This window comes from Phyllobates terribilis, unplaced genomic scaffold, assembly GCF_046119375.1.
Source record: "Phyllobates terribilis strain yellow unplaced genomic scaffold, ASM4611937v1 Scaffold_34__1_contigs__length_13252353, whole genome shotgun sequence".
NCBI classification, from domain to species: Eukaryota; Metazoa; Chordata; class Amphibia; order Anura; family Dendrobatidae; genus Phyllobates; species Phyllobates terribilis.
The window spans coordinates 11496603-11784960 of NW_027362794.1; positions in this window are offsets into that span (position 1 = coordinate 11496603).

The window sequence follows — 288358 nt, forward strand, 5'->3', positions numbered from 1 at the left end:
AACGGCATAAGGGACAGTCCTCCAAGATGGGGACCAGGCTGGGGACAGTCCTCCAAGATGGGGACCAGGCTGGGGACAGTCCTAATAGATGGGGACAGTCCTAACAGATGGGGACCAGGCTGGAGACAGTCCTAACAGATGGGGACCAGGCTGGGGACAGTCCTAACAGATGGGGACCAGGCTGGGGACAGTCCTAAAACGGTGGGGACCAGGCTGGGGACAGTCCTCCAAGATGGGGACCAGGCTGGGGACAGTCCTAAAACGGTGGGGACCAGGCTGGGGACAGTCCTAAAACGGTGGGGACCAGGCTGGGGACAGTCCTAAAACAGTGGGGACCAGGCTGGGGACAGTCCTAAAACGGTGGGGACCAGGCTGGGGACAGCCCTAAAACGGTGGGGACCAGGCTGGGGACAGCCCTAAAATGGTGGGGACCAGGCTGGGGACAGCCCTAAAGCGGTGGGGACCAGGCTGGGGACAGTCCTCCAAGATGGGGACCAGGCTGGGGACAGCCCTAAAACGGTGGGGACCAGGCTGGGGACAGCCCTAAAACGGTGGGGACAAGGCTGGGGACAGTCCTCCAAGATGGGGACCAGGCTGGGGACAGTCCTAATAGATGGGGACAGTCCTAACAGATGGGGACCAGGCTGGGGACAGTCCTCCAAGATGGGGACCAGGCTGGGGACAGTCCTAAAATGGTGGGGAACAGGCTGGGGACAGTCCTAAAACGGTGGGGACCAGGCTGGGACAGTCCTAAAACGGTGGGGACCAGGCTGGGGACAGCCCTAAAACGGTGGGGACCAGGCTGGGGACAGCCCTAAAACGGTGGGGACCAGGCTGGGGACAGTCCTAAAACGGTGGGGACCAGGCTGGGGACAGCCCTAAAACGGTGGGGACCAGGCTGGGGACAATCCTAAAACGGTGGGGACCAGGCTGGGGACAGCCCTAAAACGGTGGGGACCAGGCTGGGGACAGCCCTAAAACGGTGGGGACCAGGCTGGGCACAGCCCTAAAACGGTGGGGACCAGGCTGGGGACAGCCCTAAAACGGTGGGGACCAGGCTGGGGACAGTCCTAAAACGGTGGGGAACAGGCTGGGGACAGTCCTAAAACGGTGGGGACCAGCCTGGGGACAGTCCTAAAAACGGTGGGGACCAGGCTGGGGACAGTCCTAAAAAGGTGGGGACCAGGCTGGGGACAGTCCTAAAATGTTGGGGACCAGGCTGGGGACAGTCCTAAAACATGGGGACCAGGCTGGGGACAGTCCTAACAGATGGGGACCAGGCTGGGGACAGTCCTAAAACATGGGGACCAGGCTGGGGACAGTCCTAACAGATGGGGACCAGGCTGGGGACAGTCCTAAAAGATGAGGACCAGGCTGGGGACAGTCCTAAAACATGGAGACCAGGCTGGGGACAGTCCTAAAACATGGGGACCAGGCTGGGGACAGTCCTAAAACATGGGGACCAGGCTGGGGACAGTACTACAAGAGGGGGACCAGGATGGGGACATTCCTAGAAGATGGGGACATTACAACAAGATGGGGACCAGGATGGGGCATTGCTACAAGATGAGGACATATCTACAATATGGGGACCGGTATGTGACATTACGACAATATGGGGCCCAGCATGGAATATTACAACACGATGGGGACAAAGATGGGGGACATTACAAGACGCAGACCAGGGTGGGGCACGTTACTACTAGATTTTGGTACAAAAACTTCAAAATAAAGCATGAAAAAATATTTTGCCACTAAAAATGCTGCTCTATATACAGTACAGACAAAAAGTTTGGACACACCTTCTCATTTAAAGATTTTTCTGTATTTTCATGACTATGAAAATTGTACATTCACACTGAAGGCATCAAAACTATGAATTAACACATGTGGAATTATATACTTAACAAAAAAGTGTGAAACAACTGAAAATATGTCTTATATTCTAGGTTCTTCAAAGTAGCCACCTTTTGCTTTGATGACTGCTTTGCACACTCTTGGCATTCTCTTGATGAGCTTCAAAAGGTAGTCACCGGAAATGGTCTTCCAATAATCTTGAAGGAGTTACCAGAGATGCTTAGCACTTGTTGGCCCTTTTGCCTTCACTCTGCGGTCCAGCTCACCCCAAACCATCTCGATTGGGTTCAGGTCTGGTGACTGTGGAGGCCAGGTCATCTGGCGTAGCACCCCATCACTCTCCTTCTTGGTCAAATAGCTCTTACACGGCCTGGAGGTGTGTTTGGGGTCATTGTCCTGTTGAAAAATAAATGATGGTCCAACTAAACGCAAACTGGATGGAATAGCATGCTGCTGCAAGATGCTGTGGTAGCCATGCTGCTTCAGTATGCCTTCAATTTTGAATAAATCCCCAACAGTGTCACCAGCAAAGCACCCCCACACCATCACACCTCCTCCTCCTCCATGCTTCACGGTGGGAACCAGGCATGTAGAGTCCATCCGTTCACCTTTTCTGCGTCGCACAAAGACACGGTGGTTGAAACCAAAGATCTCAAATTTGGACTCATCAGACCAAAGCACAGATTTCCACGGGTCTAATGTCCATTCCTTGTGTTCTTTAGCCCAAACAAGTCTCTTCTGCATGTTGTCTGTCCTTAGTAGTGGTTTCCTAGCAGCTATTTTACCATGAAGGCCGGCTGCACAAAGTCTCCTCTTAACAGTTGTTGTAGAGATGTGTCTGCTGCTAGAACTCTGTGTGGCATTGACCTGGTCTCTAATCTGAGCTGCTGTTAACCTGCGATTTATGAGGCTGGTGACTCGGATAAACTTATCCTCAGAAGCAGAGGTGACTCTTGGTCTTCCTTTCCTGGGGCGGTCCTCATGTGAGACAGTTTCTTTGTAGATCTTGATGGTTTTTGCAACTGCACTTGGGAACAGTTTCAAAGTTTGCCCAATTTTTCGCACTGACTGACCTTCATTTCTTAAAGTAATGATGGCCACTCGTATTTCTTTACTTAGAATTTGTATTATGGCAAGAAAAAAGCAGCTAACAGTCTATTCAGTAGGACTATCAGCTGTGTATCCACCTGACTTCTGCACAACACAACTGACGGTCCCAACCCCATTTATAAGGAAAGAAATCCCACTTATTAAACCTGACAGGGCACACCTGTGAAGTGAAAACCATTTCCGGTGACTACCTCTTGAAGCTCATCAAGAGAATGCCAAGAGAGTGCAACGCAGTCATCAAAGCAAAAGGTGGCTACTTTGAAGAACCAAGAATATAAGACATATTTTCAGTTGTTTCACACTTTTTTGTTAAGTATATAATTCCACATGTGTTAATTCATAGTTTTGATGCCTTCAGTGTGAATGTACAATTTTCATAGTCACGAAAATACAGAAAAATCTTTAAATGAGAAGGTGTGTCCAAACTTTTGGTCTGTACTGTATAAACTAAAGTAAACAAAAAAAGTGCATGTTTTATTATCGCCACATCCACAAAGACTCAAGCTATAAAAAATAAAACAGCAAAAATGTTTAGAAGGTGTATAGAAAAAAATGGTATCACTAAAAATGTCACTTTGTCCTGCAAAGAATGCGCCCCCCCAAATTAAATTTTTTTCCGTGTGCGGCCCATATACCAAGCCGAGTTTGAGACCCCTGCTGTAAGGGGTTGTCGGGTCACTGTGTAACTGCAGACTTATAAATCCTCCAGCGCAGAGACTGTGCACTGTGCGGAGTCGCTGGTTTCTGACCCGGGGAAGGCGGTGATATATGCATTATACATACTCCCGGGCAGAACCCGACTAGTGGGCGCAGCCCCGCTCCAGAGTGGCCTTGTACACACCAGTTTTCTGATTTGGAAGTGACAGTTTTTGCTATTTGTATATTGTCTCTCTGACCGAGCGCTCCACCCTCCAGCCTGTGGTGGATTTAATTGCAGCAGGATCCTAGCTACCCATAAATTCAGGCTTTAGCCTAGCAGAGGATTCACATTAGATCAGTTCCCAGCAAACCGGAAAGTGCCTTGTCGTTGGCTGCTGGGTTTGCATGAATTGGCCAAATTGTGTGCTAAACATCTCCATTTTTTTCTTATTATCTAAAGCAGTAATGACATTCAAATTCCATGTATTTCATGTTTCCATGCTTTAGCACTACAGAGTGCTACTTTGTCTTTATATCATGTGGCTTCTGCCACAGAAACAGCACGGCCATGCCAGCCACACATCTCCTGGATGCTCACTATGGTTATAGTGATATACTGTACTGCTGCTCCCAGGGCTGCCATTGCTGGCCCTACACTGGAGTCTCTGGGCAATGGGGAGCCAGTGAAGGGATTGACAGAGAGGAGAGGCGGGGGACACGTGGATTAGTCGGGCAGCAGAGTTTAGGATAGATTGGAGGTGTGCGAGTGGTAGAAGGGAGGCCACAGAGCAAGAGGTTGCAGTAGTCAAGGCAGGAGATGATGAGGGCGTGCACTAGTGTTTTTGCAGATTCGTGGTTGAGGAATGTGCGGATACGGGAGATATTTTTTGAGTTGGAGTCGGAAGGAAGTGGAAAGGGCTTGGATATGTGGTTTAAAGGAGAGGTTAGAGTCCAGGGTTACCCTGAGGCAGCGGGCTTGCGGGACTAGGGAGATTGGGCAGCCATTGACTTTGATGGATAGGTCAGTTGGGGGGGGTTGAGTGAGACGGTGGAAAAATGATGAATTCAGTTTTGTCTATGTTAAGTTTTAGAAACCTGTCAGAGAAGAAGGATAAAATAGCGGACAGACATTGTGGGATTTTGGTTAGTAAGGAGGAGAAATCGGTTCCAGAGGGGTAGATCTGTGTGTCATCAGCATAGAGGTGATACTGAAAGCTATGAGACCCTATGAGCTGTCCCAGGCCGAAGGTGTAGATGGAGAAGAGCAGGGGTCCTAGGACTGAACCTTGGGGGACACTGACAGAGAGGGGGCGAGATGAGGAGGTGGTGTGTGAGTGGCAGACACTGAATGTCCGGTCAGTTAGGTATGAAGAGATTCAAGATAGGGCCAAGTCCATGATGCCAAGAGATGAGAGTCTGTAGTAAGAGGGAATGGTCGACTGTGTCAAAGGCAGATGACAGGTCCAGGAGGAGGAGGACAGAGTAGTGTTGCTTGGATTTGGCAGTTGGTAGGTCGTTGGTGACTTTAGTCAGGGAAGTTTCAGTGGAGTGGTGCGGTCGGAAGCCAGATTGGAGGCGGTCAAAGAGGAGAGGTGGGAGGACAGTTCAGAATGGACGTGTTGTTCCAGTAGTTTTGAGTCATAGGGGAGAAGCGATATGCGGCGATAGCTAGACAGAGAGGATGGGTCAAGGGATGGCTTTTTGAGGATGGGTGTGATCGAGGCATGTTTGAAACATGAGGGGAAGACACCAGTTGTTAGTGACAGGTTGAAAAGGTGGGTTAGGGTTGGGATGAGAATAGTGTTAAGGTTAGGGATGAGGTGGGATGGGACTGGGTCAAGTTTGCAGGTGGTGAGGTGTGATTTGGAGAGTAAAGAGGAGAATTGATTGTCTGTAATGGTGGAGAAGCTGGTTTTGGAGGAGGATGGTTGAGTAGGTGTGAGGAGGGGCTGTGGGGACTTTAGTCAAAAGATATGTCTGATAGTGTCAACCTTCTGCTTGAAGAATGTGGCAAAGTCTTCGGCTGAGATGAGAGGAGATGAAGGAGGCGCTGGGGGACAGAGGAGAGAACTGAAAGTTTTGAATAGCTGTTTAAGGTTGTGAGACAGGGATGATATGAGAGATGAGAAGTATGTTTGTTTTGCTGCAGTAAGTGTGGACTTGAAGGTAGTGAGGGACTGTTAGAATGCAATGAAGTGCTCGTTGGAGTGGGGCCTTTTCCATTTCCACTCAGCAACCCTGGAGGCCCTTCGCAGTTCTTTAGTCAGGTTGGTGTGCCAGGGTTGCCAGTTGAATGGGCGAGCTGTGATACGTGTGAGGGGGCGACCGATTTGAGAGCTGCAGCTATTGAGGTGTTATATAAAGTGGCAGCAGCATTTGCATTGTGTAATGAACTTATGCCTGTGAGAGGGAGAAGGGATTCAGAGATTGAGTGTAGGTCAAGGTGTTTGAGATTTCTGTGAGGGTGTGCAAGTTTGTGGAGTGTGGCTTGTGTACCTGGAGAGGAGAGGTAAGAGAATGTAAGTTGTGGTCAGAAAGAGGGAGAGGTGATCTTGAGAGGTTAGATAGGGAACAGAGGAGGGTGAAGATGAGGTCCAGTGTGTGGCCATCTTTGTGAGTGGGGGCTGAAGACCATTGAGCAAGGCTGAAGGAGGAAGTGAGGAATAGAAGCTTCGAGACAGATGAGTGGGAAGTGTCAATGGGGATGTTGAAGTCACCCATGATGACAGTGGGGATGTCATCCGAAAGGAAATTAAGCAGCCAGGTGTTGAAGTGGTCAAAGAAGGTGGTGGTTAGTCCTGGGGAGCGGTAAACAACGGCCAGTTGGAGGGGGGAGTAGATGAGCACACAGTGTACTTCAAAGGAGGGGAGAGTAATGGAGGGTGGCAGTGGGATATGGGTGAAGGAGCAGTTGCCTGACAGGAGAAAACCTACTCCTCCACCATGCTTGAAATTGGAGCGGGGTGTGTGAGAAAGATGGAATCCACCGTACGAAAGTGCAGCTGGGGACGCCGTGTCAGAGGTGGTGAGCCAGGTATCGGTGATGCCGATGAAGAAGAGTTTGTTAGTAATGAAAAGATCATGGATGTAGGAAAGTTTGTTGCACACGGAGCGAGCATTGCATAGAGATCCTGTTAGTGGGACTGGGGAGGCGGGGGCTGGGCGGATGGGAATAAGGTTTGAAGGGTTGCGAGAGTTTGTGACAGATCGTGGATAGGAGGTGGAAGTGACTATATGACAGAAATACCCAACAGTGACTGCATTCTAAAAACTGCACCCCTCAAGGTGCTCAAAACAGCATTCAGGAAGTTTATTAACCCTTCAGGTGCTTCACAGGAATTTTTGGAATGTGGAAGAAAAAAATGAACATTTAACATTTTTCACAAAAATGATCTTTTAGCCCCAAATTTTTTATTTTCACAAGGGTAAGAGGAGAAAATGGACCCCAAAACTTGTTGTGCAATTTCTCCTGAGTACGCCAATACCTGATATGTGGGGAAAAACCACTGTTTGCGCGCACGGCAGGGTTCAGAAGTGAAGGAGCACTGTGTGACTTTTTGAATGCAAAATTGGCAGGAATCGAGAGCGGACGCCATGTCGCATTTGGAGAGCCCCTGATGCACCTAAACAGTGGACATTCCCCACAAGTGACCCCATTTTGGAAACTAGACCCCCCAAGGATTTTATCAAGGGGTTGTTGTAGATCGGCTCACTTGGTTGCATATAGCGGTACACAGGAACATTGTCTCTTTAAATCTTCGCTGGGTTTATTAAGAATGCTGCATAAACCACAGCAAAAACAAACACGGCCTTCCTGGCCTAACCGGAAAAACAAAACATAACGTATGGCACAGTCCTTGTAGCTACAAGTAACCGCCCGCTTCAGGAACAAACAACTCAAGGTTTGTCTTTCCTTCACATGACAAAACAGCTCAGAGCTTTCACCTCCAAACCCACCCTACACACAAATGCTCTAAAAGGCTGGGATTTTATCCTCTGACCTCCTTCCTTTCTACATGTGTTTAACCACCTTAGAACTAAAGATGGCTGAGTAACCCCTTCGTGTGCTGGAACCTTTTTCCTATATTTAATTACTGGAGCTCCTAATCTCAGTGCTACACATCTTCCCTCCAGTACTTTGCCAGTGACTTTGTCACAGGGTATAGTGAACATTTTGAACCCAGAGGTACGACACAGAACACAGAGTTTGATAACATTATGTCATCATATTGAATATGTTGTCATTAGTCTTAAGCGCAAGTGCTCGCTACTTGAGTTTGCATCAGGTACTCAGGTATGAAACAAGTATCGCGGGGGCTCGAGTGACATGCTCGAGTCCCCGCCTCGCATGTTTCACGGTTTTTAGACACTCAAAAAAACAACAAAAAAAAACATGCAGGGATTGCCGATGCATAGCAGGCAATCCCCATGTGTTTTTTTCTTTTGGCTGTATAACAGCCGTGAAACATATGGGGCAGAGACTCGAGCATGTCACTTGAGCACCTGCGATACTCAGTGCATACCCGGCACCCGACGCATACTCAAGTAGCGAGCACTTGTGCTCAAGACTAGTCACCATATCGTCATCATTTTTTTTTTTTTCTTTACTTTTGAAAAAATCCCAACGTCAACACAACCCTAACCCTAAAACAACCCTAAGGCCAGGGCCCCATTATCAGTATCTGGTCAGTATTTTTTCTCAGGAGTGGGAGACAAAACCAGGAGAGGAACAATCAGAGAAAAGGTAGAATAGAAACAAGTCACCAACTCTGCATTTATCACCCACTCCTGGCTTTGGTTCCCACTCCTGAGAAAAAATACTGACCGAATACTGATAATGAGGCCGTGGTCTAACCGTAACTCTAATGCTAGAGCTTATTTTTTACGCTGTTCCTCGTGTGGTATAAGTGATTAGACGACTTTATTCTTCGGGTTGGTGCGATTACAACGATACCAGATTCATATTCATAAAAGACGCTTTTTTTTGCAAAGACTAGTTTTTGCATCCCCATATTTTGATAGCTATAATTTTTCCATATTTCGGCTGAGAGAGTCATGTAAGGGCTTGTTTTTTGCGGGACAAGTTGACGGTTTTATTGGTATCATTTTCAGGCACGTGACATTTTTTGATCGCTTTCTACTCCTATTTTTGGGAGGCAGAACAAACAAAAACCAACAATTCAGGAATTGTTTTTACTTTTTTTATGCTGTTCCACGTGTGGTAAAATTGATAAGGTCGCTTTATTCTTCGGGTCAGTACATTTACTGCTATACTACATTTATATAGTTTTTTATGTTTTGGCGCTTTTACACAATAAAAATGCATCTGAATTGATGATATTTCACCAACGAGGAATTGGTCTTCACATTCTGGAGTTATGTTCATCATACTTATCTGAATAAATACCAGTGACAGGCTGCTGTATATTAATACAATAGCTTTTGTGATATAGAGGTTTTTAAAATTAGTGGTTCCTCTCAATCCTTATATATTTATTATTGTTTTAAATAAATTATATACACATTTTTTATTGTTCATATATGCACTGTAGCACTTTCATTAGTGTATGGAAAGTATGATCAATTGTTATTCACTTTGTGTCGTTTACTTTTAGTTCACAATCATATACTGTACAGACCAAAAGTTTGGACACACCTCATTTAAAGATTTTTCTGTATTTTCATGACTATGAAAATTGTACATTCACTCTGAAGGCATCAAAACTATGAATTAACACATGTGGAATTATATACTTAACAAAAAAGTGTGAAACAACTGAAAATATGTCTTATATTCTAGGTTCTTCAAAGTAGCCACCTTTTGCTCTGATGACTGCTTTGCACACTCTTGGCATTCTCTTGATGAGCTTCAAGAGGTAGTCACCGGAAATGGTTTTCACTTCACAGGTGTGCCCTGTCAGGTTTAATAAGTGGGATTTCTTGCCTTATAAATGGGGTTGGGACCATCAGTTGTGTTGTGCAGAAGTCAGGTGGATACACAGCTGATAGTCCTACTGAATAGAGTGTTAGAATTTGTATTATGGCAAGAAAAAAGCAAAAAAAAAACTTTGAAAGTGTCCCCAAGTGCAGTTGCAAAAACCATCAAGCGCTACAAAGAAACTGTCTCACATGAGGACCGCCCCAGGAAAGGAAGACCAAGAGTCACCTCTGCTTCTGAGGATAAGTTTATCCGAGTCACCAGCCTCAGAAATCCCATGTTAACAGCAGCTCAGATTAGAGACCAGGTCAATGCCACACAGAGTTCTAGCAGCAGACACATCTCTACAACAACTGTTAAGAGGAGACTTTGTGCAGCAGGCCTTCATGGTAAAATAGCTGCTAGGAAACCACTGCTAAGGACAGGCAACAAGCAGAAGAGACAAGTTTGGGCTAAAGAACACAAGGAATGGACATTAGACCAGTGGAAATCTGTGCTTTGGTCTGAGGAGTCCAAATTTGAGATCCTTGGTTCCAACCACCGTGTCTTTGTGCGACGCAGAAAAGGTGAACGGATGGACTCTACATGCCTGGTTCCCACCGTGAAGCATGGAGGAGGAGGTGTGATGGTGTGGGGGTGCTTTGCTGGTCAAACTGTTGGGGATTTATTCAAAATTGAAGGCATTTTGAACCAGCATGGCTACCACAGCATCTTGAAGCGGCATGCTATTCCATCCGGTTTCGTTTAGTTGGACCATCATTTATTTTTCAACAGGAGAATGACCCCAAACACACCTCCAGGCTGTGTAAGGGCTATTTGACCAAGAAGGAGAGTGATGGGGTGCTACGCCAGATGACCTGGCCTCCACAGTCACCAGACCTGAACCCAATCGAGATGGTTTGGGGTGAGCTGGACCGCAGAGTGATGGCAAAAGGGCCAACAAGTGCTAAGCATCTCTGGGAACTCCTTCAAGATTGTTGGAAGACCATTTCTGGTGACTACCTCTTGAACCTCATCAAGAAAATGCCAAGAGTGTGCAAAGCAGTCATCAAAGCAAAAGGTGGCTACTTTGAAGAACCTAGAATATAAGACATATTTTCAGTTGTTTCACACTTTTTTGTTAAGTCTATAATTCCACATGTGTTAATTCATAGTTTTGATGCCTTCAGTGTGAATGTACAATTTTCAAAGTCATAAAAATACAGAAAAATCTTTAAATGAGAAGGTGTGTCCAAACTTTGGTCTGTACTGTATACTCATTACTTAATTTCTTTTTCTATTTTCTTCTTTCTTACTTACATTTTTCACATTTGCTTACCCCCCCCCACACACTGTTTATTCATAATAGGTCACTAACATTCATTCATTCACCTTTCACACTTCTGTTTTACGTTTCAGGACATGAGGTTCCTTGTATATTTATTGCGCTGAGCCCAGCCGGCTGTAATTTGACCCTTGTGTTCTAACGTGGAGCGCAGAAGTCGCCATCTTGTTTTGCGCTCCAACGCTGAATGCATACCGCCGTCACTTCTGCCCTATTGATGCGCTCAAGCGAGTCGAGTCACGCGGACCGGATGTGACGTTGTCATGCATGACAATCCCTCTCTCTGTTACCAGCTAATCGCGGCTTGCTATATAGCACTTTGCACCCTTTTTGGCTGACTCCGGCTTAACTACCAACTCTGCCTTTTTGTTCCTTGTCCCTAGTCAAAGCCCAGATGGCGAAACGTGCGTTGGGAGCAGCAGCATGTGTGTGTCGTTTCAGCTCATGCCGGTATGTTAATTTTTTCTGGCGATATGGCACCAGAGAGATCCCGCAGAATCCCACCACTGCCACCACATGTGAAGGATCCACACCTCGCCACCCGCCTGACATCACAGTTACGTCTGATGGATCACATGATATGGATCTGCCCTTTGCACCAACGTGACATTCCGCACCCCCTCGAGGATGCGTAATGTCAGATTGGTACAGTTCTACACAGACACCCCTGTCCACACAGGTACAGGAAGATACCGGGCGTGAGAAGAGGTTGCCCACTCAGTGTCTGACGTGGCACCACACTCGCTCACACCCCTGACAGGCTGAGAGGCCCCTTCCACTAGCCCCAGTGAAACAGAACCTTGTCAGCCTGGTAGAGCTGCTACCAGTTTCTATTAGATATAAGCCCCCCGGTCCATTAACGGGAATTATCGGGCCAGAAACCAGCCCGGGTATCGTGTTAGTTGGACCGTACAATGGACATGAGGATTCGTGGATCGAGATAAAAGATCAGCCCAAAGTTAAACTATATATTTAATCGCCATCACATCGCCTATATACATAAGGATTATAAATACATAATGGTCAGAGATGCAAACACAATAGTAGTGGTACAAAAGATAAAAACAGATATTAAGAGTGAGTTACCAGTCAGATGGAAAGCCTGGCTTGCGGGGGAGGGCTGCCACATGGTAGGCTTGTGGGTCCCTCTGTGGAGATGACTTCCCTCACATGATGTGTTGTCGCAACCTCCCAGAGAAAAAGCCCTGGGCTAGAACTGCAGGAGCTTTTAAACTCTCTGGGTCACTCCCCCTCCTACCCCTTGGACTGGACCTAAATCTCCACCCATGGCCTCCCTCAGCTATAAACTCCAAAAACGAAAATGGGTTATACTTCCTTAATGGACGGTCCTAGGGAGCCGGTTCTGGTGTCATCACGATCCAGGCGGGCCCCTGCTACGCGTGGAGACTAAAGACAGTGACCCTACGGGTCTTCAAAAAGCTGTGTCTAGTATCTCCCCATCCCTACGCGCTAGACTGGGCTGGGAGTAAGGCTGACATTCCCCATTCTCTTGGGATCTTGAAAATGTATTTTATAAATAACTAGGACATATAGCATTTCCATAATTTGGTATTGAATTATAATTGTCTGACACAAAGGGAACGGCATGGCTTGGATCTCCAGGGGGTCTTCCTGTTGAAGCCCACCGCTAGCTGGTGGGGGTGTAATTTCTTGGCTTGGAGCTGCTAAGTGAAATATTTGTCACTCACTCTCTCGGGCCCCCTTCCTCCTTCTTGGCTGTAGAAGTATCCAGTTACAACTGTATGCAGTAGATCTTTATAATCCCCTGCCAAATAGGATACAATGATTGACATGGGATTATATCTACAATATTCTTTACATATTTTGTATTTTTATTGCATCGTTTTATTCTGAGAGCGATAACTTATTTTTCAGCTGATGGAGCTGTATGGCGGTTTCATTTTTGCGGGACAAGATGCCGTTTTCAGCGGTACCATTTTTATTTACATTTGTCTTTTTGATTGCATTTTATTCCATTTTGTGTTCGGCGGTATGATGATAAAGCACTGTTATTTGCATCTTTTTTTTACACCGTGTTCACTAAATGGGTTAATGAGTGGGACAGTTTTAGAGGTTAGGTCGTTCTGGACGTGGTGATACCAAATATGTTTTCTTTTATTGTTTTGTTTTTTTCATAATAATATTTATTTATGGGTATAATATATTTTTATTCTTTAAGATTTTTTCATTTTGTTTTATATTTTTCCAATTTTTTTTTTACTTTCTGACACTTTTTTACTTTGTACTACTATGGGACTTTCATTTTTTTGCAGGCTGATTGCTTGTATAGCATAGGGATGCAGCAGCATCTCTAAGCTATGCAGGCTGTAAGCTCTGCACTGACACAAGTTAGATAGATAGTGCTCTGCACATGATCTAACAAACTTGCTGGTGCCTGGTGACCCGGATGTAGTCATGAAGACATCGGGTCACCATGGCAACAAACAAGACCACCCCACTGAGACAGCGAGGGGTCTCCGATCCAAGGTAGGAGGGGCTGTCTTACCTCAGCCTGCTCCCGAAATGCTGCGATCGACTTCAAATCGCAGCATTTTGGGGGTTAATGTGCCGGGCTGCTCCTGGCACAGAATACTGGGTGTCAGCTGTCAGAATCAGCTGACACTCGGAGCTGAACGCGCCAGCACAGCATGTGTGTGGGCGCGATCGCCGAGGTGTAATAATACGTACCTGGTCATTAAGGCCCAGGGCACAGGGATGTCTTATTACGCCTCATGCCAGAAACGGGTTAAAGAAATTTTTGTATGACTGTGACGCTGGATTTCCAGCATTTCCATTGCTGGTGAGCTGGATTTTTCCTATAAAGTCTGTTAGTGCAGTTAATAGTTACCATCCGTTTTCCTCTAGTCAGATAGGTTGAGATCACTTGGACACTAAGTTTGTGTTAAAAAACTCAAAAGAGAATAAAAAAAGTTAGAGAAGACCTCCATGTGTTATACACGTATTTTCCCATCAATATTTTGCCACAAATCAATTTATTGTGGAAAACTCATCATGGCTGGCAAACTGAAATGTTCCAAGATTCTGTCATCTGCTCCTCAATGTTTGCTGATCCCTCAGTGCACACGGTGTATAATGCAGTTGACGCGCCCCTGGGCCTGTGTCGCGCTGCGTTGCGCATGCGGGAGCCTACCCGGAGCCGGATCAGTGGAGGGTTGTAGTCTCGTGGCGGTGACCCGGTCCGTGCCCAGGGAGTCAAACTAGACGGCAGTCTATTAGTAGTAAATAGTTGATGACTACGCCACCCGTTGAGTGCAGCCAGGGAGCTGCTGCTGCAGGGCAGACCGCTGAGGCCGGTGGTAGGATTGTGCAGCGTGATAGTATAACCCCCAACGGGAGGGGTATGGCCTCAGGGCAGCCGACGTGGATGATGGGGGTAGCAGGAACCACTCAGAGACGGTACGGTGTAGTTCAGGGTCTTTACTGGTAACAACGATAGACCCTCCCGGAGTACTTGCTAGCAAACGGGGCCTGGTCAGTCTTTGAGCAGATGGGATCTCCCCTGGCCAGGCGGAGTTGTAGGCCTCACAAACTGACTGTACTCTTCTGGCTACCTTGCTAGAAGCTGATGTAAGTAGCCCACGTCCCTGAGTGTACCGTGTGGTGCTCACCCGTATGGCCGGTGACTCGGGGCCTTCTAATGGCTTCCGCTCCACGATGGCGGTGCTGGTCCCACGCGTGTGACCGTGCCTTCGGGCTTCTGGGCCAGAGGACCTGAAATCCCCTGCCTGACGGATTCTGCTGCTGGGTAGAAGTTAGTCCCCACAGCCTCGGACTCCGGGTCCGGTAAAGAATCTTCTTAGTCAGGGCGAGCGCTGCAGCTGCCAGCCCCTGACTCCTTGGAACTCTCCTGTTTCCTATGCTGCTTCTTGTCTCCACTCTCCTTGTCTGACTCACCCTGCCTCAGCCCCGGGTTTACACAGGGGAAGTTCTTCCCCTCCCAAGACTGGGCAGGAGGTGTGGCATGCACAGGATCCCTGACCAAAGGACCTCCCACCTGCTCTCAGACATAACATTACATTACTGTGGAAAACCAGACCCCTGGGGTGCCACATTCCCCCCTAGTGAAATTTAGTACTCCGGGACTAAACACATTTAGAAAAACATAACAAAGTATAACAATAACAACACAATAAGAAAAACACATAAGATGGTTGCGGCGTGTCCGCAACCGGGTGCAGTCTTTGAAGAAAAGCAAAGGTGTCCATTTCACCAACACAGGGAGACGTAACCAGGTAGGGGTCTGTCCTACCCCGAGTCCTTATCTTCCGGCAGCCATACAGATTGCAGAATTCCTGGAAGACCTCCGCTTCAAAGGCAGGTCCCTGGTCCGTCAGCACTTGGTCCGGGTACCCGTGTGGACGGCAGAAGTGCTGCTGGAAGGCTCTAGCTGCTGTTTGAGCCGTTAAGTCCTTGACGGGGACGACAACCAAGAACCGGGAGTAATGATCCACGATGGTTAACGCGTAGACGTAGCCACTTCTGCTTGGGGTCAGTTTTACATGATCCAAGGCTACCAGTTCCAACGGTTGCCGGGTGACGATGGACTGCAGGGGAGTCTTCTGGCTGGCCCGGTCCTTCCTTCTCAGATTGCACGGGCCACAGTCTCTGCACCACTTCTCGATGGTTCCCCTCATGCCTACCCAGTGGAACCGCTCGCGCAGCAGGAACTCCAGCTTTTTCCACCCGAAGTGTCCAGCTCCGTCGTGGTATGCCTCCATCACCATGGCTGCGTCTCTTCGTGGCACCACTACTTGCCAGAGTAGTTCATGCGTCCGGGAGTTGACCATTCTGCGGCACAACTTCCCCTTGTAAAGGAATAGTCGACTCTTCTCCGCCCATAGTTGTTTGGCTTCCTCCGGAGCGTCTGGTTCAAGTCGAGCCTCCGGCCGAGTCAGCATCTCCTTCACCAGTCGGACGGCAGGGTCGCTGTCTTGCGTTTCCGCCCAGTTGTAGTGGGGTAAGGGGTTCAACGTAGCAGCCTGTTTACCCCTTACCCGGTGGGAATACTGGATAGTCCCATGACGGTGGAACGCAGGGAGTTCAACTTCTTCCAGTCCCTCCGGATCTTCTCCTTCGTCCGGCAGGTTGGGCATCCTGGACAGGGCATCCGCGTTAGTATTGGAGCGTCCTGCCCGGTATTTGATTGTGAACTCGTAGTTGGACAGACGGGCCATCCACCTCTGCTCCAGGGCACCGAGTCTTGCCGTGTCCAGGTGTATCAACGGGTTGTTATCCGTGTATACGGTGAACCGGGAAGAAGCGAGGTAATGCCTAAAGCGCTCGGTGACTGCCCATACCACGGCCAGGAACTCTAGCTTAAATGAGCTGTAATTCTCGGGGTTCCTTTCGGTGGGTCGCAGTTTTCGGCTGGCATAGGAGATCACTCGTTCTCTCCCCTGCTGAATCTGGGATAGTACGGCTCCTAGCCCGATGTTACTGGCGTCGGTGTAGAGGATGAAGGGCTGGCTATAGTCTGGGTACGCCAAGATTTCATCCCCCGTGAGGGCCATCTTCAGCTGGCGGAAGGACTCTTCTTCTAGCTCTTCCCATTTGAAGGGCGGCTTCTGGTTCTTGGCCTTCCGGGACTGGCCTATCAGGAGGTCCTGCATAGGCGCTGCCTTTTTGGTGAAACCGGGAATAAACCTTCGGTAGTAGCCTACCAACCCTAGGAACTGCCGCACTTCTTTTACGCTGGAGGGGCTTGGCCATCCCTTAATTGCGGTGATCTTATCGGGGTCGGGAGCCACTCCGTCAGCGCTCACCACGTGTCCCAGGTATTGCACCTTTGGTTTCAGGAGGTGACACTTGGAGGGTTTCACCTTTAGGCCGTAACTCGCCAGAGCTTCGAACACCTCCGCCAGGTGTTTCAGGTGGTCCTCATAAGTTTTGGAGTATACGATGACATCGTCCAGGTACAACAGGACCGTCTCGAAGTTTCTGTGGCCCAGACAGCACTCCATTAATCGTTGGAAGGTTCCTGGGGCGTTGCAGAGTCCGAACGGCATGCAGGTGAACTCACTAAGTCCCATCGGGGTGGTGAATGCGGTCTTCTCCCGGTCCGCCTCTGCTACAGGAACCTGCCAGTACCCGCTAGTGAGATCCAAGGTAGAGAAGAAGTTAGCAGATCTTAAAGCAGCCAATGACTCCTCTATCCTTGGTAAGGGGTACGCATCCTTGTGTGTGATACGGTTGATTTTCCGGTAATCTACACACATCCTCATGGTGTTGTCTTTCTTTTTGACTAAAACTAGTGGGGCTGCCCAGGGGCTACAGCTATCCCGGATTACCCCAGCCTCCTTCATGTCTCTAAGCATCCCCTTGGCGTGTTGGTAATGTGCAGGGGGTACGGGTCGATACCTCTCTTTTATGGGAGGATGATCTCCCGTGGGGATGCGGTGTTCTACCCCCTTGACTCGCCCGAAGTCTAACGGGTGTTTACTAAACACTCTCTCATACTCTTGAACCACCCGATAGACTCCTTGTTTCTGATGTGAGGGAGTGGAATCAGTACCCAAATGTAGTTGCTGACACCAGTCCTCCATGTCTTTCTTAGAGCCGTTACCTTCCTCCGGGTGAGATGGAGGCAAGGGTTCCACAGATTGTATAGAATTTTGATTAGTGGTATATAATTTGGCTAGCGTGGCATACCGGGGCAGGTACACTTCCCTCTCCCCGATATTTATTATGCGAATGGGCACCCTCCCATGGCGTACATTGACCACCCCCCGTGCTGTCAAAATGGTGGGCCTACTGTCTGAGTAAACTGGTTCTACCATTGCCTGGTAATCTCTTCCTCTCAGACCAATAGCTGCCCGGCACCAAATCATCATTTCACTTTTTGGGGGCATGGCAAGAGGAAAAGGGTCACACATTCTTACGCTACCAATCTCACCGCCGGAGAGTTCCACTTGTTGCCGTTGCATCAGTGCCCGGATCTCTTTCTGGAGCACCCGCTGCTCGCCGGAGCTGGCGTTCTTGGCAACCTGCTGTAAAAGGAAAATCACCTCTGCAAGACAATTTTCAATTACGTTAGTTCCTAGAGTTATTTTTGGGTGACTCTCATGTTTATCAATATCTACAATGATCAGTCCCTGTGCGGCCAGTTCGACTCTACCGATTTTGAGGGCCACCTCCTTAAATCCGATCTGTGGCACGGGCTGGCCATTGCTGGCGATGATACTCAAGTCGTCGTCAGGGTAGTGGGTAATATCCGAGTCATTCCAGTACTGCTTGAAGAGCACGTACGGGATGGTGGTGACCTGTGACCCGGTATCCAGTAGGGCACTCATGGGAATGCCATCCAGTACCACAGGCAAGACTGGACGTCCTCCCACATATCTGTCGCGCCAGTTCGATGGGCCTGGTGATCTTTTTCCTGGGGGTTGGCCCTCTACCCCAGGTTGTGCCCGTTTAAAGAACAGTACCTTTCCATATGTCCGGGTTGATTGCAGCGGCGGCAGATGGGTCGTCCGTCCTCGCTGTATCGGTCACTGGGTCTTCCTCTGGCCGGTGGGGTCCTCCTTGGTCGACGCCACGGGATGTCCTCCGGTCCGGATGCCAGCTGGATCTTCCCTGGGGTGGAAACCTGTAAAGACTGCACAGTTCGGGTTAGCGCAGCAACGCTCTTAGCTAGCTCTTGGACCTGATGGTGTAGGTCTGGAGCCGGGTCATTGTCCAAAGCCTGCGCATCAGCTCCCACAGGCCCTGCTGACAAGGGCGCCGCCTCCTGGTAGTAAGTGGTAGTGGGGCGTCTGTGGGTCACAACGCCACCTGGTGCCGGTTCTCGGAGCACCCGGATGGCTCTGTCCTTGAACTGTGCAAAGTCCAGATGGGGATCCTGTAAGGCCATTGCCCGCAACTGGGTTCGGTGGGCATTGCAATATAAACCCTCTATAAATTGTTCAGTCAACAGCCTGTCCTCGTTTCCCACCCCATCAGGGTCGGTCTGCTTTATGGCCCTCAGGGCCTCTTGTAGGTTTAGTGCATAGTCCCTTATACTCTCATGCGCTCGCTGCTTGCACCCGTAGAATCTAAGCTTAATCTCGGCTGAGGTGCGGGTATCAAAGGTGTCCTTCAGCCGGGTTAGTATCCCTGCGACAGTCTTCCTCCCAGGTGGCCAGGATTTTACTTCCCTTTTGGCTGCCCCGGTTAGTTGGGCCACCAGGATGCTCACTTTTTGCTCTTCTGTGAGGGGGTACACCTGGAAGAGGCTATCCAGCTTTTCTCTAAAGTCATGCAGGGTATGTGACTCCCCTGAGTACTGGGGTAGCCAAGCTGCTCCCGGGATATAGGGCATGGTGAAGGGCATAACTGCAGCAGCGGTAGCGCTGGCGGGGGTTGGGGCAGTGAAGCTCTCCTCCGTATCCGACATCTTCCTCCCCCCTAGTGGACCGTGGCCTACCTTGCGATGATCCTCTTCCGTAGGCCGCGGCTCCGCAGTGGATCGTCAGGGTTGAGGACCTTCCGTCGCGCTCCTGTGACGTCGGCGTCTGCTGGGCTCCTTCCAGGACCTTACGCAACGTCCGGACGTGAGGCGGGGCTTCAGTTCTCGCGCGCTTTCGGAGTCCACGCCCCTCTTCTTCCCGCGCGGCGTCCCCAAGATGGCGTCCAACGGCGGGAAAACTCCACGGATGGCGGGAAGAAGGCCTAAGATGGCGCCGGATGGCGGGAAACTTCACCGATGGCGGGAAGAAGGTAGAAGATGGCGCCGGATGGCGGGAAACCTCCACAGATAGCGGGAATCTTCACCACTGGTAAGTTTGAACAGTCTTTGCTTTTCAGGCACGCAGTACCCGGTGGTTGCGGGCACGAAATCCTGCCGACTACGCCAAAGTTGACGCGCCCCTGGGCCTGTGTCGCGCTGCGTTGCGCATGCGGGAGCCTACCCGGAGCCGGATCAGTGGAGGGTTGTAGTCTCGTGGCGGTGACCCGGTCCGTGCCCAGGGAGTCAAACTAGACGGCAGTCTATTAGTAGTAAATAGTTGATGACTACGCCACCCGTTGAGTGCAGCCAGGGAGCTGCTGCTGCAGGGCAGACCGCTGAGGCCGGTGGTAGGATTGTGCAGCGTGATAGTATAACCCCCAACGGGAGGGGTATGGCCTCAGGGCAGCCGACGTGGATGATGGGGGTAGCAGGAACCACTCAGAGACGGTACGGTGTAGTTCAGGGTCTTTACTGGTAACAACGATAGACCCTCCCGGAGTACTTGCTAGCAAACGGGGCCTGGTCAGTCTTTGAGCAGATGGGATCTCCCCTGGCCAGGCAGAGTTGTAGGCCTCACAAACTGACTGTACTCTTCTGGCTACCTTGCTAGAAGCTGATGTAAGTAGCCCACGTCCCTGAGTGTACCGTGTGGTGCTCACCCGTATGGCCGGTGACTCGGGGCCTTCTAATGGCTTCCGCTCCACGATGGCGGTGCTGGTCCCACGCGTGTGACCGTGCCTTCGGGCTTCTGGGCCAGAGGACCTGAAATCCCCTGCCTGACGGATTCTGCTGCTGGGTAGAAGTTAGTCCCCACAGCCTCGGACTCCGGGTCCGGTAAAGAATCTTCTTAGTCAGGGCGAGCGCTGCAGCTGCCAGCCCCTGACTCCTTGGAACTCTCCTGTTTCCTATGCTGCTTCTTGTCTCCACTCTCCTTGTCTGACTCACCCTGCCTCAGCCCCGGGTTTACACAGGGGAAGTTCTTCCCCTCCCAAGACTGGGCAGGAGGTGTGGCATGCACAGGATCCCTGACCAAAGGACCTCCCACCTGCTCTCAGACATAACATTACATTACTGTGGAAAACCAGACCCCTGGGGTGCCACACAGTCACAGCACCCGGCACTTACTTCCAGCTGTTAGGAGGTGCTGGGAAGTTTCCTTCAGTTTAATGCTGACTGATATTATAGTGAATGATTCCCAGTGAATAGACCATGCTGGCGATGTGGAGCTTTATTCTATTCAGGGGTCGCCCACCCGTCACCTCCAGTGACTCCGCTCAGTAAGCGCTGCAGCTGCAAGAACTGGTAATAATCAGTGTGGGGCGTCACATTCCTCCCGCAGCGGCCATTTCATCCATCTGCCACATTCTTACACTGTCTTCTCCACATTTACACCATCTAGTTAGTTAGTTACTTAGTTTCTGCCAGAAATGTGAGCTACAATTTTGGTGTAATTTCTGGAGTAGAATGTTAGGCCCCTCCCCTCTCATATAAGCCACACCCCTTTTCAGCTAAGCCACGCCTCTTGTCAGACAAGGCACAGAAAGAGTTTAAAACATGTGAAGCAAATCATGAAATACAGATTTTGCTGCACAGAACTACAGGATTCTGTCATTTAGCTGATAAATCTCTCCCAGTGACTTCTGATTAATATTTAGATTTGTATTGAACATAAACCGCAATCGTATGACCATTAATAGATAACCAGCCTTCTTTATACACGTTCAATTGTTACCATAAGTTATTTTCCCCCAAAATATCTCTGCAGATCCTCTAAATGAATCTATGTAAAATATGAAGAGCTATATATGGAGAGCTATATATGCCCCCACATTATCTGCACAGGGCCACATAATATACAGTATTTGGGGAACATTATAGTAAAATGTATTATAGCACTATAACAGCATCCTGTCCCTTTAAATCTTCAGATACTTCTGTCACCATGGTAACTGCATTTCTGAACAACCAATAGGATTGCTCAGTTTGAATTTGGAAAAAAAAAAAAAAAGAAGTCAGTCTGTTATATCTCATCCGAGTGTGAAGACAGACACCTGCAGTCAGCGCGAGATTCCAGGTATAAGACGTCTATAAGATAACGGAGGAGCCACATCCCATCACACGCACTCACAGACCACAACCAAGACGTCCTGAGAAATCTGCTCATCACCAACTTATTATTCCCCAACACACAATAGGATGAGATATCAGGGGGTGAGGCCGCACTCGTCACATCTCCCATCTGGATGGATCCGGCGACAAGATCCTGATATTTACCCCCCGCTCTGCTCCTCCATGGGGAACGGCCCCGGCGCACACAGGATGGCCGCAGTGTAGTATTGCTAGTACTCTGCACGATACCCCGTCCTCCATATATACCACATACTAAAGGGGAGCTCCCAACAAGTTATCACCTATCTGCGGGATAAGATCAGAGTCCGACCATTGGGAACCACCAATCGCCAGAACAGGGCCCTGTTATCCTGTTAGGAGGCAGCGGCAGTACCCTCGCCCAACCACCGAGGGTGCCAGAGAACGTTGAGTACAGCTCCTGCAGGCCCCAGAGAGGGTGAATGGAGCGGCGGTGGAGCATGTGCACCTCCTCTACCATCTAACGGGGATAAAAGTTCTGGTGACAGCTGGAGTTCCCAGCGGACGGACCCCACTGATCTATAAGTCATCACCTATCCCAGGTATAAGTGATAACTTGTTCCAACTGAAAATCCCCCTGTAATGGAGCCGACATATGTAACAGTCAGTATCATATACATTTCCCAATGTTGCCCTTCCCCTGCACCAGAATTTATAGTCAAAACCCCTGCTGACTATTCCTGATGTTTTATAGGATTTGGATACATTGTCAGTGAAGATGTCAGCAGTCACCATGTGCCCCGGATACGTCCCCCCTGAGGAGATACTGAGAAGACTGGCGTATTGTACGAAGCTTCTCCCTTCTCCCCTCTACAAGAAGGAGCGCCTCATGCCAACCAACCCAGAAGCCCAAAGAAGGTATACTGTAAGGAGAGAAGAACGGCCCGCTCCACCCATAAGCATCCAAGCCAGGGAGAAAAGGAAACGGGAAGAAGAAGAACAAATGGCTCTAAGAGAAATGCTGGACTATCTGGATGAAGAGGAAGACAAGAAAGAAGAGCAGAAGGCGGCAAAGAAGATCAAACTGGACATTAAGCTCCCGAGAAGCAGCACAAGAAGAAGCAGGACCAGGCCGCACAACTTCCACCACCAAGTCAGCCAAGTCTTCCCTATGACAAGAAAGAAGAACATCCTGTGGACCGTCCTGCTGGGACCTCTCTGCCGATAACATCAGATGCGGCATTACCGGCCCATAAGTATAAAAACACCAGTAATAATAATAGCAGGAGAATAGTAATATAGTGGTAATAGATCAGTATTAGACTAACAAGAGTCATTATATTAGTGATAATAAGAAAGTCATAAAAGTAGTAATAAAATATCCGTAGTAATAGTACAGTAGTAGGTGGAATAGCAGTGTGATCCGGGGTCCTAGGACTGATCGCCTTTTCTCGGGGTCAAGAAGGAATTTTTCCCCTGTGACACAAATTGGCTGAATGTGTCCTGGGGTTTTTGCCTTCTTCTGGATCAACAGTGTAGGAATAGGGTAGTATTAATGATAATAGAAAAGTTAGAATAATAGTTATAAAATAGCAGTATTAATAATAGTAAGAATATAAAATAGTTATATCTATAAAAAGAACAAAACACTAAATTAAAATAATTATAGTAGTACCTCAATCAGTAGTGTAAAGTGAAATAGTCATAGAAAAGTTAGAATAGTACTATAAGATAGCAGGACGTAAGTAATAAATATAAAATCTATAAAAAGAACAAAACCTAATCTAAAAGTTAGAATAGTTCTGTAATAAAATAGCGGGATATTAATAATAGTATAATATCTATAAAAAGAACAAAACCCTATATATAAAATAATAATAACTATAGTAGTAGTATAATTAGCACTGCAATATTAATTAGATAACTAGTAATAACATAATTAGGTTTGATCCAGGGTCCTAGGACTGATCGCCTTTTCTCGGGGTCAAGAAGGAATTTTTCCCCAGTGATACAAATTGGCTGAATGTGTCCTGGGGTTTTTGCCTTCTTCTGGATCAAAAGCTTTAGACATAGGGATTTTAGTAATACCATTATTAGAGTCACAAGAGTAATAAAAAAAATGATAAAACTAATAAATAAAGTAAATAATAAAAGGTACATTTTTAATAAATCGTAAAAATGGTAGTAATAATAAGATATTTGTGAGGCCGAGTTCCAGTTAGTAAATAAATTAGTGTTAGGTTAGTGTAGGGACCCATCTGAAGAGGTCGCCTTGTCGTTGGCAGATGGGCTCGCACAATTTGCTCAAAATGTGCGCTAAGAACCTCATATTTACAGTACAGACCAAAAGTTTGGACACACCTTCTCATTTAAAGATTTTTCTGTATTTTCATGACTATGAAAATTGTACATTCACTCTGAATTAACACATGTGGAATTATATACTTAACAAAAAAGTGTGAAACAACTGAAAATATGTCTTGTATTCAAGGTTCTTCAAAATAGCCACCTTTTGCTTTGATGACTGCTTTGCACACTCTTGGCATTCTCTTGATGAGATTCAACTTTTGGTCTGTACTGTATATCTATAGTAAATCTAGCAGTAATACCATTCAGGAGATATAGATATACATGTATACACTCGTTTTGTGAATAACTTTTTGTGCAGCACCACAGCAGCAGGTATACAGGTATAGGGAGCTCACATCTAATGATAGTGTTACAGTGATATTATAGCTGGGCCTTAACGGGAATCTGTCAGCAGGTTTTTGCTATGTAATCTGACAGCAGCATGATGTAGGGACAGAGACCCTGATTCCAGCGATGTGCCACTTACTGGGTGCAGCAATTGTGATAGAATCACACTTTTCTCTGTAGCAGAGCTCAGATGTTGAGCCCTGTATAACCCCGAACACACCATTGATTGGCAGCTTTCTATGTACACTGTATATTGACAGAAAGCCGCTAACCAGTGATGGCGGTGTGGTTGGACTAGGAGACACGAGACACCTAGTCTAGTAGTGATAATGTCCTGCTGATAAAATACTGATTGTATTAAAACAGCAAAACACACCCAGTAATTGACACATCACTGGAATCAGACTCTCTACCCTTAACCTGCTGAAAGATTAAGGATAACTGGTTCCCGAGAAGCATCGAAAATATACTTCACAGTCAGGATCCAGCACCCGCTCAATAGTGCACATTTTGATCAGGCAGGTGTCGTCAGGGCACCTACGAGATCTGCAGCAGTCGTACAGCTGTATTACACAGTCCCGCTGCTGGAGGAGCTATTCCTGATCCTGGCAGTTTAACCCCTTATACCCTACCGTCAGTAGCAACCACAGCATCTAGATGGTTTGGACAGAAGGAGAGGGAGATACGATTACGGTGCTGATGAGTTTCTATAGAAGTTGGGGTCCTAACAGTGACCCCCATGACTGACATCTTACTGCTCCTATTAGACCTTGACTGAAGAAAGGTCTATTAGGACATCGGTCAAAGTAATGTCACCTGCTCTGCAGCTACTGGAAATACCTAGGTCTGATTACTTTCCCATTTGCAAAATGTGATTTTGCGCTGCACCTACAGCAGCACTGTTTTACCATCATCATCAGTGACAGGACCTCCAGCCTTTCCTGAGATTGATCAGTGGAGGAAGAAGCTTTCAGTTCCTTGTTCCACCATTCAGTTCACCTGTATGTCTCTGCTAGCAGCTGATTGGACTGGTTAGTGCAACCAGCTGTGACATGCCACTGCCGCCTTGCACTGTGTGCAGGCACAGGAGGCTGAATGAGGAGGGTCCGGCAGAAACTGGGTGTGGTGTTAGTTGTGACTTCATGACTAGTCTCCGAACAGAACACGAAAAGACTAGTCAGGATGTGACCAGGTCCTCCAAAATCAGGAGTGAGGCTGGTCACATGCTGAAGTATAGTATGTAGGCAACGGTGCAGAATGCTGACAGTGAGTACATTACAAGGGGTCAGCATTCTGCAACTTAGACACACACATTGAAAAGTATAAAAGCTCGGACAACCCCTTTAAAGAGGTATTCCTATTTTGTTAACACACACCATACACTTTTTGCACATAATGGTCCTAAGCCCAGAAGTAGCAGAATTCTCTACACTTGTCTCCATTAGTAGCAATGATATCACTCGATACCTCGTAGTCCTCCAGCTGAGAAATTGTCATTTCTCATTACACAAAACTTCATTTATGGACATCTATGGTGATTTCTTTGCCTGTGTGGATTGGATGGGCTGTTACCGACATCTGGTGAGAATTTCATGGCAATAGCACCTTTAGAAATATATTTACTTAGAATAGTAGTGACGTGATGAATACTTATTCCACCGCTGTTTGTTCCGGGAAATAGTCATGGGATAGCCGCCATAAGAAAGCTTGTCCAGCCGTCACTATTCCTCCTGCCCCCGCTATACACATGCACACTCCACAGCCAAGAGGGCATTTATTCTCACCAGAGAGATAGCCGCTGTCAGACGCCTCTGGTGACAGCTTCTCTCAGAAGAAAAGGATTGGGCATGCTGATATCCAATATGCCTGATCTTTCCTTCCCAGACATGAAGAAACACCATACATGTTAGGTGGTGAATATGAGCAGGCTTGGTCCACATCCACCCAGTGAGTGTGAGCATTGTTACCGGGAGTTCACACTAATAAATCCCTTGTGCATTTGCAATGTGATCTACGAGCAGAGATTCATGGCTGACCCTATGATTCCCGCTGCAGGTTTAGGCTCTGTGCACACAGCGCCTTTATCAGGCCGGTACGCTCCACAACCCGTCTGAAGAACAACCACCCAATAAATAGATAGAATGACCATATACCCTGCAATGTAATCCGCCTCGCTGTGCACATGGTCAGTCCTTTAACCGTTTCACGTTTATGAAGAGGCCACGCGGTTAGAAGTGACCGCTCCTTTCTCCAGGCGGTTTCTGCTCGGAGTTCTCCCTGTCTCGGTTTCTGCAGCTTCTTCCTGTAGTAAAGCTGAGCGGGTCGCCGGCATCTACAAGACGTGGTGTGCACAGACCCTTATACTTATATCCAGAACACGGAGGACCACGGGAGCATTTTTCTTGCACACGTGAAAATCACGGAGGTGTGAATGAGACCCCACTCGTATCCAAGGTGCGGAGCACCGAACAGTCATCGTTTCTGGGGCGTCACCGGCAGATCTCTTCTAGTAGATCACAGTGGATCCGGAGATCTCCAGCATTTCTCCATCTTTATGTCTCACTATATTGTGGCTGATATCAGCGACTCCACCCTTATAAATGTACAGAGGCCACAGGTGCAACACACCAGACCCCCTGACCACAACATCCCAGACCCCCTGACAACCAGGGCACAACACCCCGGACCCCCTGACCACCAGGCGGTCACTATGGGGGCTAATAGACTATGTTACTGGAGGAGAAAAGGATTTCTATAGAATCAGTAGGAAACACCCTGAAGGTTTCTCTTTGCGGCTTTTCTCCAGGATTTTCCTCACTCGTCATTTATCGCTTCTCATTATTGCCAGAATCCCAGTGGGTGAGGACGATCCCGGACAGCGCCCCCAATAGTGAAGTGCACCGAGGAGTTCACAAGATTCCTTTATATGTTGCAGGGGATTAAACGTCCTGCAGATTGAGGGGTTGGGGTCCTCAGACCCCCAACAATCATGCAGCAGACTTTATAGAAACCCCTGAGCAGCAGAAGCAGTGAGCGGCTGCAGGAGCGTGCACACAGTGCGGTGTGAGGACCAGAGACTTTCTATGGAGTCCATACACAATGTGCTGAGCGCTCTGGCAGGGAAATAACCTCTCTATTGGTGGTGGATCATAGGACCGCTGCAGACAATCAGTAGCTATAGATCGGCTGCAGACATCACATTCTATATGTAGGTATGGGCTGAGTGTGGGATGGAAATACTGAACAGCCCCTGCTGATCCCCCCCTAGTCCTCCATGCTGCTGGTCGGGTCCCACCAGGCTCCTTGCCCAGTACTGTTGGCATGTGACTGCTGCAGCCAAGTCAGTGGCCATACCTGCTACCACCACTGCTTGGATGGGACAGGCACGAGCCAACAATGGAAGAAGAGAAGAAACAGGCGGGGACCCGGCCAGCAGGACGGAAGAATGGAGGGGGGGGGATATCAGCAGGAGGGAGGAATGGAGGGGGGGTAATATCAGCAGCACGGAGGAATGGAGGAGGGATATCAGCAGCACGGAGGAATGGAGTGGGGGGGTATCAGCAGCACAGAGGAATGGAGTGGGGGGGTGTATCAGCAGCACGGAGGAATGGAGTGGGAAGGATATCAGCAGCACGGAGGAATAGAATGGGGGGGATATCAGCAGCACGGAGGAATAGAGTGGGGGGGATATCAGCAGCATGGAGGAATGGAGTGGGGGGGATATCAGCAGCACGGAGGAATGGAGGGGGGATATCAGCAGCATGGAGGAATGGAGGGGGGATATCAGCAGCACGGAGGAATGGAGGGGGGGATATCAGCAGCACAGAGGAATGGAGGGGGGATATCAGCAGCATGGAGGAATGGAGGGGGGATATCAGCAGCACGGAGGAATGGAGGGGGGATATCAGCAGCACGGAGGAATGAAGGAGGGGGTATACCAGCAGCACGGAGGAATGGAGGGGGGGATATCAGCAGCACGGAGGAATGGAGGGGGGGGATATCAGCAGGGCGGAGGACTGAGGGGAGGGAGATCAGCAGGAGAGAAGGTGCTGGGGTATATCTCATAGCACACTGGGACCGCACTAACATTAACGGCAGAAAATACAGTTGATAAAATATTCAGTTATCAGAAAATAATATAATAACATTTATACCCATCACTGGAGTGGACGTCCATATGTGCCACGGCCACCGGGCCAGGAGGAACAGCAGGAGGGTCCTTCACCTCCTCATGTGTATTACTCAGGGGCTACTCACATCTTATAGGGTCACATTGTAACCCGGAATGTAACGAACAGAATGGCACATAGCAACGCTGCAGCTAATCCCTGGTATATAACGATCACAATGGCACAGAGCGACGCTGCAGCTAATCCCTGGTATATAACGATCACAATGGCACATAGCGACGCTGCAGCTAATCACTAGGACTTGGTTACAATCCGCTTCTTACAGCCAATCCCAGCTGTAGAATACTGGCAGATCAGCAGGTGATCGAGTCTCCCCGGGCACAGTGAGCGGCACAAGTCTCCCGGGCACTGGCAGCGTTACCAGGGCAGGTGCGAGTCTCACCCCATCACCCCAGACACCACACGCTATGGGCATCTCCTCCTGCCAGCGTCCCTGGCACTGCTGCGCCCCCATCTGACCAGTATGTGCGCACATCACACAGGACCCATCACCTGCTGCCAGTCCCGGCTGCCATCGCCTCTGCCAGCAGCAATCAGCAGCCGGAGGCTTCTCAGCCCGGGACATGGGCTGCGGTCACGGGGCTGCTACTTACCTGTGCCCGCAGCAGCGGCCGGTGATGGATGGAGGCAGCGGTCAGGCTCTCCCCGGCGCCCTGATAGGAAGGGCGGCTCACTGACAGGATCTCTCCGCGGAGTGTGGAGGAGACAGGGCGGCTGTCATCTCTGCTGCCCACAATCCACTGCGTTATATCAGACTGGAGACTCAACATTCCAGCCTGGAAAAGTGTGCCGCCACCTAGTGGCCAGCGACTGCACTCAGCAATTGTAATGGAAGCAACAGCAGAGATGCCCCGCCACCTAGTGGCCAGCGACTTCACCTGCACGCTAGTATTGGCTGCAACAGCAGAGGTGCCCCGCCATCTAGCGGCCATGTGCGGTAATGTCGGCAGCGGAACATGGAGGGAAGGAGTGATGTGCTCTGCTGCTTGTCTGCTGGACCTTGTAGTTCTAATGGATGGGGAGGACATTGTCCCCAGGGTGTCCTGCACATTAGTAGATGGCTGCACCAGGTCCTGGGTCACATAGTCCTATTGCTTCCTCTTTGCTTTCCAACTTTCTTAGTTTTTTTATTTGCAGTGTTTGCTGTAGTTTTTATCCTTACTATTTTGGGGTCCATACTGTGAAGATCTGAGATGGTGCATTTCAATAATTACTTAGGCAGGTTAATAATAATAATGATTTTTATTTTTATAGCGCCAACATATTCCGCAGCACTTTACAATTAAGCGGGGACATGTACATACAATAAGTTCAATACAAGGTAAGACAGTTTAAACTGTTACATGAGGAGTGAGGTCCCTGCTCCTAAGCTTACCATCTACAAGCAACACTATTTTATTCCTTACATCCATGGTAATACAGCAATTCCAGGTAAATGTCCAAAATACAATTGTCTCAGTCCACAAGATCCCCTCCCCGGGGAGGTAATTCCACTGCATTTGTGCCAAGCGATAATCACTATCCCCCAACTTTTGGTTGGCCCACATATTTCGTATCTCCAGCAAGTATAGTCTGTAGTCACAGTCCACGATTCTCCATATGACACATAAAACGATAGAAGCAAAGGTATCCAGTAGCAACAGTCCTTTAAGAAAATGTATCAAATCCAGACAATGGATCACGGATCCCACAACTGTAGCACATTTATTCAGCTCAGGTGATAACTGATCTCTACGCCATAAGCCATCGATTCATCCATTGTCCAGATCCTCAGACTAGATACTATCCCTTCAACGACATTCCACCAGCTCTAACCATGTGGCTTCTTTTCTCCTTCACTGGGATCAACCCTCTGAATGGACAGAACTGTTCCCACCCTCCCCCCAAAGCTAGTGGAGGTATTTTTCTCAGGTCAAACACATCACCTGGGTCTACATGTGAGACTCCCTGTGGTGACGGCTCCACTGGATATACTTTCAACATTCATACAATGGGCCTATTATAATGCCTCAATAATACTGCCATAGAGTGGTCAAATTAATTCCACCAAACAATCCCTAAATACCCACCATATGAAACCTCTAAAGAATAGTAACACATTACTAAAAACGACGATACAATAACTAAATAATGGCACCATACAGTCTATAAGAAAATAATTCCATAAAGTGGTCAAATAATTCTGTCATAAAATAATACCGCACGTACGGTGTGCAAAATGTTACATAGACCAGTGGTCCCCAACCGCCGGTCCACGGACCAGGACCAGGCCGTTGGGGTTTTTCAGCCGGTCCGCGGGGAGAGGGGGCCCCTCCAGCCTCCAGCAGGGCCGCCATCAGGGCATGACTGCCCTGACTCCAGTATGGGGCCCGGCCGGTAGGAGCCCCCTCGGAGCCCCCCTCTTGTGCGTCTCTCTCCTCATGGGGCCCCCGGCTGCATGCTAAGCGCCGGGTCCGGGACATCTTAGCGCTGCGCTGCTGCGGCAGCACCTTCATGATTCCCCTGACTTCCGGTCATGTGACGGCGCCGTCACATGGCCGGAAGTCAGGAGAACCTGGTGTCAGCGATTTGGACGAGCGCCAGGATTCTGCAGGGATCGCATGGGGGTAAGTATAACAAGTTTTATTTTTTTTTAAATACAATTAACTAGGAGTGGGGGGAATGGGAGATGCACATGGGGGGAGGGGAGAGATGAGAGATGCACATGGGGGAGGGGAGAGATGAGAGATCCACATGGGGGGGAGGGGAGAGATGAGAGATGCACATGGGGGAGGGGAGAGATGAGAGATCCACATGGGGGGGAGGGGAGAGATGAGAGATGCACATGGGGGAGGGGAGAGATGAGAGATCCACATGGGGGGAGGGGAGAGATGAGAGATGCACATGGGGGGAGGGGAGAGATGAGAGATGCACATGGGGGGAGGGGAGAGATGAGATATGCACATGGGAGGGAGGGGAGAGATGAGAGATGCACGGGGGGGTGAGAGATGCACGGGGGGTGGATGAGAGATGCACGGGGGGGTGAGAGATGCACGGGGGGGATAAGAGATGCACGGCGGGTGGATGAGAGATGCACGGGGGGGTGAGAGATGCACGGGGGGGATGAGAGATGCACGGAGGGGATGAGAGATGCACGGGGGGGGGATGAGAGATGCACGGGGGGGGATGAGAGATGCACGGGGGTGGATGAGAGATGCACGGGGGGTGAGAGATGCACAGGGGGGATGAGAGATGCACGGAGGGGATGAGAGATGCACGGGGGGTGGATGAGAGATGCACGGAGGGGGATGAGAGATGCACGGAGGGGGATGAGAGATGCACGGGGGTGAGCTGCACATGGGGGGGTGAGAGATGCACATGGGGGGGTTATGTTTACATAACTTTGTTGCCTTATGAAGGGCGGGGGGGGCCCCCAAAAATTTCTTGCACAGGGGCCCACTACAGTCTGTGTCCGCCCCTGGGATGAAGTAAATGCAGCTGAACAGCAGCTGTCAGGACAGCTGCCCTGTCCTGCTGCAGGGCGTGATGGGGCCTCAGTGATGCGGCTCCTGGCACAGCACATTATGTGGGGCTCCTGGCATAGCTCCTGGCGGGGACCTGGTCTACACTATATGATAAGTATGCACTAAACTCCAAATCCCTCCATTACCCCGCCCCCATATGACCAAAGCCCCGCCCACCCCACCCCCTCCTTGCTGGGCCATGGAAAAATGATCTTGCTTCAAGCCGGTCCCTGGTGCAAAAAAGGTTGGGGACCACTGACATAGACTATAAAAATAGAAGCAATTACATTAGTATGAACAGAATTGTACAGTCCACAAAATGATGACACAAAGTTTCAGAATAATAGTATCCATAGTGCCAAAAACTACTACCATATGCTGGCCAAATAATATAGCCACACAGTTCTATGGAAAATAGTGCAATACAGTGCACAAAATAATTCTACCCCACAGTCCATAAATACACGTCAGAAAGTCCCCAAATAATAGTGCTGTACAATACTGAAATACACAGGCCAAATAACTGTGCCATAGTCCTGACATCACATCGTAAAGTTTATTGTATTAAAGTTTTAAATATTAGTACAATACAAATCATTACCTAAAAATACTGTTATACCCTGGCCGAATAATTGATAGATTAATGTCCCAAATACTGCACAAACAGCATAAAACCTTCCATATCAGTGTCAGCTCCCATACTCCGGAGGGCCCAATTCCCAACAAAATAAGCAAAATGTTGTGGACCAGGGTCCTCTCTCTGTGGAAAAGCCGCAGCGTATTATAGCAGCAGGAAAGCGGATGGAAGTTTACAAAATGTAATCTGCACGCTGAAAATAAATGTCTCTGCTGATTTCATGCAGAAATTGTTTGCAATGTAGAATTAAAATCTGCATCATGTCAATGTATGTGACACATTTATGTGACGTCCCTTTAGCGTTTCCAAGCGTCTCCTGCCCATTAAACCCTAAAAGACAGACATCGCTCAAATGACGTGGATAGCATCCGAGTGCTGCGCATTTTCCTTACAAACTTTCTCTCGAAGGGGCGAGTTTTATCTACAAATCCGATGGAAAATGGATATATCCATGTTTTATCTTTGTGAACATTGTGAACATGACCATAAATTACAGCCCCAATTCCCAAAAAGTTGGGGCCGTGTGTAAAAATGGAAAGAAAACAAGAATGCAATGATTGGGAAATCTCTTATAGCCACATTTTATTCACAACAGAACATAGATCACAGATCAGAGGGTGAACATCAGACATTTTCCATTTCATTTGAAAAACTTACCTAATGTAGAAATTGACGGCAGCAACACAACTCAAAATCAGGTCATGGTCATGTCTACCACTGTGTGGCATCTCCTCTTCTTTGTACAGCAGTCAGGAAACCTCCTGTGGAAAGCTTTAACAAGCCTAGGAGCAGAGACATCATCCGTCCTTACCCAGGAGTTGTCTTCGGGACCGAAACCCTTCCAGGAACCAAGATACTGTAATATCCCTCTATGCCATCTTGAATTCAAAATACGAGAAATTTCATATTCACCGTCCTCCACCACAGGAGGAACTGTGACAGTGGCGTCCCTATTAGAAACGTCAGCCTTTTTCAACAAGGAAACATGAAACACAGGATTAATCTTCCAGGAAGTAGGGACATCCAACCTGACAGCAGATGGGTTAACAACCTGAAGCACTTTAAATGGACCCACAAACTTAGGACCCAGTTTTTTAGAGGAAATCATCAACCGCAAGTTCTTTGAGGACAACCAAACCATGTCACCCACAGTAAACAAAACCTCTTTACGTTTCCTGTTAAAATACTTCTTGGACTTCTTGTTAGCCTCTTGCAGGTTATAACGTACATTAGTCCAAACTCTCTCCAAATCACCGGAAAAATTCTCCTCCTCCGGCACCGCCAACCCCAATTTGGAGAACGAACCAAAAGACGGATGTCTCCCAGTGCAACAAAAAAAAGGAGAACACCCAGCAGAGGAGGATGTATGATTGTTAAGAGCAAATTCTGCGAGAGGCAGAAACTCAGACCACACCTCTTGATTGTCCGCCACAAAACAACGCAAAAACTGTTCAACATCCTGGTTCTTTCTTTCAGTCTGTCCATTAGACTCAGGATGATAACCAGACGAAAATGACAAATGAACTCCCAACCAGTCACAAAAAGCACGCCAAAAGCGAGCCACAAACTGAGGTCCTCTATCAGAAACAATATACGTGGGAACGCCATGGAGCTTGACAATCTCCTTAACAAACGCCTTAGCGAGTGTCTTGGCGCAGGGCAACTTAATGAATGGAACCAAATGACACATCTTACTAAAACGGTCTACGACCACCCAGATGACAGTAAAACCCTCCGGCCCAGGAAGATCAGTAATAAAATCCATAGAGAGATGCGTCCAAGGCGCACTAGGAACCTCCAGAGGGCAAAGCAACCACGCAGCAGGAGTATGTGAAGCCTTTGACCTGGCACACACAGTACACTGACGCACCCACTTGATGACTTCCTTCTGCCATCCAGGCCACCAAAAACTGCCACTGATACGTCTCTTGGTCTCCGAAACTCCTGGATGACCTGCCAACCGAGACTCATGACACTCCACAAACAAAGCTCTCCTAAAGGCTCTAGGCACAAACAACCTCCCATGGGGAGTGTTAGATGGAGCATCATCTTGAGCATTCAGAATCCCATTCTCCAAATCGGAGTCCAATGCCGCCACCACAACTCCTTTCTGCAAAATGCTCTCCTCCTCCTCGGCACCGACCGTAGGAGAGAAGTTGCGAGATAAAGCATCGGCTTTAACATTCTTAGTACCAGGGATATAGGTAACAGAAAAATGAAACCGAGAAAAAAAAAGTGCCCACCTAGCTTGACGGGCATTCAAGCGCTTGGCAGCATCCAGATAGATCAAATTCTTATGATCTGTGAAAACCTGAATAGGAAATCTAGCGCCTTTCAAAAAATGACGCCAGTGTTCAAACGCAAGTTTAATAGCCAGAAACTCCCGATTTCCAACATCATAATTCAGTTTGGTTTCTGAAATTTTTTTCGAAAAGAAGGCACAAGGATGTACTCCACCCTTGTTCTCCTAAGACAAAACTGCTCCGACTCCCACCGATGAAGCATCGACCTCGACCAAAAAAGTTTTGTTCTCATCAGGCTGTATAAGGATAGGGGCAGAACTGAACCTCTCTTTGAGATACTCAAACGCTTCAATGGCTTCAGTAGTCCACGGGACCGTATTCGCACCTTTCCTGGTGAGATCGGTTAGAGGTTTAACAATTACAGAAAAATTCTTACTGAATTTCCTGTAATAATTGGCAAAACCCAAAAACCTCTGTATAGATTTCAAACCAATAGGCCTAGGCCATTCCTGCACAGCCTGAACCTTCACAGGGTCCATCTCAAAGCCCTCGCTGGAGACAATGTAGCCCAAAAAACTAATTCTCTGCACAGCGAACTCACATGTCTCCAGCTTAGCAAAGAGTGAATTATCACTCAATAACTGCAAAACTTCACGTACACTCTGCCAATGGGACTCCAGACCTGGTGAATAAATCAAAATGTCTTCCAAATACACAACCACATTCTTGTGGAATGGAATTTTTGTGTAAGTAGTTGTATCAGACAAAAGCTCCAACATTTGGTTGTGATACATGTCTGCATCCATAACTACTACTAGTCCGCCTTTATCTGACATCTTAATAATGACATCCTCCATCCGTTTTAGTTCCTGTAATGCCTTCATTTGTTTTTTGTTCAAATTACTTTTTGAGCTGTTATTTTCCACCTGCATATGGAGATTTTTTAGTTCACGTTGAATAGTTTCCTGGAATTTATCCATTGCTCCCGTTCTCGATTGTATAGGATAAAAAAAAAGATTCCGCCCTGAAAAAAACTCTGCTGAATTGATGCTAGGTTGTGGAGAGCGATTTTCCGTTTCCAAATCTTGAAGGTGTAGTAATGCTGATTGTTCCTGAAAATTAAGAGTCTGAAATTCATTGGTTATTTTGTCATGATCTATATTGCTAGGTGCAGATAAAAAAATGTCTTTTTACCGTCAGGTTTCTTACAAATTTATTGACATCTTTCATCTTTTTATTACTTTGAGAAAAAAATCTATGCAAAAAACAAATGAAGGCATTACAGGAACTAAAACGGATGGAGGATGTCATTATTAAGATGTCAGATAAAGGCGGACTAGTAGTAGTTATGGATGCAGACATGTATCACAACCAAATGTTGGAGCTTTTGTCTGATACAAACTACTTACACAAAAATTCCATCAAATCCCTCCACAGATTACAAAATAACAACCCATGCTATAATAAACGAAGGTTTTGTTTTAGGGGTTATTACAGCTAAACAAAAAGACTTTCTCATTGTTGAGCATCCCATGCTACCACTTTTATATGGTCTACCCAAGATACACAAGGGCATCAATCCCCCCACAATGAGACCAATCATTTCTAATATTAATTCTGTTACAGAGCATCTTGGTAATTGGATGGATACATTATTTCAACCGCTAGTGCAGAGATCTGCAGGTTTTCTTAAAGATTCAAGAGACGTTGTGGACCAATTAACAAATATCACATGGCAGGAGGGATATACATGGTTAGGGTGTGATGTAGTGTCTTTGTACACAAGTATACCATATGATGTCGCTCTGCAAGCATTGGATTTCCATCTTAATAAGTATAGTAATTATACCTTGGATTTAATTAATTATCTTTTGTCTTGTACACAATATCTTATGACTAGTGTTGAGCATTCCGATACTGAAATATCGGGTATCGGCCGATATTCGCGGTATCGGAATTCCGATACTTAATTCCGATACTATTGCAATATCGTATACCGGAATCGGAAGTTCCCATAATGCAATGAGACATTTTCATTTTATTCAGCCAATGAGGATCCTAAGAAGTGTGGGCACATCCTGTTAGGCATGTAGGCATCTTAACTAATGGCATGGCTGTGATTGGCTGCTGAAATGATGTCATGATGCACTATAAAAGCCACCGCCGCCATTTTGAGCTCACTCTGCTGTGAATTCAGTTAGGGATAGGACGCTGTTGTTCTGAGGGACAGTTTTAGCTACCTATTTGCTCTATACTGCTTTACCCAAGCTACTTTCTAAATCACTGTGCCTTGCAGTGCTAGTGCACAGTTCCCTGTGCTGTTCACCGCTATCTGCAAGGTCTGTGTGTGTGAGTGCAGCTCACCCTGTAGTGTGTGCTTCAGCCAAGTCTGGTTGTAGTGCACTCAGTGTGTGTCACTGCCTCATACATTGTCCTTTATTGCCAATTCATAATATTTCCTGATATCTCCTATTAGTGTGGTGGTTCCATCTGTATTCAGCTAAATTGGTTCCAAACACACTATATAGGAGTAGATAGAGAAATTTTTTTCCGTCTTGCAGCACTAGTGCACAGTGCTCTGCATCTGTACTGTTCACCGCTGTCTGCAAGGTCTGGTGTGTGAGTGCAGCTCACCCTGTAGTGTGTGCTTCAACCCCGTCTGGTTGTAGTGCACTCAGTGTGTGTCACTGCCTCATACATTGTCCTTTATTGCCAATTCATAATTTTTCCTGATATCTCCTATTAGTGTGGTGGTTCCATCTGTATTCAGCTAAATTGGTTCCAAACACACTATATAGGAGTAGATAGAGAATTTTTTTTCCGTCTTGCAGCACTAGTGCACAGTGCTCTGCATCTGTACTGTTCACCGCTGTCTGCAAGGTCTGGTGTGTGAGTGCAGCTCACCCTGTAGTGTGTGCTTCAACCCCGTCTGGTTGTAGTGCACTCAGTGTGTGTCACTGCCTCATACATTGTCCTTTATTGCCAATTCATAATTTTTCCTGATATCTCCTATTAGTGTGGTGGTTCCATCCATATTCAGCTAAATTGATTCCAAACACACTATATAGGAGTAGATAGAGGAGCCTTTCTGCAGCATTGGGCCCTGCAGCCCCAGCCAGATTAGTATTAGCCTATTTTTTGCAGCCTCATCTATTGCATTGTAGGTTACCTTCCTACATTGTAATAGCTACAAAAAGTTTGTGATACTATCGTTATTACATCTTTAGGCACATCCAGTGTCTTTTTGTGACAAAAAAAACCTAAATAAAGTTCACCAAACACTCCACTTTACAGTTGTGTAGGCCACATTAGCTCATATTAAAGTCTAGTCCACACTTTATAAAATTAGTGTTTCTTATACCTGTTAGCAGCTGTTCAGGAATAAGCACACTAAGCCCTTAGTACTTTTCTGCCTATCTTTATCAGTCTACCAAGATGAAGAAGGCAGGGAGTAAGGCATGTGGTCGTGGTCGTGGGCGTGGGCGTGGAGTTTCTGCAGGGAGAGGACGTGAGGATTCTGTGCCTGCAGGGAGAGGACGTGGGGATTCTGTGCCTGCTGCGGGCACCAGTGACTCAGCATCCCCCAGTTTTACCAGGGAACAGTTCTTTATGCGCAGCTTTGTAGGAGCTAGCCGTACCCCACTGCTGCGCGAGGACCAAATTGAAGCCGTTGTCGGATGGATGGCAGCTAACGCATCGACTTCAATTAGTTCCAGATCCTCTCAGGTCCTGAGCACTGAAGAGCACCCATCTGTCTCTTCACCACCTGCCAAATTGCCCAGGCAGTCAGAGAGCCCTGGACAGGAGCCATCTCTACTTCTGTTCTCTGAATCTCTTGGCTTGGAAAGAGGGGGCCAGCCAAGCAGAATTCGAGAATTTGAAGAAGAGGTAGTATGCAGTGATGCGCAACCGTTTTGTCTCTCTGAATCTGAAGAGGCGGGTGGGCCAGTGCCTATGGTCAGCAGCACACCTCAGTACGCATCTGATGATGAGACTCAGGTGCCACTTTCTGGTGCGTACTGTGCTGTCGAGACTACCCAGGAGAAGCAGTTGTTTGAAGAGGGTGGTGTAGATGATGAGGTCCTTGACCCATCATGGCGTGAGGGACAGGAAGGTGGTGGGAGCAGCTCTGAGGAAGAGATTCCCCGAACGGCCCAAAAAGGAGGGAGAGGGAGGGGGCAGACTTGGTTGCCTGTAGCCTCCACTTCGGCACCCATTAGGAGCATGGCTCTTCCAAAATCCAAAGCGGGCGCTCCCAAGACTTGCAGTGCCTGGTCCTTTTTTGACACAGTTGCAGATGACATTTGCTTTGTCAAATGCAAGCTGTGTAATCAGAAGGTGAAAAGAGGGAAAAGTGTCAGCAACCTCAATACCACAAATATGTGGAAACATGTGCGGACCAAGCACGTGGTGGAGTTACACAAACACACTGAAGACCTAGGCCAACCTACAGCGCCACCTACCACCTCTTCAGCTCGTGTTGTAGCCTCTTCCTCCAGCTCACACACAGCTGGTTCGGCTTCCTCACAGGATCGCCATGGAAGAATCTCTGGCACTGTTGTACAGAGACACAGTGTAATTCCACCCACAGCACCACTTTCCCAGTCATCCTCACACTCCCAGGCCAGTCTACAGCCATCGTTAGCACAGGCATGGGAGAAAAGGCGCCCATACTCGGCAAACCACCCCCGAGCACAGGCTCTGAATGCTGGCATTGCTAAACTACTGGCCCTTGAAATGCTATCATTCAGGCTGGTGGAGACTGACACATTCCGTAACTTTATGGCATTGGCAGTCCCACAATACAACGTGCCCAGCCGCTTTTATTTCAGCAGGCAAGCCGTCCCTGCCCTGCAACATCATGTGGAGGGAAAAATTAAACATGCGCTACAAAACGCCGTCAGTAGCAAGGTCCACCTGACCACTGATGCGTGGACCAGTAAGCATGGACAGGGACGATACCTTTCCCTCACTGCCCATTGGGTAAATGTTGTGGAGCCGGGTACAGATCTTGAGAGTGGCGCTGTACGTGTTCTGCCAACTCCAAGGATTGCAGGAATCCAGTCTGTACACATTGACTCCTCCTCATACTCCAGTTCCTCTGAATCAGCGCTGCAGGAGCCGTCACGGTCTACCTCCACATCGACCCGTGAACGGTTACCTGTTATGATGACCGATATGAGCACAGCCGTGGCCAAACGTCAACAGGCCGTATTAAAATTAATTTCTTTGGGGAATCGAAGCCACACAGCGCAGGAGCTCTGGAATGCCATCAAGCAGCAGAGTGACGTGTGGTTTGTGCCAGCGAATCTCCAGCCAGGCATGGTAGTGTGTGACAATGGCCGAAATCTGGTGGCAGCTCTGGGCCTAGGCAACCTCACTCACATCCCATGTCTGGCACATGTGCTCAACTTGGTCGTGCAGAGTTTTTTGAGGGACTATCCGGATCTTGATGCACTGCTTCACAAGGTCCGCATAGAGTGCGCTCACTTGCGGCGTTCCAGCAATGCAAGATCACGCATTGCAGCTCTGCAGCGCCGATTATGTCTTCCGGAACATCGCATCATATGTGACCTACCCACCAGGTGGAATTCAACGTTACATATGTTGGAGAGGTTGTGTGAGCAGCAGGCAGCAGTAATGGAGTACCAGCTGCAGCAGGCGCAAACAAGTCGCAGTGCGCGCCGTTCACACTTCACCACCACTGAGTGGGCCTCTATGAAGGACATTTGCCACGTTTTGCGTGCCTTCGATTATTCCACGCGGATGGCGAGTGCAGATGATGCACTAGTCAGCATGACTATCCCCCTTATCTGCCTGCTTGAAAAAACACTGCAAGCACTAAGGGACGAGGTTTTGGAAGAGGTGGAGGATGAGGAGTCACAAATGCCATCTGCTTCTCTACAGTCTGCGCAACGTGGTTCCTCACAAAGGCCTAGGCAGGGGACACTTTGTGAGGAGGATGAGGAGGAGTCAATGGATGAGGAAGACATCTGTCCAGAGGAGGGAGGTACACAATGCTCTAGTAGTCAGTATCTAGAGCGAGGGTGGGGTGATGCAGAGCAGGCAGAGATCACGCCTCAAGCAGGGGACAGCGTTTCTTGGCCAGTTGGCAGTCTGCAGCACATGGTTGATTTCATGCTGCAGTGCCTCAGAAACGACCGCCGCATCGCCCACATTCTCAACACGGCTGATTATTGGGTGTCCACCCTCCTAGATCCTCGCTACCGGGACAACTTACAAAGCCTCATAACACCATTGAACCGGGAGCGTAAAATGCGGGAGTACCAAGACGCACTGGTGCATTCCATCATGTTCTCCATTCCAACCGAGAGCAGTGCTGCTAGTGCTTTACAAAGCAGCTCAGTGCGTCGAGGCAGTGGAGGAAGCTCTGCACAAAGAGGGAGCAGAAGCAGCGCCTCAGCACAAGGCAAGACCAGTATGGCCGAAATGTGGCAAAGTTTTGTGTCCCCGCCGCCACAAATGTCTACACCATCACAGACAGCTCCAGTCAGCAGGAGGCAACGTTTCCGTCAGATGGTGACAGACTACATGTCTTGCCCTCTTAGTGTACTCCCAGACGGCTCTTCTCCCTTCAAGTTTTGGGTCTGTAAGCTGGATACATGGCCAGAGCTTAGTCAGTATGCACTGGAGGTGCTAGCTTGCCCTGCTGCTAGTGTATTATCGGAACGCGTCTTTAGTGCCGCAGGTGGTGTACTAACAGACCGTCGCATGCGACTATCCTCCGATAACGTTGACCGGCTTACTTTTCTCAAAATGAACAAGGCCTGGATCTCTCATGAATTTGCCAGTCCTCTTCCAGAATAAATAATTGGTTGGCAACAGTATCCAGGTCTCCTGTTCTGTTCATGTTTCTACCACCTGAACTGTAATCCCTGAGCTCCAACACCGCCAGTTGGCGCTCGGAAGTGCCGTCTGCACAGTCAACACTTGCTGCCGTGTTATTGGGGTTCAGTAACGTCAGCTGTTCTCCTGCTGTGCGGACGGCAATTTCTCCTGATTTGTCCACATCCACTGTACTACACATTTTAAAGTTGCTCCAATTACTCCTCTGGCTCCTCTGTTTTCATTCTTATCCCTGGGCTCCAGCACCGCCAGTTGGCGCTCGGAAGTGCTGTCTGCACAGTCAACACTTGCTACCATGTTATTGGGGTTCAGTAACGTCAGCTGTTCCCCTGCTGTGCGGACGGCAATTTCTCCTGCTCTGTCCACATTCTCACTACTACAGATTTTAAAGTTGCTCCAATTACACCTCTGGCTCCTCTGTTTTCATTCTTATCCCTGGGCTCCAGCACCGCCAGTTGGCGCTCGGAAGTGCCGTCTGCACAGTCAACACTTGCTGCGGTGTTATTGGGGTTCGGTAACGTCAGCTGTTCCCCTGCTGTGTTCACGGCAATTTCTCCTGCTCTGTCCATATTCACTGTGCTACTTATTTAAAACTTGCTCCAATTACACCTCTGGCTCCTCCGTTTTTAGTATTTACCCTGGGCTCCAACACCGCCAGTTGGCGCTCGGAAGTGCTGTCTGCACAGTCAACACTTGCTGCCGTGTTATTGGGGTTCAGTAACGTCAGCTGTTCTCCTGCTGTGCGGACGGCAATTTCTCCTGCTTTGTCCATATCCACTGTACTACACATTTTAAAGTTGCTCGAATTACACCTCTGGCTCCTCTGTTTTCATTCTTATCCCTGGGCTCCAGCACCGCCAGTTGGCGCTCGGAAGTGCCGTCTGCACAGTCAACACTTGCTGCCGTGTTATTGGGGTTCAGTAACGTCAGCTGTTCTCCTGCTGTGCGGACGGCAATTTCTCCTGCTTTGTCCACATCCACTGTACTACACATTTTAAAGTTGCTCGAATTACACCTCTGGCTCCTCTGTTTTCATTCTTATCCCTGGGCTCCAGCACCGCCAGTTGGCGCTCGGAAGTGCCGTCTGCACAGTCAACACTTGCTACCATGTTATTGGGGTTCAGTAACGTCAGCTGTTCCCCTGCTGTGTTCACGGCAATTTCTCCTGCTCTGTCCATATTCACTGTGCTACTTATTTAAAACTTGCTCCAATTACACCTCTGGCTCCTCCGTTTTTAGTATTTACCCTGGGCTCCAACACCGCCAGTTGGCGCTCGGAAGTGCTGTCTGCACAGTCAACACTTGCTGCCGTGTTATTGGGGTTCAGTAACGTCAGCTGTTCCCCTGCTGTGCGGACGGCAATTTCTCCTGCTCTGTCCACATTCTCACTACTACAGATTTTAAAGTTGCTCCAATTACACCTCTGGCTCCTCTGTTTTCATTCTTATCCCTGGGCTCCAGCACCGCCAGTTGGCGCTCGGAAGTGCTGTCTGCACAGTCAACACTTGCTACCATGTTATTGGGGTTCAGTAACGTCAGCTGTTCCCCTGCTGTGCGGACGGCAATTTCTCCTGCTCTGTCCACATTCTCACTACTACAGATTTTAAAGTTGCTCCAATTACACCTCTGGCTCCTATGTTTTCATTCTTATCCCTGGGCTCCAGCACCGCCAGTTGGCGCTCGGAAGTGCCGTCTGCACAGTCAACACTTGCTGCGGTGTTATTGGGGTTCGGTAACGTCAGCTGTTCCCCTGCTGTGTTCACGGCAATTTCTCCTGCTCTGTCCATATTCACTGTGCTACTTATTTAAAACTTGCTCCAATTACACCTCTGGCTCCTCCGTTTTTAGTATTTACCCTGGGCTCCAACACCGCCAGTTGGCGCTCGGAAGTGCTGTCTGCACAGTCAACACTTGCTGCCGTGTTATTGGGGTTCAGTAACGTCAGCTGTTCTCCTGCTGTGCGGACGGCAATTTCTCCTGCTTTGTCCACATCCACTGTACTACACATTTTAAAGTTGCTCGAATTACACCTCTGGCTCCTCTGTTTTCATTCTTATCCCTGGGCTCCAGCACCGCCAGTTGGCGCTCGGAAGTGCCGTCTGCACAGTCAACACTTGCTGCGGTGTTATTGGGGTTCGGTAACGTCAGCTGTTCCCCTGCTGTGTTCACGGCAATTTCTCCTGCTCTGTCCATATTCACTGTGCTACTTATTTAAAACTTGCTCCAATTACACCTCTGGCTCCTCCGTTTTTAGTATTTACCCTGGGCTCCAATACCGCTAGTTGCTGCTCAGAAGTGCCGTCTGCACAGTCAACGCTTGCTCCAGTGTTATTGGGATTCAGTAACGTCAGCTGATCCCCAGCTGTGTGTCCGGCAAATTCTCCTGCTTTGTCCACATCCACTGTAGTACGGATTTAAAACCTCCTCCAAATACACCTCTGGCTCTTCTGTTTTTAGTATTTACCCTGGGCTCCAGCACCGCCAGCTGGTTCTCGGCAGTTCCATTGGCTCTTGTACCTTCTGCTACCCATCCGGGTTCCAGTACCGTCAGCTGGTTCTCGGCAGTGTCTTTGGCACGGGTACTCCCTCCTGCCCAGCCTGGTTCCAGCACGCCAGCTGTTTCCGGGTAGTGTCAACGTCACTTTGCCTCCAATGCGTTGTCCTGTCGTGTTGCGGTCGGGTTAGCCGACTCTATGGTGCCTGCAGTTTAGGTGACTCCTATGTGGGCTGCGGGATCTGGCAATGAAGGCTGGTTCCATAGTGCCAATAGGACAAGCACCCTCTGTAGGACTGTGGGTTTTGGTAACTGCGGCCGGCTCGCGGCCTTGAACTTTTTTTTTACATGGGTACCTTCTGCTACCCATCCGGGTTCCAGTACCGTCAGCTGGTTCTCGGCAGTGCCTTTGGATTAGGTGCCTCCTTCTCGGTATCCAAGTTCCACCAACGTCTGCTGGTCCTTGGTAGTGCTTTCTGGCACAGGTACCTCCTGCTTAGTAACCGAGTTCCAGTAACATCAGCTGGTCCTCAGTAGTTCCATTGGCTCTTGTACCTTCTGCTACCCATCCGGGTTCCAGTACCGTCAGCTGGTCCTCGGTAGTTCCATTTGCTCTTGTATCTTCTGCTACCCATCCGGGTTCCAGTACCGTCAGCTGGTCCTCGGTAGTTCCATTTGCTCTTGTATCTTCTGCTACCCATCCGGGTTCCAGTACCGTCAGCTGGTTCTCGGCAGTGCCTTTGGATTAGGTGCCTCCTTCTCGGTATCCAAGTTCCACCAACGTCTGCTGGTCCTTGGTAGTGCTTTCTGGCACAGGTACCTCCTGCTTAGTAACCGAGTTCCAGTAACATCAGCTGGTCCTCGGTAGTTCCATTGGCTCTTGTACCTTCTGCTACCCATCCGGGTTCCAGTACCGTCAGCTGGTCCTCGGTAGTTCCATTTGCTCTTGTATCTTCTGCTACCCATCCGGGTTCCAGTACCGTCAGCTGGTTCTCGGCAGTGCCTTTGGATTAGGTGCCTCCTTCTCGGTATCCAAGTTCCACCAACGTCTGCTGGTCCTTGGTAGTGCTTTCTGGCACAGGTACCTCCTGCTTAGTAACCGAGTTCCAGTAACATCAGCTGGTCCTTGGTAGTTCCATTGGCTCTTGTACCTTCTGCTACCCATCCGGGTTCCAGTACCGTCAGCTGGTCCTCGGTAGTTCCATTTGCTCTTGTATCTTCTGCTACCCATCCGGGTTCCAGTACCGTCAGCTGGTCCTCGGTAGTTCCATTTGCTCTTGTATCTTCTGCTACCCATCCGGGTTCCAGTACCGTCAGCTGGTTCTCGGCAGTGCCTTTGGATTAGGTGCCTCCTTCTCGGTATCCAAGTTCCACCAACGTCTGCTGGTCCTTGGTAGTGCTTTCTGGCACAGGTACCTCCTGCTTAGTAACCGAGTTCCAGTAACATCAGCTGGTCCTCGGTAGTTCCATTGGCTCTTGTACCTTCTGCTACCCATCCGGGTTCCAGTACCGTCAGCTGGTCCTCGGTAGTTCCATTTGCTCTTGTATCTTCTGCTACCCATCCGGGTTCCAGTACCGTCAGCTGGTTCTCGGCAGTGCCTTTGGATTAGGTGCCTCCTTCTCGGTATCCAAGTTCCACCAACGTCTGCTGGTCCTTGGTAGTGCTTTCTGGCACAGGTACCTCCTGCTTAGTAACCGAGTTCCAGTAACATCAGCTGGTCCTCGGTAGTTCCATTGGCTCTTGTACCTTCTGCTACCCATCCGGGTTCCAGTACCGTCAGCTGGTCCTCGGTAGTTCCATTTGCTCTTGTATCTTCTGCTACCCATCCGGGTTCCAGTACCGTCAGCTGGTCCTCGGTAGTTCCATTTGCTCTTGTATCTTCTGCTACCCATCCGGGTTCCAGTACCGTCAGCTGGTTCTCGGCAGTGCCTTTGGATTAGGTGCCTCCTTCTCGGTATCCAAGTTCCACCAACGTCTGCTGGTCCTTGGTAGTGCTTTCTGGCACAGGTACCTCCTGCTTAGTAACCGAGTTCCAGTAACATCAGCTGGTCCTCGGTAGTTCCATTGGCTCTTGTACCTTCTGCTACCCATCCGGGTTCCAGTACCGTCAGCTGGTCCTCGGTAGTTCCATTTGCTCTTGTATCTTCTGCTACCCATCCGGGTTCCAGTACCGTCAGCTGGTCCTCGGTAGTTCCATTTGCTCTTGTATCTTCTGCTACCCATCCGGGTTCCAGTACCGTCAGCTGGTTCTCGGCAGTGCCTTTGGATTAGGTGCCTCCTTCTCGGTATCCAAGTTCCACCAACGTCTGCTGGTCCTTGGTAGTGCTTTCTGGCACAGGTACCTCCTGCTTAGTAACCGAGTTCCAGTAACATCAGCTGGTCCTCGGTAGTTCCATTGGCTCTTGTACCTTCTGCTACCCATCCGGGTTCCAGTACCGTCAGCTGGTCCTCGGTAGTTCCATTTGCTCTTGTATCTTCTGCTACCCATCCGGGTTCCAGTACCGTCAGCTGGTTCTCGGCAGTGCCTTTGGATTAGGTGCCTCCTTCTCGGTATCCAAGTTCCACCAACGTCTGCTGGTCCTTGGTAGTGCTTTCTGGCACAGGTACCTCCTGCTTAGTAACCGAGTTCCAGTAACATCAGCTGGTCCTTGGTAGTTCCATTGGCTCTTGTACCTTCTGCTACCCATCCGGGTTCCAGTACCGTCAGCTGGTCCTCGGTAGTTCCATTTGCTCTTGTATCTTCTGCTACCCATCCGGGTTCCAGTACCGTCAGCTGGTCCTCGGTAGTTCCATTTGCTCTTGTATCTTCTGCTACCCATCCGGGTTCCAGTACCGTCAGCTGGTTCTCGGCAGTGCCTTTGGATTAGGTGCCTCCTTCTCGGTATCCAAGTTCCACCAACGTCTGCTGGTCCTTGGTAGTGCTTTCTGGCACAGGTACCTCCTGCTTAGTAACCGAGTTCCAGTAACATCAGCTGGTCCTCGGTAGTTCCATTGGCTCTTGTACCTTCTGCTACCCATCCGGGTTCCAGTACCGTCAGCTGGTCCTCGGTAGTTCCATTTGCTCTTGTATCTTCTGCTACCCATCCGGGTTCCAGTACCGTCAGCTGGTTCTCGGCAGTGCCTTTGGATTAGGTGCCTCCTTCTCGGTATCCAAGTTCCACCAACGTCTGCTGGTCCTTGGTAGTGCTTTCTGGCACAGGTACCTCCTGCTTAGTAACCGAGTTCCAGTAACATCAGCTGGTCCTCGGTAGTTCCATTGGCTCTTGTACCTTCTGCTACCCATCCGGGTTCCAGTACCGTCAGCTGGTCCTCGGTAGTTACATTTGCTCTTGTATCTTCTGCTACCCATCCGGGTTCCAGTACCGTCAGCTGGTCCTCGGTAGTTCCATTTGCTCTTGTATCTTCTGCTACCCATCCGGGTTCCAGTACCGTCAGCTGGTTCTCGGCAGTGCCTTTGGATTAGGTGCCTCCTTCTCGGTATCCAAGTTCCACCAACGTCTGCTGGTCCTTGGTAGTGCTTTCTGGCACAGGTACCTCCTGCTTAGTAACCGAGTTCCAGTAACATCAGCTGGTCCTCGGTAGTTCCATTGGCTCTTGTACCTTCTGCTACCCATCCGGGTTCCAGTACCGTCAGCTGGTCCTCGGTAGTTCCATTTGCTCTTGTATCTTCTGCTACCCATCCGGGTTCCAGTACCGTCAGCTGGTCCTCGGTAGTTCCATTTGCTCTTGTATCTTCTGCTACCCATCCGGGTTCCAGTACCGTCAGCTGGTTCTCGGCAGTGCCTTTGGATTAGGTGCCTCCTTCTCGGTATCCAAGTTCCACCAACGTCTGCTGGTCCTTGGTAGTGCTTTCTGGCACAGGTACCTCCTGCTTAGTAACCGAGTTCCAGTAACATCAGCTGGTCCTCGGTAGTTCCATTGGCTCTTGTACCTTCTGCTACCCATCCGGGTTCCAGTACCGTCAGCTGGTCCTCGGTAGTTCCATTTGCTCTTGTATCTTCTGCTACCCATCCGGGTTCCAGTACCATCAGCTGGTTCTCGGCAGTGTCTTTGGCACGGGTACTCCCTCCTGCCCAGCCTGGTTCCAGCACGCCAGCTGTTTCCGGGTAGTGTCAACGTCACTTTGCCTCCAATGCGTTGTCCTGTCGTGTTGCGGTCGGGTTAGCCGACTCTATGGTGCCTGCAGTTTAGGTGACTCCTATGTGGGCTGCGGGATCTGGCAATGAAGGCTGGTTCCATAGTGCCAATAGGACAAGCACCCTCTGTAGGACTGTGGGTTTTGGTAACTGCGGCCGGCTCGCGGCCTTGAACTTTTTTTTTACATGGGTACCTTCTGCTACCCATCCGGGTTCCAGTACCGTCAGCTGGTTCTCGGCAGTGCCTTTGGATTAGGTGCCTCCTTCTCGGTATCCAAGTTCCACCAACGTCTGCTGGTCCTTGGTAGTGCTTTCTGGCACAGGTACCTCCTGCTTAGTAACCGAGTTCCAGTAACATCAGCTGGTCCTCGGTAGTTCCATTGGCTCTTGTACCTTCTGCTACCCATCCGGGTTCCAGTACCGTCAGCTGGTCCTCGGTAGTTCCATTTGCTCTTGTATCTTCTGCTACCCATCCGGGTTCCAGTACCGTCAGCTGGTTCTCGGCAGTGTCTTTGGCACGGGTACTCCCTCCTGCCCAGCCTGGTTCCAGCACGCCAGCTGTTTCCGGGTAGTGTCAACGTCACTTTGCCTCCAATGCGTTGTCCTGTCGTGTTGCGGTCGGGTTAGCCGACTCTATGGTGCCTGCAGTTTAGGTGACTCCTATGTGGGCTGCGGGATCTGGCAATGAAGGCTGGTTCCATAGTGCCAATAGGACAAGCACCCTCTGTAGGACTGTGGGTTTTGGTAACTGCGGCCGGCTCGCGGCCTTGAACTTTTTTTTTACATGGGTACCTTCTGCTACCCATCCGGGTTCCAGTACCGTCAGCTGGTTCTCGGCAGTGCCTTTGGATTAGGTGCCTCCTTCTCGGTATCCAAGTTCCACCAACGTCTGCTGGTCCTTGGTAGTGCTTTCTGGCACAGGTACCTCCTGCTTAGTAACCGAGTTCCAGTAACATCAGCTGGTCCTCGGTAGTTCCATTGGCTCTTGTACCTTCTGCTACCCATCCGGGTTCCAGTAACATCAGCTGGTCCTCGGTAGTTCCATTGGCTCTTGTACCTTCTGCTACCCATCCGGGTTCCAGTACCGTCAGCTGGTTCTCGGCAGTGCCTTTGGATTAGGTGCCTCCTTCTCGGTATCCAAGTTCCACCAACGTCTGCTGGTCCTTGGTAGTGCTTTCTGGCACAGGTACCTCCTGCTTAGTAACCGAGTTCCAGTAACATCAGCTGGTCCTCGGTAGTTCCATTGGCTCTTGTACCTTCTGCTATCCATCCGGGTTCCAGTACCGTCAGCTGGTCCTCGGTAGTTCCTCAGCTTTCTTGTACCTTCTGCTACATTTCCAAGTTCAAGCTTTTTGAAATGGTTCTTGGTAATCACTCTGGATCTCCCTGACGAGGACCCTGAAGACGAGGACCCTGAAGACCAACCCTAAGAAGACGAGGACCCCGAAGACAATGACCCTGAAGACGAGGACCCTGAAGACCACCCCGAAGAAGACGAGGACCCTGAAGACCACCCCGAAGAAGACGAGGACCCTGAAGACCACCCCGAAGAAGACGAGGACCCCGAAGACGAGGACCCAGAAGACCAACCCGAAGAAGACGAGGACCCCGAAGACGAGGACCCCCGAAGACGACGACCCTGAAGACCACCCCGAAGAAGACCAAGAAGATGACCCTGAAGAAGTTGACCAAGAAGACAAAGAAGAGAAGACAAGCACCAAGATACAGAAAAACAAGAGACAGAAAACCAAGAAGCAGAAATACAAGAAGCTGCAGAACAAAAAGCGGAAGAACATTAAGCATAAGACTAAAAATCAGAGCAAAAGATAATATCTAAATTATAAGCAGAAGATGACTAAGCAGTGTATGGGGGTGAGTCCGTTCCTCCTCGTGGTGCCCCTGGAAAAGACCTGCTGCTGCAGGCCAAACTGAACGCGGACAAATCCTGTTGTAAATCTTTTGTGACGGGCAGAACGAAAGGTGTAATGTCCAACCTTTTATAGATAACAACTACAGGAATGCCTGTCACAAATAAGAATATGATGAAGAAGAAGAATATGAAGAAGATGAAGAAGTAGAATATGAAGAATGTAAAAAAAAGAATAATACGAAGAAGGTGAAGAAGAAGAAGGTGAAGAAGAAGTGGATGAAAAAGATGCTGAGGATGATGAAGGAGAAAGTGTGGGAGAAGTAAAAAAGAAGGTGAAGAGCATGGAAGTAGTGAAACATAAATATCTGACAAAATATAAAAATACTTAACATAGTTAATATTTCCGTAACTCAGAACATAATAAAAAAATATTAATTCCTGCTATTCCATTTGACTGGGCTAAACCTCTATGCCTTTATTGTCTCCCCCACCTCCCCCAATACATTCTACATTATTCTTAGTTGTTTTCCTTCATGTAGAAATAACCTACAAGGAAAGAAAGGGTTTATTTTAATTCCGATATTTATGTCCCATTGACTTGCATTGGTTTCCGGTATCGGAATCGGCGATATCCGATACTTTTTCGGTATCGGTCCGATCCAATCCGATCCGATATTTCCCGATATCGGAAGGTATCGCTCAACACTACTTATGACTAATAATTTTTTTATGTACAATCAGGAATTTTATCTCCAATGTAGAGGAGCATCCATGGGATCTAGCTATTCCCCATCGTTGGCAAATATGGTAATGTCCCATTGGGAATATGTTGCATTGTACACCTTCGCCAATCCATGGGCTCGTGATGTTTTCTGGTATGGCAGATACATAGATGATTTGATCTTCATCTGGAGTGGGGATGCGTCTGCCATACCGGAATTCATTAAGTATTTAAATAACAATGAATTCAATCTTTCTTTCACTTACACCTTTGATTCTAAGTGTATATCATTTCTTGATCTAAAATTGGGGATTCTTCACGGCTCCATCACTACTTCCACATTTTCCAGACCCATATCTGGGAATACCATTCTACATGCCAAAAGCGGACATCCGCGCCATACTATAAAAGTTATACCTGTGGGGGAACTGACAAGAATCAAACGTAACTGTAACAATGCAAATAAATTGGATAAAGAATTCATCAGGTGTAAAAGTAAATTGAAATCTAGGGGTTATCCGGATTGGTCTTTAACCCCTTAACAACATCTGACGTACTAATACGCGTCTGTGCCCTGGGACTTAAGAGCCAGACCCGTATTAGTACGCCATCGCGATCGCGCGCGCACACAGGCTGTGCGGGCGCGATCGCCGCCGCGTGTCAGCTGATTGTCACAGCTGACACCCGGTACTATGTGCAGGGAGCGGTCCTGCACCGCTCCCAGCACATTAACCCCTGCGATGCTGCGATCGAAGTCGATCGCGGCATTGCGGGGGCAAGGGGAGGTGATCGCCGATACTCACCTCCTCTTCCGGCTTCCAGCGCAGTCTGCAAAGGCTTCCCGGGTGTTGCCATGACGACCCGATGTCGTCATGACAACATCCGGGTCACCAGACAGCAGGAAGATTGTTTGGACATGCCCAGTGCATCTCCAAACAATCTTCACACTGTGCACCGCTGATAGCCTGCATGGCATAGGGATGGTGCTGCATTCCTGTGCCATGCAGGCGATCAGAGAAAAAAAAGTGAAAGTCCCAGAGTGGGACAAAGTAATAAAGTGTATAAACTGTGTGAAAGTGGAAAAAAAAAAAAAAATAAAAAATTGCAAAAATATAAAAAAAAAAATAAAAAAAATAATCCACCAAAAATAAAAATATAATGTACCCATCAATAAATATTACTATAAAAAAAAACAAAAAAAAAACAATAAAAGTACACATATTTGGTATCGCCGCGTCCGAAACAACCTGACCTATAAAACTGTCCCACTAGTTAACCCCTTCAGTGAACACGGTAAAAAAACAACAAAAAAAACGAAGCAAAAAACAATGCTTTATCACCATACCGCCAAACAAAAAGTGGAATAACACGCGATCAAAAAGACGCATATAAATAAAAATGGTACCGCTGAAAACGTCATCTCGTCCCGCAAAAAACAAGCCACCATACAGCTCAATCAGCCGAAAAATAAAAAATTTATAGCTCTCAGAATAAAGCGATGCTAAAAAATATTTTTTTCTATAAAATAGCTTTTATTGTGTATAAGCGCCAAACATAGAAAAATGATACAAATGTGGTACCGCTGTAAACGTACTGACCCGAAGAATAAATCTACCTCATCAATTTTACCACACGCAGAACAGAATAAAAAAAAAAAAACAATTCCTGAATTGTTGGTTTTTGTTTATTCTGCCTCCCAAAAATCGGAATAGAAAGCGATCAAAAAATGTCACGTGCCTGAAAATGGCACCAATAACAACGTCAAGTCATCCCGCAAAAAACGAACCGTCACATGACTGTCTGCCAAAATCTGGAAAAATTATAGCTCTCAAAATATGGCGATGCAAAAACTAGATTTTACAAAAAATGCGTCTTTTAGTGTGTGACAGCTGTCAGTCATAAAAACCCCATATGATTCTGGCATTGCTGTAATCACACCGACCTGAAGAATAAAGTCGTCTAATCACTTATACCGCACAAGGAACGGCGTCAAAAATAAACTCTTGGGTTAGGATTGGGCTAGGGTTAGGGCTGCGTTTGGGGCTAGGGTTGTGCTGGGGCTAGGGTTGTGCTGGGGCTAGGGTTGTGCTAGGGCTAGGGTTGTGCTATGGTTAGGGTTGTGCTAGGGTTAGGGCTGGGGTTGGGATTTTTTTCAAAAGTAAGAAAAAAGATGACGATATGGTGACTAGTGTTGAGCGCAAGTGCTCGCTACTTGAGTTTGCATCGGGTGCTCTGGTATGCATTGAGTATCGTGGGTATTTGAGTGACATGCTCGAGTCTCTGCCCCATATGCTTTGCAGCCAAAAAAACTTTACGGGGATTGCCTGCCATGCACGAGCGATCCCCGCATGTTTTTTTTTGGGTGTCTAATAACCGTGAAACATGCGGAGCAGGGACTCGAGCATGTCACTCGAGCACACGCTGTACATGGTGCATACCTGAGTACCCGATGCAAACTCAAGTAGCGAGCACTTGCGCTCAAGAATAATGACAACTTATTCAATATGATGACCTAATGTAAACAAATTCTGTGCCGTACCTCTGGGTTCAAAATGTTCACTATACACCTTAATAAAATCCTTGAGGGGTATAGTTTCCAAAATGGGGACACTTGTGGGGGAGCTCCACTGTTTAGGCACATCACGGGCTCTCCAAACGCGACATGGTGTCAGCTAACGAATTGAATGGAAAATCGGCTCAAATTGTTAGCGGACGCCATGTTGCGTTTGGAGAGCCCCTGTGTGCCCAAACTTTGGAGCTCCCCCACAAGTGACCCCATTTTGGAAACTAGACCCCCCAAGGCACCTATCTAGATTCATAGTGAGCACTTGGAACCCCAGGTGCTTCACAAATTGATTCATAAAAATGAAAAAGTGTTTTTTTTTTTCACTTTTTCATTTTTACAAATCAATTTGTGAAGCACCTGGGGGTTCCAAGTGCTCACTATGCATCTAGAAAGGTGTCTTGGGGGGTCTAGTTTCCAAAATGGGGTCACTTGTGGGGGAGCTCCAAAGTTTGGGCACAGAGGGGCTCTCCAAACGCAACGTGGTGTCCGCTAACAATTTGAGCCGATTTTCCATTCAATTTGTTAGCGGATACCATGTTGCATTTGGAGAGTCCCTGTGTGCCCAAACATTGGAGCTCCCCCACAAGTGAACCCATTTTGGAAACTAGACCCCCCAAGGCACCTATCTAGATGCATAGTGAGCACTTGGAACCCCCAGGTGCTTCACAAATTGATTCGTAAAAATGAAAAAGTGTTTTTTTTTCACTTTTTCATTTTTACGAATCAATTTGTGAAGCACCTGGGGGTTCCAAGTGCTCACTATGCATCTAGAAAGGTGCCTTGGGGGGTCTAGTTTCCAAAATGGGGTCACTTGTGGGGGAGCTCCAAAGTTTGGGCACACAGGGGCTCTCCAAACACAACATGGCGTCCGCTAATTATTCAAGCAAATTTTACAATCAAAAAGTCAAATGGCGCTCCTTCCCTTCCGAGCCCTGCCGTGCGCCCAAACAGTGTTTTTTCCCAAAATATTGGGTATCTGCGTGCCCAGGGGAAATTGCACAACAAATTTTGAGGTCCATTTTTTCTTGTTACCCCTGTGAAAATAAAAAAAATTGGGTCTAAAGTAACATTTTTGTGAAAAAAGTTAAATGTTCATTTTTTTCTTCCACATTCAAAAAAATCCTGTGAAGCACCTGAAGGGTTAATAAAGTTCTTGAATGTGGTTTTGAGCACCTTGAGGAGTGCAGTTTTTAGAATGGTGTCACTTTTGGGTATTTTCTGTCATAAAGACCTCTCAAAGTGACTTCAAATGTGATGTGGTCCCTAAAAAAATGGTTTTGTAAATTTTGTTGGAAAAATGAGAAATCACTGGTCAACTTTTAACCCTTATAGCTCCCTAACAAAAAAAAATTTTGGTTCCAAAATTGTGCTGATGTAAAGTAGACATGTGGGAAATGTTATTTATTAACTCTTTTGTGTGACATATCTCTCTGATTTCAGGACTTAAAAATTAAAATTTTGAAAATTGCAAAATTTTCAAAATTTTTGCCAAATTTCCATTTTTTTCACAAATAAACGCAAGTGATATCGAAGAAATTTTTCCACAATCATGAAGTACAATATGTCACGAAAAAACATTCTCAGAATCAGGGGGATCCATTGAAGCGTTCCAGAGTAATTACCTCATAAAGTGACAGTGGTCAGAATTGTAAAAATTGGCCTGGTCATTAACGTGCAAACCACCCTCGGGGCTTAAGGGGTTAAAGAGAGCAAAAAAAATTGTGGACAGTAAAAATAGACTGGATCTAATTGATCTGTCTAGGGCAAGGATTAATCGCAATGATATTACAGCACATAAAAATCGAAATGTTATTTCCTTTTGATATAGTTCACAATTTCAACTGATTAAAAATATAATACCGAAACATCTTCCCATTTTATATGAGGATACTGTATTGTCTAAAATTCTTGATTCTGGAGTTCTGGTGGTGGCAAAAAAAGCGCAAACAATAGGGGGGCTATTAGCATCTAGTCGCCCAAATAATCTACAAAAACGGCATACCTGGCTTAATTGTAAAGGGTTTTACAAGTGTGGTTACACCAGATGCGGCATTTGTCGCTATGTAAAAATCACTAAAAACTTCACTAATGCTGATTCTAGTGAAACCCACAATATAAAAAGCTATCTGAATTGCAGCAGTAATTATGTGGTTTACATCATAAGATGTGCCAGCTGCGATCTGTTATATGTGGGATGCACTATAAGAAAATGAAAACAGCGAGTGGCAGAACATCTTTCTGATATTTTTAATGTCACTAATCATAACATTTCTTGTGCCTCCTGACATTTTATTGAGCAGCATAATAGAGAGACATCCTCATTTCAGGTCTTTGGCATTGAAAAACTTACCTTTGATCCTCGGGGCGGGGATAATAGAAGACGCCCACTCGATCGAGAAGCATTTTGGATGTATCATCTGAACACTTGCCAACCGAATGGACTAAATTTACGGAGGGAACTACTGTTCCATTATAGCGAGTAACTTGTCTATGCATATGTGATTTCTTCTTTGTCATGTGATTGCTTTTACTATGCATATACTCTGCAAATTGGTTTTATATTTTTGTATGCAAATTTATGTATCATGTGACTTCCATTTTGTATGTGATTGGTGAACAATGGTTTATATACCATGGGTATGCCATTTGCAAGCCAGTCTTGACAAAGAACGCATCTTTAGGGTTCGAAACGCGTTGCCCTGGCTACACTATGTGACTATGAAATCTGTTTTTAAAGAGCTTTTTTCACAATAAAGAAACCTATTTTTTGAACTATTCATGAAGCTGGTAATCCTTTCTCCTTATCCTGCATATTTTTGTAGAGATAATTCATTACAGGTCTAGATCCCTCCAGTCCTTTGAGGACTTTTTATCCAAATTTTCCCAGTCCTTTGAGGACCTTTCATCTAAATTTTCCTTCCATGTTGAAGCAGATATCACTACTTTCAAATTCACCACTTTGGTTCCTCTTTACTTCAATATACCCGAGTTTCTATTTCAACTAGGTTTGAGAGAATATGCAGAGTGGGATCCTCGACTAAGGGTCTAATCTTAGTCATCTACATACTTCATCCCTCACCAAAATACTTAGCTAGACCCCCATATATACATGTATTAATACTACTATTATTTCTTTACTTACTGCAGGGTATTTGCTCATTGTTTTATCCTAAGTTTTGTTTGGTAATGCTTTTATTCTGTGTACATACATTGCACAATACAACTTCTTCTGGCTCGTTGGCTGGGAGGCATTGGACTTGGGGAGCGTCAGTATTGGTGGGTTTATTATTTTCTATGTCTGCAATCCATTAGGCAAATAAAAATTAATTATTGACAAATTGTTTAAAGGGTTATTTTACGAAAACTCTGGAAGAGGTGATATCCATAAATAAAATTGATTCTGCGATACGGGCCTCCCCATCATGTAAATGCCCGGGCCCAGATGGCTTTACGCCGGCATTTTACAAACAGTTTAGAGAGCAACTCTCTCCAATAATGGCTAAAACATTTAATGCAATTGATGGAAATGCTGGATTTGTCCCCCAATCTATAGAGGCACATATTAATGTTCTCCCCAAGCCAGGAAAAGACCCCTCAATAATTGCTCATTTTAGACCAATGTCTTTATTAAATATAGATATTAAATTATTTTCAAAAATCCTGGGCCGATAGGTTAGCTCCTTTACTCCCCTCTTTAGTTAATAATGATCAAGTAGGCTTTGTCAAAGGACGAGAAGCTAGGGACAATACTATTAAGACACTACTCATTATTTCTATAGCAAGAACTGAGTCTACTCCACTAAGTCTTCTATCTATAGGCGCAGAGAAGGCTTTTGATGGAGTTCACTGGGGGTTCATGGAGGAAGCTTTAAGACAGATAGGTTTGGGCCCTTGCTACCTACAGAAAATTATGGCACTATATAAAAGCCCAACAGCAAGAGTGAGAGTAAATAATTATCTTTCTGCTCCATTTGCAATTAACAATGGAACTAGACAAGGGTGCCCCCTATCTCCATTGCTATATGTAGTGGTAATGGAGCATCTGGCCAATGCTCTCAGAAATAATCCCAATATTCATGGATACAAGGTGAGATCTAAGTCTTATAAAGCAGCTCTGTATGCAGATGATTTATTTATATATATCCCAACCACAAATAACATTTCCAATGACTCTAAAAGAATTTGATAGGTTTGGATCAGTCAGTAATTTTAAAGTCTAGAGGCCTTGAACATATCTCTCCCACGGACTGAAGTCTCACAACTTATGACTAAATTTCCATTTAAATGGCAGAAAGAATCATTGAAATATTTAGGGGTCCATATTCCCTCAGATCCTAATAAATTATTTGCGCTTAACCATCAAGCTTTACTGAATAGAACATATAGAGATCTATTGAAATATGGTAAATTGAAGCTATCTTGATTTGGAAGAATGAACGCCATCAAAATTGACATTTTACCTCGTTTCTTGTACATTTTTCAAACAGTCCCGATCTCTCCTCCCCATAGTTTCTTTCGTAGACTAAGATTAGCTATGATTAAATTCATTTGGGGTAAGATTAAACCTCGCATAAACATACAGACACTATCTCGTCATAAATCAATGGGTTGTGCAAGCCTTCCAAATTTCAAGAGATATTTTCAGGCCTCTGCCTTGCTGAGGATCCTAGATTGGCACTTTTATGCAGACACTAAACAATGGGTGGGGGTGGAACAGGAAGGCTTAGAAGTCCCTCTACCACATCTACCATGGTGTCAAGAAGACTCAGTGACCTTGGTCAAGTGCAAATTAACTAGGGAAACACTTAGAACATGACATTCACTGAGGAAAAAGTGTTTCCAGATAAAACTATTAGTCCACTCACATCAATATTTTATAACCTTTCCTTTCTTCCCGGATATCTACGGGGGTCCTTCCTCGGTCGGAGGGCAGTGGAGGACACCTGATTGTTTCAAATATTGGAAAATGGTATGATACCTTCTTTTGTATCTTTACAAACAAAGTCTCCAAATGTGAAAATCAAATGGTTTGAAAACTTGCAAATACAATCCCTTCTAGTAGCACATAACCCTAATGTAAATTCGCTCCCAAGCTACACCTGCTTTGAGAACATGTTCCTTCAGGAAAATGGACCGACTCACTCTATTTCTGTGATCTGTGAGGGATTGGGTAGAGAGGAGGGAATGGAGAAGCTGGCATATCAGCGAGCATGGGAGAGGGACTTGGGGATTAGTTTGTCCCCTCTTGAATGGGCAAAAGGGTTCCTCTTCACACACACGCTCACTAATGCTGGGAGTGCACAAGAGAAGAACTATAAAATACTTACACAATGGTATCACTACCCATCTAAATGACATGCAATGTTCCCTACAGTTTCAGAAATGTGTTGGAGATGTGAATGTGAAGTGGGTTCCATGATTCCTATCTGGTGGGAGTGCTCTAGAATGAAACCATTTTGGGAGAAGGTATTCGATAATTACCAACGTATCACAGGTAACAGAGTAACAAGGTCTCCCCAAATAGCTCTCCTGTCAATTCTCCTTTCTTCAATAGGTACTTAAAAGAAAGACCTACTTCGATTTTGCTTTACAACGGCAAGGACGGTAATCCCGCGGTTTTGGAAACTTAAAAACCCACCTAGTATATTGGATTGGTACAATGAAATGGTGAATTTATGTAGAATGGAAGAACTTTCTGCAGAATTTAATGGAACCAATGATAAATTCAGAAGGGTTTGGAGTGGTTGGATTCTGTTTCAGGATTCACATAATTATCATACTATGTTTTAATAGTTTCAACAGATTTATGTTATTGTGCTCATAATCAGCTACGTGGGCATAAGGACCTCCTCCCCCTCCCATCCCTTGTCCCTATGTCTTTTCTCTCTCTTTTTCTTTCTTCTCTTTATATGATTTCTTCAGACATAATATAGAAGTTACCTCAACATAAGAACCTCTTATTGCTGATTATTACATAAACAATATGATGTTCAAGGTATTACAATGTGAATTGATATTGAAAGAGGTGATCTCATTGGAACTGTGGACATTTTCCATATTGTTATGTTTTCTTCAAATTCAATATATTTTTTGATTTGCAAAATGTTTAACAATCAATAATTAATGTTTAATTAATGTTTAATAAAACATATTGAACATAAAGGGTAATTTTAACTTTGGAAACAATTCTCTATCCGATGGGGTAGAAGATAACTGTCCAACTACTGGGACCCCCACTGATCCTGAAAGACAGGGCTCTGAAGTGCCCGGTGTGAATGGAGTCCTGGTCAGTCATGTGCACTGCCGCATCAATAACAGATGACTCCTCCAAGGGAGTGGTAAGGGGCATGAACAACTAAAGCAAAATTTGTTGAACCGTTCATTGCCCCTTGTTTGGGGTGGGGTTATAGTTTATGGGCTGGTAGGGTTTGAGTCACAGTCTGACCCTGATTCAGGGTGTGTGCAGAGCAGGATATCAGTCAAGCAGGAGGGAGTGATTACAGCGACCTCACTGTGTAGTGAGCACTGACTATTCATTACCCCAATGACTGGAAGCAGAAGCTGCAGGGAGAATATAACGTCATTTTCTCCCTGTAGCTGCACTTCCAATTAGACTGCAGCACATGTGTAAATTGTTATTTACCAGCAGGTTCAAATAATAGCAGCAGGTAAATACTATTTTATATAATCGTTTAACCTGTATCTCTGTGTTTTGAGAAGAAAATAAATAATGATTTTTATTATATTAATTATTCCATTTATAATGAAAAAATATAAATGAGCGTGCAAGTAAAGTTCTTTCAATAAAACACAAGTGCCTGAATATTAACTGTAGAGAAATCAAATCATATCTCTTCCCATGTGTACATTCACACCAGTGTATTGTCCGAGTGCTATGGCCTATGGCTGGGCAAAAGAATCGGTATCCCATACTGATCATCTGTTTTGCATCTAATTTATAGACACGTTGGTCTTGTAAACTTTTTTAACTGGTGATTTATAAAACAGATGCCATACAGATGTATAAAAGGACGTACAGATAATATACGGATAATATACAGATGACAATAACGATGAAAAATCATTCTTTTTTAATGGATGAAAATCGGAAGATTTTTTATACACTTGTGTGAACTTAGCCTATGATCCATCCAGCGATTCCAGAACAACATTCAGAAAACATTAATTATTTTCCTGGGACTTTGGGTGTTATCAAAATAACTCTGCTCTGGGAATCTGTATGTAATATAAAAAAACTTTTTCAGATAGTTAACATTAAAATTCTCCAATGTGCCCGGCCAGCTGAATCCTATGGCCCTTAATAATGATTAGGTACAGTGACGTACCGTCCTATATAATGGACACAGACTATTTCTTAAGCACTTTGGAAGACTTCACTTGGCAACCCGTTTTCCTTTTGGCTTCTATTGATATTAAAAGTCTGTACACCAGGATTCCCCAGGACGGGGGTCTCCATGCGGTCCAAGACATTCTGATTAACCCAAATACAAATGAACAATTCATTGTATTTATGAGCGAAGCATTACATTTCATACCTACTGCTAATGCTATTAAATTCAATAATAAATGGCATCATCAGCAGTTCGGCACCGCGGTAGGATTCCTCGTCACATGTATTTGCACCGCTATTTTATGTCCGTTTTTGAAAATAATTATATTTTAATCTAAAGTCATCCGTTCATCAGATTTATTTGTATTTTTTGCTGTTTTGTGGACGACATTTTTCTGATATGTTCCGGTACAGACTCACAATTTAACCAGTTTATTAATGATTTAAATAATATTGAAAAAATGTATATGAAATTTACTAGCAAGTTTAGTGATATCAGAATAGAATTATTAGAGATTTCAGCCTCTATAATTACCAATGAAATCATTACTAAAAACTACAGAAAACTAGTCTTTCCGGCAATAAGAAAGTGCACATGCTCCACATGTAGAAAATCCAATCCATACAGTCACTTCTTGTGAATGTGATGTATATATAATATTATGGAGAATTTCATGGAACAGGACACATAATTAAAAGAAAGATTCACAAAAAGATGGTACCCAAAAAATGAATCCCAGAAGCTCTGAAGGGAGTAAGCTCCAATTGCCTTTTATATTCTAAAGATGAAGAAAGAAGAATAGAAAATCACTTTTGCTTTTCTGTTAAACACCGTCCCTTACCTGCGTCTATAAAATCAGTTATTTATAAAACTATTGGCATATAATTGAAAATTATCCAGATTATAAAGTAGTGGCCTGAAACGCAATTGCAATAAAAAAATACATTTTAGTGAGGAGCCGCTTTAGTGATAGGAAAACCACCTGGTTAGAAAAATCCGCACCAAACGGAAATTACAGATGGGGCAATTGCACAATATGTGATTATAATGCGAAAACGAACTACATCAGACTGTGAAACATAACGCATCAGGGTAATGAGTTTATTTCATGCCAATAAACATCATAGTCTATGTCCTGCTCTGTGAATGAGGAGCGTTTTATATAGGAAGAACAATACGTAACCTACAGGTCTAAACAAAAGGAACATTTTAAATCAATTAATACAGGAGCTTTTTCTCCTTATTTAATCGAACATATAAATAAAAACCAAGAAGGGAAAATTAATATATTACAGTTTGCAGGTTTAGAAAAGGTCCCATCACCACTCGGGGCTGGTGACAGACATAAGATCCTATTAAGAAAAGAAGCATAATGGATCCTCCATACTAACACATTAGGACCTCTGGGGTTAAATGCTAAATTTGACATGAGAGTGTTCTTCTAATTCATATTTTGTCCACTTGACCTTCCTCTATCGAATGCAGCAGAATAAATTTCTACCATGACACTTTGTAGCAGGGCGTATATAAGGCATACACTGATGTCATGATAGACTCGGGCCAGATGAAGCGTTAGTCACAGTGCGAAACGGCCGATACATTTTCATGTTGCCTGTGTGCACATCCCATCCACCGCTGCACAGAAATAAAGTATATAGGCATTTTACTTCCAGGGTGACTGACATGCTTTTATCTTTTCTTTGAAGATCCTGTATGTGGACTACACCTTTCAGAGTGTCCAGCACTGACCTTGTGGTCGTATGTCCTGGGAGATCCATTATATACATGACATGGCTGCTCTTCCAGTGCAGCCAAGTGATCCATAGTGCTGGCCAATTTCTTTTTACTTGTTTCCTCGCAGTAATAATACAGTAACATTACATCCATAGAGAGATAAAGCCATGAAACTACGTCATCCTGTGGCTACTGCAGGGTATTACATCAATGTGGACAAAACACCACAGTATAAAACCCACTGGAGAATGTAGAGATTTATATACTCTTGTATGTAGATGAAATGTCAGTGTGGCCTCTACACAACACAGGGCTGTGGATAGCGGCAGTAGGAGGCAGAATGTGAAATATAAGGATTAGTTCCTATTTTCATTCATGTACATCACTGCAGATATACACCCATCAGCCATAACATGAACACCACCTGCCTAATATTTTGGGTACTTTGGAGACCTCAGTGATGTTTGCCGTGTAGCAGGGGGCATTCTCCTAATGAAAGGGACCTCTGCCAGTAGGGAAAATGGCTGCCATGAAGGGAGATACTCAGTTTTAGATGAGTCCTTGGACGTAATATCAGGTTGGTAAATTCACCTTAGTTTAGTGAACAGGACGGTGAGGGGAGGACACAGAAACATTCACCTCGTTGGCAATATGGGCCTGAAAACACCGGGATTTACTTGTCTTGACCTGTGTTGTGGTGTCATATACTGGAGCACAGAACTATTTCTCTTATACTTATTTATTTGGGAAGTCACTGTTCCTCTTCCATCTGCAATCTTTACGTGTACCCTAATGTTACAATATATTATTTCTGCTGCTATATTTAGGCGATTTGGTGTCCTCCTTACTATATTCTGTAACACTGCTGTGTTCCTCCATCGCCGATTGTTATTTTAATATGTCTTTGTGCATATGTTGTTTTTAATCAGATTATGTCCAGCAATTTTGTATATCTAATAAAGATACATTTATTTATTAAACTTTATATTTGTTGGTGCATCGGTCCTTGTTTTTTTTCTAGGTGCTCATAGTTTTTTGGACAGTTAGATGAACAACATTTAGGACCCATCAGTAGAATCTTAAAAAAGGTATGTTACACTGCAAAACAAAACTTTTCTCATACTGGGTTATCTGATTATGTCAAACTTAGACCTTCAGCGGTTGATGACATCATCGCTTACGCTCTGACTGATGATGTCACAATGGCGATGATATCACAATACTATGGAATTGTAAAGTTAAGATTCCACTATCACTTTTCTTACTTTACCTTCAACTGTTGAAGAGTGAGGAAGACTTTTGTATACTTAGCAAATTCTTTTTCATTGATATTAACTTATCATGGGAAGTAAAAGGAAGTGTGGTGAGGAGAATAAGAGGAGCGCTAAAAAGAGATGCATGGAAGAGAGTTTTTCTCAGAGAGGAGAAACTTCTCAGGACATTGTACAGGATGTACCTGTTGAGAAGACAGAAGATCCCTGTACAACATCTTTTGGGCATCCTCTACAGAAAAAGACCCTTAAGAAGGGGAAAAGAAGAGGGAACACATCTCCTGAGAAGGCAGATGAAGCCCCAAATAAGAGAGGGAGAATGGTGGAATCTGAGAGTGGAAAGGATGATACCTCTGAAATAAGGTTTAGCGGGTCAGCTAAAACCAGGAGCTCTCACAAACATCAAGAGAGTGGTGAAGATCTAAGTTGTAGAGAACAACTTAAGAGAAAGAGGACATCTGACACTCAGACCACTACAGAGAGAAGACGTGAGAATGACAAAGCCATCTACCAAGCTCCAGAAGGTAAATTCTATAGTCATTAAGTCACAGACCACATCCATGTTTTATATAGTGTTCATTTATTTTACAAAATGTAACCTAATGACATAATCGTATCCCGTACATCTTACCATGTACATCAGAGCTCTCCACCTTCTATACTTGGGGCTCTCCGGCCGGAACATGGTGGTATCCAGCTTCATCATGTTCAAAGTTCATGACTGGGTTAAAATAATTGTCAATTTATTGTAGCATTAAATGCGAGTGCGACAGTAAGATTAATTGTTAGTTCTAATGTTTTTCTTTCTAGGAGTAATTGGTGCACAGACCACAAGCATTTCAGACCCAGTGACTGCCCGTATTTCCCTGGAGAGTTTCACCTTTACCAGGAAGCTTGGAGAGGGCAGCTTTGGCAAGGTGATGCTGGCCACACATAAAACCAGCGGACATCAGCTGGCGATCAAGATGGTCAAGAAGAGGGAATTGGTGGAGAACGCTAGAGACGCCATCCGCTTAGAGAGAGAGGTCCTGGAAATCACTGGAGAGAGCAGAATCTTCACACACGCCTATGGCACCTTCCAGACAGCGGTAAGAGACTCCTTTCCTTCTAGAAATCCCCCCTTTCCCCCCATCATGTTTAGTTGCTTCCATTAGAGTGCAAATCCAATCTTTGCCAGTGCAAATGAAAAGATCTGCTGTGTGCCCTTGCCGCCATTACTGATGACTATCGTTAGTGGATTTTGACTGAATCTTGAACTCGTACGCCTCCAGAGTTTGCAGATCATGGGGACATTTTTTCCTGAACATACAGTATAGTTCCCTGAACCATGGTAAATGTTATCAGGATGTAAAAAAGCCACATTATTTACCATCATCTTCCCTCCTTTCACACAGGACTATGCATTTTATGCCATGGAATATCTGAGTGGTGGCGACTTGACTGCATTTATCAATTCCAGAGCCCCCCTGGATGTCTGCACGACCAGGTAAGAGAACAGCAGCTCTGTGACATCTGTGGCCGCTGTCTCCCATCATAGTTATTAGTGGTTCTATAGAAGTATTAATGCTGATAGGATTTTTTTTCTTCCTTCTCAGGTTCCTTGCAGCAGAAATCTTGAGTGGACTAGAGTTTCTCCACAGCCGGGGGATTATTCACCGGTAATAAGTCATTTCTTTTTTATACATAGGAGAAGGTTTACTTTGTTAAATTGTGAAATGTGCCAGAACTAAGTAATCCGAATAATAGGTGGTGTAACGTCAGACAAAAGTCACTAAAGATGCTCCAAATTTACTGTGATGAAATTTGGTGTGTTTTCAGACAGTCTGGTATACGTCTACACAAGACGGAATTAGTAACTCTGCCCCCCAGTGTTTAGTGAGTGGTCCTGTGCAGCCGCCCCCACAGCAACCCAAGCACTACAACTGATCCACGTCTGATTCACAGAACTATTTTTCTTTCTTTTTTCAGGGATTTAAAACCAGACAACATCCTTCTGGACAGCGATGGACACGCTAAGATCGCTGATTTCGGCCTTGCTGCAATGAATGTATTTGGCTCTCAGAAGATCAGTGACTTTGCCGGCACTCCCGGCTATATGGCTCCTGAGGTGACTATGTGACTACTGATATCTCATATCTTATTATCCACCTGTGATCTTCATTTACTGTGGAGCTTGTGCAATCACAGACCCATCACCACAGCGGCCCTCATTTACTAACGCTGTCTAATAAATGGACTGTGTAAGGGCCCCTATACATATAAGACTAAAGTCAGCCGAACCTGCCAATATCACAGGGTTCAGCCAATGGTCTAATGTGTATGAGGACCTCTCAAGTCTTCACCCGGGAGGAGAAAAACACGGCACATCGGATTTCCAGTGACCGATCTTTTGTTCTTCGGAGGAGTCTAGCAGCTTCTTTCTCATAGAGAACAAAGGAGCTCTCGCCCGAGCCGTGCATTCCTGTTTATGGGGGAGGTAGCTAACAACGATCTTTTGGCCAACACCTATGTAATGTTTATGGGGGCTTAGGAGTGGAGGAACACTACCGGTAAACCTGGCCACGGTTGTTTTGTCTCCCAGAATGGAAAATATACTAACTTATCATTTTAATCTGATTTTTCCACAGATGCATCGTCAGAAGCCCTTTAATTACACGGTCGACCTGTTCTCTTTTGGGATCACAGTCTTCCAAATGGCCACAGGATCTTACCCGTTCTATACTGGTCGGAATCGACTAAGGATTAAGCGTTCAGTGCAGCATGATAAACCTCGCTATCCGAACACCATGGATTCTAACATCAGGGACATCATAGAGACAGTGAGTAATTAGACACTTATATCTGGAGACACAGAACAGATAGGACTGTCATGAGTTGTGATAACACGCTGAATATTTCATCACCGTTGTGTTGGGTATTTCAGCTTTATCCAATACAAGTGATTGGGACAACGCTGCAGCCCCCGGCACAGCCCCTCCTATATGTACAGAGTTCTTATGTACAGCCTTATTCATATTATAAAGAGGCTGCGGAGCTCACCAAAATCTCTTCAAACAGCTAATCATCATGATCATTGGGCATCGGCCCCCGTCTGATCTACTACAGACGGCCTATCCTGTCCTATCTTAACCTGTCCTATCGTATCCCATCCTGTCCTGTCTTATCCTGTCCTGTACTATCCTGTCCTGTCTTGTCCAGTCTTATCCTGTCCTATCCTATCCTGTCCTGTCCTGCCCTATCCTATCCTGTCTTATCCTATAATGTACTTTCCTATCCTATGCTCTACTATCCTATCCTATCTTGTACTATTCTTTCCTATCCTGTACTATCATGTCCTATCCTGTACTGTACTATCCTGTCCTATACTATACTGTCCTGTCCTGCCCTATCCTATCCTGTACTGTCCTATCCTGTACTGTCCTATCCTGTACTGTACTATCCTGTCCTATCCTATCCTATTTCTTTCTAGCAATGGTTGTTATAATAAATTCATCTTTCTATAAGAAAATGAGAATACATTTGTGACACTGATGTTTTTCTGGGATTATTCATATGACTACTTGTGATATAATAATCGTTCTTATATATTTGCAGCTCTTGTGTAAATCACCAGAGAAGAGACAGGTTGCTTGCAGCAATTTAAAAGGACATCCATTCTTCTCGCCCATAAACTGGGAGGAATTGGAGGCAGGAAGGTTACGTCCACCATTTACAATGACACCTGTAAGTACGCAGCATTATTTTATTATAATGTCACCTCCTCGTCTGTGTAATGTGACAATATGTGTAAGAAATACTCAAATAATGAGTAATAATCATACATAGTGTAGGCCAGAATGTGTTTATCCTCCCCTGCTGGTAAACGTGTGGAATTACAGCATGGGGCAGGATGGGCAGGCCTTTACATATTTCTCAAAAGTGTATTTATTGTCCCCAATTCTCCAGAAGGCCACTTATTTAATAACTTGGATCCATTAGGCTGCTTTCACACTGTGCATTTTTTTGGTGAAAGCGCCATAATGCTCTTGCCATTTTTTTTGGAAAACCACAACAAAAGTATGCATTTTTGTCGATACTGCGGCAAAAGAAACCAATGTGGTTGTAACGTGTGAGCGCAGCCTAGTGGTGCAGTTGTAGCCGATGTGCATACCGCAGATTGCCAGGCACCACCAGTAGTTGACTTGTTCTCAAGCTAAAAGTACCGGTGGATGGTGGTGATTAGGGGTAATCTGCACATGGTTACCACGGCTCATCCACAATCTGTACAGGTGCCCTATGGAGGGGACTGATATAATGAAATACCTAATGAATTAACCAGACTGATTTGTTTTTCTTCTATAGATCCCAGTGATGCAAACTAGCAAACAAATTGAATTGCAGCAAGTGATGTCCAGCACTGAAGCTCGGAAACCACCTATAACCCCGGAGGACCAGCGGCTGTTCTGTGGCTTCTCCTATATCAGCGACAGGTGGAAGAACATTCAAAGCCGCAGCAATAACAGCAATGGAAATGTAAAGCAGTTCCCTCCCCCCAATACCTGACTACTGGGTCAGGGAGGCGTGGACCTTGGTGTGGTCTGAAGAAACAGGCGGGGTCTGTTTGAATCCCGCCCATGAGCTTTACCATTGGTCTCTTGTCCAGAGTTCTTCCATCTACTCTGTTACATATCAGAGACCATGACCTCCTGCATTCTTTGTTGCTGCCCCATACCTCATCTGGTGGCATGCTGCTTGGAGATGTAGGACCATCATACTACAGGACGGCACGGTGGCGCAGTGATTAGCGCTGTTGGCGAGCAGCACGGTGGTCCTGGTGTAAATCTGGGACACCATCTGCAATGAGTTTGTATGTTCTCCCCGTGTCTGTGTGGGTTTCCTCCGGGTACTCCGGTTTCCTCCCACAACTCAAAACATACTGATAGGAGAAAAAAATAAAATTATTAATTATTGAACATCATCATCATGTACCTCGTGTGTTTCTGTATTTATTACCAGTAAGTGATATATAGAAAGGTGGTAACACTGGACATTCTGTCATGACTTTCATATCCTATTACTTATAATGTCTACAGTGACATAAAACATTAATTTCTCAATAAGTAAGTTTTGAGCCTCTAGTAGTCTGCACAGTTACAATGTAACACGTAAACTCACCGGCTCCTTCCTACAGCCTCCCTATACGTTGTTATTGCTTCCTCCTGAGAATGAGGTTGTGTTGTTACTAGAACTCCGGGTTTTCTGTTCCTACGTGTGTTATGGGAATCTTACTTAGCTGTATATGTACAGCGGGTGATGGTTGTGGGTGCATGGAGTGGGCTCAGGAGCTGAGACTGGGTCATACAAGGCGGGAGTGGGTTGGGTACACAGCTGACTCGTGCCTCTAACTGACTAAGGTTGTATTGTTACTAGAACTATGGGTTTATGGTTCTGAGTCAGGGGCGCATCTTCCTGCAGCCTCAAACTCTGATATTATCACTCACTTCCATCTCTCCATGAGGCCAAATAAAAATAATGATAAAAAGTGATCAAAAAGTCATATGTATTCCAAAATGGCACCAATAAAAACAACAGCTCATTTTACAAAAATACAAGCCCTCATACAGTTCTGTTTACAGAAAAATGAAAAAGCTAGGACTCTGACAATATGACGAGCCCCTAAAAAGCTAATAAAAAGTAATTAAAAAAATATATGTGGCGCCCCTGCGGGTTCAGTCACCACAGAGGTACTGCATCTCACCCACAGGTGTGGTATCTCATTCTCAGGTAAGGAGGGAGTACTGCTCGGGACCCAAACACCTGCATCCAACACTACACTACTCCAGACCAGCAGGAGGGGCAAGATGCGTCGCTCTCCTGCTGAGCCCTGTCCCTGGCTGGAGTGGGGGGAACCAAATTAAGGGGAACCATGTAGTGGGTGTGGGTGGAGGAAGCAGCTTAGGGGAGCACTTGAAAGGAGGATATAAAATGAGAAGCTATCTTGTGAAGTCAGGTCAGTCTGAAAGTTCAGTCAGAGGAGAAGATAGTGTGGAGCAGGAGCTCAGCAGGAGCTCTGCTCAGGAGGAGAGCCTAGTGAGACAGGCCCAGGACAGACTGAAGAGAGGAGTAGAGTGAGAAGAAAGGCTCCAGTAAAGCAGAAAGAATCCTAGGGGCACAGGCAGTGCGGATGCCACCCGTGCACCCGAACCCACCAGGAGTGGAAGGATCAGGTCGCAGAGAGGGGACTGGCCCTTTAACTAGCAGAGTTCTTCAAGTCTCAACTAGACAACCGGAGGGTGCAGCATTTCAGGTGCTGCAGCCAAAAGCCACATCTAACTCATCAAAAAGGTGGCCATAGAGGACCCAGGGGACAGAGAAGACGTCGCCCGACAAGGTCCGCGGTCACTGGCTTGGGGCACTGGGTGTGAGGTGCAGGGAGATGGCCAGAGGGAACACAAAGAACGGGGTCCCGTTAAGTACTCTGGAATTGCCTGGGGGTTTGCTGAACGCCTCCCTGAGTAAACACAGGACAACGTGGGAAGTTACCCTGGCCCTGGTAACTTGAAGTCTAAAAATCGTGAGTAAAACCCTGAAGACTGCACCCCACTGTCTCTGTGAATTTTTACTGCGCCATCATCCCCTGCACCACCCTACACACCTACTTCATCTATAACATTCCTGCAACGCCCTGGAGCTAAGCTCTACCTGTGGAGAGCTAAACCAACTCTGCTGTGCTAACATCAGCTCCAGAGGACCTGCTCCGCAGCGGCGGCTCCCTTTTGCTGGCGTCACAAACTTTATATAAAAACTATGAATCCCCTGTAAATAACCCCTTTTGATTGACCGCCCTGGATCACGGACCGGGTCAATGCCACTGTGACATCCCCTGCATCGACCGGCCCGGCACCGAGTACCCCACGGCCCAGGGGGCACATCATATACACTGCGCAAAAAAAACCAAAAAAACACTTAAACAACAGAATATAACTCCAAGTAAATCAAACTTCTGTGAAATCAAACTGTCCATTTAGGAAGCAACACTGATTGACAATCAATTTCACATGCTGTTATGCAAATGGAATAGACAATAGATGGAAATTATTGGCAATTATCAAGACACCCTCAATAAAGAAGTGGTTCTGCAGGTAGGGACCACAGACCACATCTCAGTACCAATGCTTTCTGGCTGATGTTTTGGTCACTTTTGAATGTTGGTTGTGCTTTCACACTCGTAGTAGCATGAGACGGACTCTACAACCCTCAGAAGATGCTCAGGTAGTGCAGCTCATCCAGGATGGCACATCAATGCGAGCTGTGGCAAGAAGGTTTGCTCTGTCTGTTAGCGTAGTGTCCAGAGGCTGGAGGCGCTACCAGGAGACAGGCCAGTACATCAGGAGACGAGGAGGGGGCCGTAGGAGGGCAACAACCCAGCACCAGGACCGCTACCTCCGCCTTTGTGCAAGGAGGAACAGGAGGAGCACGGCCAGAGCCCTGCAAAATGACCTCCAACAGGCCACATATGTGCATGTGTCTGCACAAACGGTTAGAAACCGACTCCATGAGGGTGGTATGAGGGCCCGACGTCCACAGATGGGGGTTATGCTGACAGCCCAACACCGTGCAGGACGCTTTGCATTTGCCACAGAACACCAGGATTGGCAAAGTCGCCACTGGCGCCCTGTGCTCTTCACAGATGAAAGCAGGTTCACACTGAGCACATGTGACAGACGTGACAGAGTCTGGAGGCGCCATGAAGAGCGATCTACTGCCTGCAACATCCTTCAGCATGACTTTGTACAGAACAAAGTATTCAATGAGAATATTTCATTCATTCAGATCTAGGATGTGTTATTTGAGTGTTCACTTTATTTTTTTGAACAGTGTATATTTTTTTCATGTAAAAAAACTGTAAAAAATAATTAAATATATATATTTTTGTTATCACTATAATTTTATTGACCCAAAAAAAAGTTAACTTGTTGTAAGAGAATGAGAAGTCCTAACAATCTGAACAGCCATGTTAAACCTAGCAGCCATCTTTTGCAAAGTTTGAGTTTTGCAGCTAATGAGATGCATGTTCTGCGGCTCTAGCCACAATGGAGCCATGGAATGATGTCAGTGCCATTAGCAGGTACGGTTAGCATACACAAAGGTTAATTGGAGCAGCTGCAGGTCATTGTGAAAGTAAATAAGTGGCATTATAGGGTAGAAAATAGTGTCATTGTAATAGTGGTAAAGAAATTAGGACAATACAGTTAGCAATATGTGAGGAATTATGAGGAAACCATCATTAGTTAAGAAGGACATGGGGATTCATGGATTGTAATGGAGTTTGGCAAAAATACTCATAAATATTGTCATGTTGCATTATTTGTTGTTCTAAGACGCATGTTTTCCCTGCAGTATGAGGTTATCATGTACAGCGGGTACGGAAAGTATTCAGACCCCTTTACATTTTTCACTCTTTGTTTCATTGCAGCCATTTGGTAAATTCTAAATAGTTGATTTTTTTCTCATTAAAGTACACTCTGCACCCCATCTTGACTGAAAAAAACATAAATGTAAAAATGTTTGCAAATGTATTTAAAAAGAAAAACTGAAATATCACATGGTCATAAGTATTTAGCCATGAGTCTTCTTGGGAATGATGCAACAAGTTTTTCACACCTGGATTTGGGAATCCTCTGCCATTCTTCCTTGCAGAGCCTCTCCAGTTCCATCAGGTTGGATGGTGAAAATTGGTGAACAGCCATTTTCAGGTCTCTCCAGAGATGCTCAATTGGGTTTAGGTCAGGGCTCTGGCTGGGCCAGTCAAGAATGGTCACAGAGTTGTTCTAAAGCCACTCCTTTGTTATTTTAGCTGTGTGCTTAGGGTCATTGTCTTGTTGGAAGGTGAGCCTTCTGCCAAGTCTGAGGCCCAGAGCACTCTGGAAGAGATTTTCATCCAGGATATCTCTGCACTTGGCCGTATTCATGTTTCCTTCAATGCAACCAGTCGTCCTGTCCATGCAGCTGAAAAACACCCCCATAGCATGATGCTGCCACCACCAGGTTTCACTGTAGGGATTGTACTGGGCAGGTGATGAGCAGTGCCTGGTTTTCTCCACACATACCGCTTAGAATTATCACCAAAAAGTTCTATCTTCGTCTCATCAGACCAGAGAATCTTATTTCTCATAGTCTGTGAGTCCTTCATGTGTTTTTGAGCAAACTCAATGCGGGCTTTCATATGTCTTGCACTGAGGAGAGGCTTTGTGGAACTTTCTCCCATGTCCCTACTGCATCTCTGGAGCTCAGCCACAGTAATCTTGTGGTTCTTCTTTAACTCTCTCGCCAAGGCTCTTCTCCCATGATTGCTCAGTTTGGCTGGATGGCCAGGTCTAGGAAGACTTCTGGTGGTCCCAAACTTCTTCCATTTAAGGATTATGGAGGCCACTGTGCTCTTAGGAACCTTGACTAATGCAGAAATTCTTTTGTATCCTTGGCCAGATCTGTGCCTTGCAACAATTCTGTCTCTGAGCTCCTTGGGCAGCTCCTTTGAGCTCATGATTCTCATTTGGTCTGACATGCACTGTGAGCTGTGAGGTCTTAAATAGACAGGTGTGTGCCTTTCCAAATCAAGTCCTATCAGTTTAATTAAACACAGCTGGACTCCAATGAAGGAGTAGAACCATATCAAGGAGGATCACAAGGAAATGGACAGCATGTGACTTAAATATGAGCAAAGGGTCTGAATACTTATGACCATATGATATTTCAGTTTTTCTTTTTTAATAAATTTGCAAAAATTTCTACATTTCTGTTTTTTTTTCAGTCAAGATGGGGTGCAGAGTGTACTTTAATGAGAAAAAAAATTAACATTTTAGAATTTCCCAAACGGCTGCAATGAAACAAAGAGTGAAAAATTTAAAGGGGTCTGAATACTTTCCGTACCCACTGTATACGCCTTTTGCCGCAATATGTAGTTCCTTTGTTTAAGCCATGTATAAAAAGGCTCTGATATTGTTGTTCGGGGCCAGTCCATCGCCACAACACATCCACACCATGGTCAGACCACCACCAGATATTCCAATGCTGTGTTGCTGATCTGGACACCTGCGAGTGCCAGTGCATTTTCCCTGTCTGCATTCTGAACTGTTCTGCCGCGTACCTCTGAATAAACTTCATTCTCTGCTTTAAAGAAGAAATTGTCCACACTGTTTTCCCAGCTCTTCCAGCTCTTGGTAAGGACTTTCTTACACATGTCAGTTACTCTTTGTAAAGACTAAAATTTAAAACCAAACACAGATTTAATCTTTTTTGCTCCTGCCTGCTACCAAAATAATGATAAATGATGATAAAAAAAACCTTAAAAACCCCAAAATTGTCCCAGAAAAAACAAGTCCTCATGCAGCCCAATCTGTGGGGAAATAAAGGTTATGATTATCAGAATATGGTGACAAATAAGTATTTTTTTAATGCAAGTTCTTCTGCAAAAGCAGCAAAAAATAAGAAAAAAATCTACAGTATATAAATTTGATATTGTCGTGATCATATTGAATAAAGATTCCATGATCAAAATATAGAATTGATTCCATCCAAACTGTAAAGAAAAATATATCAAAAAGTCGCATGTACCACAAAATGGCACTAATGTAAACTACAGCTAGTAGCACAAGCAGTAAGCCCTCGTACAGTTCAGTTGTCCGAAAATTGCAAAATTATAGCTCTCAGAATTTGATGACCCAAAATCAGAAGATTTTTTTTTATCCATGAGCGTATTAATTGTACAACAGTAAACTATATAAATTTGTTATTGTCATATTTGATCTGTCCAAAACAAACTGTTTACATTCGCCCTGGGATAAAATGCTCTCACTTTTACTAAAGACATTATCACTCCTGGATCACACAAATAGAGGCCAAAACTGTCTGTGACACTATGGGGTTAAGGCTTGTGCGTTCTGCTATTTCGTCCTGTAAAGCAAAAGGGACGGTTCTGTGTCAGGACAGGAGGAGGTTGTGGAGAACATTGACGCTTCAGTCAGGACGTTGCTTATGACAAAATGAAGCCCTTAACGATGAATGATGGATATGGCACATCATGAGCGAGTATAAGACTAACCATGCAAACCATGAGATCGGCGAGAGGTGCTGAAACACCATCACTTCCCTGCACGATCAGCACCGGGAGCTCGGCTTATCTGACAGCTGAGCTCCTGTGGTAACAGCCATGGCCGGTGCTAGAACTGACCCTGGCTGATTAACCTTCCAGATGCCACGATCCATAGTGATCGCGGCATTTATAAGTTGTAACAGGGAGAGGGCTCCCCCTCTCACCACCATCAGCACCCCATCGACACAATCACCAGGAGTTGAAAGTTGTCATGGTACCCGGAGGTCAAACAACGACCTCCTGGTCTGCTAGGTACGGTGGCCTGTTAGACCCAGCCGTAGGCTGCCAGTTTAATATGATAGGTCTTATGCATTGCTATTGGTGTTGAGCGAGTATGTTCTGTTCCGAGTATGCTCGGGCCGAGCTCCGAGTATTTACAGCTGCTCGGTGATATGTTTGAATCGCTCCCGTGTGCATGATTTGCAACTGTTTGACAGCTTTATTACATGTGAGGAATGTGTAAGAAATAGACATTCCTCACATGTATTAAAACTGTCAAACAGTTGCAAATCATGCACACGGGAGCGATTCAAACATATCACCGAGCAGCTGTAAATACTCGGAGCTCGGCCCGAGCATACTCGGCGAAAGGGTTAACAGAACATACTCGCTCAACACTAATTGCTATACATGTGTGTTACAGTGCATGAGACCAGTGACCAGACAAATAAAAGTTAAAGTTCCATAGAGGGACTAAGAAAAAAAGGGAAAAAAAGTTAAGAAAAAAATCATAAAAATGATTTAAAAAAAAATAACCAAAGAACAAAAAATATTACACCAATAAATGTGCATATTTATTTAAAAACAAAAATAAAGAAAAAAAGTACAGATATTTGGAATCGTGGCGGACGGAACAATGTGATGTATGAAACTGTCACTCAATTTAACCCCTAAAGTGAGCACCGTAAAAAAAAAAAAAAAAAGTGGCAAAAACTTTTGCATTTTGCTGCCAAACAAAGAGGGGAATAAAACGAGATAAAAAAATTGTATATGAAATCCTGAAAAGATTATCTTGTCTGCTAAAAAATATTATAAAATTCTATGAAACACATGTATGTTCAAGACGTTCATCACACTCGTCAATATATTCCTTGAGGGGTATAGACTCCAAATTCGGGTCACATGCAACATGGCGTCTGCAATCTATTGCAGACAAATTTACGCTCTAAAAATCATACAGCGCTACTTCCCTTCCAAGCCCTGCATGTGCCCAAACAGTAGTTTTCTCAAAATTCTTTTTATTTCCACCACATATAGGGTATTGTTCTACTCAGGAGAAATTTCACAACAAACTGTGGTGTCCATTTCCACCTTTTACATTTGCAAAAATTTAAAATGTGGGGCTTAAGAGACATTTTAGTAAAGAAAATGTAAATTTTCATTTTTTTTTTCCAGGTTTTTCCAAGTTGAATTTATTCCTGTGAAGCGCCTAAATAGTTATCAAACTTTCTGAATGCGGTTTTGAATACTTAGAGGGATACAGATTTTAAAATGTGGCATTTTTTGCCAGTTTTCTCACATCTAGACGACTTCAAAAGTGAAGCGGTTCTAAAAATAAAGGTTTTCTAAATTTCAATGAAACAATGAAAAATTGCTGATAAACTTTTAACCTTTTCAATAATTTAGCAAAAAAAAGTCATTTCAAGAATGATGTTGATGTAAAGTAGAAATGTGGTGAATATTATTTATGAATTATTTTGTGTGGTATGACTGTTTTAAAAGCAGAACAAAATTAAAAGTTCGAAAATTGCACATTTTCCACATTTTTGTCAAATTTTAGATATTGTCATACATAAGCACAAATCGTATCGACCTAGATTTACTACTATCCTGAAGTACAATGTGTCACGTAAAATGACCTCAGAATCACTGGAATATGTTGAAGTGTTCCAGAGTTATTACCACAAAAAGTGACGCATGTCAGATTAGAAAATTGAGATTCGGTCATTAATATACAAAGTGGCTCGGTCCTTAAAGGGTTAAACAGTATGGGGCTGATTCATTAGGATGTATACGTAGTGGAATAATGGGCCCCAATGAAAATTTGGATCTGGACCAGAAAAGCATGTTGGCCTGATGTATAGGGTTCTGTAGAATTCTACATCCTATAAAGACATACCGTATTTTTTGGACCATAATACGCACTTTTTCCCTCCCAAAATTTGGAAGGAAAATGAGGGGTGCGTCTTATGGTCCGAATGTCTGGGGAGTTGCGGTGGTGGTGGAGTGGGATCGATGGCGGCACACACCATAAAAGCAGCGCACACTCCTCACTCTGCCTCATCGCCTACAGCCAGACACCGGCCCCGAGCATCTCACCTCTTCTGCCACCGCCAGGTTTCTGAGGGAGGGAACGGAGGCTTCTGCTTCTTACGATCCTGCTCCACCACCACCGCAACTCCCCGCTGCTGGAACACTCCGGGTTCACAGCATTCCTCCACTTCCGCCGGCTTCTTGAGGGACCCTACCTCCTGAGGGACCGCCCCCCAGGTAAGATACCTATATACCTATTCAGACTATAAGACGGACCACCATTTTATAAAAACATTTTTTTTCCTATTTTCCACCCCAAAATTTGGGGTGCGTCTTATGGTCCGGTGTGCCTTATAGTCCGAAAAATACGGTATGTGTTTATCTTACCTACATTAGAAAAAAGAAAATATGTAAACCTCATAGAAAACACAGCAGTAAGATCATTTTCTAGGTAAAACTTCTAAATAGTAATCAGAGAGTTACCAAATAACAATCATCACCATATTGCTACTGAACAAGTTCACTATACCAAAATTTATTAACCAGTCATAACAATTTGAAGGGGAAAAATGGCACCACACAATGACCAGATATTAGCACCACACAATGGCCATATATTATCACCACATAGTGTCTGAGTATAACCGCCATCTTGTTACTGAACAAAATCTTCTGCTCTGGGTGCAGAAGTGAGTATTTTGACCATATCATCATTTTTATGCAGAGCTTCAACCTCCAAGCTATATAAACTTGAATGCTTATTGGATGAAGCAGATTATGAAAGATTTTAAAAATCGCCTTCAAATATTGAAATTCTACTCTGTAAGCTCTGGCCAAGGTCATTAATAAATATGTTAAAAAGAAAAGAGCCCAATACAGATCAATGTTAACTGTGACCCAATCATAGCCAAGCTTACGCCAGAAATATACTCCAATCAAGGAGTAACATTAATGCTGGAAGTACACGGCACATGTAAGATACATCTAATACATCACGGACACGTGGACAAGTGCTTGTGGCCAGGGACGGTACATCTCCCTGACGGCACACTGGGTAAACATAGTGCAAGCCGGGTGCCCAGTCGGACCTTGGGACGGAACACATCCTCCCCACACCGAGGATTGCGGGCCCTATGTCAGTCAGAGTTGCCCCCACAGTGTACAGCTCCTACGCATCCTCCTCCTCCTCCTCCTCATGTTCAGCCTCCATCTCACATATCAGCACATCAGTTACAAGCTGGAAGCACTGCAGTACTGCCTCAGCCAAACGGCAACAGGTTGTGCTGAAACTCATAAGTTAGGTGATAAACCTCACACTGCTTGTGAGTTGTGGACAGCTGTGAAAGAGCAGGCAGATCTGTGGCTGACACAGCTGAACCTACATCCAGGCATTGTCGTGTGTGACAATGGCCGTAACCTGGTGGCGGCTCTGAGGCAAGGCGAGATCACACACGTACCATGCCTGGCTCATGTGCTTAACCTTGTGGTTCAGCGGTTTCTTAAATCGTACCCCGAGTTGCCAGATCTGCTCGTCAAAGTAATCCGCCTGTCAGCTCATTTTCGCAAGTCGGCTACAGCTTCCGCCGCCCTTGCTATGCTGCAGCAGCGTTTGCAGCTTCCGGCACACCGACTGGTGTGTGATGTCCCCACACGTTGGAACTCTACCCTCCACATGTTGCAAAGGATTTGTGAGCAGAAGAGAGCAGTTGTGGAGTACCAGCCGCAACAAGGCAGTCGATATTCAGGTCAGACTCCACACATAAGACCTCAGGAGTGGACCTGGATGTCTGACATATGTACCATCCTGACAAACTTTGAGGAGTCCACCAAGATGGTGAGTGGTGATGACGCCATCATTAGCGTCAGCATCCCACTTGTCTGTCTTTTGCAATGCTCTCTGCAGAGAATTAAAGAGGAGACATTGCAGCCAGAGTATGATGAGATGGATCAAGAAGCCGTAAAGGGCGATTACACACAGCCCAGCCTCATCTCATCCCAACGTGCATTGGGGGACAATGAGGGAGAGGAGGAGGAAGAACAGGAGCTGGTAACATGCGCTGTAGATGGTAGTACCTGTACAACTGTCATACCATCGGTTCAGCGTGGGTGGCCTGAGGACAGGGGGGGAGGAGGAGGAGGAGGAGAGCATGGTCAGTCGTCATCTTGGTGAGGACACGGAAGTCTTGCCCGTTACCAGTCTGGCACGCATGGCTGACTTTATGTTACAAGGCCTTAACCGTGACCCTCGCGTTGTCAAAATGTTGGGTGACAGTCATTACTGGTTGGTGACACTTTTAGACCCCCGCTACAAGGAGAACTTTCACTCTCTTATTCCTGAGGTGGAGGGGTCTACAAAAATGTGGCAGTACCAGAAGGCCCTTGCTGCAGAACTGTTAAAAAAATTCCCATCTGAACACGCTAGCAGCAGAGGTCACAGTTCGTTGACCAACCAAGGCGTACAGGCGAGAGAGAAGCAACTGCAATCCAGCAGAGGCAGGGGAACACTGTCAACATTCTGGGACAGTTTTCTGAGACCCGCCCCACTTACAGGCCCTGAGGCGTGGGAAGTTTCAAAAGATGGTGAGGGAGTACCTTGCCAACCTTACCAGCATCCTCCGTGAATCCTCTGTGCCTTTTAATTATTGGGTATCCAAGCTGGACACTTGGAATGAACTCGCTCTGTACGCCTTGGAGGTCCTGGCCTGCTCTGCCGCTAGCGTGTTAAAGGAGCGTGTTTTTAGTGCCGCTGGGGGAATTATAACTGGTAAGCGCACTCGCCTGTCAACTGACAATGCTGACAAGCTGACCCTTATCAAAATGAACAAGGGCTGAATTGGGCCAGACTTCTCATCACCACCAAATGACAGCAGAGTAACATAAAGTCAAATCCACTGTGTCATTTCGGGAGGTGTATTCCCATGCACCGCTTCACATCCACACATGGGTATACGCTTCCTCATTTCGGCTGTATTTTGTTCTTCTCCTTATCCTCAGCCTCTACCACCACTATACCACCAGGGTGACCGTGGTCCGTGTTGAAGCACTGCAAGTTCCTCCGTCCTAATTTTTGGCAGCTTTTGCTTGGAAGGCATAGGCAAAGACTATGGGAGACCCACCCCCCAATAATGGGAATAATGTTTTGAATATGCTGTACTGCATGTCTCTTGTAAGGGGCATTAAAATAGTCTTGCTAAGCTACTGTGACCTCCACCACTCTTCCAAGATAAATTGATATTGTCTTTTCATTCCACTTTGACCTCCACGTCTCTTCCAAGGGTCTTTAAAACAGTCTTGTTAAGCTACTGTGACCTCCACCACTCTCCCAAGGGGCATTAAAAGCGTCTTGTTAAACCACTCTGACCTCCACGTCTCTTCCAAGGGGCATTAAAACCGTCTTGTTAAACCACTCTGAACTCCACGTCTCTTCCAAGGGGCATTAAAACCATCTTGTTAAGTTACTGCGACCTCCACCACTCTTCCAAGGGGCATTAAAACAGTCTTGTTAAACCACTCTGAACTCCACGTCTCTTCCAAGGGCCATTAAAACCGTCTTGTTAAGCTACCGTGACCTCCACGTCTCTTCCAAGGGGCATTAAAACCGTCTTGTTAAACCACTCTGACCTCCACGTCTCTTCCAAGGGGCATTAAAACCATCTTGTTAAGCTACTGTGACCTCCACGTCTCTTCCAAGGGGCATTAAAACCGTCTTGTTAAACCACTCTGAACTCCACGTCTCTTCCAAGGGGCATTAAAACCGTCTTGTTAAGCTACTGCGACCTCCACCACTTTTCCAAAGGGCATAAAACCCGTCTTTTTAAGCTACTGCGACCTCCACCACTCTTCCAAGGGGCATTGATATTGTCTTTTTATTCCACTGTGACCTCCACGTCTCTTCCAAGGGGCTTTAAAACCGTCTTGTTAAGCAACTGCGACCTCCACCACTCTTCCAAGGGGCATTGATATTGTGTTTTTATTCCATGTCACCTCCACGTCTCTTCCAAGGGGCTTTAAAACCATCTTGTTAAGCTACTGTGACCTCCACCTCTCTTCCAAGGGGCATTAAAAGCATCTTGTTAAACCACTCTGAACTCCACAGCTCTTCCAAGGGGCATTGAAATGTTGTTTTTAATTAACTCTAACCTCCACGACTCTTCCAACGGACATTGCAATTCCTCCTAATTTTAGTCAGCTTTTGCTTTTCAATGCATAGGCGAACACTAAGGGAGACCCACTCCCCAATAATGGGTAGGAGGTTTTTAGTACGCTGTAATCCACGTCTGTTTCAAGGTGCATTGCAGTTTCTCAGAATTTTTGGAAAGCCTTCCATTCACTGCTTAGGCCAACAGTGTACAGGAGACCCAGTTGCTATAAATGGAAAAAATGGTTTAGTTAAGGCCCTCTACCTCCATGTCACTTCCAAGGGGCACTGGAGTGCCTCGAAATTTTTGGTAGGCATTGCACTCATTTTATGCCCTATAACTGTGTAGCCGAACCGTTCCTTTTGGTACAGAAACATATCCTACAAGACATGTGTGGTTGACTGGCCTGATATTGATGTGAATGGTCCCTGTTCCTCCTGCTCTTTCTCCTTTGCCACCACCTCATCCATTATTCATCACCTGAAGCTTTGTTTTAACGGGAGTCATAGAACTGGGATAGTAGCAAGAAAACATCCAGCAATCCTCAGAGGAGGTAGGATATGCGCCAAAACCCTGACCACCTCAGGCCTAGCCGCAACTACATACATGCGCTTGCATTCCAAGGAACAGAAAGCTAAGGAGATGGATGGCCTCATGATCATGAATAATTTACTCGTTGTGTAGGAGGCCCACCACTGCTGCTGTCTACCTTCTGAACTTTGTGTTGAAGCCTGATTGACCCAGGACCCGCAATCCTCTATGTCTGGAGGAAGTGTTGCATCCCAGTGTCCAACTGTGTCCCGGCTTCCACAATATTAACCCAGTGTGACGGCATCAGTCAGATGGACCATTCCTGGCCACATTCATATGTCCACGTGTTTGTGGTTAGGCTGTCCTTCAAATAGGGGCAGCTGGGTACCGTTTATGGACACCCGGCCACCCCCAGGTGGCTGGGGACTGTGTGTGGGCACCCGGCCGCGGGGTGGCTGGGGATGCCATGACATGGTGGCCGGAGTCTGCCTCCACATGCCTAAAAGGCCCAATTTTAAGTGCAAGCAAGCTAGCAGTATGGTATTGCAGCCTGGGGGTGGTCGGGTGGCAGGCTGCATACTTGCGCTTGCATTGCAAGGAATGGGGGAGGTACAATTGAACACTGCCCTGGGACAAGGACTTGCATGGGGATAGTTGCAAGTCTGCATCTTCTGATGCGGCAAGGATCACTTCTGATGGGCACACTTTTAGACAGTGACCTGGGTGTCAGAGATGCTTCCAGGTATCTTCCCCATGATGTTCCCATGTCTTTTCAGCACTGTATGCATGTGTCACACAGCACATGGCAAGATAAGATTGTAAAATGATAAAATGACATTTCCCGGTGAATGCATTTGTCACGGTTGAAAGCAATACAAAAGTGCAAAAACGCATAAAAAATGCTACTTGTGAACATAGCCGAAGGTGTGGAGGAATATTTTTGTTTTTGGTTATTTATTTTACCTTATACACAAGTCTTTACCCTGGAAAGGAAGTTCCTTAACATATTTCACAGGAAAACCGTTTCAGTTTCGTTTTTGAACGTTTTATTGTGTGCCCGTAAAAGTGGCTTAATACCTCTGACCACATTGTTGACAGCAGTGACCTGGGGGTCAGAAATGCTTCCTGGGGCGATGCAATAGGTACTCAAAAGAAAGACCTACTTCAATTTTGCTTAATCGCGCGGTCCGTCCTAAAAATTCCCCGGCCAATGGCCGGAGGACTTCCCCTATAAATGGCACCTCCTCCAATATGGAGGTGCCCGTGCAAGGTTGTTGCTTTGTGATTCTTACTTTGCTTCAGCCCCCAGGTCCTCTGCAAGTCAGTCCTGTCCGCCAGTCTGATCTTCAGTCCAGTCCGCCAGCCTAACTACTCTCCAGCCCGACAGTCTGTCTACAGTCCAGTCTGCCAGTCTGTCTATGGGCTCTGCCCACCTGCTAACCTGGAAGCACCTGCCTGTTACCTGCTGTGCCTGGCAGCCCGCTTACCTGGAAGCACCTGCCTGTTACCTGCTGTGCCTGCCAGCCCGCTTACCTGGAAGCACCTGCCTGTTACCTGCCGTGCCTGCCAGCCCACTTACCTGGAAGCACCTGCCTGTTACCTGCCGTGCCTGCCTGCCCGCTTACCAGGAAGCACCAGCCAGCTACCTGTTGTGCCGCAAGTTTGCCTACCCGGAACACTCGCCTGACTATCTGCCTGCTTGTCTACCCAGACCACCAGTCAGCCTGCCAGCCGAAGCTCATCTGTTGTACCGGTCAGTTCCTGCCTCCTGACCCGTGGGATTCACCTGCTCTCATACAAGGTCAGTCCCAAAGTGGCACCTGGTCCCTCTGCTCGGTTCCTCCCTGGTTCACGGAGTCGACTGAGCCACCGTGCGACCTTGGTCGGACCGAGTTGATACGAGTTGATACTTGGCACGCCCCACTGGCCCCTCCTTGCACCACAGCACAGAGGTTCCACCACCCGGATCTGTAACACCATCCAATGATTCCAGAACAACATTCAGAAAACATTAATTATTTTCCTGGGACTTTGGGTGTTATCAAAATAACTCTGCTCTGGGAATCTGTATGTAATATAAAAAAACTTTTTCAGAAAGTTAACACTAAAATTCTCCAATGTGCCTGGCCAGCAGAATCCTATGGCCCTTAATAATGATTAGGTACAGTGACGTACCGTCCTATATAATGGACAGGGACTATTTCTTGAGCACTTTGGAAGACTTCACTTGGCAACCCGTTTTCCTTTTGGCTTCCATTGATACTAAAAGTCTGTACACCAGGATTCCCCAGGACGGGGGTCTCCATGCGGTCCAAGACATTCTGATTAGCCCAAATACAAATGAACAATTCATTGTATTTATGAGCGAAGCATTACATTTCATACTTACTGATAATGCTTTTAAATTCAATAATAAATGGCATCATCAGCAGTTCGGCACCGCGGTAGGATTCTTCGTCACATGGATTTACACCAATATTTTATGTCCGTTTTTGAAAATAATTATATTTTAATCTAAAGTCATCCGTTCATCAGATTTATTTGTATTTTTTGCTGTTTTGTGGATGACATTTTTCTGATATGTTCTGGTACAGACTCACAATTTAACCAGTTTGTTAATGATTTAAATAATATTGAAAAAATGTATATGAAATTTACTAGCAAGTTTAGTGATATCAGAATAGAATTATTAGAGATTTCAGCCTCTATAATTACCAATGAAATCATTACTAAAAACTACAGAAACTAGTCTTTCCTGCAATAAGAAAGTGCACATGCTCCACATGTAGAAAATCCAATCCATACAGTCACTTCTTGTGAATGCGATGTATATATAATATTATGGAGAATTTCATGGAACAGGACACATAATTAAAAGAAAGATTCACAAAAAGATGGTACCCAAAAAATGAATCCCAGAAGCTCTGAATGGAGTAAGCTCCAATTGCCTTTTATATTCTAAAGATGAAGAAAGAAGAATAGAAAATCACTTTTGCTTTTCTGTTAAACACCGTCCCTTACCTGCGTCTATAAAATCAGTTATTTATAAAACTATTGGCATATAATTGAAAATTATCCAGATTATAAAGTAGTGGCCTGAAACGCAATTGCAATAAAAAAATACATTTTAGTGAGGAGCCGCTTTAGTGATAGGAAAACCACCTGGTTAGAAAAATCCGCACCAAACGGAAATTACAGATGGGGCAATTGCACAATATGTGATTATAATGCGAAAACGAACTACATCAGACTGTGAAACATAACGCATCAGGGTAATGAGTTTATTTCATGCCAATAAACATCATAGTCTATGTCCTGCTCTGTGAATGAGGAGCGTTTTATATAGGAAGAACAATACGTAACCTACAGGTCTAAACAAAAGGAACATTTTAAATCAATTAATACAGGAGCTTTTTCTTCTCATTTAATCGAACATATAAACACCAAGAAGGGAAAATTAATATATTACAGTTTGCAGGTTTAGAAAAGGTCCCATCACCACTCGGGGGTGGTGACAGACATAAGATCCTATTAACAAAAGAAGCATAATGGATCCTCCATACTAACACATTAGGACCTCTGGGGTTAAATGCTAAATTTGACATGAGAGTGTTCTTCTAATTCATATTTTGTCCACTTGACCTTCCTCTATCGAATGCAGCAGAATAAGTTTCTACCATGACACTTTGTAGCAGGGCATATATAAGGCATACACTGATGTCATGATAGACTCGGGCCAGATGAAGCGTTAGTCACAGTGCGAAACGGCCGATACATTTTCATGTTGCCCGTGTGCACATCCCATCCACCGCTGCACAGAAATAAAGTATATGGGCATTTTACTTCCAGGGTGACTGACATGCTTTTGTCTTTTCTCTGAAGATCCTGTATGTGGACTACACCTTTCAGAGTGTCCAGCACTGACCTTGTGATCGTATATCCTGGGAGATCCATTATATACATGACATGGCTGCTCTTCCAGTGCAGCCAAGTGATCCATAGTGCTGGCCAATTTCTTTTTACTTGTTTCCTCGCAGTAATAATACTGTAACATTACATCCATAGAGAGATAAAGCCATGAAACTACGTCATCCTGTGGCTACTGCAGGGTATTACATCACTGTGGACATAACACCACAGTATAAAACCCACTGGAGAATGTAGAGATTTATATACTCTTGTATGTGGATGAAATGTCAGTGTGGCCTCTACACAACACAGGGCTGTGGATAGCGGCAGTAGGAGGCAGAATGTGAAATATAAGGATTAGTTCCTATTTTCATTCATGTACATCACTGCAGATATACACCCATCAGCCATAACATGAACACCACCTGCCTAATATTTTGGGTACTTTGGAGACCTCAGTGATGTTTGCCGTGTAGCAGGGGGCATTCTCCTAATGAAAGGGACCTCTGCCAGTAGGGAACATGGCTGCCATGAAGGGAGATACTTGGTTTTAGATGAGTCCTGGGACATAATATCAGGTTGGTAAATTCATCTTAGTTTAGTGAACAGGACGGTGAGGGGAGGACACAGAAACATTCACCTCGTGGGCAATATGGGCCTGAAAACACCGGGATTTACTTGTCTTGACCTGTGTTGTGGTGTCATATACTGGAGCACAGAACTATTTCTCTTATACTTATTTATTTGGGAAGTCACTGTTCCTCTTCCTTCTGCAATCTTTACGTGTACCCTAATGTCACAATTGATTATTTCTGCTGCTATATTTAGGCGATTTGGTGTCCTCCTTACTATATCCTGTAACACTGCTGTGTTCCTCCATCTCCGATTGTTATTTTAATATGTCTTTGTGCATATGTTGTTTTTAATCAGATCATGTCCAGCAATTTTGTATATCTAATAAAGATACATTTATTTATTAAACTTTATATTTGTTGGTGCATCGGTCCTTGTTTTTTTTCTAGGTGCTCATAGTTTTTTGGACAGTTAGATGCACAACATTTAGGACCCATCAGTAGAATCTTAAAAAAGGTATGTTACACTGCAAAACAAAACTTTTCTCATACTGGGTCATCTGATTATGTCAAACTTAGACCTTCAGCGGTTGATGACATCATCGCTTACGCTCTGACTGATGATGTCACAATGGCGATGATATCACAATACTATGGAATTGTAAAGTTAAGATTCCACTGTCACTTTTCTTACTTTACCTTCAACTGTTGAAGAGTGAGGACGACTTTTGTGTACTTAGCAAATTCTTTTTCATTGATATTAACTTATCATGGGAAGAAAAAGGAAGTATGGTGAGGAGAATAAGAGGAGCGCTAAAAAGAGATGCATGGAAGAGAGTTTTTCTCAGAGAGGAGAAACTTCTCAGGACATTATACAGGATGTACCTGTTGAGAAGACAGAAGATCCCTGTACAACATCTTTTGGGCATCCTCTACAGAAAAAGACCCTTAAGAAGGGGAAAAAAAGAGGGAACACATCTCCTGAGAAGGCAGATGAAACCCCAAATAAGAGAGGGAGAATGGTGGAATCTGAGAGTGGAAAGGATGATACCTCTGTAATAAGGTTTAGCGGGTCAGCTAAAACAAGGAGTTCTCAAAAACATCATGAGAGTGGTGAAGATCTAAGTTGTAGAGAACAACTTAAGAGAAAGAGGACATCTGACACTGAGACCACTACAAAGAGAAGACGTGAGAATGACAAAGCCATCTACCAAGCTCCAGAAGGTAAAGTCTATAGTCATTAAGTCACAGACCACATCCATGCTTTATATAGTGTTAATTTATTTTACAAAATGTAATCTAATGACATAATCGTATCCCGTACATCTTACCATGTACATCAGAGCTCTCCACCTTCTATACTTGGGGCTCTCCGGCCGGAACATGGTGGTATCCAGCTTCATCATGTTCAAAGTTCATGACTGGGTTAAAATAATTGTCAATTTATTGTAGCATTATATGCGAGTGCGACAGTAAGATTAATTGTTAGTTCTTCTGTTTTTCTTTCTAGGAAAGCGTTTCAGACCCACCAGCGTTTCAGACCCAGTGACTACCCGTATTTCCCTGGAGAGTTTCACCTTTACCAGGAAGCTTGGAGAGGGCAGCTTTGGCAAGGTGATGCTGGCCACACATAAAACCAGCGGACATCAGCTGGCGATCAAGATGGTCAAGAAGTGGGAATTGGTGGAGAACGCTAGACACGCCATCCGCTTAGAGAGAGAGGTCCTGGAAATCACTGGAGAGAGCAGATTCTTCACACACGCCTATGGCACCTTCCAGACAGTGGTAAGAGACTCCTTTCCTTCTAGAAATTCCCCCTTTCCCCTCATCATGTTTAGTTGCTTCCATTAGAGTGCAAATCCAATCTTTGCCAGTGCAAATGAAAAGATCTGCTGTGTGCCCTTGCCGCCATTACTGATGACTATCGTTAGTGGATTTTGACTGAATCTTGAACTCGTACGCCTCCAGAGTTTGCAGATCATGGGGCCATTTTTTCCTGAACATACAGTATAGTTCCCAGAACCATGGTAAATGTTATCAGGATGGATAAAATCCACATTATTTAACATCATCTTCCCTCCTTTCACACAGGACTATGCATTTTATGCCATGGAATATCTGAGTGGTGGCGACTTGACTGCATTTATCAATTCCAGAGCCCCCCTGGATGTCTGCACGACCAGGTAAGAGAACAGCAGCTCTGTGACATCTGTGGCCGCTGTCTCCCATCATAGTTATTAGTGGTTCTATAGAAGTATTAATGCTGATAGGATTTTTTTTCTTCCTTCTTAGGTTCCTTGCAGCAGAAATCTTGAGTGGACTAGAGTTTCTCCACAGCCAGGGGATTATTCACCGGTAATAAGTCATTTCTTTTTTATACATAGGAGAAGGTTTACTTTGTAAAATAGTGAAATGTGGCAGAACTAAGTAATCCGATCAATAGGTGGTGTAACGTCAGACAAAAGTCACTAAAGATGCTCCAAATTTACTGTGATGAAATTTGGTGTGTTTTCAGACAGTCTGGTATACGTCTACACAAGACGGAATTAGTAACTCTGCCCCCCAGTGTTTAGTGAGTGGTCCTGTGCAGCCGCCCCCACAGCAACCCAAGCACTACAACTGATCCACGTCTGATTCACAGAACTATTTTTCTTTCTTTTTTCAGGGATTTAAAACCAGACAACATCCTTCTGGACAGCGATGGACACGCGAAGATCGCTGATTTCGGCCTTGCTGCAATGAATGTATTTGGCTCTCAGAAGATCAGTGACTTTGCCGGCACTCCCGGCTATATGGCTCCTGAGGTGACTATGTGACTACTGATATCTCTTATCTTATTATCCACCTACGATCTTCATTTACTGTGGAGCTTGTGCAATCACAGACCCATCACCACAGCGGCCCTCATTTACTAACGCTGTCTAATTGATGGACTGTGTAAAGGCCCCCATACATATAAGACGTAGTCAGCCGAACCTGCCAATATCAGAAGTTTCAGCAAACAGTCTAATGTGTATGAGGACCTCTCAAGTCTTCACCCGGGAGGAGAAAACCACGGCACATCGGATTTCCAATGACCGATCTTTTGTTCTTCGGAGGAGTCTAGCAGCTTCTTTCTCATCGAGAACAAAGGAGCTCTCGCCCGAGCCGTGCATTCCTGTTTATGGGGGAGGTAGCTAACAACGATCTTTTGGCCAACATCTATCTAATGTATATGGGGGCTTAGGAGTGGAGGAACACTACTGGTAAATCTGGCCACGGTTGCTTTGTCTCCCAGGATGGAAAATGTACTAACTTATCCTTTTAATCTGATTTTTCCACAGATGCATCGTCAGCAGCCCTTTAATTACACGGTCGACCTGTTCTCTTTTGGGATCACAGTCTTCCAAATGGCCACAGGATCTTACCCGTTCTATACTGGTCGGAATCGACTAATGATTAAGCGTTCAGTGCAGCATGATAAACCTCGCTATCCGAACACCATGGATTCTAACATCAGGGACATCATAGAGAGAGTGAGTAATTAGACCCTTATATCTGGAGACACAGAACAGATAGGACTGTCATGAGTTGTGATAACACGCTGAACATTTCATCACCATTGTGTTGGGTATTTCAGCTTTATCCAATACAAGTGATTGGGACAACGCTGCAGCCCCCGGCACAGCCCCTCCTATATGTACAGCGTTCTTATGTACAGCCTTATTCATACTATAAAGAGGCCGCGGAGCTCACCAAAACCTCTTCAAACAGCTAATCATCATGATCATTGGGCATCGGCCCCCGTCTGATCTACTACAGACGGCCTATCCTATCCTATCTTAACCTGTCCTATCGTATCCCATCCTGTCATGTCTTATCCTGTCCTGTACTATCCTGTCCTGTCTTGTCCAGTCTTATCCTATACTGTCCTGTCCTATCCTATCCTATAATGTACTTTCCTATCCTATCCTGTACTATTCTTTCCTATCCTGTACTGTACTGTACTATCCTGTCCTGTCCTGCCCTATCCTATACTGTACTATCCTATCCTGTACTATCTTGTCCTATCTTGTCCTATCCTGTCCTATCCTGTCCTATCCTGTACTATCCTGTCCTATCCTGTACTATCCTGTCCTATCCTGTAATATCCTGTCCTATCCTACTTCTCTCTAGCAATAGTTGTTATAATAAATTCATCTTTCTATAAGAAAATGAGAATACATTTGTGACACTGATGTTTTTCTGGGATTATTCATATGACTACTTGTGATATAATAATGGTTCTTATATATTTGCAGCTCTTGTGTAAATCACCAGAGAAGAGACAGGTTGCTTGCAGCAATTTAAAAGGACATCCATTCTTCTCGCCCATAAACTGGGAGGAATTGGAGGCAGGAAGGTTACGTCCACCATTTACAATGACACCTGTAAGTACGCAGCATTATTTTATTATACTGTCACCTCCTCGTCTGTGTAATGTGACAATATGTGTAAGAAATACTCAAATAATGAGTAATAATCATACATAGTGTAGGCCAGAATGTGTTTATCCTCCCCTGCTGGTAAACGTGTGGAATTACAGCATGGGGCAGGATGGGCAGGCCTTTACATATTTCTCAAAAGTGTAATTATTGTCCCCAATTCTCCAGACGGCCACTTAGTTAAAAACTTGGATCCATTAGGCTGCGTTCACACTGTCCATTTTTTTGGTAAAAGCGCCATAATGCTCTTGCCATTTTTTTGGGAAAACCACAACAAAAGCATGCATTTTTGTCGATACTGTGGCAAAAGAAACCAATGTGGTTGTAACGTGTGAGCGCAGCCTAGTGGTGCAGTTGTAGCCGATGTGCATACCGCAGATTGCCAGGCACCACCAGTAGTTGACTTGTTCTCAAGCTAAAAGTACCGGAGGATCGTGGTGATTAGGGGTAATCTGCACATGGTTACCACGGCTCATCCACAATCTGTACAGGTGCCCTAAGGAGGGGACTAATATAATGAAATACCTAATGAATTAACCAGACTGATTTGTCTTTCTTCTATAGATCCCAGTGATGCAAACTAGCAAACAAATTGAATTGCAGCAAGTGATGTCCAGCACTGAAGCTCGGAAACCACCTATAACCCCGGAGGACCAGCGGCTGTTCTGTGGCTTCTCCTATATCAGCTACAGGTGGAAGAACATTCAAAGCCGCAGCAATAACAGCAATGGAAATGTAAAGCAGTTCCCTTCCCCCAATACCTGACTACTGGGTCAGGGAGGCGTGGACCTGGGTGTGGTCTGAATAAAACAGGCGGGGTCTGTTTGAATCCCACCCCTGAGCTTTACCATTGGTCTCTTGTCCAGAGTTCTTCCACCTACTCTGTTACATATCAGAGACCATGACCTCCTGCATTCTCTATTGCTGCCCCATGCCTCATCTGGTGGCATGCTGCTTGGAGATGTAGGACCATCATACTACAGGATGGCACGGTGGCGCAGTGATTAGCGCTGTTGGCGAGCAGCACGGTGGTCCTAGGTGTAAATCTGGGACACCATCTGCACTGAGTTTGTATGTTCCCCCCGTGTCTGTGTGGGTTTCCTCCGGGTACTCCGGTTTCCTCCCACAACTCAAAACATACTGATAGGAGAAAAAAATAAAATTATTAATTATTGAACATCATCATCATGTACCTCGTGTATTTCTGTATTTATTACCAGTAAGTGATATATAGAAAGGTGGTAACACTGCACATTCTGTTATGACTTTCATATCCTATTACTTATAATGTCTACAGTGACATAAAACATTAATTTCTCAATAAGTAAGTTTTGAGCCTCTAGTAGTCTGCACAGTTACAATGTAACACGTAAACTCACCGGCTCCTTCCTACAGCCTCCCTATACGTTGTTATTGCTTCCTCCTGAGAATGAGGTTGTGTTGTTACTAGAACTCCGGGTTTTCTGTTCCTACGTGTGTTATGGGAATCTTACTTAGCTGTATATGTACAGCGGGTGATGGTTGTGGGTGCATGGAGTGGGCTCAGGAGCTGAGACCGGGTCATACAAGGCGGGAGTGGGTTGGGTACACAGCTGACTCGTGCCTCTAACTGACTAAGGTTGTATTGTTACTAGAACTATGGGTTTATGGTTCTGAGTCAGGGGCGCATCTTCCTGCAGCCTCGAACTCTGAATTATCACTCACTTCCATCTCTCCATGAGGCCAAATAAAAATAATGATAAAAAGTGATCAAAAAGTCATATGTATTCCAAAATGACACCAATAAAAACAGCAGCTCATTTTACAAAAATACAAGCCCTCATACAGTTCTGTTTACAGAAAAATGAAAAAGCTAGGACTCTGACAATATGACGAGCCCCTAAAAAGCTAATAAAAAGTAATTAAAAAAATATACACTGCGCAAAAAAACCCAAAACACTTAAACAACAGAATATAACTGCAAGTAAATCAAACTTCTGTGAAATCAAACTGTCCATTTAGGAAGCAACACTGATTGACAATCAATTTCACATGCTGTTGTGCAAATGGAATAGACAATAGATGGAAATTACTGGCAATTATCAAGACACCCTCAATAAAGGAGTGGTTCTGCAGGCGGGGACCACAGACCACATCTCAGTACCAATGCTTTCTGGCTGATGTTTTGGTCACTTTGGAATGCTGGTTGTGTTTTCACACTCATAGTAGCATGAGACGGACTCTACAACCCACAGAAGAATTACCTTTGGAAGAATTACTTGCGTTATCAAATAAGAGAATCACAGTTATGGGAGCGGCCATCTTGGGTTTGGCGGCTCGGCGTCCTGTGCTCTGAGACACGCCCCCAGAGGCTGGTTGCTAGGCAGCGCCTCTGGTCAGCAGTGTAGTGACCCTAAGAGCTCATTTATCAAATGGTTGTAATAGAAAGGGGGACAATCTATATAAAGGGTCTCCTGTCTATATATACTGTGTGTAGAGCCAGAGAGAAGGCTACAGAGTGACCACAGCATGTATCACCCATATCTGCGAATAAAGATCCACATTTACATCTCGTGGCTAAAAATGGAGCAAGTTAAGAGTTGAAGCAGCGCTCCAGTGGAAATAAGTGAAAAAGGCCGACATTATCCATCCAGATCAGATGGGGGAATAAAGTGCGCATCACTTATTTTCAGTGAAGTGCTGCTTCCATTCTATTTTTTCCTAATTTGAAGGTTTTTGGCCGGTTGCTGATATTTTTTCCATATATCTCTCTATATCTATAGCAAAAAAATGGCAGCCAGCTCTCCAAAAAAAAATATAGACTTTATTAGCCCGGTGTGGCGATGTTTCAGTTGCAGACAACCTTCATCACTGCTTGATCACTGCACCGCAACCGAAACGTCGCCACGCCGGGCTAATAAAGTCCATATTTTTTCAAAGACCTTTTGGAGCGCTGCCTGCCGTTTTTTTGCTCTACTGTCTATACTTATGGATATCTGTTTGGGGGCCTTGCACCCGATATTTTGAAGATATGGTGCTGTTCCAATTTTGACTCTCTCTATATCTATAGATTTATATATAGCGCAACTTTATGTAACTGCACATGATGTTGAGCCCCTCTGTCTATATAACACACGAATGCTTATATACAGTATATATAGCACTGTCTCTTGCTATATATAAATATGTATGTGTACACAAATATACCTGTGTAATATATAGTAGTATATATACAGTATAGACCAAAAGTTTGGACACACCTTCTCATTTAAAGATTGTTCTGTATTTTCATGAGTATGAAAATTGTACATTCACACTGAAGGCATCAAAACTATGAATTATGTGGAATTATATACTTAACAAAAAAGTGTGAAAGAACTGAAAATATGTCTTATACTCTAGGTTCTTCAAAGTAGCCACCTTTTGCTTTGATGACTGCTTTGCACACTCTTGGCATTCTCTTGATGAGCTTCAAGAGGTAGTCACCGGAAATGGTGCTGGACTAGCCGAGCATGTGTCCAGACCGAAACCCTGTTGAACATTTGTGGGGCATCCTCAAACAGAAGGTGGAGGAGTGCAAAGTCTCTAACATCCACCAGCTCCGTGATGTCATCATGGAGGAGTGGAAGAGGATTCCAGTGGCAACCTGTGAAGCTCTAGTGACCTGCATGCCCAAGAGAGTTAAGGCACTGCTTGAAAATAATGGTGGCCACGAATCATCTATTTAATTCTCTTCCTCTTGTCGGAACTAATCCTCACCTTTAGCTCTACTCAACTGGCACTTCTGTTTGATTTCTAATTTTTGATCTTCCTGTAATATCTTATTTCCAGATGTTGTTCCACCATTGTTGTATCTCTGATTTGTCTTTACTTTTTTGATTCATGATAAATAAATAATTTAAATCAAAACGAAAATAATGGTGGCCACACAAAGTTTTGACACTATGAGCACAATTTGGCCATTTTCAAGTAGGGGTGTACTCACTTTTGTTGCCAGTGGCTTAGACATTAATGGCTGTGTGAGTTATTTAGAGGGCACACCAAATTTACAAGCTGTACACTGACTATTTTACATTGTATCAAAGTGTCATATCTTCAGTGTTGTCCCATGAAAATATATAATAAAATATTTACAAAAATGTGAGGGGTGTACTCACTTTTGTGATATACTGTATCCCCAAAGATCAACGGCTGTAAGCTATTCTAGTGCCTGATCTGCATTGTCTGGTGATGACTGCTATACATTGACTGGGACTACACACTGGAAATCTGGGAGATGAGACATGGGAGCCAGAATGGGAGATGAGACATGGGGGCAGAATGGGAGATGAGACAAGAAGGTCAGAATGGGAGATGAGACATGGAAGCAGAATAGGAGATGACACATAGGGGCAGAGTGGGAGATGGCACATAGTAGGCAGAATGGGAGATGAGACATGGGGGCAGAATGGGAGATGAGACATGGGGGCAGAATGGGAGATGAGACATGGGGGCAGAATGGGAGATGAGACATGGGGGCAGAATGGGAGATGAGACATGGGGGCAGAATGGGAGATGATACATGGGGCAAAATGGAGAGGAGACACATGGGAGCTGAATGGAGCAAAAAAATGGGGGCAGAATGTAGAGGAGACAAGGAGGCAGAATGGGAGCTGAGACATGAGGGCAGAATGAGAGCTGACACATGGGGGTCAGAATGGGAGCTAACACATGAGGGGGGGCAGATTGGAAGCTGAGACAGGGGGAAGAATGGGAGATGAGGCATGGAGGTCAGAATGGGAGATGAGACATTGGGGGCAGAATGGGAGCTGAGACATGGAAGCAGAATGGATGATGATACATGGGGGGCAGAATGGGAGATGATACATGGGGGGCAGAATGGGAGATGATACATGGGGGGCAGAATGGGAGATAACACATGGGGCAAAATGAAGAGGAGACACATGGGGGCTGGATGGAGCAAAAAAATGGGGGCAGAATGTAGAGGAGATGTGGAGGCAGAATGAGAGCTGAGACATGGGGGCAGAATGGTAGATAAGACATGGGGGGCAGAATGGTAGATGAGACATGGGGGGCAGAATGGTAGATGAGACATGGGGGGCAGAATGGTAGATGAGACATGGGGGGCAGAATGGGAGATGACACATGGGGGGCAGAATGGGAGATGACACATGGGGGGCAGAATGGAAGATGAGACATGGGAGCCAGAATGGGAGATGAGACATGGGAGGCAGAATGGGAGATGACACATGGGGCAAAATGGGAGATGAGACATGGGAGCCAGAATGGGAGATGAGACATGGGGGCAGAATGTGAGCTGACACATGGGGGTCAGAATGGGAGATCACACATGGGGGGAAGAATGGGAGATGAGACATGAGGGTCAGAATGGGAGATGAGACATGGAAGCAGAATGGGAGATGAGACATGGGGGGCAGAATGTGAGTCAATTTTGGGGGCAGAATGGGAGTCAATTTTGGGGGCAGAATGGGAGATGATACATGGGGCAGATTGGGAGCTGACACATAGGGCAAAATGGAGAAGAGACACATGGGGATCAGAATGGGAGCTCAGACATGGGGGGGCAGAATGGAAGATTAGACAGGGGGGAAGAATGGGAGATGAGACATTAGGGTCAGAATGGGAGATGAGACATGGAAGCAGAATGGGAAATCACACATGGGGGCAGAATGGAAGATGAGACATGGGGGGCAGAATGGGAGATGATACATGGGGGGCAGAATGGGAGATGACACATGGGAGCCAGAGTGGGAGATGAGACATGGGGGCAGAATGGGAGATGAGACATGAAGGTCAGAATAGGACCTGACACATGGGGTTCAGAATGGGAGCTAACACATGGGGGGGGGCAGAATGGAAGCTTAGACAGGGGGGAAGAATGGGAGCTGACACATGGGGTTCAGAATGGGAGCTCACACATGGGGGGCAGAACGGAAGCTTAGACGGGGGGAAGAATGGGAGATAAGACATGGGGGCAGAATGAGAGATGACACATGGGGGGTAGAATGGGAGATGACACATGGGGGGTAGAATGGGAGATGATACATGGGGGGCAGAATGGGAGATGAGACATGGGGGGTAGAATGGGAGATGATACATGGGGGGAAGAATGGGAGATGACACATGGTTGGCAGAATGGGAAATGAGACATGGGGGCAGAATGGGAGATGACACATGGGGCAGAATGGGAGCTGACACATGGGGCAAAATGGAGAGTAGACACATGGGGGCTTGATGGAGCAAAAAAATGGGGGCAGAATGTAGAGGAGACGTGGAGGCAGAATGGGAGCTGAGACATCAGGGCAGAATGGGAGATTAAACATGGGGGGCAGAATGGGAGCTGAAACATTGGGGGCAGAATGGGAGCTGAAACATTGGGGGCAGAATGGGAGCTGAGACATGGGGGCAGAATTAGAGTTAACACATGGGGGCAGAATGAGAGCTAACACATGGGGGCAGAATGGAAGCTGAGACATGGGGGGCAGAATGGAAGCTGAGCATTGGGGGCAGAATGGAAGCTGAGAATTGGGTTCAGAATGGGAGCTGAGACATGGGGGCAGAATGGGAGAAGACACATAGGGGGCAGAATGGGAGAAGACACATAGGGGGCAGAATGGGAGCTGACACATGGGGGGCAGAATGGGAGCTGAGAAATGGGGGCAGAATGGAACCTGAGAATTGGGTTCAAAATGGAAGCTGAGACATGGGGGGCAGAATGGGAGATGACACATGGGGGGCAGAATGGGAGATGACATATGGGGGGCAGAATGGGAGATGACACATGGGGGGCAGAATGGGAGATGACACATGGGGGGCAGAATGGGAGATGACACATGGGGGGCAGAATGGGAGATGACACATGGGGGGCAGAATGGGAGATGACACATGGGGGGCAGAATGGAATATGAGACATGGGGGCAGAATGGAATATGAGACAAGGGGGCAGAATGGAATATGAGACAAGGGGGCAGAATGGAATATGAGACAAGGGGGCAGAATGAAAGCTAACACATGGGGGTAGACAGAATGAGAGCTAACACATGGGGGGCAGAATGAGAGCTAACACATGCACATGGGGGTCAGAATGGAAGCTGAGACATGGGAGGCAGAATAGGAGATGACACATGGTTGCAGAATGGGAGCTGAGACAAGGGGGGCAGAATAGAAGCTGAGAAATGGAGGCAGAATGGAAGCTGAGACATAGGGGCAGAATGGTAAATGACACATGGGGGGCAGAATGGAAGCTGAGACACGGGGGGCAAAATGGGAGAGGAGACATGGGGGGCAGAATGGGAGTTGACACATTGGGGGGCAGAATGGGAGCTGACACATTGGGGGGCAGAATGGGAGCTGACACATTGGGGGGCAGAATGGGAGCTGACACATTGGGGGGCAGAATGGGAGCTGACACATTGGGGGGCAGAATGGGAGCTGAGAAATGGGAGGCAGAATGGGAGATGAGACCTGGGGGGCAGAATGGAAGCTGAGAATTGGGTTCAGAATGGAAGCTGAGACATGGGGGGCAAAATAGGAGATGAGACATGGGGGGCAAAATGGGAGATGAGACATGGGGGGCAGAATGGGAGATGAGACATGCGGGGCAGAATGCGCGCTAACACATGGGGGCCAGAATGGAGAAATATGCAGGGAGAATGAAGTCACATGGGGCCAGGATGGGAGAACATATCAGGGCAAGATGAAGACATATGGGGTCCAGAATGGAGTACATATGGAAGCAGGATGTGGGACATTATTACATTATTACTGTAGGGGCTAATAAAAGGATATTATTACAAGTGTGATGTATTTTATTTTTGAGAATGCTGTTTTCAGTGGGGAGGGGGCCCTGTTCCTGTGCAGGGTGGCACTATGTCGCTTTTTTTCTTCATTTGGTGTAGTGTAGAAGTTGGTGAAAAATTAGGGAATGTGCTCTGGAAACTGCTCTAGATAACTATGTGTTACTTTCTGCAGAGACGAGTCCTTGCTGGAAGAAGTGATGGCAGTCTGTGCTGGATGAAGAGGAAAAGCGAAGATGAAGGACTTCAACTAGAGACGTTACCGGTGAGTCAGTGTGTTACCTGTACATTTACACTATGCATTACATACTATACACAGAGCTCCTATATACTGTACTTAAAAAGAGTTTTAGGTAAAATAAGAAATGTTTAATAGGTTAGAGTAGAGTAGGGCCCGGGCAGAAGAATCTCCTTGTCGTGGTGGCAGCTTAAAAAAATCTTTTGGCCAAAACAAAAGCTGCTGGCTATGTAGGTGATCTGGTATTCGATGGAACTGTTAATATGTGATTGGTGAGGACGTGGTGCAGAAAGTGGAGTTTTTCCAAGAGTGAGCGGTGGCACTGTGGAAGGTTCGAGGGGTGGAGCTGGTGTGGAGCCTGGGGTGAAGTCTCAGGGGGGCCCAAAAACTTTGGCTGTATGGGGCCCTAAAATTCCTGGAGGCAGCCCTGCAATGTATTCAGGCAGGTCACATTCTCCTGGCATTCACCAAACCTAGAGCCATCCATCAGATGCAGGGCTGCCACCAGTAATTTGGGGGCCCCATACTGACAAAATTTTTGGGCCCCCTTGAAACTCCAGCCAGGCTCCATCCCAGCTCCACCTCCACCCCAGCTCTGTCTCCATCCCTCAAAAGTTCCACAGTCCCACCGCCCACTCCTGGAAAAACTCTACTTTCTGCACCACATCTTCACCAATCACACATTAACATTTCCCATTGAACAGCAGATCACATATATAGCCAGCAGCTTTTGTTTTTGCCAAAAGATATTTTAAGTCACCACCACGACAAGGAGACTCTTCTGGCCGGGCCATAATCTACGCTAACCTATTAAAAATTTCTTATAATATCCAATATTCTTTTTAGGTATATTTTTATTTATGGGAATGTGTTACATATATTTTTTAAAATGACCAATAATACCACGTATAAGGGACAAATACCATCACACCATGACCAGATCACATAATACCACCACATAGTGACCGAATAATACCACATACAAGGGACAAATACCACCACACTATGACCAGATCACATATTACCACCACATAGTGACCGAATACAATACTGATTATTAATAAAAAAAAGAAAACTAATATTACCATAAGTACCATTATACACAGGAGCTCTGTACAACGTACACAGTGTATAGTGTAAATGTACAGATAACACATTGACTCACCGGTGACATTTCTAGTTGAAGTCCTTCATCTTTGCTTTTCCTCTTCATCCAGCGCAGACTGCCATCACTTCTTCCAGCCAGGACTCGTCTCTGCATAAGATAACACAGTTATCAAGAACAGTTTCCAGAGCACATAACCCAATTTTTCCCCAGCTTCTACACTGCACAAGATAAAGAAAATAAAGCAACCTAGTGTCGCCTTGCACAGTAACATGACCCCCCTCACAAGGTCTTCATCCTGTCCCCCATGTCTCCATTTTGCCTCCATTCTGCCCCCCATGTCTCAAGCTTGCCCCCATCCTCTCCCCCATGTCTCCATCCCGCTCCCTATGTCTCCATTTTGCCTCCATTCTGCCCCCCATGTCTCTATCCTGGCCCCCATGTCTCCATTTTGCCTCCATTCTGCCCCCAATGTCTCCATTCTGCCCCCAATGTCTCCATCAAGCCCCGCCCCCTACACCCCCTGTACAGAGAACAGAGGGCCCCCCGGTTCGCTAATCATGTCGGCAGCACTGCCGATATGATTAGTGATGGGCCCTCTGGAGAGCGATCTCCCTGCTCTGCCTGCTGCCGCAGTGGCCTTCTACCTCCTGTGCGCAGCGCGACACTGCTGGAGCGTGCGCAGGAGGTCAGTCTCAGGGTGATGACGTCATCGCCCTGGGACTGCTTCCTGTACGCGCTGACGGACCCGGCGTCGCTCCAGGCAGCGTGTTCAGGGCCCCGGCAGCCGGATACTTACCTCTCCTCGTGCCTCCGCAGATCCGCTGTCTTCCTGGTCTGCGCTCCCTGTGACGTCTCAGGTCAGAGGGTGCGGTGACGACTTTCCACCGCGTCCTCCCCTGAGCCATCACAGGCAGCGCAGAGCGGGAATACGCCGGCAACGCAGGAGTATAGACCTGAGCAGCGGCAGCAGGTGAGGAGGAGGGAGGTGAATATTTGATTTTTTTTTTTTTTTTATGTATGGAGGCATGGGGCATTATATGGGCGGGGGTGACAGCCTGCATGGGGCATTATATTGGGGGCGGGTGACATCCTGCATGGGGCTTTATATGGGTGGGTTAACAGCATGCATGGGGCATAATATGGGAGGGTAACAGCCTGCATGGGGCATTATATGGGGGGATGACATCCTGCATGGGGCATTATATGGGGGGAGGACATCCTGCATGGGGCATTATATGGTGGGAGGACATCCTGCATGGGGCATTATATGGTGGGGTGACAGCCTGCATGGGGCATTATATGGGGGGGGGGTGACAGCATGCATGGGGCATTATATGGGGGGTGACATCCTGCATGGGGCATTATATGGGGGGAAGGGACATCCTACATGAGGCATTATAAGGGGGGTGACATCCTGCATGGGGCTTATATTGCGGGGTGACATCCTGCATGGGGCATTATATGGGGGGGAGAAGTGACATCCTGCATGGTGCATTATATGGGGGATGGCATTCTGCATGGGGCATTATATGGGGGGGAGTGATATCCTGCATGGGGCATTATATGTGGGGGAGTGACATTTTTCATGGTGCATTATATGATGAGTGACATTCTGCATGGGGCATTATATGGAGGGGAAGGGACATCCTACATGGGTCATTATATGGGGGGGAGGGACATCCTGCATAGGGCATTATATGGGGGGGGAGTGACATCCTGCATGGGGCATTATATGGGGGGAAGTGGCATCCTGCAAGGGGCATTATATGGGGGGTGACATCCTGCATGGGACATTATATGGGGGGGGGACAGCCTGCATGGGGCATTATAAGGGGGGGGGGGGACAGCCTGCATGGGGCATTATAAGGGGGGGACGGGACAGCCTGCATGGAGCTTTATATGGGGGCCAGTATCCTGTATGGAGCCTTATATGGGGGCCAGTATCCTGTATGGAGCATTTTATGGGGGCTAGTATACTGTGTGGAGCGTTATATGGGGCCATTATCCTGAATGGAGCGTTATATGGGGGCCAGTATCCTGTATGGAGCATTTTTGGGGGGCCAGTATCCTGTATGGAGCGTTATATGGGGACCAGTATCCTGTATGGAGGATTTTTTTGGGGGCCAGTATCCTGTATGGAGCGTTATTTGGGGGCCAATATCCTGTATGGAGCATTTTTGGGGGGCCAGTACACTCTGTGGAGCGATTCGCCGGTTTCTGAGCTATTGTAGAATTTAAAATAGATATCAGTCATATAATATAAGAAGTGAAATCTTTGCATTGTACTATACTTTTATTTCTCTACAGTATCTGTGCATCATGAATCGTGGTATGTGTTAAAGGGGCCCACTGAGACTCTTTCGCCCGGGGCCCAGAAAAACCTGGATCCGGACCTTTGTGGTACTATCATGCTAGTAGTACTACCACCAGTGGCTGGCTGGCAGGACATGCCGGGTGGGCATGATAGTACCACAGAGGCTTGCAGGACATACTAGGCATGAATCATGCTTAGTATGTCCTGCCAGCCTCTGTGCACTATCATGCCCAGCATGTCCTGTCCTGCCAGCCAATGGTGGTACCATCATGCATGCCCATTGCCCAGTCACTGGTGGTGTGGTACTATCATGCTAGTACTAACACCAGTGGCTGGCTGGCAGGACATGCCATGTGAGCTTGAATGCTAGTACCACAGAGGCTAGCAGTACATACTGGGCAATGGTCATGATAGTACCACCAGTAGACTGACTAGGCGGTCTCCAGGGCTCCATCTCCCCTTCTCGCTGCTGTTAGGATGGGTTAACATTGCGTTTATGCTGTGCGTTACAACGGATCCGTTGTAAATCAGCGCAGACGCAATGTACCGTAGACTTGCATTGCAAAAATAGGCATGCATTTGAAAGTATGCATTATTTGCAACGCGCAGGAAAACATGGTCGGCGGCTGGAGGCCAGCTGAGCACTTCTCTGACAACTGTGTTCTAGTGTCATTCTGTGCCTGCTCATCTCTGTCAGCAGGCATATTTGTCTGATGGCAAAGATGTAGCAGAGCTGGAGACAGAAGATCCGTGGATTACGTCAGGGCGAGGATTTTGTTATTTATTAACCGGTTCCCGACCGCCCACTGTACATAAACGTCCGCGCTGCCTGGGCTCTGTGCAGCGCGGACGTTTAAAAACGGTGGGTGGTCTCGCAGCGCTCAGGACCCCCAGGGTCCTGCAAGCGCTGCGATTCCGGTGCAAAGCGTTAGCTCTGACAGAGAACATCATCGGGACCTGATTGGATCTGGTCCCAGTGATGTTAACCCTTTGCTGTCTTCTATATGCTGCGATCTATAGTGATCGCGGCATATAGGAGACAGCAGGAGGAGAGGGGGTCGTCTTACTTACCTCCGAAGACCTCCGATTCCTTTCAGGACCTGGGGTTGCTATGGCAGCTGGAGGTCACATGACCGCCTCCAGCTCTGCCATATATGGTGTCCTGTCTGGCTCAGCCTGCAAGCTGAGCCAGACAGGAGACTCTGCCTGAAACAGGGAAGATCTCATGTAATGTAATGTAATATATGTCTATTACATTACATGAGATCAGTGATCAGAAAAATAAAAATTAATGTCCCATACAGGGACTAAGTAAAAATGTAAAAAAAAGTAAAAAAAAAAAGTTTTTAAACTGTTAAAAAAAAAAATCACAAAATAAATAAAAATAAATAAACAAAATATTAAACCAATAAATCCGTATATTTTTACAAAACCAAAAAAAGAACACATATTTGGTATCGCCGCGTCCAAAACAACCCGAGCTATAAAACTGTCACACTAATTAACTCCTTCTGTGCACACCGTAATAAAAATAAATAAAAAACGGAGCAAAAAAATATGCTTTTTCCTCATATCGCCAAACAAAAAGTGGAAAAAAATGCGATCAGAAAGCAAAATAGAAAAAAAAATGGTACCGCTGAAAACGTCATCTTGTTCCGCAAAAAACAAGCCGCCATACAGTTCCATCAGTCGAAAAATAAAAAAGTTATAGTGCTCAGAATAAAGCAATGCAAAAAAAATATTTTTTTCTATAAATTTGTTTTATTGTGTAAAAGCGCCAAAACATAAAAAAATATACAGTAAGTGTAGTATCGCTGTAAATGTACTGACCCGAAGAATAACGCTGCCTGATCACTTTTACCACACGCAGAACGGCATAAAAAAAACCTCAAAGAACAATTCCTGAATTGGTTTTTGTTAATTTTACCTCCCAAAAAACGGAATAGAAAGCGATCAAAAAATGTCACGTACCCAAAAATAGTACCAATAAAAATGTCAACTCGTCCTGCAAAAAACAAGCCATCACATGACTGTCGGCCGAAATATGGAAAAATTATAGCTCTCAAAATATGGTGATGCAAAAACTAGATTTTGCAAAAAAAAGCGTCTTTTAGTGTGTGACAGCTGTGAGTCATAAAAACCCGATATAAATCTGGTATCTCTGTAATCGCACCGACCCGAAGAATAAAGTAATCTCATCACTTATACCGCACGAGGAGTGGCGTAAAAAATAAATATAACCAATTCTTCACCTGCTACTGATTTGTTTATTATGTCTCCGAAAGATCGCAGTAAGGCTCTGCTCACATTTATCCTGCGCTCTGCGCTGAGCACTTACACCAGAGTTTCCGTGTAAATCTCTGAAATACGTGATTCAGCCAGAACCCATGACGGAAGATTCCCTGTAATGAGGCAGATATAGACCACTGTGGACGCCGTCTAGCCTGGGATCCCACGGTGTCATTTGTTTTAGGCGTGCATAAAAGTGCGGTTGGCCGTTTTGTGCACTTCTGAAAAAAAGGACACCGCTAAACAGAGGCCAGACGGAGTCCAGAGTAACTCTGCTGCCTCATTACAGTGAATGGATCCCGCAGGGGTTTCATCTGAATTATATCACTTGGAAATTTAGATGGAAACCCCGATGTAAGTGCTCGGCCTAGAGCGCCGGATAAATGTTACATAAAATGTTCCCAATAAAAGCTTCAACTCAGTCCTCAAAAAAAGCTAGTCCCCACTCAGGTCTGTCATCTGTTAAAAGTATAAGGGACTTCCAAGTTACTGGTAGCAGAAAGTCTCTGGAAAAGCGAAATGGCCCTTGCCCCCCAAAAGAAATTCAGAAAATTTTGTGCTCCCAAATCCAAATGCCTATTCTACAATAATTTGTTCTCCAATTGTCAAATAGCACTCCGTCCCCCCCAGATCTCGCCGTATGGTTGAGCGGTACGATACAGCCACATATGGGGTATTGCCACTTTTAGAAGAAATTGTGTGACACATTTCGGCACCATGCCCTGTGTGAAAATGTAAAATCTGAGGGTAAAACATTTTTTTGTGGTAAAAATATAATTATGCTTTTTTCACTGCCCAATTGTATAAAATAAAAAATTAAAAAATACTCACTACTTCCCTAGATGAATTCCTTGAGAGGTGTAGTTTACAAAATGGGGTCACTTGTGGGGGTTTCTGCTGTTTTGGCATGTCAGCGACTCTTCAAATGTGACATGGTGTCAGCCACCTATCCCAGCCAACATAGCGCTCCTTTCTCTTCCGAACCCTGCCGTACACCAAAGCAGTGGTTTTCCCCCACATATGGGGTATCGGCGTACTCAGGAGAAATTGCACAACAAATTTCATGGTGCAATTTATTCTGTTACCCTTATGATAATGCAAAATTAAGGGATGAAAAACGGTTTTGTGGGAAAAATTAGAAAATTTTATTTTTACAGCTCAATATTATAAACTTCTGTGAAGCACCTTGGGGTTCAAGGTGCTCACCACACATCTAGATAAGTTCCCTAAGGGGTCTAGTTTCCAAAATGGTGTCACTTGTGGGAGGTTTCCACTGTTTAGGCACTTCAGAAGCTCTCCAAACGCAACATGGCGTCCTCTAATTATTCAGACAAATTTTACATTCAAAAAGTCAAATGGCGCTCCTTCCCTTTCAAACCCTGCCGTGCGCCCAAACAGTGGTTTGCCTCCACATATGGGGTATCAGCGAGTTCAGGAGAAATTGCACAACAAATTTCATAGTGCAATTTTTCCCATTACCCTTATGATAATGCAAAATTAAGGGATGAAAAATGTTTTTGTGGGAAAAATGTGAAAATTTTATTTTTACAGCTCAATATTATAAACTTCTGTGAAGCACCTTGGGGTTCAAGGTGCTCAACATACATCTAGATAAGTTCCCTAAGGGGTCTAGTTTCCAAAATGGTGTCACTTGTGGGGGGTTTCCACTGTTTAGGCACATCAGGAGCTCTCCAAACGCAACATGGCGTCTGCTAATTATTCAGACAAATTTTATATTCAAAAAGTCTAATGGCGCTCCTTCCCTTCCGAACCCTGCAGTGCGCCCAAACAGTGGTTTTCCCTCACATATGGGGTATCAGCACGCTCAAGAGAAATTGCACAAAAAAATTTGGGGTCCATTTTTTCCTGTTACCGCTGTGAAAATAGAAAAAATTGGGTCTAAAGTAACATTTTTGTGAAAAAAGTTAAATATTAATTTTTTTCTTCCACATTCCAAAAATTCCTGTGAAGCACCTGAAGGGTTAATAAAGTTCTTGAATGTGGTTTTGAGCACCTTGAGGGGTGCAGTTTTTAGAATGGTGTCACTTTTTGGTATTTTCTGTCATAAAGACCCCTCAAAGTGACTTCAAATATGATGTGGTCCCTAAAAAAATGTTTTTGTAAATTTTGTTCAAAAAATGAGAAATCGCTGGTCAACTTTTAACCCTTATAGCTCCCTAACAAAAAAAAATTTTGGTTCCAAAATTGTGCTGATGTAAAGTAGACATGTGGGAAATGTTATTTATTAACTATTTTGTGTGACACATCTCTCTGATTTAAGCTCATGAAAATTCAAAGTTGGAAAATTGGAAAATTTTCAAAATTTTTGCCAAATTTCCGATTTTTTCACAAATAAACGTAAGTTATATCGAAGAAATTTTACCAGTATCATGAAGTACAATATGTCACGAAAAAATAATCTCAGAATCAGGGGAATACGTTGAAGCGTTCCAGAGTAATTACTTCATAAAGTGACCTTGGTCAGAATTGAAAAAATTGGCCCGGTCACGAAGGCAAAAACAGGCTCTGGTGCGAAGTGGTTAAAGATGGAGTCCCTACATGTGTTTTGTGTTTTATTTTTATTAAAAAAAAATTTCTGTGTTGTGGTTTTTTTTTCTGTTTACTAGAAATTCATGGTGGCCATGTCTAGTTTGGCGTGACGCCATGAATTTCAGGCTTAGTGCCAGCTGATAATACAAAGCTGGTACTGACCCCATTATTACCCAGCGTGCCACCCCCACCAGGGCCGTTGGAAGAGCCGGATAAAGTGCCTGGAAATGGCGCTACGATGTATGCACCAATTCCAGGGGTGGCTGCGGGCTGCCGTTTTCAGCGTGGGGGGCCCAGAATGCTTGGGCCTTACCATGCTGAGAATCCCAGACCCCAGCTGCCTGGTTTTTTACCAGGCTGGCGATCAAAATATGGCGGGAGCCCACGCATTTTTTTTTGTATTATTTTTTTAAATAATTAAAAAAAAACATTGGGCTTTCCTGACTTTTGATCACCAGGCAGCTAGAAGTGGCAACCCATAGCTGTCTGCTTTATCTGCGCTGAGAATCAAAAATTCTGCGGAGCGCTATGTCATTTTTGTTTTATTATTTATTTATTTTCACACTTCTATATGTGTGACAGGCCCAACAGCTAATCACAGACGCTGACACAGAAAATGGGCGTCTGTGATTGGCTGCTTGAGTAACCTGAAAGTAGCCCATACATAGTACCATACTAGAATGTATGGCTGATTGTACATTACTCGAACAGCCAGTCACAGACGCCCATCCTCTTTGACAGCATCTGTGATTGGCTGTTGGGTCTGTGACATATAGAAGTGTGAAAAGAAATCATTTTTAAAAACATGATGTAGCACTCTGCAGAATTTTTGATTCTCACCGCAGGTAAAGCGGACAGCTACAGCCTGCCACCCCCAGCTGCCTGGCTTTACCTTGGCTGGCGATCAAAAGACAGAGAAGCCGAATATTTGTTTTAAACTTATTTAAAATATTTTTTTTTAGAAAAAGGTGTGTGCTCCTGCCATATGTTGATCACCAGCCAGATAAAACAAGGCAGCTGGGGGCTGGGATTCTCAGCATGGTAAGGCCCAAGTGTTCTTGGCCCCCCACGCTGAAAATCGCAGCCCGCAGCCACCCTTGAAAATTTCCAGGCGCTTTAGCAGGCTCTTCTAGCGGCCCTGATGGTGAGTACCCTGGGTAATAATAGGGTTAGTACCAGGCCAGCTTTGTATTATCAGCTGATACTAAGCCCGATATACATGTTGTCACGCCAAATTAGATATGGCCACCATGAATTTCTAGTAAACAGAAAAAAAACACAGAAATTTTTTTATTATTAAAAATAAAACACAAAACACATTTAGGCTACTTTCATACGCGGCGCAAAAAATCGCTACTACATGCCGACGTTGCGCTTTTCTCAGCGCGCTTTTCCCAAAGCCATGTTAACATGTAGCCTATAGGGAAATCGTGCCGAAAAAAACGCCAAGAATTGGCATGTCAATTCTTTTTGCACGGCCGCTTTTGCAGTGAAAGCGCCCGCGCAAAAATACGTGGCAAAACGCGGCGTCTGAACGCTTTTCAGTAAAAGCCATAGCTTTTGCTGGAAGCCGTTTCCAGCTTTCTTTGGCACTGCTTTTACGCGAGCGCTCTACAGCGCCGCATAAAAGCAGGAATATGCGGCTATTACTCCGCGTGGGAACGTAGCCTAAGGGACTCTATCTTTAATATAAAAAAAAATCCTCGCTCTGACGTAATCCATGGGTCTTCTGTCTTCAGCTCTGCCACATCTTTGCCATCAGACAAATATGTCTGCTGACAGATGAGCAGGCACAGAATGACACTGGAGCACTGTTACTGTGTAGTGCGGCACTATGTTGCTTTTTTGTCATTTCATGCAGTGTAGAAATCTTGGGAAAAGTGTGGATTGTGCTCTGGAAGTGATCAGTTATAGCTAACTATGTTATTTTCTGCATAGATAAGTCCTGCATAGAAGATGTGATATATCGGTCAGCAGATAAAGAACTTCACCTAGAGACATCACTGGTGAGTATGTGTATTACCTATACACACACACTGACACTATATACAGAGCTTCTGTGTATAATGTCACTGGTGATGACTGTATAACCTGTACACTATATACAGAGCTCCGGTGTATAATGTCACTGGTGATCACTGTATAACCTGTACACTGACCCAATATACTGAGTTTTTTACATTTTTATTATTTTAGCATTATTTGTCACTATGTGGTAGCATTATGTGCTTTGGTCATGACTAGTGTTGAGCGATACCTTCCGATATTGGGAAATATCGGATCGGATTGGATCGGACCGATACCGAAAAAGTATCGGATATCGCCGATTCCGATACCGGAAACCAATGCAAGTCAATGGGACATAAATATCGGAATTAAAATAAACCCTTTCTTTCCTTGTAGGTTAATTCTACATGAAGGAAAACAACTAAGAATAATGTAGAATGTATTGGGGGAGGTGGGGGAGACAATAAAGGCATAGAGGTTTAGCCCAGTCAAATGGAATAGCAGGAATTACTATTTTTTTAAGATGTTCTGAGTTACGGAAATATTAACTATGTTAAGTATTTTTATATTTTGTCAGATATTTATGTTTCACTACTTCCATGCTCTTCACCTTCTTTTTTACTTCTCCCACACTTTCTCCTTCATCATCCTCAGCATCTTTTTCATCCACTTCTTCTTCACCTTCTTCTTCTTCACCTTCTTCGTATTATTCTTTTTTTTACATTCTTCATATTCTACTTCTTCATCTTCTTCATATTCTTCTTCTTCATCATATTCTTATTTGTGACAGGCATTCCTGTAGTTGTTATCTATAAAAGGTTGGACATTACACCTTTCGTTCTGCCCGTCACAAAAGATTCACAACAGGATTTGTCCGCGTTCAGTTTGGCCTGCAGCAGCAGGTCTTTTCCAGGGGCACCACGAGGAGGAACGGACTCACCCCCATACACTGCTTAGTCATATTCTGCTTATAATTTAGATATTATCTTTTGCTCTGAATTTTAATCTTATGCTTAATGTTCTGCAGCTTCTTGTATTTCTGCTTCTTGGTTTTCTGTCTCTTGTTCTTCTGTATCTTGGTACTTGTCTTCTCTTCTTTGTCCTCTTGGTCAACTTCTTCAGGGTCATCTTCTTGGTCTTCTTCAGGGTGGTCTTCAGGGTGGTCGTCTTCCGGGTCCTCGTCTTCGGGGTCCTCGTCTTCTTCGGGTTGGTCTTCTGGGTCCTCGTCTTCGGGGTCCTCGTCTTCTTCGGGGTGGTCTTCAGGGTCCTCGTCTTCTTCGGGGTGGTCTTCAGGGTCCTCGTCTTCTTCGGGGTGGTCTTCAGGGTCCTCGTCTTCAGGGTCCTCGTCTTCTTCGGGGTGGTCTTCAGGGTCCTCGTCTTCAGGGTCGTCGTCTTCGGGGTCCTCGTTTTCTTCGGGTTGGTCTTCAGGGTCCTCGTCTTCAGGGTCCTCGTCAGGGAGATCCAGAGTGATTACCAAGAACCATTTCAAAAAGCTTGAACTTGGAAATGTAGCAGAAAGTACAAGAAGGCTGAGGAACTACCGAGGACCAGCTGACGGTACTGGAACCCGGATGGGTAGCAGAAGGTACAAGAGCCAATGGAACTACCGAGGACCAGCTGATGTTACTGGAACTCGGTTACTAAGCAGGAGGTACCTGTGCCAGAAAGCACTACCAAGGACCAGCAGACGTTGGTGGAACTTGGATACCGAGAAGGAGGCACCTAATCCAAAGGCACTGCCGAGAACCAGCTGACGGTACTGGAACCCGGATGGGTAGCGGAAGGTACCCATGTAAAAAAAAGTTCAAGGCCGCGAGCCGGCCGCACTTACCAAAACCCACAGTCCTACAGGGGGTGCTTGTCCTATTGGCACTATGGAACCAGCCTTCATTGCCAGATCCCGCAGCCCACATAGGAGTCACCTAAACTGCAGGCACCATAGAGTCGGCTAACCCGACCGCAACACGACAGGACAACGCATTGGAGGCAAAGTGACGTTGACACTACCCGGAAACAGCTGGCGTGCTGGAACCAGGCTGGGCAGGAGGGAGTACCCATGCCAAAGACACTGCCGAGAACCAGCTGACGGTACTGGAACCCGGATGGGTAGCAGAAGGTACAAGAGCCAATGGAACTACCGAGGACCAGCTGATGTTACTGGAACTCGGTTACTAAGCAGGAGGTACCTGTGCCAGAAAGCACTACCAAGGACCAGCAGACGTTGGTGGAACTTGGATACCGAGAAGGAGGCACCTAATCCAAAGGCACTGCCGAGAACCAGCTGACGGTACTGGAACCCGGATGGGTAGCGGAAGGTACCCATGTAAAAAAAAGTTCAAGGCCGCGAGCCGGCCGCACTTACCAAAACCCACAGTCCTACAGGGGGTGCTTGTCCTATTGGCACTATGGAACCAGCCTTCATTGCCAGATCCCGCAGCCCACATAGGAGTCACCTAAACTGCAGGCACCATAGAGTCGGCTAACCCGACCGCAACACGACAGGACAACGCATTGGAGGCAAAGTGACGTTGACACTACCCGGAAACAGCTGGCGTGCTGGAACCAGGCTGGGCAGGAGGGAGTACCCATGCCAAAGACACTGCCGAGAACCAGCTGACGGTACTGGAACCCGGATGGGTAGCAGAAGGTACAAGAGCCAATGGAACTACCGAGGACCAGCTGATGTTACTGGAACTCGGTTACTAAGCAGGAGGTACCTGTGCCAGAAAGCACTACCAAGGACCAGCAGACGTTGGTGGAACTTGGATACCGAGAAGGAGGCACCTAATCCAAAGGCACTGCCGAGAACCAGCTGACGGTACTGGAACCCGGATGGGTAGCGGAAGGTACCCATGTAAAAAAAAGTTCAAGGCCGCGAGCCGGCCGCAGTTACCAAAACCCACAGTCCTACAGGGGGTGCTTGTCCTATTGGCACTATGGAACCAGCCTTCATTGCCAGATCCCGCAGCCCACATAGGAGTCACCTAAACTGCAGGCACCATAGAGTCGGCTAACCCGACCGCAACACGACAGGACAACGCATTGGAGGCAAAGTGACGTTGACACTACCCGGAAACAGCTGGCGTGCTGGAACCAGGCTGGGCAGGAGGGAGTACCTGTGCCAAAGTCACTGCCGAGAACCAGCTGACGGTACTGGAACCCGGATGGGTAGCAGAAGGTACAAGAGCCAATGGAACTGCCGAGAACCAGCTGGCGGTGCTGGAGCCCAGGGTAAATACTAAAAACAGAGGAGCCAGAGGTGTATTTGGAGGAGGTTTTAAATCCGTAGTACAGTGGATGTGGACAAAGCAGGAGAATTTGCCGGACACACAGCTGGGGATCAGCTGACGTTACTGAACCCCAATAACACTGGAGCAAGCGTTGACTGTGCAGACGGCACTTCTGAGCAGCAACTAGCGGTATTGGAGCCCAGGGTAAATACTAAAAACGGAGGAGCCAGAGGTGTATTTGGAGGAGGTTTTAAATCCGTAGTACAGTGGATGTGGACAAAGCAGGAGAATTTGCCGGACACACAGCTGGGGATCAGCTGACGTTACTGAACCCCAATAACACTGGAGCAAGCGTTGACTGTGCAGACGGCACTTCTGAGCAGCAACTAGCGGTATTGGAGCCCAGGGTAAATACTAAAAACGGAGGAGCCAGAGGTGTATTTGGAGGAGGTTTTAAATCCGTAGTACAGTGGATGTGGACAAAGCAGGAGAATTTGCCGGACACACAGCTGGGGATCAGCTGACGTTACTGAACCCCAATAACACTGGAGCAAGCGTTGACTGTGCAGACGGCACTTCTGAGCAGCAACTAGCGGTATTGGAGCCCAGGGTAAATACTAAAAACGGAGGAGCCAGAGGTGTATTTGGAGGAGGTTTTAAATCCGTAGTACAGTGGATGTGGACAAAGCAGGAGAATTTGCCGGACACACAGCTGGGGATCAGCTGACGTTACTGAACCCCAATAACACTGCAGCAAGTGTTGACTGTGCAGACGGCACTTCCGAGCGCCAACTGGCGGTGCTGGAGCCCAGGGATAAGAATGAAAACAGAGGAGCCAGAGGTGTAATTGGAGCAACTTTAAAATGTGTAGTACAGTGGATGTGGACAAAGCAGGAGAAATTGCCGTCCGCACAGCAGGGGAACAGCTGACGTTACCGAACCCCAATAACACGGCAGCAAGTGTTGACTGTGCAGACAGCACTTCCGAGCGCCAACTGGCGGTGTTGGAGCCAGGGATAAGAATGAAAACAGAGAGGAGCCAGAGGTGTAATTGGAGCAAGTTTTAAATAAGTAGCACAGTGAATATGGACAGAGCAGGAGAAATTGCCGTGAACACAGCAGGGGAACAGCTGACGTTACTGAACCCCAATAACACCGCAGCAAGTGTTGACTGTGCAGACGGCACTTCCGAGCGCCAACTGGCGGTATTGGAGCCCAGGGATAAGAATGAAAACAGAGAGGAGCCAGAGGTGTAATTGGAGCAAGTTTTAAATAAGTAGCACAGTGAATATGGACAGAGCAGGAGAAATTGCCGTGAACACAGCAGGGGAACAGCTGACGTTACTGAACCCCAATAACACCGCAGCAAGTGTTGACTGTGCAGACGGCACTTCCGAGCGCCAACTGGCGGTGTTGGAGCTCAGGGATTACAGTTCAGGTGGTAGAAACATGAACAGAACAGGAGACCTGGATACTGTTGCCAACCAATTATTTATTCTGGAAGAGGACTGGCAAATTCATGAGAGATCCAGGCCTTGTTCATTTTGAGAAAAGTAAGCCGGTCAACGTTATCGGAGGATAGTCGCATGCGACGGTCTGTTAGTACACCTCCTGCGGCACTAAAGACGCGTTCCGATAATACACTAGCAGCAGGGCAAGCTAGCACCTCCAATGCATACTGACTAAGCTCTGGCCATGTATCCAGCTTACAGACCCAAAACTTGAAGGGAGAAGAGCCGTCTGGGAGTACACTAAGAGGGCAAGACATGTAGTCTGTCACCATCTGACGGAAACGTTGCCTCCTGCTGACTGGAGCCGTCTGTGATGGTGTAGACATTTGTGGTGGCGGGGACACAAAACTTTGCCACATTTCGGCCATAGTGGTCTTGCCTTGTGCTGAGGCGCTGCTTCTGCTCCCTCTTTGTGCAGAGCTTCCTCCACTGCCTCGATGCACTGAGCTGCTTTGTAAAGCACTAGCAGCACTGCTCTCGGTTGGAATGGAGAACATGATGGAATGCACCAGTGCGTCTTGGTACTCCCGCATTTTACGCTCCCGGTTCAACGGTGTTATGAGGCTTTGTAAGTTGTCCCGGTAGCGAGGATCTAAGAGGGTGGACACCCAATAATCAGCCGTGTTGAGAATGTGGGCGATGCGGCGGTCGTTTCTCAGGCACTGCAGCATGAAATCAACCATGTGCTGCAGACTGCCAACTGGCCAAGAAACGCTGTCCCCTGCTTGAGGCGTGATCTCTGCCTGCTCTGCATCACCCCACCCTCGCTCTAGATACTGACTACTAGAGCATTGTGTACCTCCCTCCTCTGGACAGATGTCTTCCTCATCCATTGACTCCTCCTCATCCTCCTCACAAAGTGTCCCCTGCCTAGGCCTTTGTGAGGAACCACGTTGCGCAGACTGTAGAGAAGCAGATGGCATTTGTGACTCCTCATCCTCCACCTCTTCCAAAACCTCGTCCCTTAGTGCTTGCAGTGTTTTTTCAAGCAGGCAGATAAGGGGGATAGTCATGCTGACTAGTGCATCATCTGCACTCGCCATCCGCGTGGAATAATCGAAGGCACGCAAAACGTGTGCAAATGTCCTTCATAGAGGCCCACTCAGTGGTGGTGAAGTGTGAACGGCGCGCACTGCGACTTGTTTGCGCCTGCTGCAGCTGGTACTCCATTACTGCTGCCTGCTGCTCACACAACCTCTCCAACATATGTAACGTTGAATTCCACCTGGTGGGTAGGTCACATATGATGCGATGTTCCGGAAGACGTAATCGGCGCTGCAGAGCTGCAATGCGTGATCTTGCATTGCTGGAATGCCGCAAGTGAGCGCACTCTATGCGGACCTTGTGAAGCAGTGCATCAAGATCCGGATAGTCCCTCAAAAAACTCTGCACGACCAAGTTGAGCACATGTGCCAGACATGGGATGTGAGTGAGGTTGCCTAGGCCCAGAGCTGCCACCAGATTTCGGCCATTGTCACACACTACCATGCCTGGCTGGAGATTCGCTGGCACAAACCACACGTCGCTCTGCTGCTTGATGGCATTCCAGAGCTCCTGCGCTGTGTGGCTTCGATTCCCCAAAGAAATTAATTTTAATACGGCCTGTTGACGTTTGGCCACGGCTGTGCTCATATCGGTCATCATAACAGGTAACCGTTCACGGGTCGATGTGGAGGTAGACCGTGACGGCTCCTGCAGCGCTGATTCAGAGGAACTGGAGTATGAGGAGGAGTCAATGTGTACAGACTGGATTCCTGCAATCCTTGGAGTTGGCAGAACACGTACAGCGCCACTCTCAAGATCTGTACCCGGCTCCACAACATTTACCCAATGGGCAGTGAGGGAAAGGTATCGTCCCTGTCCATGCTTACTGGTCCACGCATCAGTGGTCAGGTGGACCTTGCTACTGACGGCGTTTTGTAGCGCATGTTTAATTTTTCCCTCCACATGATGTTGCAGGGCAGGGACGGCTTGCCTGCTGAAATAAAAGCGCCTGGGTACGTTGTATTGTGGGACTGCCAATGCCATAAAGTTACGGAATGTGTCAGTCTCCACCAGCCTGAATGATAGCATTTCAAGGGCCAGTAGTTTAGCAATGCCAGCATTCAGAGCCTGTGCTCGGGGGTGGTTTGCCGAGTATGGGCGCCTTTTCTCCCATGCCTGTGCCAACGATGGCTGTAGACTGGCCTGGGAGTGTGAGGATGACTGGGAAAGTGGTGCTGTGGGTGGAATTACACTGTGTCTCTGTACAACAGTGCCAGAGATTCTTCCATGGCGATCCTGTGAGGAAGCCGAACCAGCTGTGTGTGAGCTGGAGGAAGAGGCTACAACACGAGCTGAAGAGGTGGTAGGTGGCGCTGTAGGTTGGCCTAGGTCTTCAGTGTGTTTTTGTAACTCCACCACGTGCTTGGTCCGCACATGTTTCCACATATTTGTGGTATTGAGGTTGCTGACACTTTTCCCTCTTTTCACCTTCTGATTACACAGCTTGCATTTGACAAAGCAAATGTCATCTGCAACTGTGTCAAAAAAGGACCAGGCACTGCAAGTCTTGGGAGCGCCCGCTTTGGATTTTGGAAGAGCCATGCTCCTAATGGGTGCCGAAGTGGAGGCTACAGGCAACCAAGTCTGCCCCCTCCCTCTCCCTCCTTTTTGGGCCGTTCGGGGAATCTCTTCCTCAGAGCTGCTCCCACCACCTTCCTGTCCCTCACGCCATGATGGGTCAAGGACCTCATCATCTACACCACCCTCTTCAAACAACTGCTTCTCCTGGGTAGTCTCGACAGCACAGTACGCACCAGAAAGTGGCACCTGAGTCTCATCATCAGATGCGTACTGAGGTGTGCTGCTGACCATAGGCACTGGCCCACCCGCCTCTTCAGATTCAGAGAGACAAAACGGTTGCGCATCACTGCATACTACCTCTTCTTCAAATTCTAGAATTCTGCTTGGCTGGCCCCCTCTTTCCAAGCCAAGAGATTCAGAGAACAGAAGTAGAGATGGCTCCTGTCCAGAGCTCTCTGACTGCCTGGGCAATTTGGCAGGTGGTGAAGAGACAGATGGGTGCTCTTCAGTGCTCAGGACCTGAGAGGATCTGGAACTAATTGAAGTCGATGCGTTAGCTGCCATCCATCCGACAACGGCTTCAATTTGGTCCTCGCGCAGCAGTGGGGTACGGCTAGCTCCTACAAAGCTGCGCATAAAGGACTGTTCCCTGGTAAAACTGGGGGATGCTGAGTCACTGGTGCCCGCAGCAGGCACAGAATCCCCACGTCCTCTCCCTGCAGGCACAGAATCCTCACGTCCTCTCCCTGCAGAAACTCCACGCCAACGACCACATGCCTTACTCCCTGCCTTCTTCATCTTGGTAGACTGATAAAGATAGGCAGAAAAGTACTAAGGGCTTAGTGTGCTTATTCCTGAACAGCTGCTAACAGGTATAAGAAACACTAATTTTATAAAGTGTGGACTAGATTTTAATATGAGCTAATGTGGCCTACACAACTGTAAAGTGGAGTGTTTGGTGAACTTTATTTAGGTTTTTTTTTGTCACAAAAAGACACTGGATGTGCCTAAAGATGTAATAACGATAGTATCACAAACTTTTTGTAGCTATTACAATGTAGGAAGGTAACCTACAATGCAATAGATGAGGCTGCAAAAAATAGGCTAATACTAATCTGGCTGGGGCTGCAGGGCCCAATGCTGCAGAAAGGCTCCTCTATCTACTCCTATATAGTGTGTTTGGAATCAATTTAGCTGAATACGGATGGAACCACCACACTAATAGGAGAGATCAGGAAAAATTATGAATTGGCAATAAAGGACAATGTATGAGGCAGTGACACACACTGAGTGCACTACAACCAGACGGGGTTGAAGCACACACTACAGGGTGAGCTGCACTCACACACCAGACCTTGCAGACAGCGGTGAACAGTACAGATGCAGAGCACTGTGCACTAGCGCTGCAAGACCAAAAAAATTTCTCTATCTACTCCTATATAGTGTGTTTGGAACCAATTTAGCTGAATACGGATGGAACCACCACACTAATAGGAGATATCAGGAAAAATTATGAATTGGCAAAAAAGGACAATGTATGAGGCAGTGACACACACTGAGTGCACTACAACCAGACGTGGTTGAAGCACACACTACAGGGTGAGCTGCACTCACACATACAGACCTTGCAGACAGCGGTGAACAGTACAGATGCAGAGCACTGTGCACTAGTGCTGCAAGACGGAAAAAAATTTCTCTATCTACTCCTATATAGTGTGTTTGGAACCAATTTAGCTGAATACAGATGGAACCACCACACTAATAGGAGATATCAGGAAAAATTATGAATTGGCAAAAAAGGACAATGTATGAGGCAGTGACACACACTGAGTGCACTACAACCAGACGTGGCTGAAGCACACACTACAGGGTGAGCTGCACTCACACACACAGACCTTGCAGACAGCGGTGAACAGCACAGGGAACTGTGCACTAGCGCTGCAAGGCACAGTGATTTAGAAAGTAGCTTGGGTAAAGCAGTATAGAGCAAATAGGTAGCTAAAACTGTCCCTCAGAACAACAGCGTCCTATCCCTAACTGAATTCACAGCAGAGTGAGCGCAAAATGGCGGCGGCGGCTTTTATAGTGCATCATGACATCATTTCAGCAGCCAATCACAGCCATGCCATTAGTTAAGATGCCTACATGCCTAACAGGATGTGCCCACACTTCTTAGGATCCTCATTGGCTGAATAAAATGAAAATGGCTCATTGCATTATGGGAACTTCCGATTCCGGTATACGATATTGCAAAAGTATCGGAATTAAGTATCGGAATTCCGATACCGCGAATATCGGCCGATACCCGATATTTCAGTATCGGAATGCTCAACACTAGTCATGACATGACGATATTTGTCCCTTGTATGTGGCATTATTCAGTCACTATGTGGTGGTAATATATGGTCTCATGGTGTGTCAGTATTTATACCTTGTATCTGGTAGCATTTGATCACTATATGGTGGTATTATGTGCTTTGGTCATGGTGTGGGGGTATTTGTGCCTTGTATGTGGCATTATTTGGGCACAATGTGGTGGTAATATGTGATCTGGTCACGGTGTGATGGTATTTCTGCCTTCTATCTGGTAATATTGATCTTGGTAGAGTGGATTGTGGTTGGTCATTTGTTTTACCTGATATCAATAAGGGGAAACCTCTTTATTTCCAATAGATATTAAATACTTGGATGTTTAACTCCTCCCTGCCCTGTGACTATTACACAGCAGCAGAGATGCAGTTACAGAGGTTCACCAGAGAAAGCAAGTTGGCATTTGGTGAGATTTTCACCTCTGAAGTTGACGCGCCCCCTGGGCCGCGTGGGGAACCCGGAACTGGGCCTTTCGTGGGACGCTGGGGGTTGTAGTCACCGTGGCGGTGACCCGGTCCCGTGGCTCAGGGTGGTCAAACCAGTGCCAGTCTATTTGTAAGGTTTTAGGTTAATTGTCCGACTACGCCACCCGTGGATTGCGGTCAGGGTGTACCGCCGCTGCGAGGCAGACCGCTGAGGCTGGTGTTGTATGCACAGCAGAGAATGGGATGACTCCCCACGGGAGGAGTATAGCCTCAGGGCAATGAGTGTGGATGATGGGAGTGATGGTGCACGAGCGTAACAGGAACGACTCAGAGTCTTTGCAGTGCAGTTCAGGGTCTTTACTGATGATAATAAGGCAGACCCTCCCGGGAGTACTGGCTAGCATAAGAGGCCTGGTCAGTCTGTGAGCAAGCAGGAGCTCCCGTGGCCAGGTGGAGTTGTAGGCCTCCCCGTCTGTCTGCACTCTTCCTGGCTACCTTGCTATAAGCGGGTGATAGTAGCCCACGTCCCTGAGTGTACCGTTTAGTGCTCACCCGTATGGCTGGTGACTTGGGGCCTTCTGTTAGCCTCCGCTCCTCGATGGCGGTGCTGGTCCCTTGCTTGTGACTGAGCCTCCGGGCTTCTATGGCCAGAGGACCTGGAATCCCCTGTCAGCTGGGTTCTGCTGTTGGACTTAGAGATCCTTACAGCCTCTGACTCCGGTGTCCGGTACTTAGATTCTTCTGCCAGGGCGAGCTCTGCTCAGCTCCAGCCCCTGGTCTTCAGCTCCTGCTCCTACAGAGCTCCTTGCTGTTACTTTCTCTGTGTCTGCTTGTTCTCCCTAACATCGCCCCAGACCCAGTTTATAAGGGCAGATTCCTCCCCTCCCAGGACTGGGCCGGAGGTGTTGCATGTTTAAGGGCTCCTGACCAGGAAACCTCCCACTTGCTCTCAGACGTAATATTTCTATTACTGTGGTAACCAGACCCCTGGGGTGCCACATATTTATACGACAAAACCAGGAGTGGGTGAGAAATGCATAAAACATTACCTCTGATTGCTCCACTCCTGGTTTTGTCTTATAAATACAGAGGTAAAAATGTCACCAAATACTCAAAGTGCCACAATCTTCTGACAGTGCGGATTCCACCAATAAATAAGTGATCACCTTCCCAACCTGTGTATCGCTGATAACTTGTTTTCACCAATAATAACCCTTTAATGCAAACTACAGTAATTGTACATCGCAGTTCTTGTGAGCGCACAGTGATGTGCAGGAGCCGACAATATAATGGGTATAACGGCTAACAGGTATTTGCAAATAGCTGAAAGGTGGGTGGGCCCCTGGAGTCAATGTCCCTGGTGGGCCCCAGACACCCCAGTCCGGCGCTGTATGTATAGTAGTATTCAAAATAATAGCAGTCCAATATGACTAACCAGATTGATCACTGTTTTTGGTATAAATTATATTAAACATTAACAGCAAAATTCAAGGGGCGGCAATATGTGTGGGTTGCCCCTCCTGCCAAGTCCACAATTCGAAAATCATACAGTTAGGTCCATATATATTTGGACAGAGACAATATTTTTCTAATTTTGGTTCTAGATATTACCACAATGAATTTTAAACAAAACAATTCAGATGCAGTTGAAGTTCAGACTTTCAGCTTTCATTTGAGGGTATCCACATTAAAATTGGATGAAGGGTTTAGGAGTTTCAGCTCCTCAACATGTGCCACCCTGTTTTTAAAGGGACCAAAAGTAATTGGACAGATTAAATAATTGTAAATAAAATGTTCATTTCTAGTACTTGGTTGAAAACCCTTTGTTGGCAATGACTGCCTGAAGTCTTGAACTCATGGACATCACCAGACGCTGTGTTTCCTCCTTTTTGATGCCTGGCCTTCACTGCGGTGGTTTTCAGTTGCTGTTTGTTTGTGGGCCTTTCTGTCTGAAGTTTAGTCTTTAACAAGTGAAATGCATGCTTAATTGGGTTGAGATCAGGTGACTGACTTGGCCATTCAAGAATATTCCACTTCTTTGCTTTAATAAACTCCTGGGTTGCTTTGGCTTTATGTTTTGGGTCATTGTCCATCTGTAGTATGAAACGACGACCAATCAGTTTGGCTGCATTTGGGTGGATCTGAGCACACAGTATGGCTCTGAATACATCACAATTCATTCGTCTGCTTCTGTCCTGTGTCACATCATCAATAAACACTAGTGACCCAGTGCCACTGGCAGCCATGCACGTATGCACGTCACTTCCGGTGCACTGGAGCGCAGAATACGTTTGAGGGTCAGTCAAGATTATAGGGACTGAAAGGGATAATCAACCCCTTGGACTCCATGATTTGGGCCTTTATGGATGAGGACCTGTTGGAGGAATTTGGAGACCAGCGAATTTGGTGAGATCTTTCCTTATATCCATTAGCCCTACTGTATACAATTTCTGGACTTTATTGTCTGGTTTTGTTGTAACATGTTATATATTTATATAGGTATTCATTGATGCCTTGTTGCCACCTTTTTGACTATTGTCAGAGTATGATCCTAAACAAACACATGGACATATTTTCTAGTTTTTAACATATTTGTTATGTGTATTGTCAATTTTGTATTGAGGATTGCCAAATCTTTTATTCTTAATAGTAAAAGTTAAGTTTTAAATCCACTATAGTTGCTATATATGATTTATAAATTATATTACCACATGTCAAACAATTTACCAGTTGGTGCAGTAGATTTTAAGAAAACCAACAGACTCCGCATTCATGATCTGCATGAGTCTGTGTATTTGAATAATTAATTGTTAGGGGGTGTGTTCAAAATAATAGCAGTGTGGAGTTCAATAGTGAGGTCAATCATTCTGTGAAGATACAGGTATGAATCAGGTGGCCCTTATTTAAGGATGAAGCCAGCACATGTTGTACATGCATTTCTCCTTGAAAGCCTGAGAAATATGGGTCATTCGAGACATTGTTCAGAAGAACAGCGTACTTTGATTAAAAAGTTGTTTGGAAAGGGTAAAACTTATATAGAAGTGCAGACTATGATAGGCTGTTCAGCTAAAATGATCTCCAATGCTTTAAAATGGAAAGCAAAACCAGAGAGACGTGGAAAAAAAACAGAAGACTACCATTCGAGTGGATCGAAGAATATCCAGAATGGAAAAGGTTCAGCCAATGATCAGCTCCAGGATGATCAAAGAGCGTCTCAAGTTACCTGTGAGTACTGTGACAGTTAGAAGATGCCTGTGTGAAGCTAATCTCTTAGCAAGAAGTCCCCGCAAAGTCCCACTGTTAAAAAAAGACATGTACTGAAGCGGATACAATTTGTCAAAGAACACATCAACTAGCCTAAAGAGAAGTGGAGAAACATTTTGTGGACTGATGAAAGTAAAATTGTTCTTTTTGGGTCCAAGGGGCACAGACAGTTCGTCAGACGACCCCTAAACTCTGCATTCAAGCCACAGTACTCTCTGAAGACAGTGAAGCATGGTGGAGCAAGCATCATGATATGGGCACGTTTCTCTTACTATGGTGCCGGACCTATTTACCGCATACCAGGGATTATGGACCAGTTTGCATATATTAAAATAATTGAAGAGGTCATGTTGCCTTACGCTGAAGAGGATATGCCCTTGAAATGGGTGTTTCAACAAGACAACGACCCTAAACACACCAGTAAACGATCAAAATCTTGGTTCCAGTCCAACAAAATAGAGGTTATGGAGTGACCAGTCCAATCCCCGGTGTTACGGATCCGGGTAGTGGAACCTCTGTGCTGCGGTGCAAGGGGGGACCAGAGAGGCGTAACTAGGTATCAACTCGGACCGACCAAGGTCGTACGGCGGTTCAATCGACTCCGTGACCAGGGAAGGACCGAGCAGAGGGACCAGGTGCTACTCTGGGTACCAACCTTGTATGAGAGCAGGTGACTCCCACGGGTCAGAAGGCAGGGACCGACCGATACAGCAGATGAGCACGGCAGGCAGGCTGACGGGTGATCCGGGCAGACGGACAGGCAGGCGCGACAGGTAACAAGCAGGAGCCTCCAGGTAGGCTGACAGGTAGGCACGGCAGGTAACAAGCAGGAGCCTCCAGGTAGGCTGACAGGTGGGCACTGGCATGCACGGCTGGCATGCAGACAGGTAGGCACGGCAGGTAACAGGCAGATGCTTCCAGGCAAGCAGGCGGGTTGAGCCCATAGACAAACTGGCGGACTGGACCGTAGGCAGACTGTCGGGCTGGAGAGTAGACAAGCTGGCGGACAGGACTGGTAGTCAGGCTGGCGGACAGGACTGGTAGTCAAGCTGGCGGACAGGACTGGTAGTCAAGCTGGCGGACAGGACTGGTAGTCAAGCTGGCGGACAGGACTGGTAGTCAGGCTGGCGGGCAGGCAGGACTTGTAGTCAGGCTAGCAGAGGGACCTGAGGGCTGAAGCAGAGTTTAACATACAAAGCTACAACCTTGCAAGGGCACCTCCATATTGGAGGAGGTGCCTTTTATAGGGGAAGTCCTCCGGCCATTGGCCGGGGACTTTTTAGGACGGCGCGCGCGGCCCCTTTAAGAGGTAGGGAGCGTGTGCGCACCCTAAGTACAGAGCCGGGGAAGCTGTGTGCACCAGCAGCAGCTGCAGGGAGGCCAGAAGACACCGGAGCAGGACCGCGGCGGTAAGGGGGACGGAGTCTCTGCCGGGCAGGAGGCAGAGACGCCGATGCTACACCCCTATCTTAATCCGATAGAACACTTGTGGGGTGACATCAAAAATGCTGTTTCTGAGGCAAAGCCAACAGATGCCAAAAAATTGTGGGGTGTAGTCAAAGCATGAAACTACTTGCATTTTGCACTTAGTGCATAGCCTTTATGAGTCTAGAAGTACTACTATATGTCAAATTGACCAGAATGTGTATGAGACCCTCCTTTATTCTAATACAGGATGCATCAGAATCCCTAATTTTTGGCAGTTCTTTCTTCCTTCATAAATTACACTGAAATTACCTATTTGTTAATAAAAAATAAAATTTTGGTTTAAGTCATTATACAGGAAAAAAATGATTCTTAAAGAAGTTGTCCAGTACTTTAGATTACCCCCCCCCCAATGTATCCCCACGGGGCCCCTAAGGATTTTTGTAATTAGCTGACGTTGCAGCCAAGGATAGCGCCGCTCACAGGCATCACGTGACCCCGCGCTGACGTCACGACAAGTGAGGTGTGACAGCTGGATTGTGGGCGCGATCACCCCCCGCGTCACACCCAGCATTCACCGCGTGCGTTCCCAATGAATGGGGAGAGGGAGAGCGCGAGGTGGATGCCGGGTGTGATGCAGGGGGTAACCCCACCTACAGCCTGGCATTCACCGTGGAATGTGGAAGAGAGAGACCCCCGGCTGCTGCCAGCACTTGTCGTGACATCAGCGGATATCAGAGCCGGCTGCAGCCGGGGGTCACGTGATGCCTGTGAGCGGCCAGTGATAGCGCCCCTCACAGGCATTATCTGCAACGTAAGGTAATTACAAAAATCCTTAGGGGCCCAGGGGGGATACATTGTGGGGGTAATCTAAAGTACTGGGCAACCCTTTTAACATTTTTGTTCCTGTAAAATGCAATTTCTCATTGATTGGGAATGTTTTATTGTCAGTCCTTAAAGTGGAGAAAAAGTGTCACACCATTGTTCTCAGCAGCGATCTGGGAGTCAGAGATGCCTCCAGGGGTCTTCCCCATGCTGTTCTCCTTCCATTCAGCACTTTTTCCATCCATTTGAACATTTTCACTGCCACCCAGACCTCCTTGTAGGGTCTTCCAGAAAAATGCTCGGATTTCTCATTGACTTCCATTATACTTGTTACTTGAAATGAGCACACGAGCATTAGGAATTGTTCGGTTCGAGTAACAAGCATCTGAGCAGTTTAGTGCTCACTCATCTATAGTCTTAATATGTGCTGTTATCTACCACTATATGGTCACCAAATAGTGGTAATATCGGTTAGTGACCCACTCGGATGTTTCGCCTCGTCAGTGCTTGAAGTCTTAGCTACGATTTTGGTGGATTGTGACTGCTGGGACCCCCAGGATGCACAGCACAGAATCCAACTTGTTCTTGTGCCTGAATCTGAAATAGAGCGCTACTAAGGTAAAAGTGTCTGAGCTCTTGTAAAATCAGTGGATCAGGGCATGTTTCCACCTAGCTTGATTTCCACTTTTTGTGCACACAATGTCTATTTCAGGTGGTTTCCTCCTGGTTCCCTTATGAAAAGTACTCAATAAAAATTAAATTGAACATACACTGCAATGTAAAAACAACTTGCTGTGCAAACTGTATGTTTCAGTCTTGTCTAATCTTCTGTTTGGTGTCCAAACCGTTGGACAGATATAACATGTATAGCATTGATATGCCATAAATGTCAGTAATATTCAATTAAATTCAAAAGGACATTAATCAATTTTAATTTTTTTTTTTTAATGAAGAATTACATGGAAGGTTGAAAAGATGTTCTTGGAGGCCTTTGACTTTTGCAGATATTTCTAGCTGGTCAGACGGCCGCAGGTACAGTAGATGGTACAACTCTTTCCATGCAGGTACAGCATTGATGGTGGATGTGCTGTACTTTCTTCAGGGCACTAGATGTGAGGGTTTTCTGCCCTTGAGATGTTTCTGGTGCCCTGGTGACAGTGGGCAAAAATGCAGCTTTGTCTGATAGTGCGAGCAGCCCTGGATAATCCACGCCGGCAGGATGATATCATCCGGCGGAAGATAGAACCTATAAAAAAGATGTAAATCCGAAGTAAGTAATGGGACTCCATATTAGAGGACACTACTGTGGTGTCTGTGTGGGAGGCCGGTAGAGGAATCTTCTCCATACAGAGGTGCGGGATCATTGTCAGCCATCATACATGTGACAATCCCACCACTGACAGATGACATCTGCTCCACATGACTTATCTCACTGACATCATACAACATGGAGATTATCGGCACACTTACCTCGCCTACTACTTTCCCCCTCTTCCACTTTATCTGTTCTTTGCTGTTTTCTCAGATTTAGTGCAGATTTCTTTCTCTCCTGAACTGGAGGTTCTAATAAAAAGTCAGAAAAAGATGTTGATTATAAACTCCTCAAAGATTAATTTTATATGTTTATAGAGTTACTCAAACTGGTTAATATGCACTTGTAGCTTTTCTGTGTGCGGCCGTGTGGTGTCTCCCTTATTAACATGACATTACTTGCAGCAAGCCAAAGTGTTTTTATATAATCCGTCAGATAACACTTAAGCGTAAGTTTAAAGAAGACTCATCACCAGGTCTTAAGTGTCCAGAATTCACTCTTACTTTATTCCCCCTGCTCCCCTGAGGACTCTGTTTTTGGTTTTTATTAAAATCCCCCTTAGGCTATGTGCCCACGATGCAGAAATGCTCCGGATTTTTTCCTGAGCGTTTCTGCATCTTCCTGCCACAAAAAACACATGCGGATTGTACATGCGGATTGTACATGCGGATTGTACATGTGGATTGTACATGCGTATTGTACATGCGGATTGTACATGCGGATTGTACATGCGGATTGTACATGCGGATTGCACATGTGGATTGTACATGCGGATTGTACATGCGGATTGTACATGCGGATTGTACATGCGGATTGTACATGCGGATTGTACATGCGGATTGTACATGTGGATTATACATGCGGATTGTACATGCGGATTGTACAGGCGGATTGTACAGGCGGATTGTACAGGCGGATTGTACATGCGGATTGTACATGCGGATTGTACATGCGTTTTTCCTGCCAGGGACATGCGGATGTGAAGCGTTTTGATCATGCGATTTCGCATGCGGGTTGTCAAGCGCTTTCCAAGCGATTTTAGTATCACTTGGAAAGTGCTTGACAACCTGGTCACACTATATTAATCCATGCAACTGGCATGGATTTATATAGTGTGACCGAAAGAATGGTAAAAAATAAAAAATAAATATACTTGCCTTCTGATGGCCCCCGGAGTCCTTGTCTTGGCTTGCCGGCAGCTCGCGATAGATTTAAGGACCTGCCGACATCATTGGTCGCATGACCCGTCACATGACTAAATGACGTCAGCGCAGGTCCTTTAGTCTACCGCGATCTGCCGGCAAGCCGAGATAAGGAACCGGAGGCCATCAGAAGGTAAGTATAATATTTATTTTTTATTTTATTCTTTTTTTTACAGGTTCTATGGTGGGGGGGGTCTGGAGGAGAGTCTCCTCTTCTCCAGACCCGAGTACCATCCGCACATTGAAACACATGGATTCCGCATGTACAGATGCAGTGATGTGGATTCCATGCGTTCCAATGCAAGTCAATGGCGGTGAAAACGCAGCACTTCTGCAAAATAATTGGTAGTGCTGCGGATTTTTCCGCAATGATAATCTGCAGCGGAAATTTCCGCAGCATGTGCACAGCAGATGCGGATTATCATTGGGGAACATGGCAGACCTTCTACCAAGCGTTTTTTAAGCGTTTCTGCGGCGGAATTGCCGCTGCAGAAACGATTAAAAACGCATAGTGAGCACATCGCCTTACAGTTCCACAGACAGGGGCCTTTTTATTTAGTGGTCATTTTTATGGTCTTTACCACAGTATAATACTGAAGAAGAGGCTGAAGACCCCCCCCCAGATAATCCTGTAAGCACCACCCCCTTGTAAAGAACATAAAAATTAGCACTAAATAAAACTGCCAATAACTCTGGAACCGTATGGTGGATTTTACCAAAACAAAAAATTGAATACTCAGGGGCAGCGGGAATAAAGTAAGTCATTATCTGAGCCTTCATGTGCAGATTCACATTACACTTTTGTATCATAGCCTATAATGGGATGGTCTATAAATCTGTACATACCTGACAATGAGGGCGAGGATGACTCACACTTTTTAGCAGTGACACACTGATTGTCACCATCATCAGTTTTGGAAGGGGGAGATTCTTTCTGCCTGTTTGGTAGAAGAAAGTCAAGTAAATTACAAGTGAAAACAATACAAAAAGGAAGAACACTTGTCTGTAAGGCCATTTGGGACATCATGAAGGGGATACTCTGCTCAGGACCCCATTCTACCAGCAAGAATGGAGTCTAACTAGTAATATTGGCCTATAAAGAGCTGGGAATGAATGGCTGGTTGCAATGATCAACTGATATTGCTGTGTAATCACAAGCCAGATGAGCAGCAATCAGTTATCATGGGGTGGTGGATGCTGGATTTAGATTTGTGTTACTCGTGTCTGAGCATATATCAGAGCTAAATCTCATAATAATAATAATCTACTCACAAGTCTGGGTGTTTTTTGCTGTTCTCAGGGGTACACTCTGGAGGTGACATAGGTTCTTCAATGGTCACCATCTTGGTACTGGTGGTATATAGCTAAAAAACACAAAGAAATATAAAATATAAATAGATATATTTTTAAACTTTTTTTCTAATTATAGGTTTTATTCATTTTATTGACCTACATGCTTTAGACATACTTACTTTGGAAAACCTTTGAGAAGATGATTCAAAGTTTTTGATTTCTGGACAGTCATTGTCCTCACTTGTGTCCCCATCATCTGAATTCCTAAGTTTATAACGTACAGAGCGATCTGAAAAGTAAAAGTTTTATGAGAAATTATTAGTATAAGAGCCGGTCAGACAGTCACCATGTTATTACTCATTATGATGGGAACTGATTGTCACACATAATGAAAGAAAAGACACTCAGCAGTTTTCTGCTGATAACGTCTCATTTTACTTACTGCTAAAGTAGCAGGTGTCCTCATCTGATTTTAGATCAGGAACGAACAGAGGCTTCTGACTTAGAAGGTTGTTAAAGTTTAAGGCTCGCAGAAATGGATGAATTTTGATCTCGTGTGCCCCTCCTGGAAAAGGAAGACAAGAAAGAAATCGATACAGTTATTGTCAGAGAAATTACTCCGTATCTATACAGTTTATGTTAATCTGAACTGGAGATTTAAAAGAGCCAACATGAAGGAAATGTACTGAACATTAGAGCATGAAGAATGGGGAATGGACACGTTGGTAGAGACCTTCAGTGCTTATCCTCATGGACACCTTCATTTGTCCAGAGGTGTAATAAGTCATTATTAATACTATTATCATATTACCTGTCCCAAGTCTTTGTTCTGGATTTTTTCTGAGTAGCTGAGTGATGATGCCCCGAGCATTTGGTGGAGGAAAGTAATTACATCTCCAAACAATGTCATCTGTGATATAAAAAGAAAATATTACAGGAAATAAAACCTCTTCATTTATTTACATAAAAAAGCATTTTCCTTAAAAAAGCTAGAAGCTAAACCAAGGAACCAATCAAACCAAATAACAGCGACATGACAAGCAGTCAGATTATTTTACTTACCACTGAGGATACTGCGTAATTTCTCCTTTTGGGAAGCCCTATAAAATGGTGTATATCCAAAGAGAAATTCATATAGGATGATGCCTACTGACCACCAGTCAACAGGTCTTCCATAGCCTTTCATTAGAATAACTTCTGGGGCCATGTAACTAGACGTGCCAGCAGTCTGGAAAACAACAGAAGAATGAGATGATGATCAATACATACGACAAATAACATCAGTGGAAATGTGATGAGAAATGATCAGAGAAGGAGAAAGAGATGAGATATGTAAAGTAGAAGATCCTGTAAGTAAAGCCGACCTCTTTATCACAGAACTCTTTGGTGATGTCCTTAGTTGGAGCCTTATAGATGTTTGATGTTGGTCTCATGAGGCCAAGTTTTGAAAGTCCAAAATCAGTCACTTTAATATGTCCTGTTGATGTTATCAGGATGCTGTAAAAGAAAAGATGGTGTCAGCCCCAAGTAATAACCCATAGACTGTATAACAAACTAACTTTCATCCCCTTTATTATACCTCAAGGGTCACTTACTTTACAGGCTTCAGGTCTCTGTGCACCACACCATAGCTGTGCAGATATTCCACAGCAAGGACTGTTTCTGCAATGTACAGACGGGCCAAGGTGATAGGTAAAGGACCCCTGTGCTGTAGAAGATTGCCACAGTCTCCTCCTACAGGAAAAAGCAAATATGACAGGTGAGGGTCTGTTACAGAGTAAATTACACATGATGAGTGTGAATGTGAAACAAGCGGAGATATTGGGACAGGATGGTATATATAGAGATACACTGTGTAATGTAGAGCGTATACTGCAGAGGAACCCTGTACATAGAGACAGAGCCAGGCCTCATCTACAAGCCTCTAATTTATTTCTCTGTGAAAGTTCTCATCTATAAAAACTGTTCAAATACAGAGAAATCTTCCTTTCCTCCATAGCAGATATTGCCGCCATGCTCAGTGAGGACACACAAGGCATCTTAGTAACATTATAGTAAATGCGGTGTGGACATGTAACCGTCCATGTGGACATGTTCAGGTTATATATAAGGTGCTAGGATTAGGCAGACGTGGGCTGGATATAAATACAATGGATGTGTCCTACCTGGTGCATACTCCATGACCATACACAGATGAAGTTTAGTAGGAAAGGAGCAGAACATGGAGGCCACAAAGGGACAATCAGCGAATGTAGAGATGTCCCTCTCCTGAAAGGCCCATTTCAGGGTCTTTGGCTTTTTCAGGTTCTGCTTGTCCATTTTCTTCATAGCACATATCTTGTTTGTGTCTGTATGGCGAACTAGGTGGACGGATCTGAGGAGGAAGAAAATCCATGATTTATTATGAATTCTTACTAACAGTCCATCCATAGACCTGATCAAGTGATCTCCTGTACTAATGGTTAATACTAGATGTGCGGCCATCACTAGAAATCCATAAAATAACACTCCATAAATGATCACCTATGGAAAGTCCTCATCCACGTCACATCCTAACTGACCTGAAGAGAGACAATTAGATGTGGACAGTGATGTGGAACCATAATTTCTCTATGGTAGCATTGCACGGGCAGGACGTAGAGACATAGGCATCGTCATAAGGAGCCCTGAGAAATGAATATTATACCAAAGTAAAGCTCACCCAAATCCTCCACAGCTGATCAGTTTGATAGGATTAAAGTCGTCCTTACAAGGATTTCTCCCCGGGTTCACTGATCCGATCAAGGCCTAAAAAGGAATAAGAAATGACATTAAGACAACGAAGCTGCAGGAGGATAAAAGCTCCAGATGCAGGAACATCTTCCGTCTATATTATATCCCCCCTGATTACACTGCAACCGAAGTAGAGGACGTGATAAAAGCCGGACCCCCCACAGACACTATTATATTATAGGGGGATATTCCCCATACACATAAATCATTGTACTGCAGGGGAGGATAAGGGACATCACACGGAGGAGACAGAATAATAACACCACCGTCACACATAATAGGTCTGATCTACATAAGAGCAGAGATATCCCATTGTCATATGGGGTATAATATGGGATGTGTAATTCCCACCCGTCATCTGATGATATACAGACGTCCCATGATACTTACACTGGCTGATTCCTGGATGATTTCTGGTGGCTCAGATGTTCGACCATCAGTATTTGCCGGCACAGTTATTCCTATAATAATGATAAAATAATGAAGAGACGACATGTATTAGTCTATATCACCACTTATATAACACATCCATATAATAATGGAAATGATAAGACCCCTGTACATGGAATATACTAGATATAAGGATATTCTGCACACACTGTATATATTTATGGCATATGTATATATATATACTGTATTATGAACGTGTCATTGCTCAGGATCTGACCGAATCCTCAACAATTACATGATTGGGGACCAATGAGCCTCTTTGTACATTTGTGACCCCCTCCATTATAGTCCATGGGGGCTCATGAGCCGCCAGCGGTCTCATACATTGGATGAAGAGTAAATCTCCATGTTCTCTGCCTTTCTCTATAACTTGATATTTGTATGTAGAATATTAGATGACCGGCTTACCTTCCATCAGATCAGGGTTCGGCCCCGGCTGACTGATATCAGGGTCAGCAATATTTCCGTTTTGCCCCTCTTTGGAGTCGCCTTCAGATGTTTCCTGATGGATATAATATATACAATTAATATAACATTTCACAAATACTACATTACCACATACAATAGACAGGAAGGACTAAACATTGGATTTCCTGGATAATTTCAGTATTGGACGAACTGTACAACGCCGCTCCCCCCAGTAAATCCACATTAATATACAACCCCTGGCAAAAATTATGGAATCACCGGGCTCGGAGGATGTTCATTTAGTTGTTTAATGTTGAAAAAAAAGCAGATCACAGACATGGCACAAAACTAAAGTAATTTCCAATGGCAACTTTAGGGCTTTAAGAAACACTAAAAGAAATCAATATTAAAAATGTGGTACTCAGTAAGGGTAATTTTTTTTAGACCAAGCAGAGGGAAAAAAATTATGGAATCACTAAATTCTGAAGAAAAAATTATGGAATCACCCTGTAAATTTTCATTTCCAAAACTAACACCTGCATCAAATTAGATCTGCTAGTTAGTCTGCATCTAAAAAGGAGTGATCACACCTTGGAGAGCTGTTGCACCAAGTGGACTGACATGACTCATGGCTCCAACACGAGAGATGTCAATTGAAACAAATTAGAGGATTATCAAACTCTTAAAAGAAGGTAAATCATCACACAATGTTGCAAAAGATGTTGGTTTTTCACAGTAAGCTGTGTCTAAAATATGGACCAAATAGAAACAACATGGGAAGGTTGTTAAAGGCAAATATACTGGTAGACCAAGGAAGACATCAAAGCGTCAAGACCGGAAACTTAATCCAATATGTCTTCAAAACAGGAAATGCACAACAAAACAAATGAGGAATGAATTGGAGGAAACTGGAGTCAATGTCTGTGACCGAACTGTAAGAAACCGCCGAAAGGAAATGGGATTTACATACAGAAAAGCTAAACATAAGCCATCATTAACACCTAAACACAGAAAGAAACAAGGTTACAATGGGCTAAGGAAAAGCAATTGTGGACTGTGGATGACTGGATGAAAGTCATATTCTGTGATGAATCGCGAATCTGCATTGGGCAAGGTGATGATGCTGGAACTTTTGTTTGGTGCCGTTCCAATGAGATTTATAAAGATGACTGCATGAAGAGAACATGCAAATTTCCACAGTCATTGATGATATGAGGCTGCATGTCAGGTAAAGGCATTGGGGAGATGGCTGTCATTACATCTTCAATAAATGCCCAAGTTTACATTGATATTTTGGACAGTCTTCTTATCCCATCAATTGAAACGATGTTTGGGGATGATGACATCATTTTTCAAGATGATAATGCATCCTGCCATAGAGCAAAAACTGTGAAAACATTCCTTGAAAGAAGACACATAAGGTCAATGTCATGGCCTGCAAATAGTCCGGATCTGAATCCAATTGAAAATCTTTGGTGGAAGTTGAAGAAAATGGTGCATGACAAAGCTCCAACATGCAAAGCTGATCTGGCAACAGCAGTCAGAGAAAGTTGGAGCCAGATTGATGAAGAGTACTGTTTGTCACTCATTAAGTCCATGCCTCAGAGACTGCAAGCTGTTATTAAAGCCAGAGGTGGTGCAACAAAATACTAGTGATGTATTGGAGTGTTCTTTTGTGTGTTTGTTTTTCATGATTCCATAATTTTTCCTCAGAATTGAGTGATTCCATATTTGTTTCAATTGACATCTCTCGTGTTGGAGCCATGAGTCATGTCAGTCCACTTAGTGCAACAGCTCTCCAAGGTGTGATCACTCCTTTTTAGATGCAGACTAACTAGCAGATCTATTTTCATGCAGGTGTTAGTATTGGAAATGAAAATTTACAGGGTGATTCCATAATTTTTTCTTCAGAATTTAGTGATTCCATATTTTTTTTCCCTCTACTTGGTATGAAAAAAATTACCCTTACTGAGTACCACATTTTTAATCTTGATTTCTTTTAGTGTATCTTAAAGCCCTAAAGTTGCCATTTGAAATGACTTTAGTTTTGTGCCATGTCTGTGATCTGCTTTTTCTTCAACAACATTAAACAACTGAATGAACACCAGACTGTCCTCACAGATGATGGAGCCGCAGAGACAGGCGGTCATAAAATGTCCTGTGTCTGCCTGGAGCGGACAGGGAGGCCTCTACCACCATAAATCTGAGCTTCTGCTATATGACGGTAATCTGGAGAGGATCAGACAACAAGGACATGAGATATAGAAGACGATGGCTCCTTACCAGGTTCTCCAGGGAGTAGGCCGGATACTCCAGTACAAGCAGGACATTCTGGGCCAGTTGTTTAATAAAGGCCAATTCTCCACTATGGGATTTTTCTTCAGCCTATAGAGATGGAAATAAACAAGAAAGGAAAATCATGAGAGAAAGTGCAGAATGGAGGACGCCATTTATATCGCCGTGTTACTCCTGATATCGCCACTACAAATGCTACATGACAGCTGACGAGGGATCCGGTCATTTGTAAACCTCTAAAGGGAACCTGTCATGTAAAGTAATGCTATTAACCTGCAGATATGGAGTTGATATACAGGTTATTAGCATTCTGACACTGTGCTGCCATATTAGCACCGGCTGTCAGTCAGTGCCGGGTGCGGTTACAGCCGCCGCTCACTATGCAGAGAACGGTGACTGAAAGCCTGCCGGCGCCACCGATATGACTGAAAGAGTGAGGCTGCCAGGGGGGATACAGTTTATTTCAGTGTGGCGGCTCCATGGTGTCAGAACGCTATTAAACTGCAGATTAAGGTGCAGATTAATAGCATTATTTTAGGCGACAGGTTCCCTTTATATCTCCACGTCCACCCTCCACACCTAGGGCATGTAAGTAAGACACATGACTGCTTACGACTTGTGTAAATCGGCCTGTGACAATTAAAAATCACATCTCCCCAAACCATCTATTTATCAAGTACCGCCTTTTAAATCCTCCTTCCTCTCCTCCATTTCTTACAGCGTAAAAAACAAGTCTTCACTGGGCCCCATCAACAGAAAAATAAGAAATGTTACGGGTCTCAGAATTTAGCGACACAAAGCAAAAAAATGTTTTCGCAATATTCTGAATTTTCTTTGCATATTCGGTATCGCCTTAATCGAACTGACGTGGAAAATCATTTTTCCAGGTCATTTTTACTGCATAACAAACGCCGTAAAAACAAAACCCCCAAAAACTACTGTATATTTTATGGTAAAAAGAATGGAGCCACTCAAAACTACAACTCTTCTCACAAACACCAACAGAAAAATAAGAAAGTTATGGCTCTTAAAAGAAAGTGATGAAAAAATGACAGCAAAAAAATGTCAAATTTCCTGGTCCTTACAAGGTTAACCAATCCCATTCACCCCACGGTAACAACCTTCCTGTCCCTATTTCAATTAACCCTTTAGATACCTCAATTTCCCTTGTCATGTAGCCTGTATGCCCTATTTTTGGTCCCCAGCTATTCTTATCTTAGTATTTGGAACAGGTTAAACTTAAACTTGTAATCCCTTATCATATTCTATTATTATTATTATTATTATTATTATTATTATTATTATTATAAGATTTGTGCAGATTGCCTGCTATTTACCTGCTGTACGAGTGTCCAGATGTTTTGCTGTAAATGCTCAAGATATTCTGAGCTAATACGACCTTTGTGGTATTTGGTCAGGCAGTCTCTCACAAGCTTCATAACCAGCCGGTAAGTGAAGCTGAGGACGCCATCGGGTAGTGGTAGCACAATGTCAGGGGCGTAGGTGGTAAGAATCCCCTGGAGCAGTGCTAACACCTGAAGTCTGTCTGAAGGAATTTCAGACATTTCAAGTAAATCCAAAGTAAATCCAAGCGCAATCAGTATATGATTAGCTATGTAGCTTCTCACTGACAGCAATGACACCGGAATGTCAAAGTGACTATGTGGGTGTAAACACTTCTGTAAGTAGTGATGGTTAATTATGATGTCATGATGGAATCTAGTGTTCTCATCTTTTTTTTTTTAAACAAACTTTATTTAATGAGACAAAATAGACAAACAAATCAGGTTATAATCCTAGAATCTCCATGACATTTACCAACACAGACCACATCTTTAGAAATAAGTGTGAAATCCATCCAATCATTTTTTTTCACAATTTTAACAGATTCAGTTTTTAACTCCGCATGCAAAACTGCAAAAAAATACTTGTCCAAAATCCTTATATGAATAGATGTAAAAATAAGTGAATCCATTAGACTTTAAGTAATCCTGTTGTCCCCCTATGTTCCTCCGTATGATACCAGGATGTGTGTCAGAATACTTTCATCAGCTGTGACATATCAGATTGTGTATTGCTATATTCATTAAAAGATCTCAGTTTGTGAAAAAACGCTGTCGTCGACTTTTCTTTTTGTCTTTCTGACTCAAGTTTGTCATAAACTAATAAGGTTTTCAGAGTTTTGATTATTTCAGATAATTGAGGAGTCTCTTTCTTCAACCAATATCTAAGTGGACATTTTTTAACCACCAAAAGAACAACATGTATTATCTGTATAGACAGAACTCTGTCCCCATCCTCCCGATGTTCTGTTACAATATGATGAAATAAACATGCCCGAGGAGACTGTGGTACTTTAATTCTCCAAACATTATCTAAATAGAGAAGGGTCTCTTCCCACACCATTTGGGTGGAAGGGCATCGCCTGATTCTATCAAACAAATTGGTTTTAGGTTACATTTTGGGCATTTTCATAAATAATGTGATGAAGCATCTTTGTAGGAAAAATTGAAAGCATAAATGGCATTATGAATCAGTTTGTACTGCATTTCTCTCCATTGTTCATTGCTATTTTTACTTTATCCAAGCCCGTCAAAAGTTTACCATCTATCTAAGTGTCATTTAGCGCTAGACTCCAATGGATAAATGAATCCGGTACCGCAGTGTGCAGAATTTGTCTCCTAATCCTTTGATATATTGTGGATAGAGAATTTACCCATGAGCTAGACCACATCAATATGTCAAAATCACCCCTCCTTTCCACCTTCCCGAAATCTCTCACCATAGAGCTGTAGAAAGTGACTGTTTGGTGGTACTGTAGACATTGATGATCTCCCATATCATACATCCCTGAGAATTCCTGCCAGGTGAGCAGCCTTCCTTCATTAACATTTAATAAATCCCTTTCTGGTTCCATTGCTTACAAAGCTTGTTCTGTTTACCCTGAATAAATCTAGGATTTTCCCATAAGGGCACTAATTTAGATAGGTGAAAAGGTTGTGTGTATAATTTTCTTAAAACTTTCTACACACCCCCGGGCATGGGGAGCAGTGAATATTCCGCCAGCTGACCGGCGTGTGGGGGCCATAAACAGTGCCAGCAGGAGACCCTTCCCCATAACAATGCGGCATGACATTTTTTTCTTCACATTTTTTTCCTATTTTCCTCCTCTAAAACCTTATAGTCTGTAAAATACGGTATATTAAAAACTGTGGATTAAGACATAGATTTCAAAACACAAATCACATATATACATTTCTCATTTAGCCCCTTTACCATCTTGGGATTTTTTGTTTTTGCATTTTCATTTTTTGATCCCCTTCTACCCAGAGCCATAACTTTTTTTTTTCAGTCAATATGGCCGTGTGAGGGCTTGTTTCTCGCGGACAAGTTGTACTTTTGAACGACACCATTGATTTTACCATATTGTGTACTGGAAAACGGGAAAAAAATTCCAAGTGTGGTGAAATTGCAAAAAAAGTGCAATTCAACAATTGTTTTTTTTAACATATTCACTAAATGCTAAAAGTGACCTGTCATTATGATTCTCCGTGTCATTACGAGTTTGTAGACACCAAACATGTATAGGTTCTTTTTTATTTAAGTGGTGAAAAAAAATTCCAAAGTTTGTAAAAAAGAAAATAAAGGAGCCATTTTCCAAGACCCATGGAATCTCCTTTTTTGGGATCTGGGGCCGGGTGAGGGCTTATTTCTTGCGCGCTGAGCTGACATTTTTATTGATGCCATTTTGGGGTAGATACGATGTTTTTATCACCCGTTATTTCATTTTATTGCAATGTTGCAGCAAACAAAATTCTACATTTTTGTTTTTTATCCTCATTACCGATCTGATTAATTCTTTTTATATTTTGACAGATCGGGTGATTCTGAACTCGCCCATTAGAGATGAGCGTTGTTCGACTCGAACTGTTCGCCAATCTCAAATTCGAGCTGTTTTGGGCGGTGTTCGAGCCGTTCGGCGAACACGAAAAAAATTCGGCTGTTCGAGGTTATGTTCGATAACTGTTCGTGCACCAAAATCATAACTGGATTTTTTCTCAGTAATGATGAAAATTAATGTTAATACGCAGTTTGAGTGTACAGCGGGGCGGGGGGAGGGGCAGGGGATGGATCTCTGCAGGAATAATGAAGATCTCCATTTTTTTTTCTCTTTCCCGCATTTACAGTGGGGAGGTGCAATCTGTCAGCCTATCAGCAGCGCACACACGGAGCGAAGTGCTTTTTTTCACACAAGCAAGGGCATGTGTCATTGGCAGTGTATGTCACATGTCCTTGCCCTATAAGACCCTGCCATTTTCCCCGTCGCCACCATTTTCTCACTGCTGCAGCTGCGTGTTAGACGGCACCGCTGTTGCTGTGTGCGCTATACCTTGTTAATTTCAAGCCAATCTACAGATAGCTTGGGAGTAGGGAAGAGTTGTGATTGCAGTCCTTTTAAGGACTAGGTTACAGCATTTCCTACGACTTTTATCAGGCAGGTCTGTGCTCTTAAATAGATAGGTTGGGAGTAAAGACTAATTGTAATTGCAGTCCTTTTCAGGACTAAGTTACATCAGTTCCTATCAGTTTTTGCCAGGCAGGTCTGTGCAAGTTTTTTTCACAGCATTTTGCTAAATCTAGCAAAGCAAATCCTTTTTGGCCTCTTGCAGTGTGTGTTAGTCAGTGGAGTAGCCTATCTGTGTTGCAAGCTACACCACCTGTGTATAGAATACCAATATTTTTTACTGCACCTAGTGAAGTAAAACCTTTTGGGCATAGCATCATTCTATTAGTCCATCTATACTGACCTCCATCAGGTTGCAAATTAAAAATAATTTTTTTCTTCATTTAGCTCTGAAAAAATATTTGGGCTTCTAGCAGTGTGTGGGACTTGTTCTATTAGTCCATCTATACTGACCTCCACCAGGTTGCAAATTGAATATAATTTTTTTCTGCATATAGCTCTGAAAAAATATTTGGGCTTCTAGCAGTGTGTGGGACTTGGTCTATTAGTCCATCTATACTGACCTCCATCAGGTTGCAAATTGAATATAATTTTTTTCTGCATCTAGCTCTGAAAAAATATTTGGGCTTCTAGCTGTGTGTGGGACTTGGTCTATTAGTCCATCTATACTGACCTCCATCAGGTTGCAAATTCAATATAATTTTTTTCTTCATTTAGCTCTGAAAAAATATTTGGGCTTCTAGCAGTGTGTGGGACTTGGTCTATTAGTCCATCTATACTTCGCCGGGGCAATGTCACACACGTGCCTTGTATGGCTCACGTGTTGAACCTGGTTGTTCAGCAATTTTTAGCCCACTATCCCGGACTAGATGGCCTTCTGCAGAGGGCACGGTTGCTGTGTGCTCACTTCCTCCGTTCGCATCCCGCAGCTCAGCAACTTACATCTCTACAGAAGTCGTTGGGCCTGCCACTTCACCGGCTAAAATGCGATGTGCCTACCCGGTGGAATTCAACTCTGCACATGTTGCAGTGACTGTGACCATTTCCGGTGACTACCTCTTGAAGCTCATCAAGAGAATGCCAAGAGTGTGCAAAGCAGTCATCAAAGCAAAAGGTGGCTACTTTGAAGAACCTAGAGTATAAGACATATTTTCAGTTGTTTCACACTTTTTTGTTAAGTATATAATTCCACATGTGTTAATTCATAGTTTTGATGCCTTCAGTGTGAATGTACAATTTTCATAGTCATGAAAATACAGAAAAATCTTTAAATGAGAAGGTGTGTCCAAACTTTTGGTCTGTACTGTATATAGAGCAGCATTTTTAGTGGCAAAATATTTTTTCATGCTTTATTTTGAAGTTTTTCTGCCAAAATCTAGTAGTAACGTGCCCCACCCTGGCCTGCATCTTGTAATGCCCCCCATCTTTGTCCCCATCTTGTCGTAATATTCCATACTGGGCCCCATATTGTCGTAATGTCACATGCTGGTCCCCATATTGTAGATATGTCCTCATCTTGTAGTAATGCCCCATCCTGGTCCCCATCTTGTTGTAATGTCCCCATCTTCTAGGAATGTCCCCATCCTGGTCCCCCTCTTGTAGTTCTGACCCCAGCCTGGTCCCCATGTTTTAGGACTGTCCCCAGCCTGGTCCCCATGTTTTAGGACTGTCCCCAGCCTGGTCCCCATGTTTTAGGACTGTCCCCAGCCTGGTCTCCATGTTTTAGGACTGTCCCCAGCCTGGTCTCCATGTTTTAGGACTGTCCCCAGCCTGGTCTCCATGTTTTAGGACTGTCCCCAGCCTGGTCTCCATGTTTTAGGACTGTCCCCAGCCTGGTCTCCATGTTTTAGGACTGTCCCCAGCCTGGTCCCCATCTGTTAGGACTGTCCCCAGCCTGGTCCCCATCTGTTAGGACTGTCCCCAGCCTGGTCCCCATCTGTTAGGACTGTCCCCAGCCTGGTCCCCACCTTTTTAGGACTGTCCCCAGCCTGGTCCCCACCTTTTTAGGACTGTCCCCAGCCTGGTCCCCACATTTTTAGGACTGTCCCCAGCCTGGTCCCCACCTTTTTAGGACTGTCCCCAGCCTGGTCCCCACCTTTTTAGGACTGTCCCCAGCCTGGTCCCCACCTTTTTAGGACTGTCCCCAGCCTGGTCCCCACCTTTTTAGTACTGTCCCCAGCCTGGTCCCCACCTTTTTAGGACTGTCCCCAGCCTGGTCCCCACCTTTTTAGTACTGTCCCCAGCCTGGTACCCACCTTTTTAGGACTGTCCCCAGCCTGGTACCCACCTTTTTAGGACTGTCCCCAGCCTGGTCCCCATCTTGGAGGACTGTCCCCAGCCTGGTACCCACCTTGGAGGACTGTCCCTTATGCTGTTCTACACATACAAGAGAAAAAAAAAGATTCTTCTCACCTGTCCTCCGTTCCCTCGGCGTCTTTTCTGCACCTGTGGCCCGCAGGCACCATAGACCCCGATCCAGGAGCTGCCAGCAGCTGCGCTTCAGTTCAGTGTACTGCCGCGCAGAGACCGGCTCTCTGCACAGCAATACCAGTGGCAGCCGCCGGCCTATCAGAGGCCAGCAGCTGACATCTGCGCGTGTCAGTGACGTCATACGCTGCTGCGCTGGAACGCAGATGTCAGCTGCTGGCCTCTGATAGGCCGGCGGCTGCCACTGGTATTGCTGTACAGAGAGCCGGTCTCTGCGCGGCAATACACTGAACTGAAGCGCAGCTGCCGGCAGCTTCTGGACCGGGCCGCCATCGGGGTCTATGGTGCCTGCGGGCCGCGTGTTTGAGACCCCTGCCTTACAGCAAGCCAACCATTTGCTTTGTGTGTAATACCAGGGTGAAGCCAAGGTTATGGAATGATTTGTACTCACAGAACTATAATAAAACAATAGATTTGTCACTTAGTTGATTTTCTTATAGAATGATCAGACTCGCAGAATTGCAAGAAATCAGTTCTGCAGTTTTGTAGGAAAGACTTTGCCCATAAACCAAAAGACTTTGCTAAAACATCTGAAAAGAATTCTGCCACCATCCCTTTCTTTTAGGAAGGATAATGGCCGTTCTCTTTCTTCCCTTTCAGAAGGCGTTTAATGGGTCCAGCGACTGCTCTGCACTTATACCGCTGGCAAACACCGCAATGAGGAGCGACGTCCAGGAAAGTCAGGCGCGCGGCTTACTACGTCTGGGGAGGCGCAAAGAAGCGCTGGAGAGCGCAGAACTGCTGGGAATGGAATTGGAGACATTATAGGAAAACATTATTTGTCCAACTTGAGAAGAAAAAGTTGCTTTATTATGTTTAAAAGTAAAAATGGATGAAACTTACTATTATGCTCTAGTTAAAAAAAAAGGTATGGAAAAGTTGTCATATTTGCATTGGTCCAGGATCTCCTTCTGCCAGTGACACCTATGTGGGAATGGAGCTGCCAACACCTGGGACCAGCGCTGATATAGTGTTGTGGGAAAACGCTGCAAAGTCAGAATGCTTTAAAAAATAAGTGTTGTGTAGGGGGGGGCATGTCCGGCAGCCATTGGGTGCGTATGTGTCCAAGGGGGCTCCGAGCTACACAGAGGGCTCATCCCGGCATGGAGGGCCATCAGTGTGACTCCTCTTGGTTACAAGAAGCTTATGGGCCCATTTTCAGATGAGTTTGGCTGTGCTCCATTAGCATGGCCTACGCGATGCTCAGAGTTGCGGCCTCACTTGAGCTGAGGTGGGAGACCAGAGGACCTTGTCTGCCATTGTCCTGTTACGAATGGGCCCCAGACTGTGAGACCCGACTCAGAAACACATGGCCCCTTAGCAGCGCTTCACTAATTGGTACTGTCCCTTACCACAAGATGGCGTAGTTGGCCCAGACCAAGGGTGCAGTTGTAGGTAGACATTGTTCCCCCTGATACCATCACCTATTTACCAGCGCTCAGAGGGAGAGCGAGAGGAGACTGAGGAGCAGAGCACAGATACGCCCTCACAGACATTATCGGGCGCACTTACAGTCTGATGTCAGCCATACCAGTGCAAGTGGCAGTATCTCTCATTAGTCAGCACATGTAATATGCAGGTACTGTTATGTCTGACCTTATTCTGAGCATAGTACTCTGCTGCCCTCATGTGGTGAATGTGAAAACTGAAACATCTCTGCACATATAAATAAAAATGATTATTGTATCATAGCACCAACATATTCTGCAGCACTTTCCAATTAAGTAAGGACCTGTACAGACAATAAAAACAATACAATGTAACACATTTTATCCGTTACAGGAGGAGTGAGGGCCCTGCTCGCAAGCTTACAATTTATATACTGAACTCTCTCAGTATCTTAAGCTGTGCAAAGCCCCCCGCTCTCATTGTCTGATGCCGGTGAAATCTGCAGCATTAACTCTGGCTTTGTGGGGTCCGTCCTTTTCAGGCTCATTATAGCTCATTTGCTAATTCTACTTTGGCTACATGAATCCAGTTCTCTATGAATTTGTCTGTCGCCCCTCCCCCATCAGATCCTCTTGTTTGTGTTTCTGGAGTAGATCATTAGTGATCCGGTCTCCTTGGGAAACTGTGCGATCTCCTTTTGCGTTGGATTCTATCCTTCTCTTCCTGCCCCTCTTGGAGTTGTACACCCCCGGTAGCACACCGGACCCTTACCTTATTCTGTGACAGAGACCACCTACTACACGGCTCATTAGAAGGGGAGATGTAGTGTCCGTCCTTTGCTCGGCTTCACCTGCATCCAGCTATTGCTAACCCGGGCTGTGGAGTCAGTAAGCCAAACCTCCGACTCCTCCATTTCCAGGCCTCCGGCTCCCTCATACACGGCTCATGTGTAAGTGATAAATTTACTGTAGCACAGATTCATCTCAGCTAAAAGTCTAGACCCTTAGATCAGGAATAGGACAGACATTTATAGGACATTTCATAACTTTACCAAATTCTTGTGAAAAAAATATTCCCCACAAACTACTGTACCCAATTTATTATATATTTTAGGAGTCTGAGTTGATCCATTTTATACGGACTCCACCAAAATGGGCTTCATCTCACAACAGAACAGCAGATAAGCTGCAACTTGTTAGGGTGCTTTCACCTTGCATTCTGTGTCCCCATCGGGGCATACTTCCGAAGTTCCCCAAAAAACAGGGTCCAGGCGTATTCACCGACTGGACATAGTAGACTGGGTCTGGGTGTCTGTCTCCGGGAGGCGTATACTGGACGTTCGCTCAGTTTACATCATTACAGTCTATGGCCCCTTTGGCGCATACTCCTGGACCTTGTTTTGTGGGGGTATTTCAGACATATTCCCAAGTATCCACGGCTCTTTTTAGGGAATGTACTGATCTCCACCTATGGCCGGGATAGTTTCTCGGCTATGTACATTGCAGAGGGCATATCACATCCCTCCATCCCTTGCCCCTTGGGTCTGCACCTTACACCTTCATTGCAAAATTCTTCAACTGTAGGGACAGAGACTTTCTTCTTTGCTTGTCTCGAAAAGACCATATGTAGTTTGAGAATACTCGCTCAGTTCTGTCAAATTCCTGAAGGAACTCAACCTTATATACTCCATGTTCTCTCTGTCTCGCCTGAAGGTCATTGCTGACAACCAGTCTGACTTCTTTGAAATCCCACTGGAGGCGTTTTCACGTTATCTGTCTTCAGGTGGGCTTACTATTCAGTCTTTTGCACATATGCCTGGGGAGTTTCTATCCTAGTCATTCGCACCCTAAATTGTACCCTTTACAACATTGAAATTTATATAAAGAGGGTATGTGTGTATTCTTGTACTGTACGGAACTTGTGTGTCCTACTACCCATCTGGATATTTATATACCCCCTCCATTTATACCAGTCGTCATGCACAAAGCTGTTGCTTTCATGCTACTATATAGTTCCCCACTAGTAATCTGGCTCCAGTATTTTAACTGTACTCGTGGTATAAATAGGGAGCGGTCCCGGCTGTTGAGCCCTGACACTGATGTGGACTCCTCTGTAATATTGCAGTGTATGGGGACTGGGTCTGGTGCTCTTCCATCTCCTCGTCTAGGACACACTCCTGTTATCCTTTCACTCATGACTGCCTCTCCCACATAGAATAAGAAAGCACAGCAGCACTCTGTAAGGGCCAAGACATATGCAAACGCTAAGAAAATAAGATCTAAACTGCACTATTGCTAAATAAAATGTACTTAGAAAAAATCAAGGTTCTTAGCGCATAAATTGGCCAATTCATGTGTGCCCATCAACCACGGCAAGGTGACCTCCGCATGATGGGTAACTATTTTCCGAAACATGCCTCTCTTGGGCTATAAGCCTACAATTTTAAGTGGGCAGTTAGAAAGCAACACTAATTAAAAGCACCCTTGGGTTGATGGGTGGAGTGCAGAGTCAGAAAAGGAGGCAGTCAAAACCTCCATGGTAAACTGCAAGAAAACAAAAAACCTGACCACCACCTCTTGGCCCTTAGAGAGTGCTGCTGTTCTTTCTTATTTTATGTTATGCAGTCATTGCAACGTGCACCTGTTCACACTATATGGAGGTTGTTAGGGATCCGGGTGGTGGAACCTCTGTGCTGCGGTGCAAGGAGAGACCAGAGGGGCGTAACTAGGTATCAACTCGGACTGACCAAGGTCGCACGGAGGCTCAATCGACTCCGTGAACCAGGGAAGGATCGAGCAGAGGGACCAGGTGCTACTCTGGGCCAGTCCTTGTATGAGAGCAGGTGACTCCCATGGGTCAGAAGGCAGGGACTGACCGGTACAGCAGATGAGCACAGCAGGCAGACTGACGGGTGATCCGGGTAGACGGACTGGCAGACACCACAGGTAACTGGCAGGAGCATACAGGTAGGCTGGCTGGTAGGCACGGCAGGTAACTGGTACGTTCTCCGGGTAGGCAGGCAAGCCTGACCCATAGACAAACTGGCGGGTTTGGACCGTAGGCAGACCGTCGGGCTGGAGAGTGTATTTGGCTGGCGGACTGGACTGGTAGGCTGGCGGACTGGTAGTCAGGCTGGTGGACTGGTAGTCAGGCTGGTGGACTGGTAGTCAGGCTGGCGGACTGGACAGGCTGGCGGACTGGACAGGTAGTCAGGCTGGCGGACTGGACAGGTAGTCAGGCTGGCGGACTGGACTGGTAGTCAGGCTGGCGGACTGGACTGGTAGTCAGGCTGGCGGACTGGACTGGTAGTCAGGCTGGCCGACTGGACTGGTAGTCAGGCTGGCCGACTGGACTGGTAGTCAGGCTGGCCGACTGGACTGGTAGTCAGGCTGGCCGACTGGACTGGTAGTCAGGCTGGCCGACTGGACTGGTAGTCAGGCTGGCCGACTGGACTGGTAGTCAGGCTGGCCGACTGGACTGGTAGTCAGGCTGGCCGACTGGACTGGTAGTCAGGCTGGCCGACTGGACTGGTAGTCAGGCTGGCCGACTGGACTGGTAGTCAGGCTGGCGCACTGGACTGGTAGTCAGGCTGGCGCACTGGACTTGTAGTCAGGCTGGCGGACTGGACTGGTAGTCAGGCTAGCAGTGGGACCTGAGGGCTGAAGCAGAGTTTAGAACACAGAGCTACAATCTTGCACGGGCACCACCATTTTGGAGGAGGTGCCTTTTTATATGAGAAGTCCTCTGGCCACTGGCCGGGGACTCTTTAGGACGGCGCGCGCGCCCTAAGCACAGTGCCCGGGAAGCTGCGCGTGCCAGCAGTAGCAGGAGAGCTGGAAGACGCCGGGATCACGGCGGTAAGAGGGACGGCGTCTCTGCCTGTCAGGGGGCAGAGACGCCGATGCTACAGTACCCCCCCCCCCTTTATGCCCCCTCTTTTTTAAAAAACCAAGCAATGTGAACTGAGGTCTAAGATGGTAGACATGCAAGAAATAGGAGCATGTTCACACTTGCAAAAAGAAACAAAACCTACAAAAGACAAAAATATATCTCATACCCTACCATCATTATATATAAATGTAAAGCAAAGTTGCATAATAAATATAGGGTACTTAGTGAACTATTTTTGATCAAAAAAAGTATACAAGCCGTCCCACCAGCGGCAAGGTGACCCTAAATTGGGACGGTACCTATACTGCCTATATTAAAAACCTTACTGTATATCAAAGTTGAAGTAATGCATATAAAAGGGTAGACAAATAGGACCGGGTCCCAACTCCAGACCACCCAGGCCCGTGGTAAGCTACATATATACCAGTCAGCTCAACAAAGGGGATGCCACACCCTTAAATTGCACAGAATGCAAACAAGACAAAAAACCAAGCAATGTGAACTGAGGTCTAAGATGGTAGACATGCAAGAAATAGGAGCATGTTCACACTAGCAAAAAGAAACAAAACCTACAAAAGACAAAAGACAAAAATATATCTCATACCCTACCATCATTATATATAAATGTAAAGCAAAGTTGCATAATAAATATAGGGTACTTAGTGAACTATTTTTGATCAAAAAAAATATACAAGCCGTCCCACCAGCGGCAAGGTGACCCTAAATTGGGACGGTACCTATACTGCCTATATTAAAAACCTTACTGTATATCAAAGTTGAAGTAATGCATATAAAAGGGTAGACAAATAGGACCGGGTCCCAACTCCAGCCCACCCAGGCCCGTGGTAAGCTACATATATACCAGTCAGCTCAACAAAGGGGATGCCACACCCTTAAATTGCACAGAATGCAAACAAGACAAAAAACCAAGCAATGTGAACTGAGGTCTAAGATGGTAGACATGCTAGAAATAGGAGCATGTTCACACTAGCAAAAAGAAACAAAACCTACAAAAGACAAAAGACAAAAATATATCTCATACCCTACCATCATTATATATAAATGTAAAGCAAAGTTGCATAATAAATATAGGGTACTTAGTGAACTATTTTTGATCAAAAAAAGTATACAAGCCGTCCCACCAGCGGCAAGGTGACCCTAAATTGGGACGGTACCTATACTGCCTATATTAAAAACCTTACTGTATATCAAAGTTGAAGTAATGCATATAAAAGGGTAGACAAATAGGACCGGGTCCCAACTCCAGACCACCCAGGCCCGTGGTAAGCTACATATATACCAGTCAGCTCAACAAAGGGGATGCCACACCCTTAAATTGCACAGAATGCAAACAAGACAAAAAACCAAGCAATGTGAACTGAGGTCTAAGATGGTAGACATGCAAGAAATAGGAGCATGTTCACACTAGCAAAAAGAAACAAAACCTACAAAAGACAAAAGACAAAAATATATCTCATACCGTACCATCATTATATATAAATGTAAAGCAAAGTTGCATAATAAATATAGGGTACTTAGTGAACTATTTTTGATCAAAAAAAGTATACAAGCCGTCCCACCAGCGGCAAGGTGACCCTAAATTGGGACGGTACCTATACTGCCTATATTAAAAACCTTACTGTATATCAAAGTTGAAGTAATGCATATAAAAGGGTAGACAAATAGGACCGGGTCCGAACTCCAGACCACCCAGGCCCGTGGTAAGCTACATATATACCAGTCAGCTCAACAAAGGGGATGCCACACCCTTAAATTGCACAGAATGCAAACAAGACAAAAAACCAAGCAATGTGAACTGAGGTCTAAGATGGTAGACATGCAAGAAATAGGAGCATGTTCACACTAGCAAAAAGAAACAAAACCTACAAAAGACAAAAGACAAAAATATATCTCATACCCTACCATCATTATATATAAATGTAAAGCAAAGTTTCATAATAAATATAGGGTACTTAGTGAACTATTTTTGATCAAAAAAAGTATACAAGCCGTCCCACCAGCGGCAAGGTGACCCTAAATTGGGACGGTACCTATACTGCCTATATTAAAAACCTTACTGTATATCAAAGTTGAAGTAATGCATATAAAAGGGTAGACAAATAGGACCGGGTCCCAACTCCAGACCACCCAGGCCCGTGGTAAGCTACATATATACCAGTCAGCTCAACAAAGGGGATGCCACACCCTTAAATTGCACAGAATGCAAACAAGACAAAAAACCAAGCAATGTGAACTGAGGTCTAAGATGGTAGACATGCAAGAAATAGGAGCATGTTCACACTAGCAAAAAGAAACAAAACCTACAAAAGACAAAAATATATCTCATACCCTACCATCATTATATATAAATGTAAAGCAAAGTTGCATAATAAATATAGGGTACTTAGTGAACTATTTTTGATCAAAAAAAGTATACAAGCCGTCCCACCAGCGGCAAGGTGACCCTAAATTGGGACGGTACCTATACTGCCTATATTAAAAACCTTACTGTATATCAAAGTTGAAGTAATGCATATAAAAGGGTAGACAAATAGGACCGGGTCCCAACTCCAGACCACCCAGGCCCGTGGTAAGCTACATATATACCAGTCAGCTCAACAAAGGGGATGCCACACCGTTAAATTGCACAGAATGCAAACAAGACAAAAAACCAAGCAATATGAACTGAGGTCTAAGATGGTAGATTTATTTAAGGGTGTGGCATCCCCTTTGTTGAGCTGACTGGTATATATGTAGCTTACCACGGGCCTGGGTGGTCTGGAGTTGGGACCCGGTCCTATTTGTCTACCCTTTTATATGCATTACTTCAACTTTGATATACAGTAAGGTTTTTAATATAGGCAGTATAGGTACCGTCCCAATTTAGGGTCACCTTGCCGCTGGTGGGACGGCTTGTATACTTTTTTTGATCAAAAATAGTTCACTAAGTACCCTATATTTATTATGCAACTTTGCTTTACATTTATATATAATGATGGTAGGGTATGAGATATATTTTTGTCTTTTGTAGGTTTTGCTTTTTTTTTTGCTAGTGTGAACATGCTCCTATTTCTTGCATGTCTACCATCTTAGACCTCAGTTCACATTGCTTGGTTTTTTGTCTTGTTTGCATTCTGTGCAATTTAAGGGTGTGGCATCCCCTTTGTTGAGCTGATTAGTATATATGTAGCTTACCACGGGCCTGGGTGGTCTGGAGTTGGGACCCGGTCCTATTTGTCTGCCCTTTTATATGCATTACTTCAACTTTGATATACAGTAAGGTTTTTAATATAGACAGTATAGGTACCGTCCCAATTTAGGGTCACCTTGCCGCTGGTGGGACGGCTTGTATACTTTTTTTGATCAAAAATAGTTCACTAAGTACCCTATATTTATTATGCAACTTTGCTTTACATTTATATACAATGATGGTAGGGTATGAGTTATATTTTTGTCTTTTGTAGGTTTTGCTTTTTTTTGCTAGTGTGAACATGCTCCTATTTCTTGCATGTCTACCATCTTAGACCTCAGTTCATATTGCTTGGTTTTTTGTCTTGTTTGCATTCTGTGCAATTTAAGGGTGTGGCATCCCCTTTGTTGAGCTGATTAGTATATATGTAGCTTACCACGGGCCTGGGTGGTCTGGAGTTGGGACCCGGTCCTATTTCTCTGCCCTTTTATATGCATTACTTCAACTTTGATATACAGTAAGGTTTTTAATATAGACAGTATAGGTACCGTCCCAATTTAGGGTCACCTTGCCGCTGGTGGGACGGCTTGTATACTTTTTTTGATCAAAAATAGTTCACTAAGTACCCTATATTTATTATGCAACTTTGCTTTACATTTATATACAATGATGGTAGGGTATGAGATATATTTTTGTCTTTTGTATGTTTTGCTTTTTTTTTGCTAGTGTGAACATGCTCCTATTTCTTGCATGTCTACCATCTTAGACCTCAGTTCACATTGCTTGTTTTTTTGTCTTGTTTGCATTCTGTGCAATTTAAGGGTGTGGCATCCCCTTTGTTGAGCTGATTAGTATATATGTAGCTTACCACGGGCCTGGGTGGTCTGGAGTTGGGACCCGGTCCTATTTGTCTGCCCTTTTATATGCATTACTTCAACTTTGATATACAGTAAGGTTTTTAATATAGACAGTATAGGTACCGTCCCAATTTAGGGTCACCTTGCCGCTGGTGGGACGGCTTGTATACTTTTTTTGATCAAAAATAGTTCACTAAGTACCCTATATTTATTATGCAACTTTGCGTTACATTTATATACAATGATGGTAGGGTATGAGATATATTTTTGTCTTTTGTAGGTTTTGCTTTTTTTTGCTAGTGTGAACATGCTCCTATTTCTTGCATGTCTACCATCTTAGACCTCAGTTCACATTGCTTGTTTTTTTGTCTTGTTTGCATTCTGTGCAATTTAAGGGTGTGGCATCCCCTTTGTTGAGCTGATTAGTATATATGTAGCTTACCACGGGCCTGGGTGGTCTGGAGTTGGGACCCAGTCCTATTTGTCTGCCCTTTTATATGCATTACTTCAACTTTGATATACAGTAAGGTTTTTAATATAGACAGTATAGGTACCGTCCCAATTTAGGGTCACCTTGCCGCTGGTGGGACGGCTTGTATACTTTTTTTGATCAAAAATAGTTCACTAAGTACCCTATATTTATTATGCAACTTTGCTTTACATTTATATACAATGATGGTAGGGTATGAGATATATTTTTGTCTTTTGTAGGTTTTGCTTTTTTTTGCTAGTGTGAACATGCTCCTATTTCTTGCATGTCTACCATCTTAGACCTCAGTTCACATTGCTTGTTTTTTTGTCTTGTTTCCAAACAATTTTAAGCGGAGATGTAGCCTGCTTTATATACCAATTTTGAGTTTATCAGGTCTGTGTACCCCTTTTGTGGAGAAAAATATCTGCACCAAAAAAATTATTTCACTAGAGTATAACTATTGTAATGGAGACCAAAACCTCTTCAAATACAGCCAACCCAGCACATCGAGATCCAATCAGGAGTGTTCACATTTCCCTAAATTAGGGCCTAAAACCTCCGAAGTGGCATCAATTTCACTACAGTAGAAATTGTAGAATTAGGAAGGACACCTCTTCCCCTCCAGCCAACCCAGTAGATGGAAATCTAATCAGGATTCCCCACATTTCCAAAAATTAGGGCCTAAAACCTGCAGCAGCAGCAAGAACAGGCACACAACCCACATCACAGACGCAATTCCGCAAGATCAATGCAGCACACTAAAAACTACAATATCGCCTACTCTGTACAGTCTGCAGTTATGGTGCAAAAGTCCTTGGAGATCCATGACTTGTTCATCTTGATGAAAGTTAGGCGGTCCACACTTTCATGGGACAGCCGGCTGCGCTTATCCGTCGGGACACGACCAGCAGCGCTGATGACACGTTCTGAGGGAATGCTGGCTGTCGGGCATGATAAAACCTCCAAGGCGTGACAGGCAAGCTCAGGCCATTGAACCATTTTTGAAGACCAAAATGTAAAAGGGTTAAAATCCTCCCTGATGGTATTCATATTGAGCTCTAGATACTCCTCCACCATCCTCTCCAGTCGTTTACCATGTGTCAAACTTGTACTCTGTTGTGCTAGTGCATGAGCTGGTCTAAAAATGTGTGAAAGGACTCAGAAATTGCTTCTGCCACTTACGCTGCTGCTGCTAATGTTTTGGCGTTGACAAACTGACGTGCTGGAGGTTGAAAGACTACAGCTGCGACGCACACTGTGTGCCTCACTCCTATCTTGGGGAAAAGCTCTATTAAGGTTGCTTAAAAGCTTGTTTCGAAACTCCAACATTAGCAGGTCCCTTTCCAGGGCGGGAAGCATCAGGCAAAATTTAGTCTTATAACGTGGATCTAACAAGAGTGGCAAACCAGTAGTCAGTATTATTTCGAATCCTAACTATACGGGAATCATGTTGCATATAGTGCATCAAGAAGGCACTTGTATGTCAGGCTCTTCCAGGTGGTCCAAAGCCAGGCTCTGTTGCTGGCTGCGTAACACTAATGCTTTTTTCCTCAGTCCCCTCCTGCAAACCACGTTCAACAGAGAGGGGATGATTATCCTCTTCATCCTCTGACAGCTACTCGCCCATCACCTCTTCCTCCTCCTCCTCCATTTGTTCCTCGGCTCTTGCACCTTCACTAACAGTATGTCTGGTGTCACCAAACCCCTCGATCGCCGGAATCCACCGTCACTTGGCATCCGCCTGTGTGACGATAGTCTGGAACTTTGAGACATTCTTATCCCTTCCGCATCCTCCTCTTCTTCTGGGACAACCACCTCGTGCTGCACACTATTCAAATTCTGCTCCAGCATGTGTATGACCGGAATAGTGATGCTGAAGATGGCATCGTCAGCGCTAACTATTTTAACCCCTTTCCGACCTTGTCAGTAATAGTACGTAGCTGTGCCCTGGGACTTATGGACCAGCTACGTATTATTACGCGCGCTGCGATCGCGCCCGCACACAAGCGGGGCGATCGCCGCCGGGTGTCAGCTGATTGTCACAGCTGACACCCGGTGCTATGTGCACAGCTGACACCCGGCACATTGCGGTGGCAAGGGGGGAGGTGATCGATATACTCGCCTCTCCTGACGGCGTCCAGCGATGTCTGCGGCGGCTTCCGGATGTTGCCATGACGATCCGATGTCATCATGACAACATCCGGGTAACCAGGAGGCAGGACGTTCCTTTGGTCATGCGCAGTGCGCGACCAAAGTAATGTCTCCCCGGTGTGCAGCGCTGACAGGCTGCATGACAAAGAGAGCTGCTGCTCCCTATGCCATGCAGCCGATCAGGCTGCAAAAAGTGAAAGTCCCATAGTGGGACAATGTGTAAAAGTAAAAAAAAAAAGTAGAAAAGTGAAAAAAATTAAAAAAATAAAAAAAAAATTGTAAAAATATAAAAAAGAAAAAAATAATCCCCAAAAAATAAAAATATATTGAACCCCTAATATTTATTTATTATGAAAAAAAAAATAAACCAATAAAAGTACACATATTTGGCAGCGCTGCGTCCGGAATGACCTGACCTATAAAACTGTCCCACTAGTTAACCCCTTTAGTGAACATAGAAAAAAAAAAAAAAACGAAGCAAAAAATAATGCTTTATCATCATACCGCCAAACAAAAAATGAAATAAGACGCGATCAAAAAGACGAATGTAAATAAAAATGGTACCGCTAAAAACGTCATCTTGTCCCGCAAAAACACAAGCCACCACACAGCAACATTGTCCGAAAAAAAAAAGTTATAGCTCTCCGAATACACTGTGTTCCAAATTATTATGCAAATAATATTTTCTTAGATTTTCCTAAATTACCTATATGAATTGCAGTCATTGTAATTTTCCAGTCAAATAACTATTAGAGTACAATTGAAAGGTTTTTGTACAAACTGCCTATGATAACAGTATATTTTTAAAAAAATAAAAAACTCAAACTGCACTCAAAATGCATGTTCCAAATGATTATGCACAGCAGAGTTTTCAACCTTTTCATTTTAATAAAGAACAAAAAAATGGTCATTTTTGAAATTATAAGCATTAGCAGGTTATTACAAACTAAAATCAAACAGTTTTCAACTCAAAACTTTATTCTAGGTGATGTTACATTTGCACATAGGACCCCTTGTTCGAAAGGAGCTTCTGAACTCTCTCGTCCATTGAATTTGTCAGGTTTTGGATGGTTTCTGCTTTAATTGTTTTGCATGAGGACAGAATACCCTCCCAGAGCTGTTGCTTAGATGTGAACTGCCTCCCGCCATCATAGACACTCCTTTTGATGATGCTCCAGAGGTTCTCAATGGGGTTGAGGTCAGGGGAGCATGGGTGCCACACCATAAGTTTGTCCCCTTTTATGCCCACAGCAGCCAGAGATGCAGATGTGTTATGTGCAGCATGAGACGGGGACTCCCGAAATGTGACATGGCGTCCGCTCTTGATTCCAGGCAATTTTGCGTTCAAAAAGTCACACAGTGGTTCTTCCCTTCTGAACCCTGACGTGCGCCCAAACAGTGTATTTTCCCCACATATGGGGTATTGGTGCACTCAGGAGAAATTGCACAACAGTTTTTAGGTTCCATTTTCTCCTCTTACCCTTGTGGAACTAAAAAAAATCGCTGATCAAATTTTAACCCTTATAGCGCACTAATAAAAAAAAATTTTGGTTCCAAAATTATGCTGATGTAAAGTAGACATGTGGGAAATGTTATTTATTAACTATTTTGTGTAACATATCTCTCTGATTTAACGGAATAAAAATTAAAATTTTGAAAATTGTGAAATTTTCTAAATTTTTGCCAAATTTCCAATTTTTTCACAAATAAACGCAAGTGATATTGAAGAAATTTTACCACTATCATGAAGTACAATATGTCACGAAAAAACATTCTCATAATCAGTGGGATCCGTTGAAGCATTTCAGAGTAATTTCCTCCTAAAGTGACAGTGGTCAGAATTGTAAACATTGGCCTGGTCATTAAAGTGCAAACCACCCTGGGGGTAAAGGGGTTAATAATAGCCAATTCAAAACTGTGCAGAAGGGTGCAGAGGTCCTTAATCTGTTCCCACTCCGTAAACGTGATACGCCCCACGTCCGTACTGCGTTGGCACAGGCTATACGACATGACATACTGCGTCAGGGCTCGTTGCTGCTGCCACAGTCGCTGCAACATGTGCAGAGTGGAATTCCACCGCGTTGGCACATCACTATCAACCTGTTAACTGTCATGGAGAAAGACCTCTGTATCAATGCAAGTCGATGACATGAGGGGTGCGAACGGCGGAGGTGAGCACACAGCTTCCGGACTTTCTGAAGCAGCTCATCCAGGCCGGGATAGTGGCGGAGAAATCGCTGTACCACCAGGTTGAGGACGTGAGCCATGCAAAGCACGTTTGTGGGTTCGCCTTGGCGTAGAGCCGCAAACAGGTTGGCACCGTTATCGTACATGGCCTTCCCTGGCTCCAGGTTCAGCGGAGACAGCTATTGCTGAAACTGAGCCTGGAGAGCTGTCCACAACTCTTCAGCTGTATGACTGCGATCTTCAAGGCATATTAATTTGAAGACTGCCTGGTTGTTGTGCTGCGCAGTATGGAGGTGGTGTGAATTTGCTCTGCACTGTGGGAACGCGTGTCTCGTTAAGGCAGAGGTTGATTGCCAAGTGAAGCACAGTGGATGGTCCATGCAATTTAGCAAATGGAGTTAGGGATTTAGTCAGGATTGATGGCTAATTATCTGCCTGTATTTTTCAGCATTAAGGACTCCATCATACAATTCCATCAGGGAGGCGTCTGATTGCCTCCAACATTATTCTGCAGCAGCAAAACGACCACAAATATACAGCCAATGTCATTAAGAACTGTAAATGGCATAAAGAAGAAAAAGGAGTCCTGGAAGTGATGATATGTCCCCACAGAGCCCTGATCTCAACATCAAGTTTGTCTGGGATTACATGAAGAGACAGAAGGTTTTGTGAAAGCCTACATAGGATCTGTGGTTAGATCTCCAAGATGTTGAGAACAATCTCCCTGTCGAGTTCCTTCAAAACTGTGTAAGTGCATCCAGAAGAATTGATGCTTTGATGATGTATTGTGTTCATTCACTTTGTATTTTGTTAATTGATAAAAATAGACACTTCTACTTTTTAAACCATTTTCACTGTGCAGCATTTCTCCACACCTGCCTGTCTAGTTGATTGGAGGGGTTTCGGTCCTGAGGAAAGGTCTTGGGAGCCTGCCGACAACATCGTTCTCCCCCCTCTTCCCCCCTGTGATTTTTGAGCAGTGTCTCCGTTGGGTTGGCCTAAAGAACAGTGGGGCGTCAGGGGGGTGCTGCCACAGCAGTAACTCACGTGCCTCCTCAGCGTCGTCCTACTCTCCATCGTCAGCGTTCAGCGTCTCCTCCCATCAGGGCGGCTCGCTGAGGTTTGCCTCTTGCAGCTCTCCTCTGCACAGCTGCAACAGCATGGTGTTTTCCATTTGGCCTTAGGGGGCGTGGCCGGTCTCTGCAGGAATTTAACCCTGCTTTGTCCTGCAGAGATCAGGAGTGGTACCTGGCGACTACCTGCGGCCAAGACTATCCTCGCCACCAGAGGCTCTAGTGAAAACCAGTTAGTTGCTTAGTCACGCCACTCCAGGGTCAGCCCGGCCCCAGGAGCAGTGGGTCCACACCCAGCCGTGTTACAGGAAGTTTCATCAGTTTTTATTTTAAGTACATTAAGACAACTTTTTCTGTTGAACAACTTCCTTTGTAGAGAAGCTGTCACTTGACATAAATGTGTAATTTTTTCCGTTCTCATGAATCTGCGTCATTTAGTTTTTCTTTCCTGTGCCCCTTCGTTTCTAAAATATGGCACTTTACGCCTTGTGTAAAGTAGTCTTTTTAGCCAACTCGGAGTGGTCTTTAACCCCTTACTGGCCAGCGGCATTAGCCCCGCCCATCGGTGACCTGTCACGTGATCGCGGGTTACCGATGCGTGGGCATGGCTACCCGGGGTCTGCAGCAGACCCCTGTGGTTGTCATGTCTTGCTTGCTATGAGGGCCACCTAGTGGTTGGCGCTCATAGCACATGAGCATTTCTGCTACATAGAGGCAATCTGCTCATCGCCTTTCTGAAGCCGAGCCGATCAGGTATCTGCAGCTTCTGGTCTCCTGTGGAGACTATTGAAGCATGCGGAAAGTGGAAAAAAATGTTTTTAAAAATATGAAAATGGTAAAACAATATATAAAAGTTTAATTCGCCCCCTTTCGCCACATTCAAAATAAAATAATAATAAAGAAAAAACACATATTTGGTATTGCTGCGTTCAGAATCGCCCATTCTATCAATATAAAAAAAAGAATTAATCCGATCGGTAAACGGCGTAACGAGAAAATTCTAGACGCCAGAATTATGTTTTTTGGTCGTCACAACATTGAAATAAAATGAAATAATGGGCGATCAGCTCGACACGCAAAAAATAAGCCCTCACTTGGCCCCAGATCCCGAAAAATGGAGACTCTACGGGTCTCGGAAAATGGCGCCATTTTTAGCAAACTTTGGATTTTTTTTTCACCACTTAAATAAAAAAGAACCTATACATGTTTGGTGTCTACAAACTTGTAATGACCTGGAGAATCATAATTGCAGGTCAGTTATAGCATTCAGTGAACGTGGTAAAAAAAACAACAACCGTGGAATTGCATTTTTGTTGCAATTTCACCGCGCTTGGAATTTTTTTCCCCGTTCTCCAGTACATGATATGGTAAAACCAGTGATGACGTTTAAAAGTACAACTTGTCCCGCAAAAAATAAGCCCTCACATGGCAATATTGACCTAAAAATAAAAAGGCTATGGGTCTGGGAAGAAGGGGAGCAAACAATGAAGATGCAAAAATGGAAAATGCTCCGGTCATTAAGGGGTTAAAAAGCCTCCCATGTAGAGGAGTTTTGTATCACTACCACTTAGCTAAAGGGAGAAGATTAATATATAAGTAAGAGGAGTGGAGTGGCCGATGGAAAAGGGAATAAAACCAATCCCAGATTCAGAAGAACAGCGGCATTTACACCAAATAAATGTTACAGATTTATGACAAGTGACAGATCCTATTTAATGTGATTGTTTCTGTGACAAAACAGACATTTTCTGATGTTCTATAACTCCTTTCCATATAAATGTATTGTGGGCTGTAGATGGTACCGTGTATGCTATCATTGTAATCTCCATTACTGGATAGAATTAGAGGAGAAAGACTAAGGCCAGAAGCTGTGACCAAAAATTATCAAAAGTGACTGCAGATTTTATTTGTATTTTTTTTAGGCAAAAGGAGTTAATAACAGCGACCACCTGACTGGGGTCTTATATCTTCAAGCAACTATTCCCAATCATCCGGGGAATCTACAAGAAGAAATGTCTTGTTTGCAGCCACTGATTTCTCTGCCTCCATTCAGTCCACAGTTGTGGATTTGTCCGGCTGAATCTTCCATGAGGCTTTTCCTCCATCACTGACTGCGAGGATCCATCACATAACTGCCATAGATTCAGCTTATGTGCTCAGACATCACTGGGAGCCCCCCAGCAATGTATACATGACATTGCCAGAACAGACCACCCCACTGTATCCAGAGCTGATCCCTCCGTACTAGGACCCTGTAATAGTAGTGGACGGCCTCCACACACAGGGAGCAGCTGTGGACGTGGTCCTGTGCCGGCTTCATTAGGGCAAGGTATATAGAGGATCTCATCTGTACCGAGAAGCCGGACGAGCCGTCCTGCAGCAGAAGTGACCGAACACTGCGAGGGTCAGTACCTAGGACCACCTCTTGGGAGGAGGAGGATGTTTTAATGAAGTATAAAAACTTAGGACACTATAGTCCTGATTGATCAATGCAATTATGCCAGAATTCTGGTGTAAATCACTTTGAAAAGTCACAATTTTTGTGCATTGTTGAGTTGATCAAAAATGTTGTGACGTTTGGTGTTTTCACGTCAGTTTTGCCCAGCTTCACCAAAATGGGCAGAGTTGGGGCAAGATGGAAGTGTGGCACCACAGCTTGTCTAATTCATGGTGAACTGTGGCTTCCCTTACACCCGAAATCTTACTCCAGTCCGTGACTGGAGCAAGATTTGTGGCAAGGTGCACGCACCACTTGTCAGAAGCGCATAATTCATGCGCCACTTAATGAATCTGGACCGTCTAACTCCAGCACGCTCCCTCATCAAGAGCAGCTTGAATATGGCCAGTCTTAATGAATCCCTGTCCTAAGTGCTTTATTAGTTAAAGAATAACCGTTGTTTTAATTTTTGTTTTGTAAATTAATATTACACATGAAAATAAGTAATTTTATAATCTTATCAGAGAAGTCTTCTTTTTCCTGCTGGATTGATCTTTCAGTCTCAATTCGCAGTAACATCTGTAAAATCTGTATTCAGTGAAGACAAACTTTCCTATTAGTGAGATAGATGACAGATAGTGCTATTAATACTCTTTACAGAAGGAAGGGGGAGGAGCTAGCGGAAGGGGGAGGAGCTAGCGGAAGGCACAGACCTTCTGCTGCAAGTTCTCCTGAAACCACAGTTACTTCTCCATGGAAGATTGCAGCTGGTGTTTATACATAGAATCCTAGAACATTAGAATTGGAGGAACCTCCAGGGTCCTAGTGTCCAACCCCTGCTCAATGCAGGATTCACTAAACCATCTCAGACAAATGTCTGTCCAGCCTCTGTTTGAAGACTTCCATTGAAGGAGAATTCACCACCTCTCGTGGCAGTCTGTTCCATTGAAAAACGCACCAAATCTGCAGCGTGTGCACACAGCCTTGTTGTTCTTTTGGTCACAGGCAGGTCTTTGCACAGTCCTGAATGATAAGTACAGCACATACACGCTAAGGCTATGTGCCCACGTAGCAGATTTGATGCAGAGTGTTTTTGCCTCTCTCTGGCAGATTTACATGCAGATTTACATGCAGATTTACATGCAGATTTACATGCAGATTTACATGCATTTTTTCTGCCAGAGAGAAGTGTTTTTTCAGCATTTTTTCAGCGTTTTCGCATGCGTTTTTTCAAGCACTTTTCCAAGTGATTTTGAGCATAACTTGGAAAAGTGCTTGACAAGTTGGTCACACAATATAAATCCATGAAACCGGCATGGATTTATATTGTGTGACCAACTTAGATGCTTTAAATGCTGCATCTATAGTAAAAAAAAAAAAAGAATGAAAAAGTTAAAAGTAAAAAAAAAACCTGTATACTCACCTCTCCAGTCTCCTCCCGGCGGCGTTCTCTCTCTTCAGCGTCCCGCGGTATACTGGCAGGATCTGCGGTGACGTCATCTAGTCAGCTGATGGTCACGCGACCATCACCTGACCTCTGACGTCAGCGGTCGCGTGACCATCACCTGACTAGATGACATCACTGCAGGTCCTGCAAGTACACCGCTGGACGCCGAGGAGAGAGGATCGCCGCCGGGAGCAGACCGGAGAGGTGAGTATACAGGGTTTTTTTATTTTTATTTATTTCTTTTTTTCACCGCTTGGTAGCCGGGATGAAGAGGAGTTGTAGTCTCTTCTTCATCCTGGGTACCACACGCACCCCGATTACGCTGCAAATTCTCGGCCATTGAATTTAATTGAAACGCAGCAAATCCACATATACCTGCGGGGTTGCTGCTTTTCAATGGCCGCGAATTTGCGGCATAATCGCGGTAGAAATGGTCATGCTGCGTTTTGCAACGCAATGCGAATTCTGCGCGCTAATTAGCGCATCATGTGCACAGCACATCCCAATTCACATTGCTTTGCATTGCAGACGGTTTTACAAGCGTTTTCATGGGCACATAGCCTAAGAGCGGGGAGCGGCTCTAGTGTCACCTGCTGGGATGGCACAATCACTGTCACCAGGATACAGGGGACATTATCAGAAAGGAGGAGATGACGTCTCTTCCCTCTCGCCTATCAGAGAATAGATTGCTGTATATGGGGGGCCTTATCCTCCTCTATTACACATCACTCAGTTCCTAAAGGGAATGATTTGACCATAATACAATATATTTGAGTGGGGCCAGTGCTCCAGTTTTATGTTCATAATGTTGAATGGAGATTGATCAGTTCCAGTGTGTCTGAACAGGGTCCGAGCCCACATCTCCTGAGCTCAGGCTTTACACTGAGCATCACTGTCACGGACGTCAGATTAGAAGGGCATGGAGCACGATGTGGATGGTTGCCTCCGTATCCGCCATTACCTGGACTGCTAGCTTTACCTGGACACTCTGGATCAGCTCCTCCGTCTTGTCGAGACCTCTAAGGGCCTGTTCACACAAGCAGATAAAATATCATTCAGAGTTTCATCCAGAAAAGTGGGAGAATTCTTTTCTCACTTGTCATCCATGTGCAGTCCAGATCTAATCTGGCTTTTTAACCATTTACAGTTTCCAGGGCTACAGGATTGCAATGTATCTGTATAAAGCAGATTTTTTTCTGTACCCATAGACTTGAATGGGTGAATCTTGTCTGACGGATGAAACGAGGACATGCTGCCATTTTCTCTATTTATTTTTTGCTCACACACAGATTCGATCAGTGACAAAAAAAAAAAAATGACTCCTCTGCACTTTCCCATTGAATAGCATTGGTCTGAGTGCTGTCCATTTGTTCCACAGACAACTTTCCTACTGAAAATACATTCGTGTGAACGAGTCCTAAGAAAGACATTGTAATTGGTTATCAGATGTTGACTGAAGTTTGGCTCTGAAAATGCAGGGCTCTTAAAGACGTTCTCTAATACTTTAATGCAGATGATTTATGCATAAAATAGGTCGTCTATATCAGATCGGTGTAGGTCCGACTCTTGGCTCCCCACCAATAAGTTGTTTATAGCTCTGGCAACGGCCGGATGTAACTTGTGCACAGAGCGCACCCCAGTGGCCACTGCCTGGTGCTGCAGATCACCTCCGGTACTCCTCAATAGCTGGTCTGCACCCGGCAGCGGCCGCAGTGTACGGAGCGGTTTTGTTCCACTTTGAACATTGCCTGCATCTTGCCAGAGGTGATGACAGCTGATCATCGGGGGGCCGATGGTTGGACCCCCACCTATCTTATATTAATGACCTATCCAGTGGAGTATAAAAGTGTTTGATAACTCCTTTTAAAATCTTGTTTCCATCCCATTGTCTTATACAGCGTGTATCTGTGTTCTTGCTGTAACCAGATCGGCCTGACCTCTGATGGTTCTTCTAGGCCTCTATTACAGCTCTTACAGCCCCAGCATGCATCATTTGTGCTGGAGAGGAATATGAAGACGCAGGAGCAAATAGAAGAACAATTAGGAAAGCTTGGATTATTAGAAGAGCAAAAAATGCTCATAGTGGAGGTGAGCCTATTATTATTATTTTTTCTTTTTAACTTTCATTTTTATATTTTTTTATTTTTAGGACATTTGTTTCCTCTCTTCAGAAAATAACAGTAGATAAGATTGATTAAAGCTTCTGGAAAGGTGTTCAATAACGTCTGATCAGGTGGCTGGTTTGTAATGGTTGTCCCATCTTACCAATCCCTCTCTCCTGCGGTGAATGTGACATTGTGGGATGAATATATATATATATGTATATGTGTATGTGTGAAAAGTTATTTGCCCCTTCCTGATTTCTCATTCTTTTGCATGTTTGTCATACTTAAATATTTCAGATCTCAAAACCTCAAAACAAATTTTAATATTAGACAAAGATAACACAAGTAAACACAAAATGCAGTTTTTAAATGAAGATCCTAATTATTAAGGGAAAAAGAAATCCAAACCTACAGGGCCCTGTGTGAAAAAGTGATTGCCCTCTAAACCTAATAACTGGTTGAAGCACCCTCAGCAACAACAACTACAATCAAGTGTTTGGGATAATTGGCAATGAGTCTTTTACAACACTCTGGAGGAATTTTTGCCCACTCATCTTTGCAAAATTGTTGTAATTTAGCCACATTGGAGGGTTTCCGAGCATGAACCTCTTTCTTAAGGTCAGGACTTTGACTAAGCCATAGTAACATATAGTAACATAGTTTGTAAAGCCGAATAAAGACTTGCGTCCATCAAGTTCGACCTGTTAGTTCTGTAATTGCTAAAGTTGATCCAGAGGAGGGCAAAAACCCCAAATGATTTGGCCAATCTTCACCTGAGGAAAAATTCCCTCCCGACTCTGAAACCAGCAGTCAGAATAAATCCCTGTATCAACCTACTATTTTATTTTATTTTTAAGTATATGCTGAAATCTGCCTGGTATCTAGAAATGCATCCAGTCCCCGCTTGAACTGGTTTAGTGAATCCGACATTACCGTCTCCTCACTCAGTGAATTCCATATTCTCACTGCTCTTACCGTAAAGAACCCCTTCCTATGCTGGTGCTGAAACCTTTTCTCTTCCAGTCTTAGTGAGTGCCCTCTTGTTACCGTAATATCCCTCCTTTTGAACAAATCCCGGGCAAGATCTCTATACTGTCCCCTAACATATTTGTACACATTTATTATGTCCCCCCTCAACCTTCTCTTTTCCAGGCTGAATAGTCCTAGTTTTGCCAACCTCTCTGGGTATTGCAGTCCCTCCATTCCCTTTATTAATTTTGTTGCCCTCCTTTGTACCTTTTCAAGCTCATTTATATCCTTTCTATATATTGGGGCCCATAACTGAGCACAGTATTCCAAGTGTGGTCTGACCAGTGCTTTGTACAGTGGAAGAACAATGTTCTCATCCTTTGCAGCTATACCTCTTCTGATACATCCCATTACCCTGTTTGCCCTTACAGCAGCGGCCTGACTTTGGGCACTCCAATTTAGTTTGCTATCAATCAAGATGCCCAAGTCCTTCTCCATCTCTGAATTCCCCAATGATTTCCCATTCAGTGAGTACTGGTGACTTCCATTTTTCCTTCCCATATGTATGACCTTACATTTCTCCTCGTTAAACCTCATTTGCCATTTAATGCTCCACCTACTCAGCTTATCCAAATCCCTCTGTAGGTCTGCACTGTCCTCTTTTGTATTAATTGTTTTACATAACTTTGTGTCATCTGCAAATATTGATATTTTACTATTTATCCCATTGACTATGTCGTTAATAAAGATATTAAATAACATTGGGCCTAGTACAGACCCCTGTGGTACCCCACTAGTGACGCTTACCCAATCTGAGTATATTCCATTTATAACCACCCTCTGCCTTCTATCCTTTAGCCAGTTAGCTACCCACTTGCAGACATTTTCCCCCAGCCCCATCATTCTCATTTTGTATACCAACCTATTATGTGGCACGCTATCGAACGCTTTTGAGAAGTCGAGATACACGACATCCACTGGTTCCCCCTGATCTACTCGAGAGCTAACCTCCTCGTAGAAGTCAATCAGGTTTGTTTGGCAGGAGCGACTCCACATGAATCCATGTTGGTTCGGGATTAAAAGATTATTAGCATCAAGATGCTCCGTAATTGCCTCTTTAATGAAGCTTTCAAAAATTTTGCCCACAACGGACGTCAGACTCACCGGCCGATAGTTTCCGGCGTCACTTTTCGCTCCCTTTTTGAATATTGGCACTACATTCGCCTGTCGCCAATCAAGTGGTACAGACCCAGTCTCAACAGAGTCCTTAAATATAAGATATAACGGTCTGTCTATCACATTACTTAGTTCCCTTAGTACCCGTGGGTGTATGCCATCAGGTCCTGGTGATTTGTTTATTTTAATGTTACTGAGGCGTTTCTGTACCCCAACTTGGGTTAGATTTGTCATACTTAGTGGAGGATTAAGTTTGTCACTTCTCATTTCTCCTGTTAGTTCTATTTCCTTTGTGAAAGTTGTCGAAAAAAAATTATTTAATAGATTAGCTTTATCCTCATCTTTCTCTATGATTTTGCCTTCCTCACTTTTTATCGGTCCAATATTATCCGATTTAATCCTTTTACTATTTATATACGTAAAGAACAGTTTGGGATTTGATCTACTTTCCCTAGCAATACGTTTCTCTGTTTCCTCCTTCGCTATTTTTATTTGTTTTTTACAGGTTCTCGTTTTTTCCTTGTAACACATTAGTGCCTCCTTACTGTTTTTCCTGTTTTAATCTCTTGAATGCCTCTTTTTTGCTATTTAACGCCCCTTTTACGTTCTTGTTCAACCATATTGGTTTCCTCTTATTTCTGGCCCTTTTATTCCCATACGGTATATACCTCTCGCACTGAGTATTCAGAATTCTTTTGAAGGTTTCCCATTTACTATTCGTATTCCTTTGATTAAGAACTTTGTCCCAGTCTATAAGTTGAAGGTTTTCTTTCAGCTGATCAAACTTCGCCCTCCTAAAGTTTAATGTTTTTGTTGTTCCCTTATTGATAACCCTACTGAAGGGCATTTTGAAGTCGATAATATTATGGTCGCTATTACCTATGTGCCCCCCTATCTGTACCTCAGTTATTCTATCAGGCCTATTAGTCAATATTAAGTCCAACACGGCCTTCCCTCTCGTTGGTTCCTGCACTAGTTGGGAGAGATAATTATCCTTAATATTTGTCAAGAACCTTTTTCCTTTCTGAGATCTACAGGTTTCTGTTTCCCAGTCAATATCCGGGTAGTTGAAATCCCCCATTACAATCACTTCATTATGTTTTGCTACTTTGTCTATTTGTCCTAATAGCAGATTCTCATTCTCCTCTGTTATATTTGGTGGCTTATAGCAGACCCCCAGTAATATTTTATTATTATTTTTAGTTCCCTCTATCTCTACCCACATGGACTCGACCCCCTCTTCTCCCTCTCCTATATCTTCCCTTAGTCTGGGTTTTAGACATGACTTTACATATAAGCAGACTCCTCCGCCTTTCCCCTGTTTCCGGTCCCTTCTAAATAAACTATAATCTAATAAATTTACCGCCCAGTCGTAGCTATCGTCTAGCCAAGTCTCTGTTATACCTACGATGTCATACCTCTCCTCCGATATAAGCGCCTGCAGCTCATCCGCCTTATTGGTCAGGCTTCTTGCGTTGGTCAGCATGCAAGATAAAACTTTGGGGTTATTTAGCATCCTATTCTTCTCTAACGATCTAACTGTACTATCCCCACCCCCCCTCTCCACCCTCATTATATTCACTTCTCCCCTTCCCCCTTGCTTGACTCACATCCCACCTATTTCCTTTGTTTCCTCCCCCCGTCTCTAGTTTAAAAACTCCTCCAACCTATTAGCCATCTTCTTCCCCAGCACCGCTGCACCCTCCCCATTGAGGTGCAGCCCGTCCCTACGGTAGAGCCTGTAGCCGACCGCGAAGTCGGCCCAGTTCTCCATGAACCCAAACCCTTCTGCCTTGCACCAACTCTTTAGCCACTTATTCACCTCCCTAACTTCCCGTTGGCGCTCCTGTGTGGCTCGCGGGATTGGTAGTATTTCTGAGAAAACTACCTTGGAGGTCCTTGCCCTAAGCTTCCTACCTAGGTCCCTGAAATCATTTTAAAGGACCCTCCATCTACCACTCACTTTGTCATTGGTGCCGATGTGGACCTTGACCGCTGGGTCTTCGCCAGCCCCACCCAGTAACCTGTCTACCCGATCCGCGATGTGCCGGACTCGAGCGCCAGGGAGGCAGCACACCGTTCGGCGATCCCGGTCTTTGTGACAGATTGCCCTGTCTGTCCCCCTAATAATAGAGTCACCCACTACCAGAACCTGTCTTGCCTGCCCTACACTTCCCCCCTCCCCCTCATTACTGGAGCATACACTCCCCCGGCGGTCAGAGGATCTGTCGTGCTCCAATAATGCCGGTTCTGAACCAGCCTTCCTATACTTCTTCCCTCTATCCCTCCTAACTGTTATCCAGCTCCCTGCCTGTTCAGCCTGCACTTCCCCTCTATGCTCCACCCCCAGTATTGACCCATTGAGTGTCTGCTCGGTGAGCAGCAAACTCCGTTCCATGTTGTCGATGCTCCTCAGTACCGCTATCTGAGCACTTAGATCCAGAATTTGGGCTTCCAAGTGCACGATATGCTCACATCTCTCGCAGCAGTATGGATCCTCGAGCGGTTGCTCACGGAATGCATACATTGCGCAAGATGTACACTGCACAGCTCCGGCCAAAATGGACGTCATTCTAAATATGGGGATACAGTCAGTATATATATACAAGTACAAAACACAATTATTTATATATAGGTGTATGGACGGGGATCAATTAGGGATGTGCAAGTGTATCAATTAGATATCGGCGGGAGATCAGTTAAGTATCAAGTATGGACGGGGGAATCAGATAAGTAGGTCAGGTGGATTAATTAAGCAAAAAGTAAAGTAAAGAAAGAATGAAATACAGTCAGCAATTCAGTCCTAAGTCCTCCCTTCCAAACTCCCTGAATCCAAAGCCACTGCAAAGTCTTAATTTTGTTTTCCTTAAGCCATTCAGAGGTGGACTTACTGCTGTGTTTTGGATCATTGTCCTGCTGCATAACCCAAGTGCACTTCAGCTTGAGGTCATGAACAGATGGCCGGACATTCTCTTTCAGGATTTTTTGGTTAACCAGCAGAATTCATGGTTCCATTTACCACAGCAAGTCTTCCAGGTCCTGAAGCAGCATAACAGTCCCAGACAATCACGCTACTGCCACCATATTTTACGGTTGGTATGATGTTCCTTTTTTGAAATGCAGTGTTACTTCTACGCCAGATGTAATGGGACATACACCTTCCAAAAAGTTCAACTTTTGTCTTGTCAGTCCATAGAGTATTCTCCCAAAAGTCTTGGCAATCATCAAGATGTTTTCTGCCAAAACTGACATGAGCCTTTGTTCTTATTGCTCAGCAGTGTTTTTTGTCTTGGAACTCTGCTATGCGTGTCATTTTTGCCCAGTCTCTTTCTTATGGTGTAGTCATGAACACTGTCCTTAACTGAGGCAAGTGAGACCTGCAGTTCTCTGGATGTTGTTGTGGGGTCTTTTGTAACCTCTTGGATGAGTCGTTGCTGCGCTCTTGGGGTAATTTTGATCAGCCAGCCACGCCTAGGAAAGTTCACCATTGTTCCATATTTTCGCCTATTGTGGATAATGACTCCCACTGTGGTTCGCTGGAGTCCCAAATCTTTAGAAATGGCTTTAGAACTTTTTCCAGACTGATAGATCTCAATTACTTTGTTTCTCATTTGGTCCTGAATTTCTTTGGATCGCAGCATGATCTCTAGCTTTAGAGGATCTTTTGTTCTACTTCACTTTGTCAGGCATGTCCTATTTAAGTGATTTCTTGATTGAGAACACGTGTGGCAGTAAACAGGGCTGTGTGGGGCTACGGAAATTGAACTCAGCTTCCCAAAGATGTGACAAATCACAGTTCATTTATGTTTTAAGGAGGGAGGGGCATCACTTTTTTCACACAGGGCCCTGTAGGTTTGGATTTCCTTTTCCCTTAATCATAAAAACCTTCCTTTTAAAAACTGCATTTTGTGTATACTTGTGCTATCTTTGTCTAATAGGAGTCTGCTGCTGACATTGGTATTGGGGTAATGTCCCCTAATTCTGTTAATATCCTCCATCCTGGTATGTATGGTCCCTCCTTCCTGGTATATGTGGCCCCCATCCCATCTTGGTATACGTGGCCCTCATCCCCATCCTGGAATGCATGGCACCCATTGATCCCCCATCCTGGTATTCATGGCACCCCTTTGATCTACCATCCTGGTATGCATGGCACCCCCTGATCCCCATCCTAGTTTTCATGGCACCCCTTGATCCCCCATCCTGGTATGCATGGCACCCCTTGATCCCCCATCCTGGTATGCATGGCATCCCTTGATCACCCATCCTGGTATGCATGACACCCCTTGATCCCCCATTCTGGTATGTATGGCACCCCTTGATCACACATCCTGGATATATACAGTAACAGACCAAAAGTTTGGACACACCTTCTCATTTAAAGATTTTTCTGTATTTTCAATGACTATGAAAATTGTACATTCACACTGAAGGCATCAAAACTATGAATTAACACATGTGGAATTATATACTTAACAAAAAAGTGTGAAACAACTGAAAATATGTCTTATATTATAGGTTCTTCAAAGTAGCCACCTTTTGCTTTGATGACTGCTTTGCACACTCTTGGCATTCTCTTGATGAACTTCAAGTGGTAGTCATCGGAAATTTTTTTCACTTCACAGGTGTGCCCTGTCAGGTTTAATAAGTGGTGTTATGCACACGCCCGGGCTAAGCGGCGTGTGCGTGTGATTGGTAGTGATTCCACTGGACCGTGCCGGAGAGTGAATGCCTGGAGGGGCGTGACTAAGTATTCACCCGATCCGACCAGGGTCGCACGACGGCATACGACGCCAGTGCACCAAGGAGGAACCGAGCAGAGGGACCAGGTGCTACTCCAGGACAGACCCCGGACACGGCTGTTGACCCACACAGGGGAATACAGGAACAGGCTGGTAGGCTGGCACACAGACTGGTGGGTATAGGCAGGCACGACTGGTATGCAGGCAGGCGGGTATGCAGGCAGGGGGGTAAAGGCAAGCACAGCTAGTGTGCAGACAGGGAGGCACTAGCAGGTAGGAACACAGGCGGGATAGGACCCAGTACACACCGGGACTCAGGAACAATACAGGCAGAGGGTTACAGGCAAGCACAGCTAGAGTGCAGACAAGGCTGAGCAGGGAGGACAGGGCTCTGTTCACACGGAACAGACAGGAAGGGAAAGACAGAGCCAGATACTCACACAGTACTTGCAGAGACAACAAGCAGGAGTTAGGTACGAGTTCAGACTCTGCAGAAAAAGGAAGGGAACGGACATAGAGGCAAAACAGGTAAAGGACAGGAGAGAGTTCAGACTGGAACTGAGTGTACGGAGGAGACCGACACTGCAGAGGGATACAGGAGCGGGTCTGGGAATACGGCCCCCAGAGAGGCGGAACGAACAGGCAAGGAGCGTGTTCAGACAGGACAGACCAGACACAGGAGCGGGTCTAGGAAATCGGCCACTAGAAGGCGGAACGAACAGGCAAGGAGCGTGTTCAGACAGGACAGACCAGACACAGGAGCGGGTCTAGGAAATCGGCCACTAGAAGGCGAGAGGAACAGGCTAGGAGCATGTTCAGACAGGACAGACAAGAGAACAAGAAAGGACTCAGTTCAGACACGGGAGCTGATACCGCAAAGCAGGAGAAATACAGGACTCAGTTCAGACACGGGAACTGATACAAAAAGCAGGAGACAAGAGACGGGACCTGGCACCTTCAGAGTGCAAGCACACACTGAAGGAAACACTATGCTCAGGCAGGGATAGAAGGGAGCTGCTGAGCTATATACCAAGTGACAGACAGCAATAGGCTGAGGACGCACAAGGGGTGTGACCCACAGCAGGTACAAAAGGCAGGAAGTGATCGGGCGCCGCCCTTAAGCAGCAGAAACAGACACAAACAGACAGCATGGAGGGAAGCCAGAGAGACATTCTGGACAGGAGATCAAGTGCGCCCTCTTGCACAGTGGGAGATGGACCACCATGCAAGGACGCCGCCAGGTATGTTACAGTACCTCCCCCCTTACGCCCCCTCTTCTTCAGGCCTGCCAGAATCTTCCGCAGGGAATTCGAGGGCCAGTCGTTCACTGGGTTGGAGGGGGACAGAGACTTAAGGGTAATCTCTGCTTCGAGGTACATCTTGTCAAGCTCACAGGAAGAAATAGACGGGTTATCAGGTACATAATGAGGAAAAGTCACTGTCTCTTTGTTATCTGGTGGTATCCCGGAGGATTCAGGAAACAACTGGAGGTCCTCCGCCGGGTCAGAAGAGTGCAGAGGCTCAGAGAAAACAACTGCTTCAGAGTACACTAGGTCGGACTCACTGGAGGAAGCAGGCGAGGTATCGGGTACCGAGTATAGGAAAGTCTCTGTCCATTCACCACCAGGTGGCACCCCGAAGGGTTCTGGAGACAGCTGGCGGTCCTCCGCCTGGTCAGAGGGGTGTAGAGACTCACGGGTAACCTCTGCTTCAGAGTACACTAGGTCGGACTCACTGGAGGAAGCAGGCGAGGTATCGGGTACCGAGTATAGGAAAGTCTCTGTCCATTCACCACCAGGTGGCACCCCGAAGGGTTCTGGAGACAGCTGGCGGTCCTCCGCCTGGTCAGAGGGGTGTAGAGACTCACGGGTAACCTCTGCTTCAGAGTACACTAGGTCGGACTCACTGGACGAAGCAAGCGAGGTATTAGATCCAGGATATAGGAAAGTCTCTGTCCATTCACCACCAGGTGGCACCCCGAAGGATTCTGAACACAACTGGAGGTCCTCCGCCTGGTCGGAGGGGTGTAGAGACTCAGGAGTAACCTCTGCTTCGGAGTACACTAGGTTGGACTCACTGGACGAAGCGAGCGAGGTATCAGGTACAGAGTATAAGAGAGTCTCTGTCCTTTCGCTACCAGGTAGCACCCCGAAGGGTTCAGGAGACAACTGGAGATCCTCCGCCTGGTCGGAGGGGTGTAGAGACTCGGAGGTAACTACCACTTTGGGGTACCCATTGTCAGGCTCACAGGACGAAGCGGACAAAGTATTGAGTACCGGGTGTAGAGAAGTCTCTCTCCATTTGTCATCGAGTGGTATCCCGGAGGGTTCAGGAGGCAACAGGGGATCCTCCGCCAGGTAGTAGAGGTGCACAGACTCTGAGGTAACCACAGCTTTGGAGCATCCTTGGACATGCACACCGGTTAAAGAGAAAGAAGCATCTGATGCCGGGTGCAGGAAGTTCTCCTGTGTGGAGTCTGGATGGGCAGAAGTCTCTTCGGCCAGGAGAACTGGTGCACTACCCACGCACATTACCCATTGGGGTTTCTCCGGGATACAGGGAGATGAAGCTTCAGTAGGGACTTCAAGGTTGGGGTCAGGAGGTCTCAGGGAGGACAGACCCTGGCGTGACGGCTTGCCTCTAAGTCTAGCATGTCTGGACTGCCTCTTGAGGTTGAGAGAAGTATTCCGGAAAGCGTAGTCACCCTGTGAGGATTCTGGGTGGGCAGTAGTCTCATTGGGCTGGAGGACTATTGCGCTACCCACACACATTACCCGTCGGGGCTGCTCCGGGATATTGGGAAGTGAAGCTTCAGCAGGGGCTTCAGAGTTAGGGTCCTCGAAGACCATACGAAAGGCCACCAGGAAGGCCTGCAGGTCAAGGATGACAGGATCCCATGCTTCCCATAGGGGGGTGACCCATTTCAAGGCATCACCCGCTAGGTAGTCAATCATAAAGGCCACTTTAGCCCAATCGGAAGGAAAATAGAGAGGGTAGGCCTTAAAGTGTAGCATGCATTGCTCCACAAATGCACGACACTGTCTTGGATCCCCATAGTAACGTGGCGGATCCGCAGGAACGAGAGCTGATAGATCCATCTGGACGGGTGCGTAATTCGCCTGGAACTCAGCTAAAGGGGGAAAAAAATTTATTTATTTATTTTAATGCATGTATTCGCTGGAAAAACTTCTCAAAGAGCGAAGGCCGTGGGGCTCAACGGGAACCATGGCCTGAGCATGCTGTTATGCACACGCCCGGGCTAAGCGGCGTGTGCGTGTGATTGGTAGTGATTCCACTGGACCGTGCCGGAGAGTGAATGCCTGGAGGGGCGTGACTAAGTATTCACCCGATCCGACCAGGGTCGCACGACGGCATACGACGCCAGTGCACCAAGGAGGAACCGAGCAGAGGGACCAGGTGCTACTCCAGGACAGACCCCGGACACGGCTGTTGACCCACACAGGGGAATACAGGAACAGGCTGGTAGGCTGGCACACAGACTGGTGGGTATAGGCAGGCACGACTGGTATGCAGGCAGGCGGGTATGCAGGCAGGGGGGTAAAGGCAAGCACAGCTAGTGTGCAGACAGGGAGGCACTAGCAGGTAGGAACACAGGCGGGATAGGACCCAGTACACACCGGGACTCAGGAACAATACAGGCAGAGGGTTACAGGCAAGCACAGCTAGAGTGCAGACAAGGCTGAGCAGGGAGGACAGGGCTCTGTTCACACGGAACAGACAGGAAGGGAAAGACAGAGCCAGATACTCACACAGTACTTGCAGAGACAACAAGCAGGAGTTAGGTACGAGTTCAGACTCTGCAGAAAAAGGAAGGGAACGGACATAGAGGCAAAACAGGTAAAGGACAGGAGAGAGTTCAGACTGGAACTGAGTGTATGGAGGAGACCGACACTGCAGAGGGATACAGGAGCGGGTCTGGGAATACGGCCCCCAGAGAGGCGGAACGAACAGGCAAGGAGCGTGTTCAGACAGGACAGACCAGACACAGGAGCGGGTCTAGGAAATCGGCCACTAGAAGGCGGAACGAACAGGCAAGGAGCGTGTTCAGACAGGACAGACCAGACACAGGAGCGGGTCTAGGAAATCGGCCACTAGAAGGCGAGAGGAACAGGCTAGGAGCGTGTTCAGACAGGACAGACAAGAGAACAAGAAAGGACTCAGTTCAGACACGGGAGCTGATACCGCAAAGCAGGAGAAATACAGGACTCAGTTCAGACACGGGAACTGATACAAAAAGCAGGAGACAAGAGACGGGACCTGGCACCTTCAGAGTGCAAGCACACACTGAAGGAAACACTATGCTCAGGCAGGGATAGAAGGGAGCTGCTGAGCTATATACCAAGTGACAGACAGCAATAGGCTGAGGACGCACAAGGGGTGTGACCCACAGCAGGTACAAAAGGCAGGAAGTGATCGGGCGCCGCCCTTAAGCAGCAGAAACAGACACAAACAGACAGCATGGAGGGAAGCCAGAGAGACATTCTGGACAGGAGATCAAGTGCGCCCTCTTGCACAGTGGGAGATGGACCACCATGCAAGGACGCCGCCAGGTATGTTACAAGTGGGATTTCTTGCCTTATAAATGGGGTTGGGACCATCAGTTGTGTTGTGCAGAAGTCTGCTGGATACACAGCTGATAGTCCTACTGAAAAGAATTTGTACTATGGCAAGAAAAAAAGCAGAAAAACACGTCCCCAGCATGACACACCCATTCAGGGCCAGCGTTAGGGCAGGCAGACTAGGCATCTGCCTGGGGCCTCCAGCCCGTGGCGTGCCGCTATAGGGCCCGTGAGTTCCCCCCGCATCGCGCATTGAACTGTATCGGTAGCGGGGGAATGACTGTGCCTGCAGAGTGGAGCTGCTGAGACGCTCTGCAGAGCATGGAGCAGCTGGAGAACGAGGAGAGGTGAGTATTGTATGTATTTGTTTTTTATACGTGGTGACCATAATACTGCAGAACTGGGGGGCTGCATTATACTCTATGGTTGGGGCCGAATTATACTTTATCGAGGACTATGGGTTGCATTATATTATATGTACTATATGTTTGGCTGCATTATACTATAGGGAGGCTGCATTATACTCTATTAAGGACTGAGGAGAATGCATTATACTATATGAAGGACTATGGGGAGTGCATTATACACTATGAAGGACTATGGAGAGTGCATTATACTAAAGGGAGGGCTATGGGGAGTGCATTATACTATAGGGAGGGCTATAGGGAGTGGCATTATACTATATGGATGGCTATTGGGAGTGCATTATACTATATGGAGGACTATGGGGAGTATATTATACTATATGGAGGGCTATGGGGAGTGTATTATACTATATGGAGGACTATGAGGTGCATTATACTATATGGAGGGCTATGGGGAGTGCATTATACTATATGGAGGACAATGAGGTGCATTATACTATATGGAGGACAATGAGGTGCATTATACTATATGGAGGGCTATGGGGAGTGTATTATACTATATGGAGGGCTATGGGGAGTGTATTATACTATATGGAGGGCTATGAGGTGCATTATACTATATGGAGGGCTATGGGGAGTTTATTATACTATATGGCGGACTATGAGGTTCATTATACTATATGGAGGACTATGAGGTGCATTATACTATGTGGAGGGCTATGGGGAGTGTATTATACTATTTGGAGGAATATGGGCCACATTATACAATATTGAGCGCTGTGGGGCACATTATACAATATGGAGGACTATGGGGAGTACATTATACTATAGGGAGGGCTATAGGGAGTGCATTATACTATATGGAGCGCTATGGGGCAGTGTATTATACTATATGGAGGGCTGTGGGGCAGTGTATTATACTATACAGAGGGCTATGGGAAGTGTATTATACTATATGGAGGACTATGGGGAATGTATTATACTATATTGAGGAATATGGGCCACATCATACAATATGGAGGGCTGTGGGCCACATTATACTATATGGAGGACTATTGGGAGTGCATTATACTATATGGAGGACTATGGGCCGTATATTATACTATATGGAGGACTTTGGGGAGTGCATTATACTATTTAGAGGGGTATGGGGAGTGTATTATACTATATGGCGGACTATGAGGTTCATTATACTATATGGAGGACTATGAGGTGCATTATATTATGTGGAGGGCTACGGGGATTGTATTATACTATTTGGAGGAATATGGGTCACATTATACAATATGGAGCTCTGTGGGGCACATTATACAATATTGAAGACTTTGGGGAGTGCATTATACTATAGGGAGTGTATTATACTATATGGAGGGCTATGGGGCAGTATATTATACTATATGGAGGGTTATGGGGCAGTGTATTATACTATATGGAGGGCTATGGGGCAGTGTATTATACTATATGGAGGGCTATGGGGAGTGTACTACACTATATGGCGGACTATGAGGTTCATTATACTATATGGAGGACTATGAGTTGTATTATACAATGTGGAGGGCTACGGGGAGTGTATTATACTATTTGGAGGAATATGGGTCACATTATACAATATGGAGCTCTGTGGGGCACATTATACAATATTGAAGACTTTGGGGAGTGCATTATACTATAGGGAGTGTATTATACTATATGGAGGGCTATGGGGCAGTATATTATACTATATGGAGGGTTATGGGGCAGTGTATTATACTATATGGAGGGCTATGGGGCAGTGTATTATACTATATGGAGGGCTATGGGGAGTGTACTATACTATATGGAGGACTATCAGGTGCATTATACTATATGGAGGGCTATGGGGAATGTAATTACTATATTGAGGAATATGGGCCACATTATACAATATGGAGTGCTGTGGGGCACATTATACAATATGAAAGACTATGGGGAGTGCATTATACTATATGAAGTACTATGGGGAGTATATTATACTATATGGAGGGCTATGAGGTGCATTATACTACACTGTGTTCCAAATTATTATGCAAATAATATTTTCTCAGATTTTCCCAAATTGCCTATATGAATGGCAGTCATTGTAATTTTCCAGTCAAATAACTATTAGAGTACAATTGAAAGGTTTTTGTACAATCTGCCTATGATAACAGTATATTTTTTAAAAAATAAAACACTCAAACTGCACTCAAAATGCATGTTCCAAATTATTATGCACAGCAGAGTTTTCAACCTTTTCATTTTAATAAAGAACAAAAAAATGGTCATTTTTGAAATTATAAGCATTAGCAGGTTATTACAAACTGAAATCAAACAGTTTTCAACTCAAAACTTTATTCTAGGTGATGTAATATTTGCACATAGGACCCCTTGTTCGAAAGGAGCTTCTGAACTCTCTCATTCATTGAATTTGTCAGGTTTTGGATGGTTTCTGCTTCAATTGTTTGCATGAGGACAGAATACGCTAACAGAGCTGTTGCTTAGATGTGAACTGCCTCCCGCCATCATAGACACTCCTTTTGATGATGCTCCAGAGGTTTTCAATGGGGTTGAGGTCAGGGGAGCATGGGGGTCACACCATAAGTTTGTCCCCTTTTATGCCCATAGCAGCCAGAGATGCAGATGTGTTATGTGCAGCATGAGACGGGGCATTATCATGCATGAAATGATCTCGATGGTCCAGATGGATGGAATGGAGGATGGCTGGTTGATGGACACCCCATGCAAACACGGCTACGGCACCAACAAGGAGGAGACGGAGTAATGTTTTGGGCTGGAATCATGGGGAGAGAGATTGTCGGCCCTTTTAGGATCCCTGAAGGGGTAAAGATGAACTCCATAATGTATGTTGAGTTTCTCAAACAGTACTTCCTGCCATGGTTCAAGAAGAAGAACCGTGCATTCCGCAGCAAGATCATTTTCATGCATGATAATGCCCCGTCTCATGCTGCACATAACACATCTGCATCTCTGGCTGCTGTGGGTATAAACCGGGACAAACTTATTCAATGAATGAGAGAGTTCAGAAGCTCCTTTCGAACAAGGGGTCCTATGTGCAAATGTAACATCACCTAGAATAAAGTTTTGAGTTGAAAACTGTTTGATTTCAGTTTGTAATAACCTGCTAATGCTTATAATTTCAAAAATGACCATTTTTTTTGTTCTTTATTAAAATGAAAAGGTTGAAAACTCTGCTGTGCATAATAATTTGGAACATGCATTTTGAGTGCAGTTTGAGTGTTTTATTTTTTTTAAAATATACTGTTATCATAGGCAGTTTGTACAAAAACCTTTCAATTGTACTCTAATAGTTATCTGACTGGAAAATTACAATGACTGCAATTCATATAGGTAATTTGGGAAAATCTGAGAAAATATTATTTGCATAATAATTTGGAACACAGTGTATATGGAGGACTATGAGGTGCATTATACTATATGGAGAACTATGAGGTGCATTATACTATATAGAGAGCTATGGGGAGTGTATTATACTATTTGGAGGAATATGGGCCACATTATACAATATGGAGGGCTGTGGGGCACATTATACAATATGGAGGACTATGGGGAGTATATTATACTATATAGAGGGTTATGGGGAGTGCATTATACTATATTGAGGACTATGGGGAGTATATTATACTATATAGAGGGTTATGGGGAGTGTATTATACTATTTGGAGGACTATGGGCCTCATTATACAATATGGGGGGCTCTGGGGCACATTATAAAATATGGAGAACTATGGCATGTATTATACTAAACAAGCAAAATGCTGCCTATTCATCGAGTAATTGGATTGTTTATGCCAGAACAAAAATCCTTGTTCTCAGCAGCACATCGCCCGGTGGATAACATGATGCTGTATGGGGACAGATTGATCTATTAGTGATTGTTCTGTATCCATCATTCTTCCTCAGCTGGTGTAAAGAGGTCGGGAAACAAGCGTCGAACGGCTTCAGTATTGTGGATTGCGCTCGTTTAGCGGCCTGATCTCAGCGCATGTAAATACAAGCTAAATGTTTGTGTGGTGCTGTATGTCAGCATTTGGGACCCCACTTTAAACTTTTCCCCAGGGCCCCACTTTATCTAAAATCGGCCCTGCACCCATTTAAATGGTTCCCGTACGCTGCACAGACTGGGAGAGAGAGGGGAGACTATTTGTGGCTTATGTAGTGGCGCTCAGTTTTGTGGACATCGGAGGGAAAGTTTTCTTTTAATTTATGAAATTCAATTCATGTGCTAAATTTAAAAAAATAATATTAGTAACAATTCAACTTTATTTTAATCCTTGGGTTATGGGTGAGGATCTTTTGGCAGAAAGAACAGAGGAAGGACAAACGGACACAAAATCCACTCAGACATTGGCCTCTTACATAATGCCGTCTGACGCCGAGTTCAGAGTCCAATGGTTTCAGAAAGCGACCACTTTCCTAATGAGCAGCGAGTAAAGATGATCAGCTCTCCGCCATCACTGACTGTCTGCCAACTGGAGCTTGTCCATCTCTAATCATTCCTGCTCAATAGGGGCGACAATATTTTTACTTCACAGTAATCCCTGACATCTTTTCGGAGTATATTGTATACATAGTGATATTTATACGGCTGGAGCACTTAGCAAATCAGATGGCATGCAGGTAGCGTTGTGCAAGATACAGTATGCCGTCCTGCTTCTATCATTAGAGGGTCCTGCTAGAGAACAGCGGCCACACTATTATACTGTGTCCAGAGTTACAAGAGTCTGTCAGATGTGGACTGCTACGTTGCAAAAAATACTTAATAAGTAGTGTTGAGCGATACCTTCCGATATCAGGAAATATCGTATCGGATTGGATCGGGCCGATACCCAAAAAGTATCGGATATCGCCGATTCCGATACCGGAAACCAATGCAAGTCAATGGGACACAAATATCGGAATGAAAATAAACCCTTTCTTTCCTTGTAGGTTAATTCTACATGAAGTAAAACAACTAAGAATAATGTAGAATGACATGAAAAGCCGGCAATTCATCAGCGGCATACACCGGTACCCGACAATTTACAACAGAAAGAATAGAGCATCACACATAGATTAGATAGATAGAAACATGTCAGTCACATATATATGAAGTACAGTGACAGTGTTGCTTACTGTACTTGTCATTTAGTGTAAAGGATTTATTAAAAAAAATATTAGTGTTTTCGTGCACCGTCTCTTTAAAAAAGCCGGCCGGCAATTCAGCAGCGGTACCCGACAATTTATAACAGAAAGAATAGAGCTTCACACATAGATTAGATAGATAGAAACATGTCAGTCACATATATATGAAGTACAGTGACAGTGTTGCTTACTGTACTTGTCATTTAGTGTAAAGGATTTATTTAAAAAAATAATAGTGTTTTCATGCACCGTCTCTTTAAGAAAGCCGGCCGGCAATTCAGCATCTGTACCCGACAATTTAGAACAGAAAGAATAGAGAATCACACATAGATTAGATAGATAGAAACATGTCAGTCACATATATATGAAGTACAGTGACAGTGTTGATTACTGTACTTGTCATTTAGTGTTAAAATAAAGGATTTATTTAAAAAAAAATTGGCGTGGGGTTCCCCTTAATTTTAGGCTCTAGCGGAGGTTAAGCAGACAGCTGGGGCAAATGTTTGAAGCCTGGGAAGGGGGTAATACCCACGGAGCTTCCCAGGCTACTAATATCAGCCCCCAGCTGAATACCTAGCCTTTACTAGCTATTAAAATGGGGGAACCCCCCCAAAAAAATAACGTGGGGTCCCCCCTAATTTAATAGCTAGCACAGGCTAGGCAGACAGCTGGGGGCTGATATTAATAGCCCAGGAAGGGTGCCATGAATATTGGCCCCCTCCCAGGCTAGAAACACCAGCCGTCAGCCGCCCCAGAAATGGCGCATCCATAGGATGCGCCAATTCTGGCACTTAGCCTCGCTCTTCCACGCTGCCCTGGTGCGGTGGCAGGGGGTAATAGGGTTGGGGTTGATGTCAGCTTATAATGCCAGCTGACATCAAGCCCAGGTTAGTAATGGAGAGGCGTCTATAAGACACCCCCATTACTAACCCCATAGTCAAAGTTAAAAGAAAACACAAACACCCAGAGTAAAGTCCTTTAATTGAAATAAAGACACAATTCTTTATTGTTCTAAATTAAACCATACTTACCATCACGCCCATTCCAGCTGAAGCCAACGATCTCCTGCAATAAAAGAAAAATAATAAAGCAACCTCATCCTTACCTTTCGATGGTTCCCAGGACAGCTCCAGCTCTGCTACATCGAGATGACAGGATGGACCGCAGCAGAAAGCTGCCATCCAGCCTGTCATCCCGCGGACACTGAGAAGCGCAGGCATGCTTGCGCTCCTCAGTGTCTCTCTGTGACGTCATCCAGATGAGCCGAGTTCATGTCCAATGAACTCAGCTCACCTCATGCACGTCACTGACAGCGTGGGAAAGTTCTCCTGCACTCAGCGCTTCAGCGTGAGAATTCTCCCACGCTGTCAGTGACATACATGAGGTGAGGTCATGTCCAATGAACTCAGCTCACCTCATGCACGTCACTGACAGTGTGGGAAAATTCTCACGCTGAAGTGCTGAGTGCAGGAGAATTTTCCCACGCTGTCAGTGACGTACATGAGGTGAGCTGAGTTCATTGGACATGACCTCGGCTCATCTTTATGCCGTCACAGCCAGACATTGAGGAGCACAAGCATGCCTGTGCTTCTCAGTGTCTGCGGGATGACAGGATGGATGGCAGCGTTCTGCTGCGGTCCAGCCTGTCATCTCGATGTAGCAGAGCTGAAGCTGTCGTGGGAGCCATGGAAAGGTAAGGATGAGGTTGCTTTATTATTTTACTTTTATTGCAGGAGATCGTTGGCTTCAGCTGGAATGGGCGTGATGGTAAGTATGGTTTAATTTAGAACAATAAAGAATTGTGTGTTTATTTCAATTAAAGGACTTTTTTCTGGGTGTTGTGTTTTTTTAAATACTTTACTAGAAATTCATGGTGGTCATGTCTAATATTGGCGTGACCCCATGAATTTTGGGCTTAGGGCCAGCTGATAATACCAAGCTGGCCTTAACCCCTTTATTACCCAGTGAGCCACCGCACCAGGGCCCTGGATGAGTTGGGTACAGCGCCAGAAGATGGCGCTTCAATGAACGCGCCATTTTCTGGGGCGGCTGCGGACTGCAATTTGCAGCGGGGGTGGCCCAGAAAGCTTGGGTCTCCCTGCGCTGCGGATTCCAGCCCCCAGCTGCATAGTTGTTTCTGGCTGGACACAAAAATAGGGCGAAGCCCCAAGCATTTTTTTTTTTAATTATTTCATGAAATTCATGGAATAATTAAGAAAAAAAGGGCTTCCCTATATTGTTGTGTCCAACCAGGTACAAATAGGCAGCTGGTGGTTGGGGGCAGCCCATTCCTGCCTGCTGTACCTGGCTGGACACAAATATAGGGCGAAGCCCCACGTCAATTTTTTTTAAAATAAATCCTTTATTTTAACACTAAATGACATTTGAGGAGTTAATAAAGATGCAGTCCCTAAATTATTATTTATTTTTTAATTAATTTTTCCCAAAACTTTTGACGTGGGCTTCGCCATATTTTTGTATGCCAGCCAGGTACAGCATCCAGCTTCTATGAACGCGCCATTTTCCGGGGTGGCTGCGGACTGCAATTTTCAGCGGGGGGGGGGGGGAGAAAGCTTGGGCCTCCCTGCGCTGCAGATTCCATCCCCCAGCTGCCTAGTTGTACCTGGCTGGACACAAAAATAGGGAGAAGCTTCACGTATTTTTTTTTTTTAATTATTTCATGAAATTCATGAAATAATTAAGAAAAAAAGGGCTTCCCTATATTGTTGTGTCCAACCAGGTACAAATAGGCAGCTGGTGGTTGGGGGCAGCCCGTTCCTGCCTGCTGTACCTGGCTGGACACAAATATAGTGCGAAGCCCCACGTCAATTTTTTTTTAATTATTTCATGAAATTCATGGAATAATTAAGAAAAAAAGGGCTTCCCTATATTGTTGTGTCCGGCCAGGTACAAATAGGCAGCTGGTGGTTGGGGGCAGCCCGTTCCTGCCTGCTGTACCTGACTGGACACAAATATAGGGCGAAGCCCCACATAATTTTTTTTTAATTATTTCATGAATTTCCTGAAATAATTAAAAAAAAATTGACGTGGGGCTTCACACTATATTTGTGTCCAGCCAGGTACAGCAGGCAGGAACGGGCTGCCCCCAACCACCAGCTGCCTATTTGTACCTGGCCAGACACAACAATATAGGGAAGCCCTTTTTTTCTTAATTATTCCATGAATTTCATGAAATAATTAAAAAAAAAAAAACGTGGGGCTTCTCCCTATTTTTGTGTCCAGCCAGGTACAACTAGGCAGCTGGGGGATGGAATCTGCAGCGCAGGGAGGCCCAAGCTTTCTGCCCCCCGCTGAAAATTGCAGTCCGCGGCCGCCCCGGAAAATGGCGCGTTCATAGAAGCTGGATGCTGTACCTGGCTGGCATACAAAAATATGGCGAAGCCCACGTCAAAAGTTTTGGGAAAAATTTATTAAAAAATAAATAATAATTTAGGGACTGCATCTTTATTAAGTCCTCAAATGTCATTTAGTGTTAAAATAAAGGATTTATTTTAAAAAAAAATGGCGTGGGATCCCCCATAATTTTAGTCTCTAGCGGAGGTTAAGCAGACGGCTGGGGCAGATGTTTGAAGCCTGGGAAGGGGGTAAAACCCACGGAGCTTCCCAGGCTACTAATATCAGCCCCCAGCTGAATACCTAGCCTTTACTAGCTATTAAAATGGGGGACCCCCCCAAAAAAAATGACGTGGGGTCCCCCCTATTTTAATAGCTAGCAAAGGCTAGGCAGACAGCTGGGGGCTGATATTAATAGCTCAGGAAGGGTGCCATGAATATTGGCCCCCTCCCAGGCTAGAAACACCAGCCGTCAGCCGCCCCAGAAATGGCGCATCCATAGGATGCGCCAATTCTGGCACTTAGCCTCGCTCTTCCACGCTGCCCTGGTGCGGTGGCAGGGGGTAATAGTGGTGGGGTTCATGTCAGCGCCAGCTGCCATGAAGCCCAGGTTAGTAATGATGGGTGTCTATAAGACACCCCCATTACTAACCTACAAAGTGTTAAAAAGAAAAAACACACTACACCCAGAAAAAAATAATTTATTTGAAATAAAACACCATTTTATTTAATTCTTAGTTTACTAAAAAAAAATAGTTACCTGTCCACGTTCCTGCGCTGATCTCCCATGCACAGCTGTCACATCTGGAGATGGTGACAGCTGTGCATGGCTGCTGTAAGCTCACGCTGCCGGGAACACGTCCGCTCCCGGCAGCGGGAGCCACTGACTGAGGTTACCGGAGTGCATTCAGGCAGCGCAGCTCCGGAGACCTCCTTTACGGCAGTGCTGTACCGTGGGAATTTCTCACGATACAGCAGTGCCGTAAAGCAGCTAACCGGAGCAGCGCTGCCTTAACTCTGGTGAACCCTTACGGCCCCGTCATTCTAGCGGCGGCAGCGGTTCAGAGCGGTCACATTCTATGTGGCTGCTCTGAACTGGAGATCTTCGTGGGACACTCGTGGACTGCTACGGAGGGGTAAGGATAAGGTTGTGGTTTATTATTTTATATTTTATTACAGGAGATCGATGGCTTCGGGGAATTAGGTGTCTAGGTGAGTATAGGTGTAGTTTTTTATTTTTTACTTTATTTTATGTGACGATCGGCGGGGACAGGTAATGTATAAACTAATTTCTTTTAGGTAACCACTGGCCACCAATGACATGTATCTAACATTTATTGGGGACACAGTAGGGCAATTTATATAGCAGGATCAGGCTGATGGGAACTACTGCTCCCATCGAGCTGATCCTGCTGGCACGAGTGGACGGGGGACAGACATAGGCCGATGGGAGTAGTAGTGTCACATCGGCCTATGTCTGCCTGCACGCACAGACACCCCGCACACACACCCCGCACACACACACACCCCGCACACACACACCCCGCACACACACCCCGCACACACACACACCCCGCACACACACACCCCGCACACACTAATCATGACGGGTCTGGGAGGTGAGGCTGACCTGTGCGGCCGTGGGAAAGTTCATGTGAGTTCATGCAGTCAAGCATGAACTCACATGAACCCTCTGAGGGCACCGCGGCTACTTCAAATGAACAGCTGATCGGCATCACCTGATACCTCAGCTGTTCATTTGAAATAACCGGCGGGAAAGCGCAGCACAGAACGGGAAAGCCGGCGGTGAAGTCTTTTCACTGCCGGCTTCCCCGCCCGGGTCCTTCGCTCCTTGGTGCTGCGCTCCCCGCCCGGTCCTAATTTACGATTGGGATTGGAGGTGGCGAGGGGAGCGGAGGATCGGGGTGGGAGGCTGCGGGGAAGCAGTATGGGGCTGTGTGATTGTTTAAAAGCCGGCGGCTTTTTACCGCCCGCCGGCTTTTAAACAATCAGGAGAATTCTCCCACGCTGGGATGGCATTCTGATGACAAGCTGGATCGCAGCTGAGCGCTGCCATCCAGCTTGTCATCCTTCACAGACACTGCAGAGCGCAGGCATTATGGGAACTTCCGATTCCGGTATTCGATATTATAAAAGTATCGGAATTAAGTATCGGAATTCCGATACAGTGAATATCGGCCGATACCCGATATTTCAGTATCGGAATGCTCAACACTATTAATAAGTTATTTTTTTTCAAACTGGATTGATATGCAAAATATTTTTAATAAAATCATTTTCTTATACTTGCAGGGTTTCTGTTTATTCAGTAATGTTGTAGCTGTTTTCTCTCACGCTGTGGATGATTGTAAATGAATACAGTTTCCTACATAATCATTGCAGCGGATCAGTTAAAAACGGGTGCCGTATGTGTTGTACCCAGGGCCGGCATCACCACCCAGGCAAGAGCCTGGGCCCTGAGCGAGCAGGGGGCCCACTCACCCTCTGGGACACCAGCGCGCTATGGGGCCCATGAGTCGGCGGGGCCTGATGCCAGCGAATGGGCACTTGCACTGGGTCTTCCTCAGTGCTTTAAACTGTTTGCAATACTTACCTCTCCCTGTTCCTCTGCTGCTCCTCTGTCTTCTACGTCTTCTTACTCTGTGACATCTCAGGGCAGAGGGCGCGATGACGTCACTACAGAGCGCCCTCTGCTGAGCAGTCCCAGTGCAGAGAGTCGGAAGACGCTGATGAGACAGGCCTGCTTCCAGCAAGGAGCGGTGAGTATTTGATTTTTTTTTTTATGTAAGGAGTATTATATGGGGCTCATTATATATGGAGTATTATATGGGGCTCATTATCTATTGAACAATATATGGGGCTCATTATGTATGGAGTATTATATGGGGCTCATTATCTATTGAACAATATATGGGGCCCATTATGTATGGAGTATTATATAGGGCCCATTATCTATGGAGCATTATATGGGGCCTATTCTTTATGGAGCAATATATTGGGCCCACTATTTATGGAGCAATATATAGGGCCCATACTGTGTGGAGCAATATATGGGGCCCATACTGTATGGAGCAATATTTGGGCTCCATTATTCTGTATGGAGCATTATATGGTACCCATTTTGTATGGAGCAATATATGGGGCTCATTTTACTTTATGGAGCAATATATGGGGTCCATTATACTGAATGGAGCAATATATGGGGATCATACTGTATGGAGCATTATATGCGGTCCATTATTCTGTATGGAGCAATATATGGTGCCCATAGTACTGGATGCAGGACCATGTGCTGCCCATAATACTATATGGAGGACCATGTGGTGTCCATAATATTGTATGGAGGACCATGTGGTGTCCATAATACTGTATGGAGGACCATGTGGTGTCCATAATACTGTATAGAGGACCATGTGGTGTCCATAATACTGTATGGAGGACCATGTGGTGTCCACAATACTGTATGGAGGACCATGTGGTGCCCATAATACTGTATAGAGGACCATGTGGTGCCCATAATACTGTATGGAGGACCATGTGGTGCCCATAATACTGTGTGGAGGACCATGTGGTGCCCATAATACTGTGTGGAGGACCATGTGGTGCCCATAATACTGTATATGGAGGACCACGTGGTGCCCATAATACTGTATATGGAGGACTACGTGGGGCCCATAATACTGTATAGAGGACTATATTGTCTGCACTGTGCGCTGGGAGGATTCGCCGGTTTCTGAGCTCTTGTAGACTTTACAATAGATATCACTCATGTAATGTGAGAAGTCAGTGAAATCTTTAGCATTGTACTATACCTATATTTCTGTGCATCATGAATCGTGGTAGGTGTGAAAGGGGCCCACTGAGACTTTTGCCCGGGGCCCATGAAATCCTGGAGCCGGCCCTGGTTGTGGCATCTATTTCTTTTTGTACTGTATGCATGAGTTTTAATGGCAAATTTCTTTCAAAAAACAGTGGGATAAACCGTCATCTGAACTTGTCCCTTAACTTACATTGGTCTGTGAGGTGATCTGAAAGCAGAAAATCCAATGCTGACTTCTATAACATTTGGGGTAACTTTCCCGCATTGGTCTCTACATAATCTGTGAATTCAGGGAACTGCTAGATCTGCAGCAGATAAGAGGGATTATATCAAAATGCCATCATGCAGACCAGCAAGTGACACATCGCTGGGATAAGGTCCTCTGCCCCGACTTGTTGCTTTTAGATTACATAGCAAAAACCTGATGACAGTTTCCCTGTAATAAAATATCAGAGCTTCTCACATGGGAAATACAGCGGGTGGCAGATACTGGCCTGGAATCCTGCAAATACACAGTACTGCCGTCGCCTATACACTGCATTGTGAAAGGATTTGGCCCCCTTAAACTTTTCTACCTTTTGCCACATTTCTGGCTTCAAACATCTACTATATAATTGTCTTATCTCGTCTGTCTGTCCGTCCTGGAAATCCCGCGTCGCTCATTGGTCCGGCAGCGGCCAATCAGCGCCGCGGGATTTCTGAAAAAGGATGGCGGCCGTTAGCGGCTCATCTGGCGGACGGAGGTCAGCGACGATGCAGCGGGGAGATGAGCGGCGCTAGCAGCACAACTACCCCGACCGGCGCCGCTGACCTCCATGCGGCTAACGTCGGAAGATCAGCGGCTCGGCCCGCTGATCTCCCGACAGCAAGTGTGAACGGAGGACCGGGGAGCGGCGCCGCCGGTCGGGATGCTTCTGCTGCGAGTAGCCGCTCATCTCCCGGCTTCTCGCAGCAGAAAGAGCCGCACAAGCAGCGCCGCTCCCGGGCCCACACTAATACGACGCTGATTGGTCGCGGTGGCCGGCCGCGACCAATCAGCGAGATGGGCGGCAAATTTAAACGCCGCTCTGCTGATTGGTCGCGGTGGCCAACCGCGACCAATCAGCGAGATGGGTGGCAAATTTAAACGCCGCTCTGCTGATTGATCGCGGCCGGCCACCGCGACCAATGAGCGAGATGGGCGGCAAATTTAAACGCCGCTGTGCTGATTAATCGCAGCCAGCCACCGCGACCAATGAGCGAGATGGGCGGCAAATTTAAACGCCGCTCTGCTGATTAATCTTGGCCGGCCACCGCGACCAATCAGCGATATCGGCGGCAAATTTAAACGCCGCTCTGCTCATTGGTCGCGGCCGCCGGCCGGCCAAGACCAATCAGCGAGATGGGCGGCAAATGTAAACACCGCTGTGCTGATTCGTCGTGGCCGCCAGCCGCGACCAATCAGCGAGATTGGCGCCAAGCTTAAACAACGCTCTGCTGATTGGTCGCGGCCGCCGGCGACTGCTACCAATCAGCGATTTTGGCGCCAAATTTAAACACCGCTCTGCTCATTGGTCCCGGCCGCCGGCCGGCCAAGACCAATCAGCGAGATTGCCGGAAAATGTAAACAACGCTCTGCTGATTGGTCTATTTTATCGCCAAATTTAAACAAGCTCTCCCGTCCTCACTAACACAGTTCGCTGATTGGTCGCGGCCGCCACCCGTGACTAATCACCGATATTGCCGCCAAATTTAAACACCGTTTTGCTGATTAGTCGCGGTTGCCGGCCGCGACCAATCAGCGATTTTGGCGCCAAATTTAAACAACGTTCTGCTGATTGCGCCCGGTCGGCCGCATACATATTCTAGAATACCCGATGCGTTAGAATCGTGCCACCATCTAGTAAAGATATAAAATTCTATTTTTCTGGGGAAGAATCAACAACTAGTGGGACACAATCGTGAAGTGGAACGAAATTTATTTGCTATTTTAAACTTTTTTAACAAATTGAAAAGTGGGGCGTGCAATATTATTCGGCCCCCTTGAGTTAATACTTTTATAGTGCCACCTTTTGCTGCGATTACAGCTGCAAGTCGCTTGGGGTATGTCTCTATCAGTTTTGCACATTGAGAGGCTGAAATTCTTGCCCATTCTTCCTTGCAAAACAGCTCGAGCTCATTGAGGTTGGATGGAGGGCGTTTGTGAACAGCAGTTTTCAGCTCTTTCCACTGATTCTCGATTGGATTCAGGTCTGGACTTTGACTTGGCCATTCTAACACCTGGATACGTTTATTTTCTAACCATTCCATTGTAGAGTTTGCTTTATGTTTGGGATCATTGCCTTGTTGGAAGATAAATCTTCTTCCCAGTCTCAGGTCTTTTGCAGACTCCAACAGGTTTTCTTCCAGAATGGTCCTGTATTTGGCTCCATCCATCTTCCCATCAATTTTAACCATCTTCTCTGTCCCTGCTGAAGATAAGCAGGCCCAAACCATGATGCGGCCACCACCATGTTCGACAGTGGGGATGGTGTTTTGAGGGTGATGAGCTGTGTTGCTTTTACGCCAAACATATCGTTTTGCATTGTGGCCAAAAAGTTCGATTTTGGTTTAATCTGACCAGAGCACCTTATTCTACATGTTTGGTGTGTCTCCCAGGTGGCTTGTGGCAAACTTCAAACGAGACTGTTTATGGATATCTTTGAGAAATGGCTTTCTTCTTGCCATTCTTCCATAAAGCCCAGATTTGTGCAGTGTACAACTGATTGTTGTCCTATGTACAGACTATCCCACCTCAGCTCTAGATCTCTGCAGTTCATCCAGAGTGATCATGGGCCTTTTGGCTGCATCTCTGATCAGTCTTCTCCTTGTTCGAGATGAAAGTTTAGAGCAGTGTTTCCCATACTCCAGTCCTCACAGACCCCACAGGTCATGTTTTCAGGATTTCCATAGTATTGCACAGGTGAGATAATTCCTGATGCCTTGATGATACTTCCATCACCTATGCAATACTAAGGGAATACTGAAAACACGACCTGTGGGGGTCCGTGAGGACTGGAGTTTGGGAAAAACTGGTTTAGAGGGACGGCCGGGTCTTGGTAGATTTGCATTGGTCTGATACTCCTTCCATTTCAATATTATCGCTTGCACAGTGCTCCTTGAAATGTTTAAAACTTGGGAAATCTTTTTGTATCCAAATCCGGCTTTGAACTTCGCCACAACAGTATCTCAGACCTGCCTGGTGTGTTCCTTGGTCTTCATGATGCTCTCTGCACTTGAAACAGAACCCTGAGACTATCACACAGCAGGTGCATTTATAGGAGACTTGATCACACACAGGTGGATTCTAGTTATCGTTACCAGTCATTTAGGACAACATTGGATCAGTGGATTCTAGTTATCGTTACCAGTCATTTAGGACAACATTGGATCATTCAGAGATCCTCACTGAACTTCTGGAGTGAGTTTGCTGAACTGAAAGTAAAGGGGCCGAATAATATTGCACGCCCCACTTTTCATTTTTTATTTTTTTTAAAAAGTTTAAAATATCCAATAGATTTCATTCCCACTTGTTGATTCTTCCCAAAAAAATTTGAATTTTATATCTTTATGTTTGAAGCCAGAAATGTGGCAAAAGGTAGAAAAGTTCAACGGGGCCAAATCCTTTCACAATGCGCTGTATCTACCACTCGCCGACCTCCCTCTGTGAGAAGCTGATGGTTATTAATTCTGGAATACAATGTTTTATTATAGCGGTGAGTGCTGCATTCACTTCTTACACTCATTCATGTGGATTTGTCTGATTAGTGACCTGCACCAGCTTATATCATGGGGCTGCTCAAAGTATAACAATTTACCAAAAAGGTGTGGTCTGTTTATTTTCTTTTGGTTTCCATTTTTTTTTACTTTTTTTTTTTTCTTTACCTGGATCTTTCTGTAAAAAATAAATAAATAAAAAATAAAATATAGTCAACCTCTGGTATGCTCTACTACCATGAGATCCCCAGAATAAAGGCAGAATTTAATAAAGGGTTACACATTTATCCAAGACATTGAAAGTTATGGTTAAAAAGGTAAAAAGACTTTTCTTTTTTTGCAGCAAAATTGGCTACAATTGCCCAGACAGGTTATATTTGCCCACAGCGTCGGACTGGGGAGACTGGGGCCCACCCTACAGCTAGATGCAGATACCTGTTAGCCTTTATCCCCGTTATAGTGGAACCTCGACTGTAAAACACAGGCGGCTCCTGCACATCTACTGTGCGCACAGCACAACTGGGATGTACAATTACGGTAGTTTGCATTAAAGGGCTTCTTTGGTGAAAACAAGTTATCACCGATCCATGGGCTCCTCAGGATTGGTGATAACTTAATGATCGTTTGGGTCCGACCATTGGAAACCGCACTGATCAGAATTGGGAAGTTTTATCCCTGACAGGACACTTTTATCCCCATTTTAAAATGCAGCGGCAGGTGGGACGTCTGACCGCAGATCCATTTATTCTCTTTGGGGCTTCCAGAAAAAAACAAGAGCAGCGCTCGCAGCCATTGAGGGAATGAATGGATCAGTGGTGAAGTCGCACATGCTGCTCCAGTCTAGTGGGGATAAAAGCTCCACATTCTACCAATCGGTGCGGGTCCCGGCAGTCAGACCCCCACCAATCAATACCTTATCACTTATCCTTTGGAAAGGTGATTACTTGTTTTCACAGTAGATTTTCTGTAAATGCATCTTGTTCCAAGTATTTAATCACAAATCTAAATAAAGATTATTCTCCTAATTAATATCTGAGAGAACAATTGACTGCTATACACTACACAATCCACTTTTTCAAGACCAATAATACCACATTCAAGGGAGAATAATCCCACGTAGAAGGGAGAAATACAGCCACACCGTGACCAGACCACATATTACCACCACATAGTGACCGAATAATACCACATATTGTATAAGGGACAAATATCGCCACACCATGACCAGACCAGATTTTACCAGCATATAGAGACCAAATTATTCCACATAGAAGGGAGAACTACCGTCACACCGTGAGCAGACCACATATGACCACCACATAGTGACCGAACAATACCACATACTGTAAAAGGGAGAAATATCGCCACACCATGACCAGACCAGATATTACCAACATATAGCGACCAAATAATTCCACATACAAGGGAGAAATACCACCACACCATGTCCACACCACATAGTGACCAAATAATAACACATACAGGGATAAATACCACACCATGACCGGACCAGATATTACAACATAGTGACCGAATATTACAATACTGATCATTAATGAAATGTCCTCGGATGCACATTCAGTTGAAACCAGTGGGCCCCCTCTACGTCCTGCTCAGGGTCCTGCCAAGGACCCTGGCACACCGGATAATCGTCCAGTGTCCCGGTGCTCCAGTCAGACCCTGTTTGCCCACCAAACTCATCCATTTAAATGTCTGATTTTAGAGTTTGCATTGTGTTCCTTTTCTTTGCTTATAAAAACGTAATAATTATAGTCTATGGACCTTTTCTGATGCTGATGGTTCACAAAAGAAATTTGAGACATGTTTGATTGTAATCTGATTTGCAGATAAAACTGGCCCATTCAAATGATTGGATTGTCAAAAAAAAGATACATTTGCATCCTTGTTCTGTATGTTTTTCACTGACTAATGTTAGAAGTTTGTAAATCTTCATCACTTTTTTTCTCTCATCAATAGGTGGCAGAAAATGTCATTTTTCAACATGAGGAGAGAAAACTTCCTTCCATCACTTTACCTGATGGGCCCATGTGTCAGATCAGCACAGAAGCAAATAGGCAGCAATTGCTCATTTTTAACTCCTCTTTAGCTCATAATGTGGAGTAACATTGTGTGGATCAGACACACAAAAACTCTGTTCAAAGGTCGGCTTAGGGTTTACTTCATGTACACACAAATTGCCAAAGGCAAATAGAGATCCCTTAATAAAGACCGAAATATAAAACATAACTTTTATTTTGATTATTAGATATAATAACGGAAAATATAACACACACTTAAGCCCCCGTCTCACATAGCGAGATCGCTGCTGTGTCACGGTTTTGGTGACGCAACAGCGACCTCACCAGCGATGTCGCTATGTGTGACACTTTGCAGCGATCAGGCCCCTGCTGTGAGGTCGCTGATCGCTGCAAAGTGTCCTGGACCATTTTTTGGTCGTTGCTCTCCCGCTGGTCAGCACACATCGCTGTGTGTGACCAGCGGGAGCAGCGATCAGGCTGGTAACTATGGTAAACATCGGGTTACTAGGGGCACACACGCACTGTAGCAGAGTGGTAAGCATGATAAACAATTGGTTACTAGGTGCGCGTGTGCCACTAGTAACCCGATGTTTACCATAGTTACCAGCCTGCTCCTGCTTCAGCAGGCTCGTAACCAGGAGCAGGACATCGTGGAAAAATTCTTTCCACGATGTCGCTGCTCCCCTGATCGTTGGTGAGCCTGCCTGTTTGACAGCTCACCAGCGACCACATAGCGACGCAGCAACGATCCCTGACAGGTCGTATCGTTGTCGGGATCATGCAGCGTCGCTAAGTGTGACGGGGCCTTTAAAATCACACAGTACTGGATGTTTCTGATAATTCAGCGCTGGGTTATATGAGCCATAACTATTAAAGTGCTTGTGCTTCTGTTATGGCAGTTGTGTATCGAGGGCTTATTTGTCTAATATATTATTCTTCAGAATAAATCACCACCAATAGTGAGTCCTCAATATAATCCTACTCGGTATACACTATTCACTTTATTATGAGGGCTTATTTATCAGGAAATTGGATAAAAGGGATTATGCTATACGTAGCAAGAGAAAACTGCTTCTATGTACAACTACACTGCTCATCCCGGTGTTCAGCCGTCTCTCCAGTCTCTATAGATAGAAAACTATTTGGATCGCAATAGATATCTTTTCATATCCAAATGAGCCTTATTCGGCAATATTTGGTTTTATTCATTAGTGGGCAGTGAGGTAAATGCTTCTACTGCCGCCCTTGTATCTCATCTATTAGACTTATGAGCTGTAGCACTTATTTATCATTGTAGTGCTTTTCAATGGTCATACAATAGGGCTTCTTGTAGCATGCATTCTTACCTGTAGCAGCTACTCCAAACCATAAAATGTACTGATTTTTATCAATTGTATATAAAGCGGAAATCATACTGCTCCTGTTATTCAGCCCTTGTATTTTGATCAACAGTTACTAATACAATATGATGTACCACCCGGCCCGGCACCTAGAATGACATCCCCACAAAGCCTCACTACACAGTATTATGTCCTCACAGAACGATATGCTCACACAGCCCCCTTACACAGTATTGTCCCCACAAAGTTCCCTTAAACAGTATTCTGCACCCTGTGACAGTCACTGGTGTTATATGCAAGAGGAGGTATGTGTCACTCCGGCTGCTAGCTTGTGTGAACTGAAACCTACAAACTTTCCTCCAGCATGTTATATGTTGGGGGTTAATTCCTAAAGGGTGTGGTTTTATGTGAATGGCAAAGAGGGTGGGAGGTCATTCACCCTATGTCCCCTCAGGGTGTAGCTGAGCAAGCTTAAATGCTCAGTCACTGTTTTTTTTTCTGTAGTGTGTGGTCCGGAGAGTGAATTTTCCAGGCTGTGTTTGCCAGAGAGCAACACCGAAGGACTGGTGTTTGGGGCACTTCACTGTGCTGCTTTGAGTGGGCAAAGCCTCACTAATGGACTCTGCTATACTTTATCTTTTGTTTTCCCGTTAACCCAGAGAGGGCCTGTTTATTTTTGTGGAACGCTGCTGGAGTTTATGCCATACAATAAAACAGCAGGAAGTTAACCCGAACCGTGTGTCCTGTGTCTGCCTCTGGAAAGCCTAGCAAGTCGCTTTACCACAATTGGTGGAGAATACGGGCAAGATTCCAGGAACACTTGTACCTGCCATAGAGAATGGTGGATGTCCTGGGTGAAGGCCGTCAGCCAGCCACAGATGTCCGGAAACATGGAGGAGCTTATTAAGCATTTAGTCCAGAGCCAAGCGCAGCAACACTAGCAGCACCTACAGCAATTACAGCAGCACCGGGAGCTACAGCAGCAACAAGCTCAACAGGAGACGACCAAACTTGCTGCAACAGTTGCAGCCAAAGGCGCAGCAGCAGCACCAGCGGAAGCAGCAAAAGAAGATACAGTTTCTGGCGGATGCCATCCAGGGTAGAGCAACCGCCCCACCCCCTGGGCCGACTGATGACTCACACGTCAGGAAGGCGGTAAGATGGGCCATGCAGAAGATGACCCCTGGGATGATGTAGAAGCCTTTCTGACAGTCTTTGAGAGGGTGGCTGATCGGGATTGACTTCCACCAGATCAGTGGGCAGAGGTTCTGGCACCATATTTGTCTGAGACATGGTTATGACTAAAGATATTTTTGCTCGAAACGCGTAATCCCTTGGATCCACAATTTTAACAGCATGATTTTAAAGGAATTCTAATAAACATGAAGTTTTAATACACATTCAGATTCTCATTTGGATGTTTGTTGCTGGATCCCTGTTTTTTGTTGTTGGACTCTGGGAGTCTGGTGGCCTTAATCAGATCTACCCTTCCCCACCAGTTGGTCCCTACCAAATCCGTGGGCGTTCGGTAAATCTATGAGGATGCCAAGCACTACCCTGTGGCCACAGTGACAGTGGTAAAAGAGTGTGGTGCCCAGTCCCACGAGGTCGGGGTGGTAAAGGACCTGATATATCCCGTATTACTGGGATGTGATTTTTCTTCGTTTTGGGACTTGTGGGGAAAGGGAACCGGACTATGTAGCATGGGCCAAAGCTTGGTCCCTAGGTAAGAACCCCCGATGAAGTCTCAAGTGGATGAGTTCCCACTGTGCATCCTTGCTGGCAATGAGGGTGAGATGGTGACCGACGAGGCCGAGCTTCCTGAATTAGATGTGTCCAGAGAGAACTTTGGGACTGCTCAAGTTCGGGACCTGACCTTAAAGGGGGCGTTTGACCAGGTTACTGTATGTAATGGGGTTGCTCAAAAGCCGGGGGCCGACACCAGGTTCCCCCACTTTGCAGTTCGGGGGGAGTTGTTCTATCGGGTGGCCAAACTAAGGGGCGGTGAGATAGTGGAACAGCTGTTAGTGCCGGGGCCCTACCAACGGAGGGTATTAGATATGACCCATTCACATGTTCTGGGGGGACACCTAGGGGTCGAGAAAACTCAGGAGAGGATGTTGAGAAGGTTTTATTGGCCAGGGTGTTACCGAGAAATTCTAAACTATTGTAGGTCCTGCCCCACCTGCCAGTTAACCACTCCGTCTTCCCACTTCCGTAGCCCACTAATCCCACTACCTGTGATAGAGGTCCCATTTGAGAGGATTGCAATGGACCTAGTGGGGCCCTTAGTCAAATCAGTCCGGGGCCACCAATACATTTTGGTGGTCATGGACTATGTGACCTGGTATCCAGAAGCGGTACCGCTAAGGAACTCATCGACTAAGTACATAGCCAGAGAACTTGTCAATATATTCACCAGGACCGGTCTGCCGAAGGAAATACTAACCGATCAAGGGACCCTACTCATGAGCAAGGTAATGAAGGAGCTGTGTAAGGTCCTACAGATTAACCAGTCCATTAGACTCAGGATGATAACCAGACGAAAATGACAAATGAACTCCCAACCAGTCACAAAAAGCACGCCAAAAGCGAGCCACAAACTGAGGTCCTCTATCACAAACAATATCCATGGGAACGCCATGGAGCTTGACAATCTCCTTAACAAATGCCTTAGCGAGTGTCTTGGCGCAGGGCAACTTAATGAATGGAACCAAATGACACATCTTACTAAAACGGTCTACGACCACCCAGATGACAGTAAAACCCTCAGACACAGGAAGATCAGTAATAAAATCCATAGAGAGATGCGTCCAAGGCGCACTAGGAACCTCCAGAGGGCAAAGCAACCCCGCAGCAGGAGTATGTGAAGCCTTTGACCTGGCACACACAGTACACTGACGCACCCACTTGATGACTTCCTTCTGCCATCCAGGCCACCAAAAACTGCGACTGATAAGTCTCTTGGTCTCCGAAACTCCTGGATGACCTGCCAACTGAGACTCATGACACTCCACAAACAAATCTTTCCTAAAGGCTCTAGGCACGAACAACCTCCCATGGGGAGTGTTAGATGGAGCATCATCTTGAGCATTCAGAATCCCATTCTCCAAATCGGAGTCCAATGCCGCCACCACAACTCCTTTCTGCAAAATGCTCTCCTGCTCCTCAGCACCGACCGTAGGAGAGAAGTTGCGAGATAAAGCATCGGCTTTAACATTCTTAGTACCAGGGATATAGGTAACAGAAAAATGAAACCGAGAAAAAAAAAGTGCCCACCTAGCTTGATGGGCATTCAAGCGCTTGGCAGCATCCAGATAGATCAAATTCTTATGATCTGTGAAAACCTGAATAGGAAATCTAGCGCCTTCCAAAAAATGATGCCAGTGTTCAAACGCAAGTTTAATAGCCAGAAACTCCCGATTTCCAACATCATAATTCAGTTTGGTTTCCGAATTTTTTTTCGAAAAGAAGGCACAAGGATGTACTCCACCCTTGTTCTCCTGAGACAAAACTGCTCCGACCCCCACTGATGAAGCATCGACCTCGACCAAAAAAGGTTTGGTCTCATCAGGCTGTATAAGGATAGGGGCAGAACTGAACCTCTCTTTGAGATACTCAAACGCTTCAATGGCCTCAGTAGTCCACTGGGTCGTATTCGCACCTTTCCTGGTGAGATCGGTTAGAGGTTTAACAATTACAGAAAAATTCTTAATGAATTTCCTGTAATAATTGGCAAAACCCAAAAACCTCTGTATAGATTTCAAACCAATAGGCCTAGGCCATTCCTGCACAGCCTGAACCTTCACAGGGTCCATCTCAAAGCCATCGCTGGAGACAATGTAGCCCAAAAAACTAATTTTCTGCACAGGGAACTCACATTTCTCCAGCTTAGCAAAAAGTGAATTATCACTCAATAACTGCAAAACTTCACGTACACTCTGCCAATGGGACTCCAGACCTGGTGAATAAATCAAAATGTCATCCAAATACACAACCACATTCTTACCAATCAAAGGTCTGAGGATGTCGTTAATAAGATTCTGAAAAAATGCAGTTGCATTGGTAAGACCAAAAGGCATAACCAGATTCTCAAAATGACCTACCGGAGTGTTAAAAGCAGTTTTCCATTCATCACCCTCCTTCACATGTAACAAATTGTATGCCCCTCGGAGATCAATTTTTGAGAACCACTTGGCCCCCACTAACTGGTTAAACAAATCAGGAATTAACGGCAATGGGTAGGAATTGCATATGGTACTCTTATTAATTTCACGAAAATCCAGACATGGACGCAAACCGCCGTCCTTTTTTTTAACAAAGAAGAATCCGACTGCCACAGGCGACTTAGAAGGTCTAATGTGACCAGCAGCCAGGCTAGTCTGTATGTACTCCTCCAATGCCTTTCTTTCAGGGATAGTCTGATTAAACAAGCGACTTTTGGGAAGAGTAGCACCTGGAACAAACTCAATGGTGCAATCATAATCCCTATGAGGAGGTAAAACTTGCGACTCCTCCTCCGAAAAAACTCTCCAAAAATCTTGAATAGGTACAGGTAATTCCCCTTTTTCCACAGCCGCAATGCGACCATTACAACATTTATCATAGCACTTCGGACTCCAAGACTTAATCTTGGAGTCCGAAGTTATGATCTGTAACATAAACTAAGGAAAGAATGGGAAAAGCTGTCCCTACAGTAAGACTAAGCTGAATCCCTACAATGTAGCGGGCAGCCTGTTCCTTGTGAACAGACCCGCCTTCATCCTCGGCTAGTCTGAACAGAGACATATAGAATAAAGGGAGGGGTCCCTAAAAGAACTAAGGACTGGGACAAAAATGGGACACCTCTTAACAGAAGTTGTTGCAGAGCAAAAAGACAAACTGACAAAAAGTACTAGAGGTCCCAGAGGACCAAGCAAACTAGACAGATAGGCACCGAAGCACCTGGCTAGAGAGACAGGCAAAAAAACACTGAAGTCCAGCAAAGCCAGAAGGGCGGAGCTGGAATATATAGGCAGCTGGTCACGTGACCGCAAAACACAAGATAGCAAAAACTAACAGGAGGGTTCTAACAATTGCAGCTGTTGCCTATTTGAAGGTTATAGACTCTAACAATGAAGCCCATGTTGGATTTCTATTTGGAAAGGCTAAACTGGCTCCTAAACCTGAACACACCATACCCAGACTTGAGCTCTGTGGAGCTGTACTAGCCATCGACATTGCAGACTTCATACAGAATGAACTACCTATTCACGTGGATGACACAAGATTCTACACAGACAGCAAGGTTGTTCTGGGCTACATATACAACCAGACAAAACGCTTCTATGTCTATGTCAGTAACCGCGTTGAAAGGATCAGGAAATCCTCTAAACCTGAGCAATGGAAGTATGTTCCATCACATCTTAACCCTGCTGACATTGCTACTAGGCCAGTGTCTGTTGGTGCCCTCGCAAACTCTTCTTGGTTAAAAGGACCGGGGTTCCTTTGCGGCCAGTGTGAAGAGACTGCTGTTGAAGACAGCTTCAGTCTTCAGGATCCAGACGTTGACCCAGAGATCCGTCCTGATGTCAGCACCCCCATTACCAAAGAGAAGGTTGGCTTGGGCTGACAGCAATTTGAACACTTCTCCAGATGGACAAGGCTTGTTTGCGCCAACACATCTGGAACTTGAACTTGGAACTTTCAAGAAACTTTTGGACTGCTAAAAACACTCATCTGATTGCAACCAGGAACTGTAACCACTGGATTACAATTGGGTTGGAGACAGTTTGGCCTAGTGCGGCTTCTCCAATCTGAAGATGGGCATCCTTTGGATTGCTTCAGGAACTGTTATAGACATTCGTCTACCTCGTTTGTTATATGTTATTGTTGCATTGCATGCATTGTTTGTCTTTCAGGTTGAGGTATCCCTCAGTACTTCAGGAAAACACCCCCACCTCAAGACTGTTAATATAGTGAAATCCAGGGATTTCAGACGGGGAGTGTGCTGTCCAGCTTTTTATTTGAAAATACTTTCAGACATTTGGGGCATTACCTAATGTTACATGATTATTGTATTGTTGTACTTTGCTGCCATCTACTGGCCGTAGTTATAATACTGTATGTTATAACATGTATTATTCTTGTGTTTTACCCACAAACCCCTTCGGTCTGTAACTCCTCCTATCTCCTGTTCAGCACTTCCTTCTTCTTCTTCACATCCATCTTGACTACTCATGCTGCAGGACTGGAGAAAGGATTCTCTTGTTACCACTTTACCTGGCGCTTCTAATACCTACAATTCCTACCCTTTCCTCATCCTTCACTTTCCCTCATCTCAGCTCATCAAGAACTGTAAATAAATCTGTTGAATTCATCACTGCATCATCATTCTGGATTACCACGTGCAGTTCATGAGGAACAGGAGCGCAGGTCAGTGAGTTAGTAGAGAAGTAACCTGGCACTCAGAAGACTCATGGGTTCTTTTATAGTTTTTAATAAAGTAGTGCAGAAAAATAAACAACAGACGTTTCGGTCACATTAGACCTTCATCGGTGTACTACAAAAATAAAAATGGCAGTAAGTATCATATAGACATGTATAAATAATACAGATGTGACCAAACATGATCAAATCAAACCAATTAGTCATGAAAAAGTGCTTAAAGGGAGTACAACATGGGAAAAAAAGGATGGGAAGGGGAGGAGGATTAGGAGAGGGAATGGTGGTGTAGCACCCCGAGGGCTCGGCTGCTACAGGGGTATTGCACCTCGAACCAGAGGTGTGGTATTCCACTCCCGGGTAAGGATGGAGTGTGGACTAGAACTCAGTTAGCTGCATGCACCACATACATCCCATTTCCGGGGGACAGATCAACGGTACTCCCACCAAATAGATGTGCAGGTACGACAGCGTCTGTCCCTGGCTGGAGTGGGAGGGGGGGAGGAATATCCCAGTGGTGCAGGAGCAGAGAGGGGAGGGACTCTGGGCATAGGAAGGAGCCCATTGGTGGCTAGTCACCTGGGCTCGGGTGTCAGAGGGAGTATAAAAAGGTGGGCACCATCTTAGGACCACAAAGGGAAGTTGAGTCAGACAGAAGAAGAGGAGAAGAGTAGTGACAGGGAGCAGCAGCCCTGTCTGGGTGCTGCTCCTGAAGGGAGCAAGAGAGAGAAAGACAAGAGGAAAGGAACAAGGAACAAGGAAGGAATGGAACCTGGAGAAAGGCCCAGAGACATGAAGGAAGAGGGAACCCGAACACACTAGGAGTCAGCGGGTGAAGGGTTGGCAGATCAGGGTACCGGATCCCGAACTGGTGGAGGCCACTTATCCTCAGCCAGGAACCGGAGGTCGTGGCCACGTCTTGGCGCGACCACTCACTACACTCACCACGAAGGCACGCCACATAGGGTCAGGGAAACCGGAGATAGGTTTCGCCACCAGAAGGCCCGAGGAAGCTGGACATGGGTGGGTCCCTAGTGGGGACGGCCAGAGAAAGGAACGGAGAAAGGAGTTCAAGGTCCCACTCTGGAACTGCCTGGGGGTTGGTCGAGCCCCGTACCTGGTGGACGCAGCACGGCTCGGGTCGTCATCACCTGCAGGACTGACACTGATAACATCTGTGAGTAAAGCATTGAAAACTGCCATCAGTCTCTGTGTTCCATCGTACTACCAGCACTAAAGGTACCGGGATGCCCTTTCTATCACTCCCTTCACCCGCACCAGCTGCCCTGAGGCCATACCTCTCCCGTTGGGGGTTATACCACCATTGCTGCACACATACCACCGGCCTCAGCGGACTGTTCTGCAGCGGCGGCCTTGCGACCGCAAATCAACGGGTGGCGTAGTCGACACTTAAACAACATCTACAAAGACTGCCACACACTTAGTTTGACCACCCTGGGCACGAACCGGGTCCCCGCCACTCGGAGACTACTACCCCCATCGGATCCGGCTCCGGGTATTCCCCCGCGCACACGTGCGCCGCACTACAGCACTGGCCCAGGGGGCGCGTCAACTTTGGCGTAGTCGGCAGGATCTCGTGCCCGTAACCACCGGGTACTGCGTGCCTGAAAAAGAGACTTTTTACTTACCTGTGGTGAAGTTTCCCGCCGTCCGGAGTCGTTTCCCGCCATCCGGAGCCGATTCCCGCCATCCGACGCCATCTTCTGCCTTCTTCCCGCCATCCGTGGAGTTTTCCCGCCATTGGGCGCCATCTTGAGGACGCCGCGCGGGAAGAAGAGGGGTGTGGACTCCGAAAGCCCGCGAGAACTGAAGCCCCGCCTCACGTCCGGACGTTGCGTAAGGTCCTGGAAGGAGCCCAGTGACGCCAACGTCACAGGAGCGCGACGGAAGGTCCTCAACCCTGACGATCCACTGCGGAGCCGCGGCCTACGGAAGAGGATCATCGCCAGGTAGGCCATGGTCCACTAGGGGGGAGGGGGATGTCGGATACGGAGGAGAGCTTCACCGCCACAGCCGCCATACCAGATTGCAGAGCTGCTAGCGGTGCTCCAGAAGGAAGAACCGGAGTACGCGCAGGCCGCACTGGAAGAGCTGAACAGGAGGATGATCTGGGCGCAACGAGACGTGCTCGCCGGGTGGAAGGAGGAGTTGACCCGGCGCACGCTGACCTGCCAACCGGAGGTGCAGCCACCATCCAGCACCGCGTCGATCCCGAGAGGCAGCAGAAGCGGACCGGAGGCCGGGGACGATGCCGCGGGGGAGGCCGCAACGACAAGTAAGGGGAACGCCGTTACTCCGGGCCCTGAGGCCGCGGACCTGCCCCTACCTCCCGCCGCGGGACCCGAAGCTCTGGGTGCCGCACCGCCCACCGCACCTCCACCACCAGTAGTCAGCCCTCCAGCAGCAAGCTCTGCAGCGGAGCCTCGCCCTGAACCGTGCTCCCCAACACCGGGCACGATCAGAAAGTCACCGGCCTGGTTAAAAGGCCGAGTGCCCGCGGGCGCTGCACCCCAGCCGGGGCCCCCAGTCGTGCCATCATTGGGGAAAGACCTGTATGAGCAGCACACCTGCCCGGATGGGACACCATTCGTCTGGCCGCCTGAGTACACCAACCCCCGCTCCAGGAAGAGTCATCCCGTAGGAGCAAGGGCCCCAGATGAACCGCTAATCCCAGCTCCGGAGCCCGTGGACCTCTCTTCACCCCGCTGGAGGACGCCCAATTCGAGGGGGACCCCACTCGAGAAGACCTGATGGGGTTCACTCAGGAGACCCGGGCGGGCGCCGCCCGGCGCTATGAGACCTGCCGCCAACAACTGGCAACGTTTGAGCGGGAGCGGAGAGAGAGGAAAGTGAAGGAGGAGTGGCTCCACATTAAAAACGTGGAGCAGAAGACAAGGACCCCCCCGTACAGCTCACGGTCCCCGAGTCACCGGGACTGTTGTTAAGTTTCACATGGCATGTGGCTGGGGCATCATCCAAGACCCGAAGACCATAAGCCAGGTGTTTGTAAACAGGAGCGACGTAGAGTCCCACCTACCGGAGGGGCACAGTGGACGGGACCTGGTGCCTGGAGATACCGTCACCTATACCAGGCATAAGGGAGTGAAGGGGTGGTACGCCCTTCATGTCCACCGGGTCAAGGAAGAAGAGGAGCAATCGTACCAGGAGGAGGAGGAGAAAGAGGGCCCGGACGGGTCTGAACCTGAGGAAGAGAAAGGAGCGTGTGGAGCACACCGTTAATCGTAAACGGTAAAAGAGGAGATGTGAATAGTTACCCGACCGGGTATAAGGACTGTTGTGGGACTGTTTCCACTAAGAGTGTGGTCCCCGTTGGGACAGAAAGAGAACTGTTGCCTATTTTTGCCCTAATCCCTAACCTGACCGAGGACTGAGAGCGGTCATCCCTTCCCTCTACCTGGCCGAAGACTGAGAGCGGCCAGATCCCAAGATCCCAAGAACCCGAGAATTCAAGAATGTTTTATTTGAGAATGCCTTAATGTGAAATTTGATATGATGCCAAAGTTTTACATAATGTTTTTGTAAAAGAGTTCCGGTGGCATTAGCCAGCTGTTGAGAAAACCTCCCATAAAGGGATGGATGAAAGTTGATGTGTTTTATGTGTACGTACACTTTAAAAATTGTTTTTACTCTATTTCAGCCCGAGGACGTGCTGTGGTTTACCAGGGGGGAATGTAGCACCCCGAGGGCTCGGCTGCTACAGGGGTATTGCACCTCGAACCAGAGGTGTGGTATTCCACTCCCGGGTAAGGATGGAGTGTGGACTAGAACTCAGTTAGCTGCATGCACCACATACATCCCATTTCCGGGGGACAGATCAACGGTACTCCCACCAAATAGATGTGCAGGTACGACAGCGTCTGTCCCTGGCTGGAGTGGGAGGGGGGGAGGAATATCCCAGTGGTGCAGGAGCAGAGAGGGGAGGGACTCTGGGCATAGGAAGGAGCCCATTGGTGGCTAGTCACCTGGGCTCGGGTGTCAGAGGGAGTATAAAAAGGTGGGCACCATCTTAGGACCACAAAGGGAAGTTGAGTCAGACAGAAGAAGAGGAGAAGAGTAGTGACAGGGAGCAGCAGCCCTGTCTGGGTGCTGCTCCTGAAGGGAGCAAGAGAGAGAAAGACAAGAGGAAAGGAACAAGGAACAAGGAAGGAATGGAACCTGGAGAAAGGCCCAGAGACATGAAGGAAGAGGGAACCCAAACACGCTAGGAGTCAGCGGGTGAAGGGTTGGCAGATCAGGGTACCGGATCCCGAACTGGTGGAGGCCACTTATCCTCAGCCAGGAACCGGAGGTCGTGGCCACGTCTTGGCGCGACCACTCACTACACTCACCACGAAGGCACGCCACATAGGGTCAGGGAAACCGGAGATAGGTTTCGCCACCAGAAGGCCCGAGGAAGCTGGACATGGGTGGGTCCCTAGTGGGGACGGCCAGAGAAAGGAACGGAGAAAGGAGTTCAAGGTCCCACTCTGGAACTGCCTGGGGGTTGGTCGAGCCCCGTACCTGGTGGACGCAGCACGGCTCGGGTCGTCATCACCTGCAGGACTGACACTGATAACATCTGTGAGTAAAGCATTGAAAACTGCCATCAGTCTCTGTGTTCCATCGTACTACCAGCACTAAAGGTACCGGGATGCCCTTTCTATCACTCCCTTCACCCGCACCAGCTGCCCTGAGGCCATACCTCTCCCGTTGGGGGTTATACCACCATTGCTGCACACATACCACCGGCCTCAGCGGACTGTTCTGCAGCGGCGGCCTTGCGACCGCAAATCAACGGGTGGCGTAGTCGACACTTAAACAACATCTACAAAGACTGCCACACACTTAGTTTGACCACCCTGGGCACGGACCGGGTCCCCGCCACTCGGAGACTACTACCCCCATCGGATCCGGGTATTCCCCCGCGCACACGTGCGCCGCACTACAGCACTGGCCCAGGGGGCGCGTCAGTGGCAGATCCTGAAATCTTATAAAAAGGAACCTACCAGTTAGCAGAAGTGGGTATATTAAAGCAGTAGCCTATTAGGTTCTGTAAGCTGCGGGGATAAAAATAAAGGCATAAATGCCATGGACCAAGGCTATTACTAGTATGGAGAGTGAGGGGATTGTCCCTATGAAGTTACCTGTAGATGTGTGGTAGCCGGACACGGTGTCCACCATTTGTCAGGAGGTGCTATGAGGGACTGAGGACCCTATGGGTCTTAAGTAGGTAGTGGAGAGGGTTAAAAGTCACTCTCTGGGCTGATCATTGGTAGCAGTGGGATTAGAGCGCGCATATAACAATCAGAAGGACCTGAGGAGCGGAAGTAGCGTCATTTGACGTTCTTTAAGGTCCTACAACGAGAAGGGCCGGTCACGTGACCGGAAGTGACGCGTGATTGCGTTCCACGCTATGTTGTATGCGTTCCACTGCATAAGAGTAGCGCTGGAGACAGTTTGGTAGGATGGAGGGATGTGATAGGATCAGGATAGGAGTCCAGGAGGGTAGGGGATCAGGAGGGAGGAACACCAATTAGGATGGGATCTAAAGAAAATGAGAAAAAGGGTATAAATAACGTGATCATAGTATGCATCATTAAACCAACATAGAATAATATAGATCATATCAGCAAGGCATCGCATATTTCAAGACATCAGAGAATCAGAGTAATGATTACAATAACTGGGTATCCCATATAGGTCAATATGATAATGACAACTGAGTTATTAGTCCCTTGGATAAACGGTATCATATGTAGAAAATCAAAGGTCCCTGTTAAATGCCATAGTTAAGCCCATGTTCAATATGATTGCATGAGCTAATTGATAACTAAGTAAATGAGCTAAGATCATATTCTATATTGAGTCCTTTAGGGGATAGTGATTGTAGCTCATGGATCCAAAAAGACTCCCTGCGTTTTAACAAACGGATTCGGTCTCCTCCCCGTCTGGGAGGGGGGACATGTTCAATCACCTGGAATTTGAGTTGTGACACCAGATGACCGGCTGTCACAAAATGTAAGGGAACTGGTAAGAGTAATATTGTTGATTTACGCTTAGAGATCCTATCTTTGATACACTGAGTAGTCTCCCCCACATAAATCAGGCCACAAGGGCATTTTGAAAAGTAAACCACGTAGGAAGAGTTGCATGTGAAATAATCCCTAATTTTATACTGTTTGCCTGATTGTGGGTGATAGATAGTATCTCCTCGGATAATGTTATTGCATTGGTGACATTGTAAACATGGAAAAGTCCAATGTTTCGGTGTGGATAGGAATCTCTGTCTTGGTTGAGTGTTAGTGGTACCGATGTCTGAGTGGACGAGTTGGTCACGGAGGTTGGTGGATCTTTTATAACATGGTAAGAACGGGACCTTAAATTCTGGAACTGTTGGATAAGCTGTTTTCAATATGTTCCAGTGTTGCCTGATCTTTTTATGTAATATTGAAACCATAGGATGGTAAGTATGGACGAATGGTATGCGTTTGTTAGAAGTAAGACGAGTGCTTGTAGTGGGCTCTAAGGCTCGAGATGACAGAGGTTATCCACCAGCCATGTTAAGAATTTTTTCCCTCATCTCAGTGATCCTGACATCCTGTGTAGAGGGGTTACTAACAATGCGTTGAACCCGGTGGAATTGGGATCTGGGTACTGAGGTAAAGATGGATTTCGGGTGAAGGCTCGTGTAGTGTAGAAGACTATTTCTGTCTGTGGGTTTCACATACAAGTCAGTAGAGAGGAAGCCCAGCTCATCTTTGATGATGGTGGTATCAAGGAAATGAATAGATTGTCTACTGGAAGACATGGTGAAACCAAGACCATCCCAGGATGAGTTCAGAATTTCAAAAAATTGTGTCAAAGTCTCCATGGGCCCTGTCCAAATGCAGAAAATGTCATCTATGTATTACTTCCATAACCTAGAGTGGGTCTTGAATAGTGGATTTGTGTATACTACCTCTTCCTCAAATCTTGACATGTAGCAGTTAGCATACGGGGGGGCTACATTAGACCCCATTGCGGTACCCTGTTTCTGTAGGTAAAAAGTGTCTTGGAATAAGAAGAAATTTTTAGATAGGACCAAGGTTAAAAGATCTAGGCAGAGGCGGTTCATCTCTGGTGGTGTATGGGAAATAGCCAGTAGTTTTTTTACACAAGTGATCCCTTTCTCATATGGGATGGAGGTATATAGGTTATTGACATCAAATGTGACTAATAAGGATTCTGGGTGGATCTGTGCAATCTCTTTAATAATAGTGTTTAACCAAAGGGGTCAATATTTTTTCCAAGAAAATCGCTAAAGGTGATAGAATGGAATTAGTGTCAGCGACTATCGGACAGCCCGGGGGGTTTTCGAGATTCTTGTGAATTTTCGGTAAGGTATAAAACACTGGAGTAATTGGGAAGGTATTGGTTAAGAATTCACGGGTTTTGTTGTCAATTGTTCCCTTAAGGCAATGATGTTCCAGGGTTTTGGAGATAGCCTCCTTAATAGTGGAGGTGGGGTCGTGTGTAAGTCTCTCATAAACTGAGTTGTCGTCTAGTTGTCTATGAATCTCATTCAGATAGGTGGATTTGTCCATTACTACTATCGCCCCGCCCTTGTCCGCTGATTTGATGATAATGGAAGAATCAGATTGGAGTGTTTTTAGTGCTTGTCTGTCCAAAGAGGACAGATTCTGTTGGTAATGTAACCGGCCTAAATCAATATCTGATCGTAATTTTTGGAAAGATTGTTTAATAAAATCGATGAAAGTTTCTGCAGCATGGTAGTTCTGGGGGGGGTCGATAAGTACTTTTATTCTTTAATCCTAGGCTAGCCGCTGTGATGCTGACTGGATTAATGATAGGTGTAGTGGTATTGGGAATAACCTCCTGAGAAAAGTGAGCCTTGAGTCTAATAGATCTGAAAAACCTTTGTAAATCCATCTCTAAACCAAAAGTATTACACTTGTAAGACGGGCAGAAAGACAGGCCTTTCTGTAACACCGATAGTTCCGCTATGCTGAGGGATCGTGACGAAATGTTCACAACTAATGGGGTCAGACCTGGGAGCGTGTAACCCTGACGAAGCTCCTGTCGCCAACTGTTGGTACCGCCTCTCCTCGTCCTCCTCTTTTTCGGTTGTACTTCTTCCGAAAACCTAAATAATGAGTAGAGGTGGATGGGTGATTTGGTCTGTCCAATTCCGTGCCAGAAGAGGAAAGGTCGGTGGAGGAGTGACCCGGTTGTCCCGGACCACGTCGTGTGCTGTAGAAGTCGCGCCATTTGTATACTCGATCCTTCTGGTAGTCCTCTGCGTCACGGATGAATTTCAGTCGTTTCCTTTCTTCAGTATCCCGTCGGTGTTGTTCCAGGTTCTGATTTACCTTGGTCTTTAGAGAATTCAATTCTTCTATGGAGATCGTGGATGCTAGTTGAGTTTCAATGCTAGAAATCTGTTCTTTGGATGCCATGATTTCCTTCTGTAAGAATTCAATCGTTAAAGTCATGAGATCAAACAAGCATTTGTTTAAAATAAGTTCAAACTTTATGCAATAGTCCTCTTGGTCATAGAAAAGTGTAGGGCGTAATGGGACTCTAAGTCCCCTTGGAATACGTTGGACTCTGACGTATTTAGAGAGTGTGGCACAATGTAGTTCAAGATTAGTACAGTGGCGTAACTCCTTTCCCCAATCTCTACCTCTCGTCTCCTTCGGCGGTTCCTCCCTCCTGATCCCCTACCCTCCTGGACTCCTATCCTGATCCTATTACATCCCTCCATCCTACCAAACTGTCTCCAGCGCTACTCTTATGCAGTGGAACGCATACAACATAGCGTGGAACGCACTCGCGCGTCACTTCCGGTCACCTGACTGGCCCTTCTTGTTGTAGGACCTTAAAGAACGTCAAATGACGCTACTTCCGCTTCTCAGGTCCTTCTGATTGTTATATGCGCGCTGTAATCCCACTGCTACCAATGATCAGCCCAGAGAGTGACCTTTAACCCTCTCCACTACCTACTTAAGACCCATAAGGTCCTCAGTCCCTCATAGCACCTCCTGACAAACGGTGGACACCGTGTCCGGCTACCACACATCTACAGGTAACTTCATAGGGACAATGCCCTCACTCTCCATACTAGTAATAGCCTTGGTCCATGGCATTTATGCCTTTATTTTTATCCCCACAGCTTACAGAACCCAATAGGCTACTGCTTTAATATACCCACTTCTGCTAACTGGTAGGTTCCTTTCTATAAGATTTCAGGATCTGCCACCATTCCCTCTCCTAATCCTCCTCCCCTTCCCATCCTTTTTTTCCCATGTTGTACTCCCTTTAAGCACTTTTTCATGACTAATTGGTTTGATTTGATCATGTTTGGTCACATCTGTATTATTTATACATGTCTATATGATACTTACTGCCATTTTTATTTTTGTAGTACACCGATGAAGGTCTAATGTGACCGAAACGTCTGTTGTTTATTTTTCTGCACTACTTTATTAAAAACTATAAAAGAACCCATGAGTCTTCTGAGTGCCAGGTTACTTCTCTACATGACTACGGGCTTGTAACCCTACCTGGGCACCACCATCGCCCCAGGAGTGGGGTAGTTTTCATCTATTCAGATCAGTGAGTTGACGCTATATGCCACTGCTTATACAGAGATCCGTGTCACATCCCTCAGACACATCTCGCCCCACGTACATCGGTGGCAGAATATACTCCATACAGTATTATGGGCACCACATGGTCCTCCATACAGTATTATGGACACCACATGGTCCTCCATACAGTATTATGGACACCATATATTGCTTCATACAGAATAATGGACCGCATATAATGCGCCATACAGTATAATGAGCCCCATATATTGCTCCATTCAGTATAATGGACTCCATATATTGCTCCATAAAGTAAAATGAGCCTCATATATTGCTCCATACAGTATGGGCCCCATATATTGCTCCATACAGTATGGGCCTTATATATTGCTCCATAAATAGTGGGCCCAATATATTGCTCGATAAAGAATAGGCCCCATATAATGCTCCATAGATAATGGGCCCTATATAATACTCCATATATAATGAGCCCCATATAATACTCCTTACATAAAAAAAAAAAAATCAAATACTCACCGCTCTTTGCTGGAAGCAGGCCTGTCTCATCAGCGTCTTCCGACTCTCTGCACTGGGACTGCTCAGCAGAGGGCGCTCTGTAGTGACGTCATCGTGCCCTCTGCCCTGAGATGTCACAGAGTAAGAAGACGCAGAAGACAGAGGAGCAGCAGAGGAACAGGGAGAGGTAAGTATTGCAAACAGTTTAAAGCACTGGGAAAGGCCCAGTGCAAGTGCCCATTCGCTGGCATCAGGCCCCGCCGACTCATGGGCCCCATAGCGCGCTGGTGTCCCAGAGGGTGAGTGGGCCCCCTGCTCGCTCAGGGCCCAGGCACTTGCCCGGGTGGTGATGCCGGTCCTGGGTACAACACATACGGCACCCGTTTTTAACTGATCCGCTGCAATGATTATGTAGGAAACTGTATTCATTTACAATCATCCACAGCGTGAGAGAAAACAGCTACAAAATTACTGAATAAACAGAAACCCTGCAAGTATAAGAAAATGATTTTATTAAAAATATTTTGCATATCAGTTTGAAAAAAAATAACTTATTAAGCATTTTTTGCAACGTAGCAGTCCACATCTGACCGACTCCTGTAACTCTGGACACAGTATAATAGTGTGGCCGCTGTTCTCTAGCAGGACCCTCTAATGATAGAAGCAGGACGGCATACTGGATCTCGCACAACGCTACCTGCACGCCATCTGATTTGCTACTGTAAGTGCTCCAGCCGTATAAAGATCACTATGTATACAATATACTCAGAAAAGATGTCAGGGATTACTGTGAAGTAAAAATATTGTCGCCCCCATTGAGCAGGAATGATTAGAGATGGACAAGCTCCAGTTGGCAGACAGTCAGTGATGGCGGAGAGCTGATCATCTTTACTCGCTGCTCATTAGGAAAGTGGTCGCTTTCTGAAACCATTTGACTCTGAACTCGGCGTCAGACGGCATTATGTAAGAGGCCAATGTCTGAGTGGTTTTTGTGTCCGTTTGTCCTTCCTCTGTTCTTTCTGCCAAAAGATCCTCACCCATAACCCAAGGACTAAAATAAAGTTGAATTGTTACTAATATTATTTTTTTAAATTTAGGACATGAATTGAATTTCATAAATTAAAAGAAAACTTTCCCTCCGATGTCCACAAAACTGAGCGCCACTACATAAGCCACAAATAGTCTCCCCTCTCTCTCCCAGTCTGTGCAGCGTACGGGAACCATTTAAATGGGTGCAGGGCCGATTTTAGATAAAGTGGGGCCCTGGGGAAAAGTTTAAAGTGGGGTCCCAAATGCTGACATACAGCACCACACAAACATTTAGCTTGTATTTACATGCGCTGAGATCAGGCCGCTAAACGAGCGCAATCCACAATACTGAAGCCGTTCGACGCTTGTTTCCCGACCTCTTTACACCAGCTGAGGAAGAATGATGGATACAGAACAATCACTAATAGATCAATCTGTCCCCATACAGCATCATGTTATCAGCAGCACATCTGCAGGTTACACCGGCCGATGTGCTGCTGAGAACAAGGATTTTTGTTCTGGCATAAACAATCCAATTACTCGATGAATAGGCAGCATTTTGCTTGTTTAGTATAATACATGCCATAGTCCTCCATATTTTATAATGTGCCCCACAGCCCCCCATATTGTATAATGAGGCCCATAGTCCTCCATATAGTATAATACACTCCCGATAGCCCTCCATATACTATAATGCACTCCCCATAGCCCTCCATATTGTATAATGTGCCCCACAGCCCTCCATATTGTATAATGTGCCCCACAGCCCTCCATATTGTATAATGTGGCCCATATTCCTCCAAATAGTATAGTATATTCCCCATAGCCTTCTATATAGTATAATGCACCTCATAGTTCTCCATATAGTATAATGCACCTAATAGCCCTCCATATAGTATAATATACTCTCCACAGTCCTCCATATAGTATAATGCACGGCCCATAGTCTTTCATATTGTACAATGTGCCCCACAGCCCTCCATATTGTATAATGTGGCCCATATTACTCAATATAGTATAATATATTCCCCATAGCCTTCTATATAGTATAATGCACCTCATAGTCCTCCATATAGTATAATACACTGCCCCATAGCCATCCATATAGTATAATACACTGCCCCATAGCCCTCCATATAGTATCATACACTGCCCCATAGCCCTCCATATAGTATCATACACTGCCCCATAGCCCTCCATATAGTATCATACACTGCCCCATAGCCCTCCATATAGTTACATACACTGCCCCATAGCCCTCCATATAGTATCATACACTGCCCCATAGCCCTCCATATAGTATCATACACTGCCCCATAGCCCTCCATATAGTATAATAGACTGCCTCATAGCCCTCCATATAGTATAATACACTGCCTCATAGCCCTCCATATAGTATAATACACTGCCCCATAGCCCTCCATATAGTATAATACACTGCCTCATAGCCCTCCATATAGTATAATACACTCCCTATAGTATAATACACTCCCTATAGTATAATGCACTCCCAAAAGTCTTCAATATTGTATAATGTGCCCCACAGAGCTCCATATTGTATAATATGGCTCATATTCCTCCAAATAGTATAATACACTCCCCATAGCCCTCCACATAGTATAATGCACCTCATAGTACTCCACATAGTATAATACACTCCCCATAGTCCTCCATATAGTATAATACACTCCCCATAGCCCTCCATATAGTATAATATACTCCCCATAGTCCTCCATATAGTATAATGCACTCCCCATAGTCCTCCATATTGTATAATGTGCCCCCCTCCATATAGTACACCGCGTGCAGAATTATTAGGCAAATGCGTATTTTGATCACTTTGATACTTTTTATACATGTTGTCCTACTCCTACTTGAGAGCCAACTACCAATTAAGTAAATCTGGTGATGTGCATCTCTGTAATGAGGAGGGGTGTTGACTAATGACATCAACGCCCTATATAAGGTGTGCTTAATTATTAGGCAACTTCCTTTCCTTTGGCAAAATGGGTCAGAAGAGAGATTTGACGGGCTCTGAAAAGTCCAAAATTGTGAGATGTCTTGCAGATGGATGCAGCAGTCTTTAAATTTCCAAACTTTTGAAGCGTGATCACCGAACAATCAAGCGTTTCATGGCAAATAGCCAACAGGGTCGCAAGAAGCGTGTTGGTCAAAAAAGGCGCAAAATAACTGCCGATGAATTGAGGAAAATCAAGCGTGAAGCTGCCAAGATGCCATTCGCCACCAGTTTTGCCATATTTCAGAGCTGCAACGTTACTGGAGTATCAGAAAGCATAAGGTGTGCAATACTCAGGGACATGGCCAAGGTAAGGAAGGCTGAAAAACGACCACCTATGAACAAGAAACATAAGATAAAACGTCAATAATGGGTCAAGAAATATCTTAAGACTGATTTTTCAAAGGTGTTATGGACTGATGAAATGAGCGTGACTCTTGATGGGCCAGATGGATGGGCCAGAGGCTGTATCAGTAAAGGGCAGAGAGCTCCACTCCGACGCCAGCAAGGTGGAGGTGGGGTACTGGTATGTGCTGGTATCATCAAAGATGAACTTGTGGGACCTTTTAGGGTTGAGGATGGAGTGAAGCTCAACTCCCAGACCTATTGCCAGTTTCTGGAAGACAACTTCTTCAAGCAGTGGTAAGGAAGAAGTCAGTATCATTCAAGAAAAACATGATTTTCATGCAGGACAATGCTCCATCACATGCATCCAACTACTCCACAGCGTGGCTGGCCCGTAAAGGTCTAAAAGAAGAAAAAATAATGACATGGCCCCCTTGTTCACCTGATCTGAACCCCATAGAGAACCTGTGGTCCATCATAAAATGTGAGATCTACAGGGAGGAAAAACAGTACACCTCTCGGAACAGTGTCTGGGAGGCTGTGGTGACTGCTGCACGCAATGTTGATCAAAAACAGATCAAGCAACTGACAGAATCTATGGATGGAAGGCTGCTGACTGTCATCATAAAGAAAGGTGGCTATATTGATCACTAATTTTTTGGTTTTTGTTTTTGCGTGTCAGAAATGTTTATTTCTAAATTTTGTGCACGGATATTGGTTTACCTGGTGAAAATAAACAAGTGAGATGGGATTATATTTGGTTTTTATTAAGTTGCCTAATAATTCTGCACAGTAATAGTTACCTGCACAAACAGATATCCTCCTAAGATAGCCAAATCTAAAAAAAAAACACTCCAACTTCCAAAAATATTAAGCTTGGATATTTATGAGTCTTTTCGGTTGATTGAGAACTTAGTTGTTGATCAATAATAAAAATAATCCTTTAATATACAATTTGCCTAATATTTCTGCACACAGTCAGATGTTAGGGGGGATGCAGTCGTCGACCGGACCCGTTCCATGCCCAGGGCCGTCACATTGAAAATGATGTAAGGGCTTTCAGGGTTGATTGGTATTATCGACTACGCCTCCTGCGGTGTCTGGTGATGCGCCACCAGCGCTGCTAGCAGTCCTCTGAGGCCGGGAGTTGTGGCAGCTTGCGATGGTATAACTCCCCACAGGCGGAGCTGTGCCTCAGGGCAGATGAGACAGGAGGATGGGGAGAGTAGTCCTGGGTCACTCGGGTGCGGTGTGGTGCAGCGCAGAAATAAAGGAACCATAGGCCATAAGGATAGTCTTTCAGGTCTTTTACTCACAGTTCTTTTAGCTCAGCCGCAAGGCTTCTACCTGCTCCTCACGGATGACTGCGGCCACCAGGGATGAGGGCTCAGCGCACCCAAGTCCTTCAGGTGCCTGGATCAGGACCCTCAGAGTGTTCCTAACTCTCCCCTTTTTGGACCTCTCCTGTCCGTGTGTAGACTAAAGGCTGGGTATCCCTCTGGACTTTCCACAGATTTGGGGCACGGCGGCAATTGCTGTTGCGTCCGTCCCGCGACGGGATCCACTGTAGCCCACCGGGCTTCTCTGACGGAGACCTAAAGTGACAAAGTCAGATATCGGGGGCCGGTACCCCTCTTGCAGCAGGAGTCCCTCTGGCTGGGCCAGTATAGCGAGGACAGGTGGCGTATACCGCTCCGTCTGCATCCTCCTGGGATCCTTTTGCTATGGAGCTACACTATAGCTCCCGACCTTCTTAAGCAAGGGAACTTGACCGGGGTAGAGACTCTGTTAACTCGTACGCGCTCCTCGTGTCAAGGTCAGAGCACGAGGACTGTGCATCTTCAGCACACTGCAGGCTCCTACACAAGGCCACTGTCAGCTGCAAAGACCACAATCAAAGAACAGGAGCCAAGAATCAAGAATCAAGAACCTTGTGCTTAAGATGGCTGGCTATTATATATGAAACTATGTGTGCAAACTAAAAGTGTGTTCTACACCCTTCACCCACTACATGGTTCCCCTAACTTTTGGTTCCCCCCACTCGTGATCCTGCTGAGGCAGCACTATGGTGCATACTTGCCTCCCATAGGTCAGGAGTGTGTAGTGTTGGATGCAAGACAGGGTCCTGACCAGTGCACCTTCCTTACCTGGGTGAGGAGACACTACACCTGCTGACAGGCTACAGTGTCCCCTCTTGTGGCGACCGAACCCTCAGGGGCGCCACACATATAGTATAATACACTCACCATAGCCCTCCATATAGTATAATATACTCCCTATAGCCCTCAGTATAGTATAATGCACTCCCCATAGCCCTCCCTATAGTATAATGCACTCCCCATAGCCCTCCCTATAATATAATGCACGCCCCATAGCCCTCCATATAGTATAATGCACTCCCCATAGTCCTTCATATAGTATAATGCACTCCCCATAGTCCTTCATATAGTATAATGCACTCCCCATAGTCCTTCATATAGTATAATGCACTCCCCATAGTCCTTCATATAGTATAATGCATTCTCCTTAGTCCTTAATAGAGTATAATGCAGCCTCCCTATAGTTTAATGCAGCCAAACATATAGTACATATAATATAATGCAACCCATAGTCCACGATAAAGTATAATTCTGCCCCCCCATAGAGTATATTTCAGCCACTCCATACAGTATAATGCAGCCCCCCAGTTCTGCAGTATTATGGTCACCACGTATAAAAAAACAAATTCATACAATACTCATCCTCGTTCTCCAGCTGCTCCATGCTCTGCAGAGCGTCTCAGCAGCTCCACTCTGCAGGCACAGTCATTCCCCCGCTGCCGATACAGTTCAATGTGCGATGCGGGGGGACGAACTCACAGGCCCTATAGCGGCACGCCACGGGCTGGGGGCCCCAGGCAGATGCCTAGTCTGCCTGCCCTTACGCCGGCCCTGAATGGGTGTCCCATGCTGGGGACCACGTCCCGTGTCCTTACGTGAAACAGCCTCAGCAGAGGAATCTAACCATCTGTTTGGATCTATAATGTAGGTAACTTGGCAGACAGTGGGGAGATTAAAAGAAATGCAAGTGCAAAGTGAACACATGTTTCAATTGGCACTTGGAAAATTATATATATACACACACACATACACACACACGTGTGCGTGTGTGTGCGCGCGTGTGTGTGCTCGTGTGTGTGCGCGTATGTGTGCGGTGTGTGTGGTGTGTGTGTGTGGTGTGTGTGTACAGTACAGACCAAAAGTTTGGACACACCTTCTCATTTAAAGATTTTTCTGTATTTTCATGACTATGAAAATTGTACATTCACACTGAAAGCATCAAAACTATGAATTAACACATGTGGAATTATATACTTAACAAAAAAGTGTGAAACAACTGAAAATATGTCTTATATTCTAGGTTCTTCAAAGTAGCCACCTTTCGCTTTGATGACTGCTTTGCACACTCTTGGCATTCTCTTGATGAGCTTCAAGAGGTAGTCACCGGAAATGGTCTTCCAACAATCTTGAAGGAGTTCCCAGAGATGCTTAGCACTTGTTGGCCCTTTTGCCTTCACTCTGCGGTCCAGCTCACTCCAAACCATCTCGATTGGGTTCAGGTCTGGTGACTGTGGAGGCCAGGTCATCTGGCGTAGCACCCCATCACTCTCCTTCTTGGTCAAATAGCCTTTACACAGCCTGGAGGTGTGTTTGGGGTCATTGTCCTGTTGAAAAATAAATGATGGTCCAACTAAACGAAAACCGGATGGAATAGCATGCCGCTGCAAGATGCTGTGGTAGCCATGCTGGCTCAGTATGCCTTCAATTTTGAATAAATCCCCAACAATGTCACCAGCAAAGCACCCCCACACCATCACACCTCCTCCTCCATGCTTCACGGTGGGAACCAGGCATGTAGAGTCCATCCGTTCACCTTTTCTGCGTCGCACAAAGACACGGTGGTTGGAACCAAAGATCTCAAATTTGGACTCATCAGACCAAAGCACAGATTTCCACTGGTCTAATGTCCATTCATTGTGTTCTTTAGGCCAAACAAGTCTCTTCTGCTTGTCGCCTGTCCTTAGCAGTGGTTTCCTAGCAGCTATTTTACCATGAAGGCCTGCTGCACAAAGTCTCCTCTTAACAGTTGTTGTAGAGATGTGTCTGCTGCTAGAACTCTGTGTGGCATTGATCTGCTCTCTAATCTGAGCTGCTGCTAACCTGCAATTTCTGAAGCTGGTGACTCGGATAAACTTATCCTCAGAAGCAGAGGTGACTCTTGGTCTTCCTTTCCTGGGGCGGTCCTCATGTGAGACAGTTTCTTTGTAGCGTTTGATGGTTTTTCCAACTGCACTTGGGGACATTTTCAAAGTTTGCCCAATTTTTCAGACTGACTTACCTTCATTTCTTAAAATAATGATGGCCACTCGTTTTTCTTTACTTTGAATTTGTATTATAGCAAGAAAAAAGCAGCTAACAGTCTATTCAGTAGGACTATCAGCTGTGTATCCACCTGACTTCTGCACAACACAACTGATGGTCCCAACCCCATTTATAAGGCAAGAAATCCCACTTATTAAACCTGACAGGGCACATCTGTGAAGTTTAAACCATTTCCAGTGACTACCTCTTGAAGCTCATCAAGAGAATGCCAAGAGTGTGCAAAGCAGTCATCAAAGCAAAAGGTGGCTACTTTGAAGAACCTAGAATATAAGACATATTTTCAGTTGTTTCACACTTTTCTGTTAAGTATATAATTCCACATGTGTTAATTCATAGTTTTGATGACTGCAGTGTGAATGTACAATTTTCAAAGTCATGAAAATACAGAAAAATCTTTAAATGAGAAGGTGTGTCCAAACTTTTGGTCTGTACTGTATATATATATATATATATATATATATATATACACACTAGATGGTGGCCCGATTCAAACGCATCGGGTTTTCTAGAATATGTATGCGGTACACCGGGCGCAATCAGCACAGCGGTGTTTCATTTTGGCGCCAATATCGCTGACTGGTCGTGGCCGGGGGGCGCGACAAATCAGCACAGCGGTGTTTAAATTTGGCGCCAATATCGCTGATTGGCGAACCGTATTACTGAGGACCGGGCAGCGGCGCCGTACTTCCCTTCACACTTGCCGTCGGGAGATCAGCGGCCCAGCGGTGCCACAGGTTGGGGTACTTATGCTGCTAGCAGCCGAGAGATGAGTGGCTAGCGCCGCTCATCTCCCGCTGCATCGCCGCTGATCTCCCGACGGTAGCCGCATGGAGGTCAGCGGCGCCGCCCGTCGGGGTACTTGTGCTGCCAGCAGACAGGAGATGAGCAGCTAGCGCTGCTCATCTCCCGGCTGCATCGCCGCTGACCTCCGTCCGGCAGATGAGCAGCTAACGGCCGCCATCTTTTTCTGAAAACCCGCGTCGCTGATACACACACACAGACACAGACATATACATACACTGGTGTGAAAAAGTGTTTGCCCCTTTCCTTGCATATTTGTCACACTTAAATGTTTCAGATCACAAAACAAATTTAAATATTAGACAAAGATAACACAAGGAAACACTTAATGCAGCTTTTAAAAGGAAGGTTTTTATTATTAAGGGAAAAGGAAATCCAAACCTACAGGGCCCTGAGTGAAAAAGTGATCCCCCTCCCTCCTTAAAACATAAATTAACTGTGGTTTGGTGAACTTTCCTAGGCGTGGCCGGCTGATCAAAATTAACCCAAGAGCGCAGCAAAGACTCATTCAAGAGGTCACAAAAGACCCCACAACAACATCCAGAGAACTGCAGGTCTCACTTGCCTCCGTTAAGGTCAGTGTTCATGACTCCACCATAAGAAAGAGACTGGGCAAAAATGACACGCATAGCAGAGTTCCAAGACGAAAACCACTGCTGAGCAATGAGAACATAAAGGCTCATCTCAGTTTTGGCAGAAAAAATCTTGATGATCACCAAGACTTTGGGGAGAATACTCTGTGGATTGACAAGACAAAAGTTGAACTTTTTGGAAGGTGTATGTCCCATTACATCTGGCGTAGAAGTATCACTGCATTTCAAAAAAGGAACATCATACCAACAGTAAAATATGGTGGCGGTATTGTGATGGTCTGGGACTGTTTTGCTGCTTCAGGACCTGGAAGACTTACTGTGGTAAATGGAACCATGAATTCTGCTGGTTAAACAAAAAATCCTGAAAGAGAATGTCCGGCCATCTGTTCATGACCTCAAGCTGAAGTGCACTTGGGTTATGCAGCAGGACAATGATCCAAAACACAGCAGTAAGTCCACCTCTGAATGGCTTAAGGAAAACAAAATTAAGACTTTGCAGTGGCTTAGGCTTAGTGCCCACGATGCAGAAATGAAGCAGAAATTTTCCTGAGTATTTGCATGCGTATTTGCCATGCGTTTTTCCAATGCATTGTATAGGCAAATACGCATGCAGAAATGCACAAGAATTGGTCATGTCCGTATTTTTTCTGCGAGTAAAATCTGCGCAGAAAAAATACGGACCATGTGCACAGAACTTGCAGAATGTCATAGGATAAGGTATGCAATGCGTTTCTGGAGCGTTTACGCGCTGCAAATATGCACCAAAATACGCACCAAAAACGCATCGTGGGCACACAGCCTTAGTCAAAGTCCTGACCTTAAGAAAGCGGTTCATGCTCGGAAACCCTCCAATGTGGCTAAATTACAACAATTTTGCAAAGATGAGTGGGCAAAAATTCCTCCAGAGTGTTGTAAAAGACTCATTGCCAATTATCCCAAACACTTGATTGTAGTTGTTGTTGCTGAGGGTGCTTCAACCAGTTATTAGGTTTAGAGGGCAATCACTTTTTCACACAGGGCCCTGTAGGTTTGGATTTTTTTTCCCTTAATAATTAGGATCTTCATTTAAAAACTGCATTTTGTGTTTCCTTGTGTTATCTTTGTCTAATATTAAAATTTGTTTTGAGATCTGAAATATTTAAGTGTGACAAACATGCAAAAGAATTAGAAATCAGGAAGGGGCAAATAACTTTTCACACATACACATATACATATATATATATATATTCATCCCACAATGTCACATTCACTGCAGGAGAGAGGGATTGGTAAGATGGGACAACCATTACAAACCAGCCACCTGATCAGACGTTATTGAACATCTTTCCAGAAGCTTTAATCAATCTTATCTACTGTTATTTTCTGAAGAGAGGAAACAAATGTCCTAAAAATAAAAAAATATAAAAATGAAAGTTAAAAAATAAATAAAATAATAATAATAGGCTCACCTCCACTATGAGCATTTTTTGCTCTTCTAATAATCCAAGCTTTCCTAATTGTTCTTCTATTTGCTCCTGCGTCTTCATATTCCTCTCCAGCACAAATGTTGCATGCTGGGGCTGTAAGAGCTGTAATAGAGGCCTAGAAGAACGATCAGAGGTCAGGCCGATCTGGTTACAGAAAGAACACAGATACACGCTGTATAAGACAATGGTATGGAAACAAGATTTTAAAAGGAGTTATCAAACACTTTTATACTCCACTGGATAGGTCATTAATATAAGATAGGTGGGGGTCCAACCATCGGCCCCCCGATGATCAGCTGTCATCACCTCTGGCAAGATGCAGGCAATGTTCAAAGTGGAAGAAAACCGCTCCGTACACTGCGGCCGCTGCCGGGTGCAGACCAGCTATTGAGGAGTACCGGAGGTGATCTGCAGCACCAGGCAGTGGCCACTGGGGTGCGCTCTGTGCACAAGTTACATCCGGCCGTTGCCAGAGCTATAAACAACTTATTGGTGGGGAGCCAAGAGTCGGACCTACACCGATCTGATATAGACGACCTATTTTATGCATAAATCATCTGCATTAAAGTATTAGAGAACGTCTTTAAGAGCCCTGCATTTTCAGAGCCAAACTTCAGTCAACATCTAATAACCAATTACAATGTCTTTCTTAGGACTCGTTCACACGAATGTATTTTCAGTAGGAAAGTTGTCTGTGGAACAAATGGACAGCACTCAGACCAATGCTATTCAATGGGAAAGTGCAGAGGAGTCTTTTTTTTTTTTTGTCACTGATCGAATCTGTGTGTGAGCAAAAAATAAATAGAGAAAATGGCAGCATGTCCTCGTTTCATCCGTCAGACAAGATTCACCCATTCAAGTCTATGGGTACAGAAAAAAATCTGCTTTATACAGATACATTGCAATCCTGTAGCCCTGGAAACTGTAAATGGTTAAAAAGCCAGATTAGATCTGGACTGCACATGGATGACAAGTGAGAAAAGAATTCTCCCACTTTTCTGGATGAAACTCTGAATGATATTTTATCTGCTTGTGTGAACAGGCCCTTAGAGGTCTCGACAAGACGGAGGAGCTGATCCAGAGTGTCCAGGTAAAGCTAGCAGTCCAGGTAATGGCGGATACGGAGGCAACCATCCACATCGTGCTCCATGCCCTTCTCATCTGACGTCCGTGACAGTGATGCTCAGTGTAAAGCCTGAGCTCAGGAGATGTGGGCTCGGACCCTGTTCAGACACACTGGAACTGATCAATCTCCATTCAACATTATGAACATAAAACTGGAGCACTGGCCCCACTCAAATATATTGTATTATGGTCAAATCATTCCCTTTAGGAACTGAGTGCTGTGTAATAGAGGAGGATAAGGCCCCCCGTATACAGCAATCTATTCTCTGATAGGCGAGAGGGAAGAGACGTCATCTCCTCCTTTCTGATAATGTCCCCTGTATCCTGGTGACAGTGATTGTGCCATCCCAGCAGGTGACACTAGAGCCGCTCCCCGCTCTTAGGCTATGTGCCCATGAAAACGCTTGTAAAACCGTCTGCCATGCAAAGCAATGTGAATTGGGATGTGCTGTGCACATGATGCGCTAATTAGAGAGCCAAATTCACATTGCGTTGCAAAACGCAGCATGACCATTTCTACCGCGATTACGCCGCAAATTCGCGGCCATTGAAAAGCAGCAACCCCGCAGGTATATGTGGATTTGCTGCGTTTCAATTGAATTCAATGGCCGAGAATTTGCAGCGTAATCGGGGTGCGTGTGGTACCCAGGATGAAGAAGAGACTACAACTCCTCTTCATCCCGGCTACCAAGCGGTGAAAAAATGAAATAAATAAGTTAAAAATAAAAAACCCTGTATACTCACCTCTCCAGTCTCCTCCCGGCGGCGATCCTCTCTCCTCGCCTTCCAGCGGTGTACTTGCAGGACCTGCAGTGACGTCATCTAGTCAGCTGATGGTCACGCGACCGCTGACGAAAGAGGTCAGGTGATGGTCGCGTGACCATCAGCTGACTAAATGACGTCACCGCAGGTCCTGCCAGTATACTGCGGGACGCTGAAGAGAGAGAACGCCGCCGGGAGGAGACTGGAGAGGTGAGTATACAGGTTTGTTTTTTATTTTTAACTTTTTAATTCTTTTTTTTTTTTTTTACTATAGATGCAGCATTTAAAGCATCTAAGTTGGTCACACAATATAAATCCATGCCGGTTGCATGGATTTATATTGTGTGACCAACTTGTCAAGCACTTTTCCAAGTGATGCTCAAAATCACTTGGAAAAGTGCTTGAAAAAACGCATGCGAAAACGCTGAAAAAATGCTGAAAAAACACTTCTCTCTAGCAGAAAAAATGCATGTAAATCTGCATGTAAATCTGCATGTAAATCTGCATGTAAATCTGCATGCGTTTTCTTCTGCCAGAGAGAGGCAAAAATGCTCTGCATCAAATCTGCTACGTGGGCACATAGCCTTAGCGTGTATGTGCTGTACTTATCATTCAGGACTGTGCAAAGACCTGCCTGTGACCAAAAGAACAACAAGGCTGTGTGCACACGCTGCAGATTTGGTGCGTTCTTCAATGGAACAGGCTGCCACGAGAGGTGGTGAATTCTCCTTCAATGGAAGTCTTCAAACAGAGGCTGGACAGACATTTGTCTGAGATGGTTTAGTGAATCCTGCATTAAGCAGGGGTTGGACACTAGGACCCTGGAGGTTCCTCCAATTCTACTGTTCTAGGATTCTATTTATAAACACCAGCTGCAATCTTCCATGGAGAAGTAACTGTGGTTTCAGGAGAACTTGCAGCAGAAGGTCTGTGCCTTCCGCTAGCTCCTCCCCCTTCCGCTAGCTCCTCCCCTTCCTTCTTTAAAGAGTATTAATAGCACTAACTGTCATCTATCTCACTAATAGTAAAGTTTGTCTTCACTGAATACAGATTTTACTGATGTTACCGCAAATTGAAACTGAAAGATCAATCCAGCAGGAAAAAGAAGACTTCTCTGATAAGATTATAAAATTACTTATTTTCATGTGTAATATTAATTTACAAAAAAAAAAATAAAACAACGGTTATTCTTTAACTAATAAAGCACTTAGGACACGGATTCATTAAGACTGGCCATATTCAAGCTGCTCTTGATGAGGGAGCGTGCTGGAGTCAGACGGTCCAGATTCATTAAGTGGCGCATGAATTATGCACTTCTGACAAGTGGTGCGTGCACCTTGCCACAAATCTTACTCCAGTCACGGACTGGAGTAAGATTTCTGGTGTAAGGGAAGCCACAGTTCGCCATGAATTAGACAAGCTGTGGTGCCACACTTCCATCCTGCCCCAACTCTGCCCATTTTGGTGAAGCTGGGCAAAACTGACGTGAAAACACCAAAAGTCACAACATTTTTGATCAACTCAACAATGCACAAAAATTGTGACTTTTCAAAGTGATTTACACCGGAATTCTGGCATAATTGCATTCATCAATCAGGACTATAGTGTCCTAAGTTTTTATACTTCATTAAAACATCCTCCTCCTCCCAAGAGGTGGTCCTAGGTACTGACACTCGCAGTGTTCGGTCACTTCTGCTGCAGGACTGCTCGTCCGGCTTCTCGGTACAGATGAAATCCTCTATATACCTTGCCCTAATGAAGCCGGCACAGGACCACGTCCACAGCTGCCCCCTGTGTGTGGGGGCCGTCCACTTCTATTACAGGGTCCTAGTGACGCGCCCCCTGGGCCATGTTGTGAAGCGTTGCGCATGCGGGGAATACCCGGAGCCGGATCTGATAGGGGTAGTAGTCCTCGTGGCGGTGACCCGGTCCGTGCCCAGGGTGTCAAACTAAGTGGCGGTGCTTGGCATAAGATGTTATATTGTTCGACTACGCCACCCGTGGATTGCGGTCAGTGGGGACCGCCGCTGCACTGCAGACCGCTGAGGCTGATGTTGGTTGTGCAGCTCAGTATGGGATGACTCCCCACGGGAGGAGTATTGCCTCAGGGCAGCTAGTGTGGAAATTGATGGGAGTGATGTTGTGAGGGTCCCAGTGCTAGTGGTGCTGGAGTGGCAAGGAATCACAGAGACTTGTGGTGCAGGTTTAAAGCTTTACTCACAGTTGTTGCTCCGGTCACTCCGGCCAGCAGTGACCACCCAAGCCGTGCTGCGTCCACCAGGTACGGGACTTGGCCAACTCCCAGGCAATTCCAGAGCGTGGTCCAGAGCTCCCCTCTCACCCTTCATACTGGCCGTCCCCACCAGGGACCCACCTTTGTCCGGCTCCCTCGGGCCTTCTGGTGGTGAAACCTTTCCCGGTTTCCCTGACCCTATATGGTATGCCTTCCTGGTGGATATGGTGAGGGGTCGCGCCAAGACTTGACCACGACCTCCGGTTCCTGGCTGAGGATAATTGGCCTCCACCAGTTTGGGATCCGGTACCCTGTTCTGCCAACCCTTCACCCGTTAACTCGTGGGATCTCAGGGTTCCCTCTTTTCTTGCGTCTCTGGGCCTTTCCTTGTGTTCCTGCTCCTTTCTGTTCCTTCTTCTTCTTCCTTCTCTCTCTCTGCCTCAGGCCTCCACTTCAGGCCTGGTTCTGGAACTGGGCCCGGACTGAGCCACAGCTCCCTGTCAGCCCTCTCTGGCTGAGCTCCTCTCCGAACTGAACTCCTCTCTGACTGCACTCCCCTGCCCTATCATGGTGCCCGCCTTATATACTCCCTTCTGACACCCGAGCCTAGGTGACCAGCACCCAATGGGCTCCTACCTATGCCCAGAGTTCCTCCCCTGTCTGCTCCTACACCACTGGGATATTCCTCCCCCCTCTCCACTCCAGCCAGGGACAGACGCTGTCGTACCTGCACATCAATCTGGTGGGAGTACCGTTGATCTGTCCCCCGGAAATGGGGTGAGTGTGGTGCATGCAGCTAACTGAGCCCCGTTCCACACTCCATCCTTACCCGGGAGTGGAATACCACACCTCTGGTTCGAGGTGCAATACCCCTGTAGCATCCGAGCCCTCGGGGTGCTACACTAGTACGGAGCGATCAGCTCTGGATACAGTGGGGTGGTCTGTTCTGGCAATGTCATGTATACATTGCTGGGGGGCTCCCAGTGATGTCTGAGCACATAAGCTGAATCTATGGCAGTTATGTGATGGATCCTCGCAGTCAGTGATGGAGAGGAAAAGCCTCATGGAAGATTCAGCCGGACAAATCCACAACTGTGGACTGAATGGAGGCAGAGAAATCAGTGGCTGCAAACAAGACATTTCTTCTTGTAGATTCCCCGGATGATTGGGAATAGTTGCTTGAAGATGTAAGACCCCAGTCAGGTGGTCGCTGTTATTAACTCCTTTTGCCTAAAAAAAATACAAATAAAATCTGCAGTCACTTTTGATAATTTTTTGTCACAGCTTCTGGCCTTAGTCTTTCTTCTCTAATTCTATCCAGTAATGGAGATTACAATGATAGCATACACGGCACCATCTAGAGCCCACAATACATTTATATGGAAAGGAGTTATAGAACATCAGAAAATGTCTGTTTTGTCACAGAAACAATCACATTAAATAGGATCTGTCACTTGTCATAAATCTGTAACATTTATTTGGTGTAAATGCCGCTGTTCTTCTGAATCTGGGATTGGTTTTATTCCCTTTTCCATCGGCCACTCCACTCCTCTTACTTATATATTAATCTTCTCCCTTTAGCTAAGTGGTAGTGATACAAAACTCCTCTACATGGGAGGCTTTTTAACCCCTTAATGACCGGAGCATTTTCCATTTTTGCATTTTCATTTTTTGCTTCCCTTCTTCCCAGACCCATAGCCTTTTTATTTTTAGGTCAATATTGCCATGTGAGGGCTTATTTTTTGCGGGACAAGTTGTACTTTTAAACGCCATCACTGGTTTTACCATATCATGTACTGGAGAACGGGGAAAAAAATTCCAAGCGCGGTGACATTGCAACAAAAAATGCAATTCCACGGTTGTTTTTTTATTACCACGTTCACTGAATGCTGTAACTGACCTGCAATTATGATTCTCCAGGTCATTACGAGTTTGTAGACACCAAACATGTATAGGTTCTTTTTTATTTAAGTGGTGAAAAAAAAATCCAAAGTTTGCTAAAAATGGCGCCATTTTCCGAGACCCGTAGAGTCTCCATTTTTCGGGATCTGGGGCCAAGTGAGGGCTTATTTTTTGCGTGTCGAGCTGATCACCCGTTATTTCATTTTATTTCAATGTTGTGACGACCAAAAAACATAATTCTGGCGTTTAGAATTTTCTCGTTACGCCGTTTACCGATCGGATTAATTCTTTTTTTTATATTGATAGAATGGGCGATTCTGAACGCAGCAATACCAAATATGTGTTTTTTCTTTATTATTATTTTATTTTGAATGGGGCGAAAGGGGGCGATTTAAACTTTTATATATTGTTTTACCTTTTTCATATTTTTAAAAACATTTTTTTCCACTTTCCGCATGCTTCAATAGTCTCCACAGGAGACCAGAAGCTGCAGATACCTGTTCGGCTCGGCTTCAGAAAGGCGATGAGCAGATTGCCTCTATGTAGCAGAAATGCTCTGTGCTATGAGCGCCAACCACTAGGTGGCGCTCATAGCAAGCAAGACATGAGAACCACAGGAGTCTGCTGCAGACCCCGGGTTGCCATGCCCACGCATCGGTAACCCGCGATCAAGTGACAGGTCACCGATGGGCGGGGCTAATGTCGCTGGCCAGTAAGGGGTTAAAGACCACTCCGAGTTGGCTAAAAAGACTACTTTACACAAGGCATAAAATGCCATATTTTCTAAACGAAGGGGCACAGGAAAGAAAAACAAAATGACGCAGATTCATGAGAACGGAAAAAATTACACATTTATGTCAAGTGACAGCTTCTCTACAAAGGAAGTTGTTCAACAGAAAAAGTTGTCTTAATGTACTTAAAATAAAAACTGATGAAACTTCCTGTAACACGGCTGGGTGTGGACCCACTGCTCCTGGGGCCGGGCTGACCCTGGAGTGGCGTGACTAAGCAACTAACTGGCTTTCACTAGAGCCTCTGGTGGCGAGGATAGTCTTGGCCGCAGGTAGTCGCCAGGTACCACTCCTGATCTCTGCAGGACAAAGCAGGGTTAAATTCCTGCAGAGACCGGCCACGCCCCCTAAGGCCAAATGGAAAACACCATGCTGTTGCAGCTGTGCAGAGGAGAGCTGCAAGAGGCAAACCTCAGCGAGCCGCCCTGATGGGAGGAGACGCCGAACGCTGACGATGGAGAGTAGGACGACGCTGAGGAGGCACGTGAGTTACTGCTGTGACAGCACCCCCCTGACGCCCCACTCTTCTTTAGGCCAACCCGACGGAGAAACTGCTCAAAAATCACAGGGGGGAAGAGGGGGGAGAACAATGTTGTCGGCAGGCTCCCAAGACCTTTCCTCAGGACCGAAACCCCTCCAAACAACTAGACAGGCAGGTGTGGAGAAATGCTGCACAGTGAAAATGGTTTAAAATGTAGAAGTGTCTATTTTTATCAATTAACAAAATACAAAGTGAATGAACACAATACATCATCAAAGCATCAATTCTTCTGGATGCACTTACACAGTTTTGAAGGAACTCGACAGGGAGATTGTTCCGAACATCTTGGAGATCTAACCACAGATCCTATGTAGGCTTTCGCAAAACCTTCTGTCTCTTCATGTAATCCCAGACAAACTTGATGTTGAGATCAGGGCTCTGTGGGGACATATCATCACTTCCAGGACTCCTTTTTCTTCTTTATGCCATTTACAGTTCTTAATGACATTGGCTGTACATTTGTGGTCGTTTTGCTGCTGCAGAATAATGTTGGAGGCAATCAGACGCCTCCCTGATGGAATTGTATGATGGCGTCCTTAATGCTGAAAAATACAGGCAGATAATTAGCCATCAATCCTGACTAAATCCCTAACTCCATTTGCTAAATTGCATGGACCATCCACTGTGCTTCACTTGGCAATCAACCTCTGCCTTAACGAGACGCGCGTTCCAACAGTGCAGAGCAAATTCACACCACCTCCATACTGCGCAGCACAGCAACCAGGCAGACTTCAAATTAATATGCCTTGAAGATCGCAGTCATACAGCTGAAGAGTTGTGGACAGCTCTCCAGGCTCAGTTTCAGCAATAGCCGTCTCCGCTGAACCTGGAGCCAGGGAAGGCCATGTACGATAACGGTGCGAACCTGTTTGCGGCTCTACGCCAAGGCGAACCCACACACGTGCTTTGCATGGCTCGCGTCCTCAACCTGGTGGTACAGCGATTTCTCCGCCACTATCCCGGCCTGGATGAGCTGCTTCAGAAAGTCCGGAAGCTGTGTGCTCACTTCTGCCGTTCGCACCCCTCATGTCATCGACTTGCATTGATACAGAGGTCTTTCTCCATGACAGTTAACAGGTTGATAGTGATGTGCCAACGCGGTGGAATTCCACTCTGCACTTGTTGCAGCGACTGTGGCAGCAGCGAGCCCTGACGCAGTATGTCATGTCGTATAGCCTGTGCCAACGCAGTACGGACGTGGGGCGTATCACGTTTACGGAGTGGGAACAGATTAAGGACCTCTGCACCCTTCTGCACAGTTTTGAAATGGCTATTATTAACCCCTTTACCCCCCAGGGTGGTTTACACGTTAATGACCAGGCCAATGTTTACAATTCTGACCACTGTCACTTTAGGAGGTAATTACTCTGAAACGCTTCAACGGATCCCGCTGATTATGCGAATGTTTTTTCGTGACATATTGTACTTCATGATAGTGGTAAAATTTCTTCAATATCACTTGCGTTTATTTGTGAAAAAATTGGAAATTTGGCGAAAATTTTGAAAATTTCACAATTTTCAAAATTTGAAATTTTATTCTGTTAAATCAGAGAGATATGTTACACAAAATAGTTAATAAATAACATTTCCCACATGTCTACTTTACATCAGCATAATTTTGGAACCAACATTTTTTTTTATTAGTGCGCTATAAGGGTTAAAATTTGATCAGCGATTTTTTTTAGTTCCACAAGGGTAAGAGGAGAAAATGGAACCTAAAAACTGTTGTGCAATTTCTCCTGAGTGCACCAATACCCCATATGTGGGGAAAATACACTGTTTGGGCGCACGTCAGGGTTCAGAAGGGAAGGAGCACTGTGTGACTTTTTGAACGCAAAATTGTCTGGAATCAAGAGCGGACGCCATGTCGCATTTCGGGAGCCCCTGATGTGCCGAAATAGTGGAAACCCCCCACAAGTGACCCCATTTTGAAAACTAGACCCCTCAAGAATTTTATCAAGGTGTATAGTGTACATTTTGAACCCAAAGGTACGACAGAATTTGATAATATTAGGTCAACATATTAAATAAGTTGTCATTAGTCTTGAGCGCAAGTGCTCGCTACTTGAGTTTGCATCGGGTACTCGGATATGCACCAAGTATCGCGGGTGCTCGAATGACATGCTCGAGTCCCCGCCCCGCATGTTTCACGGTTGTAAGACACCCAAAAAAAACATGCGGGGATCGCTCGTGCATGGCAGGCGATCCCAGCAACGTTTTTTTTTTGGGCCGCGAAGCATATGGGGCGGAGACTCGAGCATGTCACTCGAGCACCCGCGATACTCAGTGCATACCCGAATACCCGATGCAAACTCAAGTAGCGAGCACTTGCACTCAACAATGGTCGCCATATTATCTTTTTTTTTTTTCTTTACTTTTGAAAAAAAAAACAACCCTAGCCCCAACCCTAATACAACCCCAACCCTAACCCTAGCACATCTGTAACCCTAGAGTTTATTTTTTTACACCATTCCTCGCGTGGTATAAGTGATTAGACTACTTTATTGTTCGGGTCGGTGTGATTACAGCAATACCAGATTCATATCGGGCTTTTATGACTGACAGCAGTCACACACTAAAAGACGCTTTTTTTGCAAAGACTAGTGTTTGCATCACCATATTTTGAGAGCTATAATTTTTCCATATTTTGGCCGACAGAGTCATGTGATTTCTTGTTTTTTGCAGGACAAGTTGAGGTTTTTTTATTGGTACCATTTTCGGGCACGTGACATTTTTTTTCTATTCTGATTTTTGGGAGGCAGAATAAACAAAAAGCAACAATTCAGGAATTGTTTTTTTGCGTTTTTTTTTATGCCATTCCGTGTGTGGTAAAATTCATAATGCAGCGTTATTCTTCAGGTCAGTGCATTTTTTATATAGTTTTTTTTATGTTTTGCTGCTTTTACACAATAAAAACGATTTTCTAGAAAAAATATTTTTGTGTCGCTTTACACTGTGTTCCAAATTATTATGCAAATAATATTTTCTCAGATTTTCCCAACTTACCTATATGAATTGCAGTCATTGTAATTTTCCAGTCAAATAACTATTAGAGTACAATTGAAAGGTTTTTGTACAAACTGCCTATGATAACAGTATATTTTTTAAAAAATAAAACACTCAAACTGCACTCAAAATGCATGTTCCAAATTATTATGCACAGCAGAGTTTTCAACCTTTTCATTTTAATGAAGAACAAAAAAATGGGCATTTTTGAAATTATAAGCATTAGCAGGTTATTACACACTAAAATCAAACAGTTTTCAACTCAAAACTTTATTCTAGGTGATGGTACATTTGCACATAGGACCCCTTGTTCGAAAGGAGCTTCTGAACTCTCTCATTCATTGAATTTGTCAGGTTTTGGATGGTTTCTGCTTCAATTGTTTTGCATGAGGACAGAATACCCTCCCAGAGCTGTTGCTTAGATGTGAACTGCCTCCCGCCATCATAGACACTCCTTTTGATGATGCTCCACAGGTGCTCAATGGGGTTGAGGTCAGGGGAGCATGGGGGCCACACCATAAGTTTGACCCCTTTTATGCCCATAGCAGCCAGAGATGCAGATGTGTTATGTGCAGCATGAGACGGGGCATTATCATGCATGAAATGATCTCAATGGTCCAGATGGATGGAGTGGAGGATGGCTGGTTGATGGACACCCCATGAAGTTGACGCGCCCCTGGGCCTGTGTCGCGCTGCGTTGCGCACGCGGGAGCTTACCCGGAGCCGGATCTCTTGAGGGTTGTAGTCTCGTGGCGGTGATCCGGTCCGTGCCCAGGGAGTCAGACTAAGTGGCGCTGTATCAGCGGTAGATGATGGACGACTATGCCACCCGTTGAATGCAGCTATGGAGCTGCCGCTGCAGGGCAGACCGCTGAGGCCGGTGGAAGGATGGTGCAGCGTGGATGGTATAACCCCCAACGGGAGGGGTATGGCCTCAGGGCAGCCGACGTGGATGATGGGGGTAGCAGGAACCACTCAGAGACGATGCGGTGTAGTTCAGGGTCTTTACTGGTGACAAAGATAGACCCTCCCGGAGTACTGGCTAGCGGTTGGGGCCTGGTCAGTCCTTGAGCAGATGGGATCTCCCCTGGCCAGGCGGAGTTGTAGGCCTCCCAAACTAACGATACTCTTCTGGCTACCTTGCTAGAAGCGAGTATAAGTAGCCCACGTCCCTGAGTGTACCGTGTGGTGCTCACCCGTATGGCCGGTGACTCGGGGCCTTCTAGTAGCTTCCGCTCCACGACGGCGGTGCTGGTCCCATGCGTGTGACCGTGCCTTCGGGTTTCTTGGCCAGAGGACCTGAAATCCCCTGCCTGACGGATTCTGCTGCTGGGTAGGAGTTAGTCCCCACAGCCTCGGACTCCGGGTCCGGTAAGAAATCTTCTCAGTCAGGGCGAGCTCTGCAGCTGCCAGCCCCTGACTCTTTGTAACACTGCTCCCACAGAGCTCCTGTTGTTTCTTCCTATGCTGCTTCTCTTCTTCTACTTCTGGCATGGCCCAGGAGCTGGGCCCAGCCGGAGCCACAGCTCCCTGTCAGCCCTCCTGGCTGCACTCTCCCTCTGAACTCTCTAACCCTGCCTCAGCCCCAGGTTTATACAGGGGAAGTTCTTCCCCTCCCAGGACTGGGCAGGAGGTGTGGCATGCATAGGATTCCTGACCAAGAGACCTCCCACCTGCTCTCAGACGTAATATCTCTATCACTGTGGCAACCAGACCCCTGGGGTGTCACATTCCCCCCTAGTGAAATTTAGTACTCCGGGACTAAACATATTTTTAGAAAAACATAACAAGGTATAAACAATAATAATACAATAAGAAAAACACATAAAGATGGTTACGGCGTGTCCGCAACCGGGTGCAGTTTTGAAGAAAAGCAAGGTGTCCATTTCACCAAAACAGGGAGACGTAACCAGGTAGGGGTCTGTCCTGCCCCGAGTCCTTAACAGTTTTTAGTCCGTCCTGGGTTACGCTCCAACTATGTACACAGGATTCCCGGTAAATCCACCAAAGACTCCTATAAATTACTAGAAACACATAATTATTTACAGGATATGGCCGCTCTCAGTCCTCGGCCAGGTAGAGGGAAAGAACGACCGCTCTCAGTCCTCGGTCAGTGGGGATAAGGAATGGCTGCTCACAGTCCTCAGCCTGGTTTAAGATAGGGGCACATGGGGAACAATTCACTAATCCCAACGGGGACCATATTTTGATTAGCAGCAGTCCTTGTACCCTTACGGGTAACTATTTACAGCTCTTTATTCACGCTACTTCCCTTCAGTAGCTATGTCCTCTTTGTGCTCCCTCCTGAGGGTAGTCCTCAGACCCGTCCGGGTCCTCTTGGCTTTCCTCGTATTGGTAGTACTGCAGCTCCTCCTCGGTTAGCTGGGTTAGTATCTCTGCGACAGTCCTCCTCCCAGGTGGCCAGGACTTTACCTCCCTTTGGGCTGCCCCGGTTAATTGGGCCACCAGGATGCTCACTTTTTGCTCCTCTGTGAGGGGGTACACCTGGAAGAGGCTATCCAGCTTTTCTCTAAAGTCATGCAGAGTATGTGACTCCCCTGAGTACTGGGGTAGCCAGGCTGCCCCCGGGATATAGGGCATGGTGAAAGGCATGACCGCAACAGCGGTGGCGCTGGCGGGGGTTAAAGCGGTGAAGCTCTCCTCCGTATCCGACATCCTTCTCCCCCCTAGTGGACCGTGGCCTACCTTGCGATGATCCTCTTCCGTAGGCCGCGGCTCCGCAGTGGATCGTCAGGGTTGAGGACCTTCCGTCGCGCTCCTGTGACGTCAGCGTCTGCTGGGCTCCTTCCAGGACCTTACGCGACGTCTGGACGTGAGGCGGGGCTTCTGTTCTCGCGTGCTTTTGGAGTCCACGCCCCTCTTCTTCCCGCGCGGCGTCTTCAAGATGGCGTCCAACGGCGGGAAAACTCCACGGAAGGCGGGAAGAAGGCAGAAAATGGCGCCGGATGGCGGGAATCTTCACCGATGGCGGGAAGAAGGCTGAAGATGGCGCCGGATGGCGGGAATCTTCACCACTGGTAAGTTTGAACAGTCTTTTTCAGGCACGCAGTACCCGGTGGTTGCGGGCACGAAATCCTGCCGACTACGCCAAAAGTTGACGCGCCCCTGGGCCTGTGTCGCGCTGCGTTGCGCACGCGGGAGCTTACCCGGAGCTGGATCTCTTGAGGGTTGTAGTCTCGTGGCGGTGATCCGGTCCGTGCCCAGGGAGTCAGACTAAGTGGCGCTGTATCAGCGGTAGATGATGGACGACTACGCCACCCGTTGAATGCAGCTATGGAGCTGCCGCTGCAGGGCAGACCGCTGAGGCCGGTGGAAGGATGGTGCAGCGTGGATGGTATAACCCCCAACGGGAGGGGTATGGCCTCAGGGCAGCCGACGTGGATGATGGGGGTAGCAGGAACCACTCAGAGACGATGCGGTGTAGTTCAGGGTCTTTACTGGTGACAAAGATAGACCCTCCCGGAGTACTGGCTAGCGGTTGGGGCCTGGTCAGTCCTTGAGCAGATGGGATCTCCCCTGGCCAGGCGGAGTTGTAGGCCTCCCAAACTAACGATACTCTTCTGGCTACCTTGCTAGAAGCGAGTATAAGTAGCCCACGTCCCTGAGTGTACCGTGTGGTGCTCACCCGTATGGCCGGTGACTCGGGGCCTTCTAGTAGCTTCCGCTCCACGACGGCGGTGCTGGTCCCATGCGTGTGACCGTGCCTTCGGGTTTCTTGGCCAGAGGACCTGAAATCCCCTGCCTGACGGATTCTGCTGCTGGGTAGGAGTTAGTCCCCACAGCCTCGGACTCCGGGTCCGGTAAGAAATCTTCTCAGTCAGGGCGAGTTCTGCAGCTGCCAGCCCCTGACTCTTTGTAACACTGCTCCCACAGAGCTCCTTTGTTTCTTCCTATGCTGCTTCTCTTCTTCTACTTCTGGCATGGCCCAGGAGCTGGGCCCAGCCGGAGCCACAGCTCCCTGTCAGCCCTCCTGGCTGCACTCTCCCTCTGAACTCTCTAACCCTGCCTCAGCCCCAGGTTTATACAGGGGAAGTTCTTCCCCTCCCAGGACTGGGCAGGAGGTGTGGCATGCATAGGATTCCTGACCAAGAGACCTCCCACCTGCTCTCAGACGTAATATCTCTATCACTGTGGCAACCAGACCCCTGGGTGTCACACAAACACGGCTACGGCGCCAACAAGGAGGAGGTGGAGTAATGTTTTGGGCTGGAATCATGGGGAGAGAGATTGTCGGCCCTTTTAGGATCCCTGAAGGGGTAAAGATGAACTCCATAATGTATGTTGAGTTTCTCAAACAACACTTCCTGCCATGGTTCAAGAAGAAGAACCGTGCATTCCGCAGCAAGATCATTTTCATGCATGATAATGCCCCGTCTCATGCTGCACATAACACATCTGCATCTCTGGCTGCTATGGGCATAAAAGGGGACAAACTTATGGTGTGGCCCCCATGCTCACCTGACCTCAACCCCATTGAGAACCTCTGGAGCATCATCAAAAGGAGTGTCTATGATGGCGGGAGGCAGTTCACATCTAAGCAACAGCTCTGGGAGGGTATTCTGTCCTCATGCAAAACAATTGAAGCAGAAACCATCCAAAACCTGACAAATTCAATGAATGAGAGAGTTCAGAAGCTCCTTTCGAACAAGGGGTCCTATGTGCAAATGTAACATCACCTAGAATAAAGTTTTAAGTTGAAAACTGTTTGATTTTAGTGTGTAATAACCTGCTAATGCTTATAATTTCAAAAATGACCATTTTTTTGTTCTTTATTAAAATGAAAAGGTTGAAAACTCTGCTGTGTATAATAATTTGGAACATGCATTTTGAGTGCAGTTTGAGTGTTTTATTTTTTTAAAAATATACTGTTATCATAGGCAGTTTGTACAAAAACCTTTCAATTGTACTCTAATAGTTATTTGACTGGAAAATTACAATGACTGCAATTCATATAGGTAATTTGGGAAAATCTAAGAAAATATTATTTGCATAATAATTTGGAACACAGTGTATTCGGAGAGCTATAACTTTTTTTTTTCGGACAATGTTGCTGTGTGGTGGCTTGTGTTCTTGCGGGACAAGATGACGTTTTTAGCGGTACCATTTTTATTTACATTCGTCTTTTTGATTGCGTCTTATTCCATTTTTTGTTTGGCGGTATGATGATAAAGCATTTTTTGCTTCGTTTTATTTCTTTTTTTTTTTTACTATGTTCACTAAAGGGGTTAACTAGTGGGACAGTTTTATAGGTCAGGTCGTTCCGGACACGGCGATGCCAAATATGTGTACTTTTATTGGTTTATTTTTTTTTTCATAATAAATAAATATTATGGGTTCAATATATTTTTATTTTTTGGGGATTATTTTTTACTTTTTTATATTTCTACAATTTTTAAAAAATTTTTTTTTTTTTTTCCACTTTTCTACTTTTTTTTTTTTAACTTTTACACATTGTCCCACTATGGGACTTTCACTTTTTGTAGCCTGATCGGCTGCATGGCATAGAGAGCAGCAGCTCTCTTTGTCATGCAGCCTGTCATCGCTGCACACCGGGGAGACATTACTTTGGTCGCGCACTGCGCATGACCAAAGGAACGTCCTGCCTCCTGGTGACCCGGATGTTGTCATGATGACATCGGATCGTCATGGCAACATCCGGAAGCCGCCGCAGACATCGCTGGACGCCGGCAGGAGAGGAGAGTATACCGATCACCTCCCCCCTTGCCACCGCAATGTGCCGGGTGTCAGCTGTGACAATCAGCTGACACCCAGCGGCGATCGCCCCGCTTGTGTGCGGGCGCGATCGCAGCGCGCGTAATTATACGTAGCTGGTCCATAAGTCCCAGGGCACAGCTACGTACTATTACTGACAAGGTCAGAAAGGGGTTAAAATAGTTAGCGCTGACGATGCCATCATAAGCATCACTATTCCGGTCATACACATGCTGGAGCAGAATTTGAATAGTGTGCAGCACGAGGTGGTTGTCCCAGAAGAAGAGGAGGATGCGGAAGGGATAAGAATGTCTCAAAGTTCCAGACTATTGTCACACAGGCGGATGCCAAGTGACGGTGGATTCCGGCGATCGAGGGGTTTGGTGACACCAGACATACTGTTAGTGAAGGTGCAAGAGCCGAGGAACAAATGGAGGAGGAGGAGGAAGAAGTGATGGGCGAGTAGCTGTCAGAGGATAATCATCCCCTCTCTGTTGAACATGGTTTGCAGGAGGGGACTGAGGAAAAAAGCATCAGTGTTACGCAGCCAGCAACAGAGCCTGGCTTTGGATCACGTGGAAGAGCCTGACATACAAGTGCCTTCTTGATGCACTATAAGCAACATGATTCTCGTATAGTTAGGATTCGAAATAATGCTGACTACTGGGTTGCCACTCTTGTTAGATCCACGTTATAAGACTAAATTTTGCCAGATGCTTCCCGCCCTGGAAAGGGACCTGCTAATGTTGGAGTTTCGAAACAAGCTTTTAAGCAACCTTAATAGAGCTTTTCCCCAAGATAGGAGTGAGGCACACAGTGTGCATCGCAGCTGTAGTCTTTCAACCTCCAGCACGTCAGTTTGTCAACGCCAAAACATTAGCAGCAGCAGCGTAAGTGGCAGAAGCAATTTCTGAGCCCTTTCACACATTTTTAGACCAGCTCATGCACCAGCACAACAGAGTACAAGTTTGACACATGGTAAACGACTGGAGAGGATGGTGGAGGAGTATCTAGAGCTCAATATGAATACCATCAGGGAGGATTTTAACCCTTTTACATTTTGGTCTTCAAAAATGGATCAATGGCCTGAGCTCGCCTGTCACGCCTTGGATGTTTTATCATGCCCGACAGCCAGCATTCCCTCAGAACGTGTCTTCAGCGCTGCTGGTCGTGTCCCGACGGATAAGCGCAGCCGGCTGTCCCATGAAAGTGTTGACCGCCTAACTTTCATCAAGATGAACAAGTCATGGATCTCCAAGGACTTTTGCACCATAACTGCAGACTGTACAGAGTAGGCGATGTTGTAGTTTTTAGTGTGCTGCATTGATCTTGCGGAATTGCGTCTGTGATGTGGGTTGTGTGCCTGTTCTTGCTGCTGCTGCAGGTTTTAGGCCCTAATTTTTGGAAATGTGGGGAATCCTGATTAGATCTCCATCTACTGGGTTGGCTGTAGGGGAAGAGGTGTCCTTCCTAATTCTACAATTTCTACTGTGTGAAATTGATGCCACTTCGGTGGTTTTAGGCCCTAATTTAGGGAAATGTGAACACTCCTGATTGGATCTCGATGTGCTGGGTTGGCTGTATTTGAAGAGGTTTTGGTCTCCTTTACAATATTTATACTCTAGTGAAATAAATTTTTTGGTGCAGATATTTTTCTCCACAAAAGGGGTACACAGACCTGATAAACTCAAAATTGGTATATAAAGCAGGCTACATCTCCGCTTAAAATTGTTTGGGACAGATATTGCTCTCCATACGGGGGGGGTTGAGTAAGAGTAGTTCCGTGACCCTCGACTGTACTGTGCGGTCGGGGTAAGAAGAGGAGGAGGGTGACTATGAAGGTGAGGAATGGGATAGCACATGGGATGATGAGGTTGTTCATCCAACTTGGTGTGAACCCAGAGGTACGCAGCTGAGTAGCTCATCTGAGGAGGTGGAGGAGGAAGACGAGAAGGTTACGTTGCGTCCTATGGCGCAGACACAAAGTAATGCAAACACGAGGAGCACTGCATCCTTCGCAACAACCGTGGCAGTGACCGGCAGCGGTCGCTGGTCTGCAGCTCGCAGGGGCGGCAAAGGTTGCCTAGTCTGGGCTTTTTTTTTTGAGACCGCAAAGGATGAGCCAGATCGCGTTATCTGCAAAGTTTGCGATAAAAAACTCAGTAGAGGGAAAAAGTGCTAATAATTTGACTACTACATGCATGAACCTTCACATGCGCACACAACATGTGTTACGCTGGTAATCTTACCGCGCTAAAATGCGGACCTCAACAACCATCAGCTGCCCCATCAACCGCATCAGCTGCTTCTTCCTCCTCCTCTGTTACCGTGCCAAGTATTGTCATGCAGGTCTCCCACCGCAGAACTTCTAGTTCTGTTCCCGCTCCAGTCAGGCTGAAAGAGAGCCTGTCAGCTGTATCAGAAGCAGACATGCCTGCTGTGTTTGTTTCACTGAGCACACCATGTTTCTCAATCCACTGTTACATCTGTGCTTGCACCTCACTCACGGTCCAGCAGTTTGTCCGTTTCACCATACTCCGCCCTCTATCAGCACCACAGCCCGCCCTCAGTCCCGCATTTGTGGTCACGTAAAAGATTGTTTCCTCCCACACATGACAAAGCTAAGAGGTCGAACTGCACCATCTCCAAACTGTTGGCCACGCAAATGGTGGTGTCAGTCCCTAATTTTTTGAACTGTGAACACTGCTGTATGACTGCTTTTTTACTGAGGAGGTAACCGGAGAACCTGAAGGAAACCCCCACAAACACGGGGAGAACATACAAACTACTTGCAGATGTTGTCGTCTATCATCATGGAGTTAGCTCGTTGTGTAGGAGACCGACCACCACTGCTGTCTACCTTGTGAACATTGTGTTGAAGCTTGCAGTCATTAGAAGCCTTTCGCCTTCATATTAATCGGTGCAGGGGTTTATCTGCTCAGTTGTGAGCTCTTGGAAGCTTACCGTGATTTAGGCTCTCACCAGATTTGTTCCATGCATCTCCCCTACTGTGATAACGCTGTACCCCAACACATCAGACTGTCGCCTACCATGGAAACCTTGAAAAAGAAGCTGAAGATCCACTTCTGACAAGCGTACAATATGTGGTAACCCTCACTCCAGCGTACTTTTGCACAACCAGCTGTACCCTGACCTACTGTATCCTCAACCATCCCTTGCAGATTGTTTGTGCACCCTCGCAGGCAGGGTCCTCTCTCCTCTTGTACCAGTCGGTGACCCCTTTTCACATGCAAAGCACCACGGAATAAATGTCGCTGCAATAGTAATAATAAATATAGTATTTGTACTCTGGCATCAATTGACCCACTTTCCTGGTGTCTACACCCTTAATTTGATGTGTTTTGACAGCTTTTGGGCCAGAGTGAAGGTGTTGCATATGCTTTTTTTTTGTCCCCCCCCCCACATTGAACAGTATGGTGTTCGGAAATGTTCGGCGAATGTCTAAATATTCTATGAACATTTCCGAACCGAACATTGAAATGTACAACTAGGAGGGACCGATGTGCAAAGAAAATATCACGTATACCAAGTGCACTGCCATGAGATTGTACATTATGAAGGCCTGGGATCAAACTATTTTAATAATAAAAAAATAAAAATAAACTGCTCCCACTGGGGGCCAGGAAGCAGAGAATGGGCCGGGGGTGAGACCCAGGAACAGTAAGAAGGAAAAAAATGACGAACACTCCACCATACCACAAACTCTGCCACCAGATATGAGTATCGACGCTCTCACCCTTCCACCAGCCCCAAAAGAGTGCAGGCAGTTAGGAGTGACCCGGGCACTCCTCAAGGTCAAGAACCAAAAGGCAGGTTACAGGGTCCTCTGCGACAGGCTTCTCCATACTGTCATGTAGGAATCTAACCAACTTGGCCAGTAAGCTCAAATCTCTGGACAGTGTCACAGAAGGTGGAGGAACGTCCCCCGGCCCTTGCGGCACATGAGGCATACATCCAGGAACTGGGGCTGGACCCTACTCATCCTGGCTGTGGTGTAATATGTGCAATGTAGGATACAGAGTTGAGCCGCTCTCTCGGAATAGCTAGGAATTAGTTTGTCTAAGCTGTAGGAAATGGAAGGGTAAAGAAGATTTCACTTCAGAACATGAAATGGGTCACCAGCCACATAGACCTGACCCAGGTAAACCGAGCCTGCCCTTTCCCATAAAGGCCCTCACTCCAAATCTAATAATTCAATAAGAGTGCTGCTATGCCAGAGAGGGGTATGATTGTGAGAAAAAGGAGCACAGAAAAGTTTCCATACCATGGTCTAGATTGATATAACCTGCATAAAAATCAGTTATGTATTGAAGGGGCCCTCTAGAACAGGGATGTCAAACTCAAACACACAGAGGGCCAAAATGACAAACTTGGACAAAGTCGTGAGCCAATCAGTATACAGTATAATGTGCCCCACATAGTCCTCCATACAGGGTAATGGGCCCCACATAGGGGTGGCGGTTCTGGTGCCGCAAGCCAAATATAAATCACCCTGCGGGCCAGAGCTTTCCATGTATGCTCTTGGAGGAGCAAAAAAGTATGTGCAAAGGGTGTTTAATCTCTGGGTCATAGGGTCAAACAATGGCCACAAGGGCTCTCAGGAAGTCATCCCTGTTCCACCTACATATACAGGAAAGCTGAACAAACCAATAATGCGCAAAAGGATAATAATACGCCTAATAATACAGTCTAGGGTCCGATAAAGCCACCCCCTCACCCGAGCATATTACAGGACCGGGCGATGGATCCCAGTTCTGTGACCCTGCAAAATGAATGAGGAAAAGATGGAGTTACGCTTATTGAAGGTATTGAAGTTCACATATATTGGGGATATAACCGGATGTGAGCCGCGACCGACAGGAGTAACTTCTCTTATCTCCTTATCTTAGCTTTTATAATCAACAAAAGAGCGAAGCTGTGTAGCGAATTCACCTAAATATGTAGATACTTGGACTCCTAGTTAAGAGAACTTTGAAACCCATATCAAAGATAGGAGGGAGGCTTGTCTGGAGGGGACTTTCAGGTCTACAGGGAAGACAAAAGACTTATCCCAGTTGATTTTTAGACCTGAGAAGAGGCCGCACTCATCAATCACATTCAGCGCTGCTGGTACTGACACGTTAGCACCTTGCAGGTACAGGAAAGTGCTGTCTGCGTAGAGACTAAGTTTGCTGTGTGTTGGGGCCGGGATAAACCCCTGAATCTCTGGGGTGGAGCGGATAAGGGCGGCCAGTGGCCCCACTACAGTCACAGCATTGGGGACAGCGGACATCCCTGCTGCGCGCCCTGGATCAGGGGGAAGCATATACGCACCACAGTGTCCTCGTATAGGAGCTTCTCCCATTTAGTAATCACTGGCCGAAAGCCCATCCAACGCTTGGTCGCCCAAAGAACAGACCATTCAATAGAGCTGAAGGCTTTATTGGCATCAAGTGAGACCATAACGTGTCCTCCTTAGAGAAAAATAAATAAAAACGCTGGAGGTTGAGGGTTGTCGACTTTCCTGGCACAATGTCAGTTTGGTCACAATGAATAATTTGCCGAATATATGAACGCAGAGGAATTTCCAATACTTTATCTAGAATTTTTACATCAAACTGAAGTAATAAACAGGCCTGTATGAGGAATAAAGATTGGTAAAAATTATCAAACTCCGACAGAACATGTTTAGGGTCCCCTCTAGTTCTCCTCTCCTCGCCCCTAAGTGCCCTGATTACCACGGGGTCACAGTAACGATTTGCCATATAGGTAAGTAGTTTACCACATTTGTCCCCATTTAGTATTCCTGTCATACATAAAAGGACCATGTTACTCATCATCTCTAAGCAGAGGGAGTGTAACAAGTAAGGCTGCCGGCCACTGGGACTTATGCTCCACAGGTACTGGAGCTCCTGTGTGATACCTCAGTCATCTTCACATCCCTCACAGCAGGAGCCAGGATATCATGAGCAAATGCTTCAAAAGTATCCCATACCTGTTGTATTATACGGTCCTCATTGTTATTTTAAAATAAAAAAAGGAGAAGGAGAGAGACACAAGATGGATTTATATGTCACAGTGGCCTTGGAAATGGACCCTCCCAAGAGGGGAACAGGGAGAGGAGTAAGATCTGGGATGGAGTAACAGAGGTAATAATAGAAAATGACTGCAGCCAAGGCAGAGTCCGGCACCAGGGCAAGATCTATGTGGGAGAGGCAAGAAAACAAAAACCTGACCAGAACCTCTGTAGCATCGGCGTCTCTGCCCCCTGATAGGCAGAGACGCCGTCCCCCTTACCGCCGCGCTCCCGGCCCGGCACCTTCCGGCTCTCCTGCTGCTGCCGGCGCGCGCAGCTTCCCGGGCACTGTGCTTAGGGCACGCGCTCCCTCCCTCTTAAAAGGGGCCGCACGCGCCGTCCTAAGAACTCCCCGGCCAATGGCCGGAGGTCTTATCATATAAAAGGAACCTCCTCCAAAATGGAGGTGCCTGTGCAAGGTTGTAGCTCGGTGTTCTAAACTCTGCTTCAGCCCTCAGGTCCCGCTGCTAGCCTGACTACCAGTCCAGTCCGCCAGCCTGACTACCAGTCCAGTCCGCCAGCCTGACTACCAGTCCAGTCCGCCAGCCTGACTACCAGTCCAGTCCGCCAGCCTGACTACCAGTCCAGTTCGCCAGCCTGACTACCAGTCCAGTCCGCCAGCCAGATACACTCTCCAGCCCGATGGTCTGCCTACGGTCCAAACCCGCCAGTCTGTCTATGGGCCAGGCTTGCCTGCCTACCCGGAGAACGTACCAGTTACCTGCCGTGCCTACCAGCCAGCCTACCCGGAGGCTCCTGCCAGTTACCTGTGGTGTAAGCCAGTCCGTCTACCCAGATCACCCGTCAGTCTGCCTGCCGTGCTCATCTGCTGTACTGGTCAGTCCCTGCCTTCTGACCCATGGGAGTCACCTGCTCTCATACAAGGACTGGCCCAGAGTAGCACCTAGTCCCTCTGCTCGGTCCTTCCCTGGTTCACGGAGTCGATTGAGCCGCCGTGCGACCTTGGTCAGTTCGAGTAGATACCTAGTTACGCCCCTCTGGTCCCTCCTTGCACCGCAGCACAGAGGTTCCACCACCCGGATCCCTAACACCCTCCATATAGTGTGAACAGGTGCACGCTGCAATGACTGCATAACATAAAATAAGAAAGAACAGCAGCACTCTGTAAGGGCCAAGAGGTGGTGGTCAGGTTTTTTGTTTTCTTGCAGTTTACCATGGAGGTTTTGACTGCCTCCTTTTCTGACTCTGCACTCCACCCATCAACCCAAGGGTGCTTTTAATTAGTGTTGCTTTCTAACTGCCCACTTAAAATTGTAGGCTTATAGCCCAAGAGAGGCATGTTTAGGAAAATAGTTACCCATCATGCGGAGGTCACCTTGCCGTGGTTGATGGGCACACATGAATTGGCCAATTTATGCGCTAAGAACCGTGATTTTTTCTAAGTACATTTTATTTAGCAATAGTGCAGTTTAGATCTTATTTTCTTAGTGTTTGCATATGTCTTGGCCGTACAGTACAAGAATACACACATACCTTCTTTATATAAATTTCAATGTTGTAAAGGGTACAATTTAGGGTGCGCATAACTAGGATAGAAACTACCCGGGCATATGTACAAAAGACTGAATAGTAAGCCCACCTGAAGACAGATAACGTGAAAACGCCTCCAGTGGGATTTCAAAGAAGTCAGACTGGTTGTCAGCAATGACCTTCAGGCGAGACAGAGAGAACATGGAGTATATAAGGTTGAGTTCCTTCAGGAATTTGACAGAACTGAGCGAGTATTCTCAAACTACATATGGTCTTTTCGAGACAAGCAAAGAAGAAAGTCTCTGTCCCTACAGTTGAAGAATTTTGCAATGAAGGTGTAAGGTGCAGACCCAAGGGGCAAGGGATGGAGGGATGTGATATGCCCTCTGCAATGTACATAGCCGAGAAACTATCCCGGCCATAGGTGGAGATCAGTACATTCCCTAAAAAGAGCCGTGGATATTTGGGAATATGTCTGAAATACCCCCACAAAACAAGGTCCAGGAGTATGCGCCAAAGGGGCCATAGACTGTAATGATGCAAACTGAGCGAACGTCCAGTATACGCCTCCCGGAGACAGACATCCAGACCCAGTCTACTATGTCCAGTCAGTGAATACGCCTGGACCCTGTTTTTTGGGGAACTTCGGAAGTATGCCCCGATGGGGACACAGAATGCAAGGTGAAAGCACCCTAACAAGTTGCAGCTTATCTGCTGTTCTGTTGTGAGATGAAGCCCATTTTGGTGGAATCCGTATAAAATGGATCAACTCAGACTCCTAAAATATATAATAAATTGGGTACAGTAGTTTGTGGGGAATATTTTTTGCACAAGAATTTGGTAAAGTTATGAAATGTCCTATAAATGTCTGTCCTATTCCTGATCTAAGGGTCTAGACTTTTAGCTGAGATGAATCTGTGCTACAGTAAATTTATCACTTACACATGAGCCGTGTATGAGGGAGTCGGAGGCCTGGAAATGGAGGAGTCGGAGGTTTGGCTTACTGACTCCACAGCCCGGGTTAGCAATAGCCGGATGCAGGTGAAGCCGAGCAAAGGACGGACACTACATCTCCCCTTCTAATGAGCCGTGTAGTAGGTGGTCTCTGTCACAGAATAAGGTAAGGGTCCGGTGTGCTACCGGGGGTGTACAACTCCAAGAGGGGCAGGAAGAGAAGGATAGAATCCAACACAAAAGGAGATCGCACAGTTTCCCAAGGAGACCGGATCACTAATGATCTACTCCAGACACACAAACAAGAGGATCTGATGGGGGAGGGGCGACAGACAAATTCATAGAGAACTGTATTCATGTAGCCAAAGTAGAATTAGCAAATGAGCTATAATGAGCCTGAAAAGGACGGACCCCACAAAGCCAGAGTTAATGCTGCAGATGTCACCGGCATCAGACAATGAGAGCGGGGGGCTTTGCACAGCTTAAGATACTGAGAGAGTTCAGTATATAAATTGTAAGCTTGCGAGCAGGGCCCTCACTCCTCCTGTAACAGTTAAAATGTGTTACATTGTATTGTTTTTATTGTCTGTACAGGTCCTTACTTAATTGGAAAGTGCTGCAGAATATGTTGGTGCTATGATACAATAATCATTTTTATTTATATGTGCAGAGATGTTTCAGTTTTCACATTCACCACATGAGGGCAGCAGAGTACTATGCTCAGAATAAGGTCAGACATAACAGTACCTGCATATTACATGTGCTGACTAATGAAAGATACTGCCACTTGCACTGGTATGGCTGACATCAGACTGTAAGTGCGCCCGATAATGTCTGTGAGGGCGTATCTGTGCCCTGTTCCTCAGTCTCCTCTCGCTCTGCCTCTGAGCGCTGGTAAATAGGTGATGGTATCAGGGGGAACAATGTCTACCTACAACTGCACCCTTGGTCTGGGCCAACTTCGCCATCTTGTGGTAAGGGACAGTACCAATTAGTGAAGCGCTGCTAAGGGGCCATGTGTTTCTGAGTCGGGTCTCACAGTCTGGGGCCCATTCGTAACAGGACAATGGCAGACAAGGTCCTCTGGTCTCCCACCTCAGCTCAAGTGAGGCCGCAACTCTGAGCATCGCGTAGGCCATGCTAATGGAGCACAGCCAAACTCATCTGAAAATGGGCCCATAAGCTTCTTGTAACCAAGAGGAGTCACACTGATGGCCCTCCATGCCGGGATGAGCCCTCTGTGTAGCTTGGAGCCCCCTTGGACACATACGCACCCAATGGCTGCCGGACATGCCCCCCCTACACAACACTTATTTTTTAAAGCATTCTGACTTTGCAGCGTTTTCCCACAACACTATATCAGCGCTGGTCCCAGGTGTTGGCAGCTCCATTCCCACATAGGTGTCACTGGCAGAAGGAGATCCTGGACCAATGCAAATATGACAACTTTTCAGTATCTTTTTTTTTTTTAACTAGAGCATAATAGTAAGTTTCATCCATTTTTACTTTTAAACATAATAAAGCAACTTTTTCTTCTCAAGTTGGACAAATAATCTTTTCCTATAATGTCTCCAATTCCATTCCCAGCAGTTCTGCGCTCTCCAGCGCTTCTTTGCGCCTCCCCAGACGTAGTAAGCCGCGCGCCTGACTTTCCTGGACGTCGCTCCTCATTGCGGTGTTTGCCAGCGGTATAAGTGCAGAGCAGTCGCTGGACACATTAAACGCCTTCTGAAAGGGAAGAAAGAGAACGGCCATTATCCTTCCTAAAAGAAAGGGATGGTGGCAGAAGTCTTTTCAGATGTTTTAGCAAAGTCTTTTGGTTTATGGGCAAAGTCTTTCCTACAAAACTGCAGAACTGATTTCTTGCAATTCTGCGAGTCTGATCATTCTATAAGAAAATCAGCTAAGTGACAAATATATTATTTTATTATAGTTCTGTGAGTACAAATCATTCCATAACCTTGGATTCACCCTGGTATTACACACAAAGCAAATGGTTGGCTTGCTGTAAGGCAGGGGTCTCAAACACGCGGCCCGCAGGCACCATAGACCCCGATGGCGGCCCGGTCCAGAAGCTGCCGGCAGCTGCGCTTCAGTTCAGTGTACTGCTCTGCACAGCAATACCAGTGGCAGCCGCCGGCAAAAAAAAAATTGTGAAACAACTGAAAATATGTCTTATATTCTAGGTTCTTCAAAGTAGCCACCTTTTGCTTTGATGACTGCTTTGCACACTCTTGGCATTCTCTTGATGAGCTTCAAGAGGTAGTCACCGGAAATGGTCTTCCAATAATCTTGAAGGAGTTACCAGAGATGCTTAGCCCTTGTTGGCCCTTTTGCCTTCACTCTGCGGTCCAGCTCACCCCAAACCATCTCGATTGGGTTCAGGTCTGGTGACTGTGGAGGCCAGGTCATCTGGCGTAGCACCCCATCACTCTCCTTCTTGGTCAAATAGCTCTTACACAGCCTGGAGGTGTGTTTGGGGTCATTGTCCTGTTGAAAAATAAATGATGGTCCAACTAAACGCAAACTGGATGGAATAGCATGCTGCTGCAAGATGCTGTGGTAGCCATGCTGCTTCAGTATGCCTTCAATTTTGAATAAATCCCCAACAGTGTCACCAGCAAAGCACCCCCACACCATCACACCTCCTCCTCCTCCATGCTTCACGGTGGGAACCAGGCATGTAGAGTCCATCCGTTCACCTTTTCTGCGTCGCACAAAGACACGGTGGTTGAAACCAAAGATCTCAAATTTGGACTCATCAGACCAAAGCACAGATTTCCACTGGTCTAATGTCCATTCCTTGTGTTCTTTAGCCCAAACAAGTCTCTTCTGCATGTTGTCTGTCCTTAGTAGTGGTTTCCTAGCAGCTATTTTACCATGAAGGCCGGCTGCACAAAGTCTCCTCTTAACAGTTGTTGTAGAGATGTGTCTGCTGCTAGAACTCTGTGTGGCATTGACCTGGTCTCTAATCTGAGCTGCTGTTAACCTGCGATTTATGAGGCTGGTGACTCGGATAAACTTATCCTCAGAAGCAGAGGTGACTCTTGGTCTTCCTTTCCTGGGGCGGTCCTCATGTGAGACAGTTTCTTTGTAGATCTTGATGGTTTTTGCAACTGCACTTGGGAACAGTTTCAAAGTTTGCCCAATTTTTCGCACTGACTGACCTTCATTTCTTAAAGTAATGATGGCCACTCGTATTTCTTTACTTAGAATTTGTATTATGGCAAGAAAAAAGCAGCTAACAGTCTATTCAGTAGGACTATCAGCTGTGTATCCACCTGACTTCTGCACAACACAACTGACGGTCCCAACCCCATTTATAAGGAAAGAAATCCCACTTATTAAACCTGACAGGGCACACCTGTGAAGTGAAAACCATTTCCGGTGACTACCTCTTGAAGCTCATCAAGAGAATGCCAAGAGAGTGCAACGCAGTCATCAAAGCAAAAGGTGGCTACTTTGAAGAACCAAGAATATAAGACATATTTTCAGTTGTTTCACACTTTTTTGTTAAGTATATAATTCCACATGTGTTAATTCATAGTTTTGATGCCTTCAGTGTGAATGTACAATTTTCATAGTCACGAAAATACAGAAAAATCTTTAAATGAGAAGGTGTGTCCAAACTTTTGGTCTGTACTGTATAAACTAAAGTAAACAAAAAAAGTGCATGTTTTATTATCGCCACATCCACAAAGACTCAAGCTATAAAAAATAAAACAGCAAAAATGTTTAGAAGGTGTATAGAAAAAAATGGTATCACTAAAAATGTCACTTTGTCCTGCAAAGAATGCGCCCCCCCAAATTAAATTTTTTTCCGTGTGCGGCCCATATACCAAGCAGAGTTTGAGACCCCTGCTGTAAGGGGTTGTCGGGTCACTGTGTAACTGCAGACTTATAAATCCTCCAGCGCAGAGACTGGGCACTGTGCGGAGTCGCTGGTTTCTGACCCGGGGAAGGCGGTGATATATGCATTATACATACTCCCGGGCAGAACTCGACTAGTGGGCGCAGCCCCGCTCCAGAGTGGACTTGTACACACCAGTTTTCTGATTTGGAAGTGACAGTTTTTTGCTATTTGTATATTGTCTCTCTGACCGAGCGCTCCACCCTCCAGCCTGTGGTGGATTTAATTGCAGCAGGATCCTAGCTACCCATAAATTCAGGCTTTAGCCTAGCAGAGGATTCACATTAGATCAGTTCCCAGCAAACCGGAAAGTGCCTTGTCGTTGGCTGCTGGGTTTGCATGAATTGGCCAAATTATGTGCTAAACATCTCCATTTTTTTCTTATTATCTAAAGCAGTAATGACATTCAAATTCCATGTATTTCATGTTTCCATGCTTTAGCACTACAGAGTGCTACTTTGTCTTTATATCATGTGGCTTCTGCCACATAAACAGCACGGCCATGCCAGCCACACATCTCCTGGATGCTCACTATGGTTATAGTGATATACTGTACTGCTGCTCCCAGGGCTGCCATTGCTGGCCCTACACTGGAGTCTCTGGGCAATGGGGAGCCAGTGAAGGGATTGACAGAGAGGAGAGGCGGGGGACACGTGGATTAGTCGGGCAGCAGAGTTTAGGATAGATTGGAGGTGTGCGAGTGGTAGAAGGGAGGCCACAGAGCAAGAGGTTGCAGTAGTCAAGGCAGGAGATGATGAGGGCGTGCACTAGTGTTTTTGCAGATTCGTGGTTGAGGAATGTGCGGATCCGGGAGATATTTTTTGAGTTGGAGTCGGAAGGAAGTGGAAAGGGCTTGGATATGTGGTTTAAAGGAGAGGTTAGAGTCCAGGGTTACCCTGAGGCAGCGGGCTTGCGGGACTAGGGAGATTGGGCAGCCATTGACTTTGATGGATAGGTCAGTTGGGGGGGGTTGAGTGAGACGGTGGAAAAATGATGAATTCAGTTTTGTCTATGTTAAGTTTTAGAAACCTGTCAGAGAAGAAGGATAAAATAGCGGACAGACATTGTGGGATTTTAGTTAGTAAGGAGGAGAAATCGGTTCCAGAGGGGTAGATCTGTGTGTCATCAGCATAGAGGTGATACTGAAAGCTATGAGACCCTATGAGCTGTCCCAGGCCGAAGGTGTAGATGGAGAAGAGCAGGGGTCCTAGGACTGAACCTTGGGGGACACTGACAGAGAGGGGGCGAGATGAGGAGGTGGTGTGTGAGTGGCAGACACTGAATGTCCGGTCAGTTAGGTATGAAGAGATTCAAGATAGGGCCAAGTCCATGATGCCAAGAGATGAGAGTCTGTAGTAAGAGGGAATGGTCGACTGTGTCAAAGGCAGATGACAGGTCCAGGAGGAGGAGGACAGAGTAGTGTTGCTTGGATTTGGCAGTTAGTAGGTCGTTGGTGACTTTAGTCAGGGAAGTTTCAGTGGAGTGGTGCAGTCGGAAGCCAGATTGGAGGCGGTCAAAGAGGAGAGGTGGGAGGACAGTTCAGAATGGACGTGTTGTTCCAGTAGTTTTGAGTCATAGGGGAGAAGTGATATGCAGCGATAGCTAGACAGAGAGGATGGGTCAAGGGATGGCTTTTTGAGGATGGGTGTGATCGAGGCATGTTTGAAACATGAGAGGAAGACACCAGTTGTTAGTGACAGGTTGAAAAGGTGGGTTAGGGTTGGGATGAGAATAGTGTTAAGGTTAGGGATGAGGTGGGATGGGACTGGGTCAAGTTTGCAGGTGGTGAGGTGTGATTTGGAGAGTAAAGAGGAGAATTGATTGTCTGTAATGGTGGAGAAGCTGGTTTTGGAGGAGGATGGTTGAGTAGGTGTGAGGAGGGGCTGTGGGGACTTTAGTCAAAAGATATGTCTGATAGTGTCAACCTTCTGCTTGAAGAATGTGGCAAAGTCTTCGGCTGAGATGAGAGGAGATGAAGGAGGCGCTGGGGGACAGAGGAGAGAACTGAAAGTTTTGAATAGCTGTTTAGGGTTGTGAGACAGGGATGATATGAGAGATGAGAAGTATGTTTGTTTTGCTGCAGTAAGTGTGGACTTGAAGGTAGTGAGGGACTGTTAGAATGCAATGAAGTGCTCGTTGGAGTGGGACCTTTTCCATTTCCACTCAGCAACCCTGGAGGCCCTTCGCAGTTCTTTAGTCAGGTTGGTGTGCCAGGGTTGCCGGTTGAATGGGCGAGCTGTGATACGTGTGAGGGGGCGACCGATTTGAGAGCTGCAGCTATTGAGGTGTTATATAAAGTGGCAGCAGCATTTGCATTGTGTAATGAACTTATGCCTGTGAGAGGGAGAAGGGATTCAGAGATTGAGTGTAGGTCAAGGTGTTTGAGATTTCTGTGAGGGTGTGCAAGTTTGTGGAGTGTGGCTTGTGTACCTGGAGAGGAGAGGTAAGAGAATGTAAGTTGTGGTCAGAAAGAGGGAGAGGTGAGCTTGAGAGGTTAGATAGGGAACAGAGGAGGGTGATGATGAGGTCCAGTGTGTGGCCATCTTTGTGAGTGGGGGCTGAAGACCATTGAGCAAGGCTGAAGGAGGAAGTGAGGAATAGAAGCTTCGAGACAGATGAGTGGGAAGTGTCAATGGGGATGTTGAAGTCACCCATGATGACAGTGGGGATGTCATCCGAAAGGAAATTAAGCAGCCAGGTGTTGAAGTGGTCAAAGAAGGTGGTGGTTAGTCCTGGGGAGCGGTAAACGACGGCCAGTTGGAGGGGGGAGTAGATGAGCACACAGTGTACTTCAAAGGAGGGGAGAGTAATGGAGGGTGGCAGTGGGATATGGGTGAAGGAGCAGTTGCCTGACAGGAGAAAACCTACTCCTCCACCATGCTTGAAATTGGAGCGGGGTGTGTGAGAAAGATGGAATCCACCGTACGAAAGTGCAGCTGGGGACGCCGTGTCAGAGGTGGTGAGCCAGGTATCGGTGATGCCGATGAAGAAGAGTTTGTTAGTAATGAAAAGATCATGGATGTAGGAAAGTTTGTTGCACACGGAGCGAGCATTGCATAGAGATCCTGTTAGTGGGACTGGGGAGGCGGGGGCTGGGCGGATGGGAATAAGGTTTGAAGGGTTGCGAGAGTTTGTGACAGATCGTGGATAGGAGGTGGAAGTGACTATATGACAGAAATACCCAACAGTGACTGCATTCTAAAAACTGCACCCCTCAAGGTGCTCAAAACAGCATTCAGGAAGTTTATTAACCCTTCAGGTGCTTCACAGGAATTTTTGGAATGTGGAAGAAAAAAATGAACATTTAACATTTTTCACAAAAATGATCTTTTAGCCCCAAATTTTTTATTTTCACAAGGGTAAGAGGAGAAAATGGACCCCAAAACTTGTTGTGCAATTTCTCCTGAGTACGCCAATACCTGATATGTGGGGAAAAACCACTGTTTGCGCGCACGGCAGGGTTCAGAAGGGAAGGAGCACTGTGTGACTTTTTGAATGCAAAATTGGCAGGAATCGAGAGCGGACGCCATGTCGCATTTGGAGAGCCCCTGATGCACCTAAACAGTGGATATTCCCCACAAGTGACCCCATTTTGGAAACTAGACCCCCCAAGGATTTTATCAAGGGGTTGTTGTAGATCGGCTCACTTGGTTGCATATAGCGGTACACAGGAACATTGTCTCTTTAAATCTTCGCTGGGTTTATTAAGAATGCTGCATAAACCACAGCAAAAACAAACACGGCCTTCCTGGCCTAACCGGAAAAACAAAACATAACGTATGGCACAGTCCTTGTAGCTACGAGTAACCGCCCGCTTCAGGAACAAACAACTCAAGGTTTGTCTTTCCTTCACATGACAAAACAGCTCAGAGCTTTCACCTCCAAACCCACCCTACACACAAATGCTCTAAAAGGCTGGGATTTTATCCTCTGACCTCCTTCCTTTCTACATGTGTTTAACCACCTTAGAACTAAAGATGGCTGAGTAACCCCTTCGTGTGCTGGAACCTTTTTCCTATATTTAATTACTGGAGCTCCTAATCTCAGTGCTACACATCTTCCCTCCAGTACTTTGCCAGTGACTTTGTCACAGGGTATAGTGAACATTTTGAACCCAGAGGTACGACACAGAACACAGAGTTTGATAACATTATGTCATCATAATGAATATGTTGTCATTAGTCTTAAGCGCAAGTGCTCGCTACTTGAGTTTGCATCAGGTACTCAGGTATGAAACAAGTATCGCGAGGGCTCGAGTGACATGCTCGAGTCCCCGCCTCGCATGTTTCACGGTTTTTAGACACTCAAAAAAACAACAAAAAAAAACATGCAGGGATTGCCGATGCATAGCAGGCAATCCCCATGTGTTTTTTTCTTTTGGCTGTATAACAGCCGTGAAACATATGGGGCAGAGACTCGAGCATGTCACTTGAGCACCTGCGATACTCAGTGCATACCCGGCACCCGACGCATACTCAAGTAGCGAGCATTTGTGCTCAAGACTAGTCACCATATCGTCATCATTTTTTTTTTTTTCTTTACTTTTGAAAAAATCCCAACGTCAACACAACCCTAACCCTAAAACAACCCTAAGGCCAGGGCCCCATTATCAGCATTTGGTCAGTATTTTTTCTCAGGAGTGGGAGACAAAACCAGGAGAGGAGCAATCAGAGAAAAGGTAGAATAGAAACAAGTCACCAACTCTGCATTTATCACCCACTCCTGGCTTTGGTTCCCACTCCTGAGAAAAAATACTGACCGAATACTGATAATGAGGCCGTGGTCTAACCGTAACTCTAATGCTAGAGCTTATTTTTTACGCTGTTCCTCGTGTGGTATAAGTGATTAGACGACTTTATTCTTCGGGTTGGTACGATTACAACGATACCAGATTCATATTCATATTCATAAAAGACGCTTTTTTTTGCACAGACTAGTTTTTGCATCCCCATATTTTGATAGCTATAATTTTTCCATATTTCGGCTGAGAGAGTCATGTAAGGGCTTGTTTTTTGCGGGACAAGTTGATGGTTTTATTGGTATCATTTTCAGGCACGTGACATTTTTTGATCGCTTTCTACTCCTATTTTTGGGAGGCAGAACAAACAAAAACCAACAATTCAGGAATTGTTTTTACTTTTTTTATGCTGTTCCACGTGTGGTAAAATTGATAAGGTCGCTTTATTCTTCGGGTCAGTACATTTACTGCTATACTACATTTATATAGTTTTTTATGTTTTGGCGCTTTTACACAATAAAAATGCATCTGAATTGATGATATTTCACCAACGAGGAATTGGTCTTCACATTCTGGAGTTATGTTCATCATACTTATCTGAATAAATACCAGTGACAGGCTGCTGTATATTAATACAATAGCTTTTGTGATATAGAGGTTTTTAAAATTAGTGGTTCCTCTCAATCCTTATATATTTATTATTGTTTTAAATAAATTATATACACATTTTTTATTGTTCATATATGCACTGTAGCACTTTCATTAGTGTATGGAAAGTATGATCAATTGTTATTCACTTTGTGTCGTTTACTTTTAGTTCACAATCATATACTGTACAGACCAAAAGTTTGGACACACCTCATTTAAAGATTTTTCTGTATTTTCATGACTATGAAAATTGTACATTCACTCTGAAGGCATCAAAGCTATGAATTAACACATGTGGAATTATATACTTAACAAAAAAGTATGAAACAACTGAAAATATGTCTTATATTCTAGGTTCTTCAAAGTAGCCACCTTTTGCTCTGATGACTGCTTTGCACACTCTTGGCATTCTCTTGATGAGCTTCAAGAGGTAGTCACCGGAAATGGTTTTCACTTCACAGGTGTGCCCTGTCAGGTTTAATAAGTGGGATTTCTTGCCTTATAAATGGGGTTGGGACCATCAGTTGTGTTGTGCAGAAGTCAGGTGGATACACAGCTGATAGTCCTACTGAATAGAGTGTTAGAATTTGTATTATGGCAAGAAAAAAGCAAAAAAAAAACTTTGAAAGTGTCCCCAAGTGCAGTTGCAAAAACCATCAAGCGCTACAAAGAAACTGTCTCACATGAGGACCGCCCCAGGAAAGGAAGACCAAGAGTCACCTCTGCTTCTGAGGATAAGTTTATCCGAGTCACCAGCCTCAGAAATCCCATGTTAACAGCAGCTCAGATTAGAGACCAGGTCAATGCCACACAGAGTTCTAGCAGCAGACACATCTCTACAACAACTGTTAAGAGGAGACTTTGTGCAGCAGGCCTTCATGGTAAAATAGCTGCTAGGAAACCACTGCTAAGGACAGGCAACAAGCAGAAGAGACAAGTTTGGGCTAAAGAACACAAGGAATGGACATTAGACCAGTGGAAATCTGTGCTTTGGTCTGAGGAGTCCAAATTTGAGATCCTTGGTTCCAACCACCGTGTCTTTGTGCGACGCAGAAAAGGTGAACGGATGGACTCTACATGCCTGGTTCCCACCGTGAAGCATGGAGGAGGAGGTGTGATGGTGTGGGGGTGCTTTGCTGGTCAAACTGTTGGGGATTTATTCAAAATTGAAGGCATTTTGAACCAGCATGGCTACCACAGCATCTTGAAGCGGCATGCTATTCCATCCGGTTTCGTTTAGTTGGACCATCATTTATTTTTCAACAGGAGAATGACCCCAAACACACCTCCAGGCTGTGTAAGGGCTATTTGACCAAGAAGGAGAGTGATGGGGTGCTACGCCAGATGACCTGGCCTCCACAGTCACCAGACCTGAACCCAATCGAGATGGTTTGGGGTGAGCTGGACCGCAGAGTGATGGCAAAAGGGCCAACAAGTGCTAAGCATCTCTGGGAACTCCTTCAAGATTGTTGGAAGACCATTTCTGGTGACTACCTCTTGAACCTCATCAAGAAAATGCCAAGAGTGTGCAAAGCAGTCATCAAAGCAAAAGGTGGCTACTTTGAAGAACCTAGAATATAAGACATATTTTCAGTTGTTTCACACTTTTTTGTTAAGTATATAATTCCACATGTGTTAATTCATAGTTTTGATGCCTTCAGTGTGAATGTACAATTTTCATACTCATGAAAATACAGAACAATCTTTAAATGAGAAGGTGTGTCCAAACTTTGGTCTGTACTGTATACTCATTACTTAATTTCTTTTTCTATTTTCTTCTTTCTTACTTACATTTTTCACATTTGCTTACCCCCCCCCCCCCACACACTGTTTATTCATAATAGGTCACTAACATTCATTCATTCACCTTTCACACTTCTGTTTTACGTTTCAGGACATGAGGTTCCTTGTATATTTATTGCGCTGAGCCCAGCCGGCTGTAATTTGACCCTTGTGTTCTAACGTGGAGCGCAGAAGTCGCCATCTTGTTTTGCGCTCCAACGCTGAATGCATACCGCCGTCACTTCTGCCCTATTGATGCGCTCAAGCGAGTCGAGTCACGCGGACCGGATGTGACGTTGTCATGCATGACAATCCCTCTCTCTGTTACCAGCTAATCGCGGCTTGCTATATAGCACTTTGCACCCTTTTTGGCTGACTCCGGCTTAAATACCAACTCTGCCTTTTTGTTCCTTGTCCCTAGTCAAAGCCCAGATGGCGAAACGTGCGTTGGGAGCAGCAGCATGTGTGTGTCGTTTCAGCTCATGCCGGTATGTTAATTTTTTCTGGCGATATGGCACCAGAGAGATCCCGCAGAATCCCACCACTGCCACCGCATGTGAAGGATCCACACCTCGCCACCCGCCTGACATCACAGTTACGTCTGATGGATCACATGATATGGATCTGCCCTTTGCACCAACGTGACATTCCGCACCCCCTCGAGGATGCGTAATGTCAGATTGGTACAGTTCTACACAGACACCCCTGTCCACACAGGTACAGGAAGATACCGGGCGTGAGAAGAGGTTGCCCACTCAGTGTCTGACGTGGCACCACACTCGCTCACACCCCTGACAGGCTGAGAGGCCCCTTCCACTAGCCCCAGTGAAACAGAACCTTGTCAGCCTGGTAGAGCTGCTACCAGTTTCTATTAGATATAAGCCCCCCGGTCCATTAACGGGAATTATCGGGCCAGAAACCAGCCCGGGTATCGTGTTAGTTGGACCGTACAATGGACATGAGGATTCGTGGATCGAGATAAAAGATCAGCCCAAAGTTAAACTATATATTTAATCGCCATCACATCGCCTATATACATAAGGATTATAAATACATAATGGTCAGAGATGCAAACACAATAGTAGTGGTACAAAAGATAAAAACAGATATTAAGAGTGAGTTACCAGTCAGATGGAAAGCCTGGCTTGCGGGGGAGGGCTGCCACATGGTAGGCTTGTGGGTCCCTCTGTGGAGATGACTTCCCTCACATGATGTGTTGTCGCAACCTCCCAGAGAAAAAGCCCTGGGCTAAAACTGCAGGAGCTTTTAAACTCTCTGGGTCACTCCCCCTCCTACCCCTTGGACTGGACCTAAATCTCCACCCATGGCCTCCCTCAGCTATAAACTCCAAAAACGAAAATGGGTTATACTTCCTTAATGGACGGTCCTAGGGAGCCGGTTCTGGTGTCATCACGATCCAGGCGGGCCCCTGCTACGCGTGGAGACTAAAGACAGTGACCCTACGGGTCTTCAAAAGGCTGTGTCTAGTATCTCCCCATCCCTACGCGCTAGACTGGGCTGGGAGTAAGGCTGACATTCCCCATTCTCTTGGGATCTTGAAAATCTATTTTATAAATAACTAGGACATATAGCATTTCCATAATTTGGTATTGAATTATAATTGTCTGACACAAAGGGAACGGCATGGCTTGGATCTCCAGGGGGTCTTCCTGTTGAAGCCCACCGCTAGCTGGTGGGGGTGTAATTTCTTGGCTTGGAGCTGCTAAGTGAAATATTTGTCACTCACTCTCTCGGGCCCCCTTCCTCCTTCTTGGCTGTAGAAGTATCCAGTTACAACTGTATGCAGTAGATCTTTATAATCCCCTGCCAAATAGGATACAATGATTGACATGGGATTATATCTACAATATTATTTACATATTTTGTATTTTTATTGCATCGTTTTATTCTGAGAGCGATAACTTATTTTTCAGCTGATGGAGCTGTATGGCGGTTTCATTTTTGCGGGACAAGATGCCGTTTTCAGCGGTACCATTTTTATTTACATTTGTCTTTTTGATTGCATTTTATTCCATTTTGTGTTCGGCGGTATGATGATAAAGCACTGTTATTTGCATCTTTTTTTTACACCGTGTTCACTAAATGGGTTAATGAGTGGGACAGTTTTAGAGGTTAGGTCGTTCTGGACGTGGTGATACCAAATATGTTTTCTTTTATTGTTTTGTTTTTTTCATAATAATATTTATTTATGGGTATAATATATTTTTATTCTTTAAGATTTTTTCATTTTGTTTTATATTTTTCCAATTTTTTTTTTACTTTCTGACACTTTTTTACTTTGTACTACTATGGGACTTTCATTTTTTTGCAGGCTGATTGCTTGTATAGCATAGGGATGCAGCAGCATCTCTAAGCTATGCAGGCTGTAAGCTCTGCACTGACACAAGTTAGATAGATAGTGCTCTGCACATGATCTAACAAACTTGCTGGTGCCTGGTGACCCGGATGTAGTCATGAAGACATCGGGTCACCATGGCAACAAACAAGACCACCCCACTGAGACAGCGAGGGGTCTCCGATCCAAATTAGGAGGGGCTGTCTTACCTCAGCCTGCTCCCGAAATGCTGCGATCGACTTCAAATCGCAGCATTTTGGGGGTTAATGTGCCGGGCTGCTCCTGGCACAGAATACTGGGTGTCAGCTGTCAGAATCAGCTGACACTCGGAGCTGAACGCGCCAGCACAGCATGTGTGTGGGCGCGATCGCCGAGGTGTAATAATACGTACCTGGTCATTAAGGCCCAGGGCACAGGGATGTCTTATTACGCCTCATGCCAGAAACGGGTTAAAGAAATTTTTGTATGACTGTGACGCTGGATTTCCAGCATTTCCATTGCTGGTGAGCTGGATTTTTCCTATAAAGTCTGTTAGTGCAGTTAATAGTTACCATCCGTTTTCCTCTAGTCAGATAGGTTCAGATCACTTGGACACTAAGTTTGTGTTAAAAAACTCAAAAGAGAATAAAAAAAGTTAGAGAAGACCTCCATGTGTTATACACGTATTTTCCCATCAATATTTTGCCACAAATCAATTTATTGTGGAAAACTCATCATGGCTGGCAAACTGAAATGTTACCAGATTCTCTCATCTGCTCCTCAATGTTTGCTGATCCCTCAGTGCACACGGTGTATAATGCAGTCACAGCACCCGGCACTTACTTCCAGCTGTTAGGAGGTGCTGGGAAGTTTCCTTCAGTTTAATGCTGACTGATATTATAGTGAATGATTCCCAGTGAATAGACCATGCTGGCGATGTGGAGCATTATTCTATTCAGGGGTCGCCCACCCGTCACCTCCAGTGACTCCGCTCAGTAAGCGCTGCAACTGCAAGAACTGGTAATAATCAGTGTGGGGCGTCACATTCCTCCCGCAGCGGCCATTTCATCCATCTGCCACATTCTTACACTGTCTTGTCCACATTTACACCATCTAGTTAGTTAGTTACTTAGTTTCTGCCAGAAATGTGAGCTACAATTTTGGTGTAATTTCTGGAGTAGAATGTTAGGCCCCTCCCCTCTCATATAAGCCACACCCCTTTTCAGCTAAGCCACGCCTCTTGTCAGACAAGGCACAGAAAGGGTTTAAAACATGTGAAGCAAATCATGAAATACAGATTTTGCTGCACAGAACTACAGGATTCTGTCATTTAGCTGATAAATCTCTCCCAGTGACTTCTGATTAATATTTAGATTTGTATTGAACATAAACCGCAATCGTATGACCATTAATAGATAACCAGCCTTCTTTATACACGTTCAATTGTTACCATAAGTTATTTTCCCCCAAAATATCTCTGCAGATCCTCTAAATGAATCTATGTAACATATGAAGAGCTATATATGGAGAGCTATATATGCCCCCACATTATCTGCACAGGGCCACATAATATACAGTATTTGGGGAACATTATAGTAAAATGTATTATAGCACTATAACAGCATCCTGTCCCTTTAAATCTTCAGATACTTCTGTCACCATGGTAACTGCATTTCTGAACAACCAATAGGATTGCTCAGTTTGAATTTGGAAAAAAAAAAAAAAAGAAGTCAGTCTGTTATATCTCATCCGAGTGTGAAGACAGACACCTGCAGTCAGCGCGAGATTCCAGGTATAAGACGTCTATAAGATAACGGAGGAGCCACATCCCATCACACGCACTCACAGACCACAACCAAGACGTCCTGAGAAATCTGCTCAGCACCAACTTATTATTCCCCAACACACAATAGGATGAGATATCAGGGGGTGAGGCCGCACTCGTCACATCTCCCATCTGGATGGATCCGGCGACAAGATCCTGATATTTACCCCCCGCTCTGCTCCTCCATGGGGAACGGCCCCGGCGCACACAGGATGGCCGCAGTGTAGTATTGCTAGTACTCTGCACGATACCCCGTCCTCCATATATACCACATACTAAAGGGGAGCTCCCAACAAGTTATCACCTATCTGCGGGATAAGATCAGAGTCCGACCACTGGGAACCACCAATCGCCAGAACAGGGCCCTGTTATCCTGTTAGGAGGCAGCGGCAGTACCCTCGCCCAACCACCGAGGGTGCCAGAGAACGTTGAGTACAGCTCCTGCAGGCCCCAGAGAGGGTGAATGGAGCGGCGGTGGAGCATGTGCACCTCCTCTACCATCTAACGGGGATAAAAGTTCTGGTGACAGCTGGAGTTCCCAGCGGACGGACCCCACTGATCTATAAGTCATCACCTATCCCAGGTATAAGTGATAACTTGTTCCAACTGAAAATCCCCCTGTAATGGAGCCGACGGTAACAGTCAGTATCATATACATTTCCCAATGTTGCCCTTCCCCTGCACCAGAATTTATAGTCAAAACCCCTGCTGACTATTCCTGATGTTTTATAGGATTTGGATACATTGTCAGTGAAGATGTCAGCAGTCACCATGTGCCCCGGATACGTCCCCCCTGAGGAGATACTGAGAAGACTGGCGTATTGTACGAAGCTTCTCCCTTCTCCCCTCTACAAGAAGGAGCGCCTCATGCCAACCAACCCAGAAGCCCAAAGAAGGTATACTGTAAGGAGAGAAGAACGGCCCGCTCCACCCATAAGCATCCAAGCCAGGGAGAAAAGGAAACGGGAAGAAGAAGAACAAATGGCTCTAAGAGAAATGCTGGACTATCTGGATGAAGAGGAAGACAAGAAAGAAGAGCAGAAGGCGGCAAAAAAGATCAAACTGGACATTAAGCTCCCGAGAAGCAGCACAAGAAGAAGCAGGACCAGGCCGCACAACTTCCACCACCAAGTCAGCCAAGTCTTCCCTATGACAAGAAAGAAGAACATCCTGTGGACCGTCCTGCTGGGACCTCTCTGCCGATAACATCAGATGCGGCATTACCGGCCCATAAGTATAAAAACACCAGTAATAATAATAGCAGGAGAATAGTAATATAGTGGTAATAGATCAGTATTAGACTAACAAGAGTCATTATATTAGTGATAATAAGAAAGTCATAAAAGTAGTAATAAAATATCCGTAGTAATAGTACAGTAGTAGGTGGAATAGCAGTGTGATCCGGGGTCCTAGGACTGATCGCCTTTTCTCGGGGTCAAGAAGGAATTTTTCCCCTGTGACACAAATTGGCTGAATGTGTCCTGGGGTTTTTGCCTTCTTCTGGATCAACAGTGTAGGAATAGGGTAGTATTAATGATAATAGAAAAGTTAGAATAATAGTTATAAAATAGCAGTATTAATAATAGTAAGAATATAAAATAGTTATATCTATAAAAAGAACAAAACACTAAATTAAAATAATTATAGTAGTACCTCAATCAGTAGTGTAAAGTGAAATAGTCATAGAAAAGTTAGAATAGTACTATAAGATAGCAGGACGTAAGTAATAAATATAAAATCTATAAAAAGAACAAAATCTAATCTAAAAGTTAGAATAGTTCTGTAATAAAATAGCGGGATATTAATAATAGTATAATATCTATAAAAAGAACAAAACCCTATATATAAAATAATAACTATAGTAGTAGTATAATTAGCACTGCAATATTAATTAGATAACTAGTAATAACATAATTAGGTTTGATCCAGGGTCCTAGGACTGATCGCCTTTTCTCGGGGTCAAGAAGGAATTTTTCCCCAGTGACACAAATTGGCTGAATGTGTCCTGGGGTTTTTGCCTTCTTCTGGATCAAAAGCTTTAGACATAGGGATTTTAGTAATACCATTATTAGAGTCACAAGAGTAATAAAAAAAATGATAAAACTAATAAATAAAGTAAATAATAAAAGGTACATTTTTAATAAATCGTAAAAATGGTAGTAATAATAAGATATTTGTGAGGCCGAGTTCCAGTTAGTAAATAAATTAGTGTTAGGTTAGTGTAGGGACCCATCTGAAGAGGTCGCCTTGTCGTTGGCAGATGGGCTCGCACAATTTGCTCAAAATGTGCGCTAAGAACCTCATATTTACAGTACAGACCAAAAGTTTGGACACACCTTCTCATTTAAAGATTTTTCTGTATTTTCATGACTATGAAAATTGTACATTCACTCTGAAGGCATCAAAACTATGAATTAACACATGTGGAATTATATACTTAACAAAAAAGTGTGAAACAACTGAAAATATGTCTTGTATTCAAGGTTCTTCAAAATAGCCACCTTTTGCTTTGATGACTGCTTTGCACACTCTTGGCATTCTCTTGATGAGATTCAACTTTTGGTCTGTACTGTATATCTATAGTAAATCTAGCAGTAATACCATTCAGGAGATATAGATATACATGTATACACTCGTTTTGTGAATAACTTTTTGTGCAGCACCACAGCAGCAGGTATAGGGAGCTCACATCTAATGATAGTGTTACAGTGATATTATAGCTGGGCCTTAACGGGAATCTGTCAGCAGGTTTTTGCTATGTAATCTGACAGCAGCATGATGTAGGGACAGAGACCCTGATTCCAGCGATGTGCCACTTACTGGGTGCAGCAATTGTGATAGAATCACACTTTTCTCTGTAGCAGAGCTCAGATGTTGAGCCCTGTATAACCCTGAACACACCATTGATTGGCAGCTTTCTATGTACACTGTATATTGACAGAAAGCCGCTAACCAGTGATGGCGGTGTGGTTGGACTAGGAGACACGAGACACCTAGTCTTGTAGTGATAACGTCCTGCTGATAAAATACTGATTGTATTAAAACAGCAAAACACACCCAGTAATTGACACATCACTGGAATCAGACTCTCTACCCTTAACCTGCTGAAAGATTAAGAATAACTGGTTCCCGAGAAGCATCGAAAATATACTTCACAGTCAGGATCCAGCACCCGCTCAATAGTGCACATTTTCATCAGGCAGGTGTCGTCAGGGCACCTACGAGATCTGCAGCAGTCGTACAGCGGTATTACACAGTCCCGCTGCTGGAGGAGTTATTCCTGATCCTGGCAGTTTAACCCCTTATACCCCACCGTCAGTAGCAACCACAGCATCTAGATGGTTTGGACAGAAGGAGAGGGAGATACGATTACGGTGCTGATGAGTTTCTATAGAAGTTGGGGTCCTAACAGTGACCCCCATGACTGACATCTTACTGCTCCTATTAGACCTTGACTGAAGAAAGGTCTATTAGGACATCGGTCAAAGTAATGTCACCTGCTCTGCAGCTACTGGAAATACCTAGGTCTGATTACTTTCCCATTTGCAAAATGTGATTTTGCGCTGCACCTACAGCAGCACTGTTTTACCATCATCATCAGTGACAGGACCTCCAGCCTTTCCTGAGATTGATCAGTGGAGGAAGAAGCTTTCAGTTCCTTGTTCCACCATTCAGTTCACCTGTATGTTTCTGCTAGCAGCTGATTGGACTGGTTAGTGCAACCAGCTGTGACATGCCACTGCCGCCTTGCACTGTGTGCAGGCACAGGAGGCTGAAGGAGGAGGGTCCGGCAGAAACTGGGTGTGGTGTTAGTTGTGACTTCATGACTAGTCTCCGAACAGAACACGAAAAGACTAGTCAGGATGTGACCAGGTCCTCCAAAATCAGGAGTGAGGCTGGTCACATGCTGAAGTATAGTATGTAGGCAACGGTGCAGAATGCTGACAGTGAGTATATTACAAGGGGTCAGCATTCTGCAACTTAGACACACACATTGAAAAGTATAAAAGCTCGGACAACCCCTTTAAAGAGGTATTCCTATTTTGTTAACACACACCATACACTTTTTGCACATAATGGTCCTAAGCCCAGAAGTAGCAGAATTCTCTACACTTGTCTCCATTAGTAGCAATGATATCACTCGATGCCTCGTAGTCCTCCAGCTGAGAAATTGTCATTTCTCATTACACAAAACTTCATTTATGGACATCTATGGTGATTTCTTTGCCTGTGTGGATTGGATGGGCTGTTACCGACATCTGGTGAGAATTTCATGGCAATAGCACCTTTAGAAATATATTTACTTAGAATAGTAGTGAAGTGATGAATACTTATTCCACCGCTGTTTGTTCCGGGAAATAGTCATGGGATAGCCGCCATAAGAAAGCTTGTCCAGCCGTCACTATTCCTCCTGCCCCCGCTATACACATGCACACTCCACAGCCAAGAGGGCATTTATTCTCACCAGAGAGATAGCCGCTGTCAGACGCCTCTGGTGACAGCTTCTCTCAGAAGAAAAGGATTGGGCATGCTGATATCCAATATGCCTGATCTTTCCTTCCCAGACATGAAGAAACACCATACATGTTAGGTGGTGAATATGAGCAGGCTTGGTCCACATCCACCCAGTGAGTGTGAGCATTGTTACCGGGAGTTCACACTAATAAATCCCTTGTGCATTTGCAATGTGATCTACGAGCAGAGATTCATGGCTGACCCTATGATTCCCGCTGCAGGTTTAGGCTCTGTGCACACAGCGCCTTTATCAGGCCGGTACGCTCCACAACCCGTCTGAAGAACAACCACCCAATAAATAGATAGAATGACCATATACCCTGCAATGTAATCCGCCTCGCTGTGCACATGGTCAGTCCTTTAACCGTTTCACGTTTATGAAGAGGCCACGCGGTTAGAAGTGACCGCTCCTTTCTCCAGGCGGTTTCTGCTCGGAGTTCTCCCTGTCTCGGTTTCTGCAGCTTCTTCCTGTAGTAAAGCTGAGCGGGTCGCCGGCATCTACAAGACGTGGTGCGCACAGACCCTTATACTTATATCCAGAACACGGAGGACCACGGGAGCATTTTTCTTGCACACGTGAAGATCACGGAGGTGTGAATGAGACCCCACTCGTATCCAAGGTGCGGAGCACCGAACAGTCATCGTTTCTGGGGCGTCACCGGCAGATCTCTTCTAGGAGATCACAGTGGATCCGAGATCTCCAGCATTTCTCCATCTTTATGTCTCACTATATTGTGGCTGATATCAGCGACTCCACCCTTATAAATGTACAGAGGCCACAGGTGCAACACACCAGACCCCCTGACCACAACATCCCGGACCCCCTGACAACCAGGGCACAACACCCCGGACCCCCTGACCACCAGGCGGTCACTATGGGGGCTAATAGACTATGTTACTGGAGGAGAAAAGGATTTCTATAGAATCAGTAGGAAACACCCTGAAGGTTTCTCTTTGCGGCTTTTCTCCAGGATTTTCCTCACTCGTCATTTATCGCTTCTCATTATTGCCAGAATCCCAGTGGGTGAGGACGATCCCGGACAGCGCCCCCAATAGTGAAGTGCACCGAGGAGTTCACAAGATTCCTTTATATGTTGCAGGGGATTAAACGTCCTGCAGATTGAGGGGTTGGGGTCTGAGGACCCCCAACAATCATGCAGCAGACTTTATAGAAACCCCTGAGCAGCAGAAGCAGTGAGCGGCTGCAGGAGCGTGCACACAGTGCGGTGTGAGGACCAGAGACTTTCTATGGAGTCCATACACAATGTGCTGAGCGCTCTGGCAGGGAAATAACCTCTCTATTGGTGGTGGATCATAGGACCGCTGCAGACAATCAGTAGCTATAGATCGGCTGCAGACATCACATTCTATATGTAGGTATGGGCTGAGTGTGGGATGGAAATACTGAACAGCCCCTGCTGATCCCCCCCTAGTCCTCCATGCTGCTGGTCGGGTCCCACCAGGCTCCTTGCCCAGTACTGTTGGCATGTGACTGCTGTTAGAACCTTGCTGTTAGGTTTTTTTTTCCTTTGCTGGTCACATGACCTTGTTGGCCTATTTAATCCTGCTCCGCCCTTCTGGCTTTGCTGGACTTCATTGTATATCTACTTTCTAGCTAGCCTGTGCTCTGTGTCTTGCTCTGTTAGTTTGCTTGGTCTACGGACCTCTATGTTCTATCTATTTTGTTTGTTCGTCTGTCTGCTACTATTTCTGTTAGGAGGTGTCCCATATTCCTCCCAGTCCTTAGTACTTGTAGGGATTCCCTCCCCACATCTATAGGTCTCCGTACAGACTAGATTAGGACTTTAGCAGGTCTGATCGCAGGATCAGGTTCCCTGTTACATCGTAGGGATTCAGCTGAGTCCTATAGTAGGGACAGATCTCCTCTCTTTCCTTAGCTTTGGTAGCAGAACATAACAGTAAGTCCAGCCTGCAAATTCTCTAAGGAAAGATTTTTTTTTTTTGTTCCATCATGGTGTCGGTTCAGGATTTGGCTAAACACCTGCAGGGACTCTCTCTGGAAGTGGCCGAGCTCCGTCAGCACGTGAGTAACTGTCCTGGAGCATATTTCTTGGAGCCTAAGGTATGTTTGCCGGATTTATTTTTTGGTGAACATCGAGAATTTTTTTCATTTAAAAATGCTTGCTTATTGTATTTTCGTTTGAGACCCAAGTCCTCTGGGGATGAATCCCAGCGCGTAGGGTTCATAATGTCACTTTTGCGCAAAGAGCCTCAGGAGTGGGCCTTTTCTTTGCAACCTAGTGATACATGCTTCAGATCAGTGGATAGTTTTTTTTCTGCTTTGGGACTATTATATGATGATCCTGACCGTGTGGCATCAGCTGAGACTGAGTTGAGACGTTTAAAACAAGGATCAGGTAATGTCGAAAAATATTGTACTCATTTTCGTCGTTGGTCCACTCAAACAGGGTGGAACGATTCTGCTCTGAAAAGTCTATTTCTTGCTGGGCTCAGTGAAAGGGTTAAAGACCTGCTAATTGCTTATCCTACACCTGAGGATTTGCAACAGGCTATGCAATTAGCTATACGGGTGGATAGAAGACTGCGTGCAAGGGTTAATGAGAGCAAATCCTCTGCTATGTCAGTTTCTGGTTATGATAATGTGTGTACTAACAGTGGTGAACCGATGGAGATTGGATCGGTGGCACCTCGCTCTCAAGAAAAAGACCGTCGTTTTTCGGAAGGCTTGTGTTTCTATTGCGGAAAATCTGGTCATTTGATTAAAGGCTGTGAGCTTCGTATGAAGAAAGAAAAAAAAATGGTCAGTCACGCCCGTATTGCCTGTTTAAATTCCAAGGATGTATTTTTAGCTGCTTCCACGATTGCTCAGGAAAAATTAATGGAATTTCGGGTGTTTGTTGATTGCGAGTCTACACTGAATGTAATTGATGGGGGATTCGTGGAAAAACTCAATTTAAAACCTGAACCTTTATCATCCCCCTTTGCTGTGGTTTCTGTGGATGGCTCCCCTTTGAAGAATATTACTCTCAAGGTCAGTGAATTTCCTCTCACTATTAATGGTGTTCACCATGAGAAATTGGATTTGGTAGTGTTGAATAACTTGCCTTCTCCAGTAATATTGGGTTTGCCCTAGTTAAAATTTCACAATCCTGTACTGGATTGGTCTACCAGTGAAATTAAATCCTGGAGCCATAAATGTTATGACAAGTGTTGTAACGGGTGTATTGCAGCTTTGGATAGGGGAGAATTGCCTGTTCCTATTCAGGATTTTTGGAGAGTTTTTTCTGAGAAGGAATCGCAGGTTTTGCCTCCCCATAGAGACTATGATTGTTCTATTGAATTTGTCCCTGGAGCGACTCTTCCTAAAAGTCGTTTATTTAACCTTACTATTCCTGAGAGGAAGGCTTTGGAGGAATACATACAGACAAGTTTGGCCGCCGGTCACATTAGGCCCTCTAAGTCTCCTGTGGCGGTTGGATTTTTTTTTGTAAAAAAAAAGGACGGCGGTTTACGTCCTTGTCTGGATTTTCGTGAGATTAACAAAATTACGGTACGCAATCCTTACCCACTGCCATTGATTCCTGATCTGTTTAACCAGTTATTGGGGGCCAAGTGGTTCTCTAAAATTGACCTTAAGGGGGCATACAATCTGTTGCGCATGAAGGAGGGTGATGAATGGAAGACTGCTTTTAACACTCCTGTGGGTCATTTTGAGAATCTGGTTATGCCTTTTGGTCTTACTAATGCTCCTGCATTTTTTCAGAATCTGATTAATGACATCCTTAGACCTTTGATCGGTAAAAATGTGGTTGTGTATTTGGATGACATTTTGATTTATTCGCCAGATCTGGAGTCTCATTGGCGGAGCGTGCGTGAGGTATTACAGTTATTAATGGACAATTCGCTTTTTGCTAAGCTGGAGAAATGTGAGTTCGCTGTACAGAGAATTAGTTTTTTGGGCTACATTATCTCCAGCAAAGGTTTTGAGATGGATCCGGTTAAGGTTCAGGCTGTGCAGGAATGGCCTAGGCCTATTGGTTTGAAATCGATACAGAGGTTTTTGGGTTTCGCCAATTACTACAGAAAATTCATAAAAAATTTTTCTAGTATTGTCAAACCTCTGACTGATCTCACCAGGAAAGGTGCTGATGCGGTTCAGTGGTCTTCTGAGGCCATTGAAGCTTTTGTGTATCTCAAGGAGAGGTTCACCTCTGCTCCCATCCTTATGCAGCCTGATGTTACTAGGCCGTTTTTGGTTGAGGTTGATGCTTCCTCTGTGGGGGTTGGCGCAGTATTGTCTCAGGATAACGGGGATGGATTACATCCCTGTGCCTTTTTTTCAAAAAATTTTTCGGAGACTGAACTGAATTACGATATTGGTAATCGGGAATTATTGGCTATTAAACTCGCATTTGAACACTGGCGCCACTTCTTGGAAGGTGCGGAATTTCCCGTTCAGGTTCTTACGGATCATAAAAATCTGATATATCTTGATGCTGCCAAGCGCCTGAATGCCCGTCAGGCTAGGTGGGCACTGTTTTTCTCGCGGTTTAGTTTCTCCGTTACTTACATCCCTGGTACTAAGAATGTTAAGGCGGATGCCTTGTCTCGCAGTTTTTCTCCCATAGTCGGTGCTGAGAAAGAGGAAAACATTTTACAAGAAGGTGTTGTGATAGCTGCTTTAGACTCCGTTTTGGAAGATGAGATTCTTAAAGCTCAGGAGAATGCCCCATCTAACACTCCTCATGGGAGGTTGTTTGTGCCTGGGACCTTTAGGAGAGATTTGTTTGAGTGTCACGAATCTCGGTTGGCAGGTCATCCCGGAATCTCTGAGACTAAGAGACTGGTGGGTCGCAGTTTTTGGTGGCCTGGATGGCAGAAGGAAGTCATTAAGTGGGTGCGCCAATGTACTATATGTGCTAGATCTAAGTCCTCACATACTCCTGCTGCGGGGTTGCTTTGTCCTTTGGAGGTCCCCAGTGCTCCTTGGACACATTTGGCTATGGACTTTATAACTGACCTTCCCCCCTCTGAGGGTTTTACTGTCATCTGGGTGGTCGTGGACCGTTTTAGCAAGATGTGTCACTTGGTTCCCTTCGTCAAACTGCCCTGCGCTAAAACTCTCGCTAAGGCCTTTGTCAAGGAAATTGTCAGACTTCATGGCGTTCCTACTGACATTGTTTCTGATAGGGGTCCTCAGTTCGTGGCTCGTTTTTGGCGTGCCTTTTGTGACAGGTTGGGAATTCATTTGTCGTTTTCGTCCGGATATCATCCTGAATCTAATGGCCAGACAGAAAGGAAAAACCAGGATGTTGAGCAGTTCTTGCGTTGTTTTGTGGCAGACAATCAAGAGGGGTGGTCTGAGTTTCTGCCACTTGCCGAATTTGCTCTGAACAATCATACATCTTCTTCTGCTGGTTGTTCGCCTTTTTTTTGTTGTTCTGGGAGACATCCGTCGTTTGGGTCGTTCTCCAAGTTGGGATCTGCCGTGCCTGAGGAGGAGAATTTTTCCGGTGATTTGGAAAGAGTTTGGATGGATGTGCGTGGTAATCTTCAGGAGGCCAACAGAAAATCTAAAGACTACTTTGATAGGAAACGACAGGAGGTTTTGTTCGCTGTTGGTGACATGGTTTGGTTGTCCTCTAGGAATCTGCGGTTGAGGATTCCTTCTAAGAAATTGGGTCCCAAGTTTGTAGGGCCCTTTAAGGTGCTTCAGGTTGTCAACCAATCTGCTGTTAGGTTGGAGGTTCCTACCTCCTGGAGAATTAATCCGGTCTTTCATGTCTCTCTGTTAAAAAAAGCTGTTGTGTCGGATGGTGACGCCTCTGCCTCTGTTCCTCCGGTGGTGGAGGATGGGGAATATGAAATTTCTCGCATCCTTGACTCTAGACGGTATAGAGGTAGTTTGCAGTATCTTGTGGCCTGGAAAGGTTTCGGACCCGAGGATAACTCTTGGGTGAGGTCAGATGATGTTTCCGCGTCCAGACTTATCAGAGCGTTTCACAGGAGATTTCCTGATAAGCCTGGTCCTAGGGGATCCGGAGGATCCTCTTAGAAGGGGGGGTACTGTTAGAACCTTGCTGTTAGGTTTTTTTTCCTTTGCTGGTCACATGACCTTGTTGGCCTATTTAATCCTGCTCCGCCCTTCTGGCTTTGCTGGACTTCATTGTATATCTACTTTCTAGCTAGCCTGTGCTCTGTGTCTTGCTCTGTTAGTTTGCTTGGTCTACGGACCTCTATGTTCTATCTATTTTGTTTGTTCGTCTGTCTGCTACTATTTCTGTTAGGAGGTGTCCCATATTCCTCCCAGTCCTTAGTACTTGTAGGGATTCCCTCCCCACATCTATAGGTCTCCGTACAGACTAGATTAGGACTTTAGCAGGTCTGATCGCAGGATCAGGTTCCCTGTTACATCGTAGGGATTCAGCTGAGTCCTATAGTAGGGACAGATCTCCTCTCTTTCCTTAGCTTTGGTAGCAGAACATAACAACTGCTGCAGCCAAGTCAGTGGCCATACCTGCTACCACCACTGCTTGGATGGGACAGGCACGAGCCAACAATGGAAGAAGAGAAGAAACAGGCGGGGACCCGGCCAGCAGGACGGAAGAATGGAGGGGGGGGGATATCAGCAGGAGGGAGGAATGGAGGGGGGGTAATATCAGCAGCACGGAGGAATGGAGGAGGGATATCAGCAGCACGGAGGAATGGAGTGGGGGGGGTATCAGCAGCACAGAGGAATGGAGTGGGGGGGGTGTATCAGCAGCACGGAGGAATGGAGTGGGAAGGATATCAGCAGCACGGAGGAATAGAGTGGGGGGGATATCAGCAGCACGGAGGAATAGAGTGGGGGGGATATCAGCAGCATGGAGGAATGGAGTGGGGGGGATATCAGCAGCACGGAGGAATGGAGGGGGGATATCAGCAGCATGGAGGAATGGAGGGGGGATATCAGCAGCACGGAGGAATGGAGGGGGGGATATCAGCAGCACAGAGGAATGGAGGGGGGATATCAGCAGCACGGAGGAATGAAGGAGGGGGTATACCAGCAGCACGGAGGAATGGAGGGGGGGATATCAGCAGCACGGAGGAATGGAGGGGGGGGATATCAGCAGGGCGGAGGACTGAGGGGAGGGAGATCAGCAGGAGAGAAGGTGCTGGGGTATATCTCATAGCACACTGGGACCGCACTAACATTAACGGCAGAAAATACAGTTGATAAAATATTCAGTTATCAGAAAATAATATAATAACATTTATACCCATCACTGGAGTGGACGTCCATATGTGCCACGGCCACCGGGCCAGGAGGAACAGCAGGAGGGTCCTTCACCTCCTCATGTGTATTACTCAGGGGCTACTCACATCTTATAGGGTCACATTGTAACCCGGAATGTAACGAACAGAATGGCACATAGCAACGCTGCAGCTAATCCCTGGTATATAACGATCACAATGGCACAGAGCGACGCTGCAGCTAATCCCTGGTATATAGCGATCACAATGGCACATAGCGACGCTGCAGCTAATCACTAGGACTTGGTTACAATCCGCTTCTTACAGCCAATCCCAGCTGTAGAATACTGGCAGATCAGCAGGTGATCGAGTCTCCCCGGGCACAGTGAGCGGCACAAGTCTCCCGGGCACTGGCAGCGTTACCAGGGCAGGTGCGAGTCTCACCCCATCACCCCAGACACCACACGCTATGGGCATCTCCTCCTGCCAGCGTCCCTGGCACTGCTGCGCCCCCATCTGACCAGTATGTGCGCACATCACACAGGACCCATCACCTGCTGCCAGTCCCGGCTGCCATCGCCTCTGCCAGCAGCAATCAGCAGCCGGAGGCTTCTCAGCCCGGGACATGGGCTGCGGTCACGGGGCTGCTACTTACCTGTGCCCGCAGCAGCGGCCGGTGATGGATGGAGGCAGCGGTCAGGCTCTCCCCGGCGCCCTGATAGGAAGGGCGGCTCACTGACAGGATCTCTCCGCGGAGTGTGGAGGAGACAGGGCGGCTGTCATCTCTGCTGCCCACAATCCACTGCGTTATATCAGACTGGAGACTCAACATTCCAGCCTGGAAAAGTGTGCCGCCACCTAGTGGCCAGCGACTGCACTCAGCAATTGTAATGGAAGCAACAGCAGAGATGCCCCGCCACCTAGTGGCCAGCGACTTCACCTGCACGCTAGTATTGGCTGCAACAGCAGAGGTGCCCCGCCATCTAGCGGCCATGTGCGGTAATGTCGGCAGCGGAACATGGAGGGAAGGAGTGATGTGCTCTGCTGCTTGTCTGCTGGACCTTGTAGTTCTAATGGATGGGGAGGACATTGTCCCCAGGGTGTCCTGCACATTAGTAGATGGCTGCACCAGGTCCTGGGTCACATAGTCCTATTGCTTCCTCTTTGCTTTCCAACTTTCTTAGTTTTTTTATTTGCAGTGTTTGCTGTAGTTTTTATCCTTACTATTTTGGGGTCCATACTGTGAAGATCTGAGATGGTGCATTTCAATAATTACTTAGGCAGGTTAATAATAATAATGATTTTTATTTTTATAGCGCCAACATATTCCGCAGCACTTTACAATTAAGCAGGGACATGTACATACAATAAGTTCAATACAAGGTAAGACAGTTTAAACTGTTACATGAGGAGTGAGGTCCCTGCTCCTAAGCTTACCATCTACAAGCAACACTATTTTATTCCTTACATCCATGGTAATACAGCAATTCCAGGTAAATGTCCAAAATACAATTGTCTCAGTCCACAAGATCCCCTCCCCGGGGAGGTAATTCCACTGCATTTGTGCCAAGCGATAATCACTATCCCCCAACTTTTGGTTGGCCCACATATTTCGTATCTCCAGCAAGTATAGTCTGTAGTCACAGTCCACGATCCTCCATATGACACATAAAACGATAGAAGCAAAGGTATCCAGTAGCAACAGTCCTTTAAGAAAATGTATCAAATCCAGACATTGGATCACGGATCCCACAACTGTAGCACATTTATTCAGCTCAGGTGATAACTGATCTCTACGCCATAAGCCATCGATTCATCCATGGTCCAGATCCTCAGACTAGATACTATCCCTTCAACGACATTCCACCAGCTCTAACCATGTGGCTTCTTTTCTCCTTCACTGGGATCAACCCTCTGAATGGACAGAACTACTCTCACCCTCCCCCCAAAGCTAGTGGAGGTATTTTTCTCAGGTCAAACACATCACCTGGGTCTAGATGTGAGACTCCCTGTGGTGACGGCTCCACTGGATATACTTTCAACATTCACACAATGGGCCTATTATAATGCCTCAATAATACTGCCATACAGTGGTCAAATTAATTCCACCAAACAATCCCTAAATACCCACCATATGAAACCTCTAAAGAATAGTAACACATTACTAAAAACGACGATACAATAACTAAATAATGGCACCATACAGTCTATAAGAAAATAATTCCATAAAGTGGTCAAATAATTCTGTCATAAAATAATACCGCACGTACGGTGTGCAAAATGTTACATAGACCAGAGGTCCCCAACCGCCGGTCCGCGGACCAGGACCAGGCCGTTGGGGTTTTTCAGCCGGTCCGCGGGGAGAGGGGGCCCCTCCAGCCTCCAGCAGGGCCGCCATCAGGGCATGACTGCCCTGACTCCAGTATGGGGCCCGGCCGGTAGGAGCCCCCTCGGAGCCCCCCTCTTGTGCGTCTCTCTCCTCATGGGGCCCCCGGCCGCATGCTAAGCGCCGGGTCCGGGACATCTTAGCGCTGCGCTGCTGCGGCAGCACCTTCATGATTCCCCTGACTTCCGGTCATGTGACGGCGCCGTCACATGGCCGGAAGTCAGGAGAACCTGGTGTCAGCGATTTGGACGAGCGCCAGGATTCTGCAGGGATCGCATGGGGGTAAGTATAACAAGTTTTATTTTTTTTTAAATACAATTAACTAGGAGTGGGGGGAATGGGAGATGCACATGGGGGGAGGGGAGAGATGAGAGATGCACATGGGGGGAGGGGAGAGATGAGAGATGCACATGGGGGGAGGGGAGAGATGAGAGATGCACGGGGGGGTGAGAGATGCACGGGGGGGATGAGAGATGCACGGGGGGTGGATGAGAGATGCACGGGGGGGATGAGAGATGCACGGGGGGTGGATGAGAGATGCACGGGGGGGTGAGAGATGCACGGGGGGGATGAGAGATGCACGGAGGGGATGAGAGATGCACGGGGGGGGGTGAGAGATGCACGGGGGGGATGAGAGATGCACGGGGGGTGGATGAGAGATGCACGGGGGGTGAAAGATGCACAGGGGGGATGAGAGATGCACGGAGGGGATGAGAGATGCACGGGGGGTGGATGAGAGATGCACGGAGGGGGATGAGAGATGCACGGAGGGGGATGAGAGATGCACGGGGGTGAGCTGCACATGGGGGGGTGAGAGATGCACATGGGGGGGTTATGTTTACATAACTTTGTTGCCTTATGAAGGGCGGGGGGGGCCCCCAAAAATTTCTTGCACAGGGGCCCACTACAGTCTGTGTCCGCCCCTGGGATGAAGTAAATGCAGCTGAACAGCAGCTGTCAGGACAGCTGCCCTGTCCTGCTGCAGGGCGTGATGGGGCCTCAGTGATGCGGCTCCTGGCACAGCACATTATGTGGGGCTCCTGGCATAGCTCCTGGCGGGGACCTGGTCTACACTATATGATAAGTATGCACTAAACTCCAAATCCCTCCATTACCCCGCCCCCATATGACCAAAGCCCCGCCCACCCCACCCCCTCCTTGCTGGGCCATGGAAAAATGATCTTGCTTCAAGCCGGTCCCTGGTGCAAAAAAGGTTGGGGACCACTGACATAGACTATAAAAATAGAAGCAATTACATTAGTATGAACAGAATTGTACAGTCCACAAAATGATGACACAAAGTTTCAGAATAATAGTATCCATAGTGCCAAAAACTACTACCATATGCTGGCCAAATAATATAGCCACACAGTTCTATGGAAAATAGTGCAATACAGTGCACAAAATAATTCTACCCCACAGTCCATAAATACACGTCAGAAAGTCCCCAAATAATAGTGCTGTACAATACTGAAATACACCGGCCAAATAACTGTGCCATAGTCCTGACATCACATCGTAAAGTTTATTGTATTAAAGTTTTAAATATTAGTACAATACAAATCATTACCTAAAAATACTGTTATACCCTGGCCGAATAATTGATAGATTAATGTCCCAAATACTGCACAAACAGCATAAAACCTTCCATATCAGTGTCAGCTCCCATACTCCGGAGGGCCCAATTCCCAACAAAATAAGCAAAATGTTGTGGACCAGGGTCCTCTCTCTGTGGAAAAGCCGCAGCGTATTATAGCAGCAGGAAAGCGGATGGAAGTTTACAAAATGTAATCTGCACGCTGAAAATAAATGTTTCTGCTGATTTCATGCAGAAATTGTTTGCAATGTAGAATTAAAATCTGCATCATGTCAATGTATGTGACACATTTATGTGACGTCCCTTTAGCGTTTCCAAGCGTCTCCTGCCCATTAAACCCTAAAAGACAGACATCGCTCAAATGACGTGGATAGCATCCGAGTGCTGCGCATTTTCCTTACAAACTTTCTCTCGAAGGGGCGAGTTTTATCTACAAATCCGATGGAAAATGGATATATCCATGTTTTATCTTTGTGAACATTGTGAACATGACCATAAATTACAGCCCCAATTCCCAAAAAGTTGGGGCCGTGTGTAAAAATGGAAAGAAAACAAGAATGCAATGATTGGGAAATCTCTTATAGCCACATTTTATTCACAACAGAACATAGATCACAGATCAGAGGGTGAACATCAGACATTTTCCATTTCATTTGAAAAACTTACCTAATGTAGAAATTGACGGCAGCAACACAACTCAAAATCAGGTCATGGTCATGTCTACCACTGTGTGGCATCTCCTCTTCTTTGTACAGCAGTCAGGAAACCTCCTGTGGAAAGCTTTAACAAGCCTAGGAGCAGAGACATCATCCGTCCTTACCCAGGAGTTGTCTTCGGGACCGAAACCCTTCCAGGAACCAAGATACTGTAATATCCCTCTATGCCATCTTGAATTCAAAATACGAGAAATTTCATATTCACCGTCCTCCACCACAGGAGGAACTGTGACAGTGGCGTCCCTATTAGAAACGTCAGCCTTTTTCAACAAGGAAACATGAAACACAGGATTAATCTTCCAGGAAGTAGGGACATCCAACCTGACAGCAGATGGGTTAACAACCTGAAGCACTTTAAATGGACCCACAAACTTAGGACCCAGTTTTTTAGAGGAAATCATCAACCGCAAGTTCTTTGAGGACAACCAAACCATGTCACCCACAGTAAACAAAACCTCTTTACGTTTCCTGTTAAAATACTTCTTGGACTTCTTGTTAGTCTCTTGCAGGTTACAACGTACATTAGTCCAAACTCTCTCCAAATCACCGGAAAAATTCTCCTCCACCGGCACCGCCGACCCCAATTTGGAGAACGAACCAAAAGAAGGATGTCTCCCAGTGCAACAAAAAAAAGGAGAACACCCAGCAGAGGAGGATGTATGGTTGTTAAGAGCAAAATCTGCGAGAGGCAGAAACTCAGACCACACCTCTTGATTGTCCGCCACAAAACAACGCAAAAACTGTTCAACATCCTGGTTCTTTCTTTCAGTCTGTCCATTAGACTCAGGATGATAACCAGACGAAAATGACAAATGAACTCCCAACCAGTCACAAAAAGCACGCCAAAAGCGAGCCACAAACTGAGGTCCTCTATCAGAAACAATATACGTGGGAACGCCATGGAGCTTGACAATCTCCTTAACAAACGCCTTAGCGAGTGTCTTGGCGCAGGGCAACTTAATGAATGGAACCAAATGACACATCTTACTAAAACGGTCTACGACCACCCAGATGACAGTAAAACCCTCAAGACACAGGAAGATCAGTAATAAAATCCATAGAGAGATGCGTCCAAGGCGCACTAGGAACCTCCAGAGGGCAAAGCAACCACGCAGCAGGAGTATGTGAAGCCTTTGACCTGGCACACACAGTACACTGACGCACCCACTTGATGACTTCCTTCTGCCATCCAGGCCACCAAAAACTGCCACTGATAAGTCTCTTGGTCTCCGAAACTCCTGGATGACCTGCCAACCGAGACTCATGACACTCCACAAACAAAGCTCTCCTAAAGGCTCTAGGCACAAACAACCTCCCATGGGGAGTGTTAGATGGAGCATCATCTTGAGCATTCAGAATCCCATTCTCCAAATCGGAGTCCAATGCCGCCACCACAACTCCTTTCTGCAAAATGCTCTCCTCCTCCTCGGCACCGACCGTAGGAGAGAAGTTGCGAGATAAAGCATCGGCTTTAACATTCTTAGTACCAGGGATATAGGTAACAGAAAAATGAAACCGAGAAAAAAAAAGTGCCCACCTAGCTTGACGGGCATTCAAGCGCTTGGCAGCATCCAGATAGATCAAATTCTTATGATCTGTGAAAACCTGAATAGGAAATCTAGCGCCTTTCAAAAAATGACGCCAGTGTTCAAACGCAAGTTTAATAGCCAGAAACTCCCGATTTCCAACATCATAATTCAGTTCGGTTTCTGAAATTTTTTTCGAAAAGAAGGCACAAGGATGTACTCCACCCTTGTTCTCCTAAGACAAAACTGCTCCGACCCCCACCGATGAAGCATCGACCTCGACCAAAAAAGTTTTGTTCTCATCAGGCTGTATAAGGATAGGGGCAGAACTGAACCTCTCTTTGAGATACTCAAACGCTTCAATGGCTTCAGTAGTCCACGGGACCGTATTCGCACCTTTCCTGGTGAGATCGGTTAGAGGTTTAACAATTACAGAAAAATTCTTAATGAATTTCCTGTAATAATTGGCAAAACCCAAAAACCTCTGTATAGATTTCAAACCAATAGGCCTAGGCCATTCCTGCACAGCCTGAACCTTCACAGGGTCCATCTCAAAGCCCTCGCTGGAGACAATGTAGCCCAAAAAACTAATTCTCTGCACAGCGAACTCACATTTCTCCAGCTTAGCAAAGAGTGAATTATCACTCAATAACTGCAAAACTTCACGTACACTCTGCCAATGGGACTCCAGACCTGGTGAATAAATCAAAATGTCATCCAAATACACAACCACATTCTTGTGGAATGGAATTTTTGTGTAAGTAGTTGTATCAGACAAAAGCTCCAACATTTGGTTGTGATACATGTCTGGATCCATAACTACTACTAGTCCGCCTTTATCTGACATCTTAATAATGACATCCTCCATCCGTTTTAGTTCCTTTAATGCCTTCATTTGTTTTTTGTTCAAATTACTTTTTGAGCTGTTATTTTCCACCTGCATATGGAGATTTTTTAGTTCACGTTGAATAGTTTTCTGGAATGTATCCATTGCTCCCGTTCTCGATTGTATAGGATAAAAAAAAAGATTCCGCCCTGAAAAAAACTCTGCTGAATTGATGCTAGGTTGTGGAGAGCGATTTTCCGTTTCCAAATCTTGAAGGTGTAGTAATGCTGATTGTTCCTGAAAATTAAGAGTCTGAAATTCATTGGTTATTTTGTCATGATCTATATTGTTAGGTGCAGATAAAAAAATGTCTTTTTACCGTCAGGTTTCTTACAAATTTATTGACATCTTTCATCTTTTTATTACTTTGAGAAAAAAATCTATGCAAAAAACAAATGAAGGCATTACAGGAACTAAAACGGATGGAGGATGTCATTATTAAGATGTTAGATAAAGGCGGACTAGTAGTAGTTATGGATGCAGACATGTATCACAACCAAATGTTGGAGCTTTTGTCTGATACAACTACTTACACAAAAATTCCATCAAATCCCTCCACAGATTACAAAATAACAACCCATGCTATAATAAACAAAGGTTTTGTTTTAGGGGTTATTACAGCTAAACAAAAAGACTTTCTCATTGTTGAGCATCCCATGCTACCACTTTTATATGGTCTACCCAAGATACACAAGGGCATCAATCCCCCCCCAATGAGACCAATCATTTCTAATATTAATTCTGTTACAGAGCATCTTGGTAATTGGATGGATACATTATTTCAACCGCTAGTGCAGAGATCTGCAGGTTTTCTTAAAGATTCAAGAGACGTTCTGGACCAATTAACAAATATCACATGGCCGGAGGGATATACATGGTTAGGGTGTGATGTAGTGTCTTTGTACACAAGTATACCATATGATGTCGCTCTGCAAGCATTGGATTTCCATCTTAATAAGTATAGTAATTATACCTTGGATTTAATTAATTATCTTTTGTCTTGTACACAATATCTTATGACTAATAATTTTTTTATGTACAATCAGGAATTTTATCTCCAATGTAGAGGAGTATCCATGGGATCTAGCTATTCCCCATCGTTGGCAAATATGGTAATGTCCCATTGGGAATATGTTGCATTGTACACCTTCGCCAATCCATGGGCTCGTGATGTTTTCTGGTATGGCAGATACATAGATGATTTGATCTTCATCTGGAGTGGGGATGCGTCTGCCATACCGGAATTCATTAAGTATTTAAATAACAATGAATTCAATCTTTCTTTCACTTACACCTTTGATTCTAAGTGTATATCATTTCTTGATCTAAAATTGGGGATTCTTCACGGCTCCATCACTACTTCCACATTTTCCAGACCCATATCTGGGAATACCATTCTACATGCCAAAAGCGGACATCCGCGCCATACTATAAAAGTTATACCTGTGGGGGAACTGACAAGAATCAAACGTAACTGTAACAATGCAAATAAATTGGATGAAGAATTCATCAGGTGTAAAAGTAAATTGAAATCTAGGGGTTATCCGGATTGGTCTTTAACCCCTTAACAACATCTGACGTACTAATACGCGTCTGTGCCCTGGGACTTAAGAGCCAGACCCGTATTAGTACGCCATCGCGATCGCGCGCGCACACAGGCTGTGCGGGCGCGATCGCCGCCGCGTGTCAGCTGATTGTCACAGCTGACACCCGGTACTATGTGCAGGGAGCGGTCCTGCACCGCTCCCAGCACATTAACCCCTGCGATGCTGCGATCGAAGTCGATCGCGGCATTGCGGGGGCAAGGGGAGGTGATCGCCGATACTCACCTCCTCTTCCGGCTTCCAGCGCAGTCTGCAAAGGCTTCCCGGGTGTTGCCATGACGACCCGATGTCGTCATGACAACATCCGGGTCACCAGACAGCAGGAAGATTGTTTGGACATGCCCAGTGCATCTCCAAACAATCTTCACACTGTGCACCGCTGATAGCCTGCATGGCATAGGGATGGTGCTGCATTCCTGTGCCATGCAGGCGATCAGAGAAAAAAAAGTGAAAGTCCCAGAGTGGGACAAAGTAATAAAGTGTATAAACTGTCTGAAAGTGGAAAAAAAAAAAAAAAATTGCAAAAATATAAAAAAAAAATAAAAAAAATAATCCACCAAAAATAAAAATATAATGTACCCATCAATAAATATTATTATAAAAAAAAAAAAAAAAACAATAAAAGTACACATATTTGGTATCGCCGCGTCCGGAACAACCTGACCTATAAAACTGTCCCACTAGTTAACCCCTTCAGTGAACACGGTAAAAAAAAAACAAAAAAAACGAAGCAAAAAACAATGCTTTATCACCATACTGCCAAACAAAAAGTGGAATAACACGCGATCAAAAAGACGCATATAAATAAAAATGGTACCGCTGAAAACGTCATCTCGTCCCGCAAAAAACAAGCCACCATACAGCTCAATCAGCTGAAAAATAAAAAAGTTATAGCTCTCAGAATAAAGCGATGCTAAAAAATATTTTTTTCTATAAAATAGCTTTTATTGTGTATAAGCGCCAAACATAGAAAAATGATACAAATGTGGTACCGCTGTAAACGTACTGACCCGAAGAATAAAGCTACCTCATCAATTTTACCACACGCAGAACAGAATAAAAAAAAAAAAACAATTCCTGAATTGTTGGTTTTTGTTTATTCTGCCTCCCAAAAATCGGAATAGAAAGCGATCAAAAAATGTCACGTGCCTGAAAATGGCACCAATAACAACGTCAAGTCATCCCGCAAAAAACGAACCGTCACATGACTGTCTGCCAAAATCTGGAAAAATTATAGCTCTCAAAATATGGCGATGCAAAAACTAGATTTTACAAAAAATGCGTCTTTTAGTGTGTGACAGCTGTCAGTCATAAAAACCCCATATGATTCTGGCATTGCTGTAATCACACCGACCTGAAGAATAAAGTCGTCTAATCACTTATACCGCACAAGGAACGGCGTCAAAAATAAACTCTTGGGTTAGGATTGGGCTAGGGTTAGGGCTGGGTTTGGGGCTAGGGTTGTGCTGGGGCTAGGGTTGTGCTGGGGCTAGGGTTGTGCTAGGGCTAGGGTTGTGCTATGGTTAGGGTTGTGCTAGGGTTAGGGCTGGGGTTGGGATTTTTTTCAAAAGTAAGAAAAAAGATGACGATATGGTGACTAGTGTTGAGCGCAAGTGCTCGCTACTTGAGTTTGCATTGGGTGCTCTGGTATGCATTGAGTATCGTGGGTATTTGAGTGACATGCTCGAGTCTCTGCCCCATATGCTTCGCAGCCAAAAAAACTTTACGGGGATTGCCTGCCATGCACGAGCGATCCCCGCATGTTTTTTTTTGGGTGTCTAATAACCGTGAAACATGCGGAGCAGGGACTCGAGCATGTCACTCGAGCACACGCTGTACATGGTGCATACCTGAGTACCCGATGCAAACTCAAGTAGCGAGCACTTGCGCTCAAGAATAATGACAACTTATTCAATATGATGACCTAATGTAAACAAATTCTGTGCCGTACCTCTGGGTTCAAAATGTTCACTATACACCTTAATAAAATCCTTGAGGGGTATAGTTTCCAAAATGGGGACACTTGTGGGGGAGCTCCACTGTTTAGGCACATCACGGGCTCTCCAAACGCGACATGGTGTCAGCTAACGAATTGAATGGAAAATCGGCTCAAATTGTTAGCGGACGCCATGTTGCGTTTGGAGAGCCCCTGTGTGCCCAAACATTGGAGCTCCCCCACAAGTGACCACATTTTGGAAACTAGACCCCCCAAGGCACCTATCTAGATGCATAGTGAGCACTTGGAACCCCCAGGTGCTTCACAAATTGATTCGTAAAAATGAAAAAGTGAAAAAAAAAACACTTTATTTTTATGAATCAATTTGTGAAGCACCTGGGGTTCCAAGTGCTCACTATGAATCTAGATAGGTGCCTTGGGGGGTCTAGTTTCCAAAATGGGGTCACTTGTGGGGGAGCTCCAATGTTTGGGCACACAGGGACTCTCCAAATGCAACATGATATCCGCTAACAAATTGTCGGCTCAAATTGTTAGCGGACACCATGTTGCGTTTGGAGAGCCCCTGTGTGCCCAAACTTTGGAGCTCCCCCACAAGTGACCCCATTTTGGAAACTAGACCCCCCAAGGCACCTATCTAGATTCATAGTGAGCACTTGGAACCCCAGGTGCTTCACAAATTGATTCATAAAAATGAAAAAGTGTTTTTTTTTTTCACTTTTTCATTTTTACAAATCAATTTGTTAAGCACCTGGGGGTTCCAAGTGCTCACTATGCATCTAGAAAGGTGTCTTGGGGGTCTAGTTTCCAAAATGGGGTCACTTGTGGGGGAGCTCCAAAGTTTGGGCACAGAGGGGCTCTCCAAACGCAACGTGGTGTCCGCTAACAATTTGAGCCGATTTTCCATTCAATTTGTTAGCGGATACCATGTTGCATTTGGAGAGTCCCTGTGTGCCCAAACATTGGAGCTCCCCCACAAGTGAACCCATTTTGGAAACTAGACCCCCCAAGGCACCTATCTAGATGCATAGTGAGCACTTGGAACCCCCAGGTGCTTCACAAATTGATTCGTAAAAATGAAAAAGTGTTTTTTTTTTCACTTTTTCATTTTTACGAATCAATTTGTGAAGCACCTGGGGGTTCCAAGTGCTCACTATGCATCTAGAAAGGTGCCTTGGGGGTCTAGTTTCCAAAATGGGGTCACTTGTGGGGGAGCTCCAAAGTTTGGGCACACAGGGGCTCTCCAAACACAACATGGCGTCCGCTAATTATTCAAGCAAATTTTACAATCAAAAAGTCAAATGGCGCTCCTTCCCTTCCGAGCCCTGCCGTGCGCCCAAACAGTGTTTTTTCCCAAAATATTGGGTATCTGCGTGCCCAGGGGAAATTGCACAACAAATTTTGAGGTCCATTTTTTCTTGTTACCCCTGTGAAAATAAAAAAAATTGGGTCTAAAGTAACATTTTTGTGAAAAAAGTTAAATGTTCATTTTTTTCTTCCACATTCAAAAAAATCCTGTGAAGCACCTGAAGGGTTAATAAAGTTCTTGAATGTGGTTTTGAGCACCTTGAGGAGTGCAGTTTTTAGAATGGTGTCACTTTTGGGTATTTTCTGTCATAAAGACCTCTCAAAGTGACTTCAAATGTGATGTGGTCCCTAAAAAAATGGTTTTGTAAATTTTGTTGGAAAAATGAGAAATCACTGGTCAACTTTTAACCCTTATAGCTCCCTAACAAAAAAAAATTTTGGTTCCAAAATTGTGCTGATGTAAAGTAGACATGTGGGAAATGTTATTTATTAACTCTTTTGTGTGACATATCTCTCTGATTTCAGGACTTAAAAATTAAAATTTTGAAAATTGCAAAATTTTCAAAATTTTCGCCAAATTTCCGTTTTTTTCACAAATAAACGCAGGTGATATCGAAGAAATTTTTCCACAATCATGAAGTACAATATGTCACGAAAAAACAGTCTCAGAATCAGGGGGATCCATTGAAGCGTTCCAGAGTAATTACCTCATAAAGTGACAGTGGTCAGAATTGTAAAAATTGGCCTGGTCATTAACGTGCAAACCACCCTCGGGGCTTAAGGGGTTAAAGAGAGCAGAAAAAATTGTGGACAGTAAAAATAGACTGGATCTAATTGATCTGTCTAGGGCAAGGATTAATCGCAATGATATTACAGCACATAAAAATCGAAATGTTATTTCCTTTTGATATAGTTCACAATTTCAACTGATTAAAAATATAATACTGAAACATCTTCCCATTTTATATGAGGATACTGTATTATCTAAAATTCTTGATTCTGGAGTTCTGGTGGTGGCAAAAAAAGCGCAAACAATAGGGGGGCTATTGGCATCTAGTCGCCCAAATAATCTACAAAAACGGCATACCTGGCTTAATTGTAAAGGGTTTTACAAGTGTGGTTACACCAGATGCGGCATTTGTCGCTATGTAAAAATCACTAAAAACTTCACTAATGCTGATTCTAGTGAAACCCACAATATAAAAAGCTATCTGAATTGCAACAGTAATTATGTGGTTTACATCATAAGATGTGCCAGCTGCGATCTGTTATATGTGGGATGCACTATAAGAAAATGAAAACAGCGAGTGGCAGAACATCTTTCTGATATTTTTAATGTCACTAATCATAACATTTCTTGTGCCTCCTGACATTTTATTGAGCAGCATAATAGAGAGACATCCTCATTTCAGGTCTTTGGCATTGAAAAACTTACCTTTGATCCTCGGGGCGGGGATAATAGGAGACGCCCACTCGATCGAGAAGCATTTTGGATGTATCATCTGAACACTTGCCAACCGAATGGACTAAATTTACGGAGGGAACTACTGTTCCATTATAGCGAGTAACTTGTCTATGCATATGTGATTTCTTCTTTGTCATGTGATTGCTTTTACTATGCATATACTCTGCAAATTGGTTTTATATTTTTGTATGCAAATTTATGTATCATGTGACTTCCATTTTGTATGTGATTGGTGAACAATGGTTTATATACCATGGGTATGCCATTTGCAAGCCAGTCTTGACAAAGAACGCATCTTTAGGGTTCGAAACGCGTTGCCCTGGCTACACTATGTGACTATGAAATCTGTTTTTAAAGAGCTTTTTTCACAATAAAGAAACCTATTTTTTGAACTATTCATGAAGCTGGTAATCCTTTCTCCTTATCCTGCATATTTTTGTAGAGATAATTCATTACAGGTCTAGATCCCTCCAGTCCTTTGAGGACTTTTTATCCAAATTTTCCCAGTCCTTTGAGGACCTTTCATCTAAATTTTCCTTCCATGTTGAAGCAGATATCACTACTTTCAAATTCACCACTTTGGTTCCTATTTACTTCAATATACCCGAGTTTCTATTTCAACTAGGTTTGAGAGAATATGCAGAGTGGGATCCTCGACTAAGGGTCTAATCTTAGTCATCTACATACTTCATCCCTCACCAAAATACTTAGCTAGACCCCCATATATACATGTATTAATACTACTATTATTTCTTTACTTACTGCAGGGTATTTGCTCATTGTTTTATCCTAAGTTTTGCTTGGTAATGCTTTTATTCTGTGTACATACATTGCACAATACAACTTCTTCTGGCTCGTTGGCTGGGAGGCATTGGACTTGGGGAGCGTCAGTATTGGTGGGTTTATTATTTTCTATGTCTGCAATCCATTAGGCAAATAAAAATTAATTATTGACAAATTGTTTAAAGGGTTATTTTACGAAAACTCTGGAAGAGGTGATATCCATAAATAAAATGTATTCTGCGATACGGGCCTCCCCATCATGTAAATGCCCGGGCCCAGATGGCTTTACGCCGGCATTTTACAAACAGTTTAGAGAGCAACTCTCTCCAATAATGGCTAAAACATTTAATGCAATTGATGGAAATGCTGGATTTGTCCCCCAATCTATAGAGGCACATATTAATGTTCTCCCCAAGCCAGGAAAAGACCCCTCAATAATTGCTCATTTTAGACCAATGTCTTTATTAAATATAGATATTAAATTATTTTCAAAAATCTTGGGCCGATAGGTTAGCTCCTTTACTCCCCTCTTTAGTTAATAATGATCAAGTAGGCTTTGTCAAAGGATGAGAAGCTAGGGACAATACTATTAAGACACTACTCATTATTTCTATAGCAAGAATTGAGTCTACTCCACTAAGTCTTCTATCTATAGGCGCAGAGAAGGCTTTTGATAGAGTTCACTGGGGGTTCATGGAGGAAGCTTTAAGACAGATAGGTTTGGGCCCTTGCTACCTACAGAAAATTATGGCACTATATAAAAGCCCAACAGCAAGAGTGAGAGTAAATAATTATCTTTCTGCTCCATTTGCAATTAACAATGGAACTAGACAAGGGTGCCCCCTATCTCCATTGCTATATGTAGTGGTAATGGAGCATCTGGCCAATGCTCTCAGAAATAATCCCAATATTCATGGATACAAGGTGAGATCTAAGTCTTATAAAGCAGCTCTGTATGCAGATGATTTACTTCTCTATATATCCCAACCACAAATAACATTTCCAATGACTCTAAAAGAATTTGATAGGTTTGGATCAGTCAGTAATTTTAAAGTCTAGAGGCCTTGAACATATCTCTCCCACAGACTGAAGTCTCACAACTTATGACTAAATTTCCATTTAAATGGCAGAAAGAATCATTGAAATATTTAGGGGTCCATATTCCCTCAGATCCTAATAAATTATTTGCGCTTAACCATCAAGCTTTACTGAATAGAACATATAGAGATCTATTGAAATATGGTAA